Below are 258,412 nucleotides of genomic sequence, written 5' to 3' on the forward strand. Positions count from 1 at the left end.
CATTGCCCAATGTCCAATATGCAATTACATGCAATAATTTATGTGCAATACTTATGTGCAATAATAACATACAATATTCAATGCCTTCACTGTCAAACTGCTGCTACTTCACTTCTATTCAGACATATTCTAGGTGTACCGTATTGGCCCGAATATAAGACGACCCCGATTATAAGACGACCCCCTCTTTTTCAAGACTCAAGTTTGAAAAAAAGACTTTTTGAACACCAAATTAATTTTTATACAGAAAATAATTACAATACTTCTGAAACAAATGATTATAACAATATATTTGAGAGAAAAGGCATTTAATTTCGCATTCAAAACTTAATATCTGAACATTTAAACATTTAACATTTAAATATGTAAACTAAAGTGCAATCAAATTCATAAATGAATGGCTTCTGGTTTTTGAAATATAAATAAGAAAAAACCTGTGACACCATATTTCACAGCCGCTTTGCAGTTGTTTGAAGACACCGCCTCATTTATCACCATCAACTTGAAGTTTGCGTCATAACTTCTCCTCAGCTGCCGGTTAACCTGGCCAATCTTTGACCCACTTTTCTCCGAATTGTCGCGAAGTTTCTGTATGGAGAAAAACACCTGTGACCTTTTTGTGACCCGCACTGGTTCCATCATTATTAGAAGCATATATATAACAAAGCATATATAACAAAGTGCCTTTGGGCTATGTGTAAAAGAACAGCTGTGTAGCTATGTAATCATTATGTATAAAAGTACAGCTGTGTAGCTATGTATAAAAGTACAACTATGCACTAAAGTACAGTGAGTTCCTTCCTTTGAGAATACAGCAATTGCCTTCGACAATAAAGAGCCTAACCATGATTGGACACGACAATAAAGAGCCTAACCATGATTGGACAGGCAGTGTGTCTCCTGAGATCACGTGACATATGCCTATAAAAAGCCTAATCCCGGACCACACTTTAGGGTCTTTAGGGTCGGTCGTAGGACTTCACGCGTAGTCGCTCGCCCGGAGTTTCCTTGCTCAAACCAGGAACGTTGTGTGGCCCTCCGTTCATTGTCGACAAGGTAAGAGCTTGATTTCAATATCACAAAGGAACTCATTGTGCTTTGGTGTGAAGATACTTTAGCTTCGACAACTGACTATCTAGCGCCATTGTCATGTGTGTTGATGTATTTTTAACTGCTTCGTAAGGGTTTTTGACAATTCAGACCTAGCGTTGTAGTTATTCTTGAGTTTGTCTTTCTGCTTGCGTTTGTGGGACTGTAATCAATTAATCTCCATTTAATCAATTAATCTTCCTTTCTTCATTTCAATCGCAATCTCTAATCAATAAACATTGCCTATTAAGCAAAAGTGTGCCTGTTATTCTACTCACTGCGAACCTGTTACGAAATTTCTTTCACCTTCCATAAAAGTGTGATCCCGAAATTTCGTATAAAAGAACCTGTTACGAAATTTCCATGTAAGTCGCCGATATTATTTGATACTGTAATTGATTATAAGCAGTGTCTACTCAAAGAATATTTGTCTGATTGGATATAACAGACAAATTGACCAATTGTAGCCTGGTGATTGGGTATCAGCCTCGCTACTCATTGATACTGTGATTGATCATAAGCAGTATCAGAATTGTTTTAAAACATTTTGGCGATCCTGAAATTTCGTCTGAAATTTCGTAAAACATTTTGGCGTTGTCGGCAGGATCAATAGTATTTTGATATATTGACTATTGATTGGAATTGGTCATTGTGATCAAGTAATACTGGGAATTTTATTTGGTCAATTGATTTGGTAAATACTGAGTGAGACGTAACAGAATAGCGATGTTTAAGAAATTGCGGAAGTGTATCGAAAAAGTGTTATCTGTGGTGGTCAGGGCTAAGGCGTCGTTGAGTGGGATCCAACGACGCATGTGGGCCTGTACTGCTGCTTGGAGGATTCAAACGGAGAAAGTGGAGGGCGCTGAGAGAAGAGCGTTACAATTAAAAGTACAATTGGATAATTGTCAAAGTGAGAGAGGTATTTTGGAGTCAAAAATTAAATTACTGGAATGCCAACGGGAGCGATTGCATCGATTGTGTGAACAAGCGGTTGAGTGTGTGGGACGTTTGCCAACACGAGAGCGCGCACTCTCTCGAAGGCGCGCTGATCCCGTCAAAGTGCGGGCATTTGTTGCGTCATCGTTAGAGAATGCCAATTCGTGGAACCCCGAAACATGGGACGGGGATATTTGGGATGCACAGAGTGATGGGAATTATCAGGAACGCCCCGTATCTCGCCGACAACAATTTGAACGCATTTTGCCACCTATTCGCGAGGCAATTGTGGATGAGGATGGCGATCCAGTGTTGGACAGGGATGGGGAGCCTGTTTACCGGGAAAGACCGCGTGAGCAGCCTGCCCCTGAAATGTCTAAGACACTGGAGGATTACAAATCATTGGTTTTAACCCTGATGGTAGGAAATCCGAATCAAACGCTTGGTGAAATGTCAAGTACGATGTCCGAATTAGGGAGTTTAGGGAACTGGGAGGTCATACGGAAGGAGGCTCCTCGCCAGTCAACTAGTCCTCCTCCTCCTCCCAGGCGAGACTATCGAGGCTCTCCAGCGGCCAGAGGGCCGTCTAGGAGAGACTTGTGGAACGCTCTTTTGAAGGCGGGAGTGCCGCCTAGTGAGATAGATGGCCGTCGTCTAGCAACATCTTTCGGAGCGTCGCTAAGGGAAATGGAGGGGGTCTTGCGGTCGGTTTTAAGAGAGGAGAGCCGAGCAGTTTCGACAGCTCCACCCCCTAAACCCCTAGAGTCGGAAGTCTCCTCTACTTCTGAGGACGATGGATCAACAAGGGTGCGGTCAGTGAAAAAGTGCAAGCGAACCAAGGACAAACAACATCGACAGAAGAGAAAGGAACAAAGAGGGGAGAATGTTTCTTCCCTCTATCCTAACCTCTTAGATTTAAAATAGGATGAGGGCCAAGCCTCACCTATATCTATCAGGGCACTGTTCCGATTGGTCAGGAAGGGATTCCCGACCGCATGTGAAAATGAAAAATTCATTGGAAAAATTCGGAGCAGGAAGTGCAAGCTCTGGTAGACACGGGGGCGAAGGACACTCTAATTTATGGGAACCAGCTCAGGCGTAAATAACGAACCTGTTTATTATGGCTGATCGTTTATTGCGCAATACCGGAAAAAAGTAGATGTTTCTCAACATGAGGAGTGCAGCCCTTCGGTGGCCCCTATTTGCAACATGGGGTCCTCGACGGCATCTGCTGGGTTTTTGCCCAAATTGATGATAAGGGGAGGTTGTAATTGCAGCTGGGAATATTCCAGCCTTTCCCTTATATTATTTAGGATAAAATTGAGAAACAAATTGGGAAAACAGGTAAAACAAAAATGAAATGGAATTTCATTAGAGATGAGAATAGATTGTTGAGCTCAATTGAAACTTATGAAATGTTAAGGATAATTAATTTAATTATCAACGAGCTCGTGGATTTAGACATTGGGTTAGACATTTGATAAAAATGCCTGAGGTGAGGAGTGTGCATGCCAGCATCTGCTTGATCAACAGATGACGGTATTCCAGTTCCCGCCCAGAAGCTCAAAACAACCAGGATTATTGATAGTGTTGACAAATTATGTTAATGGAAACAGTGATAAAGGGATTATTCTGTAACAATTGAAGCTGTAACAGTTGAAGTGTGGTATTGGCAACTTAAGGGTTAATAATATACACTCACTGTCATGAATTGCTTTATTGATAACTTGAATTTGACATGAGTTGCCTTATTGGTAATTTGAATTTAAAATTTGTTCTTAAGGAATTGAAGCTGTAACATTGGCAACTTAAGGGTTAATAATGTACACTCACTGTCATGAATTGAACTTGAATTTGACATGAGTTGCTTTATTGGTAATTTGAATTTAAAATTTGTTCTTAAGGAATTGAGGACTAAATGTTGTCTAGGCTTATGGCTTTTGGATCACATGCTGATGGAATTTGGCTGTCTTTGTTCGGCTGTGACCTCAGTGGCTAATAGACAATTCTAGATTTCGTCGTCACGTGACAATTATAACGAGTTTGACTACGATTTCGACTTTTCGATGTTAGCCATTGAAACGAGCACTTTAATTCCCGCGATACCTAAAGTAGTTTCAACTGGACTAGGACTTAGATGTCCCAAGGGACACTACGGGCACATTTTACCTAGGTCTGGATTGTCACTTAAAGGGGTAACCATACTTGCGGGAGTCATCGATGCCGATTTTCAGGGAAAATTGGGGGTTGTAATGTACAATTTGACCCCTGAACCGTTCATTGTGAAATCCGGCGATAAAATTGCACAACATTTAGCAAGGGAATGTGAATGGGGTGTAGGTTCAACTCCCCCTTTCAATTGGACGATTGCCAAAAGATATCTATTCAGTGGAATAGATCATCGGAATGGACAAACTTCGGAGCGCCCAATCTTTGTCCATTCCGAAGCGTTTTGTTCTGTTTTCTTTTTCAGCCCGGTGATTGATGTGGAGACGGTGGATTGGAACACCTGCGGGAAGATCGCAGCGGTACTGCGTTCCTCCGCATCGAAGGTGGTGTCGGATCCTGGGCCACCATCCTCTGTGCTATGGTGGAGGAAGAACGTCGACTCTCTGGGGAGTCCATTGCCATTTCTGGCGATACCGACTCTCTGGGAAGCTCATTGCGGTTTCTGGCGACTGGGGACGTGTCCGGCCAGAGGGAGGCTGCAGGGTAGACATCACTTCCGCCTGCTCCATATATAGGGGAGCCGATCCAATCGGAAATGCCGTTTTAATGCATTGAATATGACTGTGTGTAATTTACAGATACTTAACATGAAATTACAGAAAGGAAGGGTCCTAAGGGTGGTCACATAATGTGGTTGCAAATAACTATAACTGAACCCTTATTAGTTTGCAGATATCATGTTTTGCCTGTAATTACAACTAATGCTTATTATTTTGTGAGACCTCAAGGGGAATGGTTTAGCCCACAAACCAATCCTACTTATGACCTAAGCGGATGCGACACATCGGATAAAGGTATGGCATGTATGAAACAAGTAATGTATCAAGAAGCATGTTTTAACGCGACACAGGCATTATGTGATTGGTCTATGAAACCACACCCACACTTGCCTAAAACACCGTTTTCGGGTTGTCTTGACAATGTGGAGTTTTTCATTTGGAATAACCAGACCTATAAATTGCACGAAGGTTCTAGGTGGTACTGCCCCCAGCATTCCCACTGCAGAAATCCCTTGCAGCACCCCAATAATGATGAGACGCTCGAGACTCCCCAGCGGCCGAAGGGCAGTCTGGGAGGTACTTGTGAAACGCTTCCCACGTGGGTATGGAAGGCTGGAGAGCTAAGGACGGGTAAGATCCCTCTAAAACCTGGGACAACCTAAGGCAGGCCCAGTCACGATTACCTGGCACACCTCCTGACTATAACAGGCGGGTATGGAAGGCTGGATAGCCCAGGACGGGTAAGATCCCTCCTCCTAAATCTGGGACAACCTAAGGCAGGCACAGTCACGATTACCCGGCCTCAGTCCCCGGCATGTGCGGCCTGGTACCGCCAGTGCAGATGGAGGAACAGGGACTGGACAGGAGAAGCTGATGTGCGGCGTGGGGATGCACAGCGTTACGTTGACCCGCTGGCATGTCATCGAAACACATGAGTTTGCTTACCGATGAGGCATTAACAGCTGCTAACAGGAAATTGGCTGCGCAGTGGGGGAGCTGGGCCCAGGTCGTTTTGAAACCACTGTCTTTTAGCGATTGAGGAACACAGGTCTAATGTTTCCAAGCTTAGTGTCCACATTGATAGCTCGAAATGAAGTGGTACATGCAGCCAAGGAAATTGAGCAGGAGTCTGCTCATCATTGGTGGGATATATTTACTGGGATGTCTATGACAGCAAGACAATATTTCGTACCTCCGATGTTTATATGTAATCATTGTATTAAGTATACTCTGTTTTGAATGTATGTGTTTTTTGCTATGTCCGAAAGGTAAAGCGGTCGCTAACTAATGAAATGTATAATTTGGCCTATCAATGAGAATACAATCGGTAGATATGTGAATTGACTTCGCACCAGGGTATTAATTAAGGGAATGATGGTGACCCAATGCGGGTCAAAGGGTGGAATGTATGGAGAAAAACACCTGTGACCTTCTTGTGACCCGCACTGGTTCCATCATTATTAGAAGCATATATATAACAAAGTAACAAAGTGCCTTTGGGCTATGTGTAAAAGAACAGCTGTGTAGCTATGTAATCATGTATAAAAGTACAGCTGTGTAGCTATGTATAAAAGTACAACTATGTACTAAAGTACAGTGAGTTCCTTCCTTTGAGAATACAGCAATTGCCTTCGACAATAAAGAGCCTAACCATGATTGGACACGACAATAAAGAGCCTAACCATGATTGGACAGGCAGTGTGTCTCCTGAGATCACGTGACATATGCCTATAAAAAGCCTAATCCCGGACCACACTTTAGGGTCTTTTGGGGTCTTTAGGGTCGGTCGTAGGACTTCACGCGTAGTCGCTCGCCCGGAGTTTCCTTGCTCAAACCAGGAACGTTGTGTGGCCCTCCGTTCATTATCGACAAGGTAAGAGCTTGATTTCAATATCATAAAGGAACTCATTGTGCTTTGGTGTGAAGATACTTTAGCTTCGACAACTGACTATCTAGCGCCATTGTCATGTGTGTTGATGTATTTTTAACTGCTTCGTAAGGGTTTTTGACAATTCAGACCTAGCGTTGTAGTTATTCTTGAGTTTGTCTTTCTGCTTGCGTTTGTGGGACTGTAATCAATCTCCATTTAATCAATTAATCTTCCTTTCTTCATTTCAATCGCAATCTCTAATCAATAAACATTGCCTATTAAGCAAAAGTGTGCCTGTTATTCTACTCACTGCGAACCTGTTACGAAATTTCTTTCACCTTCCATAAAAGTGTGATCCCGAAATTTCGTATAAAAGAACCTGTTACGAAATTTCCATGTAAGTCGCCGATATTATTTGATACTGTAATTGATTATAAGCAGTGTCTACTCAAAGAATATTTGTCTGATTGGATATAACAGACAAATTGACCAATTGTAGCCTGGTGATTGGGTATCAGCCTCGCTACTCATTGATACTGTGATTGATCATAAGCAGTATCAGAATTGTTTTAAAACATTTTGGCGATCCTGAAATTTCGTCTGAAATTTCGTAAAACAGTTTCTCCATTTTCGGTTATCTCTTCTATTACCGGTATTTTCTTCTCTTTTCCTTCTTACCACTTTCTTCTTCGTGTCAGGGGTTCGCTTTGGCCGCCGGAGTCGCGTTCAGCATTCGATTCATTGATGACTGGCGCCATCCAGCGTCGCGAATGGGTATATGTCTAGGCCGCAGTTTTTTTTTTTTTGTTTGTTTTTTTTTAGGCCGTAGTTATAAGACGTCCCCCAGGTTTTCATTCTTACTTTAATGCAAAAAACACCGTCTTATATTCGGGCCAATACGGTAATACTATTTACTAGAGGTGTGCGAAATTTTCGATTCTTAGATTATTCGCGATTCGGCTGTGGAAAATTCAAGATCGATTCACAAATATCCAAATTCCCATTATTGAAATATACCAGGTAAAGCAGAACTAAAACAGAGTCAGCGCGGTCTTCAGGACGCAATGAGGAACTGACCGAGAGCAAATATCATGTTCAACTCATGCCGCTAGATAAAAAAACAAAAATACCCGACTGCGGCCGACAGCTGGTTCAAACAACGCCCAGTTGCTAGTTGCTACAAACATACGGACACATACGGCTATAGTAGATATCACAAATTTGCAGAACTAGGTGCTAAATGACAGATGACGGCGGTGTTAGAACATATAAAAAAAACTAGATGCGAAATGACAGGTTTGCCGTTTAGTAGTTGCCAGGTTGTAAACAGCTGCCATCTTAAAGCAGAAGACTTCTTTGGAAGGGTCTGTTGTAGCGAACCTAATTAACTTTTTATCTGAAATACTGCTAAATCCGCAAAATCTTGACTTGAATCTATCTTTAAATAATGAAACAGTTTTAAAACTTTGACATGTTGTAAGTAGACAGAAGGGAAATTATGGAATAACGGGAGTAATTTTATCAACTTTAACGGTTGATTGACATCATGAAATTAATTGAATGTAGTTTAAAGCTGCTGATACAGAATGGGGACTTGAGTATTTTATCAAATGTTTTTAACTGTTAACATGACACTTAAATATTAGTTTGGTTTAGGCTAATAGGATTTTTAAACTATTTTGGAACTAATGTACAAAACATTAATCGTAATCGAATCGTTAGGTACCCAAAGATTCTCACCTCTACTGTTTACGTGCAGTATTAACGTGCAATATTCCAATGCCTTCACTGTCAAACTGCTGCTACTTCAATCATTTGCACTGCCTGAACCTAGGACTACCTCGCACGTATTTTATATTTATTTAGATTTTATACTTTTATTCTTGCAAGCCACTTTCGAGATTTTAACTTGTCCTGCACTGAAAAGGGAGATGCTCTACAACTTCATTGTACAACTGTATAATGGCAATAAAGAGCTATTCTATTTCTATTCTATTCTAAAATAATAAAATGAGAATATTTACTTTTTTAGTTTAAAAAAAAAAAAAGAAAATTTAATTTTTTTCCTATTTGTTTTAATGAAAAAATATAAAGAAATACAATCTTAAAACGAAAGGAAAAGTGAGTATATCCAGTTTTTTCCTTTTCTAAATCAAAACACACACAAATAAATAAGAGAATATTTCCTTTTTATAGGAAAAATTAATTAATTAAAAAATAAATAAATTAAAAAAAGCATTATTTTGAAATCAACAATTGTTAGGATTATTGTGAATACAATTAACAATAATGGTTTCCTTATTATAGTTAGTCACCAGAACGGATAAACTCTGTCTAGTCAGCCTTTCCTTTGTACTGGGCCATGTCGCCCCTTTGTAGTCCATGTATTCTATTATATGTTCTATGTTGCTTTCCTGCCCATCCCGTCCTTTTGTTTACTCCTGAATAAAGAGGATTGCCACTACAGCAACTGGGGGAGCAGCTACAAACCTCCACAAAAGCTACATCGACTTCCTGTGTGTTCTTTTTATCCAAGCTAGGTGGACAAAAACAGAGATTCAAATCAAACAATACAGAAGAAAGTATTTTCTATTATTGGGCTGAAAAAGAGTTATCGATTCATTTAATACCCGATTAGTTGTCTGTTAATCAAGTCATCATGGCAGCAGCCGAAGTTGGCAGACATAATGGCCCTCTGTAGGAAACCAGAACTACAATGCGGCCCGCGACAAAGATTGATTGAAAAAGTTTGACACCTTCTTTTAGGTTCTAAAAGACAGCGTCTATGTACTGTTAGGATTTCCCCCCTTTTTTTAATGATTTTTGGTTCGATTTTTGGTCTCGTAACGTGAGGCTGTAATATGTGACCAGCGTGGAAACATCTGTTTGGTTTTACTGTCGTACATGTGTTCAGTTCAGTGTGATGAGTAACGGCTACCGGCTTTAAAAAAGGAAAAAGAGGGGGAAAAAAATACAGAGCACTTGTGTTTTTCATTATTCACACATAAAACCAGAAATTCATCTTCATATATAACTTGTACAGGCAATGACAAGAGGGGGAAAACATCATCTGGAGTTGAACTGCTCAGGCAAGCAGTGATGATAATGTTTCAGTGTCATGTCGGTGAGAGTGAATGATTGCTGACAGATGTCCCAGTTCAAATGAATGGGCCGTCTTTCTCTCTGTCCTGCATAACACCTTTATTTCTCTCCAGGTGCATTCTCTGACTGAATACCAGTTTATAAACAGTCATAATGGGAGTACAGCAATCACCCATGTGGCACATTAAAGGTATCCTCGATCTTAAAGGACATGTAGGCACTAGGCTCTAATAAACCACAATTGTTCTCTTGTACTAATATGTATATGTTACAGTGGGGCAAATACCGGTAAGTATTTAGTCAACCACCAATTATATAAGTTTGTTCAATTTGGTCACCTACAAACAAGCAAGATTTCTGGCAGTCAAAGAGGTCTAACTTCTAACGAGGCTGCACTCGTTACCTGTATTAATGGCACCTGTTTTAACTCATTATCGGTATAAAAGACACCTGTCCATAACCTCAGTCAGTCACACTCCAAACTCCACTATGGACAAGACCAAAGAGCTGCCGAAGGACACCACAGACAAAATTGTAGACCTGCACCAGGCTGGGAAGACTGAATCTGCAATACATAAAGCACCCGGTGTAAAGAAATCAACTGTGGGAGCAATTATTAGAAAATGGAAGACATGCAAGACCACTGATAATCTCCTTCGATCTGGGGCTCCATGCAAGATCTCACCCCGTGGCGTCAAAATGATAACAAGAACGGTGGGCAAAAATCCCCGAACCACGGGGGGACCTAATGAATGACTTACAGAGAGCTTGGACCGCAGTAACAGGCTCCTATCAGTAACACAATGCACCGCCAGAGACTCAAATCCTGCACTGCCAGACGTGTCCCCCTGCTGAAGCCAGTACACGTCCAGGCCCGTCTGGCCGCGGAAGCAAAGCTTTGTGATGTCACACGCGTGTCGGCCGTGACCGTCGACGTGTCACTCAGGTAGCGAGGGGTCGAGTCAGTCAGTTTGGTTCAGTCAAACTCACAATGCTTATAAAAAGGGGATATATCCCTCAAAATGTTGTGGGTTGTGAGGAGAGCTTTTGCACGCATTACGTCATATTGAGAACGAGGGAGAGTAAAGTGAAATTAGATCAGATTACACATTAGATTAATTTGCAAATGCACATAGTATAGGCATTCATTGACACACTATACACTGGTTTATATAATACGCACACACACGCCCCCCCACAAGTTACTTTTTGTGTCTGTCAGTTAGTCAGTTTTTGTGTTTGTTTGTCTATCTGCCAGTTTGTATATTTGTTCGTGCCATGTGAGAGAATATTCTCAAAAGCTGGAGAGGTCATTAGCAAAATGAGGAACCGGCTGAAACCAAATACTGCCGAGATGATTTTGTTTTAAAATAAAAATGTGTGAAACACCCAAATCCCCATCCCAGTGTCACTGGCATTCTATACACCTACCATCAAGAGTTCCCTATTCCACAAGCATTTGTTTTTCATTTAAAAGTAACAAAACAGCTTTGTTTTTGTTATGATGATTATTTTTAATTAATCTGGGGAAGAATACAGAATAAATTTCATGCTAGGGGTCGCACCCACTACTGCTTGCACACTAGGCAAATTATGTAACCACCATACGACCCACATATTTAGTTGCTCAGATGACACTTGGTTATATGAAAGTTCAATATATTTTTGTCCAACAGATGTCATCAAACTGAATTGTGTCAAATGCCTCGTAGCACTGAACCATTTCAACACATTTGCGTCAGTGATACAGAAAGCAGTGGTGAAGCAGTGTCATGACTCACCACACTGATTCGTGGCAAACGCTTCATAACACTGAACCATTTAAACACATTTGCTTCAGTGATACAGAAAGCAGTGGTGAAGCAGTGTCATGACTCACCACACTGATTCATGGCAGATGCTTCATAACATTGAACCATTTCGACACATTGCTTGATATTGATTCACTGCTTCAGAAAGCTTCGGTTTCTCCATCACTAGGATTTAGCATTTCAAATTGGGACCACCCTCAAAGTATCTTTAAAAACAATTAAGAACAGTCAATAAAAAAAAGGGTAAAAAATATCAAATTTGCCCACCGCTCTTTTAACAAGGTGGCTGTCAACTGGCTGGGAGGTGGCACCCAATTGTCCCCCTTTCTTGCATTCCTGGGGGCTGCAGGCGAGCATGGTGTCGAGCTTCTTCGCATGGCGTGTGTCACACAACTGCCAGTGCTCCTTCCTCGTGCCGACCCCGTCTGCAGAGCGGGCGGTCTTCCCTGTGCTTTCGCGATGCTGCATTTATGGCCGCTCATTGTTCCTCTCCACCTAACCAGGTGGCAATTAAGGCAACTGGGAGCACCTGGAGGGGAAGAGTGCAGACACGCTCGTCCTGCCACTTCAGTCCCAGCTGTCGGTTACATTTCCCTCTCATACTTTTAGGCATTGTGTTTTCTTGTGGTAGCTTTAAATCAGATTGTTGATCACATTAGTCATGTTAGTACTATGTTAAAGTATTTTCTTAAGGCATCTTCAGTATGTTCAGTCTGTATGCATCTAAACAAAACAAGCTGATAGCGCATGGTAGTACTTTGGGTGTCAAAATCGCTTCTTGTTGGACGTTTTTTTTTCTACTCTTGTCTCATCTCATTCCATCTGTCCTGTTCATTTTGCTTTTCGTTCTCGTTTTGTGAAATATCGACAGTGCTGTCATGCTCATTAATGTTCATCTCTGGTTTAAATTGAAAAGCGTGAACAGATGACATGTTTATGTTGCTAGAGTCATACTCTGGAAGCCGGCAGCGTAACCAGTGGCGGACTTGGCAATTTTGGGGCCTAAGGCGAACATAGCCAAGGGCCCTCCTTATATGTTTCTTTAACACAAAAGAAGCAGGAGAGGCAGCATCAAAGGCCCCTATCTACATACAACGTTTCAACAGATTAATACAAAATGAACAAGAGTGAGGAAATACAGCTTAATATAGATTGTATATCAGAGAGAAAGAGACTGTGTGTACTGTTGAAATTCGCCCCCCCCCCCCCCCCGGCCCAGACGCCCCCGGGGACAGCACCAACCAAAACAAGCGCCACTCGGCTGACGCTGCCCCGCGTGCGCCCACCAGGAAGGCCGAATCTCGCACGTCCTCTTATTTTAACCCTTTGTACTGACTCCATGTTTCAAAAGCTTGAAGAACACTCACCGAAAAAAGGTTGACAATTTATTCGTCGACAATGGTAAAAACAAGGCAAAAACAGACGACGGAGGGACAATTCTGGATCCAAAACAAGGCTATATGTTTCCGAGCAGAAAAAATCTGTGTTATCTCAGTGTCCAGTCTTTTTAAAGTCTTTACTGAGGGGGGCCTTGTCGAAGGCGTTTCTGGGCATTGCTTTTGGGTCATCCCCTCTGTGGCCGGTTTTGGGCGGCTTAGGTTCGTGCGCGGATTGGGACGCCCGCTATCAACTTTGCTGTCCGGGTTGGTTGTACTTGTTTTAGGACAACGCACTTTGTCCATGGAGTTTGCTGGGAGAGCTGATTGCCAGAGTTGGTGCGTCAATCTTGTGATAAGACGGCATTGTGTATCTCTTCTATTTCTTCTCATTAAACTATGGTGTTCTATTTATTTTATATTAGTAGTGTAGTCCTACCGTAAATATGAAAATGATATTATTTCCTGATTAATTATATTACATGTGTTAGAGTAATGCAAACAGTTAGACGGTGCCTACGAGAACCTGTACCATATGTATGTGTTAGACTATATATGTGTTAGACTAATGCAAACAATTATATGGTGTGTGCGATGATGATATCCTTTCCCCTTCAGTATGTATCGAGGCTGAAGATGAACAACTACAATCAGGCATGAAATTGGGTCAGGGGTTAAAAGGGTGAGAAGGGTGTGGAGGAAATATGTTCCAGTACACTGTACAACAAGGGCTGTCACAAACTACTAATTTTCTCCCAATTAGTCAGCCAACTATTTTTACGATTAGTCGACAAATCTAATATTTATTTATCTGACATTTTTAACTAATTTAGCAATGAAATTTTTGTTGATGCTTATAAATTCACAAAAACATTTTGGAACACGTAAATTCTTTATTAAAGTACAAATAATCATGTAAATAACAATAATTAATCGCAAATAAACAATAAGGTTAAATGCTGATAGCATTTACTAGTGCAAAAGAATGGAATGTAAACAAATTCAGAACACTGACTTCTCCTTTCCAACATTATTCAAAACAATTCTTTAAAAATTTTAGTAAAATAATATTAAAATAATTATTATGTATAATAATTATTCATTGCCAATCATATTTTTCATAAAGGGTGTCATTTTAAAGCTATTCTTAGTGTAGAATCTGTATTCTGTAGAATCTGTATTATTGTATTTACATATTATATTTCTGAAGCATGTGGGATTAACTCCAGAAATTGTTATTTATATGACGAACATGGCGTGCTTCATTTTGAAATTTTTACCGGAAGTACGTTTGCTAAAGCACTAACCTAATGCTTGGCACTCTGTAAAAAGCACTCTTCGTCATTGCTTGTGGTGTCACTAATTCATTTTTTTTCATAATTTTCGTTAGCAAATGCTGTTTGTAGTATATGGACTACGTGTCACATGATCACCCGGGCTCACACAGCAAATGACATGGGACTAGGAGTGATCTAAAGATGCGCATCTAGGTTGTTTGTTCATGATATCTAGTGTGACACGCGCAAGTGTTGTTGAGCATTAAAAAGTTATATATACGATGCAGAAGTCACGTCTGCTCTTTACATCACATCACCAGCGTATGACACTGTTAACCTAAGATTTTTCATCTTTGAAGTGTCACCTTTTAACCGAAAGTTTGCGTTTTGGAAAAGACTGCCAATGTTTTATAGCAGGCTAAAGTAGGTTGTCTTTTTCCCCATTAGCGTCAATGTAGCAATGCTAACGTTTACAGTGTTTAATATAGATGTGTTTCTAAATTATGTCTGAACAGTAATTCTACAGCGTCTTGATTGACCAATAAACATCTGTGAAAGGAACTGGAGTCTCATATGTCATCTACACACACGCACAAATGTATGCAGCACACACGCGGTGATAAAACGCAGCAGAAAATTACCGCCCTCATTTTTATTTACCTTGCGATAAATGGACTCATTGCATATCGCGACAGGCTTAGCAACTTCAATAAAACATGTCGTTAGTTAGACTTACGACCGCCCCTAAAAATTTTTAATGTTACTGTATATTTTTGCTCAGTCCGTAGTCATGGAACAGTCCATTGTAGTACGTGTGTGGGGGGGTGATAGTATAAATGCAGCATTCAAATGGCTTTCTTTTTTTGTTTTTTTATTTGTTTGTTTGGTATGCTGACGGAATTATGCATGACAAATAGTTTGGGGTGCTGCTGGCTCCGATGGCCCAGGCCCTTTCTCGTTGGGGCAGGGGTAGCTGGTTGGGGGCCCCCGACTGGTTGGGGGCCTGGGACGATCGCCTACTTCGCCTTAATAGTAGATCCGCCAATGAGCGTAACCCAGTGACTTCACCGCCCTGCGATGTCAACAACAATGGTGACCTACAAGTTAAAGTAATTCTACAAATTGTATAAAAACAAAAACATCAAGAGAGGTTTTAATATCAAAATATTTTAACTTGTAATAATGTTCATCTTCTAAGAGGTACACGTCTTTCTATCCGTAGATCCCTTAAATTTGACTTTTCACGAAATACATTGGATCCAATGACAGCCCCAAGTGCAGGTTGCTGGATGGGATGGAGCCCCACAACGGGGTTTTGCCACTGCAGTGTCATTTCAAATGGCCAATTCTGTGGATTACACTTTGGCAACCCCCGGGGGCCCCTATATTGGCCGGAACCCCAAGCAAATGCCTGGTTTGCCTGTTCGCTAGACCCGTCCATGCAAATTCCGAAGAAATGCTGTAGAGCGGCCCGTATGTAGCCCCCGTGCCTTATTTTGCCCACCGTTTTAGAGGTAGGGAGGGGGCACCCTATCACCACACAGATCCAGCTGCAGCCTTGAACATAATCCCTCCGTTTTAATCTGCCGGGATGGCAGGATGATTGTGGATGAATGAGTTAAAAGACTAAAACGTGGGGATTATGCTCTCCCTCTCTGTCGATCGCTCGCGCGCTCTCCCATCCAATTTTCCAGCATCGTGTGTTTTGGCCTTCATTTGTGTACTTTGGAGCAGCCATGAACACAGTCGGCGGCGTTCACCGAGGCTACCTCAGGAAATACGGTAGGCTGCTCGAGTAACATTCCATTAGAGACCATGTTTCAATATTTGTGTGTAGCGTTTAAGCACTTTTTTTTTTACATTAATTACTCTTTCCAAAAATGTCTCGTAATAGCAAACCAGGCTAACTTTAGAATGTGGTGTAAAACTCATCTTTGACGAAAATCACATGGCAATTTTGGTTTCCTTCGGAAGGCCATTATGTTTACAAATTGAGGCTGTCGTCATTATCGATTAATGGATCATCAAATGATTCAACAAGTATTCTGATGGTCGATAAATTGTTGAGACTTTGTTGACCTAATAATTGTCCATATCCTCTTTTTTCAGCTTTTTAATGACAAGCTCTTGTTTTTACAGGGTAAAAGCCTGTCAAGTACGCACTAATGTAGTTCTTGTTGGTGTGTATACTACCATTTTGAGCTATTTTTCCATTAATAATGGACAAATCACTGTGAAATTTGGTAGGTATATTCTAGAGATGTATACGCATCGAGCCTTGGAGTTTGATTCTTAGTTGTTTTTTTTTCTTATTAGAGCTAATGAATTCCACGCCAATATATTGTCAGCTTTGGATTAGGATCTAACCAGAAGAGGGCATGTATGCTCTTTAGGTCACCACCTTCATCCATTAGAGTTAATTTCTATATATGGCGGAAAACACTATGGTGACTTGAAGTTCCGCTCTGAAACCCCCAATTTGGCCAACTTTCAATGTTGTCCGATATGCATATGTGATACATCATTGGAAAGCTTAAAATCTCGATTTTCCGGGGGAAGAAAAATTTTGAACAGGAGGGTATTTCTAAAAAAAAAATTTTTTAAACAGCACAACCCTCTTTGGAGGTGAGAGCACGCGAGTGCAGAATTAAAGACGCCATGGCTTTAACGAGATATTATCGCGTACTTACCTTCTTTCGATCCGAAAACTCCATGGAGCATGTATCACTGAATGTCAAGACGCAGCTGTGAATGGCCACAGCTGGATTTTTGGGGGATTTTATGGGTGAAACATGGTAATACAACAAGGGTCGCACTGCAGAAATCGCAGACATCAAGGAGTGGTTGAGATGTTCTTTTTCATATATTTACCCTTTTAAATGTTGTTTTTCAATTTTTCTTTCCCTCAAAAAAAAAAATACAATTAAGCGATAGTTATGAGGTAGATACATTATCTGTGACTTTTTTACAGACACCATTTTTTTCATTTCAAAATATGCGAGTGAATCATTTTTTAAAGTCGTTTTTTTTTTTATTTTTTAAACGAAATATTAGACATCAATTAATGATTCAAAGCTAAAAATGACAGACATTTTAAATAATGAATATAATTATTTACCTACATTTTATGGATGTGTTGAAACAAAAGCGGTTGCGCGACGTTTGTAAACGGGGATTTTGAGGGTTAATCGGACAAATAAAAAATAGTTCGGGGGCTTAATGCGCCATGAATCTGCTACGGCAGCATATAAACATATTGTTCTGTCAAACACAACAGTTCTTTTGGCTTAAAATACAGCAGTTTCTTTTAAAGAGGGGTGCAAGAGCGGAAACTGCTTTTTCAGTCTTGTCTGTTTTCCGCCATATTTTTAATTTTTTTTTTTTTTTTACTCTCCCAGTCAAAACGGATTGGATGTGTATGGGCAGCAATGGTTTATGCAGTTGTTGTTGACATTGTATCCCAATAAGTTATCGATATGCTCCAAACATGGATCAACATGTCATTTTAAAAACGTCTCAATGAGAAAAAAAAAAAGGAACCAAAAGGTTCAAAATCAGCAAAATCTTCCACGAGAATAGTGTCTATGTTAACTAATTGGCCGCCATTGTTGGTGCTAGCCGTACAATTCACTTGCGTCGTCAATGACACAGAAACCAGAGCATTCACAAAACCTACAAGAAGTGAGTGAAAATCAACAGGAAATGACATCAAATGCCCCAAAATGATTGGCTGCCACTGACAGCCATAGACGTCCAATCCGTTTGAAAAAGGAAGGATGGCTGCAAATGAACGAATGCCACCCTCCCAGTTAAAATAGATTGGACGTCTACAATGATATGAAAAAGTATCTGAACCTTTTGGAATTTCTCACATTTCAGCAAAAAAATCACCATCAAATGTGATCTGATCTTTGTCAAAATCACACAGATGAAAAAAAACTGTTTTAACTAAAACCACCCAAACATTTATAGGCGTTCATATTTTAATGAGGATAGCAAGCAAACAATGACAGAAGGGTGGAAAATGAATAAGTGAACCATCGCATTTAATATTTTGTGATGATGCTCATCAGACAATGCTTCTCATCTAGACAATTCTTACCAGGTGTGTGTTTTATAGTGGGCACGGCAGCTTTGAACCACTCATCAGTAATTGGGCACACACCGGACTTAAAATGTTTGGTAAAAATTAGTTTGAATTGCTCTTTAAGTCTCCTGAGGCAGAGGATTAACTTACTTATTTTCCCCCTTCTGTCATTGTTTGCATGATGCTATCCTCATTAAAATATGAAAACCTATAAATGTTTGAGTGGTTTTAGTTAAAGCACAGAGATCAGATCACATTTGATGGTGATTTTATGCAGTAATGTGAGAAATTCCAAAAGGTTCAGATAATTTTTTTCATACCACTTTAAATCCTCTTATAAAGATTCGTAACAGCAAATATTCCCAAATATTTTTCTTTTCTATTTTTTTACTTCAAAAAGGATAAAAAAAAAAAAAGACTATTCTTTTTAATGATAAAAAAAAAAAAAAAAAGCAAAATATTTAGTCACACATTTACACATATGTATTGATGTATTTTTAAAAAATCTTTTATTTGTATTTATTTTTGTATATATTTTTATTATCGTATTTATATTTTGTTTGGTCTTATTTATTAGCATTTTTATAATAAAACTATATATATATATATATATATATATATATATATATATATATATATATATATATATATATATATATATATATATATATATATATATATATATATATATATATATTTTTTTTTTTTTTTTAATATATATATTTTTGTTATTTTTTTCCCAAATAAAACACATTATTCTTTTCAGTTTTTCTTTTTAAAGTTGAATTTATTTATTTAGTTATGTATTTATTTAATTTTAAAGGGGAAGGGGTTGAATCTTATCTGATTTATATAGTCCCCCATCTACAGAAATGTTATTTTACTTTGATTTTAGCAAAAAAACATAAAATCGATGCACATGATTTTCTTTCACAGGCCACAAGAAATTGAGGGCCAGAGCTAGAGCCTCATTCTTGAGTTGGACACTGGTTTTAAGTTTTTAAAACTGCTTCCAAAAAGCAGTGATTTTTCCTGCCATACATACAGTATATTTGAATGTTATTTAAGTTTGTGGTGACGTATGCATTATGCGTCCACAAGATGGAGCTGAGCAAAATGAATGTCATGCCATGATTAACTAATATTGATCCATATATAAGGCACATCGGATTATAATGTGCACTGTCCGTTTTTGAGAGAATTGAAGGCTTTCAGGTGCGCCTTATAGTGCGGAAAATACGGTAATCATGAAGGCTGTATTTGTAGGCAATTTATGTCATTTTGTTAGTAGGTTATTACAGATACATACTGTACAGCGGCTCCAGATTTATTTATTTATTTTGGATCAAAAATTGCTCTTTCAACATTTTGGGTTGCCGACCCCTGAGTTAGCACAACAGATCGTAATTCAGTCAAGCGCACCTAAAATAAATCGCAGTCTTGGCCTTTTCAAAATTCAGAAATTCATGTAAAATTGATTCATTTTTCAGCCGTACTCCTTAACCAAACTAGCATTATGCCAGTGGCCGAACAAATGTGAACAGGGCCTCGGTGCGATAAGTATAAATGAGCCCCTAGAGGTGAACGTCCGGTGGGTAGTAGTCTTAGGGGACAATTATTCGCAGGCCCCTCCACACTATCGCGTCCCTTCATGACGATTGTCTAATATGTGGGGTGGGGGCGGTGCTAGTGGAAACCTTTCTGCAGGCAACAACCAGTCGAGCAAAGGGGTGGGTGTGTATTAGAGATATTTTAACCCTTAAACGCTATATTTCAGCTCCACGCATCAACGTACTACTCTGTTTGAATCCTTCCCCTCGCCCAACCACGCTCGCAAACCAGGCCTCCGGGGGGGGGGGGGACGTTATATTTTAACACTTAAATACTATATTAAAGCTCCACGCATCATTGTACTATTCTGTTTGAACTTTCCCTTGCCCAACCACACTCCTGATATGCCCGCAAATGAGGCCCCCTAGAGGCCTGGGCAAGGGTGCTGCACCTCCAGCACCCCATAAGTTCCGCCCCTGCACTATGCAAACACAACGCCATCCGTTTCCAGGACAGGTAACATGTGACTCCGTCAGACTGAAAGCATTCCAGACAACCGTTCATTCAGTAATAACCGCGATGATGAAGATCTGCTCTACTTCTCTGTACGGCGGATTAAACGTGGACGGGATTTGACAAAAAGCCAGTGAGGGGAGAGGGAGGTTTGATTTAACAGCATTAGGACTAGAGTATTAGTATGCACTTCAGAATTTTGGGCCATTCTTTTATTAACTGTGCTATATCTAGCCATTAAGTCTGCCAACAAGGGCTGTTGAATGAGTTTATCGCTAGTACAGTGGTATGAACCTTTTGGGATTTCTCACATTTCTGCATAAAATGACCATCAAATGTGATCTGATCTTTCTCAAAATTACACAGTTGAAAAAACAGTGTCTGCTTTAACTAAAACCACCCAAACATTTGTTTGTTTTCATATTTTAATGAGGAAGGAGGAAACATAAGTGAACCCTCTGCCGAAGCAGACTTAAAGAGCAATTTAAGTCAGGTGTGTGCCCAATCACTGATGAGTGGTTCAAAGCTGCCCTGCCCACTATAAAACACACATCTGGTAAGAACTGTCTTAATGAGAAGCATTGTCTGATGTACATCATGGCTCGGTCAATAGAGCTGTCTGAAGACCTGCGATCAAGGATTGTTGATTTGTAGAGAGCTGGGAAAGGATACAAAACCATCTCTAAAAGTCTGGATGTTCATCAATCGCCAGTCACAAAAGTTGTCTACAAATGGAGAAAGTTTAGCACTGTTGCTTCTCTCCCAAGGAGGGGCCGTCCACCAAAGATGACGTTAAGAGTTCAGCGCAGAATACTCAGAGAGGTTAAAAAGAACATCAAAGTGTCAGCTAAAGACTTACAGAAGTCACTGGCACAGTCCAATATCACTGTGCACACATCAACTTTATGTAAAACTATGGCCAAGAATGGTGTTCATGGAAGGAAGCCACTGCTGTTTAAAAATCATTGTTGCTCCTTTCATGTTCGCAGAAAGGCACTTGGACAATCCACAGAAGTTTTGGAAAATATTTTGATATTTTGACAATGGCTCTTTTGCTGGGCTGCGGGAGGAGGGATGGGCTGCGCTGAACCCCCTCTAGTGGCTTGGTGGTGAATTACAGAGCAACGCATCACCTGGCCGGAGAACCATCGAATGTCAAATGACGCTGTAGTCGCTGCGCCGTCACCACAACGCGGGAGCATAACTCAGGCTTAACACACAACATCATGTGTGGAGGAAAAATGGAACAGCTCACCAACATCAACACCTCAGCCCCACCGTGAAGCATGGTGGAGGGAGCAGGATGATTTGGTGCTGTTTTGCTACCACGGGGCCTGGACAACTTGCAATCATTAATGGAAGAATGAATTCAAAAGTTTATCAGGATGTTTTGCAGGAAAACCTGAGGACGTCTGTCAGAGAATTGAAGCTAAAAAGAGGATGGATGCTGCAGCAATACAATGATCCAAAACACACAAGTTAATCAACAACAAACAGACAAACAAAATACAAGTTCTTAAGAGGCCAAGTCAAAGTCCAGACTTGAACCCCATTGAGATACTGTGGCTTGACCTAAAGACAGCGATTCATGCCAGACATCCCAGGAACCTGACTGAACTACAGCAGTTTTGTAGTAAAGAATGGGCCGAAATTAGTCCTGATCGATGTGCCAGACTGATTTACAGCTACAGGAAGCGTCTGGTTGAATTTATTGCTGCCAAAGGGGTGGGGGTCCACAAAACATTAAATGTGATGGTTCACTTACTTATTTTTCCCCCCTTCTGTCATTGATTGCATACTATCCTCATTAAAATATGAAAAACTACAAATGTTTGGGTGGTTTTGGTTAAAGCAGACACTGCTTTTTCATCTGTGTGATTTTGACGAAGATCACATTTGATGATTTTATGCAGAAATGTGAGAAATTCCAAAAGGTTCAGATAGTTTTTCATTCCACTTTAAATGAACGGTGTCTCTAAAAGATTCATCGACTATCAAAAAAGGTGTCGATTTATTTGCTAAACCACAAGTTTTCGATTAAGTGATTAATCGTGGCAGACCTAGTTGGCAGATATAACGGCCCTCCAAATGAAATCATAACTACGATTTGACCCGCAACAAAGATGAGTTGAACAACCCTTGGTTTGTAGAACAGTGGAGCAGTGGGTACGGCTTACTGACACTGTTCTTCAGTGGTTCACATCTTATTTACATGATAGGGATTTCTTTGTGTCAATTCGGAAACCATCAGTCAGAACGAACCAAATTCACGTGTGGAGTCCCTCAAGGGTCAATTCTTGGACAACTCTTATTTAACATCTATATGCTTCCCCTAGCTCAGATTATGCAACAGTATGACATCTCCTATCATACCTATACAGATGACACACAACCATTTCTGTGTCCCCACATGATTATAGTCCCTTAGTCTCCCTGAGTAAATGCATTCATCAAATCAATGAATGGATGTGGTGGTGTTATACTTGCATGCCAGAATTTTCTCCAGTTAAATGTGGAGAAGACAGAAGTGATCATTTTTGGGCCAAGAAAGGAAATGTAGAAGATAAGCAGGCACCTTAGCACAATGTCACTTACAGCTACAAATCAAGTCAGAAACCTTGGCGCAATTATTGACTCAGACCTAAAATTTGATAGCCATCTAAAGTCCGTCACTACATCCCCTTATTACCACCTAAAAATATAACCAGAATTAAGGGGCTTCTGACTCAACAAGACATGGAAAAACTTATGCATGCATTCATTTTCAGCAGATTGGACTACTGCAACGGTATATTTACAGGTCTTGATGAAAAAAAATCAGTCAGGAAGCTGCAGCTAGTACAGAATGCTGCAGCCAGAGTCCTCACAAATACAAGGAAACTGGACCACATTACACTGGTTTTGAAATCGTTACACTGGCTTCCAGTGAATCAAAGGATAGACTATAAAGTACTACTGCTCGTCTACAAAACACTTAATGGCCTTGGACCAAAATACATGCTTGATTTGTTAGAGTCCTATGAAACATCTAGACCCCTAAGGTCATCTGGAACCAATCTCCTGTATGTTCCAAGAACAAGAACCAAGCAGGGTGAGGCAGCATTTAGTTATTATGCTCCTCACCTCTGGAACAAGTTACCTGAAGGTCTGAAGTATGCTCAAACTGTTAGCTCCTTTAAATCAGGGCTAAAACACTTTTGTTTAACACTGCATATCCATAACTTCTCTATATACTGTATGTCAATCTATTTGCTTTCAATTCCTCTTGTGCTTATCTCTATTGCTGATTTCAATTATTAGCAGTAGTAGTAGTATTTGTTTTATTTTCTATTTATTTTTATTCTATTTTTGATTAAATGATATTTTTATGTAAATTTTATTTCCTATTTCGATTGTCTTTGTTTTTACGTTCTATTGATTTTGATGTGATTTTTATGATCTTCATGTCATGTAAAGCACTTTGAATTGCCTTGTGTTGAGTCGTGCTATATAAATAAATTTGCCTTGCCTTGAGGAAATTCAGGAATCGAATCCAGAACACGGTATCGGCCAGAAAAAATAGAATTAAAAAATTAGATTTTTTTTTTTCTAAGATTGTTCAGCCCTATCGACTCGAGGAATAGTAAACATTCCAAAATGAAGGTTACAGTCTATTCCTACCACAGGGGGCTTCATGTTCAAGCAGTGGAAAGACAAATTCGTCGTTCTCAGCATGGAGGGCAGCCTGCTGGTGTGTCGCGATGGCGAGTCGCCGCCCGACCAAGTGGTGGAGCTGCAAAATCATTGCGAGCTAATCGTGGAGGGCCGCGAGATCTTGGACCTGCCAAGGCTGCCGGCGGGGGGCCGCAGAGACTGCTGCTTCGCCCTCATCCTGCAGCAGAGCAAGTTCCTACTGATGCTGGCAGACAACCCGGACGACTGCACGTGGGTATCGCCGCCATATCTGTCCACCGAGCAAAATTCTCAAATAACTTGTCACTTTTGTTTTTTTAAGTATGTGGCTGACGCTGATAAGGAAAGTAAGAGAGGTGAGTTTTAGTTTTCAAGTGTCCTGTTTTATGGATGAATGGATTGGACGTCCAGCGCTGTTAATGGCATGCAATGAGTTCTAATGTTATGTACATTAACTGTGATTCTTTTGTAGTTCAAGTTAAATACAACTGAACTGTACTTTATTAACTTTTAAAGGGCAAGTGACTGTATTGGGTGATTTGAAAAATGTAACTTTAATATTATTGTTTATTAAAACCGTACTTTTTTATCCAATATTTTATTGTTACTGCTTTTTCAACATTATACAGTGGGGCAAGTAAGTATTTAGTCAACCACCAATTGTGCAAGTTTTCCTACTTGAAAAGATTAGAGAGGCCTGTAATTGTCAACATGGGTAAACCTCAACCATGAGAGACAGAATGTGGAAAAAAAAAAAACAGAAAATCACATTTTTTGGTTTTTAAATAATTTATTTCCAAATTGGAGTGGAAAATAAGTATTTGGTCACCTACAAACAAGATAGATTTCTGGCTGTCAAAGAGGTCTAACTTCTTTTAACGAGGTCTAACGAGGCTCTACTCGTTACCTGTATTAATGGCACCTGTTTTAACTCATTATCGGTATAAAAGACACCTGTCCACATCCTCAGTCAGTCACACTCCAAAGTCCACTATGGTAAAGACCAAAGAGCTGTCAAAGGACACCAGAGACAAAATTGTAGACCTGCACCAGGCTGGGAAGGCTGAATCTGCAATAGGTAAAATGCTTGGTGTAAAGAAATCAACTGTGGGAGCAATTATTAGAAAATGGAGGACATACAAGACCACTGATAATCTCCCTCCATCTGGGGCTCCATGCAAGATCTCACCCTGTGGTGTCAAAATGATAACAAGAACGGTGAGCAAAAATCCCAGAACCACACGGGGGGACCTAGTGAATGACCTACAGAAAGCTGGGACCACAGTAACAAAGGCTACAATCAGTAACACAATGCACCGCCAGGGACTCAAATCCTGCACTGCCAGACGTGTCCCCCTGCTGAAGAAAGTACACGTCCAGGCCCGTCTGCGGTTCGCTAGAGAGCATTTGGATGATCCAGAAGAGGACTGGGAGAATGTGTTATGGTCAGATGAAACCAAAATAGAACTTTTTGGTAGAAACACAGCCTCTCGTGTTTGGAGGAAAAATAATACTGAATTGCACCATACCAACTGTGAAGTATGGGGGTGGAAACATCATGATTTGGGGCTGTTTTTCTGCAAAGGAACCAGGACGACTGATTTGTGTAAAGGAAAGAATGAATGGGGCCATGTATGGAGAGATTTTCAGTGAAAATCTCCTTCCATAAGCAAGGGCATTGAAGATGAGACGTGGCTGGGTCTTTCAGCATGGCAATGATCCCAAACACAGAGCCAGGGCAACAAAGGAGTGGCTTTGTAAGAAGCATTTCAAGGTCCTGGAGTGGCCCAGCCAGTCTCCAGGTCTCAACCCCACAGAAAATCTGCGGAGGGAGTTGAAAGTCCAGGTTGCCCAACGACAGCCCCCAAAACATCACTGCTCTAGAGGAGACCTGCATGGAGGAATGGGCCAAAATACCAGCAAGAGTGTGTGAAAAGCTTGTGAAGAGTTGAAGAAAAAATGTTTGGCCTCCATTATTGCCAACAAAGGGTACATAACAAAGTACTGAGATGAACTTTTGGTATTGACCAAATACTTATTTTCCACCATGATTTGCAAATAAAATCTTTAAAAATCAAACAATGTGATTTACTGTTTTTTCCCCACATTCTCTCTCTCATGGTTCAGGTTTACCCATGTTGACCAATACAGGCCTCTCAAATATTTTCCAGTGGGAGAACTTTGGGAAGAACAACATAAAGTGCGTTGCAGTAGTCCAGCCTTGAGCTTGTAAAAGCGTGAATTGCTTTTTCAAGGTCGTGGCGACTAAGAAAAGGCTTCACTTTGGCCAAGAGACGGAGCTGGAAAAAACTTGCTCTTACAACAGAACTAATCTGTTCATGGAAGGTGTGCCAAAAGTGATATACAGTGATACCTCGGCTCACGAACGCTTAAGCTCACGAACTTTTCGCCTCAAGAACATTAAATTTGCGAGCATATAGTCTCTGCTGACGAACTAGTTTTCGGCGGACGAACCAATTCACGCGGTCGAAAAGCGCCACGAGAAGCTGACGCACGCTCACGGCGTCCCAGTTCGTCCCCTCACTTTCGTTGAGTGCGGACGTGGTTTGTGTTTGATAGACATTTTGGACCATATTGAGTGTACTTTTGCTATTATGGGACCGAAAAAGAGTTACCTACAGTCCTTATGGAAGGTGACTCGTGTTACCAATTCGCCCTCGACTGGTAATTGGCGGTGCTTTCAGCTTCCCACCGTAGTGAGAAGTGGACCGGCGAGTCACGTTGGCTCGTTGTCGTCGGTTCGCCCGATTTCCTCTCCAGAAAGGTGGCGGCGTGCATACAAACACCCAGAGGCGTCGGATGGCTTTAATTAACAACCAAAAGCATGTGGGGGGCACAGCAGTGGAGTCTACGCTAACTGCGCACTTTGCCGGTAACACTCTCCTTCCAAACAGTATCTCCCTCCCTCCCTCCTCCTCCCACTCCATTCCATCAAGCCATCAACTACCATCACAAAGGTAAATAAAACGACTTTATTATACAGTACAGTTTATTTCTTTAATTATAATACAATAGCACATTTATTATACATAAAATAAGGTATATTTTTGTGTAGTTTTAAGGCTTATTTAGTAGAAAATTATGTTTTATGGGGACCTGGGAACGGATTATTCTCATTTTAATGGTTTCTTATGGGAAATAAATGTTCGGAAGACGAACTTTTCGCCTTACACACACTTTCTGGGAACCAATTATGTTCGTGAGCTGAGGTATCACTGTATTCAGTTTTGCTCTCGTTAAGATGTAAAAAGTTATGTGCTAGGTCTGGTTTGGTGCTACATCCAGTTTTGTGGCCTCAGTATTGCATCCTTGCTTTTTGCAGACGATGTACAGTAATTATTTTGGCCTCATCAAGCCGAGACCTTCAACTCTCACTTGAGTAGTTTGCAGCTGAGTGTGAAGTAGTAGGGATGAGAATCAGCACCTCCAAATCTGAGACCATGGTCCTCAGTTGGGAAAAGGTGGAATGCCCTCTCCGGATCAGGGATGAGGTCCTTCCCCCAGTGGAGGAGTTTAAATATCTAGGGGGTCTTGTTCACAAGTGAGGAAAAAATGGAACAGGAGATTGACAAGCGGATCGGTGTGGCATCTACAGTGACGTGGACTCTGCATCGGTCCGTCTTGGTGAAGAGGGAGCTGAGCCGAGCGGCAAAGCTCTTTATCTACTGGTCGAGCTACGTTACTAGCCTCACCTTTGGCCACGAGCTGTGGGTCGTGACCAAAAGAAAAAGATCCAGGATACAAAATTAGTTTCCTTTGTAGGGTGTCAGGGTTCTCTCTTAGAGATGAAATGGGAAGCTCGGTCATCCGAGAGGGGCTCGAAGTAGAGTTGCTGCACCTCCGCATGGGTAGGAGCCAGATGAGGTGCCTCCTGGAAGCCTCCCTGGAGCAGTGTTCCAGGCACGTCCCACTGGGACCCAGGAAACTCTGGAGAGACTATGTCTCCCGGCTGGCCTGGGAGCACTTTGGGATCCTCCAAAAAGAGAGAAAATGAACGGATAATGTAAACATTTACCAACTTTTTCTAGGGCGTCATGTCACCCGCAAGCCTGCAGAGGCAGCGCAGCATCACCCGTTGCATCACTGACAGGGAGCCTCTGCCCGACAACTCCAGCGACAAGGACCCCGGGTCGCCCCGGGCCGGTGAGGGGACCCCTCCGCCATCGGCCCACGTCGCAGAAAGGGGCGGTTCACTGAGGGAGAGAAGCCAAGGTCAGAGTTTGGACATTTCTGGGACAAAACGGATTAACGCAAAAAGTGTTTGTGTAATGTTTTTCTAGAGAATATGCATGCTAAAATTTGTAGCAGTAATCGAAATGAAATTGGAAATTTACAGTATATGGGTCTGAATTAGATCGAAGAAAAAGATAAAATACTAGGAATCCTGCCATTTTACTGCAGGGTGGTGACAATTAGCTTTAGTGGCTAGCGATTAGCATTAGCGAATCACTTTTGTTATTATCATTTAAATAGCACATCAAAAACATGTAAAAATCCAACCTCATTGGCTGACATTGGACAGTGACAGACTTCCAATCCGTTTTGATTTGGATTGTAGGGAGTAGGAACGTCTGGGTACCTCACGATATGATACGATTTGCGATACAAGGCTAACGGTAACGATGATCCCACAAAATGGTGATACGATAATTATTGCTACGTGAGTCAGGAAATCATACTATACCTGAAAACAAACAGGAAGTCTGCGGCAAAGTTTGGATTTTAACGTGTGACGTACTTCAACGGCTCTCTGGATTTGTCCGATCGGTGCTAAAATTAAAATGGGTAGAATAGACAAAAAGTTCTGTCTAAATTCATGTCAAAACTCTTGCCAACTTGAGAATAATAATCTAAATGTTTTTTTTTCTTTCTTAACTATTAGCAGGTGGGCCCCGTCGGCCCCTCCGCAGCGTCTCGGTGGCTCCCCCTCACCGGGTGTCTGATTGTCTCCGCCACGGCAACAGCAGCGACGCCCGGGCGGTGCGGGCGGTCTGCCTGCTTATGGGCGGGGCGGCGGCCTCCTCGGCCCTGGGCTACCTCAGCTCCTGCTCACCGCCATCGCCTTCGGTGGGCAGGGCAGCCGACATGGGCCACGTCCTCGGGGGCCCGGGGGTGTTCACGGAGATGCCGGCCGGGGGTTCCTTTCAGGATGTGGATTCCGACACGCACTTCAACAGCTTCGACTTTGAGGGCGACTCCGACTTTGACGCCTTTGATTGCGGAGGGTTTGCCTTTTGAAACTCTTACAAAAAAATTGGTGTCCTTTTGGGATAGGGGAGAACGGGGTTGGTCGTCACATTTGCTATAAATCAACCAGCAGAGGGCGATATTGTGCTATATTCCATTTTGGGCCAGTCAAAATGTTCAAAAATACAAAGGAAAAACATTAGTCTCCATATTTAATAAACCCATTTCTATGATTATTATTTATGTTGTCAATAAAAAACAGTAAATACTAGGGGTGTAGCGGTGCACAAAAATCTCGGCTCAGTACATACCTCAGTTTTGAGGTCACGGTTCGGTTCATTTTCGGTACGGTAAGAAAACAAAATGCAAAATATAAATGTGCTAGTTGTTTATTACACACCTTTGTGCTTTCAACAACAGGAACATTAGCCTATACAAAGCTAGAATTCTGCTCAAAAAGTAGCGCGTATTTAAAGATAATCCAACAACAATTTGCCTTTCAGACCCTTTCTGAAAGAAAGAAGAAAAAAGAAGTCCTGTGCTAAAGGGAAAAGCAATCCCAATGACAAAGATTTTAACATGTATTTTACAAATGAAATGCCTCAATGAATCTTTTTTTTTTTCTTATGAAAGGTTTTCAAAAGCTTTATTGGTGGATTTTCTCAAGTTAAAGCGCCACACAGAAATTAATAAATTGTGTAAGCAGGATCTGTATTATTCTTATTATTTAATTACAGGTGTTTTAGCTCATTTCAATTTATTTTATTTAAATGGGCTATTATTTATTTTATTATGTGTTTATATTTTAGTAGTATTCATTTATATTGTATATTTTATGTTGTATAACTTTAGTTCCTATGTAAATATTCCTACTTGTTTTGTTGTGGTAGGAGGGTTTTGTATTGAACACGGGGCCGTGTTGGTTATTATTATAGCAGAGAAGACAGCAGTAAATCAACAAAGACAAGTCAACTGTGCCCCGATCTACCACTCAAGAGATCTGATGGACTCAAAAAGTGGATTACGATTGCATATTAGTTTGAAAATCGACCGGATCCACCATATTTTTACACGAGTGACTTCCGGTCTACCCGATCCTAGCTACCGGTAGTAGTATTGACGCAGGAGGGTCGCGTCTCGCGTCTAATAATAAACTCTGCCGTTCTTTTTGCGTGCGTTGTGTTGAGCTGCTTCTTGGACGTGTCTAACACGCGGCCGCTTAGTGATTGGTGTGCATTGGCTGATTAGCTTTAACACCCGCGTTTCACTGCGTTGTCGCGCCGTTGACATTTCTGGGTTATATACTGTCCTACCGTGTTGGTCCTCATTACAGTAGAGAAGATGGAGTAAAAATAATCAACACAAAGAAACTATAACCCACGGGTGTCCAAACTTTTTGCAAAGGGGGCCATATTTGGTGTGGTAAAAATGTGGGGGGGGCGACCTTGGCTGACGTCCTTTACGTAGAACAATATGAGCAAATTTTAGCAAGCCATTCTGTGTGTCATTGTTTTTTTTTAATTGATCATTTCAACAATCTCGCAACCTGCTTTTGTGGCGTTCTCTTTCGACTCTCAGGTTCTTGCGAAATACTGCTGCTGTGAAATTAAACTACCGGTAGCTTGAAGTTGCTTCAATTTCTCACTGCGTATCTTCCCCGTAATCTTGTCGTACATGTCAGCATGTCTTGTTTGGTAATATCGCCTCACATTGAACTCTTTAAAAACAGCTACTGTCTCTTTGCAAATGAGGCAGACAGAGTTGTTGCATATTGTAGTGAAGAAATAGTCAAATTTCCACCTATACTTGAAGCGTCGGCCGTCGCAGTCAACTTTTTGTTGTTGTTGATTGTCACAATTTTAGAAAATTGGAAGTCAAGGGTCACACGGCGTAATGTTCCCAAGAGTGCTGCTGCCTTTTAGTGGGTAAATGAGGAGCAGCATTTAGTGTGTAAGCTACTTCATATGCTGGTAGCAGTACTGCTGACCAATTTATTAAGTCGGTGTGCGGGCCAGACGTTATTGATCTTATGACAGAGGCTGGGGGCCGGATGAAATTTGACCATGGGCCGCATTTGGCGCCCGGGCCGCATTTTAGACACGTCTGCTGTAACCTGATCGACTCACAACCTCGAAAAGTAAGGGTTACATTACGTCAGAAACTCGTTCGGTACGCCTCCGTTCCGAACCGAGCACCACGTACCGAAACGGTTCTATACAAATACATGTACCGTTACACCCTTAGTAAATACAGTGCAATTTTGGGACTACAGAAATTTCTAGCGCTATCAGTGGCACCCAATGAGTTTATTTGTACAGATAGCCCCCGGGTTACGAACAAGTTCTGATCCGACGCTGGCGACGTAACCCGGATTTCCGCGTAAATCAGAACCCTTCAAGTACCCTTAAATATCCACTAAATCTCGCAATAAATAGCCAAAAACATGTATTATACATCACCGTACTGTCATGGCCAAGATGTTGAAGCTAAATCCTAGGTAGACACCGAGCTTAGCTCCGAAATGACGATGTCAGATGTCCGTGCGGTGTGTTGATTTTATTCAGGTGCTTATAACATCAACACTTGCAGAAGTAAACTAAAATAAATATGAAATTAAATCAGTTTCATCTTCAATAACAGCAGTTCAAATGTGCGTTTATTACTAGCTGCTGATACAGCAGTAACAATCCACAAAAACAATTAGCATGTACCAGTTAGTGTCCGCACATCATCAAAAACAATCAAATAAATGCACCCCAAGTATTTGACCACAATAGAAAACGCACAATAAACAGTACAAAAGCTGTTATATACAGGTGTTCCCTCTGTGGATGCTTCACAAGCAACAAATGTGCGCGCAGGTCTCTCTCTCACTCGTCTGCGCGACTTCTTCGTGGGAGCAAATGCGCACATGCGCTCTTACTCGCATGTCATTAGTGCTTCCTGCAACAAAATAAAAGCATGCATCACAAACCATAAGTCAACATTATTTAATTTAAAAAAAAAAAAAAAACGAGACTCAAGCGTCGTAAAGTCAAAAATCACTCAAGCTGGGTACGTCGTAACCTGGGGACTACCTGTATAAGGACAAAGCTACAGTTTTAGATGTGACATATTTATGTCACACTGCTGTTGCCATAGTGTGCACTTCCTGTGGGTGTGGTATTACAGTATAAAAAGGAATTTCTGTTATGTCTCTGTGACATATATGATGAGAAGCACACTGAATAAAGAAGTGTTGTTCCATTCAAGTCTCGGCCTTACATGTACTTAGATCAGGGAAGTACATGACAAAAGTCAAAAAACACGAGTTGCACTGTAAAATGAAAACTTCCATGTAATGAATGACTATTCTAATACGTGTTGATTGAAAGATATTGCTGAATAGGCAAATATTATGACAACCAAACCGGTTCCCCTCTACAGTTATTGGACCTCCTTGTTTTGAGAAGTGATGTCTTGTTGATACGTACCGCTGACTCGTTAACGAATGACATAGTTCTTCCTGGCTTAGTTGGCCAACGCTCCTCAGGTCAATCATTTGTGACACGTCCATTCACTGGACCGGTCACCTGTCAAGTCATATTGTAAAATAAACACAAACATCATTCATGATTAAAAAAAAAATTAAAAAAAGAACTTAATACAGCTGTCATTCATGATATTTATAATATATATGCATTCCAAGCATTGAACTCTTAATTTTTTTCCCCTTTACTGTAAACCTATTAACTGTCAAATGTGCCCTCCACTATTTTTTTAATTAAATACTGTCCATTGCTCAAGCCTTTTTTTGGTCTCATTTGCTTAACTCATTTACACTCAAAAAAAAACGGGGTGTTGAACTGACATAAAAAAATTATGGAAAGAATTTGCACCTGATAATATTGCTTTACTTCAGCATTTAGCAATTGTGTTCTTTTAACATAAAGCACACGTCTAGCCAACATTAGGCACTCATGTTGCGCGAACATAACGCACTCTTGTTGAGCCAACATGTTCACCCCAAAATACAGTGGGGAGAAGAAGTTTTAGATACACTGCCAATTTTGCTGGTTTTCCCACTTGCAAGCCATGTAGAGGTCTGTAATTTGTATCATAAGTTCTTTTCAACTGTGAGGGACGGAATCTAATACAAAAATCCAGAAAATCACGGTGTATAATTTTTAAATAATAAATTTGTATTTAACTGCATGAAACAAGTATTTGATACATTACCAACTAGTAAATATTTCGGCTCTTAGTTCTTTTTTAAGAACCCCTCCTGTTCTCCATTCATTACCGGAAGTAACTGCACCTGTTTGAACTTGTTACCTGTATAAAAGACACCTGTTCACATGCTGAAACAAACAAACTCCAACCTCTCCACAATGGCCAAGACCAAAGAGCTGTGTAATAACATCAGGGATAAAATAATAGACCTGCACAAGGCTGGGATGGGCTACAGGAAAATAAGCAAGCAGCTTGGTGAGAAGGTAACAACTGTTGGAGCGATTATTAGAAAATGGAAGAAGTTCAAGTTGACGGTCAATCTGCCTCGTTCTGGGGCTCCATGCAAGATATCACCTCGTGGGGCATCACTGATCATGAGGAAGGTGAGGGATCAGCCCAGAACTACACGGCAGGACCTGGTCAATGACCTGAAGAGAGCTGGAACCACAGTCTCGAAGAAAACCATCGGAAACACATTACGCCGTCATGGATTAAAATCCTACAGCGCACACAAGGTCCCGCTGCTGAAGCCAGTGCATGTCCAGACACGTCTGAAGTTTCCACTGACCACCTGGATGATCCAGAGGAGCAATGGGAGAAGGTCATGTGGTTGGATGAGACCAAAATTGAACTTTTTGGTCTAAACTCGGCTCGTCGTGTTTGGAGGAAAAAGAAAGATGAGTACAACCCCAAGAACACCATCCCAACCGTGACACATGGAGGAAGAAACATCATTTTTTGGGGCTGCTTCTCTGCCAAAGGTACAGGACGACTGCACTGTATTGAGGGGAGGATGGATGGGGCTATGTATCGCCAGATCTTGGCTGACAACCTCCTTCCTTCAGTGAGAGCCCTGAAGATGGGTCGTGGCTGGGTCTTCCAGCATGACAACGACCCAAAGCACACAGCCAAGGCAACTAAAGAGTGGCTCTGTAAGAAGCATCTTAAGGTCCCGGAGTGGCCTAGCCAGTCACCAGATCTGAACCCGATAGAAAATCTATGGAGGGAGCTGAAAGTCCGTGTTGCCCGGCAGCAGCCCCGAAACCTGAAGGCTCTGGAGAAGATCTGCATGGAGGAGTGGGCCAAAATCCCTGCTGCAGTGTGTGCAAACCATGTCAAGGACTACAGGAAACGTTTGGTATCTGTAATAGCAAACAAAGGTTTCTGTACCAAATATTAAGTTCGATTTTTGTGATGTATCAAATACTTATTTCATGCAATTAAATGCAAATTTATTATTTAAAAATCATACACTGTGATTTTCTGTTTTTTTGTATTAGATTCCGTCCCTCACAGTTGAAGAAAACTTTATAATTACAGACCTCTACATGCTGTGCAAGTGGGAAAACCAGCAAAATCGGCAGTGTATCAAATACTTGCTCTCCCCACTGTACATGTTGAACTGACATTAAAGAAATACATAATTTGCACCTTATTAGGTTGCTTTCCTTCAGTATTTACCAATTGTGTTCTTTTAACATAAAGCACACATGTTGAGCCAACATAAGGCACAACTAGGGCTGTCAAATTTATAGGGTTATCGGGCGGTAATTAATTTTTTAAATTAATCACGTTAAAATATTTAACGCATTCCCGAAACGACCCACTCACGCATTGCCGCAAACGGACTACAACGGTGCCGTTTAACGTATATACAGAGCTAAGAGGCAGTGACAAGTGAGTGGAGTGGATACAGGCATTCATTTGGACCGTGCGTTTAATTGGCAAAAGCTTTGACAACTCTCCCACAACAATTATTACTATTGAAGCGAGCGAGCTTTATCTTAACACACTGCACACAATGCAGAGAAGATATAGCATTTGCAGCCACCACACACCGTCATGGTTGTGAGATTTCATTTCCCATTGTGCATTTGGGCAGAACACTTTAGTCACTACAGTATCATTTACTGAAAGCTCAGCAAATACACAAGATGGCAATATTTAGTCACAATATACAAACTCACATTTATCTTTTAAGAGTCTATCCGTGGATCCCTTTAACAGAAAGAATTTTAATAATGTTAATGCCATCTTGTGGATTTACTGTTATAATAAACAAATACAGTACTTATGTACAGTATGTTGAATGTGTATATCTGTCTTTCCATTCCAACAATAATTTACAGAAAAATATGGCTTATTTTAGAGATGGTTTGAATTGTGATTAATTATGATGAATTCATTTCTAAGCTGTGATTAACTTGATTAAAAATTTTAATAGTTTGACAGCCCTAATTTTAACGTAAATGGCCGTCAATGGCATCAATTTACAGTATATATGCCTCAATGGAATCCAGTACATTGGCATCAATAGTAGTGACATTCATGATAGTCAATGGCATGGACGTACATAGCTGTCAGTGGTATTGACTTACTTAGGTGCCAGTTCAATGCCAATGGGCTGTAATGGTAAGTGGTCAAAAATCACAACCACCAATGTTTTCCTGTCACTGAAAATGAAGGGAAAATGCTTGCCATTAAAAATGAATGGAATTCCGGTCATTTTGATATTGAAACGGTGCCGGTCGGTCAAACGGTTTGGAGTCTCCAGTTCGCCGAAAAAACGTGGATAATAAGATTAAGAATGAAAGAAATAAAAATAAAGTTGAGGAATTTTACTAGCTAGGCCTGTGCCTTGCAAAGCCCCATCTAATTAAAAAAAACACTTTTCACAAACAAAATAATAATTAAATGGTGACGGTTATTGGGCCGGCCGGCTCTACCAATGAGGTGTCACTTATTTTTTCAGGGAGTTGGCAACCCTCCTTTTAAATGACGAGAAATGACGAGACTATTGCAATTGGTTGGAAAGGCACGTTAACATTATGTTGCATCAACATGATCTAATCTAGCTACTCATTCATTGTTCACGTTTATGTATGGACAGCATGATTTAATCATGCTCACCTTGGAAACATGATGTGCTCTTGCTGTAGATGCACATTGTCTTTTAGAAAACTTTACAACCTACTGGAGTCATTTTTTGAGGGATAATTCCAGTTCAGGTCACAGAGTATGTGTTGTGGTAGTTAGTAAACAAGGGAAATTGATACTTAAAACAGCTATTGATGTGTATTGCTGTCAAGGGCAGCCAAAGAGTTCAGCTATGTGAGGTCACAAGAGACAAAAAAATAAAAAATAAAAAAAATACTCCCAGAGGTGTTGCTCCATCCTATTTCGTCCTCTTGGCGTTCTCCAACGTCCGCCTTCCTCTCCTCTTTCTCCCCCCTCCAAGTGGGTGGCACATAGGGTTGCCAACTCCCTGGGGAAAAAAAGGGACACCTCATTGATAGAGCCGGCCCGATGTCACAATTTAATTATTATTGTTTGTATGCAGTGGCGCCCCCAGGGGGTGGCCATGCCCCCCCCCCCCCCCCTTATAATTTTGTTGGCCACTCCACTGGCCACTTCATTTGCCAATATATCGTTAGATTGTTGTAGCATCAGTTATGCATTTCATCCCATCACATGTCCCTAAGTCTTTCTGATAGTTTTCACCTGATCTTTTTGACTGAATGAATGAATGAATGAATGAATGAATGGAATGAATGAAATGTTTACTGTCATCATCATTGGTATCATTGACAATTACAAAATGTGATATGATTTGCCCGAAGAAAGAAAGAACCGAAGAAAGACAAGGGCAGACAGGAGAAGCTTACGCTTATCATTACCCGTCTCCCTACAGCCAAGGACGCACAATCAACTTTTACTGCAATAATATAATGAACCCCTGAAATTATGGCTTTTAGTTTTGGTGTGCCACCCCAAGATTTTAAGTGGCCCCATCTGACCACCCCAATGAAAAATTTCTGGAGGCGCCACTGATAGTATTCAAACATTGAAACATTTACAGCAACAGAGTAAATGCTTCTATTTGTGGACTGGTGTCTTTTATAACGATAATGAGTTAAAGCAGGTGCCATTAATACATGTAACGAGTGGAGCCTCTTTAGAAAAAGTTAGACCTCTTTGACAGCCAGAAATCTTGCTTGTTTGTAGGTGACCAAATACTTATTTTCCACTCTTATTTGGAAATAAATTCTTTAAAAATCAAACAATGTGATTTTCTGTTTTTTTTTCACAATGTGTCTTTCATGGTTGAGGTTTACCAATGTTGACAATTACAGGCCTCTCTAAACTTTTCAAGTAGGAGAACTTGCACAATTGGTGGTTGACTAAATACTTATTTGCCCCACCGTAGTTTTGCTCTTGAATATGTCTGTGTGGCAGCAAGGCAGGATGTTTTTCGCATGGGATCTTGCCGGTTGCTGTCATATTTTTGGGATCAAAGCACCGGTCTGCCCTGTCCCGGCGCCGAATCTCTTACCGGAACAGCGTTCCAGACCGTTCCAGCCCACTTTCATCCCTGTTAAGAGCATTTAAAAAAGCTGTAAAAAGAGTAAGTCGACTCTGGATATCTTTACCACGACTTTTATTAGGGTTGTTCCGATCATGTTTTTTTGCTGCCGATCCGATCCCCATCATTTTAGTTTGAGTATCTGCCAATCCCGATATTTCCCGATCCGATTACTTTTTTTTGCTCCCGATTCAATTCCAATCATTCCCGATAATTTTTCCCGATCATATACATTTTGGCAATGCATTAAGAAAAAAATGAATAAAACTTGGACGAATATATACATTCAACATACAGTACATAAGTACTGTATTTGTTTATTATGACAATAAAACCTCAAGATGGCATTTACATTATTAACATTCTTTCTGTGAGAGGGATCCACCGATAGAAACACTTGTGACTTTGCATATTGTGACTAAATACTCCCATCTAGTGTATTTGTTGAGCTTTCAGTAAATGATACTGTAGTCATGCCCAAATGCATGATGGAAAGTGCAACCATGACTGTGTGTAGTGGTACCAATTGATATATCTTTTCTGCGTTGGAAAATAAAATGGGGTGTTAGGAAATAAAATAGGGTGTTAAGAAAAAGATGAATTACTACCTTTCTTCCCCACATTGCTTCCCACGATATTTCTAATTGATGAGAGAGGGATTGTAGTAAGGCTTTAGCCAATTAAATAAAAGCTTCAAAGGCTGCCAAAATTCTCTCTACTCATTTACCGTTGCCTTGTAACTTTATGTATACGTAAAACGGTGCCATTATAGATTGAATGTGAAAATGCGTGAGTGGGTAGTGCAGCGCATGCATTAATTGCGTTAAATATTTCAAATTTATTACCGCCGTTAACGCGATAAATTTGATAGCCCTAGTTTAAGCCAAAACTAAAGACTCTGGATGAGAGTAAGACATTTTGTCTGTAACGTTAAATACAATTAGAAAACGATTTTAAAAAAAAAGGCATGCCCGATATTTTTTGCCGATTCCGATTCTTTGAAAATGACGTGATCGGACCCGATCGATCGATCGGGACATCTCTAACTTTTATCTCTTCGGAGGCCAGGGAGAAATTCTCCCCCGTGATCTATCAATTTATTTTCTATAACCCTATCCTGTCCAATCTATTTGAATTGGGAGGGTTTGTTCCCTCCCCCGTTGAAATGGATTGGAGGTCTACTAGTGTTAAACTAGTCATGAACTCAATTAAATTCACAGCAGAAGGATGTAAGAGAGAAGCACCTTAAATGTGTTTTATAAACTAATTAAGTTCTAATAGTACAAGCCTGCAAAAAGCCATGTTATAAGTACTGACTTTCTGTATAAACTAGTGCCGTCGTTAATCAAAATTTAAAAGATTAATCGCGTGCTGTCCATAGTTAACTCGCAATGAATTGCATTTTGTTTTAATTTGTTGAAATGCAAAAATGCTTATATATTTTCAGTTATGAATACACCTAATAGCACAGGAGATGACCAATGTAAGAGTTAAAATAATGATAATAACAATAATTCATGCATTATAGAGTTATATAAGGCTTCATGCCAGCTTACTTTACTAAATAAAATTTAGTTTTGGATTTATTTAGATTTAGTTTTACTCTTGCATGTTATAAACTAAAAACAATGTAAGTCCAAGAAATGTTAACCTTTGTGACTATTTCAATTTCAGCTACGTGGCTGTGCATGTTGCTAACTTGACCTGTGTTTGTTTTGGCCGATGACGACTGGGTGAAGGTGCAATTTGGAGTCATATAATTTCTTACACTTTGTCTGCCATTTGAGAGTAATCCCTAGTTGTGTAGGTGTCATGGAGCTTTCTGGATCAATTTTGCTGCTGGGGCTCCTTTTGGTTGTGCTGTGGTTACTTTACAACAAAAAGACAGGTCGTCTTCCTCCAGGCCCACTGGGGTTTCCTCTGCTCGGAAACCTGCCGCAACTGGACAAACATGTTCCTTTTAAGAGCATGCTTCAGGTCAGACAATTACGGAATTACACTTATTGTCTTTTACGAGAGTGTACAAACATTTACTATACTTTAAAGGTAAGAAAAGAGCAGTTTTCAACCCATAGCAATCATTTTGAATTTAAATTATTTGTATTTTGTAATATGGCTGAAAAATCGCCTCCTCAAATCCATTTGACTGGCTGATCATGATCATGATTCACTGCCATTGACGGCAATAGCGTGGCTAGCAGATTGGTCAAATTGGTTTGTACGTCTATTATATTCGATGGCAGCCAATGAGTTAACAAAAAAAGTGATTTGGGGAATATATACAGTGCCTTGCAAAAGTATTCGGCCCCCTTGAAACTTTCGCCACATTTCAGGCTTCAAACATAACGATATAAAATTTTAATTTTTTGTCAAGAATCATCAACAAGTGGGACACAATCGTGAAGTGGAACAAAATTTATTGGATAATTTAAACTTTTTCAACAAATAAAAAACTGAAAAGTGGGGCGTGCAATATTATTCGGCCCCCTTGCGTTAATACTTTGTAGCGCCACCTTTTGCTCCAATTACAGCTGCAAGTCGCTTGGGGTATGTTTCTATCAGTTTTGCACATGGAGAAACTGACATTCTTGCCCATTCTTCCTTGCAAAACAGCTCGAGCTCAGTGAGGTTGAATGGAGAGTGTTTGTGAACAGCAGTCTTCAGCTCTTTCCACAGATTCTCGATTGGATTCAGGTCTGGATTTTGACTTGGCCATTCTAACACCTGGATACGTTTATTTTTTAACCATTCCATTGTAGATTTGGCTTTATGTTTTGGATCATTGTCCTGTTGGAAGATAAATCTCCGTCCCAGTCTCAGGTCTTGTGCAGATACCAACAGGTTTTCTTCCAAAATGTTCCTGTATTTGGCTGCATCCATCTTCCCGTCAATTTTAACCATCTTCCCTGTCCCTGTTGAAGAAAAGCAGGGCCAAACCATGATGCTGCCACCACCATGTTTGACAGTGGGGGTGGTGTGTTCAGGGTGATGAGCTGTTGCTTTTACGCCAAACATATCGTTTTGCATTGTGGCCAAAAAGTTAAATTTTGGTTTCATCTGACCAGAGCACCTTCTTCCACGTGTTTGGTGTGTCTCCCAGGTGGCTTGTGGCAAACTTTAAACGAGACTTTTTATGGATATCTTTGAGAAATGGCTTTCTTCTTGCCACTCTTCCATAAGGGCCAGATTTGTGCAGTGTACGACTGATTGTTGTCCTATGGACAGACTCTCCCACCTCAGCTGTAGATCTCTGCAGTTCATCCAGAGTGATCATGGGCCTCTTGGCTGCATCTCTGATCAGTTTTCTCCTAGTTTGAGAAGAAAGTTTGGAAGGACGGCCGGGTCTTGGTAGATTTGCAGTGGTCTGATGCTCCTTGCATTTCAATTTGATGGCTTGCACAGTGCTCCTTGAGATGTTTAAAGCTTGGGAAATCTTTTTGTATCCAAATCCGGCTTTAAACTTCTCCACAACAGTATCTCGGACCTGCCTGGTGTGTTCCTTGGTTTTCATAATGCTCTCTGTACTTTAAACAGAACCCTGAGACTATCACAGAGCAGGTGCATTTATACGGAGACTTGATTACACACAGGTGGTTTCTATTTATCATCATCGGTCATTTAGGACAACATTGGATCATTCAGAGATCCTCACTGAACCTCTGGAGTGAGTTTGCTGCACTGAAAGACAAGGGGCCGAATAATATTGCACGCCCCACTTTTCAGTTTTTTATTTGTTAAAAAAGTTTAAATTATCCAATAAATGTTGTTCCACTTCACTATTGTGTCCCACTTGTTGTTGATTCTTGACAAAAAAATTAAATTTCATATTTTTATGTTTGAAGCCTGAAATGTGGCGAAAGGTTGCAAGATTCAAGGGGGCCGAATACTTTTGCAAGGCACTCTATGTATATAAAAATCATCATAATATATATATTTACAGTGATCCCTTGCTACTACGTGCTTCAAACATCGTACCATCAGTCCATCGCGGATTTTTTTTTTCAAATGAAAAAAAAAATTATAATAATACAGATGAACTGTCTCGAGCAAAACGCAGTCTCCCTCTCCCTCTCCCTGCTCTTTGTTCGTCAGGCAGTGCACTGGAGTTGCTTATTAAAGTTAACGATGACTGACAGACATTTGGATTTGATCTTGCCAGAGACACGAACTTCAAAGCGCCGCATGCGTCAATCATCGGTTAACTTGTTAGACAGTTGCTGTAACAACTCATTGTGTGTGAGTGAGCAGTAAGTTTTTTTTTTGTTTTTTTGTTTTTTTATTATTATACTTTGGGGGAAAAGGTGAAAAAGCATGTCTTATATGTATCTCTTTCCAAAGCTAAATCTGAATAAATATATTGAAGACAAAAAACAAAACATTTTTTTTTCTCTTTTTTTTGTGGGGCTACTTTGCGTTTTTTTTTTTTTCTTATCGGGCCGGTTCTGGTCCCCATTAATCATAAAAAAATGAGGGATCACTGTAAATATATGTATTTTTCTTTAAAATACAAAAATTAATGAGGTAAAAAAATAATAATACAAATGAAGTAAAAGGAAATTAAAATTTCTAAAAAAATAAAAAAAGTTAAATGAAATTAAAAAAATAAAATTTAGTTTTTAAATATGAAAAATAAATAGGAAGGAGGGCATTATTAATAAATTTTATCTTTTTTAAATGTGTAATTTGTAGGGCTGTCGAAATTATCACGTTAACGGGCGGTAATTGATTTTTAAAATTAATCACATTAAAATATTTGACACAATTAACGCACATGCCCCGCTCAAACTGATTAAAATGATAGCACACAGTAATGTCCGCTTGTTACTTGTTTTTTGGTGTTTGGGCCCTCTGCTGGCACTTGGGTCCAACTGATTTTATGGGTTTTCAGTACAATGAGTGAGCATGGTGTAATTATTCACATCAACAATGGCGAGCTATGAGTTTATTTTTTGATTGAAATTTTAACAAATTTTAATAAAACGAAAACATTAAGAGGGGTTTTAATATAAAATTTCTATAACTTGTACTAACATTTATCTTTTAAGAACTACAAGTCTTTCTATCCATGGATCGCTTAAAGAGAATGTTAATAATGTTAATGCCATCTTGACTTATTGTTATAATAAACAAATACAGTGCTTATGTACCGTATGTTGAATGTATATAACCGTCTTGTGTCTTATCTTTCCATTCCAACAATAATTTACAGAAAAATATGGCATATTTTATAGATGGTTTGAATTGCGATTAATTACGATTAATTAATTTTTAAGCAGTATTAAATTGATTAAAAATTTTAATCATTTGACAGCCCTAGTAATTTGTAAATATATTTTATATTTAGTTACTATTATTTCTTATTATTCTTTTCGTTGAATTTTTCATCATGATTTTCATTGTTTTTTGCTGCGATTTAATTTTCTATATTTAGTGGGCGTTTGTTCTTTTGTAAATCTTTTTTTTTTTTTTTTTAACAAAACACTTCTTTTTCTGAAGTCCCCCCCCCAGGCAAAATGTCTACTACCACAAACAGCAGCCAGTCTTAATAAACTTTAAAACCGTTAGAACAGTAGGAAGGTTATTGAATTTGAATGAATTTTCTTATTTCGAGTGTTATAAGTTGTAATACAGTATATTACAGTTACTGTGTACTCAATGTAAATACAGTTCATTTTTAGTGCAATTCTGGTTCGTCTATAACTGTCAATGTCAGCCAGTGAGTTAAAATGGAACGGCTTATTCACATATTGGTATTTTTTAGCTGAGTGAAAGGTATGGCCCAGTGATGACGCTGCACCTAGGCTGGCAACGCACAGTGGTCCTGGTTGGCCACGAGACTGTCAAAGAGGCTCTGGTGGATAACGCCAACGATTTTACAGGCAGAATGCAGCTGCCGTTCCTCGTCAAAGCCACCCAAGGATATGGTGAGTCATCCAAGTTCAAACACCGGCAGAAACCATAACCCTATGTAAATCCTGGTGGCCCGCCAGGCGTATAAAGCATACTGGGATGTCTATGAGTTTTTGGGGGGGCGTTAATGTTTCTTGTACTTAGGTTTAGGCCTCAGCAATGGTGAGACCTGGCGTCAGCTACGACGTTTCACGCTGACGACGCTGCGAGATTTTGGGATGGGTCGAACAGGGATGGAGGCGTGGATCCAGGAAGAGAGCACACACTTGGTGGCACGATTTCAGATGCAGAAAGGTGCTCTTTTAAATCCACGTATGGGTGTGAATAATTGGATGAAAATTTCAATTTGAGTTTGATGTTAATATAGTAATATTTTTGTTTAAATATATACAATCTAGAGCAGTCTTTTTCAACCTTTTCTGAGTCACGGCACGTTTTTACATTGGAAAAAATGTTGCGGCACACCAAAAATATTAAATAAATACTGTATATAATAATTAAATAAATCAATATTTATACTTACTGAGTGTGAAACTTGAGCCTGTTTAGATGAACACAAAGCCAATATCCTGGCAGGAATCTTCTCCAACAGCTCTGTCTCTCTCCGTTTTTATAGCAGTTAGGCTTAAAAAGCTCCAAATTATCAGACAGGCGGACTTTAGCAATGTCTTTAACCGCGTCACGGCCGAGCATCTCGCCGTTTTCAAATCAAAATGGGTCATTCTTCTGAATCACGTAGATCCGAGGATTGGGGGGGGGGGGGGGGGTGGCATGTCAATGAGCGAGTGAAACCGTTAACTTCAAAACCATAGTCCATGCTCAAAACTACACTCTAGTCGTATGACCTAGACCTATCACCGCCACTCTCTTCTCGTGACAACAAATGACTGACAATAGTGGGAGACGGGAGCACTGTTATTACCAATCAGCAATGAGGAGGCCGAACCCCTCTCTATCCCAGCTTCTCGCCTGGACCCTTTAGAAATTGCGGCAAGGTAAGGGATTAATGTAGAGCTGAAACGAGTACTCGAGCAACTCGAGTAACTCGAGTTTAAAAACTGATCCGAGTAATTTTATTCACCTCGAGTAATCGTTTATTTTGACAGCTCTAAGCATCACGCTTTGCTCGGACTACTTTTAATGCGGGACAACGCGCTGTCACGTGCGGAGAGGAAGAAGAAAAAAAAAAAACTTACTGCAGCCGACAGCCACCACAAACGACGCCGACGTTGCTAAATACTAGCCCGCACGATGCTACGTTGGTACAGGTAGCGTCTGGTGCGTCTCATTGAGATCACATGTATGTTGAACTAGATGCGATATGACAGACTCGGCCGCGTCTGGGCACCGTTAGTAAACAGCCGCCATCTTAAAGCAGTATAGCGCTAAGCGCTAATAAAGAGAGCTAAGCGCTAATAAATAAGATTAACATTACTGTCGCTACTAGCTCACGTAACGTTAGCCCTGCGGAGGGCTAAGTTTCAATTAATTATGACCACTGTCGATGCGTGGCTAACGTGTCTTACATACAGGCTTTAACATAACATAGCATTGTGGAGTGATGAGGGTGTAAAATAAAAACTAAATGATGCTAGCTATCAATTTTAGCCAGTAGTCATTTCTTGATAAAACACCAAGTAGCACTGGTCCCTAATGTGCTCCAATACAGCCTGTATCATACATTTATTTTGAACACTGCAAAAACTCAAAATCCTATCGGGACTTACAGTTTAGACTAACTTAAAACTTAACTAGAACTTAAAAATGGCTTGACACAAAGAGAAATTCAATTTAAACACGTGGGAAAAAATCCTAACTTTTAAGTGATGTGTGTTATCAAGCGTAACGGCATTTTTAGGTAAGATATATATATATTTTTTTAATAAGATCTAAAAGTTTTTTGAGTGAAAGCAGTGAATTAGTCTTTTTTTTTTTAAATTCTAGTTACATCTGAGATGCAATTGTTGGCTGTTTTCAACAATATACATCGAAAATAAAGACATTGATTGACTGAAAATGGTTCAAGATTAGATGAAATGTCTTGTTTTCTCATGTATATTTATAATTGCTCTTCACCTAAAAATATATTTGTTTTATCCGATTACTCGATAGAATTTTCAGTCGATTACTCGATTACTAAAATATTCGATAGCTGCAGCCCTAGATTAATGTAAAAAATTGTTAACTTCTTAAAGCTAAAAGTTTGAGTGATGGCCTATAATAGTCTTCATAAATCATTCAATCGTGTCGTTCAATCAATTCCTGCGCTTGTAATGGTGTCTATAACACAAGTATTCGCTTAACTTAGGGTGACCATATTTTGATTTCCAAAAACGAGGACACTCAGCCCAGCCTCAAAATACTTGAATTTTACTCGAAATTCACTCAAAGATGCCTATATCACTTTAATATATTTAAAGTGTGCCCCCTCACTCTGGGTGGAAAAATGAAGTTTGAAAAAAAAAAAAATATATATATATATATATATATATATATATATATATACAGTATATACTGTATATAGAATGCAGACCCATGGAAATGTAGTCCAGTCAATACACATACACACAGTAGGCTATGTTCCAACTAAACATTTTTATAAATTACCATCACGACAATTGTCCTTGACGAATTGTTATTCCCATTCAATTGATATTCTCATTCAATGTTCTGGATTGCACACAAGAAATAACCGAAATAAACTGACAAACTATTCAACCAGCATGTTTCCAAACGTAGCAGTTCAAAACTACGTTTCCCATAATGCCTAGCGTGATTTAGCTTACTGATAGCTAGCTGAGGCAAAAATCAAACTTTGCTATAAAAGTTTACAATCATCGGCAGCGTAACGATGCGACACCAAACGGGGTTTTAGTCAAAGCTCCGACAGAAGTCAACAGTTGCCATTATATACGTATTTATCGTAAAAAACTTAACAACTGGGCAACCGTTGCGGCCAAATTGTCAACCCAGTAGATGGCGGTAATGCCTCATGATAGGGGTAAACTGCCAACAAAAACAATAAGAACTACTCCTTCCCTCCCTTCTAGTAGGAGCCATGTCAACTGCTGCCACCCAGCGGCCGGAGGGATGCTCTTCAAATTGGTCCTGTGAAAAATCATAAAAACCGGACATTTTTATGAATATATAAAACCCGCCCGGACGACAAGGATACTACGTGAAAGTAGGACTTGTCCGGGCAAAAGAGGACGTTTGGTCACCTTAATTTCTTATTATGTGACTTCAGATAGTCCTCGATATTTCACCGCCTCATAGAACGCAGTTACTCAAGGTAGCTCTAACTGCGGAGGGGCTAACTAGCGCCTTTCACACAGGGCTTTGCTAGTAAAGTTAGCGAACGTCAGTTGGGATCTGAATTGTCGCCAGTTGGCATTGTGAGTTATTTAAGGCCCCTTTGTAAAGCGCTTGTTAACGATTAAAAAAAAAAACAAAAATCATAAGCAATGAGGTAACTAGAGTGATAAACTAGTGCCTTCCATACAAGTCATGATTAGGGTTTTGTTAGTAAAGTTCTGAATGGTCACCAGTTATTTTTTACAACGAGTTATTTAAGGCTCCTCTATACTCTCCGATAATTACAGAAAGGGAAGAGTTTTGCCTTGTTGTGGAGGTCGTTTCATTTGTTTAGCCATCAAGAGTTATCAAACTGGAGAGCTCCGCTACAGGTCGCATTTAAAAGTACCCCCATTCCCGCGCTGTTCGTACACACCCCCGTTCATAAAACAGCCTACAAGTGTACTTCTGTTTATCCAGTATGATGCCTTATCAATCGAAGTAAAGGACCATGGGACTAATTGCTTTGGTTGAATGTAAATAAAGTTATGATCTATACAGTTAATGCTTTTGAAGATTTGTAATTTTTTTATTCTATCTATCTATCTATCTATCTATCTATCTATCTATCTATCTAAACACACAACAGTTAAGTGAATGGAATTTATACTGAACCTGTAAATTCATATTTTATGCTGTACAGCTGTTCTCTGCTTAATACAAATGGGACATACCGTATGTTTTATAATTTAGATTTTGTATAATTTGCTACTTAATGTGTTTTATATGTTCTGATTTCAGGATGAGAGATTTAGACTTGTATATGTTAAATTATTATATACTGTGTTTAATTCGAGATGTCTCTGGTTGCACTATGAAATGCACTTTTCAGCGCATGCCGTGTGTCCATGTCACCTTTTTCACCCCTAACCAGTTTGCATGCCTGGTCTCTGCCACAACGTGGGACTTTTGGGGATTTAGCAACAAGTTTGGCAACAGGGCTTTGAGGGCTTTCTCATTTACTTTTGTCGTTTTTCTCAAAAAAGTTGCCTGTTTGTCTGTGTTTTCAAGTCGAACAAAATAGTCCATCGACTTGTTTTGAAGCAACGGGTGTTTCTCGTGCCACGTTCAAGAAATGCTCGGATTTCTAGCCATCAGCCAACTTGCTGTCCTTGACAAGGTGGCTGATGGCTAGAAATCCGAGTAGTTCTTGAGCAGTTCAACCTTTTACCTACTCTTTCCTTCGTACTGCAACTCCGCCCGACGATGTAAAAAACAATGCGATATTGGACAATTTCCCGTGGCACACCTGACGATCTGTCATGGCACACTGGTTGAAAAACACTGGTCTAGATCAGTGGTTCTTAACCTTGCTAAAGGTACTGAACCCCACAAGTTTCACATGTGGATTCACCAAACCATTCGGAATAGATAATATAGCAATTGCTTTCAAATTCAAAACCAATACATGTAAGCTAGCAAGCTAATAATTTAGCAAATTCCCGTTCAAAATTATTTTCATTTTGACAGCATGTTTTATAAACGGGTCAAAATTTGAGACCACGCTTGGTCTGTTGTTTTCCCTCATACCAAGTGCAAGTCAACTTTCCACTGAGCAAACCAGTTCCTCCTCCTATCAGATCCAGGACTAGTAGTTAAAGTAGTTAACTTTTATCTTGAAAAATTGGAACATTTTAAAAGATTTCGAAGACTATTGTTTACAAAATACAATTTTCATATTTAAATTATTTTATTTTTTTAATGGACATAAAAGGGAAACATGGCGTAAGCAACTCAGTTTTTTCTAAACAGTCTGATTTCTTCTTGGCTACCTCTGATGATGTCATCAGCGTGTGACACAGTTGTGCCATGTTCTCTCCTATCACTTCTCCAGTTGCCCCCTTTGACCCGTCATTCCTGCTGAGCTGCTCCGTGTCCAACGTGATTTGCTGCCTAGTGTTCGGCCAACGTTATGACTACGAGGATGCCGACTTCCTGCAGCTGCTGGCCATCGTTTCTGAAATGCTCCAGTTTGTGGCCAGCCCTCTGGGGCAGGCGAGCTGCACTTGAGTCCATTGACAAACACAAATCAGCCAATTTTTCACATCTGTTAAGTTGTGCTCAGTATGCCAACAACTGGATTCTTCCACAGATGTACAATATTTTTCCATGGCTGACCGAGCGGCTTCCCGGTCGCCATCACAAGGTGTTCGCCCAAATAGAGGTGGTGAGATCTTTCATCAAGGAAAAAGTCCGGCAGCACCAGGACTCGCTGGTTCCCTCCTTGCCCCGTGACTACATCGACTGCTTCCTCAACCGTGTCCAACAGGTTAGAAGAAATAGCCCGAGTCCTTCATGTGGACAGGTTATGATCCCGTTTGCGTCCCCAGGAGAAGCACTGCGACTCCACTGACTTCTTCTACGAGAACCTAGTAGCCACAGTCATGAATCTCTTCATAGCAGGAACCGAAACTAGTAGCTCCACCATCCGGTATGCACTTAGTGTGCTCATCAAATATCCTGGAATACAAGGTAACAACCAAATATCCTCTTCCTATCCATCCAGAAATGCTGACTATTTAAATTTTAAGATCAAAATAAGAACACAGTGGCTGAGTGGTTAGTACATTAGCCTCACATTTCTGGGATCGTGGACTCAGTCACGGTCTCCGGCCTTCCTGTGTAGAGTTTGCATGTTCTTCCCGCGCCTGCATGGGTTTTCTCTGAGTACTCTGGTTTCCTTCCACATCCCAAAAACATACTAAATGGTAGGTAAGCCTGTCGCAATATGCAATAATTCCATTTATCGTGCGATAAATAAAAATGAAGGTGGTAATTTTTGCGCTGCGATTTATCGCACACGCAGTGCATGCGCGCGTGCGGCAGACGTGCTGTTAAAAGCTCGGATTCCTCGTTACCAACTGCGCAAAATGCATCTTTGTTCCAGCTCCGGCAAAAACTAGCGCCGGAGCCAATCGTTCCCATTATATCCTATTGTTCAACCTATACCGGCCGCGTCAGTGCTCCGGAGTGACTGTGGACCATCTACGGCGCGCCACATGGGGCGGCTATTTTTCAGTACAACGCCGGATATTTACAACGAAGTCCGCCAAAACATTGTTACCGACTTAGCTGCTACGAACAACCTCGCTTTGACAACGAACAGCTGAATGAAATTAAGAGCGCTGTGCTTCAAACTCGTCCTGTTTATGAAAGTCGATTGTCATATGCTGGTGTTATGTAGTAATGAGCAGACGTGACTTCAGCGGCGCTTGCTAACTTTATTAATGCGCGCACACACTAGATATCATGAAATGGCAAACTAGATGTGCTACGTCCCATGCCATTGGCTACGTGAGCCCAGAGCGATTATGGGACACATAGTCCCAGGGGTCGCGTTAACCGAATATTTTCCGTCGTTGACCGGTTTTTTAAAACGGTGACGGAAAAAACTGAAGTCCGTCCGTCATTTTGACAGGTTGCAATTCACACCCCAGACCACAGGGTGGCGAGTGAGCATATTAATTAGCTATTGTCTCTCTTAATGCATGACGTCATTGGCTATTCTGTCAGAATATTGTAGCGTCACCGGGGTCTGGCGGCGGCACCGTGATTGACACATCAACGCGAGGTTCTTATTGGTGCACCCGGTGTGCCAGCGCGTCATCCAATTGGTGGACTAGATTGCCGCCTGTGTATAGACCCCAATCACATGACGTCAAAACTCCACCCCCCTGACTGGAGCCGCCATATTATCCGTCAGCTCTTCTTGTTTACACATGACCGCTAAGTACATGCCTACTATTACGGCGTGTTTTTCTGCTCATTAACATTAATAATCAAAATGGTGAAAGCGTGTGTGGCGGTTGGTTGCAGTAACAGAGAAGATAGACGGAGAGACTTGAAGTTCTACCGTATTCTGAGAGACCCGAAGTGGAGAGCGAGATGGACTGCTGTAATTCGACAAGAAATCTGGGCACCAAACGATCACCACAGACTATGTAGTAGTCATTTTATATCTGGTAAGATGCATTTAATATATATTTAGAAGATTTTGGGCTGACAACCACAATTAAGATCATTGTGTGACGTTGGTGATTGGGGTCTATATAGTTGCCTCTTTTTCTTTGGGGGTGGAGTTGTTGTTTTGTTGGTGTTGTTGGCGGTAAGCAGAGTAAAAAGAGGGAGAAAAATACCACGACTTCCGTGTCTAATTTTTTGCCGCCAAGCAAGCGTTACAATATTAATTAAAAATGAATGAAAACTAAATACTATTGAATATGTCATCATTATCATTTTAAAAATTTAAGTGACGGGTAAAAATAGATTATGACCGGATTTTTATGACCCTGTCAGTCAAAATGACAGACAACGAAAATGTCTAGCGCAACCTCTGCGTAGTCCATATACTACATCGATGAATTCTAAACTGTCATGACTGAATGGAAGTTAAGAAGACCAAATCAATCCATACCAGTGACTATAGATAATGTTGCAAATATTGTTAATTCAGTACGTGACACAGATGGATTCGGACCACAAATAGGATGTCTTGCTCATGTAGTAAACCTAGCTGCTAAGAGAGCTGTAGCAATCAACAGTGTGCCCTGCCTCACTTTACAAACAGTAAAGATTGTTCTCAGCACTTTTATACAAATTTTTTTCAGATCAGTAAGAAGTAAGCACATAAATATTATGCACTAAAATGCATGTTTATATGATGGCAATTTAATTTTTGCTCATTAGCAAAAAAACAAACAACAACAACAACAACAACAAATATAATTGTTATTTTTTTTACAGAGCATTAAATGTATTGAATCGGATCGAAAATCGTGTCCCCCGTATCGAAAATCGTACCGAACCGTGACTTAACTGTATCGTTGCATCCCTATGGAACACCATAGCAGAAGCTATGAGGGGAAAAGTTTTTATTTGCCTAAATGCTTAAGTTATTAAGTGTAATTTTATCTTTTTTTCTCCAAAAACACATTTTATTTATTCTGTGTTTCTGTGCAGTATTAATATTGTTGTCTTTTACTTAAGAGGCATGGTCTATTGTTTTTAGTCGTGATTTCCTAAAAAGTATTTATATTTATATAATATTTATCACGTTTAAATGGGTGTACTTGATCTATTAATATATACTGTATTCTCACTGTGTTATTGGAAATTGTTTTTTGAAAAAAAAATTGGGGGGGGACGCAACAATATCGCAATAATTTATGAGATAAATTATCGCACACTAAAATTTGTTATCGTGACAGGCCTAATGGTAGGCTGATCGAACTCTCTAAATTAGGGATCACTTGATCGGAAATCAAACCATTTTTCAGAGGATCAGGATCGGGTTTTTAATTTGAAAAAAAAAAAATCTATATTTTTCTGCTTCATGGTCGTACAGCACCACAGTCTCTCAACCCCCCCCCCCCCCCCCCCCCCACAAGCAGTGCAGCCAAACTCTCCATCTTGCGTTTAGTACTTTAAGATAACGATGATATACAGGTTTGTAGTTTTGATCTTGCCAGAGAAGCTTGGTAGCTCTACGATCAAAGGCACAAATGTGTCAATCATCGTTAAATTTGAAAAAGTGTGCTGTGGCAATTCATTGTGTAAGTGAGAGGCTGTTCTCAGCAGCGTGAGTGGACTCACTCAATGAAGCACTGAATAAAGACAAAAAATTTTCCACGTCATTCTTGTTTAAAAATAATTCCCATTATGAAGGCAGCACGGTGGGACAGTAGCATGTTTGGAATCAGTATCGGGAGATTCTCAAAAATCAGGTGACTCGGACTCGGTGCAAAAATATGCGACTGGGACATGCCTACTCTAAATTGTCCTTAGTTATAAGTGTGTGCGTGAGTGCTTGTTTGTCTCATTCTGCCCTGCGATTGGCTGGCAGCTGATTCACGGTGTACCCCGCCTAGTAGGTGGGGTACACCCAGTGCCTACTGCCCAAAGTTATCCAGGATATGCTCCAGCACCCCGTGACTCGGGTGAGAATAGGTGGCTCGGAAAGTGAATCGTTACGGGTCCCAAAAACTTGGATTCCCGGATAACAAAAAGATTTGTTTGCAGTGTCTGAAAAGCACAGGCAAAGCAGGTAAGGAAAAGAAGACACGAACCAGTCTGCTCTCTTCCCAAATTTCCTCTCTTTATTACAAAATTTTCACTTTTAAAGTGCATGTCAAAAATCAAAATTATTTTCATCTAATTTCTAAATTCCTCAAAACATAAAATATCATTGCTATCATTTAAGTGTTTTATATAACTCACACTGAAATGGTCCATTGTGGTAACATATCACAAAACAAAATGAGGTAGGTAAAACACACTTTTTCCTGAAAGGTGTTATGCTGGGAAGTTTTCTTTTTTTTCCCCTATGGACAATGACAGTAACAACAATTGTCTTTTTTCTTCTTCCACATAACATATCAACACATGCACATTGCACACATTAACATCGTTCTGAAGAATTGAAGTCGGGGGTGGAAATTAGGCTCGAGCGTTTACGTCACAGCAGCACGGGATCGTGCGAAATTTGCAACAACGCAGCCATTGTGGAAGCACGTCTGCATCACGGGACATTTAAACTTAACGGCAAATATAATTGAACTACGAGTGCCAAAGATGGAAAAATGTAGGGAAAACTTGCCAGTTCGATACAGAGACAAAGTAGTTACCACGGCGAAGGACAGATATGTGAGCAATTTTAAGGATGTGAACAATGTTGACCCTCACGAGCAAGCCGAACACAAATGGAATAAAGATGTCGACAAGCTTCCACCACTACGCGAAATGGACATCATGCTGTATTTAGTGTTTGGTGTATGTTACTACACTCATCAGCAATTCCGAAACTACAAATCACTAACTACAAAGCTACGAACAGTTTTGCTGCGGATGGGTGCAGGATCTTCACATTATGACCATAGCAAACGGCAACACCATCTTTCTAGCAAAGGTAAGCAATGTGTGTTTACATTAGTCTGTGACCACGGATGTACAAATTTTTTGTTGCATAAAATGTAGCCTGTGTACAAATTCTTTGCCACTCTCTCACGTCAAAATATTACAGCTTTTTCATTTAGCAACGACAGGAATTATGTCTTATGAAGACAATGCACATGTATGCATGCTAGTTGTTTAACTGTAGCTATAGCTAACAACAGGCCGACTTAGGGCGTAAAGTTACAGAAATTTGCGTAAACAAACGAAATTAACTTACCAGAGTGGAAGTGCATAGAGCAAACTCAGTGTGTAACTGGAGAATCAAACGTTATGCCCTTCCTTCTGATCGAGGCCACCCATGCCATTCTTCGACGTTTGGTAAGTTCAGATATGACCTTTCCCTCGCCTTTTCTCCATGTAGGGATCCGGAAGAAACGCAATGGTGTTCCGTCGAGCTGTACCTTTCTATTCGTTCAGTTGTTGCAATTCTTTACCGCACAATAATTTTCAACCATTTTTAAAGAGCGACCTGTGTTGAAATGCCTCACTGTTTATGTTTCTCGCTTCCACAATGGCGATAGCGGCGGAAACCTCGCGAGTGCCACGTCATACGCTCGAGCCTAATAGGCTACGTTCATACTACAGGTCTTAATGCACGAATCCGATTTTTTCGTGTTTTTCCGACTCGAGTGAGGCATTAACTTGACGGTCTGAACGTGACAAGTCGCATAGAACTGGACCATTTCAAATCCGATCTGGGTCACTTTCGTATGTGGTTCAAATCCGATCTGGGCCACATTTTTCCAGACTGTTGCAGCGGTCTGTACTGTCCACTCCCCCAAATCGGATTTCATGCAGCAATTACGTCATCAAATAGCGAGAGAGACGCTTACCGTAGCGGTGCTGCTGCGCGTTATTAGCGCCTAGCTTGCAGTGAGCACGGCTTTTGGGGAAGGGCTGGGCTTGACAACAGTCATAAAAAATAAAAATGGGTTGAGGATAAACCTGAGAATGCTCAGTTTTCTCTCTGCTCCAAGTGAGCAATATTTCAACATTGCCTACACGGCCGAGAGTCGGGGCAAACTGCGCGTACGTGTGTGACATGCAGGGACAGTGCGTGCATGCTATCGATCCATATAAACTTTGAATATAAGCCTAAACGGGGATTATTTATGTCTGTTATTTGTGTCCTCCTTTTGAAAAGCAAAATATGATATCCCTGGAATGACGGATGACGTGTGTCATTTGTTTTGATGCTTCTGCGCATGCGGGTCTTCATGCTCAGCGCATGTCGGACTCCGAATTAGTGCGCATGCGTAATACTTGAACGGTCTCAATGGACAAAGTCAGTCTGAACGGGCACGCCAAAAAAATGGATTTGACAAAAAATCGGATTCGTGCATTAAGACCTGTAGTATGAACGTAGCCTTATAGTTAGCTAGCTGTATCATATTCAGTTCAACACTGGCCGTTAGCCATTAGCTCGCGCGTAGCTAACGTTAGCGCATGAATTTGCTACTAAAGTTCGCTAAAAAAACACAATTCTTTATAGCCTAAATTGAACACCTTAATGTCTTTAAGTGTTAGTGAGTCCAAAAATAAAGCTGGAAGTTCGTTCCAAACGTTACAAACCTGAAAAGCACAGGCAAAGCAGGTAAGGAAAAGAAGACACGAACCAGTCTGCTCTCTTCCCAAATTTCCTCTGAAGGGAGGAGATGAGCGAGTTCCCTCACATCACTGTGAATCTTCAACCTCTTTTTTGACTTTATAGTTCCGCTCTTTTGTTCCTACTTACTTTTTTCCCCTTCTCAAATTAGATTTCAGGGTTAATTTCACATACAGATATTGTATACAATTTTTCCAGAAATAATATAAAAATATTAAATCACAATATTTGTGACCACTTTTTTTTTTTTTTTTTTTTTAAGTGCGTCACAAAATGGATGAATAGGAATTCTAAAGTCCTCAATTTTTAGCTACCGTATTTTAGGGGGAAATTTATTTGATAAAATCCATCATCAAGAACAGACATGTCATCTTGAAAAACAATTTAAAATAAAAATAGAGGACAACAGTCTGAATAAGTGTACGGTATGCTCACGTCGCATGACGCGTAAACAACGAATGAAGAAATGGCAATCTTAAAGTGCGTATGAAACGAAAAAGCATGTTTATTTCATATTTCACGGGGTCTTTTATGCTCCTGAATGAAATGGACCGCATAGATGTGTGTTTCATATATTAAATTTTTGAATCCTGCGCCATGAAAATGAGTGACTTCCGGCTCCCGTCTCGGGTTTAGGACGAATGCGAATTAAACGTCACCCGGGTCAGCATCTCACAATACAGCATTGCTTTATAGCGTGCAGAAGGACTGGGGATTCAGCTGACTTTGCGGATTAATTTGTTTATCTTTCGCATCACGACAGCCAAATGGCTGCCGGGTTTTGTGGCTGCACCAGGGAGAGGCGTGTGAGCCTTTTTGGGTTTCAGAAAGTTCCCTTTCACCCCGAGATTGGCCAAAACAAGTGTGCGAAAACTGAGGGACCATTGGACTTACGAGGAAGTGAGTAAACATCGAGTTTTTTTTTTTTTTATTTCAAATACTGGGATCATTTTAATACGGTGGTGTCTTGCATTTTGTGGCTGACATGCTCCCTGTTCACTCGGCCTGCACGTCCCCCCGCCAGGAGACCACTATACTCGGCTTATTGTTCTTCGTGTGCCCGGTGTTCTGTCAAATTTTCCATCCATATTGCAACTTTGTGTTATAGGTTGCCACAAATACAGCGATGACAAAGTAAACTGTGACATATTTATGTCACACTGCTGTTGCCATAGTGTGCACTTCCTGTGGGTGTGGTATTACAGTATAAAAGGAATCTCTGTGATGTCTCTGTGACCCTACCCACGTGACGTCACAACTCCTTCCTCCTGACTGGTGCCGCCCAATTGTCCGTCAACACATCATGTTTACCTGTTACGGCTACGTACATTCCTCCTATTTACGACGTGTTTTTCTGCTCGTTAACATTAATAATCAAAATGGTGAAGGCGTGTGTGGCGGTCGGTTGCAATAACAGAGAAGATAGACGGAGAAGACGGAGAGACTTGAAGTTCTACCGGATTCCGAGAGACCCGGAGAGAAGAGAGCGAGATGGGCTGCTGCAATTCGACGAGAAAACTGGGCTCCAAACGATTACCACAGATTATGTAGTAGTCATTTTATATCTGGTAAGATGCATTTAATATATATTTAGAGGGTTTTGGGCTGACAACCACAATTAAGATCATTGCTAGGCTAATCGCCGACAACATACACGTATGTATGTAGTGAGAGTGCTATCACTAAACCATATAAACATTAAAAGCCCTAACTCCATTGACAAACGACATGAAATACATTAGACTTGACAGTCGATGTTAGCAATAACAAAAGATTTTGAATTGAAAATTTCGTAACTCACCTTTCCAAGCACAAGATAGATTCGTGCCGAATTTTCGTGGACGAGGACCTGTTTCACCCAACCAGCAACAAAGTATTTATAAGCCTCCAAGCTCTTAAAGTTTTTCAAACTTTCGTGAGAATAGGCTGATTTTGTGTGGACAAGATAGTTGTACATATCAGGGTAGCTGGCAGATGTCAGGCAAATACGGCGGAGACAGCGGGTCGAAAAACATCGATTTAGGTATCAAATATGGATCTGGCGAATGGATAAACTGAAGCTTTTCCACATAACGCCTTTTATGCAACGCATCAAGTGAGTTTACGGCATCCGAAAGCACCGGGTCTTCCATGAAATGCATTATAAATTGCTCGATCAATTGAGACCATTGATAATACAGACACAAAATGACGGACAAGGGGGCGGAACCATACAGCGAGCACGTGATTTTGTGACGTCGGTGGGTAGGGTCTATATGCTGAGAAGCACACTGAATAAAGAAGTGTTGTTCCATTCAAGTCTCGGCCTTACATGTACTTACATTAAGGAAGTACATAACAAAAGTGTTGACGAGGACGTCTGGACCTGCGTCAGCTTGGACGTGCTGTTTTTGGAGTTTACCGAGCGTCGCGGTGCTCCAGGGGACAGACGGCACCGACCTCTGCTTCTACTTCGTGACTTCGTGGGAAGGACGAGCGGAGTTTTCAAAAGGAGCGTGAAGGTGCTGTATAACCAGGTGCTATGGTGGGAGTTAACGGCTCTGTTGGTCCTTTTGATGAGCTTGTGGAACAGTGGAGCTTGTACACGGAGCGGTTCGGCTATTTTGTGGAAGCTAACGAAATAGCGGAAGAGAAAGTGGTTGCCCACATTTTTGAGCGTTATTGGGCCAGACTTTCAATTTACTGAGAAACTATATATATATATATTTTTTTTTAATCACGCAATATAATATCGTAATATATTGCAACCCCCCCAAAAATCGCAACAAGTTTTTTCCAAAATCGTTCAGGCCTATTTCTCTCTGTTTACGTCTTTGCCGTGTAGCAAAGCATTATTTTACGCCATATTCGTGTTGACCATGTGGCAGCTACGCACTCCTCCGACGTCGGCCGGTTTGTCCAGCGGTCATCGTCCAGCTGCTTCCCCGCAAATGAACCGTCTGCTCTCAGCAGGGGAACGACGAGCTCTAACTTGCTCAACGCCAGGCGGGTTGCCGATCGGCGAAGACGATTGATAACCCTGCCGCCGCATGAAATGATCCGGGCTAGTTATGTGTGATTTTTCGCTTCGAAGACTTTGAAACATCACTCGGTTCAGGTTAGCATGTCAGCTAGTTGTCACGCCTCTTGTTTTGTTTACATTCTCCGAAGCCGGGGCAGGGAAATTACAAAAGCTCGGTGGCATAAAATATCGTTCAGGAGGTGCGACAGTAAAGGTGAAGTCGACAGTTTTGGCCATTATGGAGTAATTTTGCTACAGTATGTCGTACTGAATAAATGCATTTTTATTATTTCATATTCCATTTAGCACAATACTGTTATTTGTCATGACAATACCATTTATTTAGCTATTGGGGAAAAATACTTGGATTAAAAGAATATACTGTAAAAATATTGGAGTAGAGAAACTGAAACAGTGATATTCTCGGCTCTTTTCGTCACATTTTCCTCGTTCTGAATCATTCCCCCTCAATGGGCTGAATTGTAAATCAGATGAAACCATGACCCTGCCGACTTCATCCTCCTGTTGGGGACGGTAGAGCCCTATAATGGTATAGGTGTAGCTAACTGGCAGATTAAAAGACTAATTTCTCATCATCTGCGCTTTGCCAAATTGTTGTATGAAGTCAAATCGTCTCAAAATATGTTTCTAATTCACATAATAATGCTATTTAAAACTTTTTTTCTCCTGTCGTACGCACTTTAACGTAACAGAGCTATTTAGAGTTATTCAGATAACTATAGCATAAAGAACATGCTAACAAGTTCACCAAACCATCAGTGTCACACCAAAACACTAAATCCAATGAAATCGTCATCCTCGGTGTATCTTTTAAACAACTCCGCCAACGTTGGATTTAAAAAGTGCAGCATTTCCTCTTCTACATTGCTTACGTCATTCATCGCCAGTTGCAGTTCCAAATATTCCATTCCATTCCATTCAATTAGTGCCATTTTGTTCAGCCCTTCTCAGTTGTTTTTATAAGTAACCACAAGTGCCTTGAGCGCCCTCTTGCAGTTTTGTGTAAAAATAACATGTGAAATTGTATAATAATGTGCTAATTTCACACATAAGTCGCTCCAGACAATAAGTCGCAACCCCGGCCAAACTATAAGAAAAAAGTGCGACTTTTAATCCGAAAAATATGGTAATAACATGAAGCGGGCTGTAGCAAATGACAAGGTGTGCTTGATCTAGCTCTCGAGCCACAAGCTTGACACTTGTGATCCAAATTGACTAAAAGAACGTCTTTGCCTTTTGTGGTTGTTTTTTTATCCAGAGAAAATGCAGCAGGAGATTGACGCCGTGATCGGACGAGAGCGCTGCGTCTGCATGCAGGACAGGAAGTCCATGCCCTTCACAGATGCTGTCATTCACGAGGTGCAACGATTCTTGGACATTGTCCCTTTTAGCCTGCCGCACTACACGCTCCGTGACATCACTTTTCGTGGCTACACCATTCCAAAGGTACCGTGAGTATAGTGTTTTTGTCCCAACTTAGTTTTTTATGGCTTGACGTGACTTGGTCTGAATCTCGGGTCGCAAATAGGACACCATCATTGTGCCACTGCTGCACTCTGTGCTAAAAGACGAAACGCAGTGGGCGCATCCTCAATCCTTCGATCCACAGCACTTCTTGGACCACAACGGCAACTTTAAGAAGAATGCGGCATTCATTCCTTTTTCTTCAGGTAAACCATAAAGTCTCAAGCCTATGAAAGCGTTCTGGACTGTGGCAATTGACCTGTGAGCCAAACACAATGCGTTCACTTTGTTGTATCCGAAATCTGACTACAAGAACACGAACTGAGTCGACTACACTTAAAAATAATGAGAACAACGATGAAAACTGGGCCCAGGGTCTCATTCTAGCAGCATTCAGACAAGTGATGACCTCTGACGGAAAAGTTCAGTCTTTTTGAGGATCCTGGGAGGTGGGGAGGCAGATTGGACGAGCTGTCGGGGCGGTTTCCAGGGGTGTCGCCAGTCTTGGATCGGGCTAAAGAGTTCGTGGCCACTGTTGTCGGGGCGGTTTCCAGGGGTGTCGCCAGTCTTGGACCGGGCTAAAGAATTCGTGGCCACTGTTGTCGGGGCGACGTATGGTCCGTCTGTTATCATTTGGCAAGGTGTGACCAGTGTTGCCAACTCCCCAGTAAGGAAAGTAGCTATTGGCTGTCCTAAAAGTCGCTAGATGACATTATCTCCTAATTTGAACAATAGGCGTTTTGCATGTAATTGTAATGGACGTGGTAGGAGAGAGGAATATACGGTGGCCTAGAGGCGAAATACAAAGTACACGAGAGGAGATTTTGTATATTGCTATATGTGCTTTGTGACCATCTCTGTGGACGTCCTTGAAGTTAGACACATCAGACACAAATTTATATAAAAATGATTTCAATCGTTTGTGCTGTAAAAGTTTTGTTTGTGCTGCTTTCATTTTTTATTTCCTATTGTTTTATAGGTTAATCAATAACAGAGGGGTGTCCCAAAAACTAGCACGATTATAACACAAACAAATTCGGGTCCGTTTTGTAGTAAATTGGGGGACTCGGGATATTCATTTGGAGTGATGATGTCACTCTAAGCCCCTCATTTGCTGCAAAACAGTCCCAAAGTGGTGCCTTTAGTTTGTGCTACGTTCGTGCTAGTTGTTGGACACCCCTCTGTTACTGATCGATTCGGTATGCTCCGTTAGCCGCAGGAGCTAAACTAAGGAAAAGCTACGAGTGACGTCACCACTTGAAATTAATATCTCAATAAAAGCATAATACTACATAAATCTACAAAACCGTAGCAGCACAAACCAGCACAAACATTTGACATCATTTTTATATAAATTTGTGTCTACTGGGGTGGGGGGCAACTTCACGGAGGTCCGTAGAGATGGTCACAAAGTGCATATAGCAAAATACAAAGTGTCGTCCTTTTTTAAAATTTTATCTGATTTTTTTACTTCCAGGTCATCATCTTGCCGCCAATTTGCAATCGCGCTTTAGGAATTGGGGATCATGTTGTGGCAATTTGCATTCGTGCTTTTTTCTTCTGCAAAGCGTTTGTGGTTGGGGTTCGTGCCTTTTTTCTATTTGCAAAGTGTTTGGACTTTTCATTTCGCCTGACACCTCTCACCCACCGTAGGAATAACATTGTGGGAAATGAAAAAAAAAAAAAAAAAAAAAAAAAAAAAAAAAAAAAAGAAACATTACCCTAACTTTTTTTTTTTTTTTTTAACATTGTCAAACAAAAAGGACCAGAAATACAATCCAGTGCAATAGTAAAAAACAAAATGATGGTAACTTGTCGCTAGATTTGTCGCTAGTCGATTTCGGCAAAAAAAAGTTGCCAAGAGGCTTTGGAAAGGCACCGGATTTAGGGAGAAAATCGCCAAGTTGGCAACACGGCTAGCCTCTAGCCCCAGTGCTAGCCACTAGCCGTGTTGCCAACTCCTCAGTATGGAAAGTAGCAATAGCGTACCGCACAAACGGTATTTTTAGACCGTTACGTCGCATTATAGACGCGACCTCGCATACAAACCATTATATTTCTGGTAGTTTTCTCAGGTAATCTTTTAAAAACAAACATGCCGATCATGCACTGCTACTATGGAACTTGTAGAAACGACTTTAGACATTACGACATTTGAAGGATGTTTTCTTCATACGTTTCCCGAAACCAAAAACTCGAAGGAAAAAATGTGAACAATTAATCAACTTGCACGGACGTTTAACGCCAATAAGATGAAGCCATTCACATTTCAAATGCAGTAAACATTTTGTTGGGGGGTACGGTCCTTCAGATATTTTTTACTTATTTTTTTAGTGTGCCGTTTTGCCGTGCTGTTTCTGTCTTGACAATGAATGACCTGAAAAAAAAATTAAAATGGTATCTGACTGCCACTGTTACCTTTTCTGTTGTAAAAAAAGCAACTTTAGTAAGGGCGAAGTGTAAATAATTTATAGAATTAAATTTGTTATTAATGAAAAAAAAAGTGTTCATTGGCTGTCAACGAGTAGCATTTGCGATCGCTACACAAAAATTTGCATTATTGGCACTTTGAATGTGTCCCACGCTGTAGGAGAGAGGAATAACGTCGTTGGAGAAGCAATTAGTGAGTGAAAAAAAAACTAGCTAGTCGCTTTTGACCAAAAAAAGTGGCCAAAAGGCTTTGAAAACTCACCAGATCGATCACATAGTCATTCATTTCTTGCATGCAGGGCTCTTTTGTCTGGCCACACGGATATTTTAGATATATTTTATCGTTGGTTACACTAAGGTAGTAATATCTTTATTTGATCATGTAGCTACTAAAAAAAATGCAATGTAGCATTTGGCTTTCAAACGTTACGGTTTCGTGTACAGATGTGCTGTGATGATAGAATAGAATAGAATAGAATAGAATAGAATAGAATAGAATAGAATAGAATAGCCCTTTATTGTCATTATACGGTTGTAAAATGAAATTGTGGAGCATCTCCCTTTACAGTGCAGGACAAGTTAAAAAAAAATCTCGAAAGTGTTTTGCAAGAATAAAGTATAAAATCTAAATAAAATATAAAATATGTATGAGGTAGTCTATGTTCAGGCAGTGCAAATAATTGAAGTGAGGTAGCAGCAGTTGGCAGTGCAGGCATTGAATATTGCACAAGTAAAATTTCGAAAGTGGCTTGTAAGAATTAAAGTATAAAATCTAAATAGTATAAAATACGAGGTAGTCCTATGTTCAGGCAGCGCAAATAATTGAAGTAGCAGCAGTTGACAGTGAAGGCATTGAATATTGCAGATTAATATTGCACGTAAATAAGTATTGCACATAGAATATGTGTGAAAAGACGTTAAGTTGCAGAAGTTGTCCGTGAGGAATTGAATGTTGCACAAGTAAAATCTCGAAAGTGGCTTGTAAGAATTAAAGTATAAAATCTAAATAGTATAAAATACGAGGTAGTCCTATGTTCAGGCAGTGCAAATAATTGAAGTAGCAGCAGTTCACAGTGAAGGCATTGAATATTGCAGATTAATATTGCACGTAAATAAGTATTGCACATAGAATATGTGTGAAAAGACGTTAAGTTGCAGAAGTTGACAGTGAGGCATTGAATATTGCACTTAGTAAGTCTTGCACATTGCATATAAATGAATATTGGACATTGGGTGATGTGTTGTGGAGATGGCTTTAGCAAAGAAACTGTTCCTCAGTCTGTTTTTTTCTTGCTTTTAAACACCTATAGCATCTCCCAGAGGGGAGCAGTTCAGACAGCCGGAAACCAGGATGTGAGCTGTCCTTGAAGATGTTTAGAGCTCTGCTGAGGCATCGAGGGGAGTAGATGTCCATCAGGGAGAGGAGAGGACAGCCAATGATCCTCTGCGCCGTCTTGACTGTCCTCTGAAGCCTCTCCCTGTACCTGTAGCAGTGCTACTCCCGTACCAGGTGGAAATGCAGTACGTTAGCATGCTCTCAATGGAAGAGTGATAGAAGGCTAGCAGCAGCTTCCTATCCAGCTTGTTCTTCCTAAGGACTCGCAGGAAGTGCAGATGCTGATGAGCTTTCTCTATGATAGCTGTAATGTACGTTGTGGCTCCGAGTACTTCACAACTAGACACTGTATTTTTTTAAAAATGTAAATTTTTCCGGAAAATTAATAGAGGATTAATTTCGGCTGGATATCTTCATCTCTATAATGGCAATTTTGTCTGTGTGGCTGTCAGTGTGTTCGTGTTCGAAACGGCTGGGCGGATTTTGACGAAATTTTACACAGTTGTACTTTATGTGCCTGGGAGTGTTCTTAGATGGGTTTGATCTCTGTAGATCTCCATTTATTGCGGAAAATGAATTAAAAACTCCAAAAAATTAGCATAGAAAATGCCAATTTTCACTTTTTTGCCCAAGCAGCGCCGGGCCATACTGCTAGTTAAAGCATAGATCCTCGGATACGTTCCGGGACAGGTGTTGGGCGCTAATTTCTAAAAGATACCATTCATCTAGTCATGTCATGCCTCACAGTAACAATGACCTTGGTGTGTGTTTTCCAAGGAAAACGATCTTGTGTCGGAGAGTCTTTGGCCCGAATGGAGCTGTTCATCTTCTTCGTATCGCTGTTACAACATTTCAGCTTCTCCTGCCCGGGAGGTCCAGACAACGTGGACCTTACTCCAGAGTACAGTAGTTTCGCCAACATGCCACGAAGACACCTGCTCATTGCCACGCCACGCTGATACAGGAACAAACAACCTGTATATCAAATGCACTATTTTTTTCGAATGGGTTCTCCTGGGACCATAGAGAAATTTTTCCAAAGACCATCCTCCTCTCTGCGATCTAACAATTTATGCATTATCTACAACGCTTATCATCTTTGCCGACCAATTTCAGTCCTTAGAGCTTAAATCATTGGCAGCCATTGATGGTGATAAACCTCCAATCCGTTGGAAGTGAAAGGGTTGGAAGTGAATGAACATTCGTTTATTCTTCCTTCTAGCAATAAAATCATTGAAATTCTCAGCAGAATGATGAAAAAAAACAAGAAATTGGAATGGAATAGCATAAACCTACAAAGAGGCCATGTTATAACTACTGAATCTATAGAATACAGTATATAATAAAGACGTTACTGCAAAACGTGGAAGCCACCCCTTGAATTTCTGTGTCATTTATATATTCAGCTAGTCACAAGAATTTCCCACATTTTGTGATTGGAAATGTCACATCAAAAAAAACAAAATAGACCCTCTCGAGACAAGTGGCAATAAAAGAGACCTTCATGTAACTTCAGCTAAATGCCGGTGTGTAAAAATGATATTGATCACTTTTGAGTGACATTATTCATTTCATACTAGAGATGTGTTAATACAGTAATATTCGTATGGTTTTAAAACATTTAAAAAATTAGCTAGCTAAAATGTTTTTAAATAACTAATACAACTAGCACAATTTTAAAAGCAAAATATAGTTGTAAGGATTTTAAAAATGTATACAAAATTTTTACAAAATCTTTTTTTTTTAGCAATATTAATAATATATTAATAATGATGAAACTCATATTATTAAAGTTGCTAAAATATTATCACTAATCCAAACAATGATTACATATATTGTTAATTTCTAGTTCATGTTAATTTAATCTAATCTAAGAAGTAATTCAAATAATTTAAAAACATTTACACACTAAAACAAGCTTTAGAAAGATTATAACCCCCGACAAAAATACTATAGTAAAAATATTTTATTACTTGTAATTTCGATAGATGTCAATTTGTTTAAAAATAAAAAAAAGACATGAAAAATGTAAAATAATTTGAACAAACAATATTTGCAGTAAAAAATGACAAATAAGAAAAGTAACATTATCAAAGGAACATTTTATTATTATCAATTCTAATGAAAAGGCATCCAGTTTAGGGTGTACCACGCCACCTTCCTATAGTCAGTTAAATGAATGAATAATAATAAGGTAAGCAAAATATTACATATTAGCCATATGTTTTTGAATCCTCTCAATTGGAACTAGTGTAAATATTAAATACTGGTTTTGGTTATACAAACCTACACTCAAAAAAATGGGGTGTTGAACTGACATAAAAAAAATTATGGAAAGAATTAGCACCTGATAATATTGCTTTCCTTCAACATTTAGCAGTTGTGTCCTTTTAACATAAAGCACACGTCTCGCCAACATTAGCACTTATGTTGCGCGAACATAACGCACTCTTGTTGAGCCAACATAAGGCACTCATGGTCACCCCAAAATACATGTTGAACCGACATTAAAGAAATACATAATTTTCACCTGATTAAATTGCTTTCCTTCAGTATTAAGCAATTGTGTTCTTTTAACATAAAGCAGACATGTTGAACCAACATAAGGCACAACTAGGACTGTCGAATGTATCGCGTTAACGGGCGGTAATTAATTTTTAAAATTAATCACGTTAAAATATTTAATGCATGCACGGAACGACCCACTCACACATTGCCGTAAACAGATTTCAATTTCGCCATTCTACGCATATATAGAGTTAAGAGGCAGTGACAGGTGATTAGAGTGGATGCAGGCATTCATTTGGACCGTGCTTTTATTTATCTATAGCTTTGACATGTCTTCCACAACAATACTAACTATTGAGGCGAGCAACGTTGGGAAGACTAACAGGAATTGCTCTTTTTCTTAACACCCTACATTGTACACAACACAGAGACGATATAGTATTTGCAACCGCTACACACAGTCATGGTTACCCACTTCCCATCATGCATTTGGGCAGAACAGTTTTGTCACTACATTAACTTTTACTGAAAGCTCAACAAATACTCTACATGGCAATATTTAGTCACAATATACAAACTCACATTTATCCTTTAACAATCTATCCGTGGATCCCTTTCACAGAAAGAATGTTAATATTGTTAATGCCATCTTGTGGCTTAATTGATATAATAAACAAAAACAGTACTTATGTACAGTATGTTGAATGTATACATCCATATTGTTTTATCTTTCCATTCCAACAATAATTTAGAGAAAAGTATGGCATATTTTATAGATGGTTTGAATTGCGATTAATTACGATGAGTTAATTTCTAAGCTGTGATTAACTCGATTAAAAATTGTAATCATTTGACAGCCCTAATTTTAACATAAATGGCCGTCAATGGCATCAATTTATACATGCCTCAATGGAATCCAGTACATTGGCGTCAATAGTAGCGAAATACATGATAGTCAATGGCATGGACGTACATAGCTGTCAGTGGTATTGACTTACTTAGGCGCCACTTCAAAGTCAATGGGCTGTAACGGTAAGTGGTCAAAAATCACAACCACCTATGTTTTCCTGTCATTGAAAATGATGTGAAAATGCTTGCTGTTAAAAATGAATGGAATTCCGGTCATTTTTTGATATTTAAACGGTGCCGGTCAGTCAAACGGTTTGGAGTCTCCAGTTCGCCGAAAAAACGTGGATAATAAGATTATGTATGAAAGAAATAAAAATAAAGTTGAAGAATTTTACTAGCTAGGCCTGTGCCTTGCAAAGCCCCATCTAATTAAAAAAAAAAAAAATCACTTTTCACAAACAAAATAATAATTAAATGGTGACGGTTATTGGGCCGGCCGGCTCTACCAATGAGGTGTCACTTAGGGAGTTGGCAACCCTCCTTTTAAATCTCGCGAGAAATGACGAGACTATTGCAATTGGTTGGAAAGGCACGTTAACATTATGTTGCATCAACATGATCTACTCTAGCTACTCATTCATTGTTCACATTTATGTATGGACTGCTCACCTTGGAAACATGATGTGCTCTTGCTGAAGATGCACATTGTCTTTTAGTAAACTTTACAACCTACTGGAGTAATTTTTTTAAGTGTACTTCCAGTTCAGGTCACAGAGTATGTGTTGTGGTAGTTAGTAAACAAGGGAAATTGATACTTAAAACAGCTATTGATGTGTATTGCTGTCAAGGGCAGCCAAAGAGTTCAGCTATGTGAGGTCACAAGAGACAAGAAAAAAAAACCTCCCAGAGGTGTTGCTCCATCCTATGGCGGCCTCTTGGCGTTGTCCAACGTCCGCCTTCCTCTCCTCTTTCTACCCCCTTCAAGTGGGTGGCACATAGGGTTGCCAACTCCCTGGGGAAAAAAAGGGACACCTCATTGATAGAGCCGGCCCAACGTCACAATTTAATTATTATTGTCTGTATGGAGTGGCGCCCCCAGGGGGTGGCCATGAACCCCCCAATAATTTTGTTGGCCACCCCACTGGCCACTTCGCTTGCCAGTATATCATTAGATTGTTGTAGCATCAGTTATGCATTTCATCCCATCACATGTCCTTAAGTATTTCTGATAGTTTTCACCTAACCTTTTTGAATGAATGAATGAATGAAATGTTTACTGTCATTATCATCGGTATCATTGACAATTGCAAAATGTGATATGATTTGCCTGAAGAAAGAAAGAACCGAAGAAAGACAAGGGCAGACGGGAGAAGCTTACGCTTATCATTACCCATCCCCCTACAGCCAAGGATGCACAACTTGGCATACATCAACTTTTACTGCAATAATATCATGAAAACCTGAAATTATGGCTTTTAGTTTTGGTGTGCCACCCCAAGATTTTAAGTGGCCCCATCTGGCCACCCCAATGAAAAATTTCTGGAGGAGCCACTGATAGTATTCAAACATTGAAAGTAGAGATGTCCCGATGCCGATCAGTCGGGTCCGATCACGTCATTTTCAAAGTATCGGAATCGGCAAAAAAATATCGGACATGCCTTTTTTAAATATATATATATTTTTTAATTAAATCGTTTTCTAATTGTATTTAACGTTACAGACATAATATGTTACACTCATCCAGAGTCTTTAGATTAGGCTTAAGGTAGGGTTATCAAATCTATCCCGATAACGGCGGTAATTAATTTTTTAAAAAATGTATCACGTTAAAATATTTAAAGCAATTAATGCATGCGCTGCACGACCCACCCACGCATTGTCGCGCTCACTCTGTAATGGCGCCATTTTACCTATATAGAGAGCTAAAAGGCAGCGTAAAATGAGTAGAGTGAATTTTGGCAGCCTTTGGTGCCTTTTTTTAATTGGCTAAAGCCTTACAATCCCTCTCCCTCCCAATCCCTGTTAAACCTCCTAAAACCACAAAGGGAAAAAAAAAAAAAAAAAAAGAAAATCAGAGCTAACTATCCATGCTGATCACTTGTCAGTATGTCAGCCAATTGAATTGAGAACTGGAGTCCACGCCACGGAGGGTGGTTAGCTGAGCGCATGCATACATTAACATGACTCATCAGACTCAGATATCTGCTGCAGCTGTGGAGCTCCGTGCTGTCCGTGGAAAAAAAAACATTTTATAAAAATCCGTTGAAACGGCTGACGCGAAACTAGCACTTTATTATGCTTGTTGTCAACACTTGTATACGTAAATCTGATGTTAGTAGATAGCTTTGCTCTTGAATATGCCCATGTGGCAGCCAGGCAGGTTGTTTGTAGGATGGTGTCTTGACAGTTGCTGTCCTATTTTCGGGATCAAAGCACCGGTCCGGCATAGGCGGAATTTGACTTTTGGGGCAGGGGGGGCACAACATGTTGCTGACCCCAAAATGCAGTGTCAGCAATTAAAATTAACTTACAAGAATATTTTAAAAATAATAAGTTGACTAATGCCCCTTTCCCACTGAAACTAGTGGGTCAACGCGCGTTTTTTTCCAAGCCGATGCAACCCACTAGCAATTGGCATTTGGCACCTTTCCCATTGACAAAAAAAGCCGTGTCTTTTTTATTATTTTTTTTCACCCGTCTAACCCCCCACCCCTCCTCAGCCGTGCGTAAGGTTACGTGACGTCACCACGCTAAGATCAACGTCGACAAGTGCGACCGAATTTATTCAGTTCAAGGAAGTAAACAATGCAGAGCATTATGGAAGCCTCCTTTCCGTTTGTGTTCTCTGTTTTCATGCTTTTTACTGCCCTCAAAATGGTCGAAATGCGGCAAAGGACCAACACTCTGCTTGTGCTGAGGCAACGTAGGCGACGTGAATTCTTCTTCTTCTACTAGCTTTGTTGTTAGCATCGACGTAACTACGGTTGTGGGGCGTGTTAAATGGGAGGCGACTGGCATGTTGTTATGACGCATCACGTAAGAGCCGACGTCACCACGTAGATTAGGGTGTTGACTGTTGACCCGGGGTTTTGCTTTCACACTGTATGACGATCAGAGCCGAGGTGATTTTAACGCGGGTTGATTGACACGGGTCGAGGCGGGTCGCTGCACCTTTCCCACTGCCACCAAAAGCCGATTATTAGTGGCTTGACACGGGTTTTTTGGTCGGTTGGAAAGGTAAATGAGTGTTTTTTGTTTCCCATCATTCTTGAGGGGAATTCTAAATCAGGCTGCTTAGGCAATACTTTTCGCCAAGATCGTCATCCATTGAATTTGGTACGCCCGCTGTTGTCGTGCCAATGTAGTTACCCCAGTCAAAATTTGTATTGTATTGTATTGTAAAAAGTATTTTTTTTGATTGAAGCAACTTTTTGATTGAAGTAATGTTGATTTGTTTTTGGGCCACATTTTGGGTAGCACATTTTTGTCTTTATTATTCAATCAAAAAATAAGTTGCTTCAAAAAAATATAGATTTTCAAAAAGAAAAATCACTTTAATCAAAAAAAGAAAAATTTAAATCATAGAAAAAAGTTTTTGAATGCGAAAAAATATTTGAGATTGAAAAATTTGCCTTTGAACACTTAATTTTTCATTGAAAACGTTTTCTTTGATTGAAGCAATCCTTTTTGTGTTTGGGCCATATTATGGGTAGGACATTTGTGTCTAAAACATTCAATCCCCAAAAAAGTTGCTTCAATGAAAAATATATATACTGTATATGTATTTTTTTCAATCAAAGAAAAAAATCATTTAAAAAATATATATCTTTCTCTAATATATGCAAAGCAAATGACTAAGGTGCTCGAAAAATAATTTCGACCCATTATAAAAATATGTTGGTTTTTTTTTTTGTTCCTTTCATTCATTTTTGTTGCAGTTTTATTGTTTTAGAACTTATATATATATATATATATATATATATATACTGTATATAGGAAAGTCAATTACATGCAATGAAACTTTTCGGCGGTCCGCCCTGTTCCGGCGCCGAATCTCTTACCCGAACAGCGTTCCAGACCGTTCCGGCCCACTTTCACCCCTGTTAAAAGCATTAAAAAAGCTGTAAAAAGAGTAAGTCGACTCTGGATATCTTTACCACAACTTTTATCTCTTCGGGGGCCAGGGAGAAATTCTCCCCCGTGATCTATCAATTTATTTTCTATAACCCTTATCCTGTCCAATCTATTTGAATTGGGAGGGTTTGTTCCCTCCCACTTGAAATGGATTGGAGGTCTACTAGTGTTAAACTAGTCATTAACTCAATTAAATTCACAGCAGAAGGATGTAAGAGAGAAGCACCTTAAATGTGTTTTATAAACTAATTAAGTTCTAATAGTACAAGCCTGCAAAAAGCCATGTTATAAGTAGTGACTCTCTGTATAAACTAGTGCCGTCGTTAATCATTTTTCCATATTAAAAACCATTATTTTATCAAATTTTAATACTTGTGACGTCAAGCGATTAAAAGATTAATCGCATGCTGTCCATAGTTAACTCGCAATGAATTGCATTTTGTTTTAATTTGTTGAAATGCAAAAATGCGTATATATTTTCAGTTATAATAAATACACCTAATAGCTCAGGAGATGACCAAAGTAAGAGTTAAAATAATGATAATAACAATAATTCATGCATTAAAGAGTTTTAGAAGGGTTCATGCCAGCTTACTTTACTAAATAAAATTTAGTTTTGGATTTATTTAGATTTAGTTTTACTCTTGCATGTTATAAACTAAAAACCAATGTAAGTCCAAGAAATGTTAACCTTTGTGACTTTATTTCAATTTCACCTACGTGGCTGTGCATGTTGCTAACTTGACCTGTGTTTGTTTTGGCCGATGACGACTGGGTGAAGGTGCAATTTAGAGTCATATAACTTCTTACACTTTGTCTTCCATTTGAGAGTAACCCCTAGTTGTGTAGGTGTCATGGAGCTTTCTGGACCAATTTTGCTGCTGGTGCTGCTTTTGGTTCTGCTGTGGTTACTTTACAACAAAAACACAGGTCGTCTTCCTCCAGGCCCACTGGGGTTTCCTCTGCTCGGAAACCTGCCGCAACTGGACAAACATGTTCCTTTTAAGAGCATGCTTCAGGTCAGACAATTACGGAATTACACTTATGGTCTTTTACAAGACTATACAAACATTTACTATACTTTAAAGGTAAAAAAGCAGTTTTCCACCCATAGTAATCATTTTGAATTTAAATTATTTGTATTTTGTAATATGGCTTAAAAAGCGCCTCCCTCAAAACCATTTGACTGGCTGATCATGATCATGATTCACTGCCATTGACGGCAATAGCGTGGCTAGCAGATTTGTCAAATTGGTTTGTACGTCTATTATATTCGATGGCAGCCAATGAGTTAATAATAATGCAGATGAGCTGTCCCGAGCAAAACGCATAGTCTCACTCTCCATCCAACCCTACCTCTCCCTGCACGTTGTTCGTGAGGCAGTGCACTGGAGTTGGAATGGAATGGAATTTTATTGTCACCCTCATCGGTATCATTGACCAACCTATTCCACAAAGGCCCACTGTGGGTGCAGGATTTCATTCCTACCAAACAAGATGACAACACTTTTTCCCCAATCTGGTGTTTTACAAGTGCAATCAGTTGATTGCAGTCAGGTGTGGTTTGTTTTAGCAGAAGCCTCATTGGTTCAACTGTCTCTGCTGGATCGGCTGGAACAAAACCCAGGACCCACAGTGGGCCTTGAGGACTGGGTTGGAGACCCCTGTCATTGACAATCATTGACAATTACAAAATGTGATATGATTTGCCCGAAGGAACCGAAGAAGAAGACAAAGGCGGACGAGATGAAGCATATGCTTATCAGTTTCCCGTCCCCCATATTACTAAAGACGCACATTCAGGCATGGAACATACATCAAAACTGTACAATAACACAATCAACAATCTGAGTTTAGTAACTTAGCGTCCAGTCAAGCAGCTCAATTAATTTCAGGGCGTACAAGGTTATGGCTTAGTCATGTCCCTGACATTTTTGCATCTGTTTGCTGTGGAACATTTAGTTGTGGCTATGTGTGTGGCAAAAGTGATTATGTGTTATCACAGCTGGTGTGAGTAGCGGCAACAATTGGCGCACACAAAGGTCACTGTAACAGTTTCATCAGACATGTATGTATAAAATCAAACAACATGCTGTATATATTTTATCCCAAGATTAATGTCTCCACAACGAAAACATGCTTATTATTCGTTTTATACAGTATCTTTTCCATATACTAGACATTTGAATCAGGAGCTCGGTAGACACAGCAGATAATTATGTTTTTACAATTGGGGATTAGGAGCTCAATTGCAATACATTCAAGTTGATTGTCAATCATAATTGCAACACCCCCTCCCCCTTAGATGCCCGATTCATTCGTGTCATGTTATGTCCGTGCAAATTAAAGTCAGAGCCTTTGTTATCTTTAGTAGGTAATCCTTAGTGTGTTCGAGATTCTTGTAGAGACTCCTGCCATTGATAGGTTTCAGCTTACCATCCACATCCACGAGTTGATATACTGGTCCGCTGTGTAGTATTTACAGTTATCCAGCTATTATAGTTAGCTGGTCAAGACTCGTGATAGCTTTTATCTTCATAACCTGCGTCTTGACAAGGATTCTGCAATCCGAGACCAAGGTGTTGGCTATTTTCCCAGCTTTCTTGAGTTGACGTGCTTTTCTTGCAATTTTGGCATTTCGGCGAGTCAAGTTGTCATTCAAAAAAAATCTTCGACCCTATCAGGTGGTGGCGCTGGTTAAGCAGGGCAGTTTTGGTCTTGTGGTCTGCCAGCTTCATGAGCACCGTCGCCGGTCCTCTCCCCCCAGATGGGAGCAGAAGACAGCGACGTATGTCCAGCGGTTCCATGTTTATTCCATACTCTTTCAGTTTAGCAATTGCCAGTTGCGCCACTGTGTCCCCTGGGCTAGGCGTCAGTTGTAATCCAGAAATGATGCTCATCTGCGTGTCGGCACTGGTCGAGATCGTCAGCCAAAATTTCCATCCTCTTGATGCGATCATCTCTCTCCTCGACCGCCTGCTTGAGTTTCTCATTTTCAGCGCGAAGTAAATGGAGCTCTCTGACGATTTCTTGATTCTGGTTTTGAATCAAGCCAGTCAAGGAGACCTCCAACTTCTGTATGGAGGATTTTATTTCATCCAAGTCTCCAGGTTTCAGATTCTTTGGAGCCATCTATTTTAAATGTGTAATTTGTAAATATATATTTTTTATATAGTTACTATTATTTCTTATTTTTCTTTTATTTGAATTTTTCATATCACGATTTTCTTTTTTTTTTGCTGCAATTTAATTTTCTATATTAGGTGGGGGTTTGTTCTTTTGTAAATCTTTTTTTTCTTTTTCTTAGTTTTTTTAACAAAACACTTTTTTCCCTGAACCCTAAAGGCCAAATGTCTACAACCGCCAACGGCAGTCAGTCTTAATTAACTTTAAAACCGTTAGAACAGTAGGAAGGTTGTTGAATTTGAATGAATTTTCTTATTTCGAGTGGTATAACTTGTAATACAGTATATTACAGTTACTGTGTACTCAATGTAAATACAGTTCATTTTAAGTGCAACTCTGGTTCGTCTATCACTGTCAATGTCAGCCAGTGATTTAAAATGGAACGGCTTATTCACATATTTGTATTTTTTAGCTGAGTGAAAGGTATGGCCCAGTGATGACACTGCACCTAGGCTGGCAACGCACAGTGGTCCTGGTTGGCCACGAGACCGTCAAAGAGGCTCTGGTGGACAACGCCGACGATTTTACAGGCCGAATGCAGCTACCGTTCCTCGTCAAAGCCACCCGAGGATATGGTGAGTCCTCCAAGTTCAAATGGATTGGACGCAGGGTGGAAAACTAAATCATTATAACACCGGCAGAAACCCTAACCCTATGTAAATCCTGGTGGCCCGCCAGGCGTATAAAGCATTCTGGGATGTCTATGAGTTTTTTGGGGGGCGTTAATGTTTCTTTTACCCAGGTTTAGGCCTCAGCAATGGTGAGGCCTGGCGTCAGCTACGACGCTTCACGCTGACGACGCTGCGAGATTTTGGGATGGGTCGAACAGGGATGGAGGCGTGGACCCAGGAAGAGAGCACACACTTGGTGGCACGATTTCAGATGCAGAAAGGTGCTCTTTTAAATCCACGTATGCGTGTGAATAAGTGAATAAATATATCAACTTGAGTTTGATGTTATTATTGTAATATTTTTGTTTAAATATATACAGGCTAGAGAAGTGTTTTTCAACCTTTTCTGAGTCATGGCACGCTTTTACATTGGAAAAAAATGTTGCGGCACACCACAAACCAAAAATATTGAATAAATATATGATAATTAAATAAATCGATATTTATACTTACTTAGTGTGGAACTTGAGCCTGTTTAGATGAACACAAAGACGATATCCTGGCAGGAATCTTCTTCAACAGCTCTGTCTCTCTCCGTTTTTATAGCAGTTTGGCTTGAAAAGCTCCAAATTATCAGACAGGGGGACTTTAGCAATGTCTTTAATCGCGTCACGGCCGAGCATCTCGCTGACAATGTCTTTGCAGGCAGGTAGTCTCAACGTCTCTGCCACAACGTGGGACTTTTGGGGATTTAGCAACAAGTTTGGCAACAAGGCTTTGAGGGCTTTCTCATTTACCTTTATAGTTTTTCTCAAAAAAGTTGCCTGTTTCTCTGTGTTTTCTAGCGGGGTCGGATGTATGGACGGGGCCGGGGTGGCCACGGCCCACCCAGACGTGAGTCGTGCCCACCCAATTAAAATGTCGGGAATATCTATTGTAGCGTCACGCTGGATATAGACAACGCACGGAGAGTTGGCCTCACCTACTTTTTATTGCAGGATTAAAGGTTACTGTTGGCCACAACCACGCTGAACAAGCAATCACCAAAACAAGCTGTTTTTCCAACCTTGTTTGTTATCCGCGCACTTCCTCTCTCTCCTCCAGACACATTCTAGCGGTCGGACATCCGGGCATTAATGACGTCACCAGCCACAACAAAGCGTCGCCATATTTAAATGGGGGCAAAGCATGAGTCACAAGCAGTTGCTTTATCCTGCATTGTAGTACAAATGCGTTGAACTTTGGTCTTATTTGTGGTCTTTTTTTCCGTCGGAATGACTAAAAGTTGCCGTGTTGCGAGTTGTAGCACAAGGAAGAGTTCGGAGCCGCATTTGAAGTTGTTCATTCTTCCTCGTGAGAAGAAAATGACAAGTAAATGGCTGAAAGCAATCAATCAGGGAACAGTAAAAGAAGTCGGTTCCGTGGACCATTCTCACCAGTGGGAACCTAAATCCAGGCACATTTACGTTTGCAGCCAACATTTTATTACTTGTGAGTAAAGTTGAATCGATTTTTTTGCCCCAATTAGCTGCTAGGAATCAATAGACTAGGCAGTGGTTATTTTTACCGTAACCGACAACTCGCAAAGCGTTATTTTTCTTTTGACGTGGACTGCTCTGATCGGTCAATCATTATATTATTGGCCTAGTGGGAATTGGTTATTTTGCCGTGACGTGTTCACGGCTAAATAACGCTTGGAGGTGAATTACCGGTTATGGCAGAAATAATCACTCCGTATATACTACCAGTTTTCTTAGTTCCACACAGTACATATTCCACATAATTGATAAAGGTCAAATTACTGGGTGACTTTATGAGGTAGTTGTAGATGTTTCCGAACTCCACTGCAGGCAATTCCTTTGGATTGTTTATCCAGCTATCAGCGGCGACTTTGTATGGGCAGATTTGCAGGCCAATACACGCTAATTTTTGTCTGTCGGCAGTGACTCGTGATAATAATAAGTAGGAGTGGGAACCTCTTGTTACCTCACGATACGATACGATTTCCGATACAAAGCTCACGATAACGATGATCTGACGATATGGCGATACAATGATTATTGATACGTTGGTCAGGAAATCATTCTACAAACAACTAATAAACAGAAAAACAAGCTTCTGCTGTAAATTGGAATGAGTATCACTCGTAGACGTCCAATCCGTTTGAAGTGGGAGGGATGGCAGCGAATGAACGAATGTCTATGGCTGTCACTGGCAGCCAATGCCAGGCAATGAGGTCATTTTGGGCCATTTAAGGTCATTTACCTGTTGATTTTCAGATACTTCCTGTTGATTTGGGGGTATTTTATGAGTCACTTCTTGTTTGTTTCGAGTTACAGAACAGGAAGTGACCTGGGAATCACCCAAATGATTAGGTAGTGACTCAAACTCAACAGGTAAATGCCCTGTAATGCCTGTAAATGCCCCGAAAAATCAGACCGAATGACTGCGAATGCTCTGGTGTCGGATTAGTGCCGAAACGATTAATCGATTAACTCGAGTATTCGATTAGAAAAAAAAGATTCAAATTAAATTTTGCTGCTTCAAGTATTCGTTTAATTAAAGTGGCGTTGTAATGGTTTGTTTTGAAAGTGTTTGCATTTATTTTCATTGATTTGGGTGGATACACGGCCCTCTAGTCTATCTCATTTCACATGGCTGAATCCATCTGCTCCCTGTTAAGACCAACATAAGCTAAGTTTTTGTTTGAGCTAATGGTTTTTTGAATGCATTCGGAATTTAGTTTAAAGGTATAGTTAGCCGTTTTTTCTGGGAATATGTAACTGAGCCATTTGTTAAGAGCATTGTAAAAAAGCGTTAGCATTTTATAGCATTTAAGCTAGCGGACTTTTGCTATGTAAGTTAGTCAATTGTTCTTTTGTTGTACATAGATCCTTTTTTTTTTTTTTTAATATACTGTACCATGTGAGGCTCAGCTCAGGTATTTTAATTTTTTATGTTCCTTATCCGATTACTTGATCATTGGAAATAAAATAAATAGTTAATTGATTAATCTACTACTAAAATAATCGATAGAATGAACGAACGTTCCCAGTCTAAATGGATTGGATGGGTGTCGAGCACCATCAATGGCAGCTTTAGAGTTACCTGAGACACTATTATGGTGGAAGATTTTGGTAGCAACTTGTTGGTCCCCCCCCCTTTTTTTTTTTTTTTTTTAAATAAACACTGACACCTTTTTAAAACGATATCTCGATTCTTGGCAGGAGCATATCGAAAACCTTCTGGGATACAAAGTATCACGATATATCACCATTTCAATATTTTGTCACACTCCTAATAATAAGTCATGTTTAAGACGTTTTTATGAAAAAAAAAAAAAGACGCAAAACACAGCTGAAATATATGAATTTCAGACGTTTGTCTACAGATGTCTACCAGTGCATGTCCCCATCTCAAAATGGCGACACGTTGCTATGCGAGATGACGTCATCGTGACATCACGCTGACTGCGAGAATAAGTACCGGTAGATGAATGGAAAAAAAACAAAAACAAAAAAACAACAAAAAACAAATAAACCCCAAAAAAATTAATGCAGCCTCAACGGGACACAAGCCAGTGTCCTACTTGCGCCTGTCCCAAGCCCGGAGAAATGCAAAGGGTAAAAATCGCCTGCCTCCTGGGCCGCCTCAAGTTTTCTTAGTGCCCACTCTGGTGGGTAAACCTAGATCCTGGCCTGTTTTCAAGTCGAACAAAATAGTCCATCGACTTGTTTTGAAGCAACGGGTGTTTCTTTAAGAGATGACGTTTAAGCTCGCTTGGCACCATGGCGCTGTTGGACGGTCTCTTGTGTCACGTTCAAGAACTGCTCGGATTTCTAGCCATCAGGTGGCTGATGGCTAGAAATCCGAGCAGTTCTTGAGCAGTTCTTGAGCAGTTCAACCTTTTACCTACTCTTTCCTTCGTACTGCAACTCCGCCGACGATGTAAAGAAAATGTGATATTGGACAATTTCCCGTGGCACACCTGACGATCTGCCATGGCACGCTTGTGTGCCGCAGCACACTGGTTGAAAAACACTGGTCTAGAGAAAGTGGTTCTTAACCTTGCTCAAGGTACTGAACCCCACAAGTTTCACATGTGGATTCACCAAACCATTCGGAATTAGATAATATAGCAATTGTTTTCAAATTCAAAACCAATATATCTATGTTCGCAAGCTAGTAATTTAGCATATTCATTTTCAAAATTATTTTCATTTTGACAGCATGTTTTATAAACAGGCCAAAAATGGAGACCGGTGTCTATTGGTCTGTTGTATTCCCTCATATCAAGTGCGAGTTAACCTTCCACTGAGCAAACCAGTTCCTCCTTCCATCAGATCCAGGACTAGTAGTTAAAATAAATCGATTAAGCCTGTTAATTAGGAGCAAACCAGTCCAAAACCTGGTCTAAAAAGGGTCTAAGGTCTAAACAGGACTCTGCGTTTCTTCACCTTCGCCAAACGCCTTAGAGCAGACATGTCCAAAGTCCGGCCCGGGGGCCAAATGCAGCCCGTGGTCAAATTTCATCCGGCCCCCAGCCTCTGTTATAAAATCGATAATGTCTGGCCCGCACACAGACTTAATAAATTGGTCAGCAGTACTGCTACCAGCATATGAAGTAGCTTACACACTAAATGCTGCTCCTCATTTACCCACTAAAAGACAACAGCAACATTACCCCTTGTGACCCTTTACTCCCAATTTTCTAAAATTGCGACAATCAACAACAAAAAAGTTGACTGTGACGGCTGACGCTTCAAGTATAGGTGGAAATTGGACTATTTGTTCGCTAAAATACGCAACAACTATGTCTGCCTCATTTGCAAAGAAACAGACGCTGTTTTTAAATAGTTCAATGTGCGGCGATATTACCAAACAAGACACGCTGACATGTACGACAAGATTACAGGGAAGATACGTAGCAAGATACTGAAGCAACTTGAAGCAAGTTTAATTTCACAGCAGCAGTATTCCGCAAGAGCCCGAGAGTCGAAAGAGAATTGCCTGGTATACCAGACTCACCGCTGTTCCAGCGATTGAGTCTGGTGACCGTCCGGCGGATTAAATTCGAAGGGCAGAGCAAGCCACAGCAAACAGACAGCGGAGTGGACCAATCAGCGACGGGCAGACGTGACGTTGTTAAAGCGACAAGTAATTAGCGTGAACGGAGAATGGAGAAGTTTATTCAAAATGGCTAGCGCGAGCCATGTTGACTGTTGTCAATGACTTGTTTCGATGTGTTTTTGGTAATTTAAAACTGTTTTTACCACGGATTGGAACATATTCTCGGCTCTCCTGTTCGCCATCTGTGTTGTTGTAGACACGACTTTCGACGCGCAAGAGTGACGTTACTCGTTAAGAATACGTCACATAAATAGACTAATCTGATTGGACGATTGATTTTGTACCCGGCTCGAAAGGCCGTTAATGGGCTGGATCACAGACTATTTCTCACAGTGTTTGAAGAATACAGGGAGAATAGTCTGGCTGTGTCAGGCAAGAAAGAGAATGCCACAGAGGCTAGTTGCGAGATTGTTGAAATTAGAGCTGAAACAAATACTCGAGCAACTCGAGTAACTCGAGTTTAAAAACTGATCCGAGTAATTTTATTCACCTTGAGTAATCGTTTATTTTGACAGTTCTAATCATCACGTTTTGCTCAGACTACTTTTAATGCGGGACAACGCGCTGATGTCACGTGCGTAGAGGAAGAAGCAAAAAAAAAACAACTTACTGCAGCCGACAGCCCCTACAAACGATCCCGATGTTGCTAAATACTAGCCCGCACAATGGTTGGTAGCAGGTAGCGTCTGATGAGTCTCATAGAGATCACACGTATGTTGAACTAGATGCGCATTGACAGACTCGGCCGCGTCTGGGCAGCATTAGTAAACAGCCGCCATCTTAAAGCAGTAGAGCGCTAAGCGCTAATAAAGAGCGCTAAAGCGCTAATAAATAAGATTAAGGCTACTGTGACTAGCTCACATAACGTTAGCCCTGCGGAGGGCTAGGTTTCTATTAATTATGACCACTTTCGATGCGTGGCTAACGTGTCTTACATACAGGCTTTAACATAACATAGCGGTGTGGAGTGATGAGGATGTAAAATAAAAACTCAATAATGCTAACTATCAATTTTAGCTCAGTAGTCATTGCTGGATAAAACACCAAGTAGCACTAGTCCCTAATGTGCTCCAAAACAGCCTGTATCATACATTTATTTTGAACACTGCAAAAACTCAAAATCCTATCAGGACTTACAGTTTAGACTAACTTAAAACTTAACTAGAACTTAAAAATGGCTTGACACAAATAGATATTCAATTGAAAGACGTGGGAAAAAATCCTAACTTTTGAGTGATGTGTGTTATCAAGCGTAAAGGCATTTTTAGGTATATATATATATATATTTTTTAATAAGGTCTAAAGGTTTTTTGAGTGAAAGCAGTGAATTAGTCTTTTTTTTGTATTGTAAGTTACATCTGAGATGCAATTGTTGGCTGTTTTCAACAATATACATCGAAAATAAAGACATTGATTGACTGAAAATGGTTCAAGACTAGATGAAATGTCTTGTTTTCTCATGTATATTTATAATTGCTCTTCACCTAAAAATGTATTTGTTTTATCCAATTACTCGATTAATCGATAGAATTTTCAGTCGATTACTCGATTACTAAAATATTCGATACCTGCAGCCCTAGTTGAAATTATTGATCAAAAAAATAATAATAAAGCACATGTGACACACAGAATGGCTTGCTAAAATTTGCTTAAATATATTGTTCTACATAAAGGACGTCAGCCAAGGTCAGCCCCACACATTTTTACCACACCAAATCTGGCCCCCTTTGCAAAAAGTTTGGACACCCCTGCCTTAGACCTACTCAATGACCCCCCCCCCCCCCTCGGGGTTTGATCGAACCCAGGTGTAGAACCAGTGGTCTAGAATATTACGAATTTTTGTTTAAAAAGTATTCTTTTCATGAAATTGTGATATTTTGTAGAAAGCCTGTTGATTTATTCACAATTGTGACTTTTTTCTTGAAAAATATGACTTTTATTTTGTAAAATTTGAACATTTTGAGAGATTTAGTAGATTATTGTTTAGAGAATACAATTTTCATATTTAATTTCTTTTTTGGACATAAATGAGAAACCTGGCTTAAGCAGTTCAGTTTTTTCTAAACAGTCTTGAGTGTCACTCTTCTTGGCTACCTCTGATGATGTCATGAGCATGTGACACGTTTGTGTCAACTTCTCTCCTCTCTCTCCTCTAGCCGCCCCCTTTGACCCGTCATTCCTGCTAAGCGGCTCCGTGTCCAACGTGATCTGCTGCCTAGTGTTCGGCCAACGTTATGACTATGAGGACGCAGACTTCCTGCAGCTGCTGGCCATCGTTTCCGAAATGCTCCAGTTTTTGGCCAGCCCTCTGGGGCAGGCAAGCTCCACTTGAGTCCATCAACAAACACAAATACGCCAATTTTTCACATCTGTGAATTTCTTCTCAGTATGCCAACAACTGGATTCTTCCACAGATGTATAATATTTTTCCATGGCTGACCGAGCGGCTTCCTGGTCGCCAGCACAAGGTGTTCACCAAAATAGAGGTGGTGAGATCTTTCATCAAGGAAAAAGTCCGGCAGCACCAGGACTCGCTGGTTCCCGCCTTGCCCCGAGACTACATCGACTGCTTCCTCAACCGTATCCAACAGGTTGGAAGAAATAGACCGAGTCCTTCATGTGGACAGGTTGTGACCCAATTTGCATCCCCAGGAGAAGCACTGCGACTCCACGGACTTCTTCTACGAGAACCTAGTAGCCACAGTCATGGATCTCTTCATAGCAGGAACCGAAACTAGTAGCTCCACCATCCGATATGCACTTAGTGTGTTGATCAAATATCCTGGAGTACAAGGTAACAACCAAATATCCTCCTCTTATTCATCCAATGCTATTTTGATTTTTAAGATTAAAATAAGAACACGGTGGCTGAGTGGTTAGTACGTTCGCCTCACATTTCTGGGATCATGTTGGGTTCAGTCCCGGTCTCCGGCCTTACTGTGTGGAGTTTGCATGTTGTTCCCGCACCTGCGTGGGTTTTCTCTGAGTACTCTGGTTTCCTCCCACATCCCAAAAACATAAATTGTAGGCTGATCGAACTCAAAATGAGGGATCACTTGATCGGAAATCGAGCCGATATTTCAGAGGATCAGGATCAGGGTTTTAATTTTTTTTTTAAATTCTATATATTTCTGCTTCATGGTCGTACAGCGCCACAGTCTCTCAACCCCCTAGACCCCCACCCTCCCGCTAAGCAGTGCAGCCAAACTGTCCGTCTTGAGTTTGGTACTTAAAGTTAACAATGATATACAGGTTTGTAATTTTGATCTTGCCAGACAACCTTGGTAGCTCTATGATCAAAAGCACAAATGTGTCAATCATCGTTAAATTTGCATAAGTGTGCTGTGGCAACTCATTGTGTAAGTGAGAGGCTGTTCTCAGCAGCGTGGGTGGATTTGAGTGGACTCACTCAATGAAGCATTTGATAGAGACATTTTTCTACGTCAGTCTTGTTTTAAAAATAATTCCCATTATGAAGGCGGCACGGTGGGACAGTAGGATGTTTGGAATCGGTATCGGCGGATTCTCGAAAATCAGGTGACTCAGACTCAGGTGCAAAAATATGCGATTGCGATCCCTACTCTAAATTGTCCTTAGTTATGAGTGTGTGCGTGAATGCTTGCTTGTCTCCTTCTGCCCTACGATTGGCTGGAAGCTGAGTCACGGTGTACCCCGCCTAGTAGGTGGGGTACACGCAGTGCCTAAAGCCCAAAGTTATCCGGGTTAGGCTCCGGCACCCCCATGACTCGGGTGAGGATAAGTGGCTCGGAAAGTGAATGAATGAATAAGAATTCTGTAGTCCTCGATTTTTAGCTACTTTATTTTAGGGGAAAATTTATTTAATAAAATCCATCATCAAGAACAGACATGTCGTCTTGAAAGGCAATTTAAAATAAAAATAGAGAACAACAGTCTGAATAAGTGTACGGTATGCTCACGTATCATGACGCATAAACAACGAACTAAGAACTGGCAATCTTAAAGTTTAGCATGTTTAATTCATATTTCACTCGGTCTTTTATGCTCCTGAATGAAATGGATAGCTTGGGTGTGTGTGGAAAGGATTGTATTATATATTCAATTTTTGAATCCCGCGCCATGAAAATGAGCTACTTCCGGCTCCAGTCTCGGGTTTAGGACGAATGCGAATGTGATGTCACCCGGGTCAGCATCTCACAATACAGCATTGCTTTATAGCGGTGGTCTCCAAACTATTCCACATAGAGCCGCAGTGGGTGAAGGATCAACAAAACAGGACCACACCTTTTCACCAATCTGGTGTTTTATAAGTGTAATCAGCTGATTGCAGTCAGGTGCTGCTTGTTTTAGTACAAACTACATTGGTTAAAAGGTCTGTGCTTGATCGGTATGAACAAAAACCAGGACCCAAAGCGGCCATCGAGGACCGGTTTGGAGACCCCTGCTTTATAGCATGCAGATGGACTGCGGATTCAGCTGACTTTGCGGATTAATTAGTTCATTTTTCGTATCACGCCAGCCAAACGGCTGCAGGCTTTTGTGGCTGCACCACGGAGAGGTGTGTGAGCCTTTTTGGGTTTCAGAAAGTTCCCCTTCACCCCGAGATCGGCCAAAACAAGTGTGCGACAACTGTGGCTCCATTGGACTTGGGAGGAAGTGAGTAAACATCGTGTTTTGTATGATGTCAAATACTGGGAACATTTTAATACGGTGGTGGCTTGCATTTTGTGGCTGACATGCTCCTTGTCCACTAGACCGACAACCGGCGACTTGTCACACATCCCCCCGCCGGGAGAGCACTAAACTCGGGTTATTGCCCTCTTCATGTGCCCGGTGTTCTGTCAAATTTTCTACGCGATCAGAAATCGCAACTTTGTGTTAAAAATGGCTGCGAATACAGCGATGACAAAGTAAACACTACAAACTTTCTTTAAATAAAGGACTACTTACTTACGTTTGATCATGGACAGACATGTAGAAAAGCTATCCTCAGACACATTCTGCCATGTGAATTGCAGCCGCTCTCGTATGACTCTCTTGCTGTTTACGTCTTTGCCGTGCAGTAAAGCATTATTTTACGCCATATTCGTGTTGACCATGTGGCAGCGACGCACTCCTCCAACATCAGCCGGTTTGTCCGGCAGTCATTGTCCAGCTGCTTCCCCGCAAACGAGCCCTCTGCCCTCAGCAGGGGAACGACGAGCTCTAACTTGCTCGCCGACGGGCGGGTTTTCGATCGGCAAAGACAACCGACAACCCTGCCGCCGCGTGAAATTATCCGGGCTATTTATGTGTGAATTTTATCTTCGAAGACTTTGAAATATCACTCGGTTTGGGTTAGCATGTCGGCTAGCTGTCACGCCTCATGGTTTGTTTACATTCTCCGAAGCAGGGGCAGGGAAATGACAAAAGCCCGATTAACTACAGTGGCATAAAATATCGTTCGGGAGGTGCGACAGTAAAGGTGAAGTCGACAGTTTTGACCATTGTGGAGTAATTTTGCCATGTCGTACTGAATAAATGCATTTCATTATTTCATATTTCATTTAGCACAATACTGTTATTTGTCATGATCATATCATTTATTTAGCTATTGGGGAAAAATACTTGGATAGAAAGAATATTCTGTAAAAATATTGGAGAAGAGAGACTGAAACGATGACATTTTGAGGCTCTCTTCGTCACATTTTCCTCCGGCAGATTAAAAGACTAAATTCTTGTCATCTGCGCGTTGCCAATTTGTTGTATATAGTCGAATCGTCTCAAAATCTGATTACAATTCACATAATAATACTATTTTAGACTTTTTTTCACCTGTCGTACGCACTTTAACGTAACATAGCTATTAAGAGTTATTCAGATAACTACAGCATAAAGAACATGCTAAGAAATTTACCAAACCATCAGTGTCACTCCAAAACACTAAATCCAATGAAATCGTCATCCTCTGTGTAACTTTTAAACAACTCCGTTAACTTTGGTGGTAAAAAGTGCACACATCCTCTTCTACATCCCTTACGACAGTCACTAGCCACGTTTACATGCTGAGTTTTATTCATACCGATTCAAATCATTCCGAATGGAAATTTCACATCAGCTGTTTACATGTCACTTCATCTATTCCGATCCAGCGTTTACATGTGTCTGCCTTTATTCCGAAAGGACGTTTGACAACTGCCGTCTGACATGCGCAGATTAATCAAAACAAAGCGTCACGTTGCAAAACATGGAGATCGATCGTCAGATCAGCTGCTGTTCTAACTTTTCGAGTGGAAACAAAACTTCAGAATGACACGCCGTTCATTTAAAAAGTTGTGTGGGTGCGCTGTGCGTCTGCTTGGAAGCCATCTTGCATGTGACGTTACTTACGTCACCAAGTGACGTCACCACGTCAGTACGGAGCATGTGCAGAAAGAACGCAGTCAGACACCATTCCGCTTCCCTGTTTACATGATATAATTTTACTTCTAATCGGTTTGGGAAAAGGAATATTCCACCCCTGTGAATCGGAATGAAATTCCATTCGGTTTGGGCCTGTTCATTCTGAATGAGGTGTTTATATGGAACACATTTATTCGGTTTGAACAAATATTCCAATTGTAATTGGAATATTTGGCTCCATGTAAATGTGGCAATTGTCAATTGCAGTTCCAAATATTCCATTCCATTCCATTCAGTTATTGCCATTTTGTTCAGCCCTTCTCAGTTATTTTTATAAATTACCACCAGTGTTGAAACGCAGGCCTTGAGCGCCCTCTTGCAGTTTTGTGTAAAAATAACTTAAAATTATTAGGGCTGTCAAAATTATCGCATTAACGGGCGGTAATTAATTTTTAAAATCAATCACGTTAAAATATTTGACGCAATTAACGCACATGCCCCGCTCAAACAGATTAAAATGACAGCTCAGTGCCATGTCCACTTGTTACTTGTGTTTTTTGGTGTTTTTTCGCCCTATGCTGGCGCTTGGGTGCGAAAGATTTTACCACATTGCACCATGAGCAATGTGTAATTATTGACATTAACAATGGCGAGCTACTAGTTTATTTTTTGATTGAAAATTTTACAAATTTTATGAAAGCGAAAACATTAAGATGGGTTTTAATACAAAATTTCTATAACTTGTACTAACATTTATCTTTTAAGAACTACAAGTCTTTCTATCCATGGATCGCTTTAACAGAATGTTAATGTTAATGCCATCTTGTTGATTTATTGTTATAGTAAACAAATACAGTACTTATGTACAGTATGTTGAATGTTTACAACCATCTTGTGTCTTATCTTTCCATTCCAACAATAATTTACAGAAAAATATGGCATATTTTATAGATGGTTTGAATTGCGATTAATTACGATTAATTCATTTTTAAGCTGTGTTTAACTCGACTAAAAATTTTAATCGTTTGGCAGCCCTACAAATTATATAATAATGTGTAAATAATTTCACACATATGTCGCTCCAGAGAGTGAATCGCAACCCCGGCCAAACTATATGAAAAAAGTGCCACTTTTAGTCCGAAAAATACGTTAAAAACATGAAGCGGGCCGCAGCAAATGACAAGGTGTGCTTCATCTGGCTCTCGGGTCGCAAGCTTGACACTTGTGATCTACACCGACTGAAAGAAAGTCTTTGCCTTTTGGGGTTGTTTTTTTATCCAGAGAAAATGCAGCAGGAGATTGACGCCGTGATCGGACGAGACCGCTGCGTCAGCATGCAGGACAGGAAGTCCATGCCCTACACGGACGCTGTCATTCACGAGGTGCAACGATTCTTGGACATGGTCCCTTTGAACGTGCCGCACTACACGCTCCGTGACATCACTTTTCGTGGTTACACCATTCCCAAGGTACCGTAAGTATAGTCCTTGTGTCCCACTTTTGTGTTTTTATGGCTTGACAAGACTTGGTCTAAATGTTGGGTAAAAAATAGGACACCATCATTGTGCCACTGCTGCACTCTGTGCTAAAAGACGAGACGCAGTGGGCGCATCCTCAATCCTTCGATCCGCAGCACTTCCTGGACCACAACGGCAACTTTAAGAAGAATGCGGCATTCATTCCTTTTTCATCAGGTAAACCATAAAGTCTCAAGACTATGAAAGAGTTCTGGACTGTGGCATTTGACCTCTGAGCCAAACACTGTGCGTTCATTTTGATGTACCCGAAATCTGACTGCAAGAACACTAACTGAGTTGAGTACACTTAAAAATAACAAGAACAACCATGAAAAGTCGCTAGATGACACCATCACCTAATTTAAATAATAGGCGTTTTGCATGTAATTGTAATGGACGCAGTAGGAGAGAGGAACAGATGGTGACCGAGAGGTGTCAGGCGAAACGCAAAGACCACGAGACGAGACTTTGTATATTGCTATATGTGCTTTGTGACCATGTCTACTAGGAGTGGGAACCTCTTGGTACCTCACGATACAATACGGTTTGCAATACAAAGCTCACAATAATCTGACGATACGGCGATACAATCATTACCGATACATTGGTCAGGAAATCATTCTAGGATATTCTAAAAACAACTAATGAACAGAAAAACAAGCTTCTGCTGTGAATTGGCATGAGTTTATCACTAGTAGATGACCAATCCATTTAAAGTGGGAGGGTGGCAGCGAATGAACGTTCATTCGCTGCCATCCCTCCCACGCATTGAATATTGCCAGTGGTGTCCAAACTTTTTCCAAAGGGGGCCAGATTTGGTGTGGTAAAAATGTGGGGGGCCGACCTTGGCTGACGTCGTTTACGTAGAACAATATATTTAAGCAAATTTTAGCAAGCCATTCTGTGTGTCACATTTGCTTTATTAATTTTTTAATTAATAATTTCAACAATTTTGCAACTAGCCTTTGTGACGTTCTCTTTCGACTCTCGGGCTCTTGCGAAATACTGCTGCTGTGAAATTAAACTAGTTTCAAGTTGCTTCAATTTCTCGCTATGTATATCTACCCTGTAATCTTGTAGTACATGTCAGCATGTCTTGTTTGGTAATATCGCCTCACAATGAACTCTTTAAAAACAGCGACTGTCTCTTTGCAAATGAGGCACACACAATTGTTGCGTATTTTAGTGAAGAAATAGTCCAGTTTCCAAGTTTCCACCTATCCTTGTAGCGCCAGCTGTTGCAGTCAACTTTTTTGTTGTTGTTGATTGCCGCCATTTTAGAAAACTGTGAGTAAAGGGTCACATGTGGTAATGTTGCTTAGAGTGCTGCTGCCTTTTAGTGGGTAAATGAGGAGCAGCATTTAGTGTGTAAGCTACGTCATATGCTTGTAGCAGTACTGCTAACCAATTTATTAAGTGTGTGCGGGCCAGACATTGATTTCAACCAACGCCCATGTCCAGCCAGCACCTTCACGTCTGGTTATGTGGAGGATGCCCGGGGTAAATGGAGGCCGTTGTGCCTAACGTCCCTCCAGATAGAGGACGCCGAGGACCTGTATATCTTCGGCTCTCTGATGGCTCTTGCCTTCCTGTTGCTTCTTGGTGCCCTCTGGGTTCGCCGATTCTCGATGAGGATGAAGAACCAACACCACGAGATACTGGAGGTTGCTCGTCACAACGGCGACAAATTGGCACAGGTGACGAAGGAGCAAGCAACGCTAAGTGACGCCGCCGCACGACTGGTCACAAAAATTGACGCGGAGCTGGGTGATCGTGAGAGACTCACTCGACCAAACCGGGCAAGGGATGATGATGACTAATCTCCTGAAGCGGATACTGCACACGCGAGCCTCCATAGCACCCCAGGCCTTCCCTCCCTTCACCTACTTGGACATCAACTGATACAATCAACTCAAATTGACAATATGCGAAATTTCCATGGCAATCAATGACTTTTGAACGAAATGCGTTAGACTATGACTGGACTGATACACAATATGCTGTTTGTGCGACCCGGGCTGATGGGGGACGGGTTTCCGATAAGCATTTGCTTTTCCCGTCTTCCTTGTCTGTCTTCATCTTCGTCTTTCCTTCGGGTAAACAAAATCCCACTCTGAAAATGTTCCACACTCTGAAACTGTTAATGATTTTGATAATGATTTTGATGATTTTTAATGATTTGATGATGATGATGACAATGACAATAAATTCATTCATTCATTCATTTCATGACAGAGGCTGGGGGCCGGATGAAATTTGACCACGGGCCGCATTTGGCCCCTGGGCCGGACTTTGGACATGTCTGACATAAGTGGTCCGCATGCGCGTATGCGCACTGGATGTAGACAAATGCGCTGGCCCTCAACGGCTTACATACGCTTTTGCGTACCGATGGCTGACCACTGTATTTGCAGCGGACACGAGAAAATCACTTCTCAAAATGTCAAAGAGGCCGGCCCCACTGAGTAAGGAGTTACCGAAAAAAAAGGACTTTTACTGAAAAGTGGCTGCGGGAGGTACCGTGGCTAGAAGCAATTGATGCTCGCACGGAAATGTGGGGCAAAATTTGCCGTGAGTATCCCAATGTCGCTGATAAGAGCAGTGCATTTTATTTGGGTCAAAAATTTCAGCAATCCAAACTTTGAAAAGCACGAAAAAAAACAGAGCGCATGTGGCAATTACGCAAACTACCGATGTCAGACAGGACCCTACTCGCCCTATTGACAAGTGGCGGAATATAGTTAATGAAGAACAGCGCCATGCACTGACAAACTTGTTTTTGCTCGCATTTCACAAAGCTAAACATGCACGTTCTATGAGCTCTTATGAGGTGGACATCCCACTTTTACAAAAAAATATGTAATTGTTAATATAATTAATTAAAGGTAATTGGCTCTAAGTAAAGCTTGTCATAATTTTATCGCATCAGGCGGGTCGACCAAGTCACTTCACCAGGTCCTCTTCTGAGAACCTGGGCAAAAAAAATATGTGCACCCCTGAATATTGCAGATTAATATTGCACGTACATAAGTATTGCACATAGAATATGTGTGAATAGACGTTAAGTTGCAGAAGTTGACAGTGAGGCATTGAATATTGCACTTATTAAGTATTGCACATAGTATATTGCATGTAAATGAATACTGGACATTGGATGATGTGGTGTTACATATGGCTGTTCAGGGTGGAGATGACTTTAGCAAAGAAACTGTTCCTCAGTCGGGTTTGTTCTTGCTTTTAAACACCTATAGCGCCTCCCAGAGGGGAGTAGTTCAAACAGCCGGGAACCAGGATGTGAGCTGTCCTTAAGGATGTTTAGAGCTCTGCTGAGTAGGGGTGTGACAAAATATCGAAATGGTGATATATCATGATACTCTGTATCCCCAAAGGTTATCGCTATGGTCCTGCCAAGAATCGAGATATCGTTTTAAAGAGGTGTCAATGTCTAAAAAACAAATACATAAAAAGGAAGCAATAAGTTGCTACCAAAATATTCCACGATAATAGCCTGTCTGTTTTGGGACCAAAATTATTGCCTGGCATTGGCTGCCACTGACGGCCACAGACGTTCAATCCGTTTGAATGTTCATTCGCTGCCATCCCTCTCAGTTCAAATGGATTGGACGTCTACAAGTGATAAACTCATTCCAATTCGCAGCAGAAGCTTGTTTTTCTGTTTATTAGTTGTTTGTAGAATATCCTAGAATGATTTCCTGACCAATGTATCGATAATCATTGTATCGCCATATCATCGTTATCGTGAGCTTTGTATCGCAAATCGTACTGTATTGTGAGGTAACAAGAGGTTCCCACTCCTAGTGGCTGTCCGTGTGTTCGAAAAGATTGGGCGGATTTTGACGAAATTTTACACAATTGTACTTAGTGTAAGGAATAGGGGTTCGGTGACAAATTTGCCGGCTGTATATAATTGACATAATCCTCCGTTCAGAGAAGATGCAGCAACTTCTATTGGTTTGATGAACTTTATTTACAGTTGTTTGCATCCGTAGTGCCTTTGATTGCATCTGGACATTAATGTGAGTGTGTGTGTCTAAAAGAAACATATTTAGAAAACCATCGATAAACTTATCATAATGAAATAAACATGTAAAGTTCACAATACAATGATTTGAATGAATTCCAGCCGAAATAAACTAGGCGTTATACCAAAAATGACCACTAGATGTCCACATTGGACAAGCAATGAACTATCAATAACAAAGGGCAATTCCCACAAACAAGCGGGCTGCTACAGGTGCAGGCTATGCACTCGGTAGCTAAATGAATCGGCCACCCAAGACCACAATGGACAGCGACCTCAAATATGAACACCGAATGTGATTAAATTCGGAATGTACACCTAGCGATCCAATACAGTGCAACTTTGCACATACAGTACATCACCACGCGCAAAGCGCAACGTGAGCAATAGAATGCTACGTTAGCAATGGGATGCTACGAGCGGAGCTAACGTGCTACGAGCTACAAACAACAATATAAAAAAGTAACACAAGCAAAAGCATCACATATACGATTTCAGTATACGTGGCGAACATTACAACTTACTTATCACCGACGCACACGGTCATTTATGCGAATGCAGGAACATTAATACTCGGCCGAGGACGAACTTTTTTTTCCCCTCCACCGCGGTCTTTTTCAAGAATACTCTGCGCATGCGCAGCAACACAGTTGTCCAAAAGCGAGGCAGCCCTCACAGCAGGGAATTCATAACACATGGGCTACGTTCATACTACAGGTCTTAATGCACAAATCCGATTTTTTTGTCATATCTGTTTTTTTGGCATGCCCGTTCAGACTACCTTTGTCCATTGAGACCATTCAAGTATTACGCATGCGCATTAATTCGCTGTCCGACCCGCGCTGAGCAAGACGACCCGCATGCGCAGAAGCATCAAAACAAATGACCACACGTTGGCTGTCATCCGTCATTCCAGGGATTATCATATTTTGCTCTTTAAAAAGAGGACACAAATAACAGACATTAATAATCCACGTTTAGTTTTATTTTCAAAGTTTGTATGGACTGATAGAACGCATACACGCACACACATAAGCCTTGACGTGTGTGCGAGAAATGACGTGGGTGCGTCAGTGTGCCCCGACTCGGCCATGTGTGCAATAATGAAATATTGCTCATTCGGCGACAGAATTAAAATCGAAAATTGACAGGGTTATCCTTTTCTTCATTTTATTTTATTTTTTTTATGACTGTGGTCAAGCCCGCTTCGTGCTTAAAAGCAGAGTTCAAGCTAGGCGCTAATGCCTGCATCGCTGCCGTCCTTCGTGCCTCTTGCTGTTTGCTGACGTAATTAGTGCATGAATTCCGATTCCCGAGACTGGACAGTACAGACCGCTGCGACAGTCTGGAAAATTGTGGCCCAGATCGGATTTGAACCACATAGGAAAGTGACCCAGATCGGATTTGAAATGGTCCAGTTCTATGCGACTTGTCACGTTCAGACCGTTAAGTTAATGCCTCACTCGAGTCGGAAAAACACGGAAAAATCGGATTCGTGCATTAAGACCTGTAGTATGAACGTAGCCTTAGAGTGTTCTTAGATGGGTTTGATCTCTGTAGGCCTCCGTCTAGCGCGAAAAATGAATTAAAAACTCCAACAATTGGCATATAAAATGCCAATTTTCGCTTTTTCGCCCAAGCAACGTTACGATGCAAGCAGCGATACGTTCCGGGACAGGTGTTGGACGCTAATTTCTAATAGATTTCATTCATCTAGTCATGTGACGCCTCACAGTAAATCCAACCTTGGTGTGTGTTTTCCAAGGAAAACGATCTTGTGTCGGAGAGTCTTTGGCCCGAATGGAGCTGTTCATCTTCCTGGTGTCGCTGTTACAACAGTTCAGCTTCTCCTGCCCGGGAGGTCCAGACAGCGTGGACCTTACTCCAGAGTACAGCAGTTTCGCCAACATGCCGCGAAGACACCTGCTCATTGCCACGCCACGCTGATACAAGAACAACCAACCTGTCAATCAAAGCATGCACTATTTTTCGAATGGGTTCTCCAACTTTTTTGGAACATTAAAGAAATTTTCCCAAAGACCATCCCCCTCTTTGCGATCTAACAATTTATGCATTATCTACAACGCGTATCATGTTTAGGGTTACCAATCAATTTCAGTCCTAAGAGCTTACATCATTGGCAGCCATTGATTGCGATAGATCTCCAATCCATTTGAAGTGGAAGGGTTGGCAGCGAATGAACATTAGTTCATTCTATGTTCTAGCCATAAAATCATTGAAATTCTCAGCAGAAGGATGAAAAAAACAACATGAAATCGGAATGGAATAGCATAAACCTACAAAGCCATGTTATAACTACTGAATCTGTAGAAAACAGTATATAATAAAGACGTTACTGCAAAAACGGGGAATCCACCCCATGAATTTCTGTGTCATTTATGTATTCAGCTAGTCACAAAAATTTTCCACATTTTGTGATTGGAAATGATACATTAAAAAAAAATGAAATAGACTCTCTCGAGACAGAAGTGGCAGTAAAAGAGACCTTCGTGGAATTTTAGCTAAAAAAATACCTAAATGATATTCGTCGGAATACCGATGCAGGCAAATCATCTGTTCTGCTACTATTGGATCTCAGCGCCGCATTCGACACGGTTGATCACAACATACTACTCAGCAGATTGGAACAGTGGGTAGGGCTTACTCACACTGTTCTTCAGTGGTTCACATCTTATTTACATGATAGGGATTTCTTTGTGTCAATCGGAAACCATCAGTCAGAACGAACCAAATTCATGCGTGGAGTCCCGCAAGGGTCAATTCTTGGACCTCTCTTATTTAACATCTATATGCTTCCCCTTGCTCAGATTATGGAACAGTATGACATCTCCTATCAAACCTATGCAGATGACACACAACTCTGCATTTCTGTGTCCCCACATGATTATAGTTCCTTAGTCTCCCTGAGTAAATGCATTCATCCAATCAATGAATGGATGTGCCAGAATTTTCTCCAGTTAAATGTGGAGAAGACAGAAGTGATCATTTTTGGGCCAAAAAGGAAAGGTCAAAGATAAGCAATCACCTTAGCACAATGTCACTTACAGCTACAAATCAAGTCAGAAACCTTGGCGTAATCATTGACTCAGACCTAAAATTTGATAGCCATCTAAAGTCCGTCACTAAATCTGGTTATTACCACCTAAAAAATATAGCCAGAATTAAGCGGCTTCTGACTCAACAAGACATGGAAAAACTTATGCATGCATTCATTTTGGACTACTTTGGACTATTGGACTACTGCAACGGTATATTTACAGGTCTTGATAAAAAAATCAGTCCGGAAGCTGCAGCTAGTACAGAATGCTGCAGCCAGAGTCCTCACAAATACAAGGAAATGGAACCACATTACACCGGTTTTGAAATCCTTACACTGGCTTCCAGTGAGTCAAAGGATAGACTATAGTACTACTGCTCGTTTACAAAACACTTAATGGCCTTGGACCAAAATACATGCTGGATTTGTTAGATTCCTATGAAACAGCTAGACCCCTAAGGTCGTCTGGAACCGGTCTCCTGTATGTTCCAAGAACAAGAACCAAGCAGGGTGAGGCAGCATTTAGTTATTATGCTCCTCACCTCTGGAACAAGTTCATCTGAAATTTGCTCAAACTGTTAGGTCCTTTAAATCAGGGTTTTAAACGCTTTTGTTTATCACAGCATATTCATAACTGTCTATATATGTCAATCTATTTGTTTTCCATTCCTCTTGTGCTTATCTCCATTGCTGATTTCAATTCATACCAGTAGAAGTAGTATTTGTTTTATTTTTTTGATTGATTTATTTTTTGATTGTATTTGTGATTAAATGCCATTTTTATGTATAATTTTATTTCCTATTTCGTTTGTCTTTGTTTTTACGTTCTATTGATTTTAATGTGATTTTTATGATCTTCATGTGATGTATAGCACTTTGAATTGCCTTGTGTTGAATTGAGCTATATAAATAAATTTGCCTTGCCTTGCCTAAATACCAGTGTATAAAAAATATATTGATCACTTTTGATTGACATTATTTATTTCACACTAGGGATGTGTTAATCAGTAATATTCATTTAGTTGTAAAACATTAAAAAAGTTAGCTAGATTGTTAGCTAGAATGTTTTTAATAGCGCAATTTCAAAAGCAAAATAAATATATTTGTAAGGATTTTAAAAATGTATACAAAATGTGTACAAAATCTTTTTGTAACAATATTAATACTAGGATTAATAATTATGAAAACCATATGATTAAATTTGCCAAAATATTATCACCAATCCAAACAATAATTACATATACTACTGTATGTTGATCTAATCTAAGAAGTAATTTAAATAATTTAAAAATATTCTCACACTAAATCAAGTTTTTGAAAGATTATAAACCCAACAAAAAATATTATAGTAAAAATAGATTTTTTTCATTATTTGTAATTTCGATAGACGTGAAATGTATTTAAAAAATAAAATAAATAAAAATGTAAAATAATTTGAACAAACATTAATTGCAGTAAAAATGACAAATAAGAGCAATAACAATATTAAAGGAACATTTTATTATTATTGAGGCATCCAGTATAGGATGTACCATGCCACCGTCTATAGTCAGCTGAATGAATAAATAATAGGGTAAGCAAAATATTACATGTTATATTAGCCATATGTTTTCGAATCCTGTCAATTGGAAATTGTGTAAATATGAAATACTATTTTATGTAATACAAACATAACTAAACAAATATAACTAAATTAAAAAATACCAAATTTACCCTCAGTGAAATAATACCCTTATTGGCCCGAATATAAGACGGCCCTGATTATAAAACGACCCCCTTTTTTTCAAGACTCGAGATTGAAAAAAGACTTTTTGAACACTAAATTAATTTTTATACAGAAAATAATGACAGTACATCTGAAACAAATGATTATAACTATATATTTGAGAGAAAAAGCATGTTATTTTGCCTCATTCAAATCTTAATATCTGAACGTTTAAATATGTAAACTAAAGTGCAATCACATTCGTAAATGAATGGCTTCTGTTTTTTGAAATGTAAATAAACCAATCTATTGTGATAAAAAGACAAAATTGCAATAACTGCATTAACCATCACAGTGAAGTCTAACTGTAACTGTAGTCTTAAAACTAATCTGAATAAGGAAAAACATTGCAATAGAATAATGCAAAGTGGTTAAACTAAAAAGAGTAGCTGAGAGCTGTCATGACAAAACAACGCTTCAATGATATCTGGTGCCATCTATTGCGTCGTGAATGTGTATAATGTCTAGACCGCGAATTTAAGACGACCCCCACGTTTTCAGTCGAATTTAAATGCAAAAAACACCATATTCATATACTTATATTCAGGCCAATAGACCCTACCCACCGACGTCACAAAATCACATGCTCGCTGTATGGTTCCGCCCACTTGTCCGTCATTTTGTGTCTGTATTATCAATGGTCTCAATTGATCGAGCAATTTATAATGCATTTCATGGAAGACCCGGTGCTTTCAGATGCCGTAAACTCACTGGATGTGTTGCATAAAAGGCGTTATGTGGAAAAGCTTCGTTCTATACAGTCGCCAGATCCATATTTGATGCCTAAATCGATGATTTTTGACCGGCTGCCTTCACCGTCTCTACCTGACCCTGATATTTACAACTATCTTGTCCACACAAAATCAGCCTATTCTCACGAAAGTTTGAAAAACTTTAAGAGCTTGGAGGCTTATAAATACTTCGTTGCTGGTTGGGTGAAACAGGTCCTCGTCCACGAAAATTCGGCAGGAATCTATCTTGTGCTTGGAAAGGTGAGTTACGAAATTTTCAATTCAAAATCTTTTGTTATTGCTAACATCCACTGTCAAGTCTAATGTATTTCATGTCGTTTGTCAATGGAGTTAGGGCTTTTAATGTTTATATGGTTTAGCGATAGCACTCTCACTACATACATACGTGTATGTTGTCGGCGATTAGCCTAGCAATGATCTTAATTGTGGTTGTCAGCCCAAAACCCTCTAAATATATATTAAATGCATCTTACCAGATATAAAATGACTACTACATAATCTGTGGTAATCGTTTGGAGACCAGTTTTCTCCTCGAATTGCAGCAGCCCATCTCGCTCTCTTCTCTCCGGGTCTCTCGGAATCCGGTAGAACTTCAAGTCTCTCCGTTTTCTCCGTCTATCTTCTCTGTTATTGCAACCGACCGCCACACACGCCTTCACCATTTTGATTATTAATGTTAACGAGCAGAAAAACACGTCGTAAATAGGAGGAATGTACGTAGCTGTAACAGGGAAACATGATGTGTTGACGGACAATTGGGCGGCACCAGTCAGGAGGAAGGAGTTGTGACGTCACGTGGGTAGGGTCTATACGGTATTGAGAAATATTACTTATGGTAGTCCAAATTTTATGAATAATATTTTCCCTCACCAGGGGAGTTACGGGGGAGGGGGGGGGGCGCAGTGCCCACCCACGGACACGCTCTGCCCACCCAAAGAAAACTGGATGTAGTACTAATGGCAGTCTGGGCACCGCGTATGGTATCCCATTCATATAGTACTGATGTGTTCTAAGTTTTAACCTTTGCGTTGTTACCTCCTCTTTCACCTTAAAAAAAAAAAAAAAATTGGAAATGAAATATTGGTCTTGTTCCTAGGGGGTGCTACACACATTTACGCATATTTTGATTTCATTCACCAGTGTTCACTTGGCTGTTGAGTTTGGTGAGTTTTGAAGCATTCTGAGGGGGTCAAAATAGGGCTCAAAGCGTCGGCGGGACAAAGAATGACTGCTAGGGGGCGCTACATGGTGTATTTGGAATTTGTCTGGACACGGTATCAAAGATTGCACCTGTCTTGACCTGCCTGCCCATTTAGGTGCATTTCCAAGCATTGTAAGGGGGTCAAATTGGGCTCAAAGGGGCTGCGGAACAAAGTATAACTATAATAATAATAATCAAACTGAGGAACCACAATAGGTTACCTAAAAAAACATTGTCTCCTGCATGTCCATACTGTTTAGTTATGGATGTGTTCTAAGTAAAATAAAATAAAATAAACTTTTATTTGTTTAGACCAAATCACAACAACAGTTATTTCAAGGATAAAACAAAACATGTTTTAAGGTGCAATGGCCCTACGCTGGATTTCGACCTACTTGAGAATTGTAGCGTTTCTTTTTTCTATTTTTTTTCCCAGGTAAGACTAATTCCTACCCACACCTGGCATCCTGGTAACACCACTGTCCCCAACAATCTATACTCTTGGTTAAGTTTCTTTACCCTTGCAATAATTAAAATGTTTTCGAGTTCCTCATGAGGTTTCTTTCTCTGTCGCCTCCTGCTGGCCAGTGGCGATGTGTTATGTTTCCTAATCATTACTCTTGCCAGACAATGTTATCTGTTTTTTTTTTTTTTTTTAATGTTGGGTGTGTGTTTTACAAGATAAGGCTTGTTGAATAAGTCCTCCACGAATGTGGGGTAAAGGTACATGTGAGATTCGCTGTCACCTGACTTGACATCAGCAACAACAAAACAAGAACTCCAGGGAGCGCAGCAAGTATGGAGCTCGTGTCGGTTCTGGGTGGAATCGTGCTTATGCTTTGTTTGTACCTGCTGACGAAGACGTCGGGTCGCAGAAGCTTGCCTGCACCTTTACCTCCGGGACCACCTAGCCTCCCTCTCATAGGAAACCTGCACCAGCTAGACAAGAAAGCGCCTTTTAAAACCTTCCTCAAAGTGAGCACTAACAATAGATAATGGCATGTCTGAACAGGAAAGAGCAGTTTTGTTGTATTTGCAGTTGATTGAGAGCTACGGGCCTGTCTTGACCGTGCATTTGGGCTGGCAGAGAATTGCCGTCCTGGTCGGCTTGGACACTGTAAAGGAAGCTCTGGTGGACCAGGCGGATGACTTCACCGGTAGAGGACCGGTTCCGTTCCTGCTCAGAGCCACCAGAGGCTATGGTAATTGGAATGTCGCTGATTTAACATTGTTTTATTTTTAAAGTTCACTTGACAACTCACCTAACGCTGGCCATAAGCGGATTTTAGGGGGGGGGGGGGGGGGGGCAGGAGGGCCAGGCCCCCACCGGTGGCCGAAAAGTGTCATTTCATGAAATTGACTTTCCTATATATATAAAAGTTGTAAAGCAATAAAACTGCAACAAAAAATATATTTCTATAATTGGTCAAAATTATGTTTCGAAGAGATCATGTGACTAGCACCTTAGACGGTCGTTTACTCTGCATATAGTTTTCAATTAAAAAAAAAAAATTACGAGAGGGCAATTTTATTTTTCAAATGATTTTTTTCTTTGATTGAAAATATTTTTTTGATTGAAGCAACTTTTTATGGGATTGAATAATTTAGACACAAATGTCCTACACATAGTATGGCCCAAACACAAAAAGGATTGCTTCAATCAAATGAACCTTTTTCAATGAAAAATTAAGTGTTCAAATGCAAATTTTTCTATCTCAAATATTTTTTCGCATTCAAAATTCGTTTTCTATGATTGAATTAAAAAAAATTTTTTTTTTTGATTGAAGTGATTTTTCTTTTTGAAAATGTATATTTTTTTGGACCAACTTATTTTTTGATTGAATAATAAAGACCAAAACGTCCTAGCCAAAATGTGGCGCATGCACAAATCAACATTACTTCAATCAAAAAGTTGGTTGAATCCCCCCAAAAATTCAAAGAAAAATAGCTTTCACATGCATTTTTTTTTTACTTTCAAATTTATTTTTGCACTCACATTTTTTTTTTTTTTGATTGAAGCAACTTTTTTTTTAATTGAAAATATATATTTTGATTGAAGCAACTTTTTTTGATTGAATAATAAAGACACAAATCTACCTCCATATGGCTCTGCCCAGGGAATACAATTTTTGACTGGGGTAACTACATTGGCACGACACCGGCGGGCGTACCATATTCAATGGTTGATAATCTTGGCGAAAAATATTGCCCAGGCAGCCTGATTTAGAATTCCCCTGAAGAATGATGGAAAACAAAAAATGCTCATTGTCAGCTTATTATTATGAATGTTCTTGTAGATGAATTTTATTGCTGACACTGCGTTTCGGGGTCATTAACATGTTGTGCCTCCCCTGCCCCAAAAGTCAAACTCCGCCTATGACGCTGGCAGTTTTCAGTTTTGCAGATACAGTACAGTGCCTATCATAAGTAGTGCTGCAACGATTAATTGATTAACTCGAGTATTCGATTAGAAAAAAATATTCGAATTAAATTTTGTTGCTTTGAGCATTCGTTTAATTAAAGTGGCGTTGTAATGGTTTATTTTGAAAGTGTTTGGATTAAGTTTTATTGATTAGGGTGGATACACTGCCCTCTTGTCTGCTTCATTTCACATGGCTGAATCCAACTGCTCCCTGTTAAGACCAACGTAAACCAAGTTTTTGTTTGAGACAATTTTTTTAATGCTTTCGTAATTTAGTTCATTGGTGTATTTAGCCGTTTTTTTTTTTGTCAGAATATGTGTCTGAACCATTTGTTAAGAGCATTATAAATAAAAAAATAAAAAAACGTTAGCATTTTATAGCATTTAAGCTAGCGGACTTTTGCTACGCAAGTTAGTCAATTGTTCTTTTGTTGTACATAGATCCTTATTTTTAAAAAATGTTTAGACCATTTGAGGCTCAGCTCAGGTATTTTCATTTTTCATGTTCCTTATCCGATTACTCGATTATTCAAACTAACTAGTTCATCGATTAATTGACAACTAAAATAATCGATAGCTGCAGCCCTAATCATAAGTATTCACTGCCTTGGGTGTTTTCCCCTTTTATTGCATTCCTAAATCAATCATGTTTAAAACAATGTGGCATTTTTAACACATAAAAAATTAGGGGAAAACGTTTTGGTAACACTCTATTTGACCTCAGTGTCATAAAACTGTCATAATTATGACTTGACACCAAGGGCGTAGGTTTGGTCTCAACATTGTTAGGGACCATATAACAGCATAACCTTTATGAACACTTTTAGTTGGGGACGGGATATTGATAAGACCATACAGATTGGGTGATATGAACCTAATTAATTGATCATTGCAAAATAAATCTGTATTATACTTACTTTCATATGTATTGGTTCAGGTGATACACCGTTTGATTCAAACCTTTGTTTTCAAGAACAACTAAAGAAACATTTTCAAAACTTCCAGAATAAATGTCTGGGATTTTATTTGCAAATTTAGAGAGCAATATTTGAACACAACTTAAATTACATAACATACACAATACAAACTTTTTAATAATAGCTAAACTATCCAGAAATACAACAAAATGAATATTTGCCACTCAACAGTGTCTGTCTAAATAAAGAAATTAAATATAACTGAAAAAATGTCTAAGTCAGGAAATAACAAAAATAAAAAAATAATAAAAATGGAGCCTTCATTTAGGTAAAACACTACTGCTTTTGTCTGCAAGCACAGCCAAACTTATCAAAAAAATGAAAGCTACAGTGGCTGCTGCTGGCCGAAAAAAAAACGTCTAATATCCCTTCCCTGTGAAAGGGGTGGAGGAGGCGGCATGTTGTCGACATGTATTTCTGTCGGGGCTGTGAGTGCATGTGTGTGTTGGGGGCGGGGCAAGTCATCAGCCAATCAAATGTGCGTTTTGGGAAAAAAAGGACTGTCTCATTCAGCAAGTGAAAAGGGATAAATGTACTGTAAGTCTGAACATAATGAAAATAATTCCATTAATAATGGTTGGGTCATTTCTATCCTTACAATATGGGAAGACAATGACCCATATAATAGAACTCATTATATAATGCAAATAAGGTTGCCTAAAAGTTGATGGGGACAATTTGAGAATCCTGAAAAGTTGATAGTGTTATGTCCCTACCGTCCCAATGCAAACCTACGCCCTTGCTTGACACCGTCATGGACATTAATGAATGCTTATGACTGATGTCATTAAGTGTCCGAACACTAACACAGTTCCTAAACCCTAATACCATCCCCCCCAAATGACATTTAATGTGTGTGTGACAAAATATTGAAATGGTGATATACAGTGGGGAGAACAAGTATTTGATACACTGCCAATGGGAAAACCCATTGGCAGTGTATCAAATACTTGTTCTCCCCACTGTATCGTGATACTTTGTATCCCAAAGTTTATCCATATGCTCCTGCCAAGAATCGAGATATCGTTTTAAAAAGGTGTCAATGTCTAAAAAAAAAAAAAAAAAAAAATGAACCAATAAGTGGCAAATACAGTACTTATGTACAGTATGTTGTATGTATATATTCGTCTTGTGTCTCATCTTTCCATTCCAACAATAATTTACAGAAAAATATGGCATATTTTAGAGATGGTTTTAGTTGCGATTAATTACGATTAATTCATTTTTAAGCTGTGATTAACTCGATTAAAAATTTTAATCGTTTGACAGTACTAGAAAAAAAATATTTGACCTAAATTTTGTTGCTTCGAGTATTCGTTTAATTAAAGTGGCGTTGTAAAGGTTTATTTTGAAAGTGTTTGCATTTAGTTTTATTGATTAGAGTGGATACACTGCCCTCTGGTCTGCCTCATTTCACATGGCTGAATCCAACTGCTCCCTGTTAAGACTAATGTAAGCTAAGTTTATGTTTGCGCTAATGTTTTTTAATGCATTTAGAATTTAGTTTATAGGTATATTTAGCCATTTTTTGTGGAAATATGTGTCTGAACCATTTGTTAGGAGCATTGTAAAAAAAAAAAAACAAAAAAAAACGTTAGCATCTTATAGCATTTAAGCTAGCGAACTTTTGCTATGTAGGTTAGCAGTTAGCGCGTTTATTTTATACAGTGCCTTGCAAAAGTATTCGGCCCCCTTTAATCTTGCAACCTTTCGCCACATTTCAGGCTTCAAACATGAAGATATGAAATTTAATTTTTTTGTCAAGAATCAACAACAGGTGGGACACAATCGTGTAGTGGAACAACATTTATTGGCTAATTTAAACTTTTTTAACAAATAAAAAACTGAAAAGTGGGGCGTGCAATATTATTCGGCCCCTTTACTTTCAATGCAGCAAACTCACTCCAGAAGTTCAGTGAGGATCTCTGAATGATCCAATGCTGTCCTAAATGACCGATGATGATAAATAGAAACCACGTGTGTGTAATCAAGTCTCCGTATAAATGCACCTGCTCTGTGATAGTCTCAGGGTTCTGTTTAAAGTGCAGAGAGCATTATGAAAACTAAGGAACACACCAGGCAGGTCCGAGATACTGTTGTGGAGAAGTTTAAAGCCGGATTTGGATACAAAAAGATTTCCCAAGCTTTAAACATCTCAAGGAGCACTGTGCAAGCCATCATATTGAAATGGAAGTAGCATCAGACCACTGCAAATCTACCAAGACCCGGCCGTCCTTCCAAACTTTCTTCTCAAACAAGGAGAAAACTGATCAGAGATGCAGCTAAGAGGCCCATGATCACTCTGGATGAACTGCAGAGATCTACAGCTGAGGTTGGAGAGTCTGTCCATAGGACAACAATCAGTCGTACACTGCACAAATCTGGCCTTTATGGAAGACTGGCAAGAAGAAAGCCATTTCTCAAAGATATCCATAAAAAGTCTCGTTTAAAGTTTGCCACAAGCCACCTGGGAGACACACCAAACATGTGGAAGAAGGTGCTCTGGTCAAATGAAACCAAAATTGAACTTTTTGGCCACAATGCAAAACGATATGTTTGGCGTAAAAGCAACACAGCTCATCACCCTGAACACACCATCCCCACTGTCAAACATGGTGGTGGCAGCATCATGGTTTGGGCCTGCTTTTCTTCAGCAGGGACAGGGAAGATGGTTAAAATTGACGGGAAGATGGATGCAGCCAAATACAGGAACATTCTGGAAGAAAACCTGTTGGTATCTGCACAAGACCTGAGACTGGGACGGAGATTTATCTTCCAACAGGACAATGATCCAAAACATAAAGCCAAATCTACAATGGAATGGTTAAAAAATATACGTATCCAGGTGTTAGAATGGCGAAGTCAAAGTCCAGACCTGAATCCAATCGAGAATCTGTGGAAAGAGCTGAAGACTGCTGTTCACAAACACTCTCCATCCAACCTCACTGAGCTCGAGCTGTTTTGCAAGGAAGAATGGGCAAGAATGTCAGTCTCTCGATGTGCAAAACTGATAGAAACATACCCCAAGCGACTTGCAGCTGTAATTGGAGCAAAAGGTGGCGCTACAAAGTATTAATGCAAGGGGGCCGAATAATATTGCACGCCCCACTTTTCAGTTTTTTATTTGTTAAAAAAGTTTAAATTATCCAATAAATTTTGTTCCACTTCACGATTGTGTCCCACTTGTTGTTGATTCTTGACAAAAAATTAAAATTTTATATCTTTATGTTTGAAGCCTGAAATGTGGCGAAAGGTTGCAAGGTTCAAGGGGGCCGAATACTTTTGAAAGGCACTGTACCGTTTGAGGCTTAGCTCAGGTATTTTAATCGCTCATGTTCCTTATCCGATTACTCGATTATTTGAACTAACTAGTTCATTGATTAATCGACTACTAAAATAATCGATAGCTGCAGCCCTAGTAAAATGTAAACATGATACGAGTCATTCACACGTTTTTTTTTTTTTTTTTAAGGGAAAATAATTCAATTATTTTTGTTCTGATGGTAATAATGTTGAGCTGTGGCTTTGGAAGAAGATTCGGTCGGATGAGACCAAAATTGAGCTTTTTCGCTATCAGACACATTATGTTTGGTGGAAACATAACATCCAAGGGGGTGAATACTTATGATAGGCACTGTAGTTTTCACGAGTGCTCGAGTTGCTTTGAAGTCGAGATACCTACGTCAGTTGTCCGTAATATTTAAAGGTTTGGCCATCAGCAACGGCGAGCGCTGGCGTCAGCTGCGTCGCTTCACCCTGACGACCCTCCGGGACTTTGGGATGGGTCGCAAGGGGATGGAGGAGTGGATCCAGGAGGAGAGCAAACACCTGGCAGCCCGCTTTGACACAACCAAAGGTTTGGAGAAGACATATGTATTTGACTATTGACTGAGTGATTGAAAAGTAGCGATTGGTTCTTTGAAAACCTGGACAACCTCCCAACTACAGCTCATTTTGTTCTCCAGCCGTGCCCTTCGACCCGAGCTTCTTTCTGAGTTGTAGCGTGTCCAACGTGATCTGCTGCCTGGTGTTCGGGCAGCGCTTCTCCTACGACGACGAGCGCTTTCTGCGTCTTCTCCGGATCCTTTCGGAAACCATCAAATTCGGCAGCACCCCGTGGGGGCAGGTGAGAGGCTTGAGATCCACTTTGATGAGCACTCTTTGCCGTGGTCTTCCTCTTTCCAATACAGCTATACAACGTCTTCCCCCGGTTGATGGAGTGGCTGCCAGGTCGGCACCACAAAATTTTTGCTGGGGTTGATGAGGTGAGGGCTTTCGTCATGGAGAAGATCGAAAAGCACCGCTCCACGTTGAGCCCTGAGTGTCCGAGAGATTACATTGACTGCTACCTGATCAGACAGGATCAGGTGTCAACTCCATTCTTCCACTTTTCGGGCTGAACTTGTTGATTTCTGGAATTAATGGTTCTTGCTTGGTTATTAGGAGAAACACAACCCCACCAGTGAGTTCCACTACGACAACTTGGTGTCCACTGTGCTGAATCTGTACTTGGCAGGAACAGAAACCACTAGCTCCACCATCCGATTTGCCCTCAACGTGCTTATGAAATACCCCAAAGTCCAAGGTCAGACACAGAAAAAACAAAGGTTTTTCGTGGTTGAATTTGTCATGCCTGATTTTTTTGGTCCTGCAGAGAACATGCAGCAGGAAATCCACACTGTGATCGGACAGCGATGCCCTAAATTGGAGGACAGGAAGTCCCTCCCTTTCACTGACGCCGTACTCCACGAAATCCAACGTTTAATGGACATCGTGCCTATGGGTATCCCTCATTACGCCCTCCACGATATCACCTTCAAGGGTTACCTAATTCCAAAGGTAAACATCAAAACTCCGTACCGAATGAAAAGCTGAATATGACGGTGAGCATTTGTGTTTGGCGTCCACAGGACACGATAATCATCCCCTTGCTGCACTCTTTACTTAAAGAGGAGAAGCAGTGGGCCACTCCGTGGACCTTCAACCCTCAACACTTCCTGGACCAAAATGGCAACTTCAAGAAGAACCCAGCTTTCCTTCCATTCTCTGCAGGTAAAATGGAGTCGCGCACAGTGAATTTTAACATAGATCTTCTTAACTCATTTATGCCGATAGTTGTCGATTCATGGAATTAACTCCCACTGTGCTCTGGGTGAGTAAGTAAATGGTCACTTTCAGCCAAGGGTGTAGGTTTGGTCTCAACATTGGTTGGGACGATATTACAGTAATGCACATAATGCAAACTAGAGCTGAAACGAATACTCGAGCAACTCGAGTAACTCGAGTTTAAAAACTGATCCGAGTAATTTCATTCACCTCGAGTAATCGTTTATTTTGACAGCTCTAAGCATCACGTTTTGCTCGGACTACTTTTAATGCAGATAACGCACTGATGTCACGTGCGTAGAGGAAGAAGCAAAAAAAAAAAAAAAAAAAGAAAGAAACTTTCTGCAGCCAACAGCCGCTACAAACGACGCCGACGTTGCTAAAAACTAGCCCGCATGATGCTACGTTGGTAGCAGGTAGCGTCTGATGCGTCTCATAGAGATCACATTTATGTTGAACTAGATGCGAAATGACAGACTCGGCCGAGTCTGGGCAGTGTTACTAAACAGCCGCCATCTTAAAGCAGTAGAGCGCTAAGCGCTAATAAAGAGCGCTAAGCGCTAATAAATAAGATTAACGTTACTGTCGCTGGCTCACGTAACGTTAGCCCTGCGGAGGGCTAGGTTTCTATTAATTATGACCACTGTCGATGCGTGGCTAACATCTCTTACATACAGGCTTTAACTTAACATAGCGTTGTGGCGTGATGAGGGTTTAAAATAAAAACTTAATAATGCTAACTATCAATTTTAGCTCAGTTGTCATTGCTGGATAAAACACTAAGTAGCACTGGTCCCTAATGTGCTCCAATACAGCCTGTATCATACATTTATTTTGAGCACTGCAAAAACTCAAAATCCTATCAGGATTTACAGTTTACACTAAGTTAAAACTTAACTAGAACTTAAAAATAGCTTGACACAATTAGAAATTCAATTGAAACACGTGGGAAAAAATCCTTCCTATAAACTCCTATCAACTTTTAAGTGGTGTGTGTTATCAAGCATAATGGCATTTTTAGGTAAGAAATATATGTATCTATATCTATCCATATATATATATCTGTATAAATTTATATATATATATATATATATATATATATATATATATATATATATTTTTTCTTTATTTTTTTTTAAATAAGATCTAAAAGTTTTTTGAGTGAAAGCAGTGAATTAGTCTTTTTTTTTATTCTAGTTACATCTGAGATGCAATTGTTGGCTGTTTTCAACAATGTACATCGAAAATAAAGACACTGATTGACTGAAAATGGTTCAGTATTAGATGAAATGTCTTGTTTTTGCATGTACATTTATAATTGCTCTTCACCTAAAAATATATGTTTTATCCGATTACTCGATAGAATTTTCAGTCGATTACTTGAAAACTAAAATATTCGATAGCTGCACCCCTAATGCAAACAATGATCCAAATAAGGGACGACTACCTAGACTTTGTTGTTCCTTCTGGAGGCTGGCCTGACCGCAGTAGTTTTGACGGTTGCAGGTCGGACTTTCATTAGCAAAATTAGTGGTGTTTCCCCCACCTCCACAACATTGACGTCTTTTTACATGACTTATATTGGCTGCTGATGGCCGAAAAAAAACTTCTAATAACCCTTCTCTCCAATGGGGGTGGCATGTTGTCGACATGAATCTGTCGGGGTTGTGTAAGTATGTCTGTGTGTGTGTCTTTGTGGCGGGACGGGGGGGGGGGATTCAAGTCATCAGTCAACCAAACGTTCGTTTGAGGGGGGAAAAAATGGACCGGCACATTCAGCAAGTGAAAAGGGATAACGATGTAAGTCTGAACATATTGAAAATAATTCACTTAATAATGGTAGGTTCTATTCGATCCTTAAAATATATGGTAAGGTAATCTAAATTACTTATACTAGTACATTTGAACTCTTTATATAATGAAATAAGGTTGCTTAAAAGTTGGTGGGGACAATTTGAGCATCCTAAAAAGTTGCTAGTGTTATATCCCTACCGTTCCTATGCAAACCTACGCCCTTGCTTTCAGCCAAGGTGGGTCAAATGACCTGCACCCCCGTACCAGTAGGGCAAGTCTATGCATCTCAACCTGTACCCGGCTCTCTCCCAGTAGCGTACTGTATGCAGTACGTCACCTTTGCTCATTAATATTCATGACGTTAGCAACTGTTGCTAGGAGGGACAAACGCTAGTTTGACCCTCCTAGCAAAAGTTGCTAAATGCATGTAAATAGTGTATGAACAAGATGTTTACTGAGCTAAACCTACAAATCCTGTTCGAAAATGATGTTCCTAGTGCCATATTCAACATTAAAGATGTGGAAGAACATACAAATGTTCAGTTAAAGAGATGGCTTGAGTGTCGAGGGGTGAAAATGACAGTGAAAAGAGCTGACCTGATCCAGAGGTAGCTTTTTATAGACACCTTTTTCTTGTGTGGATTGCCTTACGCCACTGACAATGAAATTCTCCTGTTTCAACAGGCTACCCTTTACCAGTATATGCCCTGTCTTTCTTATATATTTTATCCTCTGGTTGTCTCATATCCCTGACCGTTCTTGGGGATAATTTATATTGCTATTTTTGTGTAGTGATCGCAAATGCTACCTAGTGACAGCTAACGAACAGCCAAATCTTAATTCTATTAATCTATTTACACTTCCCCCTTACAAAGGTTGTTTCTTTACAACAGAAAAGGTAAAGCTGTTAAATCTAGAGCCTACCTGTCGGCATGAACAGGTTTGCTACAAAAAGATCAAGGGCAAACATGGCTAATTCATTTAAACATCCATATTTTAGAAAAATAGGCCGAAATGACTTGTGATATACAAATTAAAAAAAACATTAAGGTCATTCATTGTCAGACGGAAGCAGCACGGCAAAACACCACGCTAAAAAATTAGTAAAAATATCAAAATGGCTTACCTTTTCAGGGCAGGCAATGGATCAGGTTTGTTATCTGTAGGACCATGGCCCCCAACAAAATGTTACAGCATATGAAAGTGAATGGCTTCACCTTGCTGCCGTTAAACTGGTCTTTTGGACATCCGCACAAGTTAATCCATTGTTCTTATTTTTTCCCCTCTTAGTTTTTGGCTTCGGGAAACGTATGAAGAAAACTTCCTTCATATGTGGACGGTCGTAATGTCTAGAGTCGTTTCTACAAGTTCCATAGCAGCAGTGTTTCATCTGCATGTTCTTTTTTGAAAGATTACTGGCAGAAAACAAGCAGTACTAGCATGGGTTATATGCGAGCACGCTTGTATGTTGACTCCTTCCGGTTTACGATGATAACGTCACGCAGTTTTGTGGTCTAAAAATACACTATTACACTATTCCTGCGTATTCCCTCTCCCTTCTTTCCCCTCCCTCTGACTGTCGCTCCCTAAATTGCAGACAGGCTTTATAAATTCAAGAACTGGTTTGTCAACAGCTGCGCTCAGTAGAACTCTCACCTATCGTAGAATCTTTCCAAGTAGTTCAAGGCACCATGAAAACAGCATTTCAACCTGAAAAAAAGTCCTGCCATCTAGAATGTTTTATATTGAAATTAGTGCTGTTAAACGATTGAAAAATTTAATTTAGCTAATCATATGTCAACTGTGTGATTAATCATGATTAATCACATTTCCCTCGGGATGAATAAAGTTGCTCTTCAGGAAAAAAAAAATTGAGGAAAATACTATAATTGACTTAAAATTTGTTTTAAGATGGAATGTATAAATGAATTAATAATTAACCAAATAGTTTTAAAATTTTATTTAACAACTCAGCTCGTATAAAATAAAATAAATTGTCTGTATCATACAGCTAAGAGTTTTAACAGATTAAAGTGCCCCAGACTAACAATGTGGCTCAAGTACCGTTTGGCATATTACTTGAAATTAACTGCCAATTTAAAGAGCAGACAAGCACAATACAGTAACAATAGCTAGTGTTTCAAAAAATGTGTAAACAATTTGTCTGTTAAATTCAACATTTCACACAAATAAATGCAGCATTAGCAGTTTTACACAAAATGGCATGAAAGCTGTGAGATATTTAAAAAAAAAAAAAAAAAAAAAAAGTCAATTTTCACACACAAACATTAAACATTAACATAAAGATGTTTAGAAACACTGCTTAAGTTAGCCATACTCTTTTATTTATTTTTTAACCAACTGCTCAGGCAAACTAGCTTGTTGACATTTTCAGATAACAGAGCAGACCTTTTCTTTTGAACAATGTGCCCTGTCAAAGAAATCACAAGGAACGGTTGTAGCAGGTGTGACCAGATACTTCTTTTGCAAGGTGGGTCAGCTTACTGTTGGCACCATTGTGCGCAGACCACCACTGTAGTGGACATGAGTCCATGCTGGTACGGCCTTGTACCTGTCTAGTGGTTTGTCATTGGTTGTTGTTGTTTGTTGTCATTGGATTTTCAAGGCCCTCGTCTTCGACTATGTTAATGGGTCTACACTCTACAGTCTCTGGCTACTCATGTAGTGATAGCAGTAGTCAACCTACTTGTTGTCTTTTTGTTGGCAAGTGCAAGTCCGCACTCTGCCAGTGTAGCTTGATGACTGCGGCTTGTTCCCGCAGTGTTAGCGTCATTGCTAACACTAGCGAAGATATGCTTTGCCTGAAGGTGGTACTTTAGGCTGGTTGAGCTTCGATCGAAGGACAGTTCATCACAGCAGTATGTGCACACAACTTTGGTTTAATCCAGGTTTCCATTAGGCTAGGGTGACCAAACGTCCTCTTTTGCCCGGACAAGTCCTACTTTCACGTAGTGTCCTCGTGGTCCGGGCGGGTTTGATAAATTCATAAAAATGTCCGGTTTTTCTGAATTTTTTTTGTTTTATTCACGGGACCAATTTGAAGAGAATCCCTCCGACCGCTGGGTGGCAGCAGTTGACATGGCTCCTATGAGAATGGAGGGAAGTAGTAGTTAGGGCCCGAGCACTCTCAGCGTGCGAGGCCCTATTGTTCTTCGAAGGATTATTAGGGCCCGAGCACTAGGCGTGCGAAGGCCCTATTGTAATGCAAAGGATTATTATTATTAGGGCCCGAGCACTAAGCGTGCGAAGGCCCTATTGTTTTGCAAAGGATTATTTTTTTTTTTTTTATTTTTTTTTTTTTTCAGGGCAAATGAAAACGGCCAATTTGGAGGCCTGAACATGCACGAAAAGTCACCAAAATTTGCACATACGTCCGGAAAATTGTAAATTTCGATAATTTTGCAACGTTGCAAAAAAATATAACAAAATGGCTCAGTGGCGCCCCCTTGAAATTTTAAAATTGGCCTATAACATTAGGGTCTGTCAGCGTAGAGCAATGAAATTTGGGGGGTCTATACCTTGTCCAAAACCGCTCCAAAAAAGCATTGACACGCATATTCCAAACCCAACAGGAAATCGGTTATTTTGGATCAAATATGAAATTTTTATCGATTTACAGGGTGCACATTTGAGACCTTTTCGCTGAGGGAGTTAGTTGGATCATCTTCAAAATTGGTGAGACTGTTCAGGAGACATATGAGATCTTAAGTTTCTAAAATGGTGTGTTTTCATTCACGGGTCTGACCTGGGCGTGGTGCCAAAGTCGGCCATTTTTTCGGCAAAACACCGAATTCAGTAAATGGCTAATAATTCCTTGACACAACTTTCAATCTTTTTCATATCTGCCATGTATATGCGGTATCCCACCCTTAACACGAGTGCATTGAAATATTACCCATTAGGTCTAGCGCCCCCTAGTGAGAACAGGAAATGCCTTTTTTTACGAGACAGGTTCCTCCTCCAAGGGAAAAAAATCTGTTGACCTCAAACCTGCATCAGGGGAGCCTTAAGACCTGTGTTCAGATGCCTGATGAAAAATATTGAGGTTTCGTTGAGGCGGAGGGGTCCAAACAGGAAAGTGAAAATGAACGTCAACAATTTGTCACGCAAAAAACTTTGAACAGTCATAACTCGGCAGATATACAACATATCTGCGCCAAACTTCCCGTGTTTGTTGAGAGTCATACCCTGAAGGTTCTTGTAGGGGTCATTTGCATCAACTCTACAGTGCCAACTAGTGGCGACAGAAAGAAGTTTTAAAAAAGGCCTTTCCTATTGGGTTTTTTCAACATAGAGCAAGGAAATTTGGGGAGTAGATACCTTATGCAAAACTGCTCCAAAAAGTCTCTTGCACCCATATTCCAAATCCAACAGGAAATCGGGTATTTTGGATCGAATGTGAAATTTTCATGGGTTCACAGTAGGAGTTTACATTTGGAGGCTTGAATATGCACAAAAACTCGTAAAAATTTGCACATACATGCGGCTTTAGATAACGTTCAATAATCTTGCAATGTTACGAAAAAATGTAGCAAAATGCCTCAGTGGCGCCCCCTTGAATTTTTCAAAAAGGCGTTTCCTATTAGGTTTTTTTAACAGAGAGTGATGAAATTTGGGGAGTCGATACCTTGTGCAAAACTGCTCCAAAAAGTCTCTTGCACCCGTATTCCAAATCCAACAGGAAATCGGGTATTTTTGATCGAATGTGAAATTTTTATCGGTTCACAGTAGGAGTTTACATTTGGAGGCTTGAACATGCATAAAAACTCACCAAAATTTGCACATACATGCAACTTGGCGTAAATTTTGATAATCTACAAAAAATTTTAACAAAATCGCTCAGTGGCGCCCCCTTGAAATTTTCAAAAAGGCCTCTCCTATTAGGTTTTTTCAACGTAGAACAATGAAATTTGGCGAGTCGATACATTGTGCAAAACTGCTCCAAAAAGTCTCTTGCACCCATATTCCAAACCAAACAGGAAGCCGGAAATTTTGGATCAAATGTGAAATTTTATCGATTTACATTTGAGACCTTGTCGCTGAAGAAAATAGTTGGATCATCTTCAAAATTGGTCAGACTATTCAGGAGACATATGAGATCTTAAGTTTTCAAAATGGTGAGTTTTCACTCAAGGGTCTGACCTGGGCGTGGTTCCAAAGTCGGCCATTTTTGGGCAAAACACCAAATTCAGAAAATGATTAAAAACTCCGTGATACAACGTTCAATCTTTTTCATTTCTAGCATGTATATGAGATATCCTAGCCTGAACACGACTGCATTGAAATATTACCCATTAGGCCTGGCGCCCCCTAGTGGGAACAGGAAATGGACTTCTTTACGAGACAGGCTCCTCCTCCAAGGGAAAAAAATCTGTTGACCTCAAACCTGTTTCAGGGGAGCCTCAAGACATGTGTTCAGGTGCCTGATGAAAAATATTGAGGTTTCGTTGAAGCGGAGAGGTCCAAACTGGAAGTGAAAATGACCGTCAACAATTTGTCTCGCCAAAAACTTTGAACAGTCATAACTCGGCAGATATGCAACATATCTGCGCCAAACTTTCCGTGTTTGTTGAGAGTCATACTCTGAAGGTTCTTGTAGGGGTCATTTGCATCAACTCTACAGTGCCAACTAGTGGCGACAGAAAGAAGTTTTAAAAAAGGCCTTTCCTATTGGGTTTTTTCAACATAGAGCAAGGAAATTTGGGGAGTAGATACCTTATGCAAAACTGCTCCAAAAAGTCTCTTGCACCCATATTCCAAATCCAACAGGAAATCGGGTATTTTGGATCAAAAGTGATATTTTTATCGGTTCACAGTAGGAGTTTACATTTGGAGGCTTGAACATGCACGAAAACTCTCAAAAATTTCGACATACATGCGACTTTGCATAACGTTCAATAATCTTGCAACGTTACGAAAACATGTAACAAAATGGCTCAGTGGCGCCCCCTTGAAATTTTCAAAAAGGCCTCTCCATTTAGGTTTTTTCAACGTAGAGGGATGAAATTCGGAGAGTCAATACCTTGTACAAAACTGCTCCAAAAAGTCTCTTGCATGCGTATTCCAAACCCAACAGGAAATCGGGTATTTTGGATTGAATGTGAATTTTTTATCGATTTACAGTGTGCACATTTTACACCTTGGCACCTAGGGAATTAGTTTGATCATTCTCAAAATTGGCGAGACTGTTCATAAGGCATATGAAATCTTAAGTTATCAAAATGGTGTGTTTTCATTCACGGGCCTGACCTGGCCGGGGTGCCAAAGTCGGCCATTTTTTCGCCAAAACACCGAATTCGGAAAATGACTGATAACTCCCTCATACAACGTTCAATCTATTTTAAATCTGGCCTGTGTGTGAGGTATACAAGCCTGAGCACGACTGGATTGAAATTTTACCATTTGTGCCTGGCGCCTCCTAGTGGGAACAGGAAATGCCCTTTTTTACGGGACACACTCCTTCTCCAAGGGAAAAAAATCAATCTACCTCAAACCTGCATAAGGGAAGCCTTAAGACCTGTCTTCAGGTGCCTGATGAAAAATATTGAAGTTTCGTTGAAGCGGAGGGGTCCAAACAGGAAAGTGAAAATGACTGTCAACAATTTTTCTCTCCAAAAACTTTGAACAGTCATAACTCGGCAGATATACAACATATCTGCGCCAAACTTCCCGTGCTTGTTGAGAGTCATACCCTGAAGGGCCTTGTAGGGGTCATTTGCATCAAACCTACAGCGCCAACTAGTGGCAATTGAAAGTCACTCGTTTTCCAATACATGTTCAGTTCTTTTCAGGTTGGTCATTGTAGTTTCAACAGCTATTAAAATACTTATTTACGGCCCATGTCCAAGTGTCTCTGTCTGTTGCCGTGACGACCCTTTGTTCGCCATTTAAAGGAAATATTTTTTTCCAGAGACTCAGGCAGCTTATAGAGCCACAATATTTGGCACACTTGGTCGAATTGGCCCACTTAGAAGATTAATTTTGGGTTTTGAATAAGGGCTTGGCTGCACAGCTCAGTAGTGGCTCCTTTTTTGTAGTACTCTCTCCAATAGGGGTTTTTATCTCTTGGGTGTGGGATTGTATATAGGCGACTTTCGAGCATGTTAGGTTCTAATGAGATGATTAGAGAGGAGGATCTGCCACCACCCTGACCTGCACACAGTCCGAGTTGCGTGACGTCCGAGTTGCGCTAGATTGCGAGGGCCCGTTCAGTCCTGCTTGCAGGCCTAGTTAGGGCCCGAGCACTAAGCGTGCGAAGGCCCTATTGTTTTGCAAAGGATTATTATTATTATTATTATTATTATTATTATTATTATTATTATTATTATTCTTCTTTTTTCAGGGCAAATGAAAATGGCCAATTTGGAGGCCTGAACATGCACGAAAAGTCACCAAAATTTGCACAAACGTGCGGCTTTGCGTAAATTTCGATAATCTTGTGTCGTTTTGAAAAAATGTCAAAAAATGGCTCAGTGGCGCCCCCTTGACCCTTAAAATTTTCAAAAAGGCCTCTCCTCTCAGGTTTTCAACGTAGAGCAATGAAATTTGGGGAGTAGATACCTTATGCCTAACTGTTCAAAAAAGCCTCTTGCACCCATATTCCAAATCCAACAGGAAATCGGATATTTTGGATCAAATGTGAAATTTTTATCGGTTCACAGTTTGAGTTTACATTTGGAGGCCTGAACATGCACGAAAACTCACCAAAATTTGCACATACATGCAACTTTGCGTAAATTTTGATAATCTACAAAAAAATTTAACAAAATGGCTCAGTGGCGCCCCCTTGAAATTTTCAAAAAGGCCTTTCCTATTAGGTTTTTTCAACGTAGAACGATGAAATTTGGCAAGTCGATACATTGTGCAAAACTGCTCCAAAAAGTCTCTTGCACCCATATTCCAAACCCAACAGGAAGCCGGAAATTTTGGATCAAATGTGAAATTTTATCGATTTACATTTGAGACCTTGTCGCTGAAGAAAATAGTTGGATAGTCTTCAAAATTGGTCAGACTATTCAGGAGACATATGAGATCTTAAGTTTTCAAAATGGTGAGTTTTCACTCAAGGGTCTGACCTGGGCGTGGTCCCAAAGTCGGCCATTTTTGGGCAAAATACCAAATTCAGAAAATGATTAAAAACTCCGTGATACAACGTTCAATCTTTTTCATTTCTAGCATGTATATGAGATATCCCAGCCTGAACACGACTGCATTGAAATATTACCCATTAGGCCTGGCGCCCCCTAGTGGGAACAGGAAATGGCCTTCTTTACGAGACAGGCTCCTCCTCCAAGGGAAAAAAATCTATTGACCTCAAACCTGTTTCAGGGGAGCCTCAAGACATGTGTTCAGGTCCCTGATGAAAAATATTGAGGTTTCGTTGAAGCGGAGAGGTCCAAACTGGAAGTGAAAATGACCGTCAACAATTTGTCTCGCCAAAAATTTTGAACAGTCATAACTCGGCAGATATGCAACATATCTGCGCCAAACTTTCCGTGTTTGTTGAGAGTCATACCCTGAAGGTTCTTGTAGGGGTCATTTGCATCAACTCTACAGTGCCAACTAGTGGCGACAGAAAGAAGTTTTAAAAAAGGCCTTTCCTATTGGGTTTTTTCAACATAGAGCAAGGAAATTTGGGGAGTAGATACCTTATGCAAAACTGCTCCAAAAAGTCTCTTGCACCCATATTCCAAATCCAACAGGAAATCGGGTATTTTGGATCGAATGTGAAATTTTCATGGGTTCACAGTAAGAGTTTACATTTGGAGGCTTGAATATGCATAAAAACTCACCAAAATTTGCACATACATGCGGCTTTGGATAACGTTCGATAATCTTGCAACGTTACGAAACAATTTAAGAAAATGGCTCAGTGGCGCCCCCTTGAAATTTTCAAAAAGGCCTCTCCATTTAGGTTTTTCTAACATAGAGTGATGAAATTTGGAGAGTCAAAACTTTGTGCAAAACTGCTCCAAAAAGTCTCTTGCACACACATTCCAAATCCTACAGGAAATCGGGTATTTTGGATTGAATGTGAACTTTTTATCGATTTACAGTGTGCACATTTTACACCTTGGCACCTAGGGAATTAGTTTGATCATTCTCAAAATTGGCGAGACTGTTCATGAGGCATATGAAATCTTAAGTTATAAAAATGGTGTGTTTTCATTCACGGGCCTGACCTGGGCGGGGCGCCAAATTCTTCCATTTTTTCGCCAAAACACCAAATTCGGAAAATGACTGATAACACCCTCATACAATGTTAAATCTATTTTAAATCTGGCATGTGTGTGAGGTATACCAGCCTGAGCAGGACTGGATTGAAAATTTACCATTTGTGCCTGGCGCCTCCTAGTGGAAACAGGAAATGCCCTTTTTTACGGGACACACTCCTCCTCTAAAGGGAAAAAACCAATCTACCTCAAACCTGCATAAGGGAAGCCTTAAGACCTGTCTTCAGGTGCCTGATGAAAAATATTGAAGTTTCGTTGAAGCGGAGGGGTCCAAACAGGAAAGTGAAAATGACTGTCAACAATTTTTCTCTCCAAAAACTTTGAACAATCATAACTCGGCAGATATAGAACATATCTGCGCCAAACTTCCCGTGCTTGTTGAGAGTCATACCCTGAAGGAACTTGTAGGGGTCATTTGCATCAACCCTACAGCGCCAACTAGTGGCGATAGGAAGTCACTCGTTTTTCCAAAACATGTCCAGTTCTTTTCATGTTGGTCATTGTAGTTTCAAGACCTATTAAAATACTTTTTTACGGCCCATGTCCACGTGTCTCTGTCTGTTGCCGTGACGACCCTTTGTTCGCCATTTAAAGGAAATATTTTTTTTCAGAGACTCAGGCAGCTTATAGAGCCACAATATTTGGCACACTTGGTCGAATTGGCCAAGTTAGAAGATTAATTTTGGTTTTGAATAAGGGTTTGGCTGCACAGCTCAGTAGTGGCTCCTTTTTTGTAGTACTCTCTCCAATAGGGGTTTTTATCTCTTGGGTGTGGGAATGTAAATAGGCGACTTTCGAGCATGTTAGGTTCTAATGAGATGATTAGAGAGGAGGATCTGCCACCACCCTGACCTGCACACAGTCCGAGTTGCGTGACGTCCGAGTTGCGCTAGTTTGCGAGGGCCCGTTCAGTCCTGCTTGCAGGCCTAGTTATTATTATTATTATTCTTCTTTCTTCATGGCAAATGAAAATGGCCAATTTGGAGGCCTGAACATGCACGAAAAGTCACCAAAATTTGCACATACGTGCAGATTCGCGTAAAATTTGATAATCTAGCGTCGTTTTGAAAAAATTTCAAAAAATGGCTCAGTGGCGCCCCCTTGACCCTTAAAATTTTCAAAAAGGCCTTTCCTCTCAGGTTTTCAACGTAGAGCGATGAAATTTGGGGAGTAGATACCTTATGCCTAACTGTTCAAAAAAGCCTCTTGCACCCATATTCCAAATCTGACAGGAAATCGGATATTTTGGATCAAATGTGAAATTTTTTCGGTTCACAGTTGGAGTTTACGTTTGGAGGCCTGAACATGCACGAAAACTCACCAAAATTTGCACATACATGCAACTTTGCGTAAATTTTGATAATCTACAAAAAAATTTAACAAAATCGCTCAGTGGCGCCCCCTTGAAATTTTCAAAAAGGCCTGTCCTATTAGGTTTTTTCAACGTAGAATGATGAAATTTGGTGAGTCGATACATTGTGTAAAACTGCTCCAAAAAGTCTCTTGCACCAATATTCCAAACCCAACAGGAAGCCGGAAATTTTGGATCAAATGTGAAATTTTATCGATTTACATTTGAGACCTTGTCGCTGAAGAAAATAGTTGGATCGTCTTCAAAATTGGTCAGACTATTCAGGAGACATATGAGATCTTAAGTTTTCAAAATGGTGAGTTTTCACTCAAGGGTCTGACCTGGGCGTGGTCCCAAAGTCGGCCATTTTTGGGCAAAATACCAAATTCAGAATATGATTAAAAACTCGGTGATACAACGTTCAATCTTTTTCATTTCTAGCATGTATATGAGATATCCCAGCCTGAACACGACTGCATTGAAATATTACCCATTAGGCCTGGCGCCCCCTAGTGGAAACAGGAAATGGCCTTCTTTACGAGACAGGCTCCTCCTCCAAGGGAAAAAAATCTATTGACCTCAAACCTGTTTCAGGGGAGCCTCAAGACATGTGTTCAGGTCCCTGATGAAAAATATTGAGGTTTCGTTGAAGCGGAGAGGTCCAAACTGGAAGTGAAAATGACCGTCAACAATTTGTCTCGCCAAAAACTTTGAACAGTCATAACTCGGCAGATATGCAACATATCTGCGCCAAACTTTCCGTGTTTGTTGAGAGTCATACCCTGAAGGTTCTTGTAGGGGTCATTTGCATCAACTCTACAGTGCCAACTAGTGGCGACAGAAAGAAGTTTTAAAAAAGGCCTTTCCTATTGGGTTTTTTCAACATAGAGCAAGGAAATTTGGGGAGTAGATACCTTATGCAAAACTGCTCCAAAAAGTCTCTTGCACCCATATTCCAAATCCAACAGGAAATCGGGTATTTTGGATCGAATGTGAAATTTTCATGGGTTCACAGTAAGAGTTTACATTTGGAGGCTTGAATATCCATAAAAACTCACCAAAATTTGCACATACATGCGGCTTTGGATAACGTTCGATAATCTTGCAATGTTACAAAAAAATGTAACAAAATGGCTCACTGGCGCCCCCTTGAAATTTTCAAAAAGGCCTCTCCATTTAGGTTTTTTCAACGTAGAGGGATGAAATTCGGAGAGTCAATACCTTGTACAAAACTGCTCCAAAAAGTCTCTTGCATGCATATTCCAAACCCAACAGGAAATCGGGTATTTTTGATTGAATGTGAAATTTTTATCGATTTACAGTGTGCACATTTTACACCTTGGCACCTAGGGAATTAGTTTGATCATTCTCAAAATTGGCGAGCCTGTTCATGAGGCATATGAAATCTTAATTTATCAAAATGGTGTGTTTTCATTCACGGGCCTGACCTGGGCGGGGTGCCAAAGTCGGCCATTTTTTCGCCAAAACACCGAATTCGGAAAATGACTGATAACTCCCTCATACAACGTTCAATCTATTTTAAATCTGGCATGTGTGTGAGGTATACTAGCCTGAGCAGGACTGGATTGAAAATTTACCATTTGTGCCTGGCGCCTCCTAGTGGGAACAGGAAATGCCCTTTTTTACGGGACACACTCCTCCTCTAAAGGGAAAAAATCAATCTACCTCAAACCTGCAAAAGGGAAGCCTTAAGACCTGTCTTCAGGTGCCTGATGAAAAATATTGAAGTTTCGTTGAAGCGGAGGGGTCCAAACAGGAAAGTGAAAATGACTGTCAACAATTTTTCTCTCCAAAAACTTTGAACAGTCATAACTCGGCAGATATACAACATATCTGCGCCAAACTTCCCGTGCTTGTTGAGAGTCATACCCTGAAGGGCGTTGTAGGGGTCATTTGCATCAACCCTACAGCGCCAACTAGTGGCAATAGAAAGTCACTCGTTTTTCCAATACATGTCCAGTTCTTTTCAGGTTGGTCATTGTAGTTTCAAGACCTATTAAAATACTTATTTACGGCCCATGTCCACGTGTCTCTGTCTGTTGCCGTGACGACCCTTTGTTCGCCATTTAAAGGAAATATTTTTTTTCAGAGACTCAGGCAGCTTATAGAGCCACAATAGTTGGCACACTTGGTCGAATTGGCCCAGTTAGAAGATTAATTTTAGTTTTGAATAAGGGCTTGGCTGCACAGCTCAGTAGTGGCTCCTTTTTTGTAGTACTCTCTCCAATAGGGGTTTTTATCTCTTGGGTGTGGGAATGTAAATAGGCGACTTTCGAGCATGTTAGGTTCTAATGAGATGATTAGAGAGGAGGATCTGCCACCGCCCTGACCTGCACACAGTCCGAGTTGCGTGACGTCCGAGTTGCGCTAGATCGCGAGGGCCCGTTCAGTCCTGCTTGCAGGCCTAGTTAGGGCCCGAGCACTAGGCGTGCGAAGGCCCTATTGTAATGCAAAGGATTATTATTATTAGGGCCCGAGCACTAGGCGTGCGAAGGCCCTATTGTAATGCAAAGGATTATTATTATTATTATTATTATTATTATTATTCTTCTTTCTTCATGGCAAATGAAAATGGCCAATTTGGAGGCCTGAACATGCACGAAAAGTCACCAAAATTTGCACATACGTGCAGATTCGCGTAAATTTCGATAATCTTGCGTCGTTTTGAAAAAATGTCAAAAAATGGCTCAGTGGCGCCCCCTTGACCCTTAAAATTTTCAAAAAGGCCTCTCCTCTCAGGTTTTCAACGTAGAGCAATGAAATTTGGGGAGTAGATACCTTATGCCTAACTGCTCAAAAAAGCCTCTTGCACCCATATTCCAAATCCAACAGGAAATCGGTTATTTTGGATCGAATCTGAAATTTTTTCGGTTCACAGTTGGAGTTCACATTTGGAGGCCTGAACATGCACGAAAACTCACCAAAATGTGCACATATGTTCAACTTTGCGTAAATTTTGATAATCTTTGAAAAAAATTAACAAAAAGGCTCAGTGGCGCCCCCTTGAAATTTTCAAAAAGGCCTGTCCTATTAGGTTTTTTCAACGTAGAATGATGAAATTTGGTGAGTCGATACATTGTGTAAAACTGCTCCAAAAAGTCTCTTGCACCTATATTCCAAATCCAACAGGAAGTCGGAAATTTTGGATCAAATGCGAAATTTTATTGATTTACATTTGAGACCTTGTCGCTGAAGAAAATAGTTGGATCGTCTTCAAAATTGGTCAGACTATTCAGGAGACATATGAGATCTTAAGTTTTCAAAATGGTGAGTTTTCATCCAAGGGTCTGGCCTGGGCGTAGTCCCAAAGTTGGCCATTTTTAGGCAAAATACCAAATTCAGAAAATGATTAAAAACTCCGTGATACAACGTTCAATCTTTTTCATTTCTAGCATGTATATGAGATATCCCAGCCTGAACACGACTGCATTGAAATATTACTCATTAGGCCTGGCGCCCCCTAGTGGGAACAGGAAATGGCATTCTTTACGAGAGAGGATCCTCCTCCAAGGGAAAAAAATCTATTGACCTCAAACCTGTTTCAGGGGAGCCTCAAGACATGTGTTCAGGTGCCTGATGAAAAATATTTAGGTTTCGTTGAAGCGGAGAGGTCCAAACTGGAAGTGAAAATGACCGTCAACAATTTGTCTCGCCAAAAACTTTGAACAGTCATAACTCGGCAGATATGCAACATATCTGCGCCAAACTTTCCGTGTTTGTTGAGAGTCATACCCTGAAGGTTCTTGTAGGGGTCATTTGCATCAACTCTACAGTGCCAACTAGTGGCGACAGAAAGAAGTTTTAAAAAAGGCCTTTCCTATTGGGTTTTTTCAACATAGAGCGAGGAAATTTGGGGAGTAGATACCTTATGCAAAACTGCTCCAAAAAGTCTCTTGCACCCGTATTCCAAATCCAACAGGAAATCGGGTATTTTGGATCAAATGTGAAATTTTTATCGGGTTACAGTAGGAGTTTACATTTGGAGGCTTGAACATGCACGAAAACTCACAAAAATTTCGACATACATGCGGCTTTGCATAACGTTCAATAATCTTGCAACGTTACGAAAACATGTAACAAAATGGCTCAGTGGCGCCCCCTTGAAATTTTCAAAAAGGCCTCTCCATTTAGGTTTTTCTAACATAGAGTGATGAAATTTGGAGAGTCAAAACTTTGTGCAAAACTGCTCCAAAAAGTCTCTTGCACACACATTCCAAATCCTACAGGAAATCGGGTATTTTGGATTGAATGTGAACTTTTTATCGATTTACAGTGTGCACATTTTACACCTTGGCACCTAGGGAATTAGTTTGATCATTCTCAAAATTGGTGAGACTGTTCATGAGGCATATGAAATCTTAAGTTATAAAAATGGTGTGTTTTCATTCACGGGCCTGACCTGGGCGGGCGGCCAAAGTCGGCCATTTTTTCGCCAAAACACCGAATTCGGAAAATGACTGATAACTCCCTCATACAACCTTCAATCTATTTTAAATCTGCCATGTGTGTGAGGTATACCAGCCTGAGCAGGACTGGATTGAAAATTTACCATTTGTGCCTGGCGCCTCCTAGTGGGAACAGGAAATGCCCTTTTTTACGGGACACACTCCTCCTCTAAAGGGAAAAAATCAATCTACCTCAAACCTGCATAAGGGAAACCTTAAGACCTGTCTTCAGGTGCCTGATGAAAAATATTGAAGTTTCGTTGAAGCGGAGGGGTCCAAACAGGAAAGTGAAAATGACTGTCAACAATTTTTCTCTCCAAAAACTTTGAACAGTCATAACTCGGCAGATATACAAGATATCTGCGCCAAACTTCCCGTGCTTGTTGAGAGTCATACCCTGAAGGGCCTTGTAGGGGTCATTTGCATCAACCCTACAGCGCCAACTAGTGGCGATAGAAAGTCACTCGTTTTTCCAAAACATGTCCAGTTCTTTTCATGTTGGTCATTGTAGTTTCAAGACCTATTAAAATACTTTTTTACGGCCCATGTCCACGTGTCTCTGTCTGTTGCCGTGACGACCCTTTGTTCGCCATTTAAAGGAAATATTTTTTTTCAGAGACTCAGGGAGGTTATAGAGCCACAATAGTTGGCACACTTGGTCGAATTGGCCCAGTTAGAAGATTAATTTTGGTTTTGAATAAGGGCTTGGCTGCACAGCTCAGTAGTGGCTCCTTTTTTGTAGTACTCTCTCCAATAGGGGTTTTTATCTCTTGGGTGTGGGAATGTAAATAGGCGACTTTCGAGCATGTTAGGTTCTAATGAGATGATTAGAGAGGAGGATCTCCCACCACCCTGACCTGCACACAGTCCGAGTTGCGTGACGTCCGAGTTGCGCTAGATTGCGAGGGCCCGTTCAGTCCTGCTTGCAGGCCTAGTTATTATTATTATTCTTCTTTCTTCATGGCAAATGAAAATGGCCAATTTGGAGGCCTGAACATGCACGAAAAGTCACCAAAATTTGCACATACGTGCAGATTCGCGTAAATTTCGATAATCTTGCGTCGTTTTGAAAAAATTTCAAAAAATGGCTCAGTGGCGCCCCCTTGACCCTTAAAATTTTCAAAAAGGCCTCTCCTCTCAGGTTTTCAACGTAGAGCAATGAAATTTGGGGAGTAGATACCTTATGCCTAACTGTTCAAAAAAGCCTCTTGCACCCATATTCCAAATCCAACAGGAAATCGGGTATTTTGGATCGAATGTGAAATTTTTTCGGTTCACAGTTGGAGTTTACGTTTGGAGGCTTGAACATGCACGAAAACTCACCAAAATTTGCACATACATTCAACTTTGCGTAAATTTTGATAATCTACAAAAAAATTTAACAAAATGGCTCAGTGGCGCCCCCTTGAAATTTTCAAAAAGGCCTTTCCTATTAGGTTTTTTCAACGTAGAACGATGAAATTTGGCGAGTCGATACATTGTGCAAAACTGCTCCAAAAAGTCTCTTGCACCCATATTCCAAACCCAACAGGAAGCCGGAAATTTTGGATCAAATGTGAAATTTTATCGATTTACATTTGAGACCTTGTCGCTGAAGAAAATAGTTGGATCGTCTTCAAAATTGGCCAGACTATTCAGGAGACATATGAGATCTTAAGTTTTCAAAATGGTGTGTTTTCATTCAAGGGTCTGGCCTGGGCGTGGTCCCAAAGTCGGCCATTTTTGGGCAAAATACCAAATTCAGAAAATGATTAAAAACTCCGTGATACAACGTTCAATCTTTTTCATTTCTAGCATGTATATGAGATATCCCAGCCTGAACACGACTGCATTGAAATATTACCCATTAGGCCTGGCGCCCCCTAGTGGGAACAGGAAATGGCCTTCTTTACGAGACAGGCTCCTCCTCCAAGGGAAAAAAATCTATTGACCTCAAACCTGTTTCAGGGGAGCCTCAAGACATGTGTTCAGGTCCCTGATGAAAAATATTGAGGTTTCGTTGAAGCGGAGAGGTCCAAACTGGAAGTGAAAATGACCGTCAACAATTTGTCTCGCCAAAAATTTTGAACAGTCATAACTCGGCAGATATGCAACATATCTGCGCCAAACTTTCCGTGTTTGTTGAGAGTCATACCCTGAAGGTTCTTGTAGGGGTCATTTGCATCAACTCTACAGTGCCAACTAGTGGCGACAGAAAGAAGTTTTAAAAAAGGCCTTTCCTATTGGGTTTTTTCAACATAGAGCGAGGAAATTTGGGGAGTAGATACCTTATGCAAAACTGCTCCAAAAAGTCTCTTGCACCCGTATTCCAAATCCAACAGGAAATCGGGTATTTTGAATCGAATGTGAAATTTTTATCGGTTCACAGTAGGAGTTTACATTTGGAAGCTTCAACATGCACGAAAACTCACAAAAATTTGGACATAAATGCGGCTTTCCATAACGTTCAATAATCTTGCAACGTTACGAAAACATGTAACAAAATGGCTCAGTGGCGCCCCCTTGAAATTTTCAAAAAGGCCTCTCCATTTAGGTTTTTTCTACGTAGAGGGATGAAATTCGGTGAGTCGATACCTTGTACAAAACTGCTCCAAAAAGTCTCTTGCATGCGTATTCCAAACCCAACAGGAAATCGGGTATTTTGGTTTGAATGCGAATTTTTTATCGATTTACAGTGTGCACATTTTACACCTTGGCACCTAGGGAATTAGTTTGATCATTCTCAAAATTGGCGAGACTGTTCATGAGGCATATGAAATCTTAAGTTATCAAAATGGTGTGTTTTCATTCACGGGCCTGACCTGGGCGGGGTGCCAAAGTCGGCCATTTTTTCGGCAAAATGACAAATTCAGTAAATGACTAATAGTTCCTTCACACAACGTTCAATCTTTTTCATATCTGGCATGTATGTGCGACATCCCACCCTTAACACGAGTGCATTGAAATATTACCCATTAGGCCTAGCGCCCCCTAGTGAGAACAGGAAATGCCTTTTTTTACGAGACAGGTTCGTCCTCCAAGGAAAAAAAATCTGTTGACCTCAAACCTGCATAAGGGTAGCCTTAAGACCTGTCTTCAGGTGCCTGATGAAAAATATTGAAGTTTCGTTGAAGCGGAGGGGTCCAAACAGGAAAGTGAAAATGACTGTCAACAATTTTTCTCTCCAAAAACTTTGAACAGTCATAACTCGGCAGATATACAACATATCTGCGCCAAACTTCCCGTGCTTGTTGAGAGTCATGCCCTGAAGGGCCTTGTAGGGGTCATTTGCATCAACCCTACAGCGCCAACTAGTGGCAATAGAAAGTCACTCGTTTTTCCAATACATGTCCAGTTCTTTTCAGGTTGGTCATTGTAGTTTGAAGACCTATTGTAATACTTATTTACGGCCCATGTCCACGTGTCTCTGTCTGTTGCCGTGACAACCCTTTATTCGCCATTTAAAGGAAATATTTTTTTTCAAAGACTCAGGCAGCTTATATAGCCACAATATTTGGCACACTTGGTCGAATTGGCCCAGTTAGAAGATTAATTTTGGTTTTGAATAAGGGCTTGGCTGCACAGCTCAGTAGTGGCTCCTTTTTTGTAGTACTCTCTCCAATAGGGGTTTTTATCTCTTGGGTGTGGGAATGTAAATAGGCGACTTTCGAGCATGTTAGGTTCTAATGAGATGATGAGAGAGGAGGATCTGCCACCACCCTGACCTGCACACAGTCCGAGTTGCGTGACGTCCGAGTTGCGCTAGATTGCGAGGGCCCGTTCAGTCCTGCTTGCAGGCCTAGTTATTATTATTATTATTCTTCTTTCTTCATGGCAAATGAAAATGGCCAATTTGGAGGCCTGAACATGCACGAAAAGTCACCAAAATTTGCACATACGTGCAGATTCGCGTAAAATTTGATAATCTTGCGTCGTTTTGAAAAAATTTCAAAAAATGGCTCAGTGGCGCCCCCTTGACCCTTAAAATTTTCAAAAAGGCCTCTCCTCTCAGGTTTTCAACGTAGAGCGATGAAATTTGGGGAGTAGATACCTTATGCCTAACTGTTCAAAAAAGCCTCTTGCACCCATATTCCAAATCCGACAGGAAATCGGATATTTTGGATCAAATGTGAAATTTTTTCGGTTCACAGTTGGAGTTTACGTTTGGAGGCCTGAACATGCACGAAAACTCACCAAAATTTGCACATACATGCAACTTTGCGTAAATTTTGATAATCTACAAAAAAATTTAACAAAATCGCTCAGTGGCGCCCCCTTGAAATTTTCAAAAAGGCCTTTCCTATTAGGTTTTTTCAACGTAGAATGATGAAATTTGGTGAGTCGATACATTGCGTAAAACTGCTCCAAAAAGTCTCTTGCACCTATATTCCAAATCCAACAGGAAGTCGGAAATTTTGGATCAAATGCGAAATTTTATCGATTTACATTTGAGACCTTGTCGCTGAAGAAAATAGTTGGATCGTCTTCAAAATTGGTCAGACTATACAGGAGACATATGAGATCTTAAGTTTTCAAAATGGTGAGTTTTCATCCAAGGGTCTGGCCTGGGCGTAGTCCCAAAGTTGGCCATTTTTGGGCAAAACACCAAATTCAGAAAATGATTAAAAACTCCGTGATACAACGTTCAATCTTTTTCATTTCTAGCAAGTATATGAGATATCCCAGCCTGAACACGACTGCATTTAAATTTTACCCATTAGGCTTGGCGCCCCCTAGTGGGAACAGGAAATGGCCTTCTTTACGAGACAGGCTCCTCCTCCAAGGGAAAAAAATCTATTGACCTCAAACCTGTTTCAGGGGAGCCTCAAGACATGTGTTCAGGTGCCTAATGAAAAATATTGAGGTTTTGTAGAAGCGGAGAGGTACAAACTGGAAGTGAAAATGACCGTCAACAATTTGTCTCGCCAAAAACTTTGAACAGTCATAACTCGGCAGATATACAACATATCTGCGCCAAACTTCCCGTGTTTGTTGAGAGTCATACCCTGAAGGTTCGTGTAGGGGTCATTTGCATCAACTCTACAGTGCCAACTAGTGGCGACAGAAAGAAGTTTTAAAAAAGGCCTTTCCTATTGGGTTTTTCCAACATAGAGTGAGGAAATTTGGGGAGTTGATACCTTGTGCAAAACTGCTCCAAAAAGTCTCTTGCACCCATTTTCCAAATCCAACAGGAAATCGGGTATTTTGGATCAAATGTGAAATTTTTATCGGTTCACAGTAGGAGTTTACATTTGGAGGCTTGAACATGCACGAAAACTCACAAAAATTTCGACATACATGCGGCTTTGCATAACGTTCAATAATCTTGCAACGTTACGAAAAAATGTAACAAAATGGCTCAGTGGCGCCCCCTTGAAATTTTCAAAAAGGCCTCTCCATTTAGGTTTTTTCAACGTAGATGGATGAAATTCGGAGAGTCAATACCTTGTACAAAACTGCTCCAAAAAGTCTCTTGCATGCGTATTCCAAACCCAACAGGAAATCGGGTATTTTGGATTGAATGTGAATTTTTTATCGATTTACAGTGTGCACATTTTACACCTTGGCACCTAGGGAATTAGTTTGATCATTCTCAAAATTGGCGAGACTGTTCATGAGGCATATGAAATCTTAAGTTATCAAAATGGTGTGTTTTCATTCACGGGCCTGACCTGGGCGGGGTGCCAAAGTCGGCCATTTTTTCGCCAAAACACCGAATTCGGAAAATGACTGATAACTCCCTCATACAACGTTCAATCTATTTTAAATCTGCCATGTGTGTGAGGTATACCAGCCTGAGCACGACTGGATTGAAAATTTACCATTTGTGCCTGGCGCCTCCTAGTGGGAACAGGAAATGCCCTTTTTTACGGGACACACTCCTCCTCCAAGGGAAAAAATTAATCGACCTCAAACCTGCATAAGGGAAACCTTAAGACCTGTCTTCAGGTGCCTGATGAAAAATATTGAAGTTTCGTTGAAGCGGAGGGGTCCAAACAGGAAAGTGAAAATGACTGTCAATAATTTTTCTCTCCAAAAATTTTGAACAGTCATAACTCGGCAGATATACAACATATCTGCGGCAAACTTCCCGTGCTTGTTGAGAGTCATACCCTGAAGGGCCTTGTAGGGGTCATTTGCATCAAACCTACAGCGCCAACTAGTGGCAATAGAAAGTCACTCGTTTTTCCAATACATGTTCAGTTCTTTTCAGGTTGGTCATTGTAGTTTCAAGACCTATTAAAATACTTATTTACGGCCCATGTCCACGTGTCTCTGTCTGTTGCCGTGACGACCCTTTGTTCGCCATTTAAAGGAAATATTTTTTTTCAGAGACTCAGGCAGCTTATAGAGCCACAGTATTTGGCACACTTGGTCGAATTGGCCGAGTTAGAAGATTAATTTTGGGTTTTGAATAAGGGCTTGGCTGCACAGCTCAGTAGTGGCTCCTTTTTTGTAGTACTCTCTCCAATAGGGGTTTTTATCTCTTGGGTGTGGGAATGTAAATAGGCGACTTTCGAGCATGTTAGGTTCTAATGAGATAATTAGAGAGGAGGATCTGCCACCAGCCTGACCTGCACACAGTCCGAGTTGCGTGACGTCCGAGTTGCGCTAGATTGCGAGGGCCCGTTCAGTCCTGCTTGCAGGCCTAGTTATTATTATTATTTTTTCATGGCAAATGAAAATGGCCAATTTGAAGGCCTGAACATGCTCAAAAACTCACCAAAATTTGCACATACATCCGGCTTCGCGAAAATTTCGAAAATTTGGCAACGTTTACAAAAAAAATAAAAAAATGGCTCAGTGGCGCCCCCTTGCAATTTTCAAAATGCCCTTTGCTTTGATGTATTTCAACGTAGGGCGATGAAATTTGGGGAGTGGATACGTTGTCCAGAACCGCTTCAAAAAGTCTAAAGCACCCATATTCCAAACCCAACAGGAAATCGGATATTCTGGATTGAATGTTGAAAAACATAGCATTTTGGGCGAAAACCAGCATGCACGTTTCAGACCGTTGCGCCGAGCCAGTACGTTGGATCTTCCTCAAAATTGGTGTAAGTGTTCATGAGACATATGAGATACTAAGTTGTGAAAATGGTGAGTTTTCGTCCACGGGCCTGACCTGGGCGGGGTACCAAAGTCGGGTGTTTTTTTGGCAACGCGCCAATTTCAGTAAATGATTAATAACTTCCTGATACAAGGTCCAATCTTTTTCATATTTGGCATGCATGTAAGGTGTCTTAACCTGAACACGACTGCATTGAAATATTTTCCATTAGGCCTGGCGCCCCCTTGTGGGAAGAGGAAACACCCTTTTTTACTAAAAAGGCTCCTCCTCCTGGTGAAAAATATCAATTGATCTCAAACCTGCATCAGGGGAGCCTTAAGACATGTCTTTAGGTATCTGATGAAAAATATTGAGTTTTCGTTGATGTTGCAGTATCCAAACAGGAAAGTGAAAAGACCCTCGGCATTTTCTCTCAAAATGGCAAATTTCAAGGTCTGAACATGCTCGAAAACTCACCAAAATGTGCACATACATGTGGCTTCATGTAGATTTCATGAATTTAGCAACATTGCCAAAAGATGTAATAAAATGGCTCAGTGGCGCCCCCTTCAATTTTTAAAAAAGGCCTGTCCTATTAGCTTTTTTCGACGTAGAGTGATGAAATTTGGGGAGTGGATACGTTGTGCAAAACTGCTCCAAAAAGTCTCTTGCACCCATATTCCAAACCCAACAGGAAATCGGGTATTATGGATTGAATCTTGCATTTTTGTCAAAAACCTACATGCACGTTTGAGACCATTACGCCGAAGCAGTAAGTTGAATGCTTCTCAAAATTGGTCAGACATCCCAAATACATGCATGGTAGGCTGATTGAGCACTCTAAATTGTCCGTAGGTATGAGTGTGCGCGTGAATGGTTGTATGTCTCCTTGTGCCCTGCAATTGGCTGGCAACCAGTTCAGGGTGTCCCCTGCCTACTGCCCTGAGTTAGCTGGGATAGGCTCCAGCACCTCCGCGACCCTCGTGAGGAAAAGCGGCATGGAAAATGAATGAATGAATGAATGTTCATGACACATATGAGATGTTAGGTTATCAAAATGGTGACATTTAATTCACGGCCCTTTCCTGGGCAGGGGAGCAAATGTGTCTTATTTTTGACAATACAATTCAGTAAAAGACTACTGTATTTTTCCGACTATAAGTCGTGTTTTTTTTTCTTCATATTTTGGTTTGGGGTGCGACTTATACTCAGCAGTGACTTATGTGTGAAATTATTAACACATTATGATAACATTTCCCATGTTATTTAGGTGTTTTGGACTAATGGTTTTGTAAACTTGTTAGCATGCTATAGTTATCTGAATAACTCTTAATAGCTATGGCCATTTTCATTTGCCATGAAAAAATAATAATAACGAGTGCGCTCCCAGTTGGGCGTGAAAGCGCCACAAACTAAATGCATCCATTTCAATATAAAAAAGTCAATTATACAATTGAACATACATTGCCAAAGGCAGAACGCGAACGTGGCCATAGCTATTAACAGTTATTCAGATTACTATAGCATGCTAACAGGTTTACAAAACCATTAGGCCTGGTGCCCCCTGGTGAGTGAAATTATTAACACATTATGATATAATTTCCCGTGTTATTTTGGTGTTTTGGACTGATGGTTTTGTAAACTTGTTAGCATGCTATAGTTATCTGAATAACTGTTAATAGCTATGGCCACGTTCGCGTTCTGCCTTTGGCAATGTATGTTCAATTGTATAATTGACTTTTTTATATTGAAATGGATGCATTTAGTTTGTGGCGCTTTCACGCCCACCTGGGAGCGCACTCGCACTTGTTTACGTGAATAAGCGCTCGCACACCAGAAGAAGACAGACAGCCACGTAGCTCTGAGTGAGTGAGTGAGTGAGTGAGTGAGTGAGTGAGTGAGTGAGTGAGTGAGTGAGTGAGTGAGTGAGTGAGTGAGTGAGTGAGTGAGTGGACTAGTTAGCGAGAGAGAAAGACGGCTGCGAACCTACGTTCATTGTTTATGCCTTTAAAATATCTCTACAGAGGCAACGCCTGCGTGTATCATCTTTTCTGTTCTTGTGTGTTTTCCACCCGCGAGCGGACACTTACAGCCAGTTGTGTGGTTGTTTGAATGGTGTGCTAATGCTAGCGAACGCATGCTAATCTGTTACATTATTGCTGTAATAGTACGTAATTATCATTTATTTACGGTGATGTGAACCTGTTTGCTATCGAGGACCAAATTGATTCAACAAATTATGCGGACATCCAGAATTGTCTTTTTGGAGTTCGCTGTCTATAGCCAGGACCGAGCGGTAGCGTCCTGGTGAGGACAGTATATTCGCATTTCGTTGTTTATGCACTGTACACTGTACATTTATTCAGCATGTTGTTCTCTATTGTATCTTTATATTAAATTGCCTTTCAAGATGACATATCTGTTCTATGTGTTGGATTTTATCAAGTAAATTTCACCCACAAATGCGACTTATACTCGGGTAAGACTTTTGTTTCCTTAAAGCAGAGGGGTCCAATAGGAAAGTCATAATGACCGTGTTCAGGTGCCTAATAAACACTTTAGTTTTGTTAAAGCACAGGGGTCCGATAAGAAAGTCATCATGACCGTCGCCATTTTCTCTCCCCACTAATTCTGAACATTCAGACATGCAATATATCTGCCTGGATATGTCTGTTGTCGACTGCCACCGCCCCGACCTGCCTGCCCTCCGACTTTGTTTGACGTCCGAGTTGCGCCATACGCGAGGGCCCGTCAGTCCTGCTTGCAGGGCTAGTTCTTCTTGTTTTTGTTGGCAGTTTACCCCTATCATGAGGCATTACCGCCATCTAGTGATGGGTCCGTGAGACCTCATGAAGCGTGTCGACACAGTGACACACTGTGTTGACACAGTGTGGATACTGTGTCATTGAATACTGACACCTGCTGGACATAAAAAATCCCTACAGGCAACCCACTTGACAGACTGACACTGAATTGATGACATAGCATGTAAAATCAAATAATTTAAGTCTTTGCATTCATATTGCATTATTCCATATCTTTAAATTATGTGAACATATATTATAATGTGAAAATGTAAGTAATAATGAATGGGTGAATGAGGAATGCCTGTGGACTTTTTGTTCTGATAAAATTTTATTCAAAAACATAGTTTTTTTTTTTTTATGTTTAAAATTTAGTTGGTTACCTTTTTAAAATCAAACAAGCCTGCTGTGGACAACACACTCGCATGGAACCAATGACGCCAGCATGCACAAGAATTTCCAGTTGAAAGAGGTTTGGATAAGATGTCCATTGGCTCAGTTGGGCTTCGGTTCATGTTCGGCTCAGCCATGCATCGTTGCACTTTTGCAATTTCATCTACAGTTGCATTGCCTTCTTGACTCCCCACTTCGTCATCTAAGTGCTACCATAACCCACCAGAAAGAAATTGAAGTGGACAAAAAATAAATTATAGCTTAATTACAGATTTCTAATAAATTACCAAAAAAGTGACTGTGGGAAAGTAAAGGAATGGCTCTATACCTGTGTTTATTTTGGGATTATCAGAAACTTCATTCTCATGCTTGGGCCAGTAATGCTTCAGCATTGAGGAGGTGGCAACTGTTTGTATATGGCAGGTTAGTCATATACAAAGTACAAATGCAACATTTCACCTGCAAAAAAAAAATAACTTTAATAGTAAAACCGAAAACTTTGGTCTTGCGCTGCAATACGTTCTGACCAGGAGTCGAACCCGCGCGCACTACGCGTCGGGGACGAGTGGCATTCGCTCTGACCACTAAGCTAACATGTCAAATGCAGGTAAAGGGGTAGGCAAGGCTCCAGAAATGACGGACCCGCGTGTACCTGTCACACTAATAAACTCAGATTTACATTAAAATTAATTGTATTTTGAATGGAAGATGACAACTGCATTTTCCCTGTCTTACGTCCATTTCCACAGCATGTAGACAACGAGGAAGTAACCGTGAGATGTGGATTGTTTCAGCAGCTCCATCGCGTTGACAGACGCGCTTCCTTTTGAAGCAGTTTGCCGCGTCATGACTGTGTCGACACAGTTCAAGGAGTTCATGCATCGGTCACGTGATTTTCTTGTAGCGATACGCGCACCGATGCAGGGGTTGCTCCATGAGCTCGGCGCGCGCGCCGGCGCATTAGTATCACTGGACCCATCACTACCGCCATCTACTGGGTTGACGATTTGGCCACAATGCCTGAAGGTTTTTTTTTTTTTTTTTAATGATAAATATGTATATAATGGCAACTGTTGACTTCTGTCGGAGCTTTGATTGTAAAATCCCGTTTGGTGTCGCATCGGCGCACTGTCGATGATTGTAAACTTTTATAGCAAAGTTTGAATTTTGCCTCAGCTAGCTATCAGTAAGCTAAACCGCGCTAGGCATTATGGGAAACGTAGTTTTGAACTGCTACGTTTGGAAACATGCTGATTGAATAGTTTGTCAGTTTATTTCGGTTTTTGTTTGTGTGCAACCTAGAACATTGAATGAGAACATCAATTGAATGGGAATAACAAATTGTCAAGGACAGTTGTCGTGAAAGTAATTCATAAAAATGTTTAGTTGGCACATAGCCTACTGTGTGTATGTGTATTGACTGGACTACATTTCTATGGGTCTGCATTATATATGAATATATATATATATATATATATATATATATTTTTTTTTTTAAGTCATTATTTTTTTTCAAACTGCATTTTTCCATCCAGAGTGAGGGGACACACTTTAAATATATTAAAGTGATATAGGCATCTTTGAGTGAACTTTGAGTAAAATTCAAGTATCTTGAGGCCGGGCTGAGTGTCCTCTTTTTTAGAAATCAAAATATGGTCACCCTACATTAGGCATCTTTTTAAAATGGAATTTGGTCATCATCCTCACTAATCGTGGCTGGCTGCATTTTGTCCTGCATTGCCGCGCAGAGAATGTAAACATCAGCGTGTGGGACTACGGGAGGCAGTTGTGGCCAAACTTAGTGTAAGCGGTAAATTGCGTTATTTTTTTTTTAAATGCGTTAATATTTCCAGATTAGTCATGGTCGTTAACGCGTTATTGTTGACAGGCCTAATTGAAATACTTTTTCCCCAATCATTTTGTGTTTATATTTAGATGTTTGTTGTAGATAGATATATGCAGGAGTGAAAGTGGGCCGGAACAAAGTTCCGGCATAAAATTCTGGGGCGGAACGGTGCTTTGATCCCGAAAATATGACGGTAACCGAAACAAGACGGTACACACCGGCTCCCTATGCACACCTGGACCTAGTAACACTAACGAGTCACATGACATTTTGAAGGGAAAATGACAAGCAGTACTCAATTTGGACATTTAGGGATGTAGTTTCTAAGGAGTGTGTTCACTTTTGTTGCCAGGGGTTTAGATATTCATTGAGTTATTTTGAGGGCAAAACAAATTAACTCTAATATATAAGCTGCACACAGACTACTTTTCATTGTGTCAATGTGTCATTTTGTCAGTGGTGTCCCATGAAAAGATATACTTAAATATCTGAAGAAATGCGAAGGGTATTCTCACTTTTGTGATACACTGTATCTATGTTAGGCTACTTATTTATTTCCTTATTAATGAAAAAAGGTCAAATGTTGAATTTTCTTCAAAATATATTCCATTTCACTGTGCATTATGTAAGTCATTTGTACTTACTTTTGTTAATGTATGATACTTTTTTTTTTTGCACATTATTGAAAAAATATAATTTTGGAGGCAAATTCATGTATGCCTTGTTACAGTTAATATAGCGCAGTAGCCTAATGCATGTGTAAAACCTGTTTAATTTTGTATTATAGGTCTATTGCCAAATGCAGTTTTCTAGGAGGTTTGACCCACGGCAAGAAAAAAGAAAAAAAAAACTGGCTCCTTAGCGATTTTCATGCCAGGGAGTTCCGGCAAGAAATTCTAGCCACTTTCATCCCCGTAGATAGCTATACAGTGTTACCTCGACATACGATCGCTTCGACACACGATCTTTTTCGACACCTGACATAAAATTTGACTCGCCATTTGTTTGTACATCCGACAACATGCTAGAAATATGACAATCTATGACAGCGCCTTAGTTTGTTTTCCCGCAAAACGGACGCACGGCGAATTTTCTAGTGAGAGTAATCAACATGGGTTCCAAGAATGTTAGTGCAGGTGGTGATAAAAAGGAAAAAGGTGAGGCTTACCATTGAAATGAAGATGGAAATGATAGAAAAATATGAATGTGGCGGCGCGACCATGAATTGACTTGACAATATGGCCGTAGAATGTCTCCGATCTCAATGGTCCTAGTCCGACCTCCGTTCGCCAGTCTTTATAAGTTAAGGTGACGATTACTAAAACCCCTAGCAAAAAGTATGGCATCACCAGTCTCGGACAAGCACTCACTCAGACATTTTATTATGTAGAGCGAACTCAGATAAAAAGCTTGAAAAAAAATAATGAATTTGTTCAAAAGTGCCACTCTTTAGCATTCAGAAACACTAAAAGACAGGAATAAAAAAAATTGGTGTGGTCAGTAAATGTTACTTTTATAGAGCAAGTGTAGGGAAATAAATATAGAATCACTCGATTCTGGGAAAAAAATATATGGAATTATGAGAAACAAATATCAATCAAAACACATCTTTAGTATTTAGTTGCACCACCTCTGGCTTTTATGACAGCTTGAAGTCTCTGAGGCATGGACTTAATGAGTGACAAACAGTAATCTTCATCAATTTGGTGCCATCTCTCTTTGATTGCAGTTGCTAGATCATCCTTGCAGGTCGGAGCCTTGCTATGGACCATTGTTTTTCCATTTCCACCACAGGATTTGAATAGGGATGAGATCTGGGCTATTTGCAGGCCATGGCATTGACTGGATGAGTCTTTCTCCAAGGAATGCTTTAACAGTTTTAGCTCTGTGGCATGATGCATTATTGGAAAATGATTTCATTATCACCAAAAAAATTTCAATTGAATGGATTAGAAAGCTAAAATTTCAATGTAAACTTTTTATTGCATTTATTGAAGATTTAACCACAGCCATCTCCCCAGTGCCTTTGCCTGACATGCAGCCCCATATGATCAAGGACTGAGGGATTTTTTTTTTTTTTTTACCTGTCCTGTTCAGCTGTTTGACACAGAGAACGGAAGTCTAAGTGCCGGGATAGTCTGAACAGTTTTAATGTTTCACATTGAGAATCTGACATACTCCCATTGTGATCATTCAAAATACCTTTTTATTATGACAAAGCAGCGAACAGGAAGGGATTATGGGGGGACAGAAGAAAAGTAACACAAGAGAAGAAAGAAAAACACATACACAAACAACAACAAGAATTACATTGACCATCTAGACTAATTACTAATATGCTGGTGCCATTGTCAGCGAGATGTATTTCCGGTTTACACCATGTGGGGGCCTATTGGCCAGTGAAAGAGGGGGACGGGGGTGGGGGTGTCTATAAGCTAAGTGATTGAAAGGGGTAGAGTGTACACAAATCAGTTCTGTGATCTAGAACCCAGTAATCGTGTGAATCTCTTATGAGTGTGAGCCCGTTGGCGACCAACCCTATGCCGCCCCATCGCCAATCCCGGCACCAGGACCCCCAACCCGAGCATGCCCTACCACATCTAGCAGCACACGAGCCCCACCGGGCGCGCGACAGCCACGCAGACGGGCGGAGAAGCCGCGCAGGCGCCAACCTGGGACCACGGCCCCCACCCAGCCAGCCCGGGGAGGGAGGGTGGGCGTCGGAGTGGGGGGCCAAGCGCAGCCCATCCCTCCTCCCGCAGCCCAGAAAAGGAGCCATCACCCCCCCCCCCCCCCCCTGGGATCCAGGGTGGTCCCTCGGGCCACCCGCGCACCCATCAACCGGCCTTCAGGGATGGCAGGAGGGGACGCACCACCAACCCCATGCCTACCCCCACCACCGCCCACCCACCCGGGCCACGAGCCACAGCCGCAGCCCCCCAACCGGCATGGCACGCCACGGGACTGAGGGAATTTTGATTTCTTCAGGCAGTCAGCTCTGTAAATCTCACTGGAACGGCACCGAGCAAAAGTTCCAGCGTCATGACCTTGTCCAATGCAGATTCTTGATTCATCACTGAAAATAACCTTTATCCAGTCATTCACAGTCCATGACTCTCTCTCCTTAGCCCATTGCAGTCTTGTTCCTCGACAGCACACTTTCCTTCCGGTCACATACCAACAGCATCACCAGATTAGCCTATCTCCACTTTTGCAACATTTCTCGCTTCCTCCCTTCTCTCACCCGCCATACCGCTTCCACCCTGGTCTGTAATCTAATAACCTCCCGGCTCGATTATTGTAACTCACTGCTCTTCGGTCTCCCTAATAAGTCCCTCCAGAAACTGCAGCTCCTCCAGAACTCAGCAGCACGCCTCATCACACGAACCCCCGCAACACACCACATTACCCCCATCCTCCGTCAACTTCACTGGCTTCCCGTCAAACAAAGAATCAATTACAAAATCCTCATCATCAACTTCAAAATACTCCATGCCCTGGCCCCTCCCTACCTTTGCGATCTTCTCCATCTAAACAATCCAACCCGTTCACTTCGCCCTACCACTATTTCCCCCCTCTCTGTCCCCCGTGTCCGCCTCTCCACCTTTGGTTCCAGAGCTTTTAGTCATTGCGCCCCCCCAGCTCTGGAACTCCCTACCCCCTGATCTCCGCAGCATATCTACTCTACCACTTTTCAAATCTAGACTGAAAATACACCTGTTCACTCTTTCTTACCCACCATAACCCCAAGCTGCCATATTTTTACCTCTTTTTATTGTGCTTTTAATTTTTTTAATCCTTCTAATACCTTTTTATCGTACTGTAATTCCATGTCTCTTGTGAAGAGTCTTTGTGTGTTTGAAAAGCACTCCAGAAATAAAATGTATTATTATTATTATTATTGTTCTTTTCTGTTTCAGTGTCAATGATGGTTTCCTTTTAGCTTTCATGTGTGAAAACCCCATTTCCTTCAGGTGATTTTGCACAGTTCTGTCACATACCTCCAGCTTCCTTCCATTTCTTCTTCATTTGTCTTGTTGTACATCTTCTGTTTTCAAGACATATGGCCTTTAGTTGTTTGTCATGAAGTTTGGATGTCTTCCTCGGTCTACCAGTACCCTTAACTTTAACAACCTTGCCATGCTGTTTGTACTTGGTCCAGATTTTTGATACAGCCGACTGTGAACAGCCCACATCTTTGGCAACCATACGTGTAGCGTTAACTTCTTCAAGAAGTTTGATAATCCTCTCCTTGGTCTCAAGAGACATCTCTCTTGTTGAAGCCATGATTCTTGTGAATCCACTTGGTCCAGGAGTCCTCCAAGGTATGATAACCACACTGTTTTTAACTGCTGACTAACGAGCAGATCTAATCTGAGGCAGGGGCCCAATTAAGGAAAGGAAATTTGACTGGGTGTGTCTGTATTTTCTACTCAAAATGGAGTGATTCCATATTTTTTTTCCTGAATGGAGTGATTCTGTATTTATTTCGCTGCACTTGCTCTATAAAAGTAAGATTTACTGACCACCACAATGTTTTTTATTCATTTCTTTTAGTGTTTCTGAATGCCAAGGAGTTGCACTTTTGAACTAATTCATTATTTTTTTCAAGCTTTTTACCCGAGTTTGTTCTACATAATAAAATGTCTGAGTGAGTGGTCGTCCAAGAATGGTGATTCTATACTTTTTGCTAGGGGTTGTATGATCGTTACATTGGCCAAAAAAATTGCCAGTTTCGTCAGGATTTTAATCATTTATTCTAGAACTGAATTGTATTATTCGTCATATTAATAAAGTAATAAAAGAGATACTGTTGGGTAAAATAAGGTACTGTTTACGCAACTAAAAAAAAAAAAAAAATGACTGGAGACAAAATGGCGGACGAGACTCTAGCGTTGTAAAGTCGAAATCACATAAAGTAAGTCGGGTACGTGATAATCCTTGTATTGCCTATAATCAAATCCTTGTCTTTTTTTATTTCCTTCAGGAAAAAGGGCTTGCGTTGGAGAGTCTCTGGCTCGCATGGAAATTTTCCTTTTTGTGGTGTCGCTGCTGCAGAACTTCACCTTCTCACACGCCGGCGGACCAGACAGTGTAGACCTGAATCCCGAGTACAGCAGCTTTGCCAATGTGCCGCGCAGATATGACATCGTGGCAACGCCTCGATCTTGATTTATTTTGGTTACCCTTGAGACACACCTATTGCCGTGCTTGAGCTCTGTATTAGGAGTGGGAACCTCTTGGTACCTCACGATACGATATAATTTGGGGTACAAAGCTCACGATAACGATGATCTGACGATATGGCGATACAACGATTATTGATACATTGGTCAGGAAATCATACAATGATATTCTACAAATGACAAATAAACAGAAAAACAAGCTTCCGCTGTGAATTGGAATGAGTTTATCACTAGTAGACGTCCAGTCCATTTGAACTGGGAGGGTGGCAGCGAATGAACATTCGTTCATTTGCTGCCATCCCTCCCACTTCAAACGGACTGAACGTCTCTGGCCGTCAGTGGCAGCCAATGCCAGGCAATGAGGTAATTTTGGGCCTTTTAAGGTCATTTACCGGCTGATTTTCAGTTACTTCCTGTTGATTTTTGGGGTATTTTATGGGTCACTTCCTGTTTATTTTGAGTTACATAACAGGAAGTGACCTGGGAATCACCCAAATGAATAAGCAGTGACTCAAACTCAATAGGAAATGTCAACTGTAAATGCCCTGAAAATCGGACAGAATGACTGTAAATGCTCTGGTTTCGAATGAATGAACATTTCTAGTCTAAATGGATTGGGCGTCGAGCACCGTCAATGCAACCTTAGAGTTAACTGAGACACTATTATAGTGGAAGATTTTGGTAGCAACTTGTTGGTTCCTTTTAATTATATTTTTTTAGGGCTGTCAAAATTATCGCGTTAACGGGCGGAAATTAATTTTTTAAATTAATCTCGTTAAAATATTTGACGCAATTAACGCACATGCCCCGCTTAAACAGATTAAAATGACAGCACAGTGTCATGTGCACTTGTTACTTGTGTTTTTTGGAGTTTTGTCGCCCTCTGCTGGCGCTTGGGTGCGACTGATTTTATGGGTTTCAGCACCATGAGAATTGTGTAATTATTGACATCAACAGTGGTGAGCTACTAGTTTATTTTTTGATTAAACATTTTACAAATTTTATTAAAATGAAGAGGGGTTTTAATATAAAATTTCTAAAGATGTCATCCCGATCGATCGGGTCCGATCACGTCATTTTCAAAGTATCGGAATCGGCAAAAAAATATCGGACATGCCTTTTTTTAATATATATACATATTTTCAATTAAATCGTTGTCTAATTGTATTTAACGTTACAGAAAATGTCTTTCACTCATCCAGAGTCTTTAGTTTTGGCTTAAAGTAAGGTTATCAAATTTATCGCGTTAACGGCGGTTATTAATTTTTTTAGAATTAATCTCGTTAAAATATTTAACGCAATTCACGCATGCGCTGCACGACTCACTCATGTCGCGTTCAATCAATGATGGTGCCGTTTTACCTATATATAGAGCTTAAAAGGCAGCGTAAAATGAGTAGAGTGAACTTTGGCAGTCTTTGGAGCCTTTATTAAAATGGCTAAAGCCTTACAATCCCTCTCTCAACAATTAGAAATATCGTGGGAAGCAACGTGGGGAAGAAAGGTAGTAGTTGATCTTTTTCTTAACCCCCTGTGTTATTTTCCCAACGCAGAGAAGATATATCAATTGGTGCCACTACGCACAGTCATGGTTGCACTTCCCATCATGCATTTGGGCAGAACAGTTAAACGGCTACAGTATCATTTACTGAAAGCTCAACAAATACACTAGATGGCAATATTTAGTCACAATATACGAAGTCACATTTATCCTTTAAGAAATACAAGTCTTTCTATCCGTGGATTCCTCTCACAGAGAGAATGTTAATAATGTTAAATGCCATCTTGAGGATTTATTGTCATAATAAACAAATACAGTACTTATGTACTGTATGTTGAATGTATATATTCGTTCAAGTTTTATTCATTTTTTTCTTAATGCATTGCCAAAATGTATATGATCCGGAAAAATTATCGGGAATGATTGGATTTGAATCGGGAGCAAAAAAAAAAAAAAAGCAGTCGGATCGGGAAATATCGGGATCGGCAGATACTCAAAGTGAAACGATCGGGATCAGATCGGGAGCAAAAAAACATGATCGGAACAACCCTAAAAACTTCTATAACTTGTACTAACATTTATCTTTTAAGAACTACAAGTCTTTCTATCAATGGATCACTTTAACAGAATGCTAATGCCATCTTGATGATTTATTGTTATAATAAACAAATACAGTACTTATGTACAGTATGTTGAATGTAGATATCCGTCTTGTGTTTTATCTTTCCATTCCAACAATAATTTACGGAAAAATATGGCATATTTTATAGATGGTTTGAATTGCGATAAATTACGATTAATTAATTTTAAAGCTGTGATTAACTCGATTAAAAATTTTAATCGTTTGACAGCCCTAATTTTTTTAGACATTGACACCTTTTTAAAACGATATCTTGATTCTTGGCAGGAGCATATCGATAACCTTTGGGGATACAAAGTATCACGATATAGCACCATTTCGATATTTTGTCACACCCCTACTCTGTATGTTATGTTATGTAATCGACCCCAACAATGAATTGATCCTTGGCAGGTTTTATTAAAACTACCTAAACTTGATTCATTTGTGCTACTGTATTAAGACATCACTACAAAATTAGGGCTGTCAAACGATTAAAATTTTTAATCGAGTTAATTACAGCTTAAAACTTAATTAATCGTAATTAATCGCAATTAATCGCAATTCAAACCATCTATGAAATATGCCATATTTTTCTGTAAATTATATATATATTCTGTAAAATAAATTGTTGGAATGGAAAGATAAGACACAAGATGGATATATACATTCAACATACGGTACATAAGGACTGTAGTGGGCATTTCACTCTACTGTCATTTAAATCTGTCTATGCGGTCCTCACTCCGAAGCGTCTACTTTTTCCAAAGCTAGACAGCTAGTGAACGACGCCTTAATAATTAGACTTCTTCCTTTTTCATCTGATTTATTAATAAAATGACCTCAAACCATTATCCTCTTTAGACCGTCGTAAAACTACAAAATAAAAGTACACAAGCATTGCATTAGCAACTACGTTAGCTTAGCACGCTATACAGGTTCACTAAACATAAACAAAAAGCGTCTCATACAAAAAATATAACATTTCGCTTACTAACATAATATGTACATTCTTTACAACAACCATACTTACGGACAAATCTTGTCCAAGGATCATATAAGCACATTATCAGCCCGAGACGTCGTGCAGCCATAATGAAGAAAGAAAAGAAGAAAATAATAAACCATGTCGCAAAGCGACCACAAGAGTTCGCTGTTGGACAGCGCAAAATGTCTTGCTGTAAAACTTACCAAAAGGCAGAATACTTTCTGAGCGGGACATGTGCGTTAATTGCGTCAAATATTTTAACGTGATTAATTAAAAAAATTAATTACCGCGCGTTAACGCGATAATTTTGACAGCACTATACAAAATACATTAAAAATACACATTTTTATCAAAGTAATCAAGCTCAGTGATTTGATATTGTAGTAAAAATATGACATTATAGCAAACTTGGTGTTTAATTACGGTATACACACATCGTTTGTTTTACTTAAATGGACCCTGATCATTCCGTCAGCAGGCTTCAGGTGCAGGTCTTGAATGCCTCACATGAAAATTCAGCGATACCTTGACTTTGGAGTATAGTTTCTTCAGTGACAAAGCTTGTACCTCAATTTACTAGACTTTCAAAAAACGTCTAGCGCACAACACACAGCAAATATATTATACAGTGGGGAGAACAAGTATTTGATACACTGACAATTGGAAAACCCATTGGCAGTGTATCAAATACTTGTTCTCCCCACTGTATATGGCGGAAAACACTCAGGTGACTTGAAGTTCCGCTCTGAGACCCGCAATTTAGCCAACTTTCAGAATTGTCCGATATGCATGTGTGATACATCATTGGAAAACTTAAAATCTCAATTTTCTGTGGGAAGAAAAATTTTGAACAGGAGGGCATTTTAAAAAGTAAAAATTAAAAAAAGTTTTTTAAACAGCAAAACCCTATCTGGAGGCGAGAGCACGCGAGAACAGAATTACAAACGCCATGACTTTAACGAGATATTATCGCGTACTTAACTTGTTTCAATCCAAAAACTCCATGTAGCATGTATCACCGAGTATCAAGAAACAGCTGTGAATGGCCACAGCTGGATTTTTGGGGGATTTTATGGGTGAAACATGGTAATATAACAAGGGTTACAATGCAGAAATCGCAGACATCAAGGAGTGGTCGAGATTTTCTTTTTCATATATTTACCCCTTTAAACGTTTTTTTTTCAACTTTTTTTTGTTTGGATCGATTATTTATCATCTAACATATCGGAGAAAATCCGACAATAACAAAAAAAAAATACAATTAAGCGATAGTTATGAGGTAGATATCTGTGACTTTTTTACAGACGGCATTTTTTTCATTGTGAAATAATTTGTTTAAAAGTTTAAAATGTGTGAGTGAATAATTTTAAGTTTTTTTTTTTTTTAACGAAATATGAGACATGAATTAATTATTCTAAGCTAAAAACGACAGACATTTTGAATAATAAATATATTTAATTACCTTGGTTTTATGGCTGGGTTTAAACAAAAGCGGTTGCGTCTGTAAACGGGGGTTTTCAGGGTAAAACGGGCAAATTAAAAATAGTTTGGGGGTTTCATTCGCCATGAATCTGCTATGGCAGCATATAGACATATTGTTATATCAAACACAACAGTTGTTTTGGCTTAAAATACAGCAGTTTCTTTTAAAGAGGAGTGCAAGAGCAAAAACTGCTTTTTCAGTCTTGTCTGTGTTTCCGCCAAATAATACTCAAGTGACTTGAAGTTCCCCCAATTTGGCTAAATTTCAAAATTGTCCGATATGCATGTGTGATACATCATTGGAAAGCTTAAAATCTCAGTTTTTTAAGTTTTTGGTGATATAACAAGGGTCGCGATGCAGAAATCGCAGACAACAAGGAGTGGTTGAGATTTTCTTTTTCATATAGTTACCCTTTTAAACGTTATTTTTCAATGTTTCTTTGTTTGGATCGATTATTTATCATCTAACATATCAGGGAAAATGCGACAGTAACAAAAAAAAAAAAAAAAAAAAAAATACAATTAAGCGATAGTTATGAGGTAGATATCCATGACTTTTTTACAGATGCCAAATTTTTTATTGTGTCATAATTTGTTTAAAAGTTTAAAATATGCGTGTGAATAATTTTTCAAAGTCGTTTTTTTTTTTTTTTTTTTTTTTTTTTTTAAACTAAATATTAGACATCAATAAATGATTCTAAGCTAAAAATGACAGACATTTTGAATAATAAATATAATTAATTACCTTCGTCTTATGGCTGGGTTGAAACAAAAGAGGTTGTGCGACGTCTGTAAACGGGGGTTTTCAGGGTAAAACGGACAAATTAAAAATAGTTCGGGGGCTTCATGTGCCATGAATCTGCCACGGAGGCATATAGACGTGTTGTTCTATCAAACACAACAGGTGTTTTCGCTTAGAATACAGCAATTACTTTTAAAGAGGAGTGCAAGGGCAGAAACTGCTTTTTCAGTCTTGTCTGTGTTTTCCGCCATACGTATATATATTAACCAAGTGACTGCTCAAAACACTACCAAGTTGGGGCATTATAAATTAAAGTACCAGTCTAGATGTACACAACGAAGAAGATGGCTGCTGGTTATTGGCTAAATATTAGGCAGGTGATACTTGATTTTCACCGGCTTCTTGACATCAGGTGCCGGTGACATGTTGCTGTTTGCTAACTGTGGCAGGTACTGAGCCTGGACAGACAAATAGAAAATCAATCAGCTTTTACACTCCCATTTGATCTGGGTCACCTCACTCGCTCACCCCAGTCTGTCTGCGACGGAACCCTCTGTCATGGCGTCTAGCGAGACGTTGTTCCCCCTCGCGAGCCCAAGCGGTGCTAGCATCCCCGTGGATGTAGGGCAGCGCCAGAAGCTCCTCGCACGACAGCCTGAGTGACGGATCCATCACTAGGCACGACTACAGACAGACAAACGCATTCCAAATGCATCCAGGTTAGGTTCTTTGATATCACAGGTGTCAAACTCATGACTTATGTGTCAGATCTGGCCCGACAGACTTGTGTGTGGCCCACCAAAGACTAGGAATATACCGAAAGCAAAATTCTTGGCTGAAACCGAATATTCGAAACCCTTGGACGAAAACCGAAACATGTATGTGATTCATTTTTCTAATTACATTTTAAAAAAATATTTTTAAAGATGTCCCGATCGATCGGCAAAGTATCGGAATCGGCAAAAAATCGGACATGCCTTTTTTATATATATATATATATATATATATATATATTTTTTTTTTAAATTATTAAATCGTTTTCTAATTGTATTTACCGTTACAGACATAATATGTTACACCCATCCAGAGTCTTTAGTTTAGGCTTAAGGTAGGGTTATAAAATTTATCCCGTTAACGGCGGTAATTATTTTAATTTATCACAGTAAAATTAGGGCTGTCAAAATTATCGCGTTAACGGGCGTTAATTAATTTTTTTAATTAATCACGTTAAAATATTTGACGCAATTAACGCACTTGCCCAGCTCAGATAGATTTAAATGACAGCAGAGTGAATGGCCCACTTGTTGTGTTTTGCGGAGTTTTGCTGCCCTCTGCTGGCGCTTGGGTGCGACTGATTTTATAGTGTAAGTAATTATTGACATCAACAATGGCGGGCTACTAGTTTATTTTTTGATTGAAAATTTTACAAATTTTATTAAAACGAAAACATTAAGAGGGGTTTTAATATAAGATTTCTTTAACTTGTACTAACATTTGTCAGAAAGAACTACAAGTCTTTCTATCCATGGATCACTTTAACAGAATGTTAATAATGTTAATGCCATCTTGTTGATTTATTGTTATAATAAACAAATACAGTACTTATTAAGCCTGTCGCAATATGCAATAATTCCACGAGATTCAACGAGACCATTTGCCATTTCCCCCCTTTAAAATAAAATTTCTGCAAACATCCATGAAAGGTTAAATACTACAGAAATCTGAATTTTTTTTTCTTTTTATTTTTTTTTCCATTTTATTTTTATATTTTAATGAATGAATGGAGTTTAAAAATCTGTTTTAATCAAACTAAAAATAGAAGTTTACTGTTGTTTTTCATGTTTTTTTAATTAAAAAATAAACTAAAATGTTTTTTTTTTTTACTACAACTACTACTTGCTTCCTTTTTTGCTTTCTTGTTTAATCAAACAATTGAATCTTTTTTTTTTAAAACTATTATTAATTGACATACAAACAAATGAAAAACAAGAATGTTTGCAATTGAGAGCCTGATAAAAGAGGATTTGGATAATTTTTAGGTCAATAGAATCTTTAAATGATTCGACAAGTAAAGTCGTTGTCGGTTCATTTGGTAATCAATTTTTTTGTCGATCAGTCCATTAACGGCGCCAGCCCTAGTTGGCAGACATTGGGGCCTTCAGAAGGAAACCATAACTACGATTTGGCCCCGATCAAAAATTAATTTGACACCATATCCCATAGGTTTGCGAAAACAAAATGTTATAAAATTTCAACATACCTTCATGACCTGGAGAGCCTGTGACGATGCTCCAGAAAATCGCTTTTCCAGAGTTTCCTGAAAAATCGAGTGACAGCATCAACATCACAACATACAGTGGGGCAAATAAGTATTTAGTCAACCACGAATTGTACAAGTTCTCCCACTTGAAAATATTAGAGAGGCCTGTAACTGTCAACATGGGTAAACCTCAACCATGAGAGACAGAATGTGGAAAACCCCCCAGAAAATCACATTGTTTGATGTTTAAAGAATTTATTTGCAAATCATGGTGGAAATTAAGTGTTTGGTCAATACCAAAAGTTCATCTCAATACTTTGTTATGTACCCTTTGTTGGCAATAACGGAGGCTAAACGTTTTCTGTAACTCTTCACAAGCTTTTCACACACTGTTGCTGGTATTTTGGCCCATTCCTCCATGCAGACCTCCTCTGGAGCAGTGATGTTTTGGGGCTGTCGTTGGGCAACACGGACTTTCAACTCCCTCCACAGATTTTCTATGGGGTTGAGATCTGGAGACTGGTTAGGCCACAGGACCTTGAAATGCTTCTAACGAAGCCACTCCTTTGTTGCCCTGGCTGTGTGTTTGGGATCATTGTCATGCTGAAAGACCAAGCCACGGCTCATCTTCTATGCCCTTGCTGATGGAAGGAGATTTTCACTCAAAATCTCTCGATACATGGCCCCATTCATTCTTTCCTTTACACAGATCATTCGTCCTGGTGTACACAGATCATTCGTCCTGGTCCCTTTGCAGGAAAACAGCCCCAAAGCAGGATGTTTCCACCTCCATGCTTCACAGAGGGGTAGGGTGTTCTTCGGATGCAATTCAGTAATCTTTCTCCTCCAAACACGAGAACCTGTGTTTCAACCAAAAACTTCTATTTTGGTTTCATCTGACCATAACCCATTCTCCCAGTCCTCTTCTGGATCATCCAAATGCTCTCTAGCAGACGGGCCTGTACGTTTACTGGCTTCAGCAGGGGGACACATCTGGCAGTGCAGGATTTGAGTCTCTGGCGGCGCATTGTTTTACTGATATTAGCCTTTGTTATTGTGTTCCCAGCTCTCTGTAGGTCATTCACTAGATCCCCCCGTGTAGTTCTAGGATTTTTGCTCACCGTTCTTGTTATCATTTTGACGCCACGGGATGACATCTTGCATGGAGCCCCAGATCGAGGGAGATTATCAGTGGTCTTGTATGTCTTCCATTTTCTAATAATTGCTCCCACAGTTGATTTCTTTACACCAAGCGTTTTACCTATTGCAGATTCAGTCTTCCCAGCCTGGTGCAGGTCTACAATTTTTTCTCTGGTGTCCTTCGACAGCTCTTTGGTCTTTGCCATAGTGGAGTTTGGAGTGTGACTTACTGAGTTTGTGGACAGGTGTCTTTCATAATGATAGAGTTAAAACAGGTGCCATTAATACAGGTAACGAGTGGAGCCTCGTTAAACCTCGTTTAGAAGAAGTTAGACCTCTTTGACAGCCAGAAATCTTGCTTGTTTGTAGGAGACCAAATACCTTTTTTCCACTATAATTAGGAAATAAATTCTTTAAAAATCAAGCAATGTGATTTTCTGTTTTTTTTTTCACATTCTGTCTCTCATGGTTGAGGTTTACCCATGTTGACAATTACAGGCCTCTCTAACCTTTTCAAGTAGGAGAACTTGCACAATTGGTGGTTGACTAAATACTTATTTTCCCCACTGTATTTCAAAAACAAATGTATATTGGAGTCATACCGTGGTGTCAGGTTCCGGAATACTAACTCCACTGAAAAACACATTAGAGCGGAACACCTGCTGGTGCCGAGGGATGAGGTCCCCTGTAACGAATAAGGATGAGGAGGTGGTTTCTCACCACTTTAACCACTGCTTGAAGGTGTACCGAGAGTTTTGCGGATGAGGTAGAGCTGGTCCACGTCGGACTTCCCCGGCCAGAGCGGACTCCCGCAGAGCAGCTCAGCAAAAACGCATCCCAGCGCCCATACGTCCACCGGGGGGCCGTACTGAGTGTCCCCGACCAGCAGTTCTGGAGCACGGTACCAGCGGGTTGCCACGTAGTCCGTGTAGTCGTCTTCTGGTCCCGCTGAGTAGACATGACATCATAGTTGTTTTCGTTAACAACAACGATAACGAAAATATTTTGTCGACGAACTATTTTTTTTGACGATGACGTGACGAGCTAAAAAAAAAAAAAAACGTGGCTTGGGAGACTAGAACGTAATGAGACGAATGCCAGTTTGCGTCTGACAAGACAGTAATGAGATGAAAATGCGACATCGTTTCTGTCATATTTTCACAATGCGTGACATTTTAATATTGTGCATGGAGTACGTTAGCTTAGCTTGCTGGCGATCGTCACACATTCAAGCCTGATTTATGCTTCTGCATTGCAATGACGCCATAGCGACAACGTAAACCCTACGGCGTCAACGAGCATTCGATATTTCTGTGGCAAGGGAATGCGTTGCTCTGTAATTCACCGCCAAGCCGCTAGAGGGGTGTGGCATTGTTTTTGTACGGTTTTGGAGGAATCTTGTCGAATTCTTTGAGTTTTCTTCCGGTTAGACAATAATGCCAACGCAGATGGTACGCTTGAATGTGGATCTTCAGCTCATCAACATTGAACAACAAATGTTGATCATACAAATGTTGAGGCGCAGCTGTTGCAGAAGGTGGTCGCGGAGGTGGTCTGTCCGACTGTTGATGCCGCACAGACACTGGCAGTCACATTACGAATTCTGGCATCGGGTGAAAGATAGCAAGCGGCGTTGTCCTGGGTTTTGTCCGATTTCTTTGACGTGTCCTAAAACCAGTCAGTGGGAAGCCCTAGCAGATTTCTGGCGGTTATGAAACTTCCCAAACTCTCTTGGAAGCCTTGATGGTAAACATGTTATCATTAAAAATCACCAAGGCACCTCAGTGATGATGTATCAAGTGCGTGAACTGAAAATTTAACATCAAAACAACTCTTTTTACACCAAACCTGTGTTTTATTCTTCATATACTTGAAGTGTACAATGTAAATAAGTCACAGGCTCACAGCAAACATACGAACACAATAAATGATAAAGGGCACCAACCAAAAATATGACTTCAAGTGATATATAGCTGGCAGTTTTTGGCCAGCTGGGCCATCGCTTTGTGTAGTCATTCGCTTCCGAACACACCCATACTTGTCTCGAGGTTCTTCCATTTGTTTTAAGCATTCGCTGACCTCCAGCCCCCTATTTTCAGCAATCTCTTTCCACGAATTGCTTGCCATTTGGCAATCTTTATAATGCCTTGACAACACATTGTACAGGTGTCGTACTTGCAGACCTCTTCGATGATCCTCTCGTCAGCTTGGTGCATTTTTGAGTGTAGCGTAAGAATGTTTGTAAATGGCGGTGATTTCCCGCTGAATTGGAAACGATAGTCTGATCGGACCAATCACAGTCCATTTGCATCATGTCACCACGCGTTGACGTGACGCATAGTCAGGAATTTGTGGAGCTGCACGTCAGGCTACGGCAGAGGGTCGTAAATCGGGTCTGCCTTGACGGTGTAGGTCTGCCGCAGAAGCATAAACAGCCCTAATACACGTCGCGTTAGCATAGCATTCGTGTTAGCATTAGCATCAACTTTAGCGTGGCGAGCATCCTCTTAGTGTAACTCATTTGCTCCCAAAAACGTATAAATACGTTCTATTTTTAATTGTTTCAGTGTCCCAAAAATGTATTTATACGTCTTTTACGTTGTTTTTTTTTTTTTTTCACAAAAGACATCTCTAGGTTCTGATGCAAGTTCGCTCCAAAGCACAGCGCTCAAAATAAATTTTAATGTAATAAAACTGGCCACTGGAGGGCAGTAGCGCATTTAGTAAGAACTCATATCGGACCATGAAAGGAAATGAATGAAGAAAAAAATAGTCAAGGGACGGAAGTTGGAAGAAGAAGCGTGAGAAAAATGTGGAGAACGATGTAAACACAAGGCACATGCCCCACACAAGTTCCTTAGGTGAATTATGTTATAAGGTAGTGGTCACTACAAAAGAAAGATTCAAATATCTATCTTGATGAGACAGACAGGCGGTGATGAGGGAAAATTTTACCCCGTCTGCCGATAAAGCCGCGGCTACAACAGCATCATCTCTCAGTTCAATAGTTTAGTTATGTGTAAATAATTTGTTACTTTGCTATCAAAAGCTCTATTTGTCTTGTTGTCTATGTTATTTTGTAGAAGGGAAACATTTTTCAGATTTTTGGGATGTCACAAAAGCAAAAAATAGCTGTGTTAATGTCAAAGTTATGTTTGAAATGTATGCTTTTACAAAAAGCTCAGTTTCTCTGTTTTTTCATCAGAAATTGGACAATTGCTCAAACTAAGCTATTTTCTAATGTTGATGTCTAAAGAATGGAAAAAGATATGAACTTACTTTTTTTCCTGCTGAAAGAAGAGAGTTATCTTTCTTTTGGTGGGTTCCATGTTCATATAGCAATAGAACAGAATTTTCTGTGAAAATGGCTGGGAGTGAATGAGTTAAACGCTCGGACAACTATTTTCTTTACATATAGTTCTTGGCTTCTAGGTGGTGGGTTTAATTGAACATAATGTACCTGCTGAGTGTGTATTATCATCACAAAGTTGGCGTTGTCCTCGTAGTGGCGACTAAGGGGCCGTTTACATGGGGACTCTCCGAGAATACGAAAAATTTCAAATTTACATTTGCATTTGCGTCTCCATTTGAACAATGTCGCAATTCGTGCATGAAACTGATGTAGTATTCATGCCAGGCCCTAGGGGGCAGTGCAGATTTACAGGGCGACAGAGAATGATGCACTTTGACCCCACCGAGCTCCCTCAGCCGGAAAAAAATATGCCCGCCCACTCGAAGCAATGTCATTTTTCTTTTGTTCAAAAAGGCACAAAAATTGAAACATTCAACATTTTTAATTTAAAAATATTATTAAAAGAGTAAATTAAAGCCGACATTCTGTCATATTTGCGGTTTTTAATGTTTAGTAGCACCGCTGCACACGCTGCCACGTGTACGAGTGCTGACGTTAACGGCGCGGTCTCGCGCCGCGGGAGCCTTTGATATGCATGCCGAGGAAGCCCCCCTCAACCCTCCGCAATCGGATTCTTCCACTTTGGAGGCAGGATTCAGCATTTTTCGTCTTCGTCGACACCATATGCACGCGAGGCGAGTCCGCTACTCAGTCATTGCGTCTTTGTGTCGCAGAGTCGCCATGTAAACTGCCCCAAAATGTGCTCGTCTATGTTCTTTCGAAATTGTTGGAAACCTCTATATATTTCTGGCCATGATGAAATTTGTATGAGATTTTGTCGACTAAAACTAGACGAAGACAAACACATTTTGAAATGATTAAAATATGACTAGGTATTTTCATCCAAAAGACTAAGACAAAAATTAAAAGGGCTGCCAAAAACAACAGTGCATGACATGTAAGATGTCAAAGGGGCTTACTGTACATTCATAGTGAACACTAAATAAGGCAACATTGTGGAGGGATTACAAGGCCTCCTGAAAGTACCCAACGGCCAATACGGTAACACAACACGGAAACCCAACACAGGAGCGGTCAACAGTCCACACGGCTCACAGGGTCGCACTAATTGACTTGAGGTGAAGCATTGAAAGTGAGTAGGCAGTGCTGAATAAGTCATTACAGTCAGTAAATGCACATAAAGGCCACACACACACACACACAATAGACCCACTGAGAATGCGAGCGAACCCAAAGTCGCACAACTTGATAATGCCGGTCTTGGTGAGGAGGATGTTCTCAGGCTTAACGTCACGGTGGATGCACTGCAACACAAACAAACGCGCAGAAAACGTCTCATGTTTGTGCTGCGGCTGTACACCTAGCTATATATGCACTGTTCTATTTATACACCCACAGGCCAAGCACCAGATGAGGAGGATTTAAGACAGACTTTAAACTTTAGAAAAACTACAATGACATACATTTTGTTCAGTAGTGAGCTGCCAAATTTGCAGTGCGTCTCCATTTTCCTCGCTCTTCTAGTGCAGGGGTCGGCAACCTGCGGCTCCTTCAACCCTTTGATGAGGCTAAGTTATATTATATACTAGTCCTTCTCAAAAAATTATTATAATGTGATAAAGTTCATTATTTTCTGTAATGTACTGATAAACATTAGACTTTCATATATTTTAGATTGATTACACACAACTCAAGTCTTTAGTTGTCTCGGACAAAGTCTGCTGGCTCTTATAAATACCTCTCTCAGTACCGGTTCTGTCCCAGCTGCCTTCAAACAGGCTGTAGTCAGACCCCGTCTTAACAAACCCCATCTCGACTCCTCCGTGCTGTCCAATTTTAGACCCGTCTCCCACTTGTCTTTCCTTTCTAAAGTTTTAGAAAAAGTTGTTGTAATTCAATTGCAAACATTTCAAGAGACAAACTCCACCCTTGACAAGTTTCAATCAGGCTTCAGGTCCAGACATAGCACTGAGTCAGCACTGTTAAAAGTACATTGCCCTTTCTGTAGATAATGGAAACCCAGCAATCCTTGTTTTACTAGATCTCACAGCAGCATTTGATACAGTCAACCACACAGTCCTTGTATCTCGTTTAGAACACTTTATAGGTATCCGTGGTAACGCTCTACAGTGGTTTAAATCGTACCTGGAACATAGGACCTTCTCGGTAATGATAATTTTCCTCCTCACAAACTTCTCTGTCTTGTGGGGTGCCACAAGGCTCTATTTTAGGGCCTGTTCTCTTTGGACTTTATCTCCTACCTTTAGGATCAATTATAAAAAAAAAAACATAATATCTCTTTTCATTTTTATGCTGATGACCTGCAGCTGTATCTCCCCCTGAGACCCAACGAACAAACTGCTCTCACTAACTTAATGGAGTGCATATCCGACGTGAAGCAGTGGCTAGCACAAAACTTTTTACATCTTAACGAAAGCAAAACTGAATATATTACTTTTGGCACACCTTCTATGTTAAATGCTCTTGAGCCTAACCCTGGCACTCTGGGTCCCTTTTTTAAAACACATGTTAAAAATCTCGGAGTGATATTCGATTGCAGGCTCAACTTTGAAAAACAGATTAGTTCTGTTGTATGAGCAAGTTTTTTCCAGCTCCATCTCTTGTCCAAAGTGAAGCCTCTTCTTACTCGCCACGACCTCGAAAAAGCAATTCATGCTTTTATAAGCTCAAGGCTGGATTACTGCAACACACTTTATGTTGGTCTTCCCAAGTCCTCAATTTCTCGTCTCCAACTTGTTCAAAATGCAGCTGCTCGATTTTTAACAGATACACCTAGACGTGAACATATTACCCCCGTGCTATCATCGCTCCACTGGCTTCCAGTCCATTTTAGAATTGATTTTAAACTTTTACTGTTTGTTTCCAATTCTATTAATGGCCAGGCTCCTTCTTACTTATCGGAAATTTTAACCATCCGTAATTCTGGCAGGCCTCTTTGCTCTACCGGCCAACTTCATTTGCACGTTCCGAGGTCCAAACTCAAACAGTGGGGAGACCAATCTTTTGCGGTTGCTGCGCCCAGGTTTTGGAGTAGTCTTCCCCCTGAAATCTGCACCACTACAAATTTGTTTATTTGTTTTTTAAATCTTGTTTAAAGACACACCTTATAAGACTCGCCTTTCCCCAAGATTAGTTTAGCCTGGTTTTATTTCTTTAGGGTTTTTAATGTTTTCGGATTTTATCTGTTTTATTTGCTGTCTGACTTTTATCGTGATGCATTGTTTCGTTTCTTTTTTCTTTTTTTTCTTCCTAATGTCATTCTATAATACTTTCCTGCCTTTTATTTACTATGAGCCATGTTTGTCTTTGTTGTAAAGCACTTTGGGGACCTTTCGGGTTTTGTAAAGGGCTATATAAATAAATTTTTATTTGATTGATTGATTGAAGTAGTTCAAGGCTTTTATTGTTTTAATATTGATGATTTTGGCAAAAAAGTCCAGAAAAACCAAAAATCCCTTTCTCAAAATATTAGCATATCATGAAAAGGTACTCTAAAGAAGCTACTAACCTAATCATCTGAATCAACGAATTAACTCAAAACCCCTGTGAAAGATTCCTGAGGCTTTTAAAAACTCCCAGCCTGGTTCATTACTCAAAACCGCAATCATGGGCAAGACTGCCGACCTGACTGCGGTCCAGAAGGCCATCACTGACACCCTCAAGCAAGAGGGTAAGACATAGAAAGTTTCTGAGCGAATAGGCTGTTCCCAGAGTGCTGTATCAAGGCACCTCAGTTGGAAGGAAAAAGTGTGGCAGGAAACGCTGCACAACCAGAAGAGGTGACCGCACCCTGAGAAAGATTTTGGAGAAGGGCAGATTCCTGACCTTGGGGGACCTGCAGAAACCTGGAAATAGGCTACCGGTGCCGCATTCCCCAGGTCAAGCCACTTTTGAACCTAAAACAGCGACAGAAGCGCCTGACCTGGGCTACAGAGAAGCAGAGCTGTACTGTTGCTCAGTGGTCCAGAGTACTATTTTCAGATGAAAGCAAATTTTGCATGTCATTCGGAAATTAGGTGCAAGAGTTTGGAGGAAGAAGGAAATGCCAAAATGCCTGAAGTCCAGTGTCAAGTACCCACAGTCAGTGATGGAATGTGGTGCCATGTCAGCTGCTGGTGTTGATCTACTGTGTCTTATCAAGGGCAGGGTCAATGCAGCTAGCTATCAGGAGATTTTGGAGCATATCATGCTTCCATCTACTGAAAAGCTTTATGGAGAAGAAGATTTCAATTTTCAACACGACCTGGCACCTGCTCACAGTGCCAAAACCACTTTTTGTATTAAAAAACACTTTTTTGTATTGGTCGGATGAAATATGCAAATTTTTGAGATAGGGATTTTTGGTTTTTCTTTACTTTTTTGCCAAAATCATCAATATTAAAACAATAAAAAGCTTGAAATACTTCAGTTGTGTGTAATGAATCTAAAATATATGAAAGTTTAATGTTTATCAGTCCATTACAGAAAATAATTAACATTATCACAATATGCCAATTTTTTGAGAAGGACTAGTACAGTTGTGGTCAAAAGTTTACATACACTTGTGAAGAACATAATGTCATGGCTCTCTTGAGTTTCCAGTTATTTCTAAAACTCTGATTTTTCTCTGATAGAGTGATTGGAAGAGATACTTCTTTGTCACAAAAAACATTCATGAAGTTTGGTTCTTTTATGACTTTATTATGGGTGAACAGAAAAAAAGTGATCAAATCTGCTGGGTCAAAAATATACATACAGCAGCGCTAATATTTGGTAACATGTCCTTGGCCATTTTCACTTCAATTAGGCACTTTTGGTAGCCATCCACAAGCTTCTCGCAAGCTTCTGGCTGAATCTTTGACCACTCCTCTTGACAGAATTGGTGCAGTTCAGCTAAATTTGATAGCTTTCTGACATGGACTTGTTTCTTCAGCATTGTCCACAAGTTCTCAATGGGGTTTAAGTCAGGACTTTGGGAAGGCTATTCGAAAACCTTAATTCTAGCCTGATTTAGCCATTCCATTACCACTTTTGATGTGTGTTTGGGGTCATTGTCCTGTTGGATCACCCAACTGCGCCCAAGACCCAATCTTCGGGCTGATGACGTTAGGTTATCTTGAAGAATTTGAAGGTGATCCTCCTTCTTCATTATCCCATAAAGCACCAGTTCCATTGGCAGCAAAACAGCCCCACAGCATAATACTACCACCACCGTGCTTGACGGTAGGCACGGTGAACTTGGGGTTAAAGGCCTCACCTTTTCTCCTCCAAACATATTGCTGGGCATTGTGGCCAAACAGCTCGATTTTTGTTTCATCTGACCACAGAACTTTCCTCCAGAAGGTCTTATCTTTGTCCATGTGATCAGCAGCAAACTTCAGTCGAGCCATAAGGTGCCGCTTTTGGAGCAAGGGCTTCCTTCTTGCATGGCAGCCTCTCAGTCCATGGAGATGCAAAACACGCTTAACTGTGGACACTGACACCTGTGTTCCAGCAGCTTCTAATTCTTGGCAGATCTGCTTTTTGGTGATTATCGGTTGAATCTTCACCCTCCTGACCAGTTTTCTCTCAGCAGCAGGTGATAGCTTGCGTTTTCTTCCTGATCGTGGCAGTGACAAAACAGTGCCATGCACTTTATACTTACAAACAATTGTTTGCACTGTTGCTCTTGGGACCTGCAGCTGCTTTGAAATGGCTCCAAGTGACTTTCCTGACTTGTTAAAGTCAATGATTCGCTTTTTCAGATCCATGTATGTATATTTTTGACCCAGCAGATGTGATCACTTTTTCTGTTAACCCATAATAAAGTCATAAATGAACCAAACTTCATGAATGTTTTTTGTGACAAAGAAGTATCTGTTCCAATCACTCTATCAGAGAAAAATCAGAGTTTTAGAAATAACTGGAAACTCAAGAGAGCCATGACATTATGTTCTTCACAAGTGTATGTAAACTTTTGACCACAACTGTATAAACGTGTATTCGACTAAAATTTATTCTAGGCGTTGCGAGTTTTAACAAAGAACTTTGAAGTCCCTTCAGAAGGCAAATCAAATCAGGCTCACCGTTTTGTGGCTGGAGGCTGGCGGGCATGTCTACTTACATTGTGCTTGTGGCAAAAGTTGACCGCCTGTAGCGTCTGCCACACGATGCTCTTCAGCTGAGCCTCGGGAACCCTGCGGAAGGACAACACAAGAATGATCTTTTTCTATGCTTAGTATATAGGAATGGAACTTTTTTTGTGTATTTGTTCGTTCCCTACTGACTCCGAAATGACTGGGCGGATTTTGATGAAATTTTAGACCGTAGTACTTTGTTTCTGGGAGTGTTCTTAGATGAGTTTGATCTCTGTAGGCCTCCATTTAGTGCGGAAAATTAATTGGAGACTCCATTAATTAGCATAGAAAATCCCTAAAATTTTGGGGGAAAAAGACCTGTCTCTTGTGATTCCATGTTGCAGTTGGCTTTCAAACTTCACGGTTTCATGTACAAATTTAAATGTGCTGTGATGATATGTTGTGGCTTTGAGTACTCCACAACGAGACACTGGATTTTTTTTTTTAAAGTGAAAAATTTTCCAGAATATTACTAAGGTATTCATTTCGGCTGGATATTCATACTGTAGCGACTGTTATTTATAATGTGTTACGCTCACAATGGTTCATTGGTAGCAGTGGCAACCATGACTGAGCGTGATGTGACACGCACACAGCAATCTAATGCCGGATTTCTGTTAAAAAAATTCCGAAAGCTGTACCGCATACAACCAGGAAGGATTGTCTAGGAGTGATTTGTTCGAGGTTTCAAGGTAATTTTAATTAATTTAAGGTATTTTTCGTACCATGCATGCATTTTGAAACGTTCTGAAAAAAATTAATGGGAGAAATTAGCCGCTACTGCATTGGTATCATAGTTCGCAATATTTACGTAAAATAAATCCTAACTGCACGTTTTTTTGCTTTTAAGCAGGAATTGAGACTGTTTTACGTCCATATCTATGAGGAATTCGGGGATTTAAGCATTTATTCACAAGAATTTTCACCGGAAAAGCTCTGTTTACATCAGGCGGCCGCTAGCGACCGCTGGGTGGCAGCAGTTGACATGGCTCCTACGAGAATGGAGGGAAGTAGTAGTTCTTGTTTTTGTTGGCAGTTTACCCCTATCATGAGGCATTACCGCCATCTACTACGACGATTTGGCCACAATGCCTGAAGTTTCTAAAAAAAAATTTTTATGATAAATACGTATATAATGGCAACTGTTGACTTCTGTCGGAGCTTTGACTGTAAAATCCCGTTTGGTGTCGCATCGGCGCGCTGCCAATGATTGTAAACTTTTATAGCAAAGTTTGATTTTTGCCTCAGCTAGTTATCAGTAAGCTAAACCGCGCTAGGCATTATGGGAAACGTAGTTTTGAACTGCTACTTTTGGAAACATGCTGATTGACTAGTTTGTCAGTTTATTTCGGTTTTTGTTTGTGTGCAATCTAGAACATTGAATGAGAACATCAATTGAATGGGAATAACAATTTGTCAAGGACAATTGTCGTGATAGTAATTTATAAAAATGTTTAGTTGGCACATAGCCTACTGTGTGTATGTGTATTGACTGGACTACATTTCTATGGGTCTGCATTTTATATATATATTTTTCAAACTGCATTTTTCCATCCAGAGTGAGGGGGCACACTTTAAATATATTAAAGTGATATAGGCATCTTTGAGTGAACTTCGAGTAAAATTCAAGTATCTTGAGGCTGGGCTGAGTGTCCTCTTTTTTTAGAAATCAAAAAATGGTCACCCTACGTAAAATAAACCATAACTGCACGTTTTTTTGCTTCTAACCAAGAACTGAGACTGTTTTACGTCCATATCTATAACGAATTCAGGGATTTAAGCATTTATTCACAAAAATTTTCACTGGAAAAGCTCTCTTTACATCAGGCGACCGCTAGCTACATTCACTAACAGACTAGCATTGTACTACGACATATTTACGTAAAAGAAACGCTAACTGCAAGTTTTTTTTTTCTGCTTTTAACCAAGAACAGAGACTGTTTTACGTCCATATCTATAAAGAATTTGGGGATTGAAGCATTTATTCACAAGAATTTTCACTGTTATAGCTAGCTGTCTTTACATCAGGCGGCCGCTAGCTACATTCACTAACAGACTAGCATTGTACTGCGACATATTCCGTAAAATATATGCTAACTGCACGTTTTTTTGCTTTTAACCAAAAACCAAGACGGTTTTATGTCCATATATATAAAGAACTCAGGGATTTAAGCATTTAGTCACCAAAATATTCACTGGAAAAGCTCTCTTTACATCAGGCGGCCGCTAGCTACATTCACTAACAGACTAGCATTGTACTGCGACATATTTACGTAAAATAAATGCTACTGCATTTTTTTTTTGTTTTTTGCTATTAACCAAGAACCGAAACTGTTTTACTTCCATATCTATAACGAATTCGGGGATTTAAGCATTTATTCACGAGAATTTTCACTGGAAAAGCTCTCTTTACATCAGGCGACCGCTAGCTACATTCACTAACAGACTAGCATTGCACTGCGGCATATTTATGTAAAATAAACACTAACTGCACTTTTTTTTTTAATGCTTTTAACCAAGAACCAAGACTGTTTTCCATATCTAGTAGTCGGGGATTTAAGCATTTATTCACAATAATTTTCACCGAAAAAAGCTCTTTGTCTATGATTCCTCTTGGTCAGCTTTGACGGCGTCGACAACAATGCAGGCCCCCTATTTAACGCCAGGCCATACTGCTAGTAGACAAATATTAGTTGTAACATCTTGAAAAGGACCTCTGTGGTTAAATTTTGGAAGATCTATTAAATGTACTAAAGGATTCAGTTACAAAACCAGAATAAAAGTTTAAAAACATTTTCAGAGCAATTAAGCCAAGCCATCTACTGCACGTCATCTCCAGTTGAAAACTGGAAGCACTGCTTATTCCGGGGGTAATAACCAAGTAAAGAGTACCTTTGTAATCCAGTGTGGCTACGGTTTCTGCAGCGTGGCTTTGTAGGGGAAAAAAGGTCAGACGGCCTTAAACAGCTGACTTTTGTGTGACGTGAGTTTACATAAGCAGCTTTCCACTCAAGCTCAAGTATACATTGCAAAAACCCAGCCAAACACTGACATTCATTACCATGCAGCAGCTGTACTTTCTCATTGAGTGCTTGGAAAAACAGAGAACTCATACAATTCTGGAAAATAATTTAAAATAAATTATATATTTCTAAAGAAGCATGTCAGTAAAAGAAATGAAAATCAATTCCCGTAGTTAAAAGTTTGAATTAAGTCAATTTTTTTCATCTTGAAAATGATTGGCAATCAGGAATTGACTGTTCTGAAAGCAACTGGTTTGCGACCAATCCAATGTGAGAATACTTTATGTGTACTCACCAGTTACGATTGCTCTTAAACCGCAAAAGAAGCTCAGTTTCCCTCAGAATGTCAAAAAAATAGGTGATCAAATGTATACTGTTGAGAATACATGTAATTGACTAAATATGCGCTACGATCCACTCAACTTTTGTTCAGAATTTGCTTCATATCACTGGTTACGATGCGGCTTGCTTTTCATTCATTCGCACAGCTTCACAGACCTTTAAACAGTGTGGACGCCGTGCGTCATCACAATTGAGAGTGCATTGTTCCATTACAGCGAAACGAGACGAGTCATTGGCTAAAGGCTGGGTTTATCCTCTGGGAGTCAATGGGCAGTGGGAGAGCCTCGGCTTCTCTGCATGATGATCGGATGACCTGTCTGAGGCTGAATCCCTTTTTGATTGACAGTGAAATGAGCGAATCAGTAATCTTGTCGTATGCCAGTTTGTCAATGTAAACCAGCAATCATCACTGTATTCCAGAGTCAGTTATGGTGTGCTGCAAGGGCCGGTCCTCGGGCCCATCTTGTTTATGCTGTAAATGCTTCCTTTAGCCAATACCATCAGAAAACATAGCATTAACTTTCATTGTTACGCTGACGACACACAACTGTATTTATCAATTAAACCTGAGCAGATCAGGCAAGTGGATAAACTAAGCACCTGCGTCCGAGATATACAGTGCCTTGCAATGTATTCGGCCCCCTTGAATCTTGCAACCTTTCGCCACATTTCAGGCTTCAAACATAAAGATATGAAATTTAATTTTTTTGTCAAGAATCAACAACAAGTGGGACACAATCGTGAAGTGGAACAACATTTATTGGATAGTTTAAACTTTTTTAACAAATAAAAAACTGAAAAGTGGGGCGTGCAATATTATTCAGCCCCTTTACTTTCAGTGCAGCAAACTCACTCCACAAGTTCAGTGAGGATCTCTGAATGATCCAATGTTGTCCTAAATGACCGATGATGATAAATAGAATCCACCTGTGTGTAATCAAGTCTCCGTATAAATGCACCTGCTCTGTGATAGTCTCAGGGTTCTGTTTAAAGTGCAGAGAGCATTATGAAAACCAAGGAACACACCAGGCAGGTCCGAGATACGGTTGTGGAGAAGTTTAAAGCCGGATTTGGATACAAAAAGATTTCCCATGCTTTAAACATCTCAAGGAGCACTGTGCAAGCCATCATATTGAAATGGAAGGAGCATCAGACCACTGCAAATCTACCAAGACCCGACCGTCCTTCCAAACTTTCTTCTCAAACAAGGAGAAAACTGATCAGAGATGCAGCCAAGAGGCCCATGATCACTCTGGATGAACTGCAAAGATCTACAGCTGAGGTGGGAGAGTCTGTCCATAGGAAAACAATCAGTCGTACACTGCACAAATCTGGCGTTTATGGAAGAGTGGCAAGAAGAAAGCCATTTCTCAAAGATATCCATAAAAAGTCTCGTTTAAAGCTTGCCACAAGCCACCTGGGAGACACACCAAACATGTGGAAGAAGGTGCTCTGGTCAGATGAAACCAAAATTGAACTTTTTGGCCACAATGCAAAACGATATGTTTGGGGTAAAAGCAACACAGCTCATCACCCTGAACACACCATCCCCACTGTCAAACATGGTGGTGGCAGCATCATGGTTTGGGCCTGCTTTTCTTCAGCAGGGACAGGGAAGATGGTTAAAATTGACGGGAAGATGGATGCAGCCAAATACAGGAACATTCTGGAAGAAAACCTGTTGGTATCTGCACAAGACCTGAGACTGGGACGGAGATTTTTATCTTCCAACAGGACAATGATCCAAAACATAAAGCCAAATCTACAATGGAATGCTTCAAAAATAAACGTATCCAGGTGTTAGAATGGCCAAGTCAAAGTCCAGACCTGAATCCAATCGAGAATTTGTGGAAAGAGCTGAAGACTGCTGTTCACAAACACTCTCCATCCAACCTCACTGAGCTCGAGCTGTTTTGCCAGGAAGAATGGGCAAGAATGTCAGTCTCTCCATGTGCAAAACTGATAGAAACATACCCCAAGCGACTTGCAGCTGTAATTGGAGCAAAAGGTGGCGCTACAAAGTATTAACGCAAACGGGCCGAATAATATTGCACGCCCCACTTTTCAGTTTTTTATTTGTTAAAAAAGTTTAAATTATCCAATAAATTTTGTTCAACTTCACGACTGTGTCCCACTTGTTGTTGATTCTTGTCAAAAAATTAAAATTTTATATCTTTATGTTTGAAGCCTGAAATGTGGCGAAAGGTTGCAAGGTTCAAGGGGGCCGAATACTTTTGCAAGGCACTGTAAATACCTGGATGAGCACTAATTATCTTCTACTTAACCCTGAAAAGACAGAAGGCCTTATAATAGGCCCAAAAAGTGTGAGAGACTCTTTAACTGCCCAGATAGTCACTCTGGACAATGTAAGTGTAGCCTATAGCACCACAGTTATAACCTAGAAGTTCTATTTGACCCAGATTTATCATTTAAAGCTCATATTAAACAAACCTGCAGAACAGCTTTTTTTCACCTGCACATCATAGCCAAAATTAGAAATATTTTGTCTAAAAACGATGTAGAAAAATTAATTCACACGTTCGTTACATCTAGATTGGATTACTGTAACTCCCTACTTGCAGCTTGTCCTAAAAGTTCTCTAAAAGGTCTTCAGCTAGTCCAGAACGCAGCAGCAAGACTTTTAACAGGAACTAATAGAAGAGAGCACATCACCCCTGTGCTCCAGGCCCTTCACTGACTTCCAGTTGAGTTTAGAATTCAATTTAAAATCCTCTTTCTTACATTTAAGACCATTAATGGTTTGGGGCCATCTTATCTCACCGATGCTCTCGTTCCATACCGCCCCAACAGAACACTCCGTTCTCAGAATGCAGGTCTACTGGTAATTTCCAGGGTTTCTAAATGTACAGTAGGCGCTAGAGCCTTTAGCTAACAAGCTCCAGTCTTATGGAATCAGCTTCCAGCTAGTATTAAAGAAGCCAACGCAGTCTGTACATTTAAGATTAGACTGAAAATGTTCCTATTCGACAAAGCTTATGGTCAGGCTAGTTGAAATCAGACAAGACTCACAGTTCAGTCTAAGCTGCACTAGAAGCTATAATGATGGGGGAAGTACAGCCACTGAGTCCTATCTCCTTTTTCTCACTCTACCTACCACTTGTCTTAGTTTATTTTTCTTTTCTAATTTTAACATCTAGTTGACTAGTCTCTTCATCACTAGTCACCCGGTGTCCCCGTTCCCCCCCTATTTTTCAGCCGCAGCCTCCTGACTATCCGGACCCCTGGCTGGATGGACGTCCTCGTTGCCCCCCGTCTCATCTGGCTAGATGGACCTCCTCTTGTTATCTCACTCTATTACATCTCTATAAACTGTAAGTCCGTTTGCTAATTCCCATTAGCAGTCCTGGTGCATCTTGTCTATCCTGGGAGTGGATCTCTCCTGACTGTGGTTCTCCCCAAGGTTTCTCATTTTTTCCAAAAGGTTTTTGGAGTTTTTCCTTGCCGACATGGAGGTTCTAAGGATGAGGGATGCCCAGGACTTGGACTAGAACTTTATTTAATTCATCTACTGATTCTGACTGTGTATCATATTGCCTCTGCAAAGCCCTTTGAGACTTGTTGTGATATAGGGCTATACAAATAAAATTGAATTGAAATGAACTTGCTTTGTTAAAAACGACTCGTGAAAAATCAAGCTTATGTCTGTTGTTCATATTCTATTGTAGTTCCTTGTGTTTGGAGACTTGACCTCTGGCACTCTAGTTTCTTTCCCTACTAAGCAGCGGTTGCCGTTAAACCCATCCCCCATCACAAACCACTCTCAGGCAGACACACTTTGAGCTTCCCCACATTGAAAGACCTGCATTCGCCACTGGTGTACTTACCCTCGAGGGTGTTTTTCCAGCTCGTTGAGGACCGTCTGCTCGCAGAACTCAAAGACCAGATGGAGGCGCCGTTTCTTGCGGAACACCTCCAGTAAATTAACCAGATTAACGTGCTTCAACTGCTGCAGGACAAGCAAAAAGTTGCAGCATCAGTCATCGTGGACAACAAGGATGAAGAAAGGTGGATGCCGTATGTGTACAATGCTCACACAATATGAATTTCTTTAACAGGTGTTTTCAGCATAAAATGTCTTCTTCTTTTACTAACTACTACAACCCCTAGCAAAAAGTATGGAATCACCAGTCTCGGACGAGCACTCACTCAGACATTTTATCATGTAGAACAAACTCCGATAAAAAGCTTGAAAAAATAATGAATTAGTTCAAAAGTGCAACTCTTTAGCATTCAGAAATACTAAAAGAAATGAATAAAAAAACATTGTGGTGGTCAGTAAATGGAAGTAAGTGCAGGGAAATATATATGGGATCACTCCTTTCTGAGGAAAAAATATGGAATCATGAGAAACAAACAAAGAAATAACAATCAAAACACATCTCTAGTATTTAGTAGCACCACCTCTGGCTTTTATGACAGCCTGCAGTCTCTGAGGCATGGACTTGATGAGTATTCTTCATCAATTTGGTGCCAACTCGCTTTGATTGCAGTTCCCAGATCATCCTTGCAGGTCGGAGCCCTGCTGTGGACGATTTTTTTTTTTCAATTTCTGCCACAGGTTATCAATAGGGTTAAGAACTGGGCTATTTACAGGCCATGACATTGAATGAATGACTCTTTCCCCAAGGAATACTCAGCTCTGAACAGTTTTAGCTCTGTGGCATGATGCATTGTCATCTTGGAAAATGACAAACATATTTTCAATTGAAGGGATAAGAAAGCTGTCAAAAATTTCAATGTAAACTTGTGCATTTATTGAAGATTTAACCACAGCCATCTCCCCAGTGCCTTTGCCTGACATGCAGCCCCATATCATCAAGCACTGAGGAAATTTTGATGTCTTCTTCAGGCAATCATCTTTGTAAATCTAACTGGAACAGCACCAAACAAAAGTTCCAGCATCATCACCTTGTCCATGTCCAATTCAGATTCTTGACTCTTGACACCTAGTCCAATGCAGATTCTTGACACTGTTGTCATTATTTTTTCAAGCTTTTTATCTGAGTTTTGTTTTACATGATAAAATGTCTGAGTGAGTGCTCGTCCGAGACTGGTGATTCCATACTTTTTGCTAGGGGTTGTACAACAAGTGCTCGAGTCACCATGAGCCGAGTCACAAGGAAGTCCCAAGTCTTACCTCATGTGGGTAAGTAGAGTCGAGTTCAGTTATGTCGAGTCACAAGGGTCAGGTCGAGTCGAATAGAGTTAAAGGGTTATGTTGAGTCAAGTCGAGTCGGGTCATAAGGTTATGTCGAGTCAAGTCATAAGGTTATGTTGAGTCAAGTTGAGTCGAGTCTCGAGGTCATGTCAGGTCGAGCCGAGTCACAAGGTTGTACTGACGAGTCGTGTCAACTCAAAAGATTGTCGAGTCAAGTTGAGTCACAGGTCAGTCAAGGCCTTCGCCATTGTTCCCGAGCCCACCCACAAAAACCTCAGGTTATCTTTAAGGCAAGGCTGTCTATACCGGTCCCCAAGGGCCGCTGTGGGTGCTGGTTATTGTTCTTACCAATCAAGCACAGACCATTTAACCAATGAGTTTCTGTTAAAAGAAGCAGCCACTGACTACAATCAACTGATTATAATTCAAAGACACCAGATTTGTGCAAAGTTGGCATCCCGTGTCTCAAGTCATTGTCTCACGAGTCGTGTTGAGTCTCGAGGTATAGCCTCACACGTCGAATCGAGTCCCGGACAGTCTCAGCTCAAGCGAGGCAAGTCCGAGTCCGAGTCTTTTTTTTTTTTTCAAGTCCGAGTCGAGCTGCGAGTCATATACCATATTGGCCCGAATATAAGACGGTGTTTTTTTGCATTGAAATGACACTGAAAAAGAGAGGGTCGTCTTATATTCGCAGTCTAGACATTATACCCATTCACGACACTAAATGGCGCCAGATATCATTGAAGCAATCTTCTGTCATGACAGATCTCAGCTACTCTCCCCATTCACGACGCTAGATGGCGCCAAATATCACTGAAGCGATGTTCTGTCATGACAGATCTCAGCTACTCTTTTTAGTTTAACCAGTTTGCATTATTTTATTGCAATGTTTTTCCTCATTCAGATTTGTTTCAAGACTACAGTTACAGTTAGACTTCACTTTGATGGTTAATGCAGTTATTGCAATTTTGGTGTTTTATCACAATAGATTGTTTTATTTACATTTCAAAAACCAGAAGCCATTCATTTACGAATGTGATTGCACTTTAGTTTACATATTTAAATGTTCAGATATTAAGATTTGAATGAGGCAAAATAATATGCTTTTTCTCTCAAATATATTGTTATAATCATTTGCTTCGGGTGTACTGTAATTATTTTCTGTATAAAAATTCATTTCGTGTTCAAAAAGTCTTTTTTTCAAACTTGAGTCTTGAAAAATAGGGGGTCGTCTTATAATCAGGGCCGTCTTATATTCGGGCCAATACGGTAATTTGCGACTCGAGTCGAGTCCAAGTCCCTGTGACTCGAGTCCAATTGTCTGGAATACTATAAATACACCTATGCTGGTAAAAAAATAATTTAAAATACGCTACTACTATATTTCACAATTGAGTCACTTGAAACACAGTGCCACCTGCAGTACCTTCAGCATGCGTATTTCCCTCAGCGCAATCTTCTTGATCATGGGATCGTCTTCTGATTCCACAAACTTTTTGATGGCGACAATTTGGTCTGTGTCTCGGTTTCTGCACTTGAAAACCACCCCGTAAGAGCCTTCTCCAATTTTGGCTAGTTTCTCGTATTTCTCCATTGGTTGCTGATTCGCGAACACCTGGAAGAAGTAGGGCGGGATAAACATTAGGACTAGACGAATTCATATATATGACGGAAAACACTCAGGTGACTTGACGTTCCGCTCAGAGAACCCCAATTTGGCCAAATTTCAAAACTGTCCAATATGCACGAGTGATACATCATTGGAAAGCTTAAATCTCAATTTTCTGGGGGAAGAAACATTTTGAACGGGAGGGCATCTTTAAAAAAAAAAAAAAAAAAAAAAAATTAAACAGCAAAACCCTATCTAGAGGCAAGAGCACGCAAGAGCAGAATTACAGACACTATGACTTAAACGAGATATCGCGTACTTACCTTGTTTCAATCCAAAAACACAGTGAAGCATGTATCACTGAGTGTCAAGACACAGTTGTGAATGCCCAATGCTGGATTTGGGGGGGATTTTATGGGTGAAACATGGTCATATAACAGGGGTCGCGATGCAGAAATCGCAGACATCAAGGAGTGGTCGAGATTTTCTTTTTCATATATTTAGCCCTATAAACTTTTTTTTTTTAAATCCATTTTTCTTTGTTTGGATCGATTATTTATCCTCTTACATATCAGAGAAAATGCGACAGTTACAATAAAAATACAATTAAGCGATAGTTATGAGGTAGATATCCGTGACTTTTTTACAGACGCCATTTTTTTTCATTGTGACGTCATCTGTTTAAAAGTTTAAAATATGCTAGTTAATAATTTTTTTAAAGTTTTTTTTTTTTAAATATTAGACAACAATTAATGACTAAGCTAAAAATGACAGACATTTTGAATAATAAATATATTACCTTAGTTTTATGGCTGGGTTAAAACAAAAGTGGTTGCACAACGTCTGTAAACAGGGGTTTCCAGGGTAAAACGGACAAATTAAAAATAGTTCGGGCGCTTAATGCGCCATGACTCTGCTATGGCAGCATATAGACATATTGTTTTTTCAAACAAAACGGTTCTTTTGGCTTAAAATACAGCAGTTTGTTATAAAGAGGGGTGCAAGAGCAGAAACTGCTTTTTCAGCCTTGTCTGTGTTATTGGAAATATTTTTTATTTGAAATATATTTTCTTAATTCATGTGTCATTATTTTGAAGTGGAAAAAGTTTTGAAGGCACTTTTTTTAATTGAATCATTTTGACACAAATATGGAACTTCGCCGTTACTTCAGACATATTTGAGTGACAAGTAGCTCAAACACATTTTTTTAATTGAAGGGACTTTTTTTTTTTTTTTAGATTGAAAATATATATTTTGATTGAAACGACTTTTTTTTTTTGATTGAAGCAACTTTTTGCGGTTTTTGCGCCATGAATCTGCGATGACAGCATATAGACATATTGTTCTATCAAACATAACAGTTGTTTCGGCTTAAAATACCGCAGTTTCTTTTAAAGAGGAGTGCAAGAGCAGAACCTGCTTTTTCAGTCTTGTCTGTTTTCCGCCATATATATATATATATATATATATATATATATATATATATATATATATTTTTTTTTTTTTTTTTTTTCTCAAATCAACCAAACTCAATTTTTACACTTGGTTTTTCTTTTCTTTTTATTTTCAACTGGTAGTTTTTATACAATGGTGTCTACCATTGTATTAAAAAAAATCCAAATACATTATGTATTTTATTGTTAGTGTTATGTCCCTATACCGTCTCTATGCAAACCTACGCCATTGCTTCCAATCCATTTGAAGTGGGAGGGTTGGCAGCGAATGAGTGTTCATTCGCCTCCCCTTCTACAAGTGATGAACTTGTTTTAATTCACAGGATGAAAACAGCTACATGATTGGACGTCCAACATCGTCAATGGTGGTGAAAGCAATAACAGTAGATTGTGGTGCGACTTATACACCAAAATACCGATCCTTGCAAAATTTGGCAGATGCCTGTGTAAACTGTACCTGCACAAAACAATAAATGACTTTCAGATTAAAAATCTATAAAGGCATCGCTGGAAGATCGTGCTATTGATTAGAAAGTGCCTGCAGGTTTCAATAAAGCTAAATGTCAAATAGAGTAAGTAGTGGTATTCTAACGCATGGGTGCAGATTTGCATAGGGATGGTAGGGACATGACACTACCAACTTTTCAGGATGCTCAAATAGTCCCCACCAACTTTTAAGCAACCATATTTGCATTATATACTGTAGCTACTTGTTATATAGCTAATTTAGATTGTCTTTCCATATGTTGTATGGATATAATTGACCGTACCATTATTAAGTGAATTTCCTTTATTTGTTCAGCCCCCCCACACACACACACACGCACTCACAGCTCAGACAGATTTACAACATGTCAACAACATGCCACCTCCTCCACCCCCTTCAAAGACGAGGGATATTAGAATTTTTTTATCGGCCAGCAGCAGCAACCACTGTAAGTAATGTAAAAAGATATCAATATTGTGGAGGTGGGGAACACACCACTAATTTTGCAAATGAAAGTCTGACCTGCATCAGAGTTAGCATAATATTAAACTGTATGAAATTGCTAACCAGCAAAACTCGAGTAGGAAGCTGCTTAGAGAGAAGTCTCCTTCAGTATGGTTTCTACTGTTAATGAAATGAGAAATGTAGTGAACCTAGGTTTACTCCCTTCTCCCCAATTTTTAATCTTATTTTATTTATGTGGTCTTAAAGCAGCCCAAAGGAGTTTTCATTTTTTTGTTGAGTTTGGTTGTGTTTGTGGACAAAAACAGTAGTGTTTTACCTGAAGGAAGGTACCGTTTTTATTTATTTTTGGTATCCCCTAATTGAGACGTTTTTGAGTTGTATTTAATTTCTTTATTTAGACAGACAATGTCGAGTGGTCTTAAGACAATTGTTTATTTTTTTGCATTCCTTGATAGTTAAGATATGATTGTGTATGTTAATATAATTTAAATTTTGTTTAAATATTGCAATATAAATTTGCTAAAAAAATAACAAACAAAAAAAAAATCAATTTATTCTAGTTTTATTAAGTTTTCAAAATGTTTCTTTAGGAGTTTTTGAAAACAAAGGTTTAAATTGAACGATGTACCATTTTAACTAGGGCTGTCAAAATTATCACGTTAACGGGCGGTAATTAATTTTTTAAATTAATCACGTTAAAATATTTGACGCAATTAACGCACATGCCCCGCTCGAACAGATTAAAATGACAGCACAATGTCCATTTGTTACTTGTGTTTTTTGAAGTTTTGTCGCCCTCTGCTGGCGCTTGGGTGCGACTGATTTTATGGGTTTAAAGCACCCATGAGCATTGTGGAATTATTGACATCAACAATGGTGGGCTACTAGTTTATTTTTTGATTGAAAATTTTACAAATCTTATTAAAACAAAAACATTAAGAGGGGTTTTAATATAAAATTTCTATAACTTGTACTAACATTTATCTTTTAAGAACTACAAGTCTTTCTATTCATGGATCGCTTTAACAGAATGTTAATAATGTTAATGCCATCTTGTTGATTTATTGTTATAATAAGCAAATACAGTACTTATGTACCGTATGTTGAATGTATATATCCATCTTGTGTCTCATCTTTCCATTCCAACAATAATTTACAAAAAAATATGGCATATTTTATAGATGGTTTGAATTGCGATTAATTACGATAAATTATTTTTAAGCTGTAATTAACTCGAAATTTTAATCGTTTGACAGCCCTAATTTTAATTAATACACACGAAAGTTAGTACAAGTCAATAAAGATTTATTTTGCATTGATCATTTAGCCTATCAATTAATTAGGTTCATATTAATCAGAAATGTATCCCTGACCCCCGTTCACCAAATCAATATGGTCTTATTAATGTCCCGTCCCCATCTAAAAGTACATGCAGGATATGCTGTTATATCGTCCCTACCAATGTTGGGACCAAACCTACGCCCTTGTTCTAACGTCATTACACACATGAAAGACAAAAAAGCAAAGGTGTACTCACCTGTGCAGAACATGCGAATCAACAGCGAATGCGTGAATAACTCACGTCAACTTGACGCTCTCAGAAAAAGTGACAAACAAACGGGCGACGTTTGCAACACCGGCTCCTGGAAACAACGCAAGGTGACGTAAAAGTGCCATTCTCGATGCAAAATAGCGCGGTATCCATGGTGACAGGCGGCCGCCATTCTAAACTAACGCTTCAAAAACAGCATTTAATTTCAATTATTCATTGTTGGTGTTTTACTTGACTAGCTGGCAGTCAATGACAATGTTTCAGCGCAGTGACGTCCAGTTGATTTATTTAAAACAGATACACCATTTGATTAACTGATTGCCTGCCACTGACAAGTATAGACGTCCAATTCATTTTCAATTCATTCAGTGCAATTCAAGACAAGCTCAGGTTTTAGTGGCAGCCAATAAGTTGTATTTTTTCAGACCGTATTTTTCCACCTGAAAAATACATTTAAAACTTTTGTCTGAATAAATCATTAACAATCTAATAGAGAAATTTGAATTTTATTTACACACTAGTTTTTGACAAACTGAGACACCAAATAAAAATATTCAACCACCTATGCAATGAAAATAATTTGTTTGTTTCGCAATTTTGCTTTCACTTCTTCCCTTGATCCTCTAAGGAGGTAGATTTGTGTCTTATTATACATTAAAAAGTTGCTTAAATCAAAAAAAAAAAAAAAAAAAAAAAAGTCGTTTCAATCAAAATATATATTTTCAATAAAAAAAAGTCCCTTCAATTAAAAAAATGTTTGAGCTACTTGTCACTCAAATATGTTGAAAGTAACGGCGAAGTTCCATCTTTGTGTCAAAATGATTCAATAAAAAAAGTGCCTTCAAAACTTTTTCCACTTCGAAAAAAGTGACACATGAATTAAGAAAATATATTCCAAATTAAAAATCTTTTCAATAACACAGACAAGGCTGAAAAAGCAGTTTCTGCTCTTGCACCCCTCTTTATAACAAACTGTTGTATTTTAAGCCAAAAGAACTGTTTTGTTTGAAAAAACAATATGTCCATATGCAGAGTCATGGCGCATTAAGCCCCCTAACTAATTTTAATTTGTCCGTTTAACCCTGGAAACCTCCATTTACAGACGTCGCGCAACCGCTTTGGTTTCAACCTAGCCATAAAAAGAAGGTAAGTAATCGTATTTATTATTCAAAATGTCTGTCATTTTTAGCTTAGAATGATTAATTGATTAAAAAAAAAAACGACTTAAAAAAAATTATCCACTCACATATTTTAAACTTTTAAACAAATTACGTCACAATGAAAAAATTGGCGTCTGTAAATATGTCACGGATATCTACCTCATAACTATCGCTTAACTGTATTTTTTTCGTTACTGTCGCATTTTCCCCAATATTTTAGACGATAAATAATCGATCCAAACTAAGAAAAATTGAAAAAAAAATGTTTAAAAGGGCAAATGTATGAAAATGAAAATCTCGACCACTTCTTGATGTCTGCGATTTCAGCATCGCGACCTTTGTTATATTACCGTGTTTCACTCATAAAATCCCCCCAAAATCCTGCAGTGGCCATTCACAGTTATGACACTCGGTGATACATGCTACATGGAATTTGGGATTGAAAAGAGGTAAGTACGCGATAATATCTCGTTAAAATCATGCGTCTTTAATTCTGCTCTAGCGTGCTCTAATCTCCAGTTAGGGTTTTGCTGTTTAATTTTTTTTTTTTAAAGCCCTCCTCTGCCCCTGGCTCTCAGAGCGGAACAGAGAGTCACCAGAGTGTTTTCCGCCATAAATATATATATATATAAAATGCCCTGTGATATATATTTTAAAAAGGGCAATTTTATTTTTGCAAACGATTTTTTTCTTTGATTGAAAATAGTGTTTTTGATTGAAGCAACTTTTTCTGGGATTGAATGATTTAGATACAAATGTCCTACCCATAATACGGCCCAGCCCAAACACACAAAGGATTGCTTCAATCAAAGAAAACAGTTTCAATGAAAAATTAAGAGATCAAATGCAAATTTCTGAGTCTCAAATATTTTTTCGCATTCAAACACTCTTTTTTTTAATTATTGATTTTTTTTATTATTATTATTTTTGATATAAGTCATTTTTCTTTTGAAAATATTTTGTTGTGTTTGAAGCAACTTATTTTTTGATTGAAAAATAAAGACACAAATGTCATAGCCCAAATGTGGCCCAAACGCAAAACTACATTACTTCAATCAAAAAAGTTGTTTCAACAAAAAAAAAAAAAAAAAAAAAAATCAAAGAAAAACGTTTTCAAATGCATTTTAAAGTTTCAAATTTATTTTTGCATTCAAGCACTTTTTTTTTATTGAAAATATATATTTTGATTGAAGCGCATTTTTTTTTTTTTTTTTAATTGAATATTAAAGACACAAATCTACCTCCATAATGCTCCGTATTAGATGAAATTAACGGCAGAGGTGCTGCCCGACCTTTCCCCCCCACTAGGGGACAGTACATGATCATGCATATATTACTGATAACCATGCATATTTTAACATACCTGTTATTGATAAACTGTTGCCTTCATTTAATATTGTGTTGACATAGCCAAGTGAGGGTGCATTATTTATGGGTGATATCATCACTCCTTCTTTCTATGGGAACTGCAATTACTTGTTTATTCTCACGCATCATCGGTTGAGTCAATGGAAATGTTTGTGTATCATATTGTCTTTCTGTTTGTGCTTAAGTGGATGTTTTAGGGGATTTTGTCTCGTCTCTCCTGCTGTTAAAGACACCCATTCATGTGTTAGCCTTTGATGAATGGCTCATTCTTCACAGTGGGGAGATGACAAGTGACACTCATGGGAAAAAACAGCCAGACCAGCTCTCTCTCCTCCAAAAAGTGCCACATCAAATAACAGAAGAGCGCATTGGAGTCACTTTATTTCCTTCAAAGTCGATTGAGTTGCTTTACTTTGATGAATCACTTTACAAAATGTTCACTTGTTACTTTTGTGGGTCATTTACAACTCAGACGGAATAAAAGTGGTTTATGTAGTTGATTTTTAGGATGAAAATGGAAGGCAAGAAGCTACACAAAAGAAAGTTGTCTTTACAATAGCGTACCGCACAAATGCTATTTTTAGACCGTGACGTCGCCATCGTAACGCGGAAGTGGGAGATTTTCAACACGCCCTCGCATACAAATCATGGTATTTCTGTTTATTTTCTCCGGTAATCTTTCAAAAAAGAACATGCCGAGTAAACACTGCTGCCATGGAACTTATAGAAACGACTCTAGACATTAGGACATATAAAGGATGTTTTCTTCATACGTTTCCCGAAACCAAGAACTCGGGAGGAAAAAATGTGCAGAATGGATCAACTTGCGCGGACCTCCAAAAGACCAGTTTAACGCCAGCAAGGTGAAGCCATTCACATTTCAGATGCAGTAAACATTTTGTTGGAGGCCATGGTCCTTCAGAGGACGAAGAGGTAAGCCATTTTGATATATTTTACTTATTTTTTTAGTGTGACGTTTTGCCGTGCTACTTCTGTCAATGAATCACTTGAAAAAAATTAAAATGGTATCTGACTGCCACTGTTACCTTTACTGTTGTAAAAAAAAAAAAAAAAAACAACTTTAGTAAGGGGGAAGTGTAAATAGATTATAGAATTAAGATTTGCTATTAACAATGTTGTTAATCTTACTTTAAAAAAGTAATTAATTACACTTACTAATTACTTCTCACAAAAATTGAGTTGGTAACTCAGTTACCTGAATGTAAGAGTAATTAGGCTACGTTCATACTACAGGTCTTAATGCACGAATCCGATTTTTTGTCATATCCGTTTTTTTGGCGTGCCCGTTCAGACTGCTTTTATCCATTGAGACCGTTCAAGTATTACGCATGCGCACTAATTCGCAGTCCGACACGCGCTAAGCAAGAAGACCCGCATGCGCAGAAGCATCAAAACAAATGACACACGTCATCCGTCATTCCAGGGATATCATGTTTTGCTTTTCAAAAGGAGGACACAAATAACAGACATAAATAATCCCCGTTTAGGCTTATATTCAAAGTTTATATGGATCGATAGCATGCACGCACTGTCCGTGCACGTCACACACATATGGGCAGTTTGCCCCGACTCTCTCTCGGCCGTGTAAGCAATGTTGAAATATTGCTCACTTGTAACAGAGAAAACTGAGCATTCTCAGGCTTATCCTCAACCCATTTTTATTTTTTATGACTGTTGTGAAGCCCAGCCCTTCCCCGAAAGCCGTGTTCACTGCAAGTTAGGCGCTAATAACGCACAGGTGCATCGCTACGGTAACGACTCTCTCGCTATTTGATGACGTAATTGCTGCATGAAATCCGATTTGTGGGACTGGACAGTACAGACCGCCGCAACAGTCTGGAAAAATGTGGCCCAGATCGGATTTAGACCACATACGAAAGTGACCCAGATCGGATTTGAAATGGTCCCGTTCTATGCGACTTGTCACGTTCAGACCGTCAAGTTAATGCCTCACTCGAGTCAGAAAAACACGAAAAAATCGGATTCGTGCATTAAGACCTGTAGTATGAACGTAGCCTTAGTTACTTGGCAAAGTAACTGGTGTTACCTTTCATGTTTTTTTTTTTCATTAAAAAAAACAATATAGTAACCTTTGCCATGGTTGTCAACAGACTAACAGGGGCCCGGCGACAAGAGACCATTACAGGGCACCCCCACCTCACCCCTGCAACCGGCTTGTCATGACAACATACACAGTACTTTAACGCTTTACAAGCAATGACAGTGTAAAGTTTCAAATCATTTAATTTGAGATGGACAGTTAAATTTAACAGACCGTAATGTGATGTGACACAATATAAACAAACAATATGACAAACGTACAATATGACCGGCTTTACCAATTTGGCGCAGACGAAGAGGTTGGCGAGCGTAAGGGGGTGAGATAAGAGCTGTTGAGAGTCGTTGCGCGGTAGCGCTGAGTTGAGTGGATATGAATCCCCTATTGTTAATAAAAGTTCCAGCAAAAAGCCATCCGACGTGTCTCTGCGTTTTTATGCACATCGCCACCTTCCTGAAGGAAGACCCGGAAGAACTGGCAACAAATTAGCTATTAAGCCTGCTCTGTGATATGGTGGAGCGTAGGTAGATTTTTATTATTTTCATTTTACTGAAGGCTCGCTGTCCTCCAGCTGCAGTCACTGGCAAAGACAAGAAAATGCGTAGCACTTGAGCGCGCCAGAGTGGGGTCAAACCATTCTCTGCTAAGATGAGGGGGGGTTGTGCAAAAACAAAACAAAAAAAAGGGGGGAAAAATATACTGGAAATATTTGATATGTTTAAGTTTTTAAGTATATATTGAGTAGAACATAACATTTAATCAGACAATGATTTCAATATAAAAGAAATGTGTGAATGTTAAGTAAAATAAATTAAGAGTCATTCAGGGGCCCATATGGTCCTGAGGCCTGGGACAACATACCCGGTTGCCCCCCCCCCCGTCAATGGGCTTGACATTAGCTATGTTTGGAAGTCATTTAATGTTGTGAATCAACCGTTAAAGTTGTTAAAATTGCTCCCGTTATTGCATTAGTTCCCTTTTGTCTACTTTCGACATGTGAAAGTTTTAAAACTGTTTCATCATTTAAAGATTGATTCAAGTCAAGATTTTGCCGATTTAGGAGTATTTTAGAAAAAAAAGTTACCTAGGTTCGCTAGCAAAGTCAACAACAGAGCCTTCCTGAGAAGTCTACTGCTTTAGATGGCGGCTGTTTACTAACGCCGGCCAGTCTATCATTTCGCATCTAGTTCTCTAAACATTTGCTAACGCCACCGTGTCTTTCATTTCGCATCTAGTTCTAATTACATGTGATATCTACCGTAGCATCATGTGGGCGTACTTTGTAGGCTATCGGCTACAGTCAGGTATTATTGGAGCCACCTAGCGTCGCGTTTGCAACGGCGTCACAACTCTCTTTCCTCCTCCTCTCTCGTCTCTGTGAGTCTGTGTCTGACTTTTATCGCGTCATTTAAGCAACGTAATAACGCATAGTAACGCACGCCTTTATACCCTCAGTAAGGGTAACGCCGTTACTAACGCCGTTATACTCTAACGCCGTTATACTCTAACACCGTTATAAGCAACATTGGTTCTTAATGAAAAAATTATAAGTGTTCGTTGGCTATCACCGAGTAGCATTTGCGATCGCTACACAAAAATAGCAATGTAAATTGCTCCCAAGAACGGTCAGAGACGTAAGACAACCAGAGGATATAATATTTAAGAAAGACAGGGCATATGGTGGTAAAGGATAGATAATTGAAACAGGAGAATGTCATTGTCAGTGGCGTAAGAAAAAGTTGTCGATAAAAAAGGTAAGGCTAAGCTTAGGTCGGTTCGGCTCTTTTTCCCGTCTTTTCCAGCCTTCGACACTCAAGCCATCTCTTTGACTGAACATTTGTATGTTCTTACACATCTTTACCAGTGAATTTGGCACCAGGGACATCATTTTCGGACAGAATATGTAGGTTTAGCTCATGAAACATCTCGTTCGTACACTATTTCCATTAATTTACTACTGGGGACAAACGGGAGGTTGCCCTGCCTAGCCACAATTGCTAACGTCATCATGTATATTAATGTGCAGAAGTGACGTGTTGCTTGCGGTACGCCACTGAATGATCATGTTTCACTGCATTGACAGTGATACACGTCCAATCCAATTTGACTGGGAGGCTGGTAGCGATAGTGCGATTGCTGCCAGCCCCACAGTCAAATTGCACTGGACGTCTATTGCCGTCAATGGCAGCCCATGAGTTGTAAATACTGTAAAAATAATGTATACTGTCAAATGAACAACAAACTTCAGTAAAAAGAATGACATTTTAACTGTTGTTTTACAGCAAACAACTATAAGAAGCATGCATTTGTAACCACATTGTGTTGGTTTTCTAATCATATCCCCCTTTGCAAGTGTGGTTTCAACCTAAGCTTTCAGCATGGCAGTCGAGCGTGTTGACTACGGTGCTAATAGCCTTGTTTAGCTTCAGCTGCTAGTATGGACTTCTAAGTTCTCAGGGTGTAAAGTTTTCCAAACTTTCTACACATAAAAAACATGTTTTAACTAGTCTTTAGAAGCTTAAAGGGATCCTCTATTTTTAAGATAAGTAATTCTTAAAAGATGAATGTTAGTATGAGTTATAATAATTTGATATTAAAACCCCTCTTAATGTTTTTGTTTTAATAAAGTTTGTAAAATTATTTTAAGTGATAGGTCGCCATTCTTGTTACGTCGCAGTGTGTGACGTTGCCGAAATTCCAGCGTGTCACTCGTTAGCTTTCCCAACATGTCGTCAGTTCTACCCTTCCTATTTGAACCAGATCTGAAAAGTGAAGAGCAGGACAGCACTGTCGGTCGTTCACAAGACGAGCTTCAGAGAAAAATGCGTGCAGCAAATACCTAATAAGACAAAAGTTGGGCAAAACTGGTGATGCGAGAGAGTGCTTTTAGGAACTCCGGTTGGGAGCGAGAGTGTATCCTGTTGGGAACTCCGGTTTTCTTAGCAGATATTCAAGGTAAGCATATTGCGTTTTCAAACTTATCCCAATATAATTATGTAGATTGTTAGCATCCAGAGCTGTCGTGTGCTTTACAGGCCAAAGAGCACACCTTGTGTAATTCATGTCTTGTACATTGTAATGCGTGGTAGCTAGGATACGTGTATAAAATGCTTTGGGGCTGTTTTTCTGCAAAGGAACCAGGACGACTGATCTGTGTAAAGGAAAGAATGAATGGGGCCATGTATGGAGAGATTTTGAGTGAAAATCTCCTTCCATCAGCAAGGGCATTGAAGATGAGACATGGCTGGGTCTTTCAGCATGGCAATGATCCCAAACACACAGCCAGGGCAACAAAGGAGTGGCTTTGTAAGAAGCATTTCAAGGTCCTGGAGTGGCCTAGCCAGTCTCCAGGTCTCAACCCCATAGAAAATCTGAGGATGGAGTTGAAAGTCCAGGTTGCCCAACGACAGCCCCAAAACATCACTGCTCTAGAGGAGATCTGCATGGAGGAATGGGCCAAAATACCAGCAACGGTGTGTGAAAAGCTTGTGAAGAGTTACAGAAAATGTTTTTTCCTCCGTTAATGCCAACAAAGGGTACATAACAAAGTATTGAGATGAACTTTTGGTATTGACCAAATACTTATTTTCCACCAAGATTTGCAAATAAATTCTTTAAAAATCAAACCATGTGATTTTCTGGGTTTTTTTCCCCCACATTCTGTCTTTTTAACCATGTTGACAATTACAGGCCTCTCTAATATTTTCAAGTGGGAGAACTTGCACAATTAGTGGTTGACTAAATACTTTTTTGACCCACTGTATATCAGAGCAATTTTTCGAATTTATGCATCACAGTGCTTCAGTAACTGAAAATGATTCAATTTCATAATGATTTTATACTGTGATCCGTACGGAGACGGTAGTTGTGACATCACTACACTCCTTTCCTGTTCTTGCTCTTCTCCAACGTGGATTCGAAACTACAAACCTCATTTTGGCAGTCAAGAGTGCCGGCTATTAAGCTTCTGAAGACTAGTTAAAACATGTTTTTTTATGTGTAGAAAGTTTGGAAAACTTAAAAGTCCATGTTAGCAGCTGAAGCTAAACAAGGCTATTAGCACCGTAGTCAGCACGCTCAGGTGCCATTAATACAGGTAACGAGTCGAGCCTCGTTAGAAGAAGTTAGACCTCTATGACAGGCAGAAATCTTGCTTGTTTGTAGGTGACCAAATACTTATTTTCCACTCTAATTTGGAAATAAATTCTTTAAAAATCAAACTGTGATTTTCTGTTTTTCCCCCACATTCTGTCTCTCATGGTTGAGGTTTAACCATGTTGACAATTACAGGCCTCGCTAATATTTTCAAGTGGGAGAACTTGCACAATTAGTGGTTGACTAAATACTTATTTGCCCCACTGTATCACCATTTCGATATTTTGTCTCACCCTTAGTGTGTAAATAAGACTAAAACAACACTGGCTGTGAGAGAGCAATACAGTGTTCGGCCTTGTTATCCCTTCAAAAGCCTCCACGTTTTGATCAGACACTCAAATCTGGCAGAAGATGGACTTTCACAGCCACTGGGTAAAAGTAGCGGTCAGTCAAGCTGACGCCGCTGCCATACACGCCTTGTTGACATGTCAGTCAAGAGGCCAGACCTAAAGACATACAGCCAGTGCCGGTGCCAGCCATTCAGATGTACGATGTGTGAAGGGGTAAATGTTTTACACTGTGACTGTTAGTCTCATTTCCTGGGCGGAGAGCTCTGCGCTCGATTAGACGACTAACAGGAAAAAGAAAAAAGTTCGAAAGCGAGAGGAGGAGAAGGAGGAGGGTGGGGTGAAAAGTTAGCTGAGCTCACAAGAACCCACAAATCACTTTGTCACCAGCAAGCTGTGACAAGCAGAGGCAAAAAGTTAAAAAAGAAAAAGAGGCGTGTAGAAGGGAGCTGTGTCACAAGGAGGCGGAGATGCAACAAAACTGAGGTGGAAAGAAAACTCATGGATAGAGTGGGGACTCGGATGGACCGCCAGTGCTGCTGCTGAGTCTGGAGGAGAAGGTCTAGAGGAGAAGGTGTGTCAAATTTCTGAACATTTTTAGCCTGTACAACAGAGGATGGACATGAAAAGTTTCTGCGGGTCACGTGCCGCTGGTTCTCAAAAAGGGAGATCACTTTCATAATGGCTTCAACGTCAACTTGTGAGTGACTTTTAAAATATACTTCACTGTTCGTTTCGGGTCTCCGAGTTCAGCCTGATTGGACGTGACCGTCTGTTGAATAGTCCGGAGTGTCGTGTTAACATGTGTTGAACAGCAGAGGAAGTGGTGTTTTTGCTTGGCTGAGTGTGTCAAAAAATGTAAAGAGAAACTGCCGTGCTGAGTCAGGGGCTTCCAGTAGCCCGCCCTCCAGAGGATCCAAATGTTAGGAGCTATTCAGTCCTGAACCTCCGAGACTCTCCACACTGCTTTAATTGTTCTACCTGAACGTAAACACTTGGCGTCACTCGCACCTTTCCGCCGGTGATTCACCTTATCCGAGGCCAGCCAGGAGAGAAGCGAGGAGGCCCAGGCACATCTCCAGCGGCGAGCCATGAAGCTGGCCCTGCTGATCGCTGTGGCCGTCTACGCGGTGGCCCGGGGGAGCAGCATGTCCACATGCAAAACTCTAGACTTGGAGATGGTGAAGAAAAAGCGCATCGAGGCCATCAGGAGTCAGATCCTCAGCAAGCTGCGTCTGCCCAAGGAGCCTGAAAAGGACCAGGAGGGAGACGAAGAGGAGATCCCTTCCACGCTGATGTCGCTTTACAACAGCACCACAGAGATGCTGAAGGAACAGCAAGCCCAGGAAGAGACGTACATCTCCAGCGAGCAAGAAGAGGAAGAGTACTTTGCTAAGGTGCTGCACAAGTTCAACATGACCAGTGAGTACCAACTCGTTCTTTACGCCAAAGGTGTCAAAATCCTCTTTAGTGCGGGCCTGGATGTTAGTTTCTTTTGGAACAGCCTTATTAATTTTCATCTTAGTCTTTTGGACCGTAATACTTATTCGTCTTAGTCATATTTTAGTCATTTCTAAATGTGTGTCTAGTTTTAGTTGATGTTTACTCAAAATGTTTTACTCCAAAAATAAATACATAAAGGTTTCCAACTATTTCAAATGAACATTGACAGACAAGCACATATTTGAGCATCTACATGGACAAAGCCAACTTTGTTATGATACACATTCAGTACATTATTTTTCAATATATACCCACCTCGACACCATGAACTGTATGTAAAAAACGTTGTCCAAGAGGACGCTCACTGTTAGCATTAGGCTAATGTGAACCTGAATCCTACGCTAACGTTACGAGTTAGGCCTGAACGATATTGGAAAAAACTATTGTTGCGATATTTTTGGTGTTTGCGATATATTGCGATATTATAAAAAATGTATATATATTTTTTGAAAGAAATTTTCTCTAGATGACTTGAATAGCTGTTTGGAAAGACTTTGGATGACTCACCATCACCACAGTGTACAGTAATCCCTCGTTTTTCGCGGTTAATGGGGACCAGAACCCGCCGCGATAAGTGAAAAACCGCGAAGTAGCGCCGCCCCCCCCTCCCCATTTGTTTTTTTTTTTTTTTTGTGTTTTTTGTGCTCAATTTAGTTATTCAGATTTAGCATTGGAAAGATATACATATGAGACATGTTTTTTTTCTCACTTTTCCCCCAAAGTGATTTAAAAAATGTATATGAATAAATGGTTTTCAAGCACTTCAAATGTCATAATTATGATCAGTTTTAAACATAAGTGTCCAACCAAATCATTTTTGAATGAGAATAAAGTACTGTAGTAAATAAATGCTTGGCTTTATTAAATGCTTCTGTTTATCTACCTTAGCTGTGACAGTTGGAGTGACATGTAGAAATTTCAAACTCCTCATGATCACTTCTGGCATTTATATGTCTCCATCGTCTCCACACACACATTCATTCCAGCGCGGCTTCCTTGCAGAAACTGTTTAACAAGTTAAACAATGATTGACAGATTGCTGCCCGGCTTCTTTGGCCAGATCAAAGCCATCGTTAACTTTAATAAGCAAGTGCCGCAGTGACTGAGAGGAACAAAGGGCTGGGAGAGGGAGGGTGTGAGGCTGTGCGCAGAGCAGAAAGCAAGGCATATGTGAATTAGAAAAAATAAAAACTATCGCACGTGCTTGCGATGGGACTATCGTGCGCGCGCACATCGCAATGGCGATGTTTAAACGATATATCGTTCAGGCTTACTACGAGTTACATTTAGTGTGTGATGATCACTCAGCACAGACCTTTAAAGGCTGAAGCAACATTGCATATTCTCTCTTGCCGACATATGAAAAGAATCTTACTGTGTGTGCTTCAAAACAAGCGAGCCTGGAGAGGACGCTGGTGAGTTGGGGGGGCGCGCAGCACGTCACATTTATGTCAACACCAGATACTGATGCGATTGAGGCTAACTAAACATAAAAATGTCACACAATGTGTGACAAAATGTCTCGTCAGGGCATTCGTCTCGTTGTGTTTTAGTTTCCCAAACACGTTTTTAGCTCGTTAGCGTCTCGCCACAGAAAAATTGTTCGTCTATGACAGGGGTCGCGTTAACCGAATATTTTCCGTCGTTGACCGTTTTTTTAAAACGGTGACGGAAAAAACTGAAGTCCGTCCGTCATTTTGACAAGTTGCAATTCACACCCCAGATCACAGGGTGGCGAGTGAGCATATTAATTAGCTATTGTCTCTCTTAATGCATGACGTCATTGGCTATTCTGGTGATTGGGTTCTATATAGTTGCCTCTTTTTCTTTGGGGGCGGAGTTGTTTTGTTGGTGTTGTTGGTGGTAAGCAGAGTAAAAAGAGGGAGAAAAATACCACGACTTCCGTGTCTAATTTTTCGCCACCAAGCAAGCATTACAATATTAATTAAAAATGAATGAAAACTAAATACTATTGAATATGTCATCATTATCATTTTAAAAATTTAAGTGACGGGTAAAAATAGATTATGACCGGATTTTTATGACCCTGTCAGTCAAAATGACAGACAACGAAAATGTCTAGCGCAACCTCTGGTCTATGAAATATTTTCGTTATAGTCATCGATGACAAAAACAACACTGCTTTGGAAGCAAGGGTGTAGGTTTGCATAGGGATAGTAGAGACCTACTGTAACACGAAATTAAGTGATTAAGTGAATTATTTTCATTATGTTCAAAGTTATACACTCCTGCGACGAGGATTAAGTCGACAAAAGGAGGGTGGCGGACACGGCCTACCATCGGTCCTCATCTATCCCCTATCCTCTGGATCGAATCAACGGAATAAACTAATTACTGAATTATGAACTAATCTACTGAATCTAATCATCATAACAAGCACATTGCCACAATCGACAATGGACTATTGGAAAAATAAACAGAGGGGATGGTTATTATAGAAAAAAAAAAAAAAATTGTAATCACTACGAAATCTGAATGTCAAATATTGATATTCGATATTTACTGCGTCCTTTATGGTATAGACCCTACCCACGTGACGTCACAACTCCGCTCTCCTGACTGGTGCCGCCCACTTGTCCATCAACACATCGTGTTGACCTGTTACGGCTACGTACATTCCTCCTATTTACGGCGTGTTTTTCTGCTCGTTAACATTAATAATCAAAATGGTGAAGGCGTGTGTGGCGGTCGGTTGCAATAACAGAGAAGATAGACGGAGAGACTTGAAGTTCTACCGGATTCCGAGAGACACGGAGAGGAGAGAGCGAGATGGGCTGCTGCAATTCGACGAGAAAACTGGGCTCCAAGCGATTACCACAGATTATGTAGTAGTCATTTTATATCTGGTAAGATGCATTTAATATATATTTAGAGGGTTTTGGGCTGACAAACACAATTAAGATCATTGCTAGGCTAATCGCCGACAACATACACGTATGTATGTAGTGAGCGTGCTATCGCAAATCCATACAAACATTAAAAGCCCTAGCTCCATTGACAAATGACATGAAATACATTAGACTTGACAGTGGATGTTAGCAAGAACAAAAGATTTTGAATTGAAAATTTCGTAACTCACCTTCCGAGCACAAGATTCCTGCCGAATTTTCGTGTACGAGGACCTGTTTCACCCAACCAGCAACGTAGCATTTATAAGCCTCCAAGCTCTTAAAGTTTTTCAAACTTTCGTGAGAATAGGCTGATTTTGTGTGGACAAGATAGTTGTAAATATCAGGGTCAGGCAGAGACGGCGAAGGCAGCCGGTCAAAAATCATCGATTTAGGCATCAAATATGGATCTGGCGACTGTATAGAACGAAGCTTTTCCACATAACGCCTTTTATGCAACACATCCAGTGAGTTTGCGGCATCAGAAAGCACCGGGTCTTCCATGAAATGCATTTTAAATTCCTCGATCAATTGAAACCAATGCTAATACAGAGACAAAATGACGGACAAGTGGGCGGAACCATACAGCGAGCACGTGGTTTTATGACGTCGGTGGGTAGGGTCTATACTGGGGACGGGTTTCAATAAGCTTCGGCTTCTCCCGTCAGCCCTTTTCTTTTCGGGTTGAATTAATTGTTAACACATAAGTGAATAAATGAGTGAATAAATGCTGTATGTTTGGATTTGTCATGCCTGAAGGGAAAATAAGTAAATAAAAATTTAAAAAATGAAAAAAATAAATAAATACATTTACCCCTTTTCACTTGCTGAATGCGCCGGTCCACCCCCCCCCCCCCAAATGTACATTTGATTGGCTGATGACTTGACCCACCCCCGACAAACACACTCACACAACCCCGACAGAAATACACGTCGACAACACGCCGCCTCCTCCACCCCTCCTCCCGGAGGGATATCGGAAGTTTTTATTGACCAGCAGCAGCCACTAACGACAATGTTGTGAAGGTGGGATGGGAAACACACCATTAATTTTGCTACTGAAAGTTCGACCTGCATCACAGTTATCAAAGCATTAAACTCCGTGAACTTGCTAACCTGCACAACTCTCGTCGGAAACTGCTTAAAGAGAAGTGTCCTTCTGTTTGTGTTTTCTGCTGTTAACGTTAATTAAACTGAGAGAAATGAATGTAGTGAACCCTGCTGGAAACTATAGAACTAGAAAAACGTGAGCAAGAAGCTGCTTAGAGAGGGACGAGTGCTGCATAACCTCATTTGTTGCTCACACAACAAAACATACACACAACATAATCATAATTAACTATGTAGCTACATAATTTTTCAGTTTTTTTTTTTTTTTTATGCCGCAAGCTACCCACACTAGCGTTGCGATTGACTGGTCGATTGTAAACGACGTAGTGAGCACCCCTGATTTAGCATATCAGTTAATTAGGTTCATATTCGTGAGGAATGTAGCCCTTCCGGGCAAAAAATGTAGATGCAGGTTATCCTGTTATATCGTCCCTACCAATGTTGAGACCAAACCTACGCCCTTGTTTGGTAGGTACATTATGGCTAGGTTCATGCTGCAGGTCTTAATGCACGAATCCGATTTTTTCGTATTTTTCCGACACGAGTGAGGCATTAAACTTGACGTTCTGAACGGGACAAGTCGCACAAAGAAGTGGACCATTTCAAACCTGATCTGGGTCGATTTCGTATGTGGTTTAAATCTGAACTGGGCCACATTTTTCCAGAATGTGGCGGCGGTCTGAACTGTCAAGTCTCCCAAATCAGAATTCATGCAGCAATTATACTTCAGCAAAGAGCGAGAGCGGCAGGCAGTATGCCAGTATTAGCGTTAGCGCCTAGCTTGCCTTGAATGTGCCTTATCATACTAAATTTAGGGTAATTGTTTAACGACACGGTTAATAACTCTCAGAACCCTTTTTTGTTCAGAGTCTTAATAAAAAATGTCATCTTTTATAGTTTTCTTTTCATACTTATTTTAAAGGGGGAAAAGTCTCTTTTTAATAGATTGTTTTTATTTAATTTTTTTTTTTTTAAAAAAAGGGAAAACGGTAAATGTTTTATTTATTTCTCATTTAGACAATACATTTTTAACAAACAGAAAGGGGGAGAAACAAAATATATTCTCATTTTTAGTTTATTTTGTTAATTAAAAAACAAAATAGGAATAAAAAAAGGAAATTGTCTCCACAACCTTTTGATTTATTTGAAAATTTTACAGTAGGCCTACCGTATTTTTCGGACTACAAGTCGCACTGGAGTGTAAGTCGCATTTTTGGGGGAAATTTGTTTGATAAAATCCAACACCAAGAACAGACATGTCATCTTGAAAGTAGGGGCGTCAAACGATTAAAATTTTTAATCGAGTTAATTACAGCTTAAAAATTAATTAATCGCAATTAATCGCAATTTAAACCATCTATAAAATATGCCATATTTTTCTTTAAATTATTTTTTGAATGGAAAGACAAGACAAGATGGATATATAAATTCAACATACGGTACATAAGGACTGTATTTGTAGTTTATAACAATAAATCAACAAGATGGCATTAACATTATTAACATTCTGTTAAAGCGATCCATGGATAGAAAGACTTGTAGTTCTTAAAAGAAAAATGTTAGTACAAATTTTATATTATATATTAAATTTTATATTAAAACCCCTCTTAATGTTTTCATTTTAATGAAATTTGTAAAATTATCAATCAAAAAATAAACTAGTAGCCCGCCATTGTTGATGTCAATAATTACTTACACAATGCTCATGGGTGGCTGAAACCTATAAAATCAGTCGCACCCAAGCGCCAGCAGAGGGCGTCAAAACTCCATAAAACACAATTAACAAGTGGTGTTTCACTGTACCGTCATTTAAATCTGTCTGAGCGGGTAATCTGTGTTAATTGCGTCAAATATTTTAACTTGATTAATTAAAAAAATTAACGCCCTTTAATGCGATAATTTTGACAGCCCTACTTGAAAGGCAATTTTTCTTTTCGGTGCCATTTCGTTAAGCCCTTCTCAGTTGTTTTTATAAGTTACTGCCAATGTTGAAACACAGGCCCTGAGTGCCCTCTTGCAGTTTAGTATGAAAATAACATGTGAAAGGATAAAATAATGAGTTAATAATTTCACACATAAGTCGCACCCCGAGCCAAACTATGAAAAAAATATTCTCTCATTTCTTTAGTTCTCTATCTTTCATTGACGACAACATAAATTTCATTTAAATTGCATTTTACCGACAGTGACAATGCGGGCGGGATCTGGCACTTGGGCCTCAAGTTTGACACCTGTGCTTAATACTGTTAATCGAACAGCGGGAACTCTGAAAGATTAATTAGATTCAAGATCAGGTTTTTGATCCAACTTGGTCAAAAGAAAATGTAAGTCTTGCTCAAGGATCATCCGACATCATCTCACAAATCTCAGTAAACCCAGATCCTGATCAAATTATACTTTTTTTTTTCTCACAGCATATTTTTGGATTGCTCCACAAAGTTTCATGAAGAGCAGGTGTGTGTGTGTGTTTTTTTTTCTAGTTAAAATATAATTTTCACAGTGGTGCCTTGGCAATGTGGAAATCTTTTGTTCCCTATCAGTGTTTAATAGTCAAATAAAAATGTAAAAGCGTGCCAGCCACATGTCTTCATGGAGTATGTGGTTGAATATTCGCATTTTTACGCAACATCTCATGTCAGATGGCTCCGATTCAAAGGCAATTTAGCCCATTAGCAATCTTCTGATCTCCACCCAACATCTCCAGGCAACAAGAAGTCTTCCAAGATCACACGCTCTACACGTTAGCACCACCAAGCATCTGGCCTCAAAATCTTTCACCATAAACACATCTTCATTTGTTTGTATGCGTCACGGTACGCCCGTGTTCGCCTCCCTTCTCCACCACTTCAAAAGCAAGACTCCATCCAGAAGGAGAACAAAGGAGCTTTTAAAATGATTTTTTTTTCTCACCGGGTATGGAAAATGAAGACATGATGTCCACTTTTTCACTCTTGCATTCTTTCATTCCTTCTTTCATTTTCTCCTGAGGGATTGGGGGGTTTCCTGTAACTCGAGTGTTGGGTTCTCCCTTGCATATCCTATCACTTTTTCAACATCTTGGCTTTTTATGGGCCCTTTCCATATAACCTCTCTTCTCGGAGGTGGCCAAGGAACCCACACTCTACAGGTACAAATATCTGAGTTGTTCCAGAATTGAAGGAAATTTTGGCCTAAAATTTCTTGGAAAAAAAAGCATTCACTTGTTTGGTTTTCAGCTACATAATCATCATAGGTGGAGTTTGACTTTTGGGGCACAACATGTTTATGACCCCGAAACGCAGTGTCAGCTATAAAATTAGCCTACAAAAATATTTATAATAATAAGTTGACAATGAGCGTTTTTTGTTTCCCATCATTCTTGAGGGGAATTCTAAATCAGGCTGCCTAGGCAATATTTTTCGCCAAGATCGTCAACCACTGAATATGGTACGCCCGCCGGTGTCGTGCCAATGTAGTTACCCCAGTCAAAAATTGTATCCCCTGGGTGAAGCCATATGGAGATAGATTTGTGTCTTTATTATTCAATCAAAAAAAAAATAGTTGCTTCAATAAAAACAAAAAAGTTGCTTAAATCAAAATATATATTTTCAATCAAAAAAAGGTCTCTTCAATCAAAAAAAAAAAAAAAAAAATGTGAGTGGAAAAATAAATTTGAAAGTAAAAAAAAATGCATGTGAAAGCTATTTTTCTTTGAATTTTGGGGGGGATTCAACCAACTTTTTGGATTGAAGTAATGTTGATTTGTGTTTGGGCCATATTTTGGCTAGTACGTTTTGGTCTTTATTATTCAATCAAAAAATAAGTTGCTTCAAAAAAATCTATTTTCAAAAATAAAAATCACTTCAATCAAAAAAAGAAAAATTTCAATCATAGAAAATGTTTTTGAATGCGAAAAAAATATTTGAGTTGCATTTGAACACTTAATTTTTCATTGAAAAAGTTTTATTTGATTGGAGCAATCCTTTTTGTGTTTGGGCCATATTATGGGTAGGACATTTGTGTCTAAATTATTCAGTCCCAAAAAAAGTTATAATATATAACATTTTCAACACAGAAAAAAAACTTTTGAAAAATAAAATTGCCCTCCCCTAAATTTTTTTTTTTAATTATATGCAAAGTAAATGATATGGAAACCGTTTAAGGTGCTAGTCACATGATCTGTTCGAAAAATAATTTTGGCCCATTATAAAAATATATTTTATTGTTATTTCCTTCATTTTTGTTGCAGTTTTATTGCTTTACAACTTTTATAAATATATAGGAAAGTAAATTTCAAGCAACAACACTTTTCGGCCACCGGGGGGCCCTGCCCCCCCCTTAAAATCCGCTTATGATATTCATCCCTAATAGGTAATTAACTATCAAAAGTTTGAATAAATAGTTCAATCTTGGCTAAACTTAGCTAAAGTGGAAGCCCACTAACTTTTTTAGCTAGCAAGAGGACAAGCTTTCTTCACCCTTGTCTTTTAATTTTCATCTTCGTCTTAGTCTTTTGGCTGAAATTACTTATTATTATTATTAGGTGAGTAGTAGTGCTGTCAAATTTATCGCGTTAACTAATTAATTAATTAGGTAATTAATTTTTTAAAATTAATCACGTAAAAATATTTGACGCTTTTAATGACCCGCTCATGCATTGCCTCAAACAGATTACAATGACGCCTTTTTCTGCATTGAGAGCTAAGAGGCAGAGAAAGGCGAGTGGACACAGTAGTTCATTGGACCGTGCCGTTTATTGGCATAAGCTTCAGCAACTCCTTCACAACAAACATAAGTATCATTTAGTGAAAGTGCACTACAAAAATAACATTCCTATCTCTCAAAAAACAAAAAAGTTCACAAAAATAAAAGCGCTCAATGCAAAGAGAACTGCCATTCCCAATCAAAATAGCTATGCAAAATATACATAAAACTTACACAGACTTTGGTCAAACTCTATTAAAACATTTCGTTTAGCTCAACAAATACACTGGATGGCCATATTTAGTCACAATATACAAACGATCAGAGGTCTCGTACGTTTTGAAGCCAGCACTCAAATGACCGTGGATGGACCAGTTAACAGGGAACTACGGCGTCAGTCAAGGGACAAAACACACTCATTGGCTTGATTTCTAAGTAATTTAAAACTCGCCATTGACACCTTGTGGTGTATTTCAATCACTACCTTACGTAGGTAAAGACACTGTGGAAGACTGCGGGAGCCTATGTGACGTAACTACTAGGCCTGTCCCGTTTTAGTGTGCAATAATTATTCACATAAATTGCAATATGCGATATTATTGCGCCCCCCCCCCCCCCAATTTCTTTTAAAACCAATTTACAATAACACAGTCAGAAAACAGTATATATCAATAGATCAAGTACACCCATTTATACGCGATAAATATTTACTCTTAAATTCAGAAATACTTTTTAAGAAATCACAACTAAAAACAATAGACCATGCCTCTTAAGTAAATGACAACAATATTGATACCACACAGAAACACAGAATAAATCAAATGTGTTTAAAAAAAAAAAATTGCACTTAATAACAAGCATTTAGGCAAATGAAAACTTTCCCGTCATAGCTTCTGCAATGGTGTTCCATAGGGATGCAACGACACAGTTAAGTCACGGTTCGGTACGATTTTTGATTTACGATTTTTTTTGTTCTAACGAGCAAAAATTAAATTGCCATCATATAAACATGCATTTTAGTGCATAATATTTATGTTATATTATTTATTTACTTCTTACGGATCTGAAGAAAAAATTCTAAAGAAGTGCTGAGAACAATCTTTACTGTTTGTAAAGTGAGGCGGGGCACACTGTTGATTGCTACAGCGCTCTTAGCAGCTATGTTTACTACATGAGCAAGACATCCTATTTGTGGTCTGAATCCATCTGTGTCACGTACTGAATTAACAATATTTGCAACATTATCTATAGTCACTGGTATGGATTGATTTGGCCTTCTTAACTTCCATTCAGTCATGACAGTTTAGAATTTATCGATGTAGTATATGGACTACGTGTCCCATAATCACTCTGGGCTCACGTAGCCAATGGCATTAAACGTACATCTAGTTTGCTGTTTTATGATATCTAGTGTGTGTGCACATTAAAAAAGTTAGCAAGCGCCGCTGAAGTCACGTCTGCTCATTACTACACAACACCAGCATATGACAATCGACTTTCATAAACAGGACGAGTTTGAAGCACAGCGCTCTTAATTTCATTCAGCTGTTCGTTGTCAAAGCGAGGTTGTTCGTAGCAGCCAAGTCAGTAACAATGTTTTGGCGGACTTCGTTGTAAATATCTGGCGTTGTGCCAAAAAAAAGCTGTCACTCCTGACGGAGGCGCCCACACGTCAACAACACCGGCGTGCCGTAGATGGTCCGCAGTCACTCTGGAGCACTGACGCGGTCGGTACACATTGAACAATAGGATATAATGGGAACGATTGGCTCCAGCGCTAGTTTTTGCCGGACCTGGAACGAAGATGCATTTTGCACAGTTGGTAACAAGGAATCCGAACTCGTCTGCCGCACGCGCGCACGTGAGGCGATAAATCGCAGCAAATTACCGCCTTCTTTTTTATTTATCGTGCGATAAATGGAATTATTGCATATTGTGACAGGCTTAGACGTAACCGCTACTAGTTTATTTTTTGATTGAAAATTTTACAAATTTTATAAAAATGAAAACATTAAGAGGGGTTTTAATATAAAATTACTATAACTTATACTAACATTTATCTTTTAAGAACTACAAGTCTTTCTATCCGTGGATTCCTTTAACACTTTTCTTTCAAATCTTAATATCTGAACATTTAAATATGTAAACTAAAGTGCAAGCACATTCGTAAATGAATGGCTTCTGGCATTTGAAAGGTAAAGAAACCAATCTATTGTTATAAAACAAAAAAATTGCAATAACTGCATGAACCATAAGTGGTTCGCTTAGGCCTGGGGAGTCAAGTTCAGCATTCGCTTCAATGATATCTGGCGCCATCTAGCGTCATGAATGGGTATAATGTCTAGACCCCGAATATAAGACGACCGCCACTTTTTCAGTCGTATTTCAATGCAAAAAAAAAAAAAAAAAAATCTTATATTCGGGCCTATACTGTAAGTCGGGACAAAATTGAAAACAATCATCTTATTCTGATCATATGCATAACGGGTTACTATAAGGTAGAAGGAGACATTCAATCCTATTGTAATCTGCACATTACTCAGACCACTATTCCATTTTTTGAATTTTTTAAATCTTTTTTTTTATTCTTGTTTTTGCACAAATGACACTGCTAATTTTAGGACTATTGCGCTATTCCTGTGTTGCACGTCTAGTATTTCAGTCCAAGCAGGCTATAATTTCTCACTTATTGCCCTAGAGTGTATGTTTTCCTATTTATTTTCATTACAATACATATTTTTATACTGGAGTGCCAAGTCAAATTTCGTTGTTGACAATGTTTTTTGCTGACAATGACAATAAAGTTCTATTCTAATTCTATTCTAGTCTATTCTATTCAAAATTCGATCGGTCGCCAAGCGCCATCAATGGCACTGAAAAATAAACATTCACGGCTAGTTTTCCCAGTTCAAATGAATTGGACATCTATTGCAGTCAATGGCATGCAATGTGTTAAATACGATGAAAAAAAAAAATCAACTTTAGAGTGTTACTGAGGGGCGTGAGCAGTGTAGTTCTGTTTTTATTCATTTTAATTGAATACCTGTAAAAGCAACACTATGTAACTTTTCAACCTTTATAAAATGTTTTCATGCCATTTGTGACTATATGTTGACTGACAACTAGTTGAATGACACCTCTTTTATATCTTGAGGGGGTCTGTATCGCTTTCACCTGCACTAATTAACTTTGAGGAGGGTGGCAGGAACCCTGCCACACATAAAAAACAACTACAAATTTGCTGACTTCTTTACAGTATACATTACTTCCCCCTTTCCCCATTCATTATAAAGACGGAAGTCGATGCTAATGCTTTCGCACGGATAACAGATGACGAAAAAGTTTTGTCTGAGGAAGAAAAAGAAAGGGAGGCTACCAAGATATACAGAATAAACATTGGCCCGGCTTTCACTCGCTGGCAACCCCCCCACACCCAACCAAACTCGGTGGGGTAGGGGAGTTAGCTACACTAAGCCACACGGTTGCTAACCATCATATGCTATTGTTTAGCCATAACTGGATTCATTACCTTATTACTTTCCATCCTTAACACAGCCACTGGAAACACAAATGTTGTTTAATCCATCTGCAGGTGACTATCATGATTTTACGACACTATGCAGGTGTGCGCTGCCGCTGGTCCTCATGGGAAAGTCTTCCTTAAAGCAAAACACTACCGCTTTTGTCCACCAGCGTCGCTAAAATTGACCATAACTGAAAAGGTAGCAAGTGTTGTTTTAACAACAATCTATTCATTCTGCAATGTACTGTATTTATCATAATATAAAAATATATGAAAACAATACAATAACTATTGAAAATAAAAATATGGCGGAAAACACTCAGTTGACTTGAAGTTCCGCTCTAAGACACCCAATTTGGCCAAATTTCAAAATTATCCTATATGCATGTGCGATACATCATTGGAAAGCTTAAAATCCCAATTTTCTGGGGGAAGAAAATTTTGAACAGGAAGGCATTTTCAAAATAATTTTTTTTGAAACCCCTAAACCAGGGGTCCCCAAACTACGGCCCGCGGGCTGAATACGGCCCGCCTCCACATTTGGTCCGGCCCCCTGAACAATAGCAGAGAGCATTTAGAATTTTTTTTCTTTCTCAATGGTGTTATTTATTTCCTGGCCTTTTCTGTGAAGAACTCAGAGAGGGTTATTTGGTTATTATCTATTTAATTAATAGTGTTTTTATTATATTATATTATATTATATTATTATTTTATTTGCTTTTGTTCCGTGAAGAATCCAGAAAGGGTTATTTGATTGTGGCTTTCTGAAAAACAATACATTTTTACATTTAGGCACTCCTGCAATCATCACACTTTTTCTGTTACAAACTGACCCTGGCCCCTCATCAGAGAAGGGAAAAGTTTGGGGGCCCTAAACCATAACTCGAGATGAGAGCATGAGAGAGCATAATTAAAGACGCCATGATTTTAACGAGATAATATCGTAGACTTACCTTGTTTCAATCCAAAAACTCAAGACTTTTAGGAGATTTTATGGATTAAACACGGTAATATAACAGAGGTCGCAATGCAGAAATCGCAGACATCAAGAAGTTGTCAAGATTTTCTTTTTCAATTATTTATCCTTTAAACGTTTTTTTTTTCTTCCAATTTTTATTTGTTTGGATCAATTATGTATTTATCATCTAAAATATTGGGGACAATGCAACAGTAACAAAAATAAAACAACAAAACAATTAAGCGATAGTTATGAGGTAGATATCCGTGACCTATTTACAGACACTATTTTTTTTCATTGTGACGTAATTTGTCTAAAAGTTTAAAATATGCAAAGTGAATATTTTATTAAGTCGATTTTTTGTTTTTTTTTAAACTAAATATTAGACATCAATTAATGATTCCAAGCTAAAAATGATAGACATTTTGAATAATAAATATAATTACTTACATTCTTTTTATGGCTGTGTTGAAACAAAAGCGGTTGCGGGGTGTCTGTAAATAGGGGTCTCCTGGGTAAAACGGACAAATTAAAAATAGTTCATGGACTTAATGCACCATGAAACTGCTATGGCAGCATATAGACCTATTGTTCTATCTGTAAACGGGGGTCTCCAGGGTAAAACAGACAAATTAAAAATAGTTCATGGACTTAATGCACCATGAAACTGCTATGGCAGCATATAGACCTATTGTTCTATCTGTAAACGGGGGTCTCCAGGGTAAAACAGACAAATTAAAAATAGTTCATGGACTTAATGCACCATGATTGATTAGCTGGCCGCTAGCATGAAAGGGTTTACTTTATAATACATAATAAATAGGGGTGTAACGGTACACAAAAATCTCGGTTCGGTACGTACCTTGGTTTTGAAGTCACGGTTCGGTTCATTTTCGGTACAGTAAGAAAACAAAATGCAAAATTTAAATGTGCTAGTTGTTTATTACACACCTTTGTGCTTTCAACAATAGGAACATTAGCCTATACAAAGCTAGAATCCTGCTCAAAAAGTAGCAGGTATTTAAAGATAATCCAACAACAATTTGCCTTCCAGACCCCACGTATTGGTCAGCTTTCTTTCTGAAAGAAAGAAGAAAAAAGAAGTCCTGTGCTAAAGAGAAAAGCAATCCCAATGACAAAGATTTTAACATGTATTTTACAAATGAAATGCCTCAATGAGTCTTTTTTTTTTTTTCTTATGAACGGTTTTCAAAAGCTTTATTGGTGGATTTTCTAAAGTTAAAGCCCCACACAGAAATTAATAAATTTAATTGTGTAAGCAGGATCTGTATTATTCTTATTATTTAATTACAGGTGTTTTAGCTCATTTCAATTTATTTTATTTAAATAGGCTATTATTTATTTTATTATGTGTTTATATTTTACAAATGTGATGTGATATTCATTTATATTGTATATTTTATGTTGTATAACTTTAGCTCCTATGTGAATATTAGTTCCGACTTGTCTTGTTGTGGTAGGAGGGTTTTGTATTGAACACGGGGCCGTGTTGGTTATTATTATGGCAGAGAAGACAGCAGTAAATCAACAAGTCAACAGTACCCCGATCTACCACTCAAGAGATCTGATGGACTCAAAAAGTGGGTTACGATTGCATATTAGTTTGAAAATCGACCGGATCCACCGTATTTTTACACGAGTGACTTCCGGTCTGCCCGATCCTAGCTAGTAGTATTGACGCAGGAGGGTCGCGTCTCGCATCAAATAATAAACTCTGCCGTTCTTTTCGCGTGCGTCGTGTTGAGCCGCGTCTGTGACTAGAGATGGAAATCTTTGGGTACCTAACGTTTCGATTACGATTCAGAGGCTCCGATTCGATTATAAATCGATTATTGATGTCACCCAAACCACAACCCCCTCCCCCCCGCTTTTAATGTTTTGTACATTGGTTCCAAAATAATTTTTAAAAAAAATTCTATTAGGCTAAACCAGGGGTGTCCCAACTTTTTGCAAAGGGGGCCAGATTTGATGTAGTAAAATGTGGGGGGCCGACCTTCGCTGACGTCCTTTACGTAGACAATATATTTAAGCAAATTTTAGCAAGCCATTCTGTGTGTCACATTTGCTTTAATATATTTTTAAAATTATTAATTTAAACAATCTCGCAACTAGCCTCTGTGGCGTTCTCTTTCGACTCTCGGGCTTTTGCAAAATACTGCTGCTGTAAAATTATGCTAGCTTCAGGTTGCTTCAATTTCTCGCTGCTCATCTTCCCTATAATCTTGTCGTACATGTCAACGTGTCATGTTTGGTAATATCGCCATTTTAGAAAATTGAAAGTAAAGGGTCACACGGGCTAATGTTGCTTGGAGTGCTGCTGCCTTTTAGTGGGTAAATGAGGAGCAGCATTTAGTGTGTAAGCTCCTTCATATGCTGGTAACAGTACTGCTGACCAATTTATTAAGTTTGTGTGCGGGCCAGAAGTTATTGATTTTATGACAGAGGCTGGGGGCCGGATTAAATTTGACCACAGGCCATATTTGGCCCCCAGGCCGGACTCTGGACATGTCTGGGCTAAACTAAACTAATATTTCAGTATCAAGTTAATAGTTAAAAACATTAAATAAAATACTCAAGCCCCGATTCTGTATCAGCAGCTTTAAACTACATTCAATGAATTTAATGATGTAAATCAACCGTCAAAGTTGATTAAATTGCTCCCGTTATTCCATAAATTCCCTTCTGTCTACTTACAACATGTCAGTTTTAAAACTGTTTCATGATTTAAAGATAGATTCAAGTCAAGATTTTGCCGATTTAGGAGTACTTTAGATAAAAAGTGAATTAGGTTCGCTACAACAGAGCCTTCAAGAGAAGTGTACTGCTTTAAGAATGCGGCTGTTTACAACGCGGCAACTACTAAATGGCAAGTCTGTCACTTTGCATCTAGTTCTCTTTATATGGTCTAACACCGCCGTCATCTGTTGTTAAGCATCTAATTCTACATATATGTGATATCTACTAGAGCCGTATGTGGCCGTATGTTTGTAGCTACTAGCAACTGGGCGTTGTTTGAACCAGCTGTCGGCCGCAGTCAGGTATTTTTATTTTTATAGCTAGCGGCATAATTCGAACATGATATTTGCTCTCGGTCCGTTCCTCATTGCGTCCCAAAGACCGCGCTGACTGTGTTTTAGTTCTGCTTTACCTGGTATAATTCAATAATCGGAATTTGGATGTTTGTGAATCGTTCTCAAATTTTCCATGGCCGAATCGCGAATAATCGGAAATTTTGCATGCCTCTATCTGGGACACGTCTAACACGTGGCCGCACTGCCACTGGTGTGCATTGGCTGATTGACTTTAACGCCCGCGTTTCACTGTGTTCTCGCAGCGGCCACGTTGTCGCGCCGTTGACGTTTCTGGGTTATACTGTCCTACCGCGTTGGTCCTCATTAGACGGAGTAAATATAATCAACACAAAGAAACTGTAACCCGATCGACTCACAGCCTCGAAAAGTAAGGGTTACCTTTAGAGATATGCCGATCGATCGGCACCCCGATCGATTGGGTCCGATCACGTCATTTTCAAAGTATCGGAATCGGCAAAAAAATATCGGACATGTGTTTTTTTAATATATATATATTTTTTAATTAAATCGTTTTCTAATTGTATTGAACATGACAGACGTAATGAGTTACACTCTTCCAGAGTCTTTAGTTTAAGCTTAAGGTAGGGTTATCACATTTATGGCGTTAATGGCGAGAAGTAATATTTTTCACATTTATCAGGTTACAATATTTAACGCAATTAACGCATGCGCTGCACGACCCACTCACGCATTGTCGTGTTCAATCTATGATAGCGCCGTTTTACCCATACAGTGTATAGAGCTAAAAGGCAGCGTAAAATGAGTAGAGTGAATTTGGGCAGCCTTTGGAGCCTTTTTTTAAATGGCTAAAACCTTACAATCCCTCTCCCAACTATTAGAATAATTGTGGGAAGCAATGTGGGGAAGAAAGGTAGTAGTTGATCTTTTTCTTAACACCCTACGTTATTTCCCAACGCAGAGAAGATATATCAATTGGTACCACGACGCACAGTCATGGTTGCACTTCACATCATGCATTTGGGCAGAACAGTTAAATGGCTACAGTATCATTTACTGAAAGCTCAACAAATACACTAGATGGCAATATTTAGTCACAATACACAAAGTCACATTTATCCTTTAAGAATTACAAGTCTTTCTATCCTTGGATCCCTCTCATAGAAAGAATGTTAATAATGTAAATGCCATCTTGAGGATTTATTGTCATAATAAACAAATACAGTACTTATGTACTGTATCTTGAATGTATATATTCGTCCGAGTTTTATTCATTTTTTTCTTAATGCTTTGCCAAAATGTATATGATCGGGAAAAATTATCGGGAATGATTGGAATTTAATCGGGAGCAAAAAAAAAAAGCAATCGGATCGGGAAATATCGGGATCGGCAGACACTCAAACTAAAACGATCGGGAGAAAAAAAACATGATCGGAACAACCCTAGTTAAATTTCATCAGAAACTCGTTTGGTAGGCCTCCGTTCCGAACCGAGCACCACGTACCGAAACGGTTCAATCTAAATACATGTACCGTTACACCCTTAATAATAAATCATATACGAATTATCTTAAAACAAATGTTCTCACAGTTATAAGAGGCAGCAATGAATTTTATTTGAACTGTTATATTTAAGAGAGAATGAGACAAGAGAAAAATGCATTTCAGGGGGTGTACATTTTAGAGAGTATTCCTAACTACTTAATATTTTGTATGTAGATTATTTAAAATTTGAAGGGTGGGACGTAAAATGTCCTACAATTCTGGAAGGATCCATCTGTTTTCAAATGTAAGGTGAATGTTGTCAGAAACCACTGAAGTACTAAGGATACTTGAAAGATCTACTTAAGTGCCACAAGAAAATAGTTGCACTTTGTTACTTCCTCTCACCCAAACGATCAACGCAATTTGGCTCTCAATCTCAAGAGTTCTTCCTTTCGGCCAGGCTTCCTGAGCAGGCTATCAGCGCGCTCGCAGGTTGGCAAGCGTGACGGGCCAGCTTGGCAGGAAGGAAGGCAGGCCGACAAGCGCAGAGATCTCCAGGGTGACTCAGGTCCGGTGCCCGTAGGGAGCGCATGTTTCCGACCGCTGCGGAATGCCAGAGAACAGGCCGAGCCTCGGCACGGCTTCCTTTTCAAACAAACTTTCTTCATGCTAGCTGGCTCTCGCTGGGCCCTGGCCAGCCACATGAGTGTACGTGTGGAGGAATATTTTGCAATTGTTAGAATAACACAGGAGGAGGCAGAGGGCGTGGGACAAAATAACTGCTCTCAGTTTTTTTCATTAGCTCTCCTGCGTTTTGATTTGTCCCATTTGTTTTAATTCAATGACTAACACTTTCCACACACTCCACTCATTAAGGATGCGTATTATACGATGTAATTGTTTTGTTCTACATGCTGGTTGGGATGGAGGACTCGGGTCACATGACTTCACTTGAGTCAGTCGCCAATTTTAGGACACGGAACTTGCTCAGCTAAACGTAGGAAAGACTCGGTTTGACTTGATCTGAGTGACTTGACAAGGCTTTGTGATTTAATTTCAAAATCTGTTGATATTTTTCCTTTTCATCCACCTTCTTGTTTTCCCTATTCCATCTAAGGAATTGGGGCAACCCTCCCCAAATCCCCATTTCACTTGCGATAGTCTTTTGAATTTTTTTACAACGATTAATTCTGTTGCTTCTGTGCAAGGTGAGCAAAATGTAGGAATTGTTTTTAATTTCCTTCACCCACCCTTTTATTTTTCCCTTTTTCATCTGAGAAATAAGGCAATCCTCTCCAAATCCCACGTCCACATGTGCTAGTGTTTTGAATTATGGTGTGATGATTAATTCTTTTGCTTCTGCACTATTCAAGGCATGGTGTGGAAGTTGTTTTTATTTCGCTCTTCCACCTAGTTTTTTCCCTTTTTCCACTGAAAGAACTGTAGCAACCCTCCCATGTGTGCTAGTCCTTTGAATTATGTTGTCCATCCATCCATCCATCCATCCATCCATCCATCCATCCATCCATCCATCCATCCATCCATCCATCCATCCATCCATCCATCCATCCATCATCTCCCGCTTGATCCGGGGTCGGGTCGTGGGGGCAGGAGCCTTAGCTAGGAACCCCAGAATTCCCTCTCCCCAGCCACTTCAACCAGCCCCTCCGGTAGGATCCCAAGGCGTTCCCAGGCCAGCCGAGAGACAGTCTCTCCACCGTGTCCTGGGTCGTCCATGGGGCCTCCCGCCGGTGGGACATATGTTCCTTAGGTAGGCTCAAGTTAAGAGTGAATTTCTCCGTTGTGATATCAATTACAACTAGGGTTGTTCTGATCTGATTTTTTGCTCCTGATCCGATCCCGATCGTTTTAGTTTGAGTATCTGCCGATCCCGATATTTTCCGATCCGATTGCTTTTTTTTTTTGCTCCCGATTCAATTCCAATCATTCCCGATAATTTTTCCCAATCATATACATTTTGGCAATGCATTAAGAGAAAAATGAATAAAACTCGGCCGAATATATACATTCAACATACAGTACATAAGTACTGTATTTGTTTATTATGACAATAAATCCTCAAGATGGCATTTACATTATTAACATTCTTTCTGTGAGAGGGATCCACGGATAGAAAGACTTGTAATTCTTAAAGGATAAATGTGACTTTGTATATTGTGACTAAATATTGCCATCTAGTGCATTTGTTGAGCTTTCAGTATATGATACTGCAGCCATTCAACCCAAATGCATGATGGGAAGTGCAACCATGACTGTGCCTAGGGGCACCAATTGATATGTCTTCTCTGTGTTGGGAAAGAACATAGGGTGTTAAGAAAATGATCAACTACCTACTTTCTTCCCATCATTGCCTCCCATGTTAATTTTAATTGCTGAGAGAGGGAATGTAAGGCTTTAGCCAAATAAAAAAAGGCTCCAAAGGCTGTCAAAATTCTCTCTACTCATTGTACGCTGCGTTTAGCCCTATATATTGGTAAAACGGCGCCTTTATAGATTGAATGCGACTATGCGTGAGTGGGTCGTGCAGTGCATGCGTTAATTATTTAACGTGATTAATTAAGGAAAAATAATTACCGCCGTTAACGCAATAACTTTGCTAGCCCTACTTTAAGCCAAAACTACTCTGGATGAGTGTAAGACATTTTGTCTGTAACGTTATATACAATTAGAAAACGATTAAAATATATATATATATATATATATATATATATATATATATATATATATATATATATATATATATAAAAGGCATGTCCGATATTTTTTTGCCGATTCCGATACTTTGAAAATGACGTGACATCTTTATATACAACCGCTAAATTGCTAACATCTTGGGTCAAAAATCGTAATTTTGATCAGCAAATATATTTTTTCATTCACCCACCACATCTCATTGGGTTTTCTGTTCAACTCCTTGTTGGCTTGATAATGCATAGTGGGGATAGCGGGGAGTATAAGGTTGGGGGTGCATGGGAGGGTGGAGCTGCCCGCTGGAATCTATTTCCCCACACCGTTAATTACAGAGCTGCTTCCCTGCCTGTCACAACAGCTGTCCCCGGCTTACCTGCGGATCAGCGCTGAAATCCTCCCACACCCAAGCACCTGCGTGCATGTGTGTGCATGTGTTTGTCAGGTTTGTTAGAGAGTAATCACAAGTGAATACCACGGATAACAGTCAACAATCAACAATATGACCGACTCTAGTTGCCTTCATGTTAGCTAACAAGTTGAATCAAAGATCTGGTTTGTTAATTAAAAAGTAGAAGTGAGGACTGGCACTGTAGTCAATATGACTCGCAGCGGAAGTGACCTCACGTCCTGTTTCACTTCACTTCACTGACCCTTTGCACATTCCTCTCACTTCACTCAATTACTGCTCACTTTCCATTCAGTTTAGCAGTTCGAATATGACATGGGCGGCACCTGCTGATATGTCCTTCTTTTGGACTCGCTCCTTCATGTGAAAGCGCCAGAACAAATTCTGGTAAAAATGTTACACAAGAGGTGGACCCGCGATCCCGGTACAGGCCAGAGCCGAATCCGGGAAGTATGCGAGAAACGTGGAGAGAAGAGAATCATGGCTCTGGCATTCCCAAGCAAAATAGAGGATGTTGGGAGCGGGCCAGGCTTGAGCAGCATCGATAAACATTCCACCGCAGGCTCCCCACCTTTGCTCCCCTCCTTGACTTTACTACTAATCCCACATACATTCTTCTTCATGTGATTTTCCAGTTCACCTTCACCCATTCCTGGTCAGTTTCATCTTTTCAAACGTACAGATTTATGGCGGAAGTCCAAAGCTTTTCCACAGAGGGCCACCTATGGAAAATGGGAAGAAAAGGGAAGGCACTTTACGTTGTGTTCAAGCTACAAACAATTCAATATGTTGTACAGTGGGGCAAATAAGTATTTAGTCAACCACTAACTGCGCAAGTTCTCCCACTTGAAAATATTAGCGAGGCCTGCAATTGTCAACATGGGTAAACCTCAACCATAAGAGACAGAATGTGGAAAAAAAAAAAAAAAAAAACTGAAAATCACATTGTTTTGATTTTTAAAGAATTTATTTGCAAATCATGGTGGAAAATAAGTATTTGGTCAATACCAAAAGTTGCTCTCAATACTTTGTTATGTACCCTGTGTTGGCAATAACGGAGGCCAAACGTTTTCTGCAACTCTTCGCAACCTTTTCACATACTGTTGCTGGTATTTTGGCCCATTCCTCCATGCAGATCTCCTCTAGAGCAGTGATGTTTTGGGGCTGTCTTTGGGCAACACGGACTTTCAACTCCCACCACAGATTTTCTATGGGGTTGAGATCTGGAGACTGGCCAGGCCTAGACCTTGAAATGCTTCTTAAGAAGCCACTCCTTTGTTGCCCTGGCTGTGTGTTTGGGATCATTGTCATGCTGAAAGACCCAGCCAAATCTCATCTTCAATGCCCTTGCTGATGGAAGGAGATTTTCACTCAAAATCTCTAGATACATGGCCCCATTCATTCTTTCCTTGACACAGATCAGTCGTCCTGGTCCCTTTGTAGAAAAACAGCCCCAAAGCATGATTTTTCCACCCCCCTGCTTCACAGTGGGTATGGTGTTCTTCGGATGCAATTCAGTATTCTTTCTCCTCCAAACACGAGAACCTGTGTTTCTACCAAAAAGTTCTATTTTGGTTTCATCTGACCATAACACATTCTCCCAGTCCTCTTCTCGGCACTTTAAAATTTGTTTTAATGAAATGTGTTTAATTTGACTTATTACTCACCTAATTTTAATTACAAAACATTATTTATACAGTGGGGCAAATAAGTATTTAGTCAACCACCAATTGTGCAAGTTGTCCTACTTGAAAAGATTAGAGAGGCCTGTAATTGTCAACATGGGTAAACCTCAACCATGAGAGACAGAATGTGGGGGAAAAAAAAAAAAAGAAAATCACATTGTTTGAATTTTAAAGGAAATAATGGGAAAAAAACAAAAAATCACATTCTTTGAATTTTAAAGAATTTATTTCCAAATTAGAGTGGAAAATAGGTATTTGGTCACCTACAAACAAGATTTCTGGCTGTCAAAGATCTTCTTCTAACGAGGTCTATCAAGGTCTAAGGAGGCTCCACTCGTTACCTGTATTAATGGCACCTGTTTTAACTCATTGTCGGTATAAAAGACACCTGTCCACAAACTCAGTCAGTCACACTCCAAACTCCACTATGGCCAAGACCAAGAGCTGTCGAAGGACACCAGAAACAAAATTGTAGACCTGCACCAGGCTGGGAAGACTGAATCTGCAATAGGTAAAACACTTGCTGTAAAGAAATCAACTGTGGGAGCAATTATTAGAAAATGGAAGACATACAAGACCACTGATAATCTCCCTCGATCTGGGGCTCCATGCAAAATCTCACCCCGTGGCGTCAAAATGATAACAAGAACGGTGAGCAAAAATCTCGGAACCACACGGGGGGACCTAATGAATGACCTACAGAGAGCTGGGACCACAGTAACAAAGGCTACTATCAGTAACACAATGCACCACCAGGGACTCGAATTCTGCACTGCCAGACGTGTCCCGCTGCTGAAGCCAGTACACATCCAGGCCGGTCTTCAGTTCGCTAGAGAGCATTTGGATGATCCAGAAGAGAACTGGGAGAATGTGTTATGGTCAGATGAAACCAAAATAGAACTTTTGGGTAGAACCACAGGTTCTCGTGCTTGGAGAGGAAAGAATACTGAATTGCATCCGAAGAACACCATACCCACTGTAAAGCAGGGGGGTGGAAACATCATGCTTTGGGGCAGTTTTTCTACAAAGGGACCAGGACGACTGATCTGTGTCAAGGAAAGAATGAATGGGGCCATGTATCTAGAGATTTTGAGTGAAAATCTCCTTCCATCAGCAAGGGCATTGAAGATGAGATGTGGCTGGCTCTTTCAGCATGACAATGATCCCAAACACACAGCCAGGGCAACAAAGGAGTGGCTTCGTAAGAAGCATTTCAAGGTCCTGGGGTGGCCTAGCCAGTCTCCAGATCTCAACCCCATAGAAAATCTGTGGCGGGAGTTGAAAGTCCGTGTTGCCCAACGACAGCCCCAAAACATCACTGCTCTAGAGGAGATCTGCATGGAGGAATGGGCCAAAATACCAGCAACAGTGTGTGAAAAGCTTGTGAAGAGTTACAGAAAACGTTTGGCCTCCGTTATTGCCAACAAAGGGTACATAACAAAGTATTGAGATGAACTTTTGGTATTGACCAAATACATATTTTCCACCATGATTTGCAAATACATTCTTTAAAAATCAAGCTGTGATTTTCTGTTTTTTTTTTCCTCCACATTCTGTCTCTCATGGTTGAGGTTTACCCATGTTGACAATTACAGGCCTCTCCAATATTTTCAAGTGGGAGAACTTGCACAATTAGTGGTTGACTAAATACTTATTTACCCCACTGTATTGAACATTTTCACTTGTTCCTATAAGCGTTTGATGCAGACTGCGCTCAATTTTATTATTATTAGAATATGTGGCAGACCAATTAAAAAACATGAAACATGCCACAAATGACCCACAGGTTAGACTTTGGTTAGGTTCTGTATTCTGTCTAGTGCTGAAAGGAAGTTGGGAAATGGGGTGTTCTCACTCCCCTAAAAAATGGAAGTAAGAAAACAAAACCCTCTTTCTTTACGCTGGCCGTTGCCGCAGGTGGAATCGATTCCTATTTGGCGGCCGTCACGCTCTGCGTGCGTGCACTTATTCAATTTTGCTAATGTGTGTGTGCAGCTGGAAAAGACATTGAGGGATGAAAAACAGTTATGTTATGTCATGCGTACATATGAACCTTCCAGTGTTTTACCATTCTGGGAATATCATAAGGTAAACACATGAATCTTAACTATAGGGGACATAGTGACATCTTACTGACAGATATAACAATGATACCAGAAGGAAAAGCAATGCAGAAATAAAGTTTGATTGGTTGATTGGGCTTGATGAATGCGCTATCAGCTGTTGTGGCTGCAGTGAAATGTTACTATGATACACTCGACGTATGGAGTGTATTTATGATAATGTATATACTAGAGATGTCGGGTCCGATCACGTCATTTTCAAAGTATCGAAATCAGCAAAAAAATATCGGACATGCCTTTTTTTGATAAATATATATATATATATATATATACATATATATATATATTTTTTTAATTCAATCGTTTTCTAATTGTATTTAACGTTACAGACATAATATGTTACACTCATCCAGAGTCTTTAGTTTAGGCTTAAGGTAGGGTTATCTAATTTATCCCGTTAACGGCGGTAATTTTTTTTTTTTTTTAATTTATCACGTTAAAATATTTAACACAATTAACACATGCGCTGCACGACCCACTCACGCATTGTCGCGTTCAATCTGAAAAGGAGCCGTTTTACCTATACAGTATATAGAGCTAAAAGGCAGCGTAAAATGAGTAGAGTGAATTTTGGCAGCCTTTGGAGCCTTTTTTTAATTGGCTAAAGCCTTACAATCCCTCTCTCTACGATTAGAAATATTGTGGGAAGCAATGTGGGGAAGAAAAGTAGTAATTGATCTTTTTCTTAACACCCTATGTTATTTCCCAACGCAGAGAAGATATATCAATTGGTACCACTACGCACAATCATGGTTGCACTTCCCATCATGCATTTGGGCAGAACAGTTAAATGGCTACAGTATCATTTACTGAAAGCTCAACAAATACACTAGATGGCAATATTTATTCACAATATACAAAGTCACATTTATCCTTTAAGAATTACAAGTCTTTCTATCCGTGGATCCCTCTCATAGAAAGAATGTTAATAATGTAAATGCCATCTTGAGGATTTATTGTCATAATAAACAAATACAGTACTTATGTACTGTATGTTGAATGTATATATTCGTCCGAGTTTTATTCATTTTTTTTCTTAATGTATTGCCAAAATGTATATGATGGGGAAAAATGATCGGGAATGATTGGAATTGAATCGGGAGCAAAAAAAAAAAAAGCAATCGGATCGGGAAATATCGGGATCAGCAGATACTCAAACTAAAACGATTGGATCGGGAGCAAAAAAAACATGATCGGAACAACTCTAGTATATACTAGAGGCGTGCGAAATTTCTGATTCTTAAATTATTCGCGATTCGGCCGCGGAAGATTCGAGAACGATTCACAAACATCCAGATTCCGATTATTGAATTATACCAGGTAAAATGGAAGTAAAACATAGCGCGGTCTTTGGGACGCAATGAGGAACGGACTGAGAGTAAATATCATGTTCAACTCATGCCGCTAGATAAAAAAACAATTATACCTAACTGCGGCTGACAGCAGCTACAAACAACGCCCAGTTGCTAGTTGCTACAAACATACGGCTACAGTAGATATCATATATATGTAGAACTAGATGCAAAATGACAGACGACGGCGGTGTTAGAACATGTATTATTAAACCGAGATGCGAAATGACAGACTTTCCGGCGCTAGTAAACAGCCGCCATCTCAAAGCAGTACTAAAGCAGTGACTTCTCTAGAAGGCTCTGTTGTAGCAAACCTAATTAACTTTTTATCTAAAATACTCCTAAATCGGCAGAATCTTGTCTTGAATATAAATGATGAAATAGTTTTAAAACTTTGACAAAAGTAGACAAAAGGGAAATTATGGAATAACGGGAGCAATTTTAACAACTATAACAGTTGATTCACAACATTAAATTAATTGAATATAGTTTAAAGCTGCTGATTCAGAATGGGGACTGGAGTATTTTATTTACTGTTATTTTTGTATATTTGTTTACTGTTATATGCTAACTTGATACTGAAATAGTAGTTTGGTTAAGCCTGAGAGGATTTTTAAACAATTTTGGAACTAATGTACAAAACATTTAGAAAAAAAAAAGGAGGGGGGTGCATCAATAATCGTTTTATAATCGAATCGGAGCCTCTGAATCGTAATCGTAATCGAATCGTTAGGTGCCCAAAGATTCCCAGCTCTAGTATATACACAGTTAAACTGTATGATATTCAATGTAATGCAAATATGATGCATTCAGAGTGTGTAGATGTTAAATATACTGTCATGTAAATCTGGTGAACTCAAGGTGTATCGCTATTGAATCCGATTTACTGTAAAAGTATGGTACATAATAGCTATACGCAACATTAAATGTGACCTATACTGGATATGCAAATGTGATACTGTATTCAAGAAATGTGTACATACAGTGCTGGCCAAAAATATTGGCACCCCTGCAAATCTGTCAGATAATGCTCAATTTCTCCAAGAAAATGATTGCAATTACATTTGGTAGTAATATCTTAATTTATTTTGCTTGCAATTAAAAAACACAAAAGAAAAAAAATGAATGAAAAAAAAAATCGTCATTTTACACAAAACTCCAAAAACAGGCTGGACAAAAGCACTGGCACACTCAGTCTAATACTTGGAAGCACAACCTTCAGACGAAATAACTGCGAACAACTGCTTCCGGTATCCATGAATGAGTTTCTTACAATGCTCTGCTGGAATTTTATACCATTTTTCTTTGGTGGACCGTTCCAGGTCTCTTCGATTTGAAGGGTGATTTCTCCAAACTGCCATTTTCAGATCTCTCCAAAGGTGTTCTATTGGATTCAGGTCTGGACTCATTGCTGGCTACTTAAGAAGTCTCCAGTACTTCCTCTCAAACCGTTTTCTAATGCTTTTTGAAATGTGTTTTGTGTCATTGTCCTGCTGGAAGACCCATGACCTCTGAGGGAGACCTAGCTTTCTCACACTGGGCCCTACATTATGCTGCAAAATTTGTTGGTAGTCTTCAGACTTCATAATGCCATGCACACAGTCAAGCAGTCCAGTCCCAGAGCAAGCAAAGCAACCCTAAAACATCAGGGGACCGCCGCCATGTTTGACTGTGGGGACTGTGTTCTTCTCTTTGAAGGCCTTGTTTTTATTTCCTGTAAAATGTATGTTGATGTCTTTTCCCAAAAAGCTCTACTTTTGTCTCATCTGACCTGAAAACATTCTCCCAAAACGCTTTTGGCTTTCTGAGGAAATTTTTGGCAAACTCCAGCCTGGATTTTTTATGTCTCTGGGTCAGAAGTGCGGTCTTCCAAGTATCTTACAAGAGAGTCTCTTTTCATTCAGACATCAGCGGATAGTACGGGTTGACACTGTTGTACCCTCGGACTGCAGGATGTTAGTCCAGGTTCTTTATTCACCATCCGCACAATCCTTTGTTGAAATCTCTCGTCAATTTTTCTTTTCCGTACACATCTAGGGAGGTTATCCACAGTGCCATGGGCTTTAAACTTATTGATGACGCTGCACACAGTAGACACAGGAAAATTCAGGTCTTTTGAGATGGACTTGTAGCCTTGAGATTGCCCGTGCTTCCTCACAATTTTGTGTCTCAAGTCCTCACAGAGTTCTTTGGTCTTCTTTCTTTTCTCCATGCTCAATGTGGTACACACAAGGACACAGGACAAAGGTTGAGTCAACTTTAATCCATTTTAACTAGCTGCAAGTGTGATTTATTTATTGCCACCACCTGTTATGTGCCTCAGGTAACTAACAGGTGCATTTAATTACACAAATTACAGAAGCGTCACATGATTTTTCAAAGGGTGCCGATACTTTTGTCTGGTCCATTTTTAGAGTTTTTTGTAAAATCATAATGTTTTTTTTTTTCATTCTCTTTTGTGTTTTTCATTGCAAGCTAAATAATTTAAGATATTACTGCCAAAGCATTTGTAATTGCAATCATTTTCTGGGAGAAATTGAGCATTATCTGACAGAATTGCAGGGGTGCCAATACTTTTGGCCAGAAGTGTTCACTGTTAGATGAACAGTATACAGTATTTAACATGATAGATGATTAAATATTAGTAGATCATTAAACATGCTTTAAATTTCAAAAGTACATATGTATATACTGTATTTACACCAGTCAAGGGCGGATATCCCGGGGTGACTGGGAGGGGACATGTCCCCCTCAATAATTTGGGACACAATAAGCATTTTTGGAGCTGTAGACTTAATCTACTTAATCTAATCTAAAGTAATATCGATTCAGTTCTCATTTTAGTTGCGCAATAATGTGACATTTAAATATTAGAATCTTTCTCTCACCCCTCCCTGCATGAGTACCTAGAGCGCAACTCTGCAACATCATGGAAGACATCCAGTGGCGTGGGAAGTGGGGTCCAGACCCGGCGGCATGGGCGGGCATTAGGGGGCCGTGCCCGCCCTGAGGGACGGCTGTGCCCGCCCTAGCTCGATTAAACTGTACTGTGTAATTTAAAAAAAAAAAAAAAATCTTCCACAAAAACACACACACACGGGGAGAATGAACCCTATATTCCAGTGTTTTTCAACCAATTGTGCCGCCGCCGTGAGAGATCGTCAGGTGTGCCGCGAGAAATTATCCAATGTCGCTTTTTTTTTTAACATCGTCGGGCAAAGTTGCAGTAGGACGGAAGGAATGGGGGAAAAGTTTTCGGTTGTGCGCAGATGAGTCGTGTTGCGTTCATGAACTGCTCGGATTTCTAGGCATCAGCCACCTTGCTCTCCGTAACAATGTGGACCCCAACACTTCTACTGTTCATTATTTGACTCGTCAAGTGTCGATATATACAAAAGTGTCCTTTCCATTTTATCCATATGTGACGACCGTTAATCCTCCCTCTTTTTTTATTCCAACACATTATCGAGGACAGCTAGGTGGAAGATGCCTAGAAATCCGAGCAGTTCTTGAACGCGACATGAGCGGCTATCGGGCGCCATGGCGTCATACAAGTTTAAACGTCATCTCAAACGCCCGTCGCTTCAGAACAAGTCGATGGATTATTTTGTACGCCTTCATGAAAACACAGAGAAATGGGCAACTTTTTGAGAAAAACTACAAAGGTAAATAAGAACGCCCTGAAAGCCAGTTACTTTGTTGCTAAATCCCAAAAGTCCCAAACTGTGACAGAGACGTTAATACTACCTGTCTGCAAAGCCGTTGTCAGCGAGACGACCAGCCCTGATGTGCTTAAATGCATTGCTCAAGTCCCCTGTCTGATAGTTTTTCAAGCCTAATTGCTAAACGTTTCACATTGAGTAAGTATAAATACTGAGAAATTATTTTTTAATTAAATCTACTATACAGAAAGTAATTATGGAACATTTTGGTGTGGTGTGCCGCGACATTTTTTCCAACGTAAAAACGTCCCGTGACTCAGAAAAGGTTGAAAAACACTGCTCTAGTTATCCTATCTTGATCTGTTGTCATTCAATTCAACCAATCAGAGCAGCGAATGTAGGCAATTTCTAGCCAATCACAGATAAGGGGGGCGGGCTGAGTAGCCGGCCATTGTGTACTGCGATTTAGTGACGGGATCTGTCGTTCACTTGAGTAAACGAATCCATTCCGGTTCGTTCAGTAAAACGATTCGTTCAAACGAATCGTTCAACGAATCGTTCGCCCCCCTCATCTCCCTCCCCACCCAAATGAATCGTTCGGTTAGTGAACGGGAAGTGACGTTGCCGAACGAATCACCAAAGACCGCTTCGCAGTATAACTGAACGGGAAGTGACATTGCTTGGTCCCTCCCTCTCTTGCACATTGACCACTCGTCGTAGTTTCAGAAATGAGTGACAGGCGATATCATTCTGCTCTCAGAGACAGCCTCGTCTCCCTCCCGCTGCTGCAAAAGCGAGGGAGAACCTCCGCGTCGTCTGTCCTAGTTCTATGGGCTCAAAGTCATGGCTCGTGCTTGCATTTCGAATTAGGACACGGTTAAACATTTTCCTTTTGAGGGGGAAGTCGGGGTTTGGGGTCGGGGGCGCACGGACTTTCTTTAGCATGATCTTGCTCACATATACAATGCTGCTGCTAACAGCCAACGCGGCATGCCTGCTGTCACGAAAATAAAAATAAATCGAAAGTTTAATTTCTAATTATGGAACGGCCAACACATCATATTAACCTCTCGCTCTGTTGTATTTTTGTTTTTTATTATTAAGATGATCGTTTTGAATTTTTGCACTGGTATTAATAAATAAAATAATCCGGTCAGCTCCCCTGTCGTCCCCGCATCTCAGATCGTCAAATGCTGACGAGAAATAATTTTTTGCTTTATGATTTCGCCTTTCTACTCTCATTAGTCTGTTAAGAAAAATGTAGACATATTGCGACATCTCCCGTGTCCGCGCGCTTTGTTTTTGGGGCGCTTGAGTAGCACATGATGGACGGATTGACATAATTTGTCAAACCAACCGACACCCTCTGACACGAAAAAAAAAAAAAAAAAACACGGAAAAAATTGACATGTATATACAGTTTCATTGCAAATCAGTATTATGGTGATCATACTAAATATTATTTTTTTTCTGTGCACATATGAGGTACATATCGCTGCCATGAAGCCTCCATATAGTGACAGTTCTCTGCCCGCTTCACTGCCGTCACGCGACCGCAGCTCAGGTTTTGCTTGCCTCGTAGCTACGCGTGTTTTAAATTACTGTAAATTTGATAGTATATCGTCATAGGCACAGTCCCGAGTCTGTTGAGAAAAGTAGAACACTAAACCATGCTCGCTAGATTTGTGTGGTGTTTTTGTCTTTTTGAGCAGCATTTGATAGGCTCCACGTTAACAAATATGTGACAAAGTCGTTTCCTTTCATTTTATGACTCGTTCACCGCATAGTCATTACTGGAAAGTCAAGTTAGCAGCAAGCTAGGTCAGGAACCGGAGGACCGAATCACTGAACGGGAAGTGACAAAACTCAGTCTTTCCCCCCTGCCTGCACGCTGGCTGCTTATTGGCCACACGTGGAAATGAGTGACATACGCCATGATTCTGTTTCCGCTCCCTCCCCTGCCCGCGATGAGGCTGGCGTCTGATTGGTCGTGTGCGATGTCAGAAGACGCTGCCGCTTGCTCAACGCCCTCCCACGCAGCGAACAAGCGCCACCAACTTCATAGAACGAATCAGTGCAGATGGTGATTAGTTCGGTCTCGTTCACCCAAACAATTCGTTCAAAAAGAACGAATCGTTCGCGACCGATACAACACTACTGCGATTGGATAGGGATTGCTCCGGTTACAGAAATGGCGATTGAGCGGCTCCTCCGTTGCTAATTCAAATTGGAATGGACATCCGTTTTTTTTTCAAGAAACTAAAGACGAACTCAAGCCATGACAAAGACGCGGCCGAAAGTCAACATGAAGGGATAGCGCTGCCACCTCCTGCAGTTTCACTGACTGACACTATCATCAGAAAATATAACGGGTAAAAACGCCACTGTTACGGCTAAATTTACATTGAAGAAGTGTGCCCCCCCCAAAAAATGTAATGCCCCCCCTGTAATTTCTTTCTGCAGCCGGGTCTGTGAAGCACCTCCTGGTGTTGGGAAGGAAAAAAAAGTGTGTCAGTAGATTCTTTTTGTTGTTGTTATTATTAAAATAAATGAATAAAACATTGAAACAATAGAGTATTTAACATTAAGGATTAAATATACTTGTATACGTTGGAAAAAGGTTTTTTTGTTGTTGTTAATTGGTCACCACTTGACACCTTGCTTTCTACCGGGTCACGTTAAATAAGGCGCTATTGGAAAAGTTAACTCTTGACAGAGGAGGCGTTAACATAGCGCTAAAAAGAAGTAGTGATTTTTTTCTTTATAAAAACAGCAAAATTTTCTCAAATTCAAGTAGAGTTTTAAAATGAAAATTAGGGCTGTCAAACGATTAAAAATTTTAATCAAGTTAATTACAGCTTTAAAATTAATTAATCGTAATTAATCGCAATTCAAACCATCTATAAAATATGCCATATTTTTCTGTAAATTATTTTTGGAATGAAAAGATAAGACACAAGACGGATATATACATTCAACATAGTGTACATAAGTACTGTATTTGTTTATTCTAACAATAAATCAACAAGATGGCATTAACATTATTAATATTCTCTTAAAGCGATCCATGGATAAAAAAAAAACTTGTAGTTCTTAAAATATAAATGTTAGTACAAGTTATAGAAATTTTATATTAAAACCCCTCTTAATGTTTTCGTTTTATTGAAATTTGTAAAATTTTCAATCAAGAAATAAACTAGTAGCTCGCCATTGTTGATGTCATTACACCATGCTCACTCCCCAAACCCATAAAATCATTTGGACCCAAGCGCCAGCAGAGGGCGCCAAACAACAAAAAACAAGTAACAAGCGGACATTACACTGCTGTCATTTTAATCTGAGCGGGGCATGTGCGTTAATTGCGTCAAATATTTTAACGTGATTAATTAAAATAATTAATTACCGCCCGTTAACGCGATAATTTTGACAGCCCTAATGAAAATGATTATGATGATAGTTCTATCTACTTTTGGTGTCTTTAAATAGGTAACACATGCTTGCATTGTAGCCATATTATTGTTTGTTGTTGCTGTTGAGCTGTCGCCGTGCAGAGTGCTGTTGGATATTTGTGCGCAATTTATTTGAGTGTGAAAAGTGGGTGTTAAACCGAGGATTATTGGACCTTTTAGTTTTCAAATGCGTTTTTGTGTCATTGCGACGTCTAGCTGCGGGGATTTGCATTATAATACACAGGGGCTTTTATTTCCAGTACAAAAACTCCAACACACACTGTAGGTGAAACAGAATGCTGTTTTTGTAGTAGCCTAGTGGTAGCACGTAAACTGTCCAGCATGCGTGTGTACTGCCTTTGTGCAAACTTTGTATGGAGAAAAAGCACAAGCATGACAAATTTGGACAGAAACGGCTGTTTTTGGAAGGAGAAAAAACAAAATAAAATCCGCAGCACCCCCTGCTGTAAGGGACTTCCAGCGCCCCTGCCAAGTGGTGAAGATAACTTTGTGAATGGCAACAACTGTCTGGAACGGATGATGATATCTGATGATGATACATAACATTTGTTTTAATCATTTGGTTCTAAGTCTGGACTCAGCCAGTGCTAAGAAAGATACTAGTATCCCTGTTTAAAGATTAAAGTTACAAATTGCAGTTAAAGATGCTGTACAACACGTTTACATTTATCACTGGCCCCCCAAAACAAGTCCTCTCTAAAATTTTACAGTTTATTGTCCCCTCCCAATTTTGGAAGTGGATCCCCGCCCCTGACACCAGTGTATTATCACATTATTCAGCTTTGAAAAGTGTAACTCTTGCACGACTAACCATTTTTTTTGTTCTTAATCCGGCAGGGAAAAACTACTCAGAGACTACCAAGAACTCCAAAAACGTCTCACTATCCTTCAACATTGCCGAGATCCGGGCAAGCGTGGGTAACTCCCGCTTGCTGACCACCGCCGAGTTGCGGATGCTCATCAAGAATCCATCCATACAAAGCGAGCAGAGGGTGGAACTGTACCGCGGCGTGGGCTCGTCGGCCCGATACTTGGCATCCCGCTTTATCACCAACCAGTTGAAGGACAAGTGGCTCTCCTTTGACGTAACCGAGACCTTACAGGACTGGATCCAAGGAAATGGTAAGACCTCACACCTTCTAGTCTGAACCAGACCAGAGAACCGGACTCGATTTGCCGATTCTAGGACTTACTATCAGCTGTGTTCAAAACTCTTACATTTCAAATGTCAATCCTGGCAGAGGACGAGCAGGGATTCGAACTCCGGCTTTTCTGTGAATGCAGCCAGAGGAGCGCCGATGCCGCTTTTAGCTTCTCCATCTCCGGGATTGAAAGCGATCGGAGCGACGTCGGGGTATTAAAGCAGATGACCCAGCAGCCGCCCTTCATCTTGACCAGGTCCATCCCAGTCAGTGCCAGTGGCCAGCTCAGTTCAAGGAAAAGACGCTCCACGGACACGCGTGACACCTGCACTGCGTAAGTCTCAAAACACAACGCCATGCAAAAATGCCGCAATAAGTATGGGACACGTCATAACTGACAAAGTTCCCTCTGCAGCCAGACAGAGACCTGTTGTGTAAGGAGCCTGTACATCGACTTCAGGAAAGACCTGGGCTGGAAGTGGATCCACCGGCCAACCGGTTACCATGCCAACTACTGCATGGGTTCCTGCACATACATCTGGAATGCTGAGAACAAATACTCTCAGGTAGGGAGCGAGCTCAAAGTAGATCTAATTTAGCTTTTACTTCTCTGTTAATCAAAACATGTCCTAGACTAAGAACTAAAATGCATTAAGATGATTAGTATTCCAGATTTGTTCTTCGCTGTTGACCTCTTCACTCAAAGTTTAAGAACCATCGGTAATAACTCCCATCAGGGACTGAATGTTGAATGCAAAGCTAATTTTGACCACAGGAAACTGAGTAATTTACCATGGCCAAAAGGAAACTGGGTATGGGGCGTGTTGTGTTGCTCATTTCTCATTGGAATTTTTCCAAGTCCAAGAACAGCAAGAGCTAGAATTCTGGAACTGTACGTGAAAATCGGCAAACGTTGACTCACGGCAACTGATTTGGGTGGGAGTGGAGGATTGTTAAAGATGTTAATTTCCTAAAACAACTTCTTAAATTCTGAACTCAGGGTCTGGATTCTTCAAATGCATGTCTCTGCCGAGTTTCTCCCACAGGATAGTTGTTGCTGTCACAAGGTGTGGCTCGCGAGTAAACTGTTTTGCAAATCCGCTGTGAGGTGGTAAAACATTTCATTGATGCTAAAATTTCACATGAATTGAGCCAATTTTTAGGGAGAGGTGCCTTACACGTTGCTCTACCCAAGATAATGATGGACGTCCAATCGTGTGGCATCTAATTACCCTTCTCCTGAGAATTTTAAATGAGTTCATCACCAGTGTTGGGAATAATGCCGTTATAAATAACGCCGTTACTTAACGGCGTTATTTTTTTCAGTGATGGGGTAATCTAACTAATTATTTTTTCCGCCGTTACAACGCTGTTACCGTTACTGACGGTCAAAAGCGGTGCGTTACTTACTCTGAATAAATTGAAGAAACTACCAGCCGTAGCGAGTCTACTCTGCTCTGTTTATTTGTCATCCAAGACTTGGGGTGCGTTCAGGTTCATGGCAATGAAAATAGTAAATACACATAGCCTACCTTTGCAAGAGCGATGGAGTTGCCGTTTGATACGGTCATAATGTGCAGGTCCTGCACCCATCCGCAGTAAAACTGTTCGTAGCTTTGTAGCGATGTGTAATTTCGGAATCGCTGATGAGTTTAGTAACATACACCAAACAATAAATACAGCAGAATGTCCATTTCGCGTAATTGTGGAAGCCCGTCGACATCTTTACTCCATTTGTTTTCGGCTTGCTCGTGATGGTCAACAAACATTGTTCACATCCTTCAGTTTGATCCCATATCTGTTCTTCGCTTTAGTAACGAGTTTGTCTCTTTATCGAACTGGCAAGTTAAAGTTTAATGTCCCGCGAGCCAGACCTGCTTCCAATATGGCTGCGTTGTTGTCAAATCTCACGTGATCCCCCATTCTGTTACGTAAACGCTCGAGCCTAATAGCGCACATACTTCAGAGCCGGTTGTTTATATGTGAATTGTCTCGGCCTATGTTTGTATATGTGTATTTGTTGTTAATAAAGTTTGTTTTTAAAAAATTAATAAATAAATAAAAAAACCTTCAGAGCCGGTGTTTTCACACACAAACCGGAACAGCGCGAGCGGCAAACACACACATGCAAAACAGATGCAGAGGGATATGATGGCAGAGGATTCAGAGGAAAATTTGTCCTTTACGAGGTGGAGATATAAACACTATTTCAAGTTGGTCGAAATTAAAGGAAAGAGCGTGCATGTAAAGTGTAATTTATGTCCCGGGGCAAAGCTTTTGTCGACATCTGTGGTAAGCAATTCAAATCTGTTTATTTTTGTTGCACTTCAAGTGTAGGATAAATCTGTTGCTGGTGAGGTGCAATAAATATTACAAGGTTCTATAACACAACTACCTGTCTGTTCTTCTCTATTCAACTGACTCGAATACTGTTCAGAAAATTTCAAATTCTTTGACATACAACTTCTTTTTAAAGTAACGAAAATAGTTACTTTCCCTGGTAACTAGTTACTTTTACTATAGAGTAATTCAGTTACTGACTCAGTTACTTTTTGGAAGAAGTAGTGAGTAACTGTAACTAATTACTTTTTTAAAGTAACGTGCCCAACACTGTTCATCACTAGTAGACATCCAATCCATTTTAAATGGGTGGACGAGAGGGTCAGCCATCATTTTTCAATTGGATTGGATGTCCCACGCATTCAATGGCAGACAATGAGTTAAACAGTGTCTGACTGAGCTATGATACCAATTACCTGACATTCATGAGTATGCAGTAATTTGGTATTAAACAGTCTGGGCTTCCGTGCTGAAGCTGCTGCACCCGCAACCCAACCTCGGATTAGTGGGAGAAAATGGATGGATGGACCTTTTTTATTTTTGTTTAATGCAGTATCGGTGCCGTGTCGGTTGGGGGGTTGCGGCAGTGGCTGGGGGTCCCTGTGGGAGGACAGCGCTGGGGACGGGTGTGAGGGCGTTGGCATGTCCCCTCATCCCTTCCATGAGGGCCGGTTAATGGGTGTACAGATGGTTTGGCGACCACCCTGGGTCCCATGATGATGGTGGTGGCCCCTTTGCCGGAGCTGCGGGGGGAGTTGTGGGCCACGCTTGCCCCACCCACCACACACACACACACACACACCACCTAGACTGGCTGGGGCGGTGCAACGGTCCTGGTGCGGCACCCGCGCAGAATTTTCCACTTTTTTGTAGGGCTATCACACTTCTGAGTGGGTTCACGCATGAATGGGTGCAATTAGGCACACTCAGGTAGAGAGACTGTCGGTGCCAGGATTAGCGATCAGGCAGCATAGAATAGGATGTCAACATATCCACACTTAAATTTGATTTACACAATACTAGGTTGCCCTACTCACATTGCTGAATTGTGTACTCTTCACCCTGCCAAATCACCTCTCCTTTTGACTCACCTGCCCTCCTCTTTCTCCTCGGTTATCAGTCCCACCACATGGTATCCGCGGGTAAATACAATTCGCTAATGATAGCACTAGGGCTGCAGTTATTGATTATTTTAGTAGTGGATTAGTCGATGAACTAGTTACTTCGAATAATTGAGTAATCAGACAAACATAAAAAAATTAAAATACCTTACCTGGGCCTTAAACGGTATAAAAAATAAATAAGGCTCGATGTACAACAAAACAACAATTGGCTAACTTACATAGCAAAGGTCCACTAGCTTAAATGCTATAAAATACGAATGTTAAAAAAAACATTTTTTTTTTTACAATGCTCTTAACAAATGATTCAGACACATATTCCCACAAAAAATGCTTAATATACCTTTAAAATAAATTATGAATGCATTGAAAAAAAAACATTAGCTCAAACAAAAACCTAGCTTATGTTTGTTTTGACAGGGAGCAGCTGGATTTGGCCATGTAAAATGAGGCAGACTAGAGGGCAGTGTATCCACCCAAATCAATAAAACTAAATGCAAACACTTTCAAAAACAAACCATCGCAACACCACTTTCATTAAACGAATACTCAAAGCAGCAAAATTTCATTTGAATCTTTTTTTCTAATTGAATACTCGAGTTAATCGATTAAACGTTGCAGCACTAGATAGCACCACTATGTCTATTGGTAGCATAGGCATGTACAGTCCTGTATTTTTGTATTTCTTGTTGTTGTTTGTTCTTCTCATCTTCTATCTGCATTACGGCTGTCAAACTATTAAAATGTTTAATCTATTCTATCCATGGATAGAAAGACTTGTATTTCTTAAAAGATAAATGTTAGTGCAAGTTAAAGAAATTTTATATTAAAACTAGGGCTGTCAAACGATTAAAATTTTTAATCGAGTTAATTACAGCTTAAAAATTAATTAATCATAATTAATCGCAATTAATCGCAATTCAAACCATCTATAAAATATGCCATATTTTTCTGTAAATTATTGTTGGAATGGAAAGATAAGACACAAGCTGGATATATACATTCAACATACGGTACATAAGGACTATATTTGTTTATTATAACAATAAATCAACAAGATGGCATTAACATTATTGACATTCTGTTAAAGCGATCCTTGGATAGAAAGACTTGTAGTTCTTAAAAGATAAATGTTAGTACAAGTTATAGAAATTTTATATTAAAACCCCTCTTAAATGTTTTCGTTTCAATAAAATTTGTAAAATATTCAATCAAAAAATAAACTAGTAGCCCGCCATTGTTGATGTCAATAATTACTTACACAATGCTCATGGGTGCTGAAGCCTATAAAATCAGTCGCACCCAAGCGCCAGCAGAGGGCGGCAAAACTCCATAAAACACAAGTGAGCATTTCACTGTACTGTCATTTAAATCTGTCTGAGCGGGCATGTGCGTTAATTGCGTCAAATATTTTAACGTGATTAATTTTAAAAATTAATTAACGCCCGTTAACACGATAATTTTGACAGCCCTAATTAAAACCCCTCTTACTGTTTTCGTTTCATTAAAATTTATAAAATTTTCAATCAAAACATAAACTAGTAGCTCGCCATTGTTGATGTCAATAATTACACCATGCTCACTCATTGTGTTGAAGCCCATAAAATCATTTGGGCCCAAGCGCCAGCAGAAGGCGCCAAACACCAAAAAACAAGTAACAAGCGGACATTACACTGCGTTCATTTTAATCTGTTTGAGCGGGGCATGTGCGTTAATTGCATCAAATATTTTAACGTGATTAATTTTAAAAAATTAATTACCGCCCGTTAACGCGATAATTTTGACAGCCCTAATCTGCTTCCTTCCTTTCTGCCCCTCATAAAAAAAAGGTACAGCATCGGCATCAGCCGATACCACATACTGTAGCTGGGTGTTGGAATTAGGGCTGCAGCTATCGAATATTTTAGTAATCGAGTAATCGACTGAAAATTCTATCGATTAATCGAGTAATCGGATAAAACAAATATATTTTCAGGTGAAGAGCAGTTATAGATATACATGAGAAAACAAGACATTTTATCATTTTCAGTCAATCAATGTCTTTATTTTTGATGTATGTTGTTGAAAACAGCCAACAATTGCATCTCAGATGTAACTACAATGGGAAAAAAAAGACTAATTCACTGCTTTCACTCAAAAAACCTTTAGATCTTATTTTTAAAAAGTATATATATATATATATATATATATATATATATATATATATATATATATATATATATATATATATATATATATAAACACACGCCTTTACGCTTGATAACACACATCACTTAAAAGTTAGGATTTTTTCCCACGTTTTTCAATTGAATTTCTATTTGTGTCAAGCCATTTTTAAGTTCTAGTTAAGTTTTAAGTTAGTCTAACCTGTAAGTCCTGATAGGATTTTGAGTTTTTGCACTGTTCAAAATAAATGTATGATACAGGCTGTATTGGAGCACATTAGGGACTAGTGCTACTTGGTGTTTTATCCAGCAATGACTACTGAGCTAAAATTGATAGTTAGCATTATTGAGTTTTTATTTGACACCCTCATCACTCCACAACGCTATGTTATGTTAAAGCCTGTATGTAAGACACGTTAGCCACGCATCGAAAGTGGTCTTAATTAATTCAAACCTAGCCCTCCGCAGGGCTAACGTAAGGTGAGCTAGTAGTGACAGTAACGTTAATCTTATATGTGATTGTGTGATATGTGTGATATGTGTGATTGTGTTGGGCCTGACCAACATTTTGTACAGCTTTACACGCTACTTGTCTCGGTTTTGGAAGCACTGGTATACGTGCCTTTTAAATGTGGGTCGTTAGGAGACCCAGTGCTGTGTTATTGTTTTACCATTTCTTTATTTTATTTTGTCTTTTAATCTATTGTTGTGTTGTGTTGTTGGACCTTGAGTCTGTTAATAAATCTATCTTATCTATCTATCTATCTTATATATTAGCGCTTAGCGCTCTTTATTAGCGCTTAGCGCTCTACTGCTTTAAGATGGCGGCTGTTTGCTAACGCTGCCCAGACGCGGCCTAGTCTGTCAATGTGCATCTAGTTCAACATACATGTGATCTCTATGAGACTCATTGGACGCTACCTGCAACTAACGTAGCATGTGCGAGCTAGTATTTAGCAACGTCGGCGTCGTTTGTAGCGGTTGTCGGCTGCAGTAAGTTTTTTTTTTTTGCTTCTTCCTCTACGCACGTGACATCAGCGCGTTGTCCCGCATTAAAAGTAGTCCGAGCAAAACGTGATGCTTAGAGCTGTCAAAATAAACGATTACTCGAGGTGAATAAAATTACTCGGATCAGTTTTTAAACTCGAGTTACTCGAGTTGCTCGAGTACTCGTTTCAGCTCTAGTGCCATTCATCATGATCTCTCCAAGAGATATCAGTGGTTGTGGTTTGTTTCCTCTATATGTGCAGGTGCACAATTTGCAGTAGATTTATATTTTACAGCAGTGTTGCACAGAAAAGGTGTCACTGTTTAATAAATGACTTAAACAGTATTTTTTTCTATTTTGAAATGTCTTTTTTTTTTCCGTTTCAACAGTTGTATCGTAGAATATCCTGTATCCAATTTCTGACCAATATATCGATAATCACTGTATCATGATATGGTGAGATAATCGTTATCGTGAGCCTTGTATCGCGAATCGTATCGTATCGTGAGGTGCCCTGAGGTTCCCACTCCTACCATTCAGACTTCCCTCCCCCATACCAATTCCAACTAGAGCTGAAACGAATACTCGAGCAACTCGAGTAACTCGAGTTTAAAAACTGATCCGAGTAATTTTATTCACCTCGAGTAATCGTTTATTTTGACAGCTCTAAGCATCACGTTTTGCTCGGACTACTTTTAATGCGGGACAACGCGCTGATGTCACGTGCGTAGAGGAAGAAGCAAAAAAAAAAAAACTTACTGCAGCCGACAACCGCTACAAACGACGCCGACGTTGTTAGCAAATTAATCCTTTTAAAAAGTCAATATGCTTGTTAGCAACGTCGGCGTCGTTTGTAGCGGTTGTCGGCTGCAGTAAGTTTTTTTTTTTGCTTCTTCCTCTACGCACGTGACATCAGCGCGTTGTCCCGCATTAAAAGTAGTCCGAGCAAAACGTGATGCTTAGAGCTGTCAAAATAAACGATTACTCGAGGTGAATAAAATTACTCGGATCAGTTTTTAAACTCGAGTTACTCGAGTTGCTCGAGTATTCGTTTCAGCTCTAGTTGGAATTGGTATGGGGGAGGGAAGTCTGAATGGTAGGAGTGGGAACCTCAGGGCACCTCACGATACGATACGATTCGCGATACAAGGCTCACGATAACGATTATCTCACGATATCATGATACAGTGATTATCGATATATTGGTCAGAAATTGGATACAGGATATCCTACGATACAACTGTTGAAACGGAAAAAAAAAAGACATTTCAAAATAGAAAAAAATACTGTTTAAGTCATTTATTAAACAGTGACACCTTTTCTGTGCAACATTGCTGTAAAATATAAATCTACTGCAAATTGTGCACCTGCACATATAGAGGAAACAAACCACAACCACTGATATCTCTTGGAGAGATCATGATGAATGGCACTAGAGCTGAAACGAGTACTCGAGCAACTCGAGTAACTCGAGTTTAAAAACTGATCCGAGTAATTTTATTCACCTCGAGTAATCGTTTATTTTGACAGCTCTAAGCATCACGTTTTGCTCGGACTATTTTTAATGCGGGACAACGCGCTGTCACGTGCGGAGAGGAAGAAGGAAAAAAAAAAACTTACTGCAGCCGACAGCCGCCACAAACGACGCCGACGTTGCTAAATACTAGCCCGTACAGGTAGCGTCTGATGCGTCTCATAGAGATCACATGTATGTTGAACTAGATGCAAAATGACAGACTCGGCCGCGTCTGGGCAGGGTTAGTAAACAGCCGCCATCTTAAAGCAGTACAGCGCTAAGCGCTAATAAATAAGATTAACGTTACTGTCGCTACTAGCTCACGTAACGTTAGGCCTGCGGAGGGCTAGGTTTCAATTAATTATGACCACTGTCGATGCGTGGCTAACGTGTCTTACATATAGGCTTTAACACAACATAGCATTGTGGAGTGATGAGGGTGTAAAATAAAAACTTAATCATGCTAACTATCAATTTTAGCTCAGTAGTCATTGCTGGATAAAACACCAAGTAGCACTGGTCCCTAATGTGCTCCAATACAGCCTGTATCATACATTTATTTTGAACACTGCAAAAACTCAAAATCCTATCAGGACTTACAGTTTAGACTAACTTAAAAATGGCTTGACACAAAAGAGAAATTCAATTGAAACACGTGGGAAAACTTTTAAGTGATGTGTGTTATCAAGCGTAACGGCATTTTAAGTAAGATATATATATATATATATATATATATATATATTTTTTTTTTTTATAAGATCTAAAAGTTTTTTGAGTGAAAGCAGTGAATTAGTCTTTTTTTTTTTTTAATTCTAGTTACATCTGAGATGCAATTGTTGGCCGTTTTCAACAATATACATCGAAAATATAGACATTGATTGACTGAAAATGGTTCAAGATTAGATGAAATGTCTTGTTTTCTCATGTATATTTATAATTGCTCTTCACCTAAAAATATATTTGTTTTATCTGATTACTCGATTAATCGATAGAATTTTCAGTCGATTACTCGATTACTAAAATATTCGATAGCTGCAGCCCTAAATGGCACCCTTAATTTCTTTTTTAAAATCTTTAAAAAAATAAAATAAAATAAAATAAAAAACAGTGCTGTGGGTGTCAGTCAGCAGTTGAGCTTGGAGTGGGGCAATGATAAAATTGGTGGGTGTTTTCTTCGTATATGACCTTTGTTGCCAAAAGCGTTGGTTTGAGCACTTCCGCTATCTGCTTCAGCATTTGAGGTGTCAGACTTGGTCAGTCACATTCTTCCTCACCTTAAAAACAACAAAATAAAACAAAAACTATTAGCTACTTAATAGCTTTTGAGTTGAAATCCTGATATTTTTTTTTGTGTTGGAAGTATCGAGTGAATTTTTAAAAATTAATTGAATGTATAGAAATTAAAAATGCAATAATTACCTATTTTTAATATGTAGGCTACATTAATTATCATGCACATCACTTTATAGACCTTGGAAGCTATTCAAACCATTTTTATAGCTTATTGTATCAAAATGGCTGTAATAACAGTTTGTGTAGTAAACTAGATGGAAAGTGGTCCTCAAATAATATCAAATAAATCGGTAAATTCATTGTTCGATATTCATTTTCATCCAAGTTTAGGGTCCTGGTTTATATTTTATATCATTCCACACGAAATGTCATCAAAATAATACATGTAAATTAAAAATCAATTACATTGCAAAACTTTCTTACCTCAAGTATGAAAGCGAAGCAGTGAAGAAATCCGGTGTGGACTTCGTCACCAGCTGCCAGTGAACCTTGTTTTTGTTAGACAATTCTTTCATACAGCAAAGTCCATGTTCACCTTACTTCCTCTCTTGTTTGTGTAAAATCTAAAGTGTGGCCCCATGTGTGATTTGAAGCAATATTTTTCTCATTTTTTCCTCCACCGTTCTCACGAAGCTTTTTTTTTTTTTTTCCAACCCACTTGGAGCTTCCTCTCTTCTTCTCTAGACGACTTGTGCGCACTTTACCTTCACCGCCACTCCCGAGCGCCCCTAGTGGACCGCCAAGGAATTGCTCAACAAACATTGAGCAGTTTACAGCATCCATACTGCTTTGTATGGCCAATATGTTAAATAAAAGTGTCGATACTTAGCGGGAGCATATCGATAACCGATCGGGTTGCAAAATATCGCGATATATCGCTGTATCGAGATATTGTCACACTCTTACAGAATGGTCACATAAAAGGATCGTAAATGACAAAAAAAAAATCAGATTTGTGCATTCAGATCTGCAGTCTGAACGTAGCCATAATCTATGTTATAGACATAATAGTTCTGTTCGGTCTGGCTCGATTAAATTATTTTGCCTCGCTTCATTTCCCTTTAGATTCTGGCCCTTTACAAGCACCATAACCCCGGCGCGTCAGCCCAGCCCTGTTGTGTCCCCCAGGCACTGGAACCCCTTCCAATTCTCTACTACGTCGGCAGGCAACACAAGGTAAGTCCGTGCAAACATGCACTCTCAACCTGAGGTAGAACCCTGTTCTGGTTTTACAACTTTTTTCTTTAACTTTTAGGTGGAGCAGCTGTCCAACATGATTGTTAAGTCGTGTAAGTGTAGCTAAAAGATGACAAGACTTGGGAAGTACATGGAAGAATCCCACTTTAGGAACACTGTTGGTGAAGAGGAAACGCAAGGAGGAATGCTTGGAAGTCACCCATCGTTGACCTGGAATCAAACCTTGATTCTCCTTCCGTTGATTATATTGTACCTGTATATACATTTTTTCCAAGCATATTGACTTTTTAAAAGGATTAATTTATTTTGGGACTGACACATCGGGGGACTGAAATGGTGGTGTTGATTGGACAATGGATGTCCGCCATTGCGTTCATGTTGCTGAAGGCATGGAAAACAGCTGCTGTTGGGGTTTTCCCATGGGACATTGCAGCAGGTGTGTTTACAAAGGACAGCAGGGACGCTTCGCCTCGCGGAAACTCCCTCCAACTGAGGGTTTTACTTAGCTTTTTCAAAAACCGTGTCAAGTGTTTAAAGTGTTTTCATGTTGATCTTTGAATGAATGTCTGCTTATCAAAATGAGGCTTTTTCATTCTCTCAGAAATTTGCCACCATAGTCAGTTTCCATTTTCAGTTTTCTTTTTTGCACTATAGTAAACTCCAGTTTCGGAGTAAGGTTCGGTCCCCAATATGCGAGTAATTGCCCTGAAGAATGTTTAGAACAGACTATAAAAATAGTTCAAACAGCAAATAAACTACGAGCTAGGACATAAACACTTTTATATAATTTCAGACATGTTTTAATTCAATTCAATTTTATTTGTATAGCCCTGGATCACAACAACGTTGTCTCAAAGGGCTTTGCAGAGGCAATATGATACACAATCAGAAACAGCAAATGAAGCAACAAAGATGACAAAATAAATTCAATTCCTGGGTATCCCCCATCCTTAGACCCTCCATGTCGGCAAGGAAAAACTCCAAAAACTCCAGAGTCTTCGGGAGAAAATAAGAAACCTTGGGGAGTACCACAGTCAGGAGAGATCAACTCCCAGGACGGATAGACAGGAAGCCCCAGGACCGCTAAAGGGAATTAGCAGGCAAAGTTACAGTCCGTAAAGATGCAGTGGAGTAAAGGAACAAGAAGAGGTCCATCTAGCCAGATGAGACGGGGGTAGCAACAAGGACGTCCATCATGCTTGGGGTCCGGACAGTCAGGAGGCTGCAGCTGAAAAATAGCCTCTCCCCAGAGGGGAGGGGGAAAAGGGGACACCGGGTGACTAGTGATGAAGAGACTAGACAACAAGACATTAACATTGGAAAATAGAAATAAAGTAAGATAAGTGGTAGGTAGAGTGAGAAAAAGGAGATAGAACTCAGTGGCTGTACTTCCCCCAGCTTTATAGCTTCTAGTGCAGCTTAGACTAAACTTTGAGTCTACTCTGACTTCAACTAGCCTGACCATAAGCTTTGTTGAATAGGAACGTTTTTAATCTAATCTTAAATGTGCAGATTGTCTCGGCTTCTTGAACATTAGCTGGAAGCTGATTCCATTAAACAGGGGCTTGGTGGCTAAAGGCTCTAGCTCCGACAGTACTTTTAGAAACCCTGGGAACTACCAGTAGACCTGCATTCTGAGAGCGGAGTGTTCTGTTGGGGCTGTATGGAACCAGAGCATCGGTGAGATAAGATGGCCCAACCCATTAATGATCTTAAAGTAGGTGGATGGCGAGATAGTGTAAAGCGCCTTGAGCGCCTTGAAAGGTGGAAAAGCGCTATATAAGTATAACACCATTTACCATTTAAATGTAAGAAGGAGGATTTTAAATTTAATTTTAAACTCGACTGGAAGCCTTTTATCGCATTACACTTTAAAATGAATGGGTTGCAGAGGAATATACGCAACATTCAGTACAAAAGAGTCCCATGTACTAAAACCCCAGGTGACATTACTCTCCTTAATCTACAAAATAGATGTAAAAACCGTCAAGATGTATCTATTTAACGTATTTTGAAAGTAATTACTTCTTTCCAAGTGGTCAGTAATTTTGCACCATCTAATGGCCATCCTAGTGCATTAAAGAGCATAAAATAAAGGCTCAAGTAAAAGGGCCAAGAACAAACTACAAATTGATGGGGTTCACTGTATTCACTTCCTGCAAAGTCAAGTGTTTTAGGAATGAAGCAAACATGTTTTATACTGCACTTAATTTTCTGATATTGTAGATACAACAACAAAAAAGAAATAAAAACTTATGTTTAATGTGTATGTGTTAAATAAGAGTTTTTTGTTTTGTTGTGACTGTACACCAAATGGTTAGACATGCTTTGTTCTGACCAGCCAATCAGAAGACAGAAAAAGTCTGATGTCATCATCATCAGTGTTGTCAGTAACGCGTTAATGTAATCTGATTACTTTCTTTAAGTAACGAGCAATCTAACACGTTCATTTTTCCAAGCCAGAAATCCGATTAAAGTTTCCTTAGTGCCAGTGCGTTACTATTTTGTTTTTGCCTCATAATGTATGTAGAATGAAGAATACTGCAGTCATGCACGAAGAGCATTTGAATAGAAAATATTGCTCTTAGGTTTGGGGAGTGACATCAAAGCTCACGTTTTCTCATCGGGGGAAAAAAACGGGTCACGTGTATTACCATGCTGTTTGAGCGCTGTCTGCCACGGCGGTCAACAACATAGCCTCATTGGCATCGCTGCATCGTCAGAATAGTAGCAGTTAGAGATGTTCTGATCGGCATCCCGATCGATCGGGTCCGGTCACATCATTTTCAAAGTATCGGAATCGGCAAAAAAATATCGGCCATGCCTTTTTTTAATATACATTTTTTTAATTAAATCATTTTCTAATTGTATTTAACGTTACAGACATAATATGTTACACTCATCCAGAGTCTTTAGTTTAGGCTTAAAGTAGGGTTATCAAATTTATCCCGATAACAGCGGTAATTAATTTTTTAAAAAATGTATTAACGCATTGTCACGCTCAATCTGTAATGGTGCCGTTTTACCTATATAGAGAGATAAAAGGCAGCGTAAAATGAGTAGAGTGAATTTTGGCAGCCTTTGGAGCCTTTTTTTAATTGGCTAAAGCCTTACAATCCCTCTCCCTACGATTAGAAATATAATGGGAAGCAATGTGGGGAAGCAAGGTAGCAACTGATCTTTTTTTTAACACCTTATGTTATTTCCCAACGCAGAGAAGATATATCAATTGGTAGCACTAGGCACAGTCATGGTTCCACTTCCCGTCATGCATTTGGGCATGGCTACAGTATCATTTACTGAAAGCTCAACAAACACACTAGATGGCAATATTTAGTCACAATATACAAAGTCACAAGTCTTTCTATCCGTGGATCCCTCTCACAGAAAGAATGTTAATAATGTAAATGCCATCTTCAGGATTTATTGTCATAATAAACAAATACAGTACTTATGTACTGTATGTTGAATGTATATATTTGTCGGAGTTTTATTCATTTTTTTCTTAATGGATTGCCAAAATGTATATGATCGGGAAAAATGATTGGAATTGAATCGGGAGCAAAAAAAAAAGCAATCGGATCGGGAAATATCGGGATCGGCAGATACTCAAACTAAAACGATCGGGATCGGATCGGGAGCAAAAAAACATGATCGGAACAACCCTACTAACAGTGAAAGGCAGGATATATACCGCAAATGGCTGCCTTTGCTCACTGGAAATACAGCCATTATATCTGTCCAGTAAAGATGACAAAAATATCTCCGTGCGTTGCAAACTTTGCGCTGGCTGAAAAAGACTGTCGGCCGCTAAAAACTCTACATCCAATTCAACAAGGAAGCACTTGGAATTACAGCACAACGCGACAAAACGCGAAACAAAGTCTACAGGTAACGAAACAGCCAGCACTTCTACAGTTTGTAACCAGCCTTTATGCACATTTTATTGTTAGTGTTTGTAACCATAGGCGGAGTTTTACTTTTGTGAGACTGGGGTAAAGCATGTTGATGACTCTGAAACTAAAGTCAAAAGTTTGGACACACCTCATCGTTTTTACATTTTATATATTTTCACTACTATTGTAAATCCTCTCTGAATACATTAAAACTATGAACCACAAAAAAAAAAAAAAAAAAAAAAAAAAAGTGAAATAACTGAAAACAGGTTTAATATTCTACATTCTTCAAAGTATCCACATTTGAGGTGTCGCTTTTGGCCAATACTGTATATATACTGTACATACAGTGGGGCAAATAAGTATTTAGTCAACCATTAATTGTGCAAGTTCTCAAGTTCTAGGTTTAATGTGGGGGAAAAAAAAGAAAATCACATTGTTTGATTTTTAAGAATTTATTTCCAAAGTAGAGTGGAAAATAAGTATTTGGTCACCTACAAACAATTTTTAAAGAATTTGTTTGCAAATCATGGTGGAAAATAAGTATTTGGTCAATACCAAAAGTTCATGTCAATACTTTGTTATGTACCCTTTGTTGGCAATAACGGAGGCCAAACATTTTCTGTAACTCTTCACAAGCTTTTCACACACTGTTGCTGGTATTTTGGCCCATTCCTCCATGCAGATCTCCTTTCGAGCTGTGATGTTTTGGGGCTGTCGTTGGGCAACACCGACTTTCAACTCCCTCCACAGATTTTCTATGGGGTTGAGATCTGGAGACTGCCTAGGCCACTCCAGGACCTTGAAATGCTTCGTACGAAGCCACTCCTTTGTTGCCCTGGCTGTGTGTTTGGGATCATTGTCATGCTGAAACACCAAGCCACGTCTCATCTTCAATGCCTTGCTGATGGAAGGAGATTTTCACTCAAAATCTCTCGTTACATGGCCCCATTCATTCTTTCCTTTACACAGATCAGTCGTCCTGGTCCCTTTGCAGAAAAACAGCCCCAAAGCATGATGTTTCCACCCCCCTGCTTCACAGTGGGTATGGTGTTATTCGGATGCAATTCAGTATTCTTTCTCCTCCAAACACGAGAACCTGTGTTTCGACCAAAAAGTTCTATTTTGGTTTCATCTGACCATAACAGATTCTCCTAGTCCTCTTCTGGATCATCCAAATGCTCTCTAGGGAACCGCAAACGGGCCTGGACGTGTACTTTCTTCAGCAGGGGGAGACGTCTGGCAGTGCAGGATTTAAGTCCCTGGCGGCGCATTGTGTTACCCATAGCAGCCTTTGTTACTGTGGTCCCAGCTCTCTGTAGGTCATTCACTAGGTCCCCCCATGTGGTTCTGGGATTTTTGCTCACCGCTGTTGTTATCATTTTGGCGCCACGTGGCGCCAGCGGGTGAGATATTGCATGGAGCCCCAGATTGTATGTATGTTTTCCATTTTCTAATAATTGCTCCCACAGTTGATTTCTTTGCACCAAGCGTTTTACCTATTGCAGATTCAGTCTTCTCAGCCTGGTGCAGGTTGACAATTTTGTCTCTGGTGACCTTCAACAGCTCTTTGGTCTTGGCCACAGTGGAGTTTGGAGTTTGACTGATTGAGGTTGTGGACAGGTCTTTTATACGAATAATGAGTTAAAACAGGGGCCATTAATGCAGGTAACGAGTGGAGCCTCGTTAGAAGAAGTTAGACCTCTTTGACAGCCAGAAATCTTGCTTGTTTGTAGGTGACCAAATACTTATTTTCCACTCTAATTTAGAAAAAAATTCTTTAAAAATCAAACAATGTGATTTTCTGTTTTTTTTTCTCCACATTTTGTCTCTCATGGTTGAGTTTTACCCATGTTGACAATTACAGGCCTCTCTAATCTTTTCAAGTAGGAGAACTTGACAATTGGTGGTTGACTAAATACTTATTTGCCCAGCTGTACACAGCTGGAATAATTTGTTGGGAAATTACACAATTTCATTGAGGAAACAGTACAATTTAGATTTTAAACGTAGGTCAGTGTTTCTGATTAACCACTGCTGCATAGAATCTACATTCCTAGATGGACAACGCCATTCCTGGCACAAGTCTTTGGACGCCTGCCACATTTTTATCTACGTGCACCTCGTTCCTAAGGGGGCCCCACCTTCCTCAAAACACCCGGGATTACTGGAAGCTTGTGAGGTTGGATTGGGAATGAGGCACGCAGGTCCAGACCCGTTGGTACGGCCCAGACTTTAGGGGCCGTGACTACATGGAAAATAAAGCGCGGGTGAAAACAGTGAACCCGCTGACACGCAATCCCGCTTACGTAAGTTCACGCCGCTAACAAGGTGATGACGTTCTGCGGCGTCTTGTTCCAGAAGCTGATCGGGTTACATCAAGACGAGATCTGTTGCCGGCTTTTAAATTTTACCGCCCTTGAGGTACACGACGTTCTACGGTGCCTTGGCAAAGCACATGTAATTGGAATGTTACAAGGAGAAAAGGGCATCATTAACAAACCACGACAAGCAAAACAAGCAGTTTTTGGAGAAGGAGTAGGGGGTCAGCAACATTGAAATGGTGCTGCAGCTCTCCGTGCGATGACTAAGCATGGCAATGTCAGGAGGCTCATAAATCTGTCACAGTGTAAATGGAACGCTCCCAAAGGGGGGTCCAACACAAGTGGGCTCATCCTTGAAGGCATCGCTGGTTCCTCGGCAGCTGCTTCCTGTCGGGCTCTCTGGCTTTTGATCGGGGGGGCCCCTCGAAAAACTGCTGACACCACATAGAGCACGTGGAGAACAGTGGGGGAACACTTAAATCTTGAGTGTTTCCACGTACTTAGTCAAGCAGGTGTTGTGTCACCACTCGTGACGCGACATGATGAATGGGTGAGCGGAGCAGTATTTTATCTTAAGCAAAGGCATACGGCAGAACATTGAGGTCATTCATCTTCAGTACGCTGGGGGATCGTTTTCTTTTTAAGAAATAACGGGAACGGAAATAGTAATTTACCAGGATGAAAGTGCACTGCACAAGCAGAGCTGTTTTTGGCAAGCTTTTAATTTGTGTCTTAGTCTTTTGGACAAAAATACTTCTTAGTCTTAGTCATATTTTAGTCATTTCAAAACATGTTCTTCGTCTAGTTTTAGTCGACAGCTACTCAAAATGTTTTTGTCTATAAAACTCCAAAGTTTTAGTCCAAAAATAAATAAAGGTTTCCAGTGATTTCAAATGAACATACAGTGGGGCAAATAAGTATTTGGTCAACCACAAATTGTGCAAGTTCTCCCACTTGAAAATATTAGAGAGGCCTGTAATTGTCAAATGAGGTACTGCACGCATGCTATTTTTAGACTGTGATGTCACATCATAAAGCGGAAGTAAAGCCAAAGTGGGACATGATAGACCCGCCCTCGCATAGAAACAACGTAATATGTGCTACTTTTCGCCGGTAATCTTTCAAAAACGAGCATGCTGATCACGCATTGCTTTTTTGAAACTTGTAGGAACGACTCTTGACATTACGACACATGAAGGATGTTTTCTTCATACGTTTCCGGAAACGAAAAACTCGGGAGGAAAAAATGTGAAGACCGAATCAACTTGCGTGGACTTTAACACCAGTTCGGTGAATCCATTCACATTTCATATGCAGTAAACATTTTGTTGGGTTGGCATGGTCTTTCAGATGACCAAGAGGTAAGCCATTTTTATATTTTTAACTTATTTTTTTAGCGTAACGTTGTGCCGTACTGCTTCTGTCTGACAATGAATGACCTAAAAAGAATGCACTGTTACCATTTATATATATATATATATATATATATATATATATATATATATATATATATATATATATATTTATATATATATATATATATATATTTAAGAGACGTAGGACAACCAGAGGATATATAAGAGAGACAGGGCTGATGGTAAAGGATAGCTTGTTGAAAAAGGAGAATGTCATTGTCAGGCGCGTCGATAAAAAAGCTAAGGCTATGCTGAGGTTGGCTCGTTTTTTTTCATCTTTTTCAGCCTTCGACACTCAAGCCATCTCTTTAACTGAACATTTTTATGTTCTTCCACATCTTTGCCAGTGAATTTGGCACCAGGCACATCATTTTCAGAGGGAATTGGTAGGTTTGGCTCTGTAAACATCTCCTTCGCATACGATTTTCATTCATTTCCTATTAGGGACAAACGGTGGCTTGTCCCTACTAGGCATGTGCCGGTATGAGATTTTCACGGTACGATAACCGTGAGCAAAAATACCGCGGTTTCACGGTATCACGGTATTGCAATTATGGCTCCAAAATTTTGAGATGTATGGGTTTTAAAAAAAAATTTTTTTTTAATTTCCATTGAACAGGATTTTTTTTCAAAACATATTTGTAAATTGGAACATGAATATAATGTGAAAATAAATAAATTAACACAAAATAACAAATATTTTATATAAAAAATTAAAATAAATACAACCTAGACTATACCCACAGCCACAGCTCAAGTTGCTCAATATTAGAGTAAGAACAAAATAATTGCTATAAAAAGTAAAAAGACTTCTAAATAAAATTAATTAAATATATACTGTATGACTTTTTTTGAGGGGGGAAGCTCAAGTGAAGTTTTGCCATTTTCAGCCACCTTTTTCAACTCTAGTCTACATGATGCCATGCCTTTGTGTTAAAAAGAACAAAGAATTCATAAGTTAATAAGTTAGTTAAAAATGTATAAGTTAGTTTTATAAATGTTAAAATGTAAATATTGTTGAGGAAAGGTTTCATCTAATTAAAAAAAAAAAAAAAAAAAAAAAAAAAGTGAGGAGTGAGACCTCCTTTCTCAATTAGCGATCTTTGACGCGATTTTTTTTCTTTCCCCCCTTCATTCAAGCTTGTCTCTCTCTCTCAGCGGCTGTGAGACATAAAACCACAACGAAGCTGCTCTCCCAGCTTAGCCTAGGCTAACATTCGTCTTTGTAAGTTTTAGTTAGTTTGTATATTGAATTTGAAATGAAAATGTGTGTTTTGTTTTTGGCGAACTTTTTAATGGTGCTACTGCTATCCTGTTGAACCTAATCACACGTGGAAAAATACAATTGTACAACGTTTTAAATGTATTCATTTGTATATTTCACCACGATTTGAGAGCTCAATAAATTGAAGAAAAGTACGCCTTGTGTTTGGAGGATTTGTATTTGGGTTTGCTGGCTATTTAGCAGAATAGCGTCACTGACACTCACGGCAACAAACGGGAAGGGGTGAGCGCTGCCGCACCAAGCCACTTCGGCTGCATTTTGGCACATGAAAAATAGCGAATACCGTACTAAGGTATGACGGAAAATTTTAGTGGTTTTGAAACCGCAACGTTTTCACACCACGGTAAACCGTGAAACCGGTAACCGGCACATGTCTAGTCCCTACTTAGCAACAGTAGCTAATTTCATGAATATTAATGAGCGGAAGTGACGCGTTGCTTGCGGTACGCCATTGGGTAAACCTCAACCATGAGAGAGAGAATGTGGAGGGAAAAAAAACAGAAAATCATATTGTTTGATTTTTAAAGAATTTATTTGCATATCATGGTGGATAATATGGAGTGGAGGTCATCTCAATACTTTGTTATGTACCCTTTTTTGGCAATAACGGAGGCCACATTTGAGGTGTCACTTTTGGCCAATACTGTATGTATACATACAGTTAGGCAAATAAGCATTTAGTCAACCATTAATTGTGCAAGTTCTCAAGTTCAATGTGGAAAAATAAAGAAAATCACATTGTTTGATTTTTAAAGAATTTATTTTCAAATTAGAGTGGAAAATAAGTATTTGGTCACCTACAAACAATTTTTAAAGAATTTGTTTGCAACTCATGAAGGAAAATAAGTATTTGGTCAACACCAAAAGTTCATGTCAATACTTTGTTATGTACCCTTTGTTGGCAATAACGGAGGCCAAACGTTTTCTGTAACTCTTCACAAGCTTTTCACACACTGTTGCTGGTATTTTGGCCCATTCCTCCATGCAGATCTCCTCCCGAGCAGTGATGTTTTGGGGCTGTCGTTGGGCAACACGGACTTTCAACTCCCTCCGCAGATTTTCTATAGACCCTACCCACGTGACGTCACAGCTCCGCTCTCCTGAATGGTACCGCCCACTTGTCCGTCAAAACATAGTGTTAACCTGTTACGGCTACGTACATTTCTCCTATTTACGACGTGTTTTTCTGCTCCTTAACATTAATAATCAAAATGGTGAAGGCGTGTGTGGCTGTTGGTTGCACTAACAGAGAAGATGGAAGGAGAGACTTGAAGTTTTACCGTATTCCGAGGGATCCAAAGAGGAGAGCGAAATGGACGGCTGCAATTCGACGTGAAAACTGGGCACCAAAAAATCACCACAGACTATGTAGTAGTCATTTTATATCCGGTAAGATGCATTTAAGATATACTTAGAGGGTTTTGGGCTGACAAATAACCACAATTAAGATCATTGCGAGGCTAATCGCCGACAACATACGACGTAGTACGACATAGTTTCAAATTCAAGATGTTTGTGACTTCCCTTTCTTCCACCATCGTTATTTTTTGAATAATATTTAGCTGGTACCAAGTGAAAGAAACTGGCCTCGTCTACGGGGCTGACACACAATTAAGATCATTGCTAGGCTAATCGCCGACAACATACACGTATGTATGTAGTGAGAGTGCTATCGCTAAACCATATAAACATTAAAAGCCTTAACTCCATTGACAAACGACATGAAATACATTAGACTTGACAGTGGATGTTAGCAATAACAAAAGATTTTGAATTGAAAATTTCGTAACTCACCTTTCCAAGCACAAGATAGATTCCTGCCGAACGAGGACCTGTTTCACCCAACCAGCAACGAAGTATTTATAAGCCTCCAAGCTCTTTAAGTTTTTCAAATTTTCGTGGGAATAGGCTGATTTTGTGTGGACAAGATAATTGTAAATATCAGCGTAGCAGATGTCAGGCAGACAGGGCAAAGACAGTGGGTCGAAAAACATCGATTTGGGCATCAAATATGGATCTGGCGACTGTATAGAATGAAGCTTTTCCACATAACGCCTTTTATGCAACACATCCAGTGAGTATACGGCATCAGAAAACACCGGGTCTTCCATGAAATGCATTTTAAATTCCTCGATCAATTGAAAACAATGCTAATACAGAGACAAAATGACGGACAAGTGGGCGGAACCACACAGCGAGCACGTGGTTTTGTGACGTCGGTGGGTAGGGTCTATAGGGCTGAGATCTGGAGACTGGCTTGGCCACTCCAGGAACTTGAAATGCTTTTTACGAAGCCACTCCTTTGTTGGCCTCTCTGTGTTTGGGATCATTGTCATGCTGAAAGACCCAGCCACGTCTCATCTTCAATGCCCTTGCAGATGGAACGAGATTTTCACTCAAAGTCTCTCGATACATGGCCCCATTCATTCTTTCCTTTACACAGATCAGTCGTCCTGGCCCCTTTGCAGAAAAATAGCCCCAAAACATGATGTTTCCACCCCCATGCTTCACAGTGGGTATGGTGTTCTTCGGATGCAATTCAGTATTCTTTCTCCTCCAAACACGAGAAACTGTGTTTCTACCAAAAAGTCCTATTTTGGTTTCATCTGACCATAACACATTCTCCCAGTCCTCTTCTGGATCATCCAAATGCTCTCTAGCGAACCACAGATGGGCCTGGACGTGTACTTTCTTCAGCAGGGGGACACATCTGGCAGTGCAGGATTTGAGTCCCTGGCGGCGCATTGTCTTACTGATAGTATGGTCCCAGCTCTCTGTAGGTCATTCACTAGGTCCCCCCCGTATGGTTCTGGGATTTTTGCTCACCGTTCTTGTTCTCATTTTGATGCTACGGGGTGAGATCTTGCATGGAGCCCCAGATCGAGGGAGATTATCAGTGGTCTTGTATGTCTTCCATTTTCTAATAATTGATCCCACAGTTGATTTCTTTACACCAAGCGTTTTACCTATTGCAGATTCAGTCTTCCCAGCCTGGTGGGGGTATGCAATTTTGTCTCTGGTGTCCTTCGACAACTCTATGGTCTTGGCCATAGTGGAGTTTGAAGTATGACTGACTGATGTTGTGGACAGGTGTCTTTTATACCAATAATGAGTTAAAACAGGTACCATTAATACAGGTAACGAGTGGATCAACTAATCCACATGTTCATGTTTAAGTAGACTGCGTTTCGTGGAAACAATATGCCGCCCTTTCCAGCGTTGTAGTGGGTTATTTTTCAGGGTTAAAACTCATGATTTCTGTACCGCTCCACACTTCACACAAGCTCTGTCCCATGCGAACAGATCTGGCTGCCTTCATCACTTCAAAGTCCGACTTTTGTTTTCCTCGGTGCATTGAAAATCAATCACAGCACGTCGCTGGCGTCGGTGATCATACTGTCCATTATTTTAGCATGTTGCTACGTTGCCACTAGTAGTTTCGTCTTGGGCTGTGAAGAAATTGCTACGGAGCGTGCGTTACAGTGGTTTCGTTAGCTCTTGCGTTGTTATGACACGCCCGTGACAATCGGTTAATGACGGCGACTAGTAGCGGTTCTGCCGAAATGCATGGGAAGTTGAGTCAACCACAACTGTGAGTAGTGCGTGTCCATATTATATCATGCGTGCGGTCTCAATATAAGTGTGCGCTGTGTAGTGAATGACGCGCACTTGTGCTCACTGAAAGACACAAGCGCAGCATGTGAAGTAAAAGCTAAATTATCATATTAAGCAATGCATTGAACTAGGCATTAGAAGCCGATTCTTGTGCTCGCGATAGCCAAATTCTATCTCTACTATCGGTTCATTGAATATTTAATGGCTAATTACTGTCGAATGGTAACTTTACTATCGATACATCTGTATCTCTCACCTGGAAAACTGGATATCCGGTCGTATCGGTTTATCGTTCTCAAGCTTACTTATTTTCCACTCTAATTTAGAAATGAATTCTTTAAAAATCAAACAATGTAATTTTCTGTTTTTTTCCCCACATTCTTTCTCTCATGGTTGAGGTTTACCCATGTTGACAATTACAGGCCTCTCTAACCTTTTCAAGTAGGAGAACTTGCACAATTGGTGGTTGACTAAATACTAGGGCTGTCAAATGATTAAAATTTTTAATCGAGTTAATTACAGCTTAAAAAATTATTAATCGTAATTAATCGCAATTAATCGCAATTCAAACCATCTATAAAATATGCCATATTTTTCTGTAAATTATATATATTCTGTAAAATAAATTGTTGGAATGGAAAGATAAGACAAGATGGATATATACAGTGGGGAGAACAAGTATTTGATACACTGCCAATGGAAAATCCATTGGCAGTGTATCAAATACTTGTTCTCCCCACTGTACATTCAACATAAGGTACATCAGGACTGTAGTGGGCATTTCACTCTACTGTCATAATCTGTCTATGCTGTCCTCACTCCGAAGCTAAGACAGCTAGTGAACGACGCCTTAATAATCAGACTTCTTCCTTTTTCATCTGATTTATTAATAAAATAGCCTCAAACCATTGTCCTCTTTAGACCGTCATAAAACTACAAAAAAAAAAGTACACAAGCATTGCATTAGCAACAACGTTAGCTTAGCACGCTATACAGGTTCACTAAACATAAACAAAAAGCGTCTCATACAAAAAATAGAACATTTCGCTTACTAACATAATATGTACATTCTTTACAACAACCATACTTACGGACAAATCTTGTCCAAGGATCATATAAGCACAACATTACAACTTGGGCTTCAGCCCGAGATGTCGTGCAGCCATATGAACTGGCAAGAAAAAAATAAACCATGTCGCAAAGCGACCACAAGAGTTCGCTGTTGTGCTGCAGCACAAAAAGCCTTGCTGTAAAACTTACCAAAAGGCAGAATACTGTCTGAGCGGGACATGTGCGTCAATTGCGTCAAATATTTTAACGTGATTAATTTAAAAAAATTAATTACCGCGCGTTAACGCGATAATTTTGACAGCCCTACTAAATACGTATTTGCCCCACTGTAGATAGACGAGGACATATTGTAGCAACGCCAAGGACAACACCAACTTCTTGATGATAATGCACATTCAGCAGGAAAAGCAGTACATTATTTTCAATTAAACCCACCTGGACGCCACGAACTGTGTGTAAAAAAGCTGTCCGAGAGTTTAAGACATCACCATGCGAAATGCTAAAGCTAACACAAATTCTATGCTAACGTGATGTTACATTTAGTGTGTGATGATCACTCAGCACAGACCTTTAAATGCTAAAGCAACATTGCATATTCTCTCTTGCCAAAATAAGAAAATGAATTTTACCATGTGTTTCCAAAATAGCAAGATGAAGCGCAGGCAACTGAGCTTGAAACACATCCTAAACTCCGGTGAGTAGAGTGACGGAGAGGCGCAGCACATCTCATATGAGGGCCTATGTCGCATTTTCGTCTCGTGAGACAAAAACTCGTATTCATCTAGTTGTGTTGCAATCTCCCGAGCCACGTTTTTTAGCTCGTCATTGTCACGAAAAAACTATTCGACAAAATATTTTCGTTACCGTCATTGTTTACGAAACCAAAACTGTATACAAACAATTTTCGTGAATTGCAAAAAATTGGACAAAAGAAGTAGATAAGAATAAGCGGAGTAAAGAATGGATGACACCTCTTCAACTGCCAAGAAAACTCCTTTTAACTTGATGAAACAGAAACAAAAAACAGTGAAGAATGAATACACAAAGAATTACTTCCTGCTCTCTCATCGGCTCTGACTGAAAGCACATTTTTACCTGTTGAGCGTGGGAGGCTAATCACGAAACGTGCGCTGATTTGACATAGTGCAGGCCTCACAGGGTTCTATTTTTGGGCATCTGACTCACAGCTGGGTTGATGACATTTGCATTTGTACAGCAACAGGTCCTTCATTAAGCGGTGCCGAATAACTCCTGTGTGCGACCTTAATAACACACTTTGATGTCCTCCTGCATACAGCTGCTCGCCTCGAGTCATTGATGCTACAGGTGGCCTGTGTGTGCAAGAAAAGAAAAAGAAAAACAGCCGCATCTAACAATTGACGTGGATCGGTTGAACCTCTATCCATTTTTTTTTTTTTTTAATGATCTGCTCTCATCTCTGACATTTATAGTATCTGCCCAAAGCAACACAAAAGACAATTGTAAAAGTAAGAATTGTCATCTGCCAAACATTCAATTGGAACAAATGATACCTATTTTATTACAGTAACTCAAGGGCAGTGTTGTCACAGATTACTTGAAAAAGTAATTTAATTACTGATTACTCAAAAAAAGTAATCTAGTTACTTTACTGATTACCTTATTATCAAAGCAACTAAGTTACTTTAAAAGTAATTTGTCAGTTATTTTTCCCAATTTTTCTCCCTTTGCTGCCTCAACAGAAAAAAATCATTGCATGTAATTGAATTTTTCAGATAAGGCTTTATCTTCGAGTTAGCAGGGGTTTAGTTAGGCGATGGAGTTGATTTCAACCACCATTGACTTGCGCTAGCTCAGCCACTCCGGAGCCCTGAAACTAACAAATAACTGACAAACTGCTCGGAATTTGTTCAAAACAACTCCAACGACGAATTAAACCTCCGCTAACTCGAATATTAAGCCTAATGTCAAAAATTCTGAACTCCCCCTTTCCCCTTTAAAATAAAGACCTAACCGTTAAAATGCTGTCAAATAAAGTTGTAAAGCAATAAAACAAACAACAAAATCAAATGAAATGAACAAGAATCCTACAGAGTATTTCATAATGCATGCAGTATAGACCCTACCCACGTGACGTCACAACTCCTTCCTCCTGACTGGTGCCGCCCAATTGTCCGTCAACACATCATGTTTCCCTGTTACGGCTACGTACATTCCTCCTATTTACGACGTGTTTTTCTGCCGGTTAACATTAATAATCAGACTTGAAGTTCTACCGGATTCCGAGAGACCCGGAGAGAAGAGAGCGAGATGGGCTGCTGCAATTCGACGAGAAAACTGGGCTCCAAACGATTACCACAGATTATGTAGTAGTCATTTTATATCTGGTAAGATGCATTTAATATATATTTAGAGGGTTTTGGGCTGACAACCACAATTAAGATCATTGCTAGGCTAATCGCCGACAACATACACGTATGTATGTAGTGAGAGTGCTATCGCTAAACCATATAAACATTAAAGGCCCTAACTCCATTGACAAACGACATGAAACACATTAGACTTGACAGTGGATGTTAGCAATAACAAAAGATTTTGAATTGAAAATTTCGTAACTCACCTTTCCAAGCACAAGATAGATTCCTGCCGAATTTTCGTGGACGAGGACCTGTTTCACCCAACCAGCAACAAAGTATTTATAAGCCTCCAAGCTCTTAAAGTTTTTCAAACTTTCGTGAGAATAGGCTGATTTTGTGTGGACAAGATAGTTGTACAGTTAAGGGTAGCTAGCAGATGTCAGGCAAATACGGCGGAGACAGCGGGTCGAAAAACATCGATTTAGACATCAAATATGGATCTGGCGAATGGATAAACTGAAGCTTTTCCACATAACGCCTTTTATGCAACGCATCCAGTGAGTTTACAGCATCCGAAAGCACCGGGTCTTCCATGAAATGCATTATAAATTGCTCGATCAATTGAGACCATTGATAATACAGACACAAAATGACGGACAAGTGGGCGGAACCATACAGCGAGCACGTGATTTTGTGACGTCGGTGGGTAGGGTCTATAGGCCAAAAGTTTGGAGACACCACAAGGGTGGATACTTTGAAGAACGTAGAATATAAAACCTGTTTTCAAGTACATACAGTGCCTTGCGAAAGTATTCGGCCCCCTTGAATCTTGCAACCTTTCGCCACATTTCAGGCTTCAAACATAAAGATATGAAATTTAATTTTTTTGTCAAGAATCAACAACAAGTGGGACTCAATCGTGAAGTGGAACAACATTTATTGGATAATTTAAACTTTTTTAACAAATAAAAAACTGAAAAGTGGGGCGTGCAATATTATTCGGCCCCTGTACTTTCAGTGCAGCAAACTCACTCCAGAAGTTCAGTGAGGATCTCTGAATGATCCAATGTTGTCCTAAATGACCGATGATGATAAATAGAATCCACCTGTGTGTAATCAAGTCTCCGTATAAATGCACCTGCTCTGTGATAGACTCAGGGTTCTGTTTAAAGTGCAGAGAGCATTATGAAAACCAAGGAACACACCAGGCAGGTCCGAGATACTGTTGTGGAGAAGTTTAAAGCCGGATTTGGATACAAAAAGATTTCCCAAGCTTTAAACATCTCAAGGAGCACTGTGCAAGCCATCATATTGAAATGGAAGGAGCATCAGACCACTGCAAATCTACCAAGACCCGGCCGTCCTTCCAAACTTTCTTCTCAAACAAGGAGAAAACTGATCAGAGATGCAGCCAAGAGGCCCATGATCACTCTGGATGAACTGCAGAGATCTACAGCTGAGGTGGGAGAGTCTGTCCATAGGACAACAATCAGTCGTACACTGCACAAATCTGGCCTTTATGGAAGAGTGGCAAGAAGAAAGCCATTTCTCAAAGATATCCATAAAAAGTCTCGTTTAAAGTTTGCCACAAGCCACCTGGGAGACACACCAAACATGTGGAAGAAGGTGCTCTGGTCAGATGAAACCAAAATTGAACTCTTTGGCCACAATGCAAAACGATATGTTTGGCGTAAAAGCAACACAGCTCATTACCCTGAACACACCATCCCCACTGTCAAACATGGTGGTGGCAGCATCATGGTTTGGGCCTGCTTTTCTTCAGCAGGGACAGGGAAGATGGTTAAAATTGACGGGAAGATGGATGCAGCCAAATACAGGAACATTCTGGAAGAAAACCTGTTGGTATCTGCACAAGACCTGAGACTGGAACGGAGATTTATCTTCCAACAGGACAATGATCCAAAACATAAAACCAAATTTACAATGGAATGGTTCAAAAATAAACGTATCCAGGTGTTAGAATGGCCAAGTCAAAGTCCAGACCTGAATCCAATCGAGAATCTGTGGAAAGAGCTGAAGACTGCTGTTCACAAACACTCTCCATCCAACCTCACTGAGCTCGAGCTGTTTTGCAAGGAAGAATGGGCAAGAATGTCAGTCTCTCCATGTGCAAAACTGATAGAAACATACCCCAAGCGACTTGCAGCTGTAATTGGAGCAAAAGGTGGCGCTACAAAGTATTAACGCAAGGGGGCCGAATAATATTGCACGCCCCACTTTTCAGTTTTTTATTTGTTAAAAAAGTTTAAATTATCCAATAAATTTTGTTCCACTTCACGATTGTGTCCCACTTGTTGTTGATTCTTGACAAAAAATTAAAATTTTATATCTTTATGTTTGAAGCCTGAAATGTGGCGAAAGGTTGCAAGGTTCAAGGGGGCCGAATACTTTTGCAAGGCACTGTAATTCCTCATGTTCATTCATAGTTTTGATATTTTCAGTGAGAATTTATAATAATAGTGAAAATATATAAAAAGCACGAATGATAAGGCGTGTCCAAACTTTTGACTTTTGACTGGCTCTTTGGTCACCCCCCCCCCACACACACACACACACACACACACACGTCACACTCCGCCTATGGTTACAAACTATTACTATAAAATGTACGTAAAGGCTGGTTACAAACTGTAAAAGTGCTGGCTGTCTCGTTACCTGATGGCTTTGTTTCAATTTTTGTCGCGTTGTGCTATAATTCCAAGTGGTTCCTTGAATTAGATGTTATTAGCGGTCGATTGCCCTTTTGAGCCAGTGCAAAGTTTGCGATGCACGGATATATATTTGGTCATCTTTATTGGAGAGAAAAGTGAAGTCATGCCTGTATGTCCAATAAGCAAATGCAGCCGTTTGTGGTTCTTCTCCTACGTCTTCCACTGTTAGCATCCTGAGCGGTAGCCAGTTGTCTGTTGGCCGCCAACAGCGCTCATACAGTAGCCTGGTAATATACCTAACCCGTTTATTTTCTCCCGATGAGAAAACGTGACATCCGATGTCACTGCCAAACTCAAGAGCAATATTTTCTATTCAGATTCTCTTCGTGCATGACTACAGTATTCTTTATTCTACATACATCATGAGGAAAAAAACAAAATAGTAACGCACAGACACTAAGGAAACAAACTTTAATCAGATTACTGGCTTCGAAAAATGAACGCGTTAGATTACTCGTAACTGAACGAAAGTAATCAGATTACAGTAACACAGTGTTACTGACAACACTGCTCAAGGGCGTAGGTTTGCATAGGGACGGAAGGGACATAACACTACCAACTTTTCAGGATGCTCAAATTGTCCCCACCACCTTTTAAGCAACCTTATTTGCATTTCATTATGAGTTCAGTTAAATAGGTATTTAGATTGCCTTCCCATATGTTGTAAGGATACAATTGACCCTACCATTATTAAGTGAATTATTTTCATTATGTTCAGACATATATGTAACCCTTTTTCACCTGCTGAATGTGGTAGTTCATTTTTTCCCCCTCAAACTCATGTTTGATTGGCTGATGACTTGAGCCGCCCCACACACACACGCACTGACCCGACGAAAATACAACATGTCGCCAACATGCCGCCTCGTCCGCCCCCTTCAAAGAGGAGGGATATTAGAAGTTTTTTTTCAGCCAGCAGCAGCCACTTTAAGAAATGTAAAAAGAGTAGGGCTGTCAAAATTATCGCGTTAACGGGAGGTAATTAATTTTTTAAATTAATCGCGTTAAAATATTTGACGCAATTAACGCATATACCCTGCTCAAACAGATTAAAATGACAGCACAGGTTCATGTGCACTTGATACTTGAGTTTTGTCGCCCTCTGCTGGCGCTTGGGTGCCACTGATTTTATGACCATGAGAATTGTGTAATTATTGACATCAACAATGGCGACCGACTAGTTTATTTTTTGATTGAAAATTTTACAAATTTTATTGAAACGAAAACATTAAGAAGGGTTTTAATATAAATTTCTATAACTTGTACTAACATTTATCTTTTAAGAGCTAGAAGTATTTCTATCTATGGATATCTTTAACAAAATGTTAATGTTAATGCCATCTTGTTGATTTATTATTATAATAATAACACTTATGTACAGTATGTTGAATGTATATATCCGTCTTGTGCGTTATCTTTCCATTCCAACAATAATTTTTAGAAAAATATGGCATATTTTATAGATGGCTTGAATTGCGATTAATTACGATTAATTAATTTTTAAGCTGTAATTAACTCGATTAAAAATTTTAATCGTTTGACAGCCCTAAAAAAGACGTCAATGTTACGGAGGTGGGGAACACACCACTAATTTTGCTGCTGAAATTTTGCTACAACCTGCATCAGAGAGCATAACATTAAACTGTGTGAATTTGCTAACCTGCTTGAGTAGGAAGCTGCTTAGGGAGAATTGTCCTCCACTTTTGTATGTATTTCTTGCTGTTCACATAAATTAAACTGTGAGAAATGTAGTGACCCGAGGTTTACCCCCTTCTACCCAATTTTCATTTTTACTTTGTTTATGTGGTCTTAAAGCAACACTTGGTAACTGTCAGGGAAGCTCAAATTTGAACTCCAAGACAAGTGTTACCTCGATAGCTCGATTAAAGAAAAGAATATGACCCCAACCATGGATTGCTTTTCTTCGAAGGCTTTATGAACAAGAGCTCTTCGGTGCAAAATGATGTGACCCAGCCAGGAGCTGTGATCACGCAGAAAGTATAAAGAAGTACAATATTTTACTGTATTTATAACTCATGGGCTGCTATTGACAGCAATAGACGTCCAATGCAATTTGACTGGGGGGCTGGCAGCAATCACACAATCGGTACCAGCCCCCCAGTCAAATTGGATTGGACGTGTATCACTGTCAATGCTGTGAAACATGATCACTCAGTGGCGTACCGCAAGCAACACGTCACTTTTGCTCATTAAAATTAATGAAGTTAGGAATTGTTGCTAAGCGGGTCAACATCCCATTTGTTTGTAATAGTAAATGCATGGAAATTGTGTACGAACGAGACGTTTACTGAGCTAAACCTACCAATTCTGTCCGAAAATGATGTCCCTGGTGCCAAATTCCCTGGTAAAGATGTGGAAGTACATACAAATGTTCAGTTAAAGAGATGGCTTGAGTGTCGAGGGCTGAAAAAGATGGGGAAAAGATCCGACATGATCCAGGGATAGCTTTTTTATCGACACCTTTTACTTGTATGCATTGCCTTACTTACTTACTTACAATGACATTCTCCTGTTTCAACAAGCTATCCTTTATCACCATATGCCCTGTCTTTCTTATATATTATATCCTCCTGTTGTCTCACGTCTCTGACCGTTCTTGGGGTAATTTACATAGCTGTTTTTGTGTAGCGATCACAAATGCTACTCAGTGACAGCAAACGAACACTTTTAATTTTTTCATTGATAACAAATCTTAATTCATAATTTATTTACACTTCCTCCTTACTAAAGTTTTTTTTTTTTTTTTTTAACAACAGAAAAGGGAACCGTGGCAATCAAATACCATTTTAGTGCTGCAACAATTAATCGATTAACTCGAGTATTTGATTAGAAAAAACGATTCTAATTAAATTTTGCTGCTACGAGTATTCGTTGAATTAAAGTGGCGTTGTAATGGTTTATTTTGAAAGCGTTTGCATTTAGTTTTATTGATTTGGCTGGATACACTGCCTTCTAGTCTGCCTCATTTCACATGGCTGAATCCAGCTGCTCCATGTTAAGACCGACATAAGTTTTTGTTTGAGCTAATGTTTTTTTTTTAATGCATTCGTAATTTAGTTTATAGGTATATTTAGCTGTTTTTTGTGGGAATATGTGTCTGAACCATTTGCTATGAAAATTGTAAAAAAAAAAAAAAAAATGTTAGCGTTTTATAGGATTTAAGCTAGCGGACTTTTGCAATGTAAGTTAGCTAATTGTTCTTTTGTTTTGCATAGATCCTTATTTAATTATTTTTTTAATACCATTTGAGGCTCAGCTCAGGTATTTAAATTTTTCAAGTTCCTTAGCCGATTACTTGATTATTTGAACAAAGTAGTTACTCGATTAATCGACTACTAAAGTAATCGATCGTTGCAGCCCTATACCATTTTTTAAAAATTTCAGGTCATTCATTGTCAGACAGAAGCAGCACGACAAAACGCCACGCTAAAAATAAGTAAAAATATCAAAATGGCTTACCTCTGCGTCCTCTGTAGGACCATGGCCCCCACCAAAATGTTTACTGCATATGAAATGTGAATGGCTTCACCTTGCTGGCGTTAAATTGGTCTTTTGTTTTGTTCTTTTTTTTGTTTTTGTTTCGGAAAAGCATGAAGAAAACATCCTTCATATGTCGTAATGTCTACAGTCGTTTCTACAAGTTACATAGCAGCAGTGTTTACTCGGCATGTTCTTTTTTGAAAGATTACCGGAGAAAACAAGCAGAAATAACATGGAAGGCGTGTCTATGTTGACTCACTTACGCATTACGATGGCGACGTCACGGTCTAAAAATAGCATTCGTGCGGTACGCTATTCCATCCATCCCAGTAGAAATGGATTTGATGTCTGTTATTGTCAGTGAAAGTGAATGAGTTAATTGAGTAATTCTAGCCACCACAGCTACCATAAATGTAGTTTTTTTGTGTTTTGTTTAGTTCTTGTTTATTTATATAGCTATCATTGTGTTGCAGCTTATCTCTCATCTGCCTGTCTTTTCTTCCCTCGCCTCACACCTGCAGTTTACCCCGAGAATCTTATCAGCTTTTTTGATGGCCTTGTTTCATTGCTATTCTTTGTGTTTTCCCCCCTCAAACGTCAATCTCCAAAAACCTGGAAGCACTTTGAAGACACGCAGCCAAGACATTGTGAGTTATCACTGCAGAAAAACACCAGCAGCCTATGGGGGCAGAAAACAAGAATGAGGGTGAGACAGAACTCAAAGACCACACACGGATGAGCTTTTGAGACACTTCACATACGGGTTAAACGTTCTGGTCCGAGCATTTTGTTCATCTTCATCATCACTGTCAGCTAACATCAGGGTGTAAAAACACAGAGGAGAAACTCTTCAAAGGAAAACACACAAAGGGAAAGTATGCCTGAGTGCTTATAAAACAAACCGCTCTGACTCACTCTGGCTGAGGAAGAAATGTTTGCTAAAAAAGGGAAGGTACCAATTACATCTCCGGACTGGATCCTAACCCCCACCCCTTAGTTCGTTCTACTGCGGGCCACGGCCCTCTCAAGCATGTGTCCTGAGATGAGGATTGAATTGATTGATGATGATGTACGGTCATGAGTTTGAACTTGGTAGCTTATTGGTAACCTTGACAACAGGCAATACAATACACAGGCAGTAACATCCTCAGGATTTTTGAAGGACGGCATATCTGGAACAAATTTCAGAGACTGACAGGTCCACTCAAGATCTTTTGTTGGAGATCATTCACCTTCTTTCTTCAATGTATTATCGGAATGTGTATACAGAGACCTTGGAACAGTCTAAGTGTGTCACTCCAACATACTTCTTTGACAGCAATTATTATATTGCTTTGGCTTTGAATTCGAGAATAGCAAATGGTGAATGTTTTACTGAAAACACCCACACATCCACCCTCATCTTCTCGCCTCGTTTAACCTTGATTTCAACATTGACTTTATTTCGTAAAAATTAATTCAAAAACTGTGATCTCATATTGATGTGTCTTTGCTAGACTTGTCCGATAACGACTTTTTATCTGTATCACGATATTGTCCAAATCCAAAGATCCGATACCGATGTCAAACCGATGCCGATATATGCGGTCATGGACTTAACATATTATGGCTAATTGTATTGTGATGCCTCTCTGAATGCTTTACTAATGATAGACGTTACAACTTCAAGGTTTCAAAAAAAAAACATTCTGTGAAAAATAAGAGAACAACTTCAATTGAAGTTAAGGAAAACGTGCCTATACTGCACCACCACCAACAATAAATATACAGTGGGGCAATTAAGTATTTAGTCAACCACTAATTGTGCTAGTTCTCCCTCTTGAAAATATCAGAGAGGCCTGTAATTGTCAACTTGGGTAAATCTCACCATGAGAGACAGAATGTGGAAAAAAAAAAACAGAAAATCACATTGTTTGATTTTTAAAGAATTTATTTACAAATCATGGTGGAAAATAAGTATTTGGTCAATACCAAAAGTTCATCTCTATACTTGCTAATGTACCCTTTGTCGGCAATAACGGATGTTTTCTGTAACTGTTCACAAGCTTTTCACACACTGTTGCTGGTATCTTGGCCCATTCCTCTATGCAGATCTCCTCTAGATCAGTGATGTTTTGGGGCTATCATTGGGCAACACAGACTTTCAACTCCCTCCACAGATTTTCTATGAGGTTGAGATCTGGAGACTGGCTAGGCCACTCCAGGAACTTGAAATGCTTTTTACGAAGCCACTCCTTTGTTGCTCTGGCTGTGTGTTTGAGATCATTGTCATGCTGAAAGACTCAGCCACGTCTAATCTTCAATGCCCTTGCTGATGGAAGGAGGTTTTCACTCAAAATCTCTCGATACATGGCCCCATTCATTCTTTCCTTTACACAGATCAGTCGCCCTGGTCCCTTTGCAGAAAAACAGCCCCAAAGCATGATGTTTCCACCCCCATGCTTCACAGTGGGTATGGGGTTCTTCGGATGTAATTCAGTATTCTTTCTCCTCCAAACACGAGAACCAGTGTTTCTACCCAAAAGTTCTATGTTGGTTTCATCTGACCATAACACATTCTCCCAGTCCTCTTCCGGATCATCCAAATGCTCTCTAGCCAACCGCAGACAGGCCTGGACGTGTACTGGCTTCAGCAGGGGGACGCGTCTGGCAGTGCAGGATTTGAGTCCCTGGCGGCGCATCGTGTTACTGATAGTAGCCTTTGTTACCGTGGTCCCAGCTCTCTGTAGGTCATTCACTAGGTCCCCCCGTATGGTTCTGGGATTTTTGCTCACCGTTCTTGTTATCATTTTGACGCCACGGGGTGAGATTTTGCATGGAGCCCCAGATCGAGGACATTATCAGTGGTCTTGTATGTCTTCCATTTTCTAGTAATTGCTCCCGCAGTTGATTTCTTTACACCAAGCATTTTACCTATTGCAGATTTAATCTTCCCAGCCTGTTGCAGGTCTACAATTTTGTCTCTGGTGTCCTTCGACAGCTTTGGAGTGTGACTGACTGATGTTGTGGGCAGGTGTCTTTTATACCGATAATGAGTTAAAACAGATGCCATTAATACAGGTAACAAGTGGAGCCTCGTTAGAAGAAGTTAGACCTCTTTGACAGCCAGAAATCTTGCTTGTTTGTAGGTGACCAAATACTAATTTTCCACTCTACTTTGGAAATAAATTCTTTAAAAATTAAACAATGTGATGTTTCTGTTTTTTCTCCCACATTCTGTCTCTCATGGTTGAGGTTTACCCATGTTGACAATTACAGGCCTCTCTAATCTTTTCAATGGGGGGAATTTGCACAATTGGTGTTTGACTAAATACTTATTTGCCCCACTGTAGGTCACCCTGACTTCAAAACGGCGAGTTTCGCCAAAAGATGAGAGATATTTATGCCTGCAAAATGTTTGCGAACCCCTGTCCTTCATCCTGCCGAGAAAGTGGATGAGAAGGAAAGGCGGAGTGGGATGCCGCTACGAGGCGCAGACAGGGTGACAAAAACAAACAAGTTGTCTAATTAGAGAGGGTGGGGGCGTCAGGGAGTTGTCGTGGGCTATGGAGGTCAACCTACGCTGAGTCATCGCGCCACGCCCACTTCCTGTGATCGGGGTGCCATGAAGGAAAATGAAGTGTTCAGTCTGTTCTTCCTCTTTGCACCAATCCTTAGTCTTCATCACACTACTCTCACAATAGTCAAGTCACTCATAACATTACAGTATATCACCACAACATTTTGACACAGATTCCCATCATGTCATGATGTATTGAAAGAATACCTGTCCACAATATGATAGTGTCATCCATCCATTTGTTCATTCCTGTTTATGCTCATCGCTCCTGGGCGATCTTCACATTTGTTCCGCCACTGCTGCAATATTAACATTTGGTATACAAGTGTGGCCTATATGACCCAAAATGTGATGTTCATACGTGTGGACGGCAGGTCTCTATTAGAATTTTAATATTTCTAGACTGCCTGGAGGGAGGTTTCGAGTTACCGCTCATTTTGTTCTTCTCCTTGGTGGAGACACTACCGTATTGGCCTGAATATAAGACGGTGTTTTTTGCATTGAAATAAGATTGAAAAAGTGGGAGTCGTCTTATATTCGGGGTCTAGACATTATACCCATTCACGACGCTAGATGGCGCCAGATATCATTGAAGCGAATGCTAAACTTGAGTAATGTTCTGTCATGACAGATCTCAGCTACTCTCAAGTTTAACCAGTTTGCATTGTTTTATTGCAATGTTTTTCCTTATTCAGATTTGTTTCAAGACTACAGTTACAGTTAGACCTCACTTTGATGGTTATTGCAGTCATTGCAATTTTGTTGTTTTATCACAGTTGATTGGTTTATTTACATTTCAAAAACCAGAAGCCATTCATTTATGAATGTGATTGCACTTTAGTTTACATATTTAAATGTTCAGATATTAAGATTTGAATGAGGCAAAATAACCTGCTTTTTGTCTCAAATATATTGTTGTAATCATTTATTTCAGATGTACTGAAATTATTTTCTGTATAAAAATTAATTTGGTGTTCAAAAAGTCTTTTTTCAAACTTGAGTCTTGAAAAAGAGGGGGTCGTCTTATAATCAGGGCCGTCTTATATTCGGGCCAATACGGTAAATTTGTTACTCCTCTGTTATTCGTGGATGCATCACAATTAGATTTGGAAGGTATATTTTAGCGATGTATATGCATCGATCCTCAGAGCTGGATTTTTTTCAAGAATTTGTCACAGGGTTGATTAATTAGATCAATTAAATGCGGACTTATTGTTGTCTGTAGGTTCCAAGCTAGCCAGTAGAAGGCACAAGCTGTGGAAGCGAGCCGGGCGATCGTAGTACATTTTGAACTTGTTCAATTATTAATCACTATTGTATTTGTAATATTATTTGACATATTTTGTAATGAATTAATCATACAACGTTACCAAAAAAAAACCAAAAAAAAAAAAACCACACAATTAAAATAGGGGAAAAAAACCTGACAAACACTCCGATTATGCCCCCAAAACAAATTCAGGATTTTTTCCCTCTCGTTAACATTAACTCATTGCCTGCCACTGACAAAGATAGCTGTCCAATTCATTGAAACTGGGAAGCCTGACTGTTAGTACTCATGTTTCAGTGCGTTTGACGGTGCTCGATGTCCAGTTCATTCTTTAATGGGAGGAATTGGACGTCTAGCACCGTCAATGGAAGCTAATGAGTTCAATGAGTGCCCTATAAAGGATTAAAAATAAACATACAATATAATTTTTGCAATTGACCATTCTGTTGATTTAAAGCAGCTGGGGCATAAAGTTCACGTTGGGTGGTGTTTGAATAAATGTATTTAATCTTAATTTATTTAGCTCATGTTTTCCCCCACTTATCTACGAATATCCTGGCCAGTCCATAAGTTTTACAATCCAAATGTGGCCCCTTGGGACCAAACCCTTGCCCATCCCAGCATTAAATCAAAGCTCAGCCATAATCTCTCTAACGACGTGGTTAAGTTAATTCATGTGGATGTTTGGCTTTTAGTACAAGTGCAACCAAGCCATTTGGCAACCATCTTGATAATGCCACCGTGCAGCACTTTGGCAATGTTGTTTATAATAAATAAATGCGTGGAGGGTGGTGGTAGGGGTTGTGGCTACGTTTTAGTTTACACAGTCAGCAGCAGTATCTGATCAAAACTAGTTGAAATCACCCCCCATCACTGTGACTTGAACTACCTCGGAGAGTTTCAAGAAGAATTGCATTTTTACAATGAAATAAAATATGAAGAGCTTTTAGAACTGTGGCGATTGCTCTAAGACTGCAAAGGAAGCTCAGCCACAGGCGGTTTTTGCTGTGGGCAATGTGGGTGACCGCACAGGGCGCAATCTATTTGGGGGCGCACAAGCACCCTCGAGAAAAAAAAAATCCGCTCGTTTTCTAGACTAATACCGCTCATTTCCACGTCAAGTTAGTAGAGTGGGCGCTAGGGCGCCCCTTACTATCATGTCAACTGCTGCTGAGAGTCGTGTGTGTCAGAAGAAAAGGCAGGGGGAGACGGGAGGTGGATCAGCTGCTCGCAACTGCAGAGTGAGTGAGCAGGACGAGTCTCACTCACTCTCAGAGGAAAAGGAAGGAGGGGGGCGGGGGATAGACTGACCTCTCATGATCCCAGGCCACACAACACAAACTCCTGCTTCCAAATAAATTGTATTTGATTCATGAAATTAACATAGATATTATTAAATGTATCGGGTTATGACATAACCCAATACATGTCTTTGTAAAATGTTTAAAAAAATAAAAATAAAAAAAGAACAACGAATCTGTGCCTGCATCAACGTGTATTTGTTTACATCACGTCAATCTTGACTCCGGTGGTTGACGGACGGAAAAGGTGATGATGTCGAGTTGAGTCAAGGGTGCTGCATCATGGACAAACGACCAAAAAAACCATCAGGTGCCCAGTTCAGGAAGAGAAGGAAAGAAGAAGAGGAGAAACGTTCAAAAGATAAAGGTATGCAGGTCTCTATGAGTGATGTTAATTGTGCATGTAATGAAACAGTAACCTATACGCTATGTTATTATCCTCTTGCTAATATGTTGCTACTTAGCCACAGAAGACGACTGTATTGTTAGCTTTGCTGAACTAGCAGTTGTTAGCTTTGCTGAACTAGCAGCTACCGTTTCTCCAGTAGGCTAGTTTGTGTTTACAACACAACAAGTGCAAGTTCACACAGGCTTATTAGTCTGGGAATTTGGTAAACAATAGTACACCGTGACTGTGGAATTTTTAATGCTATGCATGGGTCTATGCTAACTTAAATAACATTCATGTCATATACATTGAC

The 258,412-nt window shown here is 39.9% G+C and overlaps 6 protein-coding genes and 1 long non-coding RNA gene across 10 annotated transcripts; 5 read left to right on the forward strand and 2 right to left on the reverse strand.

The window, feature by feature from the left end:
- The first annotated feature begins 15,897 nt into the window (after window positions 1–15,897).
- Window positions 15,898–32,999, forward strand: LOC130911110 (uncharacterized). 2 transcript variants are annotated; one of them, XM_057828823.1, is made up of 5 exons: window positions 15,898–15,975; window positions 24,010–24,268; window positions 24,339–24,372; window positions 28,066–28,249; window positions 28,920–32,999. In XM_057828823.1, exons 1-5 carry the CDS (start codon window positions 15,930–15,932, stop codon window positions 29,273–29,275), a joined length of 879 nt encoding a protein of 292 aa, XP_057684806.1. In that variant the 5' UTR covers window positions 15,898–15,929; the 3' UTR covers window positions 29,276–32,999. The 2 variants fall into 2 exon arrangements, with proteins under 2 accessions (XP_057684806.1, XP_057684807.1); XM_057828824.1 differs by having other exon boundaries at window positions 28,923–32,999.
- Window positions 31,771–37,957, reverse strand: LOC130911112 (uncharacterized). Its single transcript, XR_009061974.1, has 4 exons — window positions 37,639–37,957; window positions 35,815–36,701; window positions 32,698–32,796; window positions 31,771–32,167 (listed from the first exon to the last, which is right to left on the reverse strand). It is a non-coding gene; the product is annotated as an uncharacterized LOC130911112 (long non-coding RNA).
- A 1,569-nt stretch (window positions 37,958–39,526) lies between these two features.
- Window positions 39,527–65,563, forward strand: LOC130911105 (cytochrome P450 2G1-like). Of its 2 annotated transcripts, none has more exons than XM_057828818.1 (9): window positions 39,527–39,776; window positions 43,561–43,723; window positions 43,854–44,003; window positions 48,898–49,058; window positions 49,156–49,332; window positions 49,394–49,535; window positions 59,901–60,088; window positions 60,171–60,312; window positions 64,650–65,563. In XM_057828818.1, the coding sequence occupies exons 1-9, from the start codon at window positions 39,612–39,614 to the stop codon at window positions 64,829–64,831; spliced, it is 1,470 nt and encodes a 489-aa protein (XP_057684801.1). In that variant the 5' UTR covers window positions 39,527–39,611; the 3' UTR covers window positions 64,832–65,563. The 2 variants fall into 2 exon arrangements, with proteins under 2 accessions (XP_057684801.1, XP_057684802.1); XM_057828819.1 differs by lacking the exon at window positions 64,650–65,563 and adding an exon at window positions 63,847–63,982.
- Window positions 65,564–71,268: 5,705 nt separating this feature from the next.
- LOC130911103 (cytochrome P450 2G1-like) lies at window positions 71,269–96,077 on the forward strand. 2 transcript variants are annotated; one of them, XM_057828815.1, is made up of 9 exons: window positions 71,269–72,382; window positions 74,962–75,124; window positions 75,292–75,441; window positions 82,447–82,607; window positions 82,705–82,881; window positions 82,943–83,084; window positions 87,932–88,119; window positions 88,203–88,344; window positions 89,629–90,308. In XM_057828815.1, exons 1-9 carry the CDS (start codon window positions 72,218–72,220, stop codon window positions 89,985–89,987), a joined length of 1,647 nt encoding a protein of 548 aa, XP_057684798.1. In that variant the 5' UTR covers window positions 71,269–72,217; the 3' UTR covers window positions 89,988–90,308. The 2 variants fall into 2 exon arrangements, with proteins under 2 accessions (XP_057684798.1, XP_057684799.1); XM_057828816.1 differs by lacking the exon at window positions 89,629–90,308 and adding an exon at window positions 93,975–96,077 and having other exon boundaries at window positions 71,281–72,382.
- A 3,610-nt stretch (window positions 96,078–99,687) lies between these two features.
- LOC130911104 (cytochrome P450 2G1-like) lies at window positions 99,688–141,815 on the forward strand. Its single transcript, XM_057828817.1, has 9 exons — window positions 99,688–99,960; window positions 100,025–100,187; window positions 106,091–106,240; window positions 106,350–106,510; window positions 106,575–106,751; window positions 106,828–106,969; window positions 107,039–107,223; window positions 107,295–107,436; window positions 141,413–141,815. The coding sequence occupies exons 1-9, from the start codon at window positions 99,784–99,786 to the stop codon at window positions 141,595–141,597; spliced, it is 1,482 nt and encodes a 493-aa protein (XP_057684800.1). The 5' UTR covers window positions 99,688–99,783; the 3' UTR covers window positions 141,598–141,815.
- A 5,380-nt stretch (window positions 141,816–147,195) lies between these two features.
- Window positions 147,196–196,782, reverse strand: LOC130911107 (cyclin-dependent kinase-like 1). Its single transcript, XM_057828821.1, has 10 exons — window positions 196,728–196,782; window positions 169,803–169,991; window positions 167,043–167,164; window positions 159,820–159,892; window positions 154,930–155,020; window positions 151,091–151,291; window positions 150,946–151,028; window positions 149,204–149,260; window positions 147,472–147,627; window positions 147,196–147,401 (listed from the first exon to the last, which is right to left on the reverse strand). Exons 1-10 carry the CDS (start codon window positions 196,740–196,742, stop codon window positions 147,306–147,308), a joined length of 1,083 nt encoding a protein of 360 aa, XP_057684804.1. The 5' UTR covers window positions 196,743–196,782; the 3' UTR covers window positions 147,196–147,305.
- LOC130911106 (transforming growth factor beta-1 proprotein-like) lies at window positions 183,350–231,673 on the forward strand. The gene is made up of 6 exons (XM_057828820.1): window positions 183,350–184,415; window positions 218,482–218,766; window positions 218,886–219,120; window positions 219,202–219,352; window positions 229,275–229,385; window positions 229,465–231,673. The coding sequence occupies exons 1-6, from the start codon at window positions 184,085–184,087 to the stop codon at window positions 229,510–229,512; spliced, it is 1,161 nt and encodes a 386-aa protein (XP_057684803.1). The 5' UTR covers window positions 183,350–184,084; the 3' UTR covers window positions 229,513–231,673.
- The last annotated feature ends 26,739 nt before the right edge of the window (window positions 231,674–258,412 follow it).

The sequence above is a fragment of the Corythoichthys intestinalis genome, unplaced genomic scaffold, assembly GCF_030265065.1.
Source record: "Corythoichthys intestinalis isolate RoL2023-P3 unplaced genomic scaffold, ASM3026506v1 HiC_scaffold_23, whole genome shotgun sequence".
NCBI lineage: Eukaryota > Metazoa > Chordata > Actinopteri > Syngnathiformes > Syngnathidae > Corythoichthys > Corythoichthys intestinalis.

Coding starts and splice junctions, on each gene's coding strand:
- LOC130911106 (XM_057828820.1), top strand. CDS start 184,085: ATGAAGCTGGCCCTGCTGATCGCTGTGGCCGTCTACGCGGTGGCCCGG. Junction 218,767..218,885: donor GGACTGGATCCAAGGAAATG/GTAAGACCTCAC, acceptor CAATCCTGGCAG/AGGACGAGCAGGGATTCGAA. Junction 229,386..229,464: donor ACGTCGGCAGGCAACACAAG/GTAAGTCCGTGC, acceptor TTTAACTTTTAG/GTGGAGCAGCTGTCCAACAT.
- LOC130911105 (XM_057828818.1), top strand. CDS start 39,612: ATGGAGCTTTCTGGATCAATTTTGCTGCTGGGGCTCCTTTTGGTTGTG. Junction 43,724..43,853: donor CAAAGCCACCCAAGGATATG/GTGAGTCATCCA, acceptor TCTTGTACTTAG/GTTTAGGCCTCAGCAATGGT. Junction 44,004..48,897: donor ACGATTTCAGATGCAGAAAG/GTGCTCTTTTAA, acceptor TCACTTCTCCAG/TTGCCCCCTTTGACCCGTCA.
- LOC130911104 (XM_057828817.1), top strand. CDS start 99,784: ATGGAGCTCGTGTCGGTTCTGGGTGGAATCGTGCTTATGCTTTGTTTG. Junction 100,188..106,090: donor CAGAGCCACCAGAGGCTATG/GTAATTGGAATG, acceptor TAATATTTAAAG/GTTTGGCCATCAGCAACGGC. Junction 107,224..107,294: donor AGGGTTACCTAATTCCAAAG/GTAAACATCAAA, acceptor TGGCGTCCACAG/GACACGATAATCATCCCCTT.
- LOC130911103 (XM_057828815.1), top strand. CDS start 72,218: ATGGAGCTTTCTGGACCAATTTTGCTGCTGGTGCTGCTTTTGGTTCTG. Junction 72,383..74,961: donor CTTTTAAGAGCATGCTTCAG/GTCAGACAATTA, acceptor TGTATTTTTTAG/CTGAGTGAAAGGTATGGCCC. Junction 88,345..89,628: donor ATTCATTCCTTTTTCATCAG/GTAAACCATAAA, acceptor GCCCATGTCCAG/CCAGCACCTTCACGTCTGGT.
- LOC130911107 (XM_057828821.1), bottom strand. Junction 167,165..169,802: donor GGGAAATACGCATGCTGAAG/GTACTGCAGGTG, acceptor CTTGTCCTGCAG/CAGTTGAAGCACGTTAATCT. Junction 155,021..159,819: donor ACTTTTGCCACAAGCACAAT/GTAAGTAGACAT, acceptor TTTGTGTTGCAG/TGCATCCACCGTGACGTTAA.
- LOC130911110 (XM_057828823.1), top strand. CDS start 15,930: ATGAACACAGTCGGCGGCGTTCACCGAGGCTACCTCAGGAAATACG. Junction 24,373..28,065: donor TGATAAGGAAAGTAAGAGAG/GTGAGTTTTAGT, acceptor AACTTTTTCTAG/GGCGTCATGTCACCCGCAAG. Junction 28,250..28,919: donor ACTGAGGGAGAGAAGCCAAG/GTCAGAGTTTGG, acceptor CTTAACTATTAG/CAGGTGGGCCCCGTCGGCCC.